The sequence below is a fragment of the Indicator indicator genome, chromosome 4 (genome assembly GCF_027791375.1).
Source record: "Indicator indicator isolate 239-I01 chromosome 4, UM_Iind_1.1, whole genome shotgun sequence".
Taxonomy (NCBI): Eukaryota; Metazoa; Chordata; class Aves; order Piciformes; family Indicatoridae; genus Indicator; species Indicator indicator.
In genome coordinates, this window is record NC_072013.1 from 8,268,429 (window position 1) to 8,492,104 (window position 223,676).

The 223,676-nt window shown below is 40.6% G+C and overlaps 6 protein-coding genes across 11 annotated transcripts; 2 read left to right on the top strand and 4 right to left on the bottom strand.

Annotated features, from left to right (window-relative positions):
* Positions 1-1,143: 1,143 nt before the first annotated feature.
* STARD9 (StAR related lipid transfer domain containing 9) lies at positions 1,144-100,998 on the bottom strand (the record flags this gene model as incomplete). The annotated part of the gene is given in 34 exon segments (XM_054400225.1): positions 1,144-1,414; positions 2,401-2,559; positions 2,979-3,058; positions 3,478-3,683; positions 3,765-3,829; positions 7,634-7,776; positions 8,212-8,317; positions 8,962-9,108; positions 10,108-10,288; positions 10,991-11,188; positions 12,724-23,877; positions 24,681-25,164; positions 28,862-29,052; positions 36,104-36,151; positions 39,707-39,807; positions 40,805-40,887; positions 42,394-42,531; positions 43,437-43,488; positions 47,125-47,304; positions 47,988-48,062; positions 48,872-48,949; positions 50,149-50,246; positions 50,641-50,841; positions 51,059-51,156; positions 52,100-52,167; positions 53,075-53,147; positions 56,339-56,408; positions 62,014-62,126; positions 62,741-62,802; positions 62,894-62,926; positions 65,025-65,141; positions 94,292-94,408; positions 97,315-97,384; positions 100,955-100,998. Coding segments are annotated over 34 exon segments (15,135 nt in total), but the record flags the coding sequence as incomplete, so codon positions are not given.
* Positions 100,999-112,115: 11,117 nt separating this feature from the next.
* On the bottom strand, positions 112,116-117,442 carry HAUS2 (HAUS augmin like complex subunit 2). Its single transcript, XM_054400227.1, has 7 exons — positions 117,376-117,442; positions 116,576-117,012; positions 115,804-115,896; positions 114,448-114,517; positions 113,506-113,638; positions 112,779-112,887; positions 112,116-112,642 (listed from the first exon to the last, which is right to left on the bottom strand). The coding sequence occupies exons 1-7, from the start codon at positions 117,440-117,442 to the stop codon at positions 112,493-112,495; spliced, it is 1,059 nt and encodes a 352-aa protein (XP_054256202.1). The 3' UTR covers positions 112,116-112,492.
* Positions 116,937-122,842, top strand: LRRC57 (leucine rich repeat containing 57). The gene is made up of 6 exons (XM_054400414.1): positions 116,937-116,968; positions 117,697-117,871; positions 119,063-119,198; positions 120,212-120,480; positions 121,196-121,381; positions 121,926-122,842. The coding sequence occupies exons 2-6, from the start codon at positions 117,788-117,790 to the stop codon at positions 121,965-121,967; spliced, it is 717 nt and encodes a 238-aa protein (XP_054256389.1). The 5' UTR covers positions 116,937-116,968; positions 117,697-117,787; the 3' UTR covers positions 121,968-122,842.
* Positions 122,843-126,658: 3,816 nt separating this feature from the next.
* Positions 126,659-147,021, bottom strand: SNAP23 (synaptosome associated protein 23). The gene is made up of 8 exons (XM_054400077.1): positions 146,989-147,021; positions 137,347-137,452; positions 136,762-136,803; positions 135,034-135,082; positions 134,425-134,542; positions 131,168-131,320; positions 130,485-130,629; positions 126,659-128,042 (listed from the first exon to the last, which is right to left on the bottom strand). The coding sequence occupies exons 2-8, from the start codon at positions 137,401-137,403 to the stop codon at positions 127,977-127,979; spliced, it is 630 nt and encodes a 209-aa protein (XP_054256052.1). The 5' UTR covers positions 137,404-137,452; positions 146,989-147,021; the 3' UTR covers positions 126,659-127,976.
* Positions 147,022-156,934: 9,913 nt separating this feature from the next.
* On the top strand, positions 156,935-185,916 carry ZNF106 (zinc finger protein 106). 6 transcript variants are annotated; one of them, XM_054400741.1, is made up of 20 exons: positions 156,935-157,008; positions 158,111-158,172; positions 163,272-163,469; positions 168,434-169,058; positions 169,951-170,020; positions 171,620-171,774; positions 171,870-171,930; positions 172,214-172,555; positions 174,400-175,174; positions 175,489-175,544; positions 175,974-176,119; positions 176,401-176,535; positions 177,622-177,738; positions 178,467-178,658; positions 179,697-179,759; positions 180,576-180,695; positions 181,143-181,214; positions 182,753-182,824; positions 183,423-183,569; positions 185,224-185,916. In XM_054400741.1, the coding sequence occupies exons 1-20, from the start codon at positions 156,955-156,957 to the stop codon at positions 185,278-185,280; spliced, it is 3,519 nt and encodes a 1,172-aa protein (XP_054256716.1). In that variant the 5' UTR covers positions 156,935-156,954; the 3' UTR covers positions 185,281-185,916. The 6 variants fall into 6 exon arrangements, with proteins under 6 accessions (XP_054256716.1, XP_054256719.1, XP_054256718.1 ...); XM_054400744.1 differs by lacking the exon at positions 163,272-163,469 and having other exon boundaries at positions 168,434-169,079; positions 169,954-170,020; XM_054400743.1 differs by lacking the exon at positions 163,272-163,469.
* A 4,505-nt stretch (positions 185,917-190,421) lies between these two features.
* Positions 190,422-220,361, bottom strand: CAPN3 (calpain 3). Its single transcript, XM_054400368.1, has 24 exons — positions 220,071-220,361; positions 213,108-213,177; positions 211,172-211,290; positions 210,415-210,548; positions 209,912-210,080; positions 209,002-209,142; positions 206,471-206,554; positions 205,925-206,010; positions 204,687-204,764; positions 204,064-204,224; positions 203,346-203,515; positions 202,326-202,337; positions 200,947-201,155; positions 200,228-200,264; positions 199,026-199,043; positions 197,839-197,940; positions 196,639-196,716; positions 195,896-195,953; positions 195,389-195,453; positions 194,485-194,553; positions 193,845-193,923; positions 192,393-192,509; positions 192,001-192,059; positions 190,422-191,353 (listed from the first exon to the last, which is right to left on the bottom strand). The coding sequence occupies exons 1-24, from the start codon at positions 220,359-220,361 to the stop codon at positions 191,327-191,329; spliced, it is 2,433 nt and encodes an 810-aa protein (XP_054256343.1). The 3' UTR covers positions 190,422-191,326.
* Positions 220,362-223,676: the final 3,315 nt, after the last annotated feature.

The window sequence follows — 223,676 nt, forward strand, 5'->3', positions numbered from 1 at the left end:
AAACTCTGCTTTTGCTGGAAGTAGCTGTGGGCAGGCAGTGGAGAATGCCTTTGATAAGGGGGATGCTTGAATACACTTCTCTCGCTTGACAATGTACAGTATGGGCTTTGCTGAGATAAAGAAAGCATATCATAGCTTTTATTGCTTATCTAGGATATCTGAAGTGATTCTTTACCTTTGTGCTGAAGATGAGGTTGATTGTAGGTTGGTTTATTTCAGGAATGTGTTACCAGACCAGGGAGTGTGCTGAACAAAGGTGTAAAGCCTGACAGCAGGATTACTGGGCTAAGCTCAACAGCAGTCCCGTGAGGTTATTGGAACAGGAAGAGTCTGTAGTCACTGCCACAAGACCACCTAGTCATGGTATGGATAAGGAAGTGTGGGAAGACTCTGGCCAGGTGAGAATTTCAATTCTTAATGCATTTGGGTAAAGGTGTGGAAGGCGTGATGGAAAAAGCCATTGTGGAAAAATGCTGGAGCTACTCTATCTTGCAGGATTTAAATTCTGGAAACAAGCTGATTAGTCAGCACTACTTCCTATTAACAGCAAAGTGTCACTGTTTACAACTGTCAGTTTGTTTTCTTTATTTCAAAGCACCTAATTCTGCAGTGCAGTAAAACTGTGTCCTGAGGTGTGGTGGTTTCCACTGATGCTGCATAGTGTAGTGGCCATCTGAGACACCATCTGTGGCTGCAAGCAGTCAGCCAAACGTTTACCTGGAGTGTAGGATGACTAGTGGAGATCCTACTGGTCTAACTTCCATTCTCCAAGGTAGGTACAGCCAGCTTGCTAAGTTACATGACTTACCTACATTGTTGGGAATTCTCCATTTGACATTTACCTCAACATTGAAAAGTGGCCTTGCAGCTCTACTCAAGAGCATGTAAAAGGTCCAAGTCTGTGGACTGTTTCCAGTTTTTTGTGGTGCATGTCATTGCCTTTTTCTCACTGCTGCCTAAACCTTCTTAAAGGGAGAATGTTGACTTTCGAACCTTGCTGGAAACAGCAATTAGATAACCTACTTTTGCATGTAAGATTCTGGCTGTGGTAAAGCAGTAGAAACAGCACACCTTCCTGCTGCTCCATGGTGGCTTTCCAACACTGCAGGAGGGCAGGTTCACCATGAAATTTGCTGGGTTCCTTCTGAGCAGCATTGGTCAAAATGCATAGTCCAACATTAGCAGTTAGGCTTCTTAAGTGAGGCCTGACTACCACTGTCCTATGAACCAGCATTTTACATGACCCTTGCAGGTACTTCCATCTCTTTGTGGACTTTCAGCTGCTATTAGGTGTATGGTTTTGGACCAAACACTAACTGGCAAGTAAGTGTGCGAGCCGAGCAATCACCAGGGGCTGCCGCTTGGCCAGGGAGCTGAGGAGCCGTGCAGGGATGGCCGGGGCACCAAGGTCCACCTGCAGGAATGACAAGATAGCCACACGTTGGGGTCTGCACCTGGTTTTGAACAAAACACTTCTCCAGCCTGGAACAGCTCTGATTGTGGTGAGTATGCATTAAGCACAGAAGCACTTCACAGCCAAATGCCATCGCTACTGTCGTACCTTTTCCTTCCACATTATCCGCAGCCTCCCAAAGCTTTGCTATTGGATGTTGCTTTCAGCAGGGGTGAGCCCCACTGCTTTTGAGTTGGAGCTTAGATTAAACATGACTAGTTTGGGATAGATACAGTGTTACTCAAGTTGTATATGCATATACATTACATACATGCATCATAAAATGCATATCCTAATTAACTAGAAAAATAATAGTTTTTAAATTGTATCTTAAAAGTCTGGTATGGATCAGTTTAAAGGACTAATGCCATTTAGGTCTCAGATGACCACTTAAAAAAACAACTTACACATTAAGTACTTGGTACTACTATCTCAAATAGAACCTGTTTTTCACAAGTATCTGCAATAAATTTTCTTATTCTTAACTAGAATCCTAATCCCCTTTGTATCTCTAAGTGTGAAGCATTCATAACTTCAGTTAGAAAGTTAATAAGTACTTTCATGCATTTTAAAAACATCATAACCTGAGGTGGCCTTCCCATGTCTACAGCAAGGTGGAAAATATAAACAAGACCTTGGGTACCAGCTTACAGCCTGAGAACACAACATGGGCTGAAATTGCTAATAAACCTTTACTGAGGAGACTTAGCCCCCAGTGGAGCTGCTTTTAGAAGCTGTAAAAACCAGGGCTTGTATGCTTAAACACAATCCTAATACAGTTCTCTCTGCTACTGTGCATTGTGCTAGGTAAGTGTGACAGGGAGGTGACTTACAGTCGCTTCATAAACTTCACAAAGGACTCTGGGCTTTGTTACTCAGCAGCTCTTTAGCATTCTGATCTGGAACAGCTTTTTGCACTCATCCTTGGACATACAGCACAACTTTACCTGTGCCATGTAAATAACTCTGGTGATATCTCTTCCATTCACTATGTCAGGTTCCAGTACCCAAGCACTTGGCAAAATCTCCCCTCTCACCACTTCTTTACAGGGCTGAGGCATGGATGCATCATAGACAGACTGAATAGCCAGGACAGACAAGTTCTCCTGCATGTGACAAGTGGGAAGATGTCAAGTAAAAAAAATTGAGTATACATACAGTCATGTTTCCTGTGTTTGCCATGAAGTGTATTTCTCATATTACCTAAACAGCTCCTTTGTTAATAAATACAATTAATATGTTTTTGTTGTAATTTTGCATGCTTTTAACTGGAATCTACTGTGTAACATTTGTAACGCTGTGTAACTGAGGGGACTTGGTTGACAACTGTCATTCACAAGAGGGCTTTATACGTAATCCACTCTCATGTGATATCAGTGTTGCTTTTTTTTTTTTTTTCTCCCTGTTTAGGAAAGTATAAATATTGATGTGTAAACATGAGCTTTGCTTCCATCTCTCCTTTGTCCTTGAACCATGAGTTCAGAAGAGTTACTGATCCATGCTTCAGGGAGTAGGTTCACCTTACCTCTTTGGATTCCACAGTAATGCAGCAGAAATCCCGGGGCTGCTTTAGGTAACAGAGGGAGGTATCAGTCACGAAATAGACTGTGGAAAGAGCACCCAAAAAGAAAGAGAGGGCAGTTATTTAGACTTGGACAACTTTAACTTGTCACAATTTCCCCCCCACCTGTTAAATGCATGTGCATATTTTATTGTGATCTCTTGTTGTGCTCTAAGAGAGAGTTCTGGTTCATATGCTGTAAGATGCTTTTTTTTAAGTGACAGAAGATTGACTTAGACTTTCAAACCCCTGTCTTTAGCTGTGCTTCTGCAGTGAGATGTGTTTTACATAATCCTTGCTTAGAAGAGTATTGCAAAACTGAAGTTAGTACAGTAAGTAGGGAAATAGTTTCTCAGACCTAAGGAAATGCCATAAGGTGCCTCTACCTTTCTTCCCGGGCGGCAGAGTGAGCTGATAGAGTACATAGTGCCAGTGGTGGCCACTTGGTAGCGTGGATACTCACCCAGCTGAATATGGCTGGTTACCTTCTTGTGGACTCGAGCTGTGTTGATCGATCTGTCATACAGGTGCCTTTTGCCAGGATCTCTCACCAGTCCCCACACATAGGGCAGAGGTCTTTCTATCACCCCTGCACCCAGGAACCCGTGCCTTGTCGCAGATGGGAAGACTTTGTAGTAAACTAGCACCTCTCTTTCTGTACACTGATACCTGCCAAAGACGAGGTATTGGCACATAGAGGACTAATTACATGAGAAGATCTCCCCTTACAAAGGCCTGCCATCAACTTACTTCCAGCCCGCTGCTGCTTGGCACGTGTAGAAGTTCCTCAGGTTCTGGGAGCACGCAGCCATCACCTTAGGAAACAATGCCAGATGCACAGGTCAGGGACAGCAGTGAGAAGTGCCTGCTGTGGTCAGCTTGTGTCCTGCTGCCTTGTCTCCTACTCAGACTGCACCCCTGAGCTGAGTGTACACAGTGTACAGTACTGGCACTCCTTACCGCGTAGTAATGGCCAGAGGGAGGGGAGGGGAGAGGAGGGGAGGGGAGGGGAGAGGAGGGGAGGGGAGGGGAGGGGAGGGGAGGGGAGAGGGAGGGGAGGGGAGGGGAGGGGAGGGGAGGGGAGGGGAGGGGAGGGGAGGGGAGGGGGGGAGGGGAGGGGAGGGGAGGGGAGGGGAGGGGAGGGGAGGGGAGGGGAGGGGAGGGGAGGGGAGGGGAGGGGAGGGGAGGGGAGGGGAGGGGGAGGGGAGGGAGGGGAGGGGAGGGGGGAGGGGAGGGGAGGGGAGGGGAGGGGAGGGGAGGGGAGGGGAGGGGAGGGGAGGGGAGGGGAGGGGAGGGGAGGGGAGGGGAGGGGAGGGGAGGGGAGGGGAGGGGAGGGGAGGGGAGGGGAGGGGAGGGGAGGGGAGGGGAGGGGAGGGGAGGGGAGGGGAGGGGAGGGGAGGGGAGGGGAGGGGAGGGGAGGGGAGGGGGAGGGGAGGGGAGGGGAGGGGGGGGAGGGGAGGGGAGGGGAGGGGAGGGGAGGGGAGGGGAGGGGAGGGGAGGAGAGGGGAGGGGCAGGGGAGCGGAGCTGGGCGCCGCGGGTCGGGTAGCAGCGCGTGGCGGGCGGGCGCCTCTGCGGCTCGGAGGCGCGGGCTAGGCTGGCGGCTGAGGCAGCGTGTCGGGCGGTGAGGGGCCGGGGCGGGGATCGGAGTGGTCGCACGCGGGGCGGGGCGCGGCGGGGCGCCGCGGGACGGACGACGGGCTGGGCGGGGCGGGGCGGGGCGCCGCACTAGGGCGGGGCGGGGCGCCGTCGGGACGGGGACGCCGCGGGGCGGGGCGGGGGGGTCGGGCGGGGCGGGGGGGGAGGTGCGGGGCCGGGCGCCGCGGTGGCGGGGCGCGGGCTACGCAGCCGGTCGTGGGCGCCGCGGTTCGGGGCGGGGCGCCGCATGTGCGGGGCGCCTCGGGAGCGGGCGGTGGGCGCCTCGGGTCTGGGGCTGCCGCGGGTGCTGGGCTCCGCGGGGCAGTGGTCGGGGATCGGGCGGTGCGCCGCGGGGCGGAGGCGGGGCGCCGCGGGGCTGGGCGCACGCCGGGGCGGGGCGGGCTCCTCGGGCAATGGGCGGCGGGGTCGGCGGGCGCCGCTGGTTTCGGGGCGGGGCAGCCGCGGGGCTGGGCGTGTGGGGGGCGGGTCGGTGCGACTCATCGGGGCGGGTGCTCGCGCTTGTGTCTAGGGCGCACGTGGGTCAGCCGGGGATGCGGTGTGGTCTCGGGGCGTGTGCGCCGCGTCGGTCGTGGTCGGTGGAGGTAGGGGCTTGGCGGGCTCGCGCGGCGGACTGTGTATTGGCGGCTCCGCGCGCTTCTCTGTGCGCGGGCGGATCGGTGCGGCGTCTGCGCTGTGCAGCCGCGGGGGCGGGCGCACGCTGGTCTGGGCCGGGTGTCGCCGCGGTTTCTTCGGGTCGCCGCGTGGTCGGGCGGGGGTGTGCTGTGTCTGTGGTGGTTGCGGGTCGTGGCGCTCCGCGGGTTCGGTGTCGCCGCTGGTCGTGGGCGTGTGGGTGGCGTGGGGCTGTGTCGCCGCTGGGCTGTGTGCTGGTATGTGGCGGGGCTGGGCCGCCGTACCTTGGCGGGTGCTGGGCGTGCTGCGTGGTCGCCGCGGGTGCTGCGGCGGGGACTGGGCGGGGCGCCGCCGTGCTGGGTCGTGGTCTCCGGCGTGGGCGGGGCGCCGCGGTGGCGGGGCGGGCGCCGCGCGTGGCTGTGCGGTTGGGGCGGGGCTGGGCGCCGCGTGGTCGGGGCTGGTGGGCTTGGTCGGGGCTGTTTTCTCTCGGTGTCGTGGGCGGTGCGGCGCGAGGGCGGCGGCGTTGCGTGTCTTGTCGCCGCGGTGCGGTCTGGCTTAGCGGTTTCGCCGCGGTTCGAGGGCTGGGGCGCCGTCGTGGTCTGTGTGCTCCGCGGTTCGGTTCTCCGCGATTCGGGGCGCCGCGGAGGGCGGGGGCGGTGTCTCCGCGGTGTCTTGGTCTCAGCTGTCGGTGCGGGTGCGCTGCGGGCGGTGCGCCTGTGGCTCCGCGCGTCTGGTCTGTCGGCTTGTCGTGGCGGTTGCGTGGGCGGTGCTGGTCGGGGCGGGTTGGGGCGGGGCGGGGCGGGGGTCGGCGGGCTGGGCGGAGCGCCGCTGGGCCGGGCGTCGGCGCCGGCGGCGATGGCGCCGCTTTGCGGGCTGGGGCGCCTTCGGTGCGGGTCCCGGCGGTCGCCTGCTGGTTCGGTCTGGGCGGCGCGCGGGCGGGGCGGGCCGCGCGGTGTGCGGGCCGCGCGGTGGAAGGGGTCGTGGGCGGGGAAGGGGGAGGGGCGGGCGGCGCGGGGCGGGGCTGTGGCGTTTGCGGCTCGCAGAGTGGCGGGGCTGGGGCGGCGCGGGGCGGGGCGGTGCGCCGCGTGTGCGGGGTCGGTGCCCACGTCGGGTCGGTGCTGGTCGCGGCTCGTCGGTTGCTGAGGTCTTGTGCGGATGGGGGGGTCGGTTGCGTTTGGGCGCTGGTCGGTGCGGGGCGCGTCTCCTGTCATTTGGTGGGGGCTGTGTGTCGGGGCCGCCTCGGCGGGTCGGTGCTCGCCGCGTCGGGGAGCGGGCTCCGCGGGCCGGGCCCTCTGCTGCGGGGGCGGCGCCGCGGGCCGCTCGTCGGCGGGCGCGTGCTGGGCCGTTCCGCGTGGCCGTCATCGCTCGCCGGCCCTGGCGGGCTGGCCGCGGCTCCGGGCCGGGCCGCGCGCCGCGCCGGGCTCGTGCCGGGCCGCGCGGCGTCGCCGTGCCGGCGCTCCGCGCTCGCCGGGCCGCGGGCCGTGCTGTCCGGGCCGTTCCGCTCTCGCCGGGCCCGTGCCGCGGCCAGGGCCGTGTCCGGGCCTCGCCGCTCCTAGCCGTGGCCCTGCCTGGCCGCGGCCGCGCTGCAGCCTGGGCCCGAGGGCCGTGGTGCGCATTCCCTCGCGGCGCTCCTTGTTCCCGTGCCGGTGCCGGGCCGTGGGCCGCGCTGCGCGCCGTGCCGCGCCTGGCCTCGCGCCTGTCGACCTGGGCCCGGCCGGCCGGGGGGTCCGGTTCTCGGGCCCGGCCTGTCGCGGCCTGCCGGTCCCGCGCCGCCCCGCTCCCCCGCCCCGCGCCGGCCCGCGCCGGGCCGGGCGCCGAGGCCTGCCGCGCGGCGCGCTCCGCGCTCCGGGCCGCGCCGCGCTCCTTGGCCGCGCCGCGCGCGCTTTCGCGCTGCCGGCGCCGCGGCCTCGGCTGGCCGCGCGCCCGGTGCCGCGCGTCCGCGGCCGCGCGGGCCCGCGCGCCGCGCCTCGCGGGTCCGGGCCGCGCTGTCCTGAGCCTCGCGGGTCCGGGCCGCGTCGGGCCGGCCCGCTGACTTGACGGCAGGTCGTGTGGGTCCGCGGCCTTGGCCGTGGCCGCTGCCGTTCCTGGCCTCGTCGGGCCGTCGCCGTCTCGGGCCTGTCCGCGCGGGCCGTGCCTTCACTGTACGGGGACGCGTCGTCGCCTGCGCTGAGCGCCGCTTCCCTGAGCCCTATGGCCATGCACCCGCATAACCCGTACGGGTGGACACGAGTAGCACCCAGCTTATGCATACCTTCCCACCGTGGTACGCCAACGCCCGGCTGTGTATTAGGCAACAGACTCTACAGGTCAGTTTCCAGTAGGGGGTATAAGTGAAAACTGCTTGCTTACTTACCTCAGTGGTAGCATTAGCCAGGATGTGTTTGGATAAATCTTGGTATCCTTTTGTCGAAGAGGAGCTTACAGAAATAGTTAATCCATGACTGAACCTGCAGCTGCTGCTACTAGTAGGAAGAGGTGGCTGGATTCTGGTGGCTTCTGCAGGGATCAAAAAAACCCCATAAAGGAATAAAGAAGGAAAGCCAGCGTTATTCTGCAGCTTTATGGACTTGAACCTTGCCATTAGAACACCCAGCCCCCTGTACTGCCCGTGGCAGTTACATCTTGCCTTACTCAGGCGTTCCAGTTACAACCACACAGGAGCTAATAAAGAAGAGGAGGCAGAGTTAGTCTTGAGGATAACAATAAGAACCTACCTGTACAATCCTATACTAGTCGCAGCTTCAGCCCCCCACACTGCCTCGGTTCACCCAAAGCATTATCCTTATACCATAGAATCATTTTGGCTGGAAAAGACCTTGAAGATCATCAAATCCAACCATTAACCCAGCACTACCAGAGCAGTCAGAACACTGTACTTTGAAGTTACTTTGGGATACAACTTAAACATCTGCAGATGTGTGTTTTACTTACCAAGTGTCGAATCCTTCTGCAGTTGCTCTAAGACGTAAAGCTGACTGTTTCTAACAGCTGAACGACCTCGTGTGTCTCTCGAAAGGAAAGCATTTCCAGAAGAAACCTGATTTAAGAAAAGGCAGAAGTGAGAGCTTTTGGTGTGAACTGGGAGAAGGAAATTCCTTTAAAGAGCAGGTGGAATAGTTGAAGCAAACCTGCCTGATGAGGTTGGAAACTTCTCTTTATCCTAAGGTAATTTCTTCACCTTTGCCCTGGTTATGAACAGTACCTGGGCTCAGGAAATTTAGCAAACCCGGTGTCAGAAGCAAGCACAGGTGCACACTACAAAAAGTAGCTTTGGGGAAGTTCTTGTTCACACACAAGCTCTTAAGGCATGCACCACTGAGAGAGGCACACTGAGAATATCAGTCTGGTTTATCACAAGAAAAGGCTTTTTTCTAAAGCACTGGACAGACAGTGACATTACTGACGATAATATAACACTCTGGCTTTTATCTACCAGTTTGAAAAAAGAAAAGCATTCAGAAAAAACTGCTGTATCACTGTCCTTTGGGATTACATGGCAATGCTCCCTCTCCCCCCATCAGCCCTTTGCATACTAGTGACAAACTTGTCCTGACTGATAGCTGTGAGTGACAGAATACAAACCATCAATAAAAATTTTTCTGTTCTTACATTCTGCTCTTCTGTTCTCTGTTGCTGTTGAAGCAGCAGAGACATCAGACTCACAGGCCAATAGTTTCTCACCTGTCCTTCCTGGCTGCTGAGCTTACTGGCAGTATAGGTAGCAGTGTTGCTGCTGTTGTAACCAGATGATGGGCCAGAGGAGAGGCTGAGGCTGGAGTCTGTACATAAAGTGCTGGTACTTGCAAGAGTCTTTAGCCTTGCTTCTTCCTGCAATAAGCATCATAGTATTGCAAACAAAAAACCCATACAAAACTCATCTTGCACAACAGCCTTGGCAGGACCAAAGCTGTTGCCATACAGAAAGTATTAAGTAAGGAAGCTCATTTGACAGACTAGTATTATACAAGCCATAGAGCAAATCACCCTGTAACACCTGGCAGTCTGGGAAAACGCAGCTTCTGTTGTTACTCTTCACGGATGAGTAATGCTAGGATGTTTGTAAGGACAAAACCCAAAGTTTAAAAAAATAAAAATCACTTTTCAGTTGCATTGTTGCTCTTTATAGGGTACTTACTCTTCTTGAGTAGGCACAATGTCAGCCCAGAAGATGAAAGAAAAATAACATAGTAAGAAAATACCAAGCACTTCAAGAACATGAATATTTTCGAGGGCAGTTTTAATTTGGTTTTCCAACTTGGGTCAATTATGTCTGCATTGCACAAGGAAAACATGGCGGCAGATGTGGTAAGACCCAGTCATTCAGTGGAAGTGCCTCAGAGGGCTCAGAGCAATGAAATGCACCAGATACAAATGAAGAGGGGAGGCCTGCAGCTACAACTGCAGCTGCATTGTCAAACAGTGACAGGTTACTGCATAAATGTATAGTCAGAAACTGGGCAGAACCGACACATCCAAACAAATTATTATCATCCTTGCATCTGGGAGAAAAAGGCACACACTTGGGACTGTACATGATGGGTTACAAAGTGCATAGTGCATAAGCAAAACGCAGAAGTACAGAACAAATACACACATGGAGGACAATCTAAAAATAGGGAAAAACCAAAAAGAAGAATAATAGCAAAAAAGAAAAGAAAGGCCTTTGTGTTTAAGTACATACTGAAATTACTGAAATCAACCCAGTTTACCTTAGCAAAACTCTTCCATAGACTGGGCAGATGCCCCACAGGATGGCTGTGTAAGCTCAATCCAGTGAGAAAACCTTAGGAGTTTCCAGCACATAATGGTTTCCACTGCAGTGCTCACCTTCTGTAGCTGGGCAAACATCTGCTCCCGTATGCGCCTCTTCTCTTGCTCAGCTCTCTCCCGGAGCTTGTCCCTCGCTCGTGCAATTTCAGTTTTGGTTTCCTCTCGTGCCCTCTGGTAGTCTCGGAGCAGCAGTTCAATGTCTGAAGGATGCTGAATGCTTCTTTTTGGTTCCTGTGCTCTTAAGGTTAGGTAGGAGGGGAGAACATACATCATTGTTTGAAATTGGGTCACCTGACAAAAATACCACAAGAACATCAGCTTTCAACACAGAACAGGAAAATCTGCCAGAAATGCATGGGCATCAACCTTGCAAAAATCACTCCAATCCACTTTACCATTGAGAATAGTTCAGTGATTGCACTGGTTTCCAAGTCAGCTCTCCATGTGATCTAAGGCTGCTGCCTTGGCACATGACAATCAAAATAACTGTGTTGGGAAAGTAACTGTCTCTTGGCCTACCACAAAGGAAGCAAAAGTCAAATGAGGGGATGCTGTGAGGTATGAGAAGCTCAAAAAAATATCACAGAAGTTTATTGATACTTAACATGAAACTGAACTTTTTCATGTGGCTATTAAGTTGGTGAAGGACTGATCTATAATCAGTCAAGGCTGCATACTTTGGCTATCCCCATACATCATGCACATAAAATAGTTGTGGGCTGAAAGAAACTAGACAGTAGACAGAAGGTTTTAATGAATGTTCTCTAAAATCAGGCACTTGTTTTTCCTGAAAGCACTTTCTATCCCAAACTTTAATATTTCCACTTTGAGAAGAATTCTGCCACAGAAATCTCAGGTGCCAGCAAGATCCATTAATGCTCACCTACACTGAATACTGTTACTCTACATCAGGCCACATGAGAGGTTTCTACTGCCCTACCTGGTATTTTCCACCACATCTCTTCTCAGTTGTTGCAGATATTCTCTGCGCCTGCTGGGGAGATCTAGATCCCTCTGACTTGCATCCAGTGTCTGCAACAGACTCAGATGCTTCTGAGGACTCAGACTTCGGCTTCTTTGGTATCTTTGTAGCCTTTTTTCTCTTTCCTTCCTCAGAGTTTCAATAGTCTTCATTTGCCTGTCAGGGAAACGTGGTTAGAGCCAGCAGAACACACCCTGAGAGGTTACATTTTCTGTTTTGTTTTTTTTAAAACACCTGTCAGGCAGCTTTGTAATGTAAAATGTGCAGGAATCTAATGCCACACCCTCCCCTGCAAACACCCTGTCAGGCACATGCTGACAGATGATGCAGAAATGACAAAACTGCAGAATCGTCAGGGTTGGAAGGGACCTCAAAGATGATCCAGTTCCATCCCATCAGCAGGGACACCTCACGCTAGATCAGGTTGCTCAGAGCCCCATCCAGCCTGGCCTTAAAAACCTCCAGGGATGGGGCTTTCAGCACCTCCCTGGGCATCCTGTTCCAGTGTCTCACCATCCTCATGGTGAAGAACTTCTTCCTAACATCCAATCTGAATCTACCCACTTCTAGTTTTGCTCCATTCCCCCTAGTCCTATCACTACCTGACACCCTGAAAAGTCCCTCCCCAGTTTTCTTGTAGCCGCCTTCAGATACTGGAAGGCCACAAGAAGGTCTCTTGGGAGCCTTCTCTTCTGCAGACTGAACAGCCCCAACTCTCTCAGTCTGTCTCCATAGGAAAGGTGCTCCAGCCCTCTGATCATCCTTATGGCCCTTCTCTGGACACACTCCAGCACCTCCATATCTTTCCTGTAACAGGGGCTCCAGCACTGGATGCAGTAGTCCAGGTGGGGTCTCACCAGAGTGGAGTAGAGGGGGAGAATCACCTCCCTCAACCTGCTGGCCACACTTCTCTAGATTCAGCCCAGGATCTGGTTGGCTTTCTGGGCTGCAAGTGCACACTGACAGCTCATATTGAGCTTCTCATCCATCAGCACCCCAAGTCCTTTTCCTCAGGGATGCTCTCAAGCCAGTCACTGCCCAGCCTATATCGATGCTTGGGATTGCCCCGACCCAGATGTAGAACTCCACTGCTTCTGTGACAGCACAAAATGCATAAAAGGTTGTAATGGCAGAGAGGCAAATTAAGGACAGACACTAATGTAGCTACTCTTAAATTCCTCAGCTTCCAAAACTCAGTTCTATAATCCAACTGTAAGAATCAAGGATCTTGATTTTTTTCTTTCTTTTTTTTTTTGTTTGTTTTGTTTTTTAATTTGCCTTTGCATATTCACAGAGCAGCAGTTATTCACAGAGGCATGAATGAGATAGTCCCATGAACCGTATCTATCAGGTGTTTTTGCACTACAATAAATTAATGAAAGGTACTCTTGCAATCACTGGGTACACAACCACCCTCATAGCTGCTTGAAATTATAACAGTGGGGTGACGCTAGAAGTGAATTTCACTGAAGCTTGTACTTTTCTCTGCTTTCTTGAAGTAAAACCAAAACTTTGTCTTAAATGCCTCACTGAACTGTATACAAGATTAGCTTAATATTCTCTGTCTTCACTTGTAGTTCACTCAGTGACTAAGTGGCAAAGTGCTTATTACCAAACGTTACTCACACTGCATGAAGTGCACATGAAGCATGCATGAAATCATTAATGCAACACTACTTAAAGTAATTTACCTTTCATAAAGCTGCTGCTTCACTGGAATGGCCACTGGGTCATCTGCAGTGCTACTCTGAAGGACCCTCAGCAGGGCATCCGTTTCCCCAATGCCGTAGTTGAGCTTTGCTTCGGCCAGCTCCACGGTGAGGGGCTGCTGATGCAGATCCAGGTGAATGCCAGACATGATCTGAGCACGCTCTCGCTGAAGCCTCTCGATCTCTCTGCTCCTGATGTCACAGAGCTGGGGCTTCCCTTCTATTTCTGTTTCTTGTGTGCTTCTAGGTTTCTTTTCTGCCTGACTTTGTAAATCGGTCACACTGCCGCTCAAGCTGAGCAAGGAAGGAGAAGGGCTGCCCTTCACACCACACCAGTTGCTGAATTTGTTGTGTATGGGTAAGTCACGGAGACTGTAGCTTCGAGGTCTGTAAGGCTTTGCAAAAGGAGTACTTCTGTTGAGAGGAATTTCAGTGTCACATTCACTTTCCATGACAGAACCTGTGTTGTCATCTTTGAAGGAAGTTTGCACATCGCTTCCATCAGAGAGCAGGGGAGGGCAGCTGTTTTCATTTTTCCAGAAGAAATCATGAAGTTGTAGAGAGGATGCTTCTACCAGAGATTCTGAGGAGGCACCAGCATTTGTCTTAGCTGAAGAAGTGGCAGTAATTTTTCGATCACAAAGTAAATCAGCATTTGGAGGTGAGTAGTTATGAATCAGCGCAGTATCAGGATTACCAACATATTTTCCATGTCTAATTGCAGCTGAAGAACCTCTTCCTGCCCTGAGGGCATACATACAACGAAGCGAACGTGCCAGCGGGCTGTGGTATCTGAGATCACCTGCTACAACCTCCCTGTGGCCTGACATCTCCAGCATGCTACTGGAGTGACACAGTCGTTTGGCACAGATGGTAGTGTGGGTGTCAGCCATGAGTCTACACTGCTGTTCCAAGTCTTTCGATCCCTCCTGTCCTAAAGCCTCTCTGGCTGCTTTCTTATCTGAGAAGCTTTCAGATTTCTTTCTTATGCCCTTAAGTTCTCTAGACGTGCCAGATTCAGTGTCTGTTTCTGTCTGTGAAAAATTGTCCACATGAGACTGTCTGCTGGTCTGTGGACCTGTCCTATGTCTTCTCTGGTAGCAAAGGGGACTTGAAGCATCACTGGAATACCCAAAGGATTCATTAACAGGGCAGGCAGACTTGCTAAAAGCAGTCTGGCTGCTGGGACTAGCACTAAGAGTAAGAATAGGGGAAGAAGCCCTATCGACTAGCAGAGTGGCTTTGTAACAACATTTTCTTTCTGCTGGAACCTCCAGTTCATTGATATTTTTATCCTGGGCATAAGATGCTGTTGGAGATTGAGAGGTGCTATTAGTAGGGCTGCTAACTACAGTACATGAAGAACCATCCTTCCCTGAATTCAGTGAAGATGATGTGACAGATGAAACTCTGGTACTTGCAAAAGCAACATTCTGCTGTGCGTTTAATAATTTTTTTTTTAAATCCAGCATAGGAGTAGATGTTCTGGGTAAGAGAGGCAGACGCATAAAGGAGTCTTCCAAAATGCTGTCAAGACTGTCATGGAAGTCAGCATTGCTCAGGTCTCTCATCCCTGCTCGTTCTCGTGTTCTTTCTTCAAGAGAGAGTGTTTGCTCTTTCCTTTTGGGAATCTTACTTATTGCATCTGCATCCATTCCTTTCCAATCGTTTACTGCCTGAGCTGCCCTCGATTCAGTTTCCATTTTTGCCTCCACTTGTTTTGCTTGGCTTTGAGGTTCTTCCAAAATCTCAGTCTGAGTGCCTACATCTGCTGTAGTCTGAGTGCAGCTATCTGACCTAGTAGCCTTAACATCCTCCGTTCCTCTCTGGTTGATTTTGGCATTCTGCTCATTATCCATGATACTCTGTTGAGAGAGGTTTCCCAACAGCTCAGAAGTGTTCTGAAGAAGCTGTGACAGATGCATGGACAAGTTCTGCATGCTTGTCCAAGAAGAAGGTTGATGAAATAAATCTCTGTTTGTTTCCTGGTTTCTTGCAGAAACATCTGTATAGCTTCTCTGATGTCTCCTCTGCCTTTTATACCTTCCTGTAGTTGCGGTTTGTGTTCCCTGCTCACAAGTAATCCCTGGTAGTTTTTTGGAAGGCCTTTCAGACTCAGAAGGATACAAGAGTACAATTTCATCAACCTGCACTGAGGAGTTGCCAGGCTGTACAGAAGGATTCTCCAATCCAGCAGCATAATTTTCTGGATTAGTTTTCAGTGTCTCACTGGATACATTGCCATGCTGCTTGGTACTGTCATTTGAGCATGCAGATTGAAAGTCTGGTCTGGCATTGTCCCATCCTTCAAGACCTTCAATACTGCTCAAAGTGCTCGATAAAACCTTTGCTGTAGCATATGAACTGAGATGAGAATGGAAAGGAGAATTTTGAGAATTCAATCCATTGTCTACACTAGAACATCTCATAACTTTGCAGCTTTCCAGGTTTAAAGGAATTTGATTGCAAGAGACATCACTTGCACTTCCAAACACATACTGTTTCCAGCCAATCTTGCAAGATTCTTCTCTTTGCCATGGATGAATATATGGGTTGACATCACTTGAACTAAAATGCATTGTATCTTTATTGTCTTGCAAAACTAAATCTGTTTCTGGCTGGTATCCAGCTTCTTCAACTTTCCCTTCACTACACTGAGCTACAGAACTACTCTTGGAGTGGGAATTTGTTTTCATACCCACAGAACTGTGAGCTGTGTGCAGTAAGGACAATGGAGGCTGAGTAGTAGAGTCTTTTAAGGACTGACTGCTTTGGGTTCTTGCTGCAAGATTTTGTACATTTTTGGGATCATAGTTTTCAAGCTTCATAATCTGTGCCATTCTTTGCTGAAATCTTAGGTTAGAGTCAACCTGCAGAAAGTTCTGTGATTCCCGTTTTGAAAATCTTTCAGTTCCATGAAGATCATCTTCAGTTGGTGATGGAGGCTCTACACTCATATTTAAATCTTGTAGTGATTTAGATGCAGAACATAACAAAGGAGGATCTGCCTTAGACAAGGCTTCCAAAGTATTTTCTGTATCAGAGAAGAAAGCAATAGCTGGGGCTGATAGTCTATGGCTTTGTAAATAAGGTCTGTGTTCACTTTGTTTACAGGTCTTTGTATTCTGTGTAGTAGAATATGATTTTTTGCTTCTGAATTGCACTGATCTGGATTCTTGAGGAGACAAATCATGGCTTTCCGGTAAAAACTTTACAGAAGTACTTTCATTATTCATTACAGAAAACGTTATTCTTTCTGATTTCAGAGTCTTACTCCTCATTACAGACTCTTCTGTTGTTGAACAAGTGTTAGCGGCAGCAGGGTTATCAGTGCTTGAACCTGTATTAATTTTGCAAAGCCAAATCTCTTTTCCACCATCTGCATTTGTTCTTTCTGGCACTCGTTCTGCCTGTTCACCAATAGGCACAAATTGACAATTATCTTGCAGATCTGCAGGGTTTTTTTCAAAGCCCAAGACAGTGTGATACAGCTGCCTGGGATCAGTGCTTCTGCTGAACGTGGGATATGTTCGACTAAATGAATTGCAGGTGTGTTCAGGAGCCACATCAACATCTCCTGGGCACAGATTTTCTACCACTGTAACTTCTGAGCCTATTAATTCATTTGCAGTATTTGAGGATATGTTACTTGGCTTTTGAACAGGTTCTCTACTTACTGCTTTGCCCTGCTCTGTCCTTACTGCAGAATGTTCAGCTTCAGTATTTGAATGCAGTTCTTCCTCATTTCTGTTCATTATTTTTCTCCTTTGTCCCTCTTTAACAAGTGCTGCCCTTCCAGTATCCCAAAAATGTAATGATGGGAATAACAAAGAATTCTCATTTAGTACTTTCTCTGTGTGTTCTGTGCAAGCTTCTAGTGGTGGAAATTTAACCCAGTTTTGCTGATCAGCTTTTATATTGCTGAATTTTTGACCGTTATTTCTGTATGCAGGTTCCCCCTCTACAGCAGAATGTTGACATGAAGTAGAGTCTGTGTCTGATACTGGACAATGCCTATTTTCTTTGCCAAGAGAAAGTAAAATACTCCCCGAAGCACATATTGGCTCATCAAATACCACGGCCTTATCAGACTGAGTGTCTTGCATTTGCAACACAGCAAATGAAGAATGTTCCAATATACCTGTGTGTGAAAAACTGTGCCTGCCAGTTTCACCATGGCCTATATCTGCAGTTAAAGGAGGTTCTGAAAATGGTGTTAAGGATGGGTGATTGACACTTGCAAATGCTTGAGGAAAATCTCCTTCATTTACAGAGCACACAGATGCAGAACTGGAGGATGCTTGCTCAGTCAAACAAGTGCCCTGAAGTGAGTCCTCAAGCTGAGTAAATATTAGAGGTTTTGAGTCATCAAGTAAACAAGAAATGTCAAAAGCACCAAAGTTCTTGGAGCTTTGAAACAGTGTATGAGCTGGAGAATCTTCTGCAAAGTAGGATGGAAGAGACTTTGGTTCTTTACTGCCAGTGTGTCCTTGGCTCTGAAAAGTAAGCAAGCTCAATTCTGGTACGGTCACACTAGAAGCATTCCTGCAGTGTTCCAAGTACTCCTTATTTTCTTTTATGTCATTGCAGTTCTGGAAAGAACCTTGAATTATTTTCTCCTTTTGATCCATTTCTGCAGCTTTTTCAGGGAGTTTATTATTCGGACCATATATGGTCTCTGCAACTGCAGAATTATTTTTCTTTTTATCTCCTTTTTGAGAAACATCAGGAAAAGTTACAGATACAGTTAAATCAGCTGATTCACCTTCAAAGTATTTTGTTTCCTCACAGAGAATAGCATTGTTTTTGCCTCTACTGCTGGCAATCAAAACATCTGCCGATGATGCTGGATGATTCAGGAGACCAGGCGAACATTCACAAGTGTCCAAGTTCCTATTGTAATTTACAGACTCTTTACTATGATGTGGATTTCTCCATGGAGACTTGTTCAATCCTTCTGAAAGGGCTGAAGCATTCTCAGAGACAGTGCTGCCCGGTTGGTCTAGGCAGAGCTCTTCCAAACTCACATGTCCTTCATTTTTGCTGGGCTCACATTGATATCCACCTACCCGAGGAAACTCTGCACTGTCATTTTTACTGTTTGTTGCAGTATAGCTTGTGCTTAAAAATTTCTCTTTCTCATCATGCTGTGATAAATTCCCTGAGTGAGGTACTCTCTGACTACTGTTATTACTGTGAAATGATTTTTGTGAAGAGATTTCTAGTAAAGAACACATTTCCCCCACTCCTATATCTTCCATCACTTTTTTCTCTGAAGAAGAAAGCATGCTTGAGTGATCCAAGAGCAGTGAATAAGGCACTGTGGCACCCTTTTCCTCTCGAGCTGTATCTTCTATGGAATCAAAGCAATCTTTTGATAGCTTATTAACCATTAAACCCACATGGTGATCTTCATGAGCATTGCTAACATTCTGAATGATAGCTTCAGAAGAATCCAATTTTTCCACAGAAAATGAGCTTTCTTTGGCCCCCTGCTGAAGTACAACAGTTTCAGACTCAGGACGGCCTGCACTGCGGGGAGTGGAAGAGCTGTTCTCATCGACAAGGTGCCCAGATAGAGTGTAATCAGGTGCAGTGCTACATAAAAAGGATTCTTCGTCCTGCCTATCCTCCGGGGTCCTGGTCTGCACAAGTGGCACATTCTTACTTTGCATTTTATCAGAAAGATGTTTTTCTTCTCCATTTGTGTTGACTGCAGCAGGTGCACTAGTGCAGACCTCACTCTCCATTAGTGTTTCATAGTAAGGCAGAACAGCTCCAGTCCCAGCACTGCTGTTAGTTGGTTTTGTGTGTCCTTTCGGTGCAGTGGGAGCATCTTGAGCAAGGTGGGGATCATCACTTACTCCAAGGTATAAAACATGATTTACAGACTGGCATGGGGAGCCCTTAAGTGAACCTTCTTGGTTTTTTTCAATAGACCTCAGTGGGGCTGCTGGACTTTGTTGCTTGATGGTATCTTCATTATTTCTAGAAAAGCTGGTAGACAGCCACTGGCTTTCTCTTATGATTTCATTTAATCTTCTGTCACTGTGTGTCATTTGGCAGCTCTCTCTGTTTTCAGGGAATAATTCATTCAGGTTTTGTAAAATGATAACTTCTACCTTCTCTGAGTTTTCTACAAACATCTGCTTTTCTTTGTCTGTTCTGGACACTTGTCCTAGATCCATCAAATGCACTTTCTCCTCCTCATCTCTGGAGCCTACTGGATCCAATTCACAAGTGTCAGGTCTATTACTAACATTACTTACATTCAAGTTTTCTGAAGTGCCCAGCTCAGGGTATTGCACAGAACAGCTCATATACGTATGTCTGTCCCCTTTAATGTGGATATTTTTACATTCTTGTTCAGTTCTGTATTGGTCAATACCAGTACTATCGGCGACTGAATATTCACATGCATCAGTATCTTTCATGACTGCATTGCTTGTATCTGTAAGAGAGTCCACTGAGCCACCATCTTCACTCATTTCAGTAGGATCACAGTAACTTGAATCATCTAACAGTATATTGTCTTCTATTCCAGAAGCTGTCAGGTATCTTTCAGGGATCTTAAACTGATTTAAAATTTCCTCTTTGTCCTCTCTGTCACAATACATCTGATGTAGAGTTGGAGACTCTTCAGTAAACAAAACATTTTCATCTGTGTGTACAAGTTCTTGCCTCGTAATAGTCAGCCCCTCAGTCTTTGTCATGATTTGTTCTTCACTCCCAGTCACTTCATGTTCATTAAGCTTGTCTTCCTGACCCAAAGGCTTTGATACACAAGGTTCAGTTAAGGTACTAGAATTTACTTGCCCACTTGTGATTAGTATTGTTGCAGCTACGTCCTCTGTATTAAACACATCATCTTTGGTTCTGCTCATTTGTAAAAGTCCCTCACAAGTATCAAGGCAGCCTGAAGTATTCTGAGCGATTGAAGTATTCTGAGGGATAGAATCTGTGGTGTGGGAACACACAGCTGAAGGAGTGGTTTGGGGAGCAACAGAAAACTCTGGTGAATAAAACCCCACTTCCATTTTCTCACTTTTTTCTTTTTGGCAAAAGCTGCTTGTTTCATGTCGGCTGCCAGAATGCAGGAGTGCTTCTGACTCCTGAGTGTGTTCTGCCCCGCTGCAGGCTACCTGCAGTTCACCCTTCTCCACTTCCTCACGTGTCAAGCAGAGATTTGTATAAAACTCACACCAAACTTCAGAGGCTACAGTATCAATAGATTTCTTTGGATTCTGAGATACACTAATGCCTTTAAAATCCTCTCTGCTTCTGTCTTCAGTTACACTTTGGACTTTGTCAATTTGCCTGGATTTACTTTCCAATGCATTTTTTCCTAAGCTGACTGCACTACTGGTTAATTTTGTTACTTCTTCATCAGTGTTTGCTTTTGTTCTCTGAGAAGGAAGCAATATTTCTTCTGAACCAGTTTCTGGATTTCTTAAAATCTTGGATTCTTCATTATTCTCTTGAGACACAGTATCTGATGTATTTGTGTTGTACTCAGGTACTTTTCCTGACTCTGAGTGTACATCATCTTTGACAAGTGAGATATCCTCTGGGCAATCACTTTCAAACAAGGCTTCTTTCTCTTCTCTGGATTCAGGTAGAAGTTTGTTCTCTGTTTCTGTTTCCAACAGAATGGTTGCATCAAATTCCACAGAGATGTCAGCTCTCTTATGTGTACTGCTCTTCTGACCTGTTGAAGAGCATGTTGTGCCAAGAGAGACAGAATTCACATGGGAACATCTCTCTGTGTCACCGACTTCCACAGTAAGATTAGATGTAGCATCATGATCTCCCTTCACTGTTGTGACATGCTGCAATAGTTTATTGTGATTTTCAGTCTCAGATGCACTTTGAAAAAGATTAGCTTCAGCTGAAGCTTTGTAAAACATGGTCGAGTTGGATTCTGGGAGAAAATCATTTGCACTCTCACAGACAGCAGCAGGGAAGGACTCTGTGTCTTTTCCATTCACATTCACTACAAGATAACTCACTTCGTTTACCACTAAGCTTTCATACTTGGATGAAAAGTCTTTCTGAACTATAGCCTGAGAATTCAAGGCATCATGTTCTTTGCTCTCACTGCTTTCTTCTCCTACATTACCAATGCATAATGTAGAATCATCTGAAATTTGCTGGGATGAACATCCTGTCTGACTGTCTGCTGCAGCACATTCATGGGAATAACTTTTTGAAACAGGTTTGCTTTTGAATTCATAATGATTCAGTGAAGACAAGTCTTCATCCTTTGGTTCGTGTTCTCTGAATGAAGGCACCTCTGGTGCAATCTCTGCCAGGCTATCTGTGCTAGTTTCCATACAGCTCATCTCTTTCTGAGCCATCTCTATTGGTGTTGCAGACTGATCATAACTCATGCTGTGAGCAATGACTAAAGGGTTACATCGATACGTTGTCTTCTGTGAGGAAAAATCTGTCTCTGCTGTTATTTCTTCTGCAGATATTTGCTTATAATCTGTTTCTTGCATTGTTTTCAAGTTATTCTCCCCAGACCTGGATAGACCTTCTATAAAAGCTGATTCTGCTCCTTGTCCAGCCAATGTCTGAAGCTCGTAACTGTTTACTAGTGAGTAGTTCTCGTTTAAGTCACTGAGAAAGAAACCTCCATCACGGCATGCTGGTATTTCCCTTCTTGGAAAAAGCTGCCCATGGTTTCCAAACTGGACTTGTTTTACTGCAGATGCCTGTGTTGAGGTCGTATTAAAAGCAAGTCCAGTAGAAGATTCAGCAGCAGGTACTCTGAGAGATGCACATCCACTGCCTGATTCTGTCATACTTGATTTTGTCACCAGGTTGCTGAAGTCATCATCATCTTTTTCAAAAGTTCTAAAGGAATCACCTTCCAAATCTGCATCTGCACAGCCATTTTTCTGCCCCAAAATTTGCACAGGCAACACAGAAATAAAAGATGTTTTTTTCAGATTGTGATCTTTGGGCAGCTCTGGATGAGGTGAGCAGAAAGAATGTTCCTCCTTCCTAGATGCCACTGAGGAGCAGTCTGCAGTGGAGGCACTTTCCAAACAGTGGAACGTTTGTGTGCATTCACTGGTAGGCCTGTAAGCAGGTAATTCACTGAGTTGCTCTTGTTCAGGATGATTGGACCTTGAATGTTCATAATAATCAGGCTTTGCTGAAACAGGAACAAAAGAGGAGCTTGGTCCTACTGAGCTAACAAATGAGGACATTACATCCTGAGATTCCAAGGAAGAATTTTCATTAGAGTTTGTCCATCCCTTAAGGATCTTATTTAATGACCCACTCACAGAAACTCTGCTTGCAGTTGTTGTTTCAGGTAAAGGTACTTCTGATGTGTCAGAGGAGAAGACAGTGTTGATTTTGTTTATATGATGTGATAAATGAGTAAAGCTGTGTATCTGCTTTGAGCCAGAAACAAAAGAAACTTCAGCAGCTGACTGCTTTAGATCATCTTTCTTCACCCAAAGCTCTGGTTTGCTCAAAGAGCACAAATCAGCTTCTTGAAATGAAAAATTTTCATGGGAAGAAGGTGCTGTTACATGGGGGCTGCCGACAACAACCTTTGTGTCACAGGAGGACCAAGCATCTGTAGCAAGCAAAGGATTTCCCCTTGTACAGCATAGTCTTCTGTCAGGAGATCTTTCTTGTTCTACAAAGGAGACTTCTGCCCCCTTCAGCAACTGCTTACAAGGGTTACTGGAAGCAGGCTGTGGTTTAGTGTCCAAATAAAAGGAACTACTCAGCTTCAGATTATAATTTGTCCCTTCTGTACTTCTGTTACAGGACTTGGACTCGTGATCTTTCTCAGTCTGTAGAGTTGATGATCTGGGAGTTTGTAACTTCCAAAAAATCTCTGCTGGCATTTCTTCAGATGAATCAGATTTGGATTCTTCTATTGGATCTTCTGCTGGCATCTCTTCTCCATCACCTAAGCTGTCCAGAGAAAAGCTTCTTTCAGGCTTTCCCAGTCCCCTACGAGATATATATGTCATCAAAGGGGAATCATGATGAACAGTTCTGCTTTTGTAAAGCTTCGGTGGCTCAAGGTGGGCCTTTGACTTGTGAAATGGGGTTTTATTTTGCTTCTTGGCTTTATTTTCCTTTTCTACCAGAGAGTCTTGTGACATTTGACTGTCATCACTCTCGGAATCTTCTGGGTTGGCAAGACACTTATTTCTGTCAAAATCTTGCTTTGGTTTCTCTGTGAAAGCTTTTGCATAAGCACAGGAGAGAGAATCTACAGAATAGGAACTGTCAGTATCAGAAATCTCATTTTCATCGTCCTCTTGCCAGTTCCCCAGCACATCTGTGGCTGGTTTGGACAATCCAGCACTTAGCATCTCAGCACTTAGCATCTCAGCACTGTGCCACTTCTTTTCAATGTAAAAGAGTGGTGCCTGTGTGTTCATCTTAGTGAGACTTCCTACTGATGTTGCCACCATCAGAAATTCTTGCTGCTCCACTGAGGATTTCTCATCATTGGGCAAGGCTGAGTGTGACTCTCCCTTCAAGTTCTTAGCTGTTTTGTTTAGATGCACTGAGGGTGGGTTTCCAAAGACTGTTTTCTTCATTTCTTGAGGAAAATCTTCTGGGAAAGACCTGTGGCCTTTTCCATTGATATCCATTCTAGTCTTTTTATTGGATACCTGAGCTCTGTTTTGTTCTAGATTGCTACTTGCAGGCTGACTCGAGTCTCTTAGCACCTTTGCTTTTGTCATTCTTGTCCCTGCAATGAAGGTTTCAGGTTCATCTTTTCCCTTAAAAATATCAGGAGAGGAGCCTTTAGAGGTCTGATTTTGAGATCCAGTTTGCCCTGGGTTGTCATCCAACTTTCCAATTTTTGGATTGTTTTTACTGATATAAGCCATGATAGCTGAATCATTGGAGTCTTTTTCTGCTCCTTCTTTATTTCCAAATGAAGATGCCTTTTGTTTTTCAGTTAGCTGCCTCTGGGCTGAAAAGGAGATCCCTTTTTCATCATTAAGGTCATCTTTCCCAGAAGTGTCTTTACCTCTTCTGTAAAGATGTTCTACAGATGACAATCTCCCTGTTGTACTGCCTTTACAGCACTGATCAGTATTTGGTGAGGTAGATGACTTTGAGACGGTCTCTCTCTTCAACAAGCAGCTGTGGAAATAAGGAAGAAATAAAGCCAAGTCATTGTTTGAAGACCATATTTAACAATGCTTCCACATCATTAATGTCTTGTAGTTAAGGGTAAAAACACTTGAAGACACAGTCTTAATGCCTTTCAAAAGCATCTTTTAGCAAAGAATATAAAAAAACCTGTCAGTCCCCTAGATATCCTAAAATATTTCTGCAACACAAAACAGCTGGATGCTATGTGGCATAGCTTAGTATTTAGTCTCTGTAGGCTTAAATAGATGCAAACAAAAGGACAGTTCTAAGTCACAGAAATCCACTCAGCAGAGTTAGCTATGTCCTGCCTCTAAGACCATGCTCTGATAGACACTCTGGCATCCCAGTGTTTTAGCATCACATAGAGATGTTTATTTAGCTTGAGAAAGGCCAACCAACCTAAAAGTTCAATACAGATTCACCCCAATGTCACAAATATTCTGAAGGAAGGATCTGGCTCTTATAAATATAAAGCTGTGCAAAAATTAGTACTTACGAACAGTTTGAACAAGGTAAGAACAAGAGTTAAGGCAGTTGTGGAAAACATTGACAAAGAGGTGCAGAAAGGCTCTAGAGAGAAAGACCATGTCAAAGAGAGCTAAGCAGGGAATGCACCGTACAGATTCAAGGAAAAAAAGGCCAACAGCTCCAGCATGACCTTCAATGTGTTCGCAAGTTTTGGGGTTGTTCCAACACATTGAAAGGCATTCTGGATTATAGGTGCCCACTGAAAATACCTCTAATTTCAATTACTTTTGTAAGTTCAGAGGAATTGGCAGATGTTAATTTACCTGGGCACCTGGGCCAGATGTAGGTTACAGCACAAATGCTTCCTGTGCTGCAAGGTACTTGAACCCAGTGACCTTCTTCTCTCTTGCAACTGGTGATCTGAAGAGGATCCTACAGCAGTATTTTCATTTAGGACATGAGATTGTTTCACGCATTCTTCACTGAGACAGCAGCTGGCTTCCAGCTGCTCAAGGTTTTGCTTGGCTTCCAATAACTTCTGCTTCTTGACTATCCTTTCCAGCTGGAATTTGACCTTTTTTCGTCTTATGTTTCTTTCTGCCTTTTTTAAGGAGTGTCTTCGCAAGAGCTCCAGCTGCACCAGTCTCTTCTTGTTCTGCTGTAGCAGGGAAGGGCAGGTGTCCAGCCCAAGGGCACTCTGCACCTCAGCCTCTGCATATAGCGTGGACTCTGTTTGCACTGCAAACTCCCTCTGCTGCTGCTGAAGGGCAGCCAGTCGTTTATTCTCATTTATAAGCCACTGATGGTCTGTAAAAGAATAAAACCAAAACACAATTGAAATAAATGAAAAATCATAGGAAAAGTATTGTTCTTTGCTGTCTTGTTTCTTAATTTAGTTAGCCTTGAGAGCTTATCTGAGAACAGAATATCTATGCGCGTAGGACAGAGTCTTGACAAAGTATCATCTGACTTTGAGCTAGAACAGAACTAATTCTGCTCAGTGATTTTACTTTACAGCTCAGTCTCTTCTAAGTGACAGCACTTTCTGAAGTTAACTGCATGTTTTTGCAGGCCGTGTCTGGTTTTAGAAGTGATAAAGCTCAATGTTTATAGTTACCAACGAGGATCAATATGTGCAGAAAGGTTCTTTCTTATATCTGTGCCTGTGCAGAACACGTTTACTGTTAAATCTAGGGTACCACATTGGAGTGCTGTAAGTGAAATGGTCATAAAAAAGGAGGAAAAAGTTGCACTTGCAGGGAGGAGTAGACAGGACAGGTGGTTCAAATCTCACCACAGGGTATTTCCATTCCCTGTATGCCATATTAAGTATAAAGTCAAGGGGTCACAAGGGTTAATCCCTCTTCATCTGTGGCTCATGTCTGATGGGGACTCTATTCTTCTGACTTTGATCCCAGTTAATGAGTTTCTGAATCCAGTACCTGAATTCCATTCCCATCTCCCACTGGATGCAATCTGAGACTTTCCAGTGCCCATCCTGCAGCATCAGAAGTGGCATGACTACCATCAGGGAGTTCAGTATTGGGTTCGCATACATTTAATTCTTTTCTTATTAATATTATTTTTTCTTTTTATTGCTACTGTTTCATGAAAGCTGTTTTAGGTTTTTTTCCAACTGGTAAGTCTCTCTCCCTCATACCTTTTCCCTTCTGACAGGAGAGGGGTTCATGGAGAGTATCTATCAATTGCTTAGTGGCCAGCCCAGCCTCAACCCTTGACAAACCATTTAGGGAAACGATTATCACTGCCGCATTTAACTGATAACCAACGGCCTCTCCACTGGGATAGGGACTTGGGTAACAACTGCAAGATACAAGCAGAAGGTGGCCTGATACAGCTAAGGAGACTGGTTGTTAAGACCTTGTTTGTAAGCAAAAAGTAGAACACATTTCAACTTCTCAAAACTTACACTCAAACATCACGTTAGTTTTGTTGTTAAAATACAGTGGAAGCATTAAAAGGCCCGAGTGCTTTTCAGACAGGGTGTATATTCACAGGAGTGAAGTACCACCTGATTAGCTTTTTACTGTGAAATATGTTACTACTTCTGCTTTAATTATTCTGATGTCCCACATTAAACTGCAGTATGTGTTACTTAAGGAGTGACGGTATGTCCACTGACAGCAGAGTTAACAAAGGATCTACAAGAGTGAATGTGAATTTCATGCACACACTAATGAGCTTCTGGCTAATGAACTCCTACCTTTCCCTGACAAGTAGAGCATTTCTCAAAGGACTAAAACTTTGTAAAGTACTTCTGTCTTACTAGCAGCAATTTTTTTTTTTAAGCTTGTCTTACCTTCAGTCTGCAGTCTTTTACTAAGGCTAAGAATTAAGAGGTGTAAGTCTGATATGATAAAGAAGGGCTACTCACAGCTCTGCACGGTTGAGCTGCAAGAGAAGAATTTTGGTCTGTGGAAGTTTCCCTCAAGTAAGAAATGATTTGTGCATAGACATTATCAGCATCACTTGCTTGGTGAGTACTGATCCTGTGAAACATACTTCATTAGTGATCCCTACCACAGTGAGTCCTCTGTCCTCTTTTGGTTGGCAACTCGGCACACAGCACTTGCACAGAAGTAGGAATTCTAATTCTATGGTTACTGTACAGATAAAAAAGCAGCATCTTAGTCATTATTCTAGTTCATTTTTCTTAATAACATTTTAAAGTTTCACATACAAAGCTGTTTTACAAGTCTGTTTTCCCAGATCTGTCCTCTTTAGCATGTTTTAAGCAAGCACAATGTTTGGCAGATAAGTGTTTCCCTGTCACAGAGCTGCAAGCTCTAGGACACTAATTAGTATCTGCTCACAAACTTGCCTCTGTCAGGACCTAAGACACAGAGGGTGCAGAAAACATGGAGAACTTTGGTGGGTTTCCAAGTGAAGAAATGTATTTGGCTAGCAAAAACTACTTGCTTCGCTAAGCTTTGCATGAACACAACCATCAGAACTAGATGGAAGCAGAGAACAAGTCTACAGGGCTTTGAAATAAAGGTATTGTAGCTGGCACAACTAAAAAGAGAGCAGAGTGCATAAGTTTGGGTCTGAAAAACTTCCAAACATTCATTTTTCTTCTTCTAGGAATCAATTACTTTGTCTTTCCAAGTGACAATGGTGCCTTTGTAACAGGCATACTTTGCTTATTAAGAAATCTGTATCAAATAATTAATTAAAAGACAAGCTAGAGAACACTATAACCAGCCAATTTCAGCCATTAAAAAGGTATGTCTGAAACTTGTTAAGGGGCAGCCCAACTCTACCAAGACATCTCAGTAAATATTTTTGCCTGCATGTAAACAGCACCTCTGGCAGCCAGGAGCCACTGACATGTAAAAAACACTTTTCCAAACATGCTGTGGCTCCACCTTCTGACACAGCTATTTGCCATTTGAAATCTAGTAACTGACCTGGCATGACGACAATCTAGTATTCTTGCATAATACTGTAGAACTTAGTACAAGTAACTCCTGTTTCTTCTTCTAATCCAGTCTTGGTTTAAAATAAATTTGGCAGCGGAGGATGCAGTACTATTAATTACTGTCTTTATGGTAAATAAGCCCCACATCTTATTTTTAGTCTTAATTCTTTGCATTTCAGTTTCTACTGAAGAATATCTGCATACGTTTTTCTTCATACTGTAAAAGTGTGTGTAAATATTTACTACATAAAAGCCAGTTAAACTCTCTTTCCTTTAACTGGGTCTGAGATTTTAGCTCTGAACTTCTGTGTCCCACCTACCCCTTAGATGTGTTTTCTTTGTTTTCATTATTTAAAGCATACATAGTAACCACAGAAAATTCAATTTGAGATGTGATCTTACATCATGGTCCTATTTTTCCCAATGAGTGAAATTCTTTAAAAGCAGATGAAAATGATGTCACCTCTAACAGTACAGACCATCAATGAAACATTGATGTAGAGACTACCATAAGTGACACAGATTGCTGTCTTGGAAGTGCTGCTTGGCTCCTGTCGTGTCTTGATCTTAGAACAGTTTCTCCTGCAAGCTTATGGCAGGAACTGCCAGTCACCTCAGTTCCTGTTTCTCGTAACAGTTCATTGGATGAAGCACAGGTAACTTAAAACACAACAGCAGACTGGGTCTACACTGCAATAAGGCAGAGCTGCATCACAGACATGATCAGAACAAAGCTGCAGGGAGGGAGGACAGAGAGCAGCTTGGGAGGCAAGAGGCTCAGTGCCACCAGGCAGTGGAACACTGGTGTTGTCCTTCTCAGCAGTGACCTGCAGAGCTAATTAAACAGTGCTGCTGGTGCACTGTGAAGGAGGTGCTTTAGTCCTGTTAATCAAGGCTTAATACCTGTCCTCAAGGGAAAGGCAATGGTAAAAGAAAACTAGTAATAAGCCATAACAGAAGTTCCACCCATAACACAGAGCATAACTAGGACAAAAACATCAAGAAGATAAAAGAATGAAATAATTGAAAGGAAGTGAGAGAGAGGAAGAGGCAGGTACTCACTTTCTTGGATCTGCTGGTTGATTAGTGCTTGGTCATTTTCTAGTTCCCGTTCTGCCTTAATCTGTCCTCTCAAGATCTGCTGCTTTAAATCCTCAACGTAGAGCTGCTGTTGTTGAATTTGTTTCCTGTGGAAAGCTTCCTGGTCTCTCAGTTTCTGCTTGTATTCTTCATGCACAGCATCTATTTCTCTGCTGTTGGAAATGTTGACAGTGAATTTAAAGCAGAAACAAGTACCAAAACATGTGTAATAAGACAAGTCATCTTACTAAAGCAAAGCAGACAGCATTCAAGATAGTTTTTTGACCAATAAGGATGCATTATGACAGACACTTGTGATGTAAAGTAGCTGTGTATATGCATGTCACAGCAAGTTACAATCATAAGTATCATAAATGCCAGCAAACATGAAAGCTCTTATGGTTTACCAGAAAATTCCACCACCAGAAATACTACAGCATAAAGAATTCTTAAAATTTTGTCACTTCATTTGACTGTAGATCTTCCAAAACTGAAGTTGTGGAGGGGGGTTGCTTATATGTTATAAAATTTTATAACCACTATATAGGATATTTGTCATCCAAGTACTTCAAAGTGCTTTCCAGAAATGACAAACACTTTCTGTTTTCAGAGCAAAAATCTCCGACCTAGAAAGAGCTGCAGGCACTGCTGAGATTACACTGACAGTTTCTGGCAGGAAAGAATTTGATCACACATGGATGCCACAACTATATTAGTTTGCTTCTATATTTGTAGCAGAACTGTGATCAGAACAGTGACTAACCTGTGAAAACCTGCCTTAGGCTCCCCAAGATGTTGGGTTCCTGATTGTATGCCAAAATTTTAGACAGAAAGAGTAACAGTCACAATGTTGCCTATATTTAACGTGATCCATGATAATATTCAAAATACATTAATCCTCTGAAAGGGGATATGTATTCTACCTGTCTACACATAATCATCAGAAGTTCTTCATGTCATAAGTTATAAATGTGATATATGAACTTTGCCTGTTTTGTTTCTAAACACTACATGGTTATGTTTAACCTCAGAAAACTAAATCCTTAAGACTTGAAAAAAATTAATATATTTTACTCATTAAGGAAATTATGTATTTGTTATGATGCATTTATTACACTTTTAAATACAGAAAAGGTATAAAACCACTAAGGACACCCTGAAGGTCAAAAGAAAATAAAAACATTATTTCAAAAGGGAATGCTTTGGACACACTGTGTTGTTTGTAAAACCACGAGCAATGCAAGGTCATCTCTATGAAAAGAGCTGACATCTCTATGCCAAACCATAAGCATGTGTTCAAAGCAATCATTTCTACAGCAGCAACTTTAATTCTGTGTGCTAGATAAGCAGACAAAAAAAAAACCCAACAAATCAGCAGCCAAGGCCTTCTGGAGTACCTTTACATGGAACATAGATTTCACTTTCTTAGGAAGCAGTGGGAAAGCTTCACTACATTGAGAATCTTCAGGCTTTTATATTTTATATATTATTGTGACTCTCTTTTACTCACCTGAAGAAAACGGAGTTCAGTTGGTTTTTAGCATTTATGGAATAAATGGTGAGAATAACTGATAAATAATGTCTTCTGTTTGATTGTCTGGCATGGCACAAGCAGTCAAATTTTGCTACTGTCATCTGCTAAACGGTTTGTGTCCGTTTGGGACCCACAGGAACAAATTACAAGAGCACGCAGCTCCCAGATCTATTTGTCCTTGGCTCGACTACAAAGATACCAACAATTTGTGATTTGCAATTTTATTCTTTCACATAAACTTTGGTTGACCCCAGGAAACAGGAGTGGGATGCCTCATTTCTCATTCAGCTGGAGTAGGTCTGAATTGATACTTCATAGCAGCACTAAAATATTCATAGGGCCACTACAAATCTCCAGCTCTTTCAGCATTTGTAATCTCACCAGCTGCTGGGGGACAAACTCAGAGACTAAAACCAGACTGGTTACCTAAAGAAGAATCACCTTTCAAATACAGTATTAAAGGTGAAGGATCTTGTTTAAGAAAAGCTCCCATTCTTTTAATTACTCTGAGGGAGGCTTTCCCTAGATGTGGCTTCCAGGTTCTCTCCCATGTTTTCCAAAGGAAATATAATGGAGCAGCCATATAAATCTGGAGGTTAAAATACTGATCTGAGACAAAAACCTCTCTGAAAGACCTCTGTGTTTTCACATACTTGGACTGCAAGGTCTTCAGAGTGAAGTCTGACTCTGGATGCCCAAGTACTAAACTTACCAGAACCTTGTTGTCAGCTGAAGCCTCTTGCTGATTACACTAAATCTAATAAACCTTAACAACTGTAAATGTGAAGTCTCTGTACATATTCTGATGACAGGGTAGTCTTTAACCTGCTTTTCTAACAGGTAACTTTTTTCCGTGGTGGTATGAAAGCTGGAAGATGTGAGTCTATATTTGTTATCAGTCAATTGCATGACCTTGAGCAAGTCGCTTAGTCTGAGACACATGTAAAAGAAGCTAAGTACATTCATCCAAGAGGGATGATGAGGATCCACTAGCACTATCAAATATCAGAAAGTATCAGAAGAGCTGATTTCTATTAATTTCTCATTATTAACACCATTCTGTATGAGACTGAGGAAACTGAATAAATCATTGCCAATAAGGCTGGAAAGCAGAATAAGATAGAACAACACGCTAAGAACTCTTGTTCAGTTACTGCTCACTAAAGTTAGATGAAATAAAAATCCTCTTTCTGAATGTGTCCTAATCATGACTTTTAGCTCTCAGCCATCCTTTCCATAAAATTTACCTATCAGAGTTCAAACTGTTGAAATGAACCCCAGAACATTTAAGTATGTGAAACAACTCAGTGTTGCATTTCAATGCAAAGACCTCACAATGCTTGCAGAGGTGGTTAGGTAATGCCTATTTACAGCTGGGAGAGGGTCACAAGCTCTTCCCATCCTTCCCAACAATGCTGAAACCATCCCACTCACACGTATTATAAAGCATTAGAGAATGAGCAATGCAAACAGTGCACATGGACAAATGTGGTTTGCTGTTCTCAGCAGCACTCATGTATTCCCACATGTGTGCAGTAATGGATTTTTTGCTGAACTAACATGAAACTGCAAGATCCTTTCCAACAGGCATGTGTGTTTGCACACAGAGCAGAACACCATGCAGGCCAAACTGATGTTATTAATCACAGCTCCACACTATGACTACACTCCAAAAAGGCAGAGTATAGAGGCATATCCATACTTCACTTTAAACCTTGGGGGGAAAAAATGCAAAACCACAGCACAGCAACCATTGCACTATTATTACTGCTTTTGTTCAGATGCTGTAGCTAGTTGATACAAGTCTCTCTCTCTAGGGTTAAAATTTCTGTAATAAAAGACTGTTGTTGAAAGATACAAATTGCAGTCCTGCTGCTATTCCAGGGCCTTTCTGCTTCATCTAATTTTTAATAGCACAAAACAAAAAACAGGCAAGGCAGTAAAATAGGTCTGAATACAGGGGCTGAACATCAAACACCTTGTTATGCAGTTGTTCCGTAAAGATGGTTTTCTCAAGCAGAATGAAAAGATAATGCAAATTCATGCAGAACTACTTACATAAGAGTATTGCCAGAAGATGTTTTCCCTCTGTCTTTGAGACTACTGACTGTGAGAGCAAAATGACTGGCTGGTTTGGGATACATCTGTGTCTCTCACAGAAACTGCTGAAACCATGAATAGGAGTAAAAACACTCCCTTTCTGCCTTCAAAAGTGTTAAGTCAGTCACATCAGCACACTCTTGCTGGATTGTAAAAGTAATACAGCAAAGTAAACTAACAAATGATGTGACATTGGCCCAGAAAGAAAATAACAGATTCACACACACTTCATAGCTAAATCACCTCACACACAAATTAAAGAACAGTTTATGTAATACATCTTTGAATCAAACTAAAGGCAAATACCTATCCCAGTTAACATAACATTTAGCTAGATTTCTTAATAAGTAGATGAGATCACTCACTGAATTAATCTGAAAAATCTTAAATCAGATGTAATGTTAAAATTAGACTTCAAATACCATGAGATAGAGGATTCACTGACCAATTTCTGCTGTTGCTTGTATTTCTGCCCTCCCACATAAGCAATCTACTCTCAATATAGTTGTAGTAGGAAATAATACAACGTCAGGACAAATATACGACAAACAGCTCCATTTCTGTAGGTACCAAGGCATACATAAAATCTTAGTTACACAGGATTGGCATACTCTAGCAAACAGAATGTAAAATAAGCAACCCGGCACAGAATTTGATAAATGCATGCAGATTTCCAGGTGTACCAAATGCAGCAAGAAGTGGTGACAGTTAACCCCTCCTCCATGTAAACCTTTAAAAACAGCAAATAAAATTACAATGGCAGAAAGACACCAACCTTAGAACTAAAGATAATCACAAATTACTGAGAAAATGTTCATATTATACCAATGCTGCTGGATTCTTTTTCCATCTCATTTTTCTCTCCACAAAGTTTGCAGGATGCATGCTAAATGAACCATCTGTAAATCCACATTTTTTCCAGCCTGTTTTGTCGTCAGCTCTCTGGGATCCTATTGTGCAATTCTCCTCCCCTCTTCCCCAAACACTTCTGCTGATGCAGAGGCTGGCGGCTGCTACAGCATAATGCAGTTTTCAGTAACTATGGCAGCAATAGCTCAGTGGTGAGGCTGAAAGCATTCTGCAACAAAATCTCAAGGCTCAAATAGAGGAACTCAGTTGAGAAAAAACATTGTTGCTAAAGGCTGTAATTTGCCAGTTTTCCCAAAGGAAATATGTCAAGTCAGCATCCTCACCCTCCTGCATGCCTAGTTCAAATCCATTTTTCTTTTCTTTTTTTTTTTTCCCCAGGGGAAAACGAGTTGATAACAAAGCAGGGAAAAAAAGATGTTGGCAAGGCGTTTTGCACCCTTGCAAATCCCAGCACTGAGAGAAATCACAAGCCAGGGTTACAATCCTATCCACTGATACACAGCCAGCCCCACTCCATCCTCCCCGCCTCCACCTTGTGCCCAATCCGGGGCCCTTCCCACAGGGCCCCAGAGCATCACAGAACAGCAGGCACCGCGCAGCTCCACAAGATCATACATCTGCTTCTGCCTAGCACAGAGCCACAAACCTCTCCCTTCTCCTCCACGAATCAGAGTGATGAAAAAGATATGAAGAGATTGTACTGTCACCTCCTCCAGGCTCCTGAAAGTGATGCTACTCACACTATTCATAGCAAAATGTTGGGGGAGGTGGTGGACAGGAGGTGGGATCCAGAAATCAGTCAAAACAGCCATCAGAGTCAGAAACCTTTAGAAACTAGGGACCTTTGGAAATGTACACAATCCCTTTCACAGAAGTTACCACCAGGTGAAATATCATTTGAATTTTTGGTTAGATGGCCTACTTCCAGAAAAGAAAACACCTGCAATTTTTTTTTTTTGGGTTGGGGGTTTGCAGAAGCCTCCTCCTTTGTTGTTGTTTTTTTTTGTTGTTGTTGTTTGTTTGGGGTTGGTTTGTTTGGTTTTTTTTTGCCTAAGCCCCCCAAACAACACTAAGGTAAGGACTTACTTCAGGCAACCCTTTCAATACACTTCTGAAATAAACCTGTCTCTGACAAGGAGTCACATGAAATGACACAGCCACATGCTCAAGTAAAGTTCACTGCAGCCTTGCTAAATTCCAGTTTAGCTGGAACTAAAACCTGTCACAGGTTTTCCCTTCACAATTCCAGTTATATATCAAATCAATCAGTTCTCCACTACACAAGATTTTGCTCTGAGTTGTATAGGTGCTATAACTGACAGCGTGCTGCTTCGTGAAATGAAATATGTGAAGGATCTTTTAGGAGCTGCAAAAGATTTCTTTACCTCATATTTGTAGAGCACTTTGAAATTCTCAAATGAGAGCTGTTAGTAGGAACTCAGAATATTATTTTTACAAATATGAGTTGGATGTGTTAAGTATACCACAGTAGAACAATAATTGTGTTGTGTTCTCCAGCATCAGATGTCATAGGTGTGGACCCTCTTTTCTTCCAGTTCAGTAAGATTTCATGGATCTTTATAAGATTTCCTTTCCTCCCCAACCCCCACCCCCCCCCCAGCTTTAACAGTGTTGGTATGTTCAAGGAAAGGGAGCTTAAACATGCTTCAAGCAGCTAAAATTAATTTGGTGTACTGCTATGCCACTGGATTCTAATGGAACAACTCCAGAGTTTTTTCAAACTAGTAAGAGAACAAAATCAGAGTTTATATTTATGTGCAGCATGGTGTTAAGGCAATGAGAGGAGCAAGAACTTCATTATCTACTTATGTGAGATGATGCCATCATATGACGACTGATGCCAGTCACAAGCCTTCTGTGTGTTTTCTGGCTGACAACAAACATAACTTTGAAGTGCTGGGGCTCTTCTAAAAAGGATGTACAAGCAGCCCAGTAAGAGTGCAATGAATCACAGCCTTTTCAAGAGAAGTTTCATGTCTAAAATGCTAATATTTGTATGCAACGGTAGAAATTTATTTTCTTTCTCATTTCTCAAAATATTCTAACATGCAATTAGAGGTTGAAATGGTAATTCAATCCATGAAAGGCAGATGAGAAAATTGCCATCACACTGACACAGCATGGAAGATAAGGCTGAAAACAATCATTACTATAATATATATGTTCATGTTCTGAAATAAAAAAATGTCAAAGAAAACTAAGTACCATCAGTTCCTGAGTAAAGAGTGCATAAATCCATGGAAGCCAAATCATTTCTGAATGATTTTTGCCTGCAGGACATCTTTTTAGACTCTTCCAAAGGTGTTTTCTTTTCACCAGAAGAAAACCCAAATTGTCCAAGGAATTTTCAATATACTAATGACTATTCACAGTACCCATTAGTCACATCAAACATAACATGCTTTAGGGTTCTTCTGTATTGCAACCTGGTGGCAGTTTCAGTCTAAACCCTACTCTAGTCATGGCCTTAAAATATAGCTTAAAATATAGCTTATAGTATGAAGAAAGAAGGTGGTTGCAGAGATTTTGCCTTTAACTCTTGTGCATGTACAGATTCTTGTTTCAATACAACAAAAATCAAATCAAAGCTCGAAGCCCAGTTTGCATTTCTTCTGGAGGAAATCAGCGTGTCACAGGAAAAAGGCAAAGCTAGAAGGGCCAAAAAGCTTAGCACGATTTAGACACATTGATATTCTTACCTTGGCTCAGGAGAACATTTCTTTTCTTTACAGTTTCTACATTTTTGACTGCAAAATAAAAATAGGAAATCATTAAATTGTTTAAAAGAGAAGGAAAAAGAAGTTCACTGAAGCCCATTATACACAGAAATGTTACTTTATTTTACAGGAAAGGAAGACTCTAAGATGCACATTGCTAGCTGCTGAGAGAATATCAAGAACTATCAAATGAGAGGAAAGAGAAAGGAGGGAGACACACACACATAGCTTATCCTGTTCTTATGTTTTCCTGCAACCATCTCTTTCTGACAGAGTTAAGAGCCTGCAGCAAGTGGACTCTCTACTGATGAGCAAATCTCCATAGACCACTTAGTCCTGTATTACTGTTGGCAAAGCACATCAGACACACCTTTTAGTACTTGAGATTGACTATTCTTTACAAAATCTGGACATTTGAGAAACAATATATATCTTGTTTTATTTTTATATTATAGATATTAGACTAGATGTCTCTATCATAGCCCCCTCCATGAGCAAAACTACCTGTCTGGACAGAAACACAGGCTTACTGGCTTACTGTAAAGAAAAGCTGGTGGATCAATATAGTTTACCTTTGCCAAAAATATTCAAGAGGAAAAGATGACCACTGGATTATGTAAAGTGAAAGACAACTACTATCAGACATAGTTTACACCTCATTCCTGCTAGAGACGGAGACTGAAATAAATCAGGCAAATGCAACACCATAACACTTTTCATTTTCACTGCATTAACCATTTGAAACACTCTAGGTAAGTATAAGAGCAATATTAAGTGATGTAACAGGCACAGTCTTGTCCAAGTGATTAAAAAATTATTCGTCACAAGAAAATCTGCTACCTGAACATGGTCTGAAATAAAAATCAACCAGGAATATTTTTCAGTTTTGTCAAGTCAAAGAGGATGTGCTGGTTTGGGGCTAGACAGATCGTCTCTTGCCCCGAAAGGGACAAAAGAATGAGACTCACACAAACGGATTGGAGAGTGATGGAAAGTTTAAATGGAAAAGCAATTGGTGAAGCTACAGAGAACTACAAACCACAAAGCATAGTGACAAAGAGTATCCCAAAGCGTACAGAAGCCCTCACAGAATTCCCAAAGGCTTCCCAATCCTTCCCTTCTTCCCACCTGAGGGTAAACCCAAACCCCCCAGGGCTCTTTCTTCCCCCTCCTGCTGCTAGGCAAGTCTCAGGCTGGCCAGGTCTGAGACTGCCCCCCCCTCCATTCTCCTCCTGGCATTAGGCCTAGACAGGCCTAAGAGGCCTTGAGGATACTCCCCCGGCATTACCCGATAAGAGAGGACATCTCCCAGGGGAGCAGAGAGGGAAGAAAGAGGAGGAGAATGACTCTGCAGATGGCCTTATAGGGCGCAGGATTTATGGGTAGAAATACGCCGTTTCCTGTGTCCACCTCTGTGGGTGAGCACCCAGGACACCAGAGGTGTATCTCATGCGGCAGTGGCAGGGGGCACCCAGCCTAAACTGCCACATCCCACCCCTTATTTCATACCCATAATTCCTGCACCCAAAACATATCATCAAATCAGAAACAACTTTCAGATGACATGTCTGGCAAAGTCCAAGTCTCCATCTGGGCGTCCTTCCAAAGAGTCTCTCCCTCGGGCTCAGGTAACAGTTCAGTCCAGCTCTTCTCCCTCATCCTGTGGAACCTCCCAGCAACGCAGAGTTCATTCTTCTGCACAGTGAACTCTTCATGGATCCGATGGAGCATCCTGGCCACCTGGAAACAACCTCATAACTTCTCAATCAAGCATTTCTCCATCCACTCAAGCGGCATGTTTCCACCCCTCAGGGCAATCGAGTCTGAGCAATCAGGCTCCTCAACTCGACTCCTTCCACCTCTTGCAGGCAACAGCACGCTGAGACTTTCCAAAGCTGCACGGACGTTTCCCAAGCCCAGTGCTGACCGCTGCCAGCCGCGACCCGAGGCTAATACGGATGCACACCACGCACAGGCACACCGCTCCCCCTGAGCGTACGCATGCCAAGGCATGGAGGCATCCGGCTACACAGCCCTCCCCCAGAGAGGGAGTGGCTGCACTGCAACCCACCGAGAAGAGAGGCGGAGCCAGGTGCTAGGCGCCATTTTCGGAGCGCGTCTGAAAATCAGGGGAGAGATAACAGCGAGAGCCGCCGTCACCTCTGCAGCCGCGGTACAGATCCAAACCGCCGCCACCCCTCGGGCCACAAGAGCGGCTTTTCCAGCCAAAGCTATACTCGCTCCCTGTGTCCTTGGAAGCAGCTTTTGAACTGGAGCCATCGCCCGCCTCCTTGAGTTACGGGAGCCATCGCTCACCGCCCCGCTGCTGTTAGCCCCCACCGCCGCGGGACAAGCCGACCCTGGTCTGCTTCTGACTGTTCCTCCCCCTTCCTCGGCTCCGCGCCGCTCTGCTCGCCGCTGGCGCCGCGGGGAACAGATGGGAAAGGGGCAGGCACCGCATTCTTTGTCATTAGACAAAGCCTTACTTTAAAATTCTTTATGATTAAAAAAAAAACAAAGTAACAGCAGTGATGTACAAAATATAGCTCAGTAAAGGAACAAAATTAAATACCATTTTGTACAGAAAGGTATCACTGCAGTGAATGAAAAGAAAATGCAGAGATTAGACACATTAAAGAGAGCACATAGGAATACACTATCCAAGGTGGAAAGGAAGCCGCTTGACTAGAAGTATGAAGAGATGTTCAAAACTGCTCATAAAAACAAGATGAGATACTTCCTCTGGAAAGAGAGTAAAGATTCCCAGTATGTTACCACACGCAAAACACTCCAGCAAGAAGCAAAACTATCAACAAGATGTGAATGAGAAGATGGCTGTTTCTTGCCTTTAACAGGTCAATTGAATGAGCCAGGCTGAGAAGAATTTTAAAAAGATAAATAATTCAATTATATTTAATGCTTTAATATTCCATTAAGAACTGAAAACCAGGAGATATGTTAACTCATTTTCCTGATACACATTAACCACTGTCTTCATCACATCGTATCTTTTCAGAAAGAGTCTGCCAGGAAAAGCATACAGTAGACACTATGACTATAAGTAGCTCTCCAATGTTTTGGAAGCAGCCTGTGCTGTATTTACTGCTCAGATTTTTAAAAACAGAGAATCACAATAGCTTTCTAAGATGAAGGGCTCAACTGGGACTTGAATTAAAGGGAGTTTATGAACAAGCACACCTTCTGATTTCCATAAGAAATTAGCAAGGAAGCTGAATTGGTAATAGTTACCTTGGCTAAATCATCTAGAAAAGTCCATTCTGTGCACTGAAATAAGAATATTGTAAAAACTAAAGATTAGCTCTTAAATCAGAACAGTTATAATGCAGACGTGCAAGTGAACCGAATTAAAGCTGCCTGACAGTCACATCGAAGGCATTGTCTTGATTTCACAGGGGTGAAATATTCATTGTGCTTGGCTACCATAACCCTGTATAATAGTCACTCAGCCAATGCATTTTCTTGGCTACTTTTATTTGATAACCTGAAAACATGATGGGACCTATTCTATACACAAGTCCTGGCCATAGACACCACCAGTGTTCGTTTTTTTTTTTTTTCACTTACTTGTCAAGAGAAGAAAGGATATAGTGAGAATGGGTACAATTTCCATCCAAGTTGAGCCAGTCCAAAGCTCCACAACTCAGAATGGGTGTGGTTTCATTAATCTACAAAACACACAGGAAAACAGGAAGTAATACATCAACCCAGGAGGTTCCAAGTTATCATTAATACTACCGTTGCTAACTACTGCATGCAATGCTGCGTAATACCTCCCATGTGAGTTTATAATCTCACTTACACTCCTGTTTAGGCTTTCATAATTTGCAAAATTGCTAAGCATTTGTTACTGAGTGCAGCTCTTCTTGTAGCTCTGTTTTCATGTACTGTGTCTTTCATTAATCAACAAATTAAGAAAGAAAACAAATGGAAGTTAAGCCCTTTATCTCAACTACAACAGCGAGCTCATAGGGACAGTTGAGCAGACAGTATAAAAACATTGCTTTATGAAAATCCATTTTAAAAGTTAGGCTCTTTCCAATATCAGTTGGTAATATGGTTATGTCCTAAAGCAGAAAATTTACATTCTCTAAGTCAAGTTTTTCAGTTGTATCCTATGTTTTTCAAACGTTATTGGATTGGCTGATCAAATAATATCTTGTAGTAGTTAGTTCCTGAGATTAATATACCAGGAAATATTTTGCCCGTTTCTGATGTATGTATCGATTAAGTGCTTTCAGAGTCAACAATACTCAAGCACTTAATCCCATGAATTTTCCATTTCTCCTATTTCTCCTTTCCATTACCTCATTTAGGAGACAGAAGATAATTCAGAACACTATCAAATGCAGAAAGATTCTTAATTGGTCTTTTTGCTGCGTCATTCTGCTTTTGTGTTTCAATCCTATTGTAGTCATGACTAGAAATAGGAAATACTAAATTATTCAAGGGATCTGCACCATCTTTTGCTAAGCACATCTGAAAGAAGCACTAGTGGCCTCCCCACAAGAGGTTTAGTGTCATTACAGACCATTAGATGGAGGAAATTAAGTGAATATGATGATGAGAAGAAATATTATCTGTATCACGCTTGCTCTAAAGAAGGAAAATAATTAGGAAAACCGATGAAGAATTAGGAGAGAAAAATAAGGTTTTAGAACTTACTGATCTTCTTTGTCTTAAGATAGCAGCTTCTGCTGGGTGATTGAATCTAAATTTATGAGACTTGCCCAGGACAACAAGGGCTCCTGTGAAAGAAAATTAAAATTACAAATCTACAGAGACACGATTCATCAAGTGGTTAGAATTTTGCAGTTTCTTAACTCCAGTGTACAAACTACAGAATAGACAAAACAAAACAGAATTGTGTGTTAAAAAAAAAAATTAGTATTTTGCCCAACAGCTTTCTGAATGACACAAAACAGAGATCTATTTTTCAAATTTGCTACTTTGGAACAGCACAGTTATCGTTCTGCAACAATAGCATCCAAGCAAACTAATCTGGGAGGTCTCTGCAAACTCCACATAACAGTAAATTTCCTCTTTGTAGTAAAGACCAGCATGACTTCATATTAGAAGTGTAACCAACCCACTACCAGAGACTTGGTTTTATGCTTTTTCAGAGTTCAGATGCCTGCAAGATTGTTGTGGGTTTTTTTGTTTGTTTTTTTTGTTTTGTTTTGTTTTTAATTTTAAACTACCTGAAAATAAGAGAGCCTGATCCATTTGAACTGAGCTCATTCACCATAGCATGTGCCTCAGGGCCTAAGCACCCTCTGCCTAACCACACTGTGAAAACATGGAAGGTGATTTCAAGCACATTATGTAATCGCCAAAACCTCCCACTGATGGCTTAGAGCTGGTTTCCACTGCTTTCCACTTCAGTGCCTCTGACTACTGGTTGTACCTCTTCAGGCAGTGACAGACTACTGCTACCAAAAAGGGTCTTAATTGTTGTTATCTATGTCTTCATTTTACTTTCTATGAGGTACTTGCTTTATTTGTTCCAGTCTGGAAGCTTTAACTATGGATGTGTGCTGGTTTGGGGCCAGACAGATCGTCTCTTGCCCCCGAAAGGGACAAAAGAATGAGACTCACACAAACAGATTGGAGAGTGATGGAAAGTTTAAATGGAAAAGCAATTGGTGAAGCTACAGAGAACTACAAACCACAAAGCATAGTGACAAAGAGTATCCCAAAGCGTACAGAATCCCTCACAGAATCCCAGAGGCTTCCCAGTCCTTCCCTTCTTCCCACCTGAGGGTAAACCCAAACCCCCCAGGGCTCTTTCTTCCCCCTCCTGCTGCTAGGCAAGTCTCAGGCTGGCCAGGTCTGAGACTGCCCCCCCCTCCATTCTCCTCCTGGCATTAGGCCTAGACAGGCCTAAGAGGCCTTGAGGATACTCCCCCGGCATTACCCGATAAGAGAGGACATCTCCCAGGGGAGCAGAGAGGGAAGAAAGAGGAAGAGAATGACTCTGCAGATGGCCTTATAGGGCACAGGATTTATGGGTAGAAATACGTCGTTTCCTGTGTCCACCCCTGTGGGTGGGCACCCAGGACACCAGAGGTGTATCTCATGCGGCAGTGGCAGGGGGCACCCAGCCTAAACTGCCACAGGATGAAACCATGGTGCTAGGCAGCAGTAGGAGACTGAGAGATGAGTTTCTCAGATCTGCATGAGTTCCATAAATCCTTGTCTCTGAACTCCAAAGTTGATTATAAGGCAGCATTCACAGAGAAAGCAAGCCTCACCTTGTGACAGACGACACGATCCAGTGACTTCACATCCATTTACAGTGCAGTGTGCACCCTGAACTGGTCGCAGTGTCACAATTCCACAGTTGTTGTCTATCATGCAATGATCCCTTTCAATCCACCGCCCCTGCAAAACTACAATGTACAGATTTGTTTTACCTCATCTGTTGAAGGGGTTGGGCTTCCACAATTTTCTCAATGAAGTACCACACTCTGTTTGACGCTATGACTGCATATTTCATATCTCATAGGACTATGTTATATGCAGAACAAGGAGATTGAATTATCTTCTTTGGTTGCTAGCCAAGTACCCAATCACAGGAAAAAAAACCTTATTTCAATGGAAAAAGTGAGATTGTTCTTCTGAAGTATTTCTAGTCCTAGAAAACTATGCACTTCTTTCTAATCTGTGAGTTGACGAGCAAATTATTTTATTGTGCTGAATTTTCTTATTGCTATTATAGCATTTATTGTTTGTATTTCACTAAACTAATGGCAGAAAATAATCCAACTTAACCAATTTTAAGCAGAAGTAACCAAATACAGGATTCCACAAAGTTTCCAATTTCAGTATAAAGTTTCAACATTCTATCATAATTTGTAGGGCTTGAGATTGACTGTTAAAGTTAAGAGCAAAAATGAAAAGAAACGAAAAATATTCTGAATCATTTTATGTCTAAAATACTCTGCGCAAGTGTTGAAAAGCATTTTCAGTCTTGTGATCATTTGTGCCACTAATTTAGGATAGAACATATCAAGATTTAAATACTGGACAAAGGTATTTTTAAATGTTATGTGTAGCATTTCAAAAGTAGGATGAAAATTATTAAGGGATCTTAACTAGGTCAAGACCACTGACTTTTTGAAATCAAAAAATAACTGAAAGTCTTCAGGCAACTTCATTATTCTCTTATACTTACTGCCTTCTATAAAAAGAGCTGACAAAGAGAAACATTACCTAGCTATTACACACGACAAATGAAAACCTCTTGGTTTGACCTGATTATATCAAAAAATAATTTGTAATATCATTCTCTTACCAATATCTTGATCTTGGTCTGAATCACTTCTTCCAATTTTGGTTGTTCCTTCCTAAAACAAACACAAAGAACTAAATTAAATGTCGGTTACAGAAAGTGGATTATATATGATAATTTAAAAAGCTGTGGTACAGCATCTCAGCAAATACCTGAAATAAATCACCTCTGAATGACTGAACAGTTTAGAGCAAAATCTGTTTACTACTTCATACTACTTCATCCTGTTGTCCCTCACAGTGATGCAACACCTTCTTACCCTGCAACTTCTCATATTATGACTCCAGTATATGAAGCAACCCTCACTGGATGATTTTTGGACTGTGCTTGAGATAAACATTTAGAATACAAACACATGTTCTGATGTTTTAAACCTTTACAGGGACACGTATAAACACCCATGCAGGAAGAAAGAAGCTGTGCAATGATTGTTCAGTTAAATAGGCTTTTTGGATATAAAATGTAGCAGAATTCCTATTTAATTAGGAACTTTATCATAGATTATGAAACCTTCAAACTAACTACTAAAGAAAAACTTATTTTCTGAAACTTAAATGACATTTATAAAAAGTCTTTTTAGTGATTATATTATATGGACAAGTTCCCAAACTTGAAGATTGAATAATTTCAAAGCAAAGAACTGTCTAGGAACCAAAGACTCCAGAACAAGCAGGCTCAAACCATACTACGGGCCAGAAGTGGAAGTGAGACAGCATTGTATGGCACAGTTCAAAAAAATCAATAGAACAGAGTCATTTAATCAATACTATGAGGGAAAAAGAAAAAAAAGCAGCAATGATTTTATCACCTGTCTAGTATGCTCCATTACCTGTTCTACCTTTTTCCTTAGGAAAAGAAAGCAAGATCATTTCACAGCTCCAAAGAGACACCATACGTGATTATTGTAAACTGACTAGAGAATGCACTCTAAAATTACTAATTCTTTTAGACACATTAAAATTAATTATGGTCATTAAAATACTTGATTTTTGTATTCTAATTAGAATAAATTGAATACAGTTTGTGCTCCAATCATATTATAAACTAAAGATGAAGCAAGAAATAGTCATCAGAAGCCTGAAGACCAAGAAAAGAGAAGCTATGCATTACTGTAAGATGATGCAGTTAAGGGTAACAATGGGTAAATCACAGTGGGTTTGTGCATCGGAGGGAAAGGGAATGGTTACCATTCTGTTCCTCACAGAGCTCAGCTATCTGAATCAACTAACAGAGCCCTGCTCTAAGCCCTGCTGAGACCCACCTTGAGAGAGAGGCTCAAAGCTCGATTGTGCTCACTGTCCCTGCTTTAGAGTAATCAAGTTACAAGCCAGCCTAACATTCAGCGGGCTCAACCACTTTTCCGTAACTTGTAGAAAACCCATGATCCATGTGGTTTTGACTCATCTACACAATCGAGTTAGCAACATATATTTTATACAAAAAGAAGCAAACCAACACCTAAAAGGCCTCTTCATCATTTTTTTTCTTGACTAAGCAAAGAAAAAGGTGCTGTGATTTCAAGAGATATTTCTTTCCAATGTGCTGAAGTAACTGGTAATACAAGTTAATTCAGGGAAGGATATTACAATAGTACTGCCTCATGAATTCAGAGTAATATCCCAGTTAGCAGAGTGATTCTGAGTGAGTTGAAGCACAACTGAAAATTGCAGCTGAGGGCATTAGTACAGACAGGATATAAGCAAACTAACTGAACCTAAAGAAGATGACACAAAAATACCCATAACCCAGGCCCCATATCGATTTAATTCTCTCATGAGCTGTTACTGTGCAAATAAATTAAATACGCATACTCATTCCTAATTTAATACTGAGTACTCTATGTAAAGAAACAGAAAGATAGATGTCTCAGATGAAATGACTGCACAACTTTACCTTACCAGATTGCAGGACATTTTCATGTCTGTCACAGCACTTTTACATCATTACACTGTTCCAGCAGTGCTTTGTGATTAAGGGTAGAATCCCCAAGGCAGTTACAGAACCATAAAGAATAAGATTGCTTTCCCCCTTCAGTTTCGGGAGTACTCCAGCTCTCAAAAACGTTTGTGAAGTACATCTTTTTCTAAAATAATGTAAACAAGCCCCTATTTTTAAACAATGCAAAAAGGTCAGTTAAATTATAGGGAAAACATATTTTTGTTAATGAAAGCCAGGGGAAAAAAAAAAAGAGAACAGAACTTAATAAAGAAAGGTTCTTTTAGTAAAGGTACAGCATTGATCAGTGCAATTAGTACTATGGAATATCAAGAGACTAAACGAGTAACACAAAGTTTATTCTACACGATCTGAAAATAGCTGCTAAGAGTTTGCTCTAGACATACATTGCAAAGCCCTAACACAAAAGGAATCACTAATGTTTTACCTTCTTGCTGTTCAGATGAAGGTAACAGACACCAGAGTCTAAAAGATGCAAAGCACAAAGAAAAGAAAAGGTAGCATCTAGGAGCAAAGAAAGAGGGAACAAAGATGTTAGTGTTACAAAGAGACACTAATGACTTCAGGTGAGCCTTCAAACTAGGTTCCTCCATTACAATGAGTATCTTTAATTAATTCAGGCGTTGTCAGAATTAGTATGTGAAAATATTTGCTGCTTCCAAAATGGCATATAATGGAAAAACAATTAAGTAGTAGCGATTAGTTTTAATAAATATTTCATGTTAATGTAGGATTGAGTAGTTCAGATTTCACATTGACCAGCACTGGTCATTACTCCCTAATTATTACCTGGTACAATTTCTTTGTCCTTGAATGAAAAAAAATAGAAAGGTTTCTCTTTTGATATGATAAAAAACCAACATGATTTTTCTTTCAAATATTTCTTGTGGCTCTTTAACAGGAAAAACAAAATCTTGTGTCTCTAACCTGTAACAAGTGCCACAAACCTTAGATTTGGATTAGGATATTTTATTAGACAGACACATGATTTTCAACCATTTTTTTTTCTGAGTGCATTCCTGTAGAGGTCCCCATTCATCACTCCTTTACACTAAACATCAATACTTTGGTGAATTGCATTCATTTAAGTAACATGAAACAGTCAAAGTCCATCTTAGCACTGACTTATTAAAAACCATAAAATAAAAATCCCTTCAAACTATTTTTGTAGCCACGGATACCACACACTGCGACATAGAATAACACATAAAATGGTGGAAATTTTCATGGCGAAAACCTTGCCTGAAATGAGCAGCTACACCGTTATCTGTGTCTTGTGGGCTGTGGCCTTTACTTCTTGATAGCTGTTATAATGCCACCTTCATAGAATCATAGAATCAAGAAGGCTGGAAGAGACCTCAAAGATCATCGAGTCCAACCTGTCACCCTAAACCTCATGACTATCTAAACCATGGCACCAAGTGCCACGTCCAATCCCCTCTTGAACACTTCCAGGGATGGTGACTCCACCACCTCCCTGGGCAGCACATTCCAACAGCCAACCACTCTGTGTGAAGAACTTTCTTCTCACCTCCAGCCTAAACCTCCCCTGGCGCAGCTTCAGACTGTGTCCTCTTGTTCTGGTGCTGGTTGCCTGGGAGAAGAGACCAACCCCCTCCTGGCTACAACCTCCCTTTCAGGTAGTTGTAGACGGCAACTTCACCACTTTCCATTCTCAAAGAAAACAAATGTTTTCAAATTCAAGGCAAAAATAAACCAAGTGACACTATCCTACCCTGAGATGATACAGCACCACTCCTGTGCTGAGGATATCATCATCCATGGCCATTAGATGTGGTAAACTAGAATCTATTGTTACTCCAGCTTTTTCTTTGTTGATGTCCACGCTGTATTCTTCCATGATGGCTCTCCTGTCTGTCCATTTACTTGTCCAGTCTTTGGTCAATTGCTCAATCTTTAAGAATAAGAGAGGAAACTGTTTAACAACTAAGCAGGCTAATTTTTCTCATACATAGATTTCTGAAGAAAGAACAGCAGCATTTTTCAGTTAGTGGATGCAAAATTCTTTTCATCAGTTGCAATGCAGGTGTATTTCTAATCCCAGCACATTTGCGTGGCAACAAAAACACTGGGTAAAACCAGTAGTGCCACCTGCTGAAGAAGACTCATTCCCAAAATGTCAGAAAGATATATGATCATACTAAAGAGTTATTTTGTCTGGTTTCAAGCAAAACTTAAGATCTCCAAAACCTTTCAAGGCAAACAGCGACCAAATCTTCTCAGTAATTTGGTGACTGCACAATAATTTGCTCTGAATAAATTGGAGGAATTTAATCTTAGAAGAGAGGCTCTTTATGATGAATTACTGTGCTATATTACAAAGTATTTCCAACAAAGAGTAGATTGTGCAGGCTTAGTAAGATGCAATGGACCGTATCGCATTAAGGACACAAGACCATCATCACAAATTGGTGGAGAGCACCAAACAGGCAGTAAGGATGGCAGTTTCCTGCATATTGAGAGCAACAGGAACGAATTAGGACGAAAACATTTTCACTGTAGTGTCAGAGCTATGGCAATGCTATCCCCCCCGACCCAGTAAAATAGGAGAGATATGATCAAATAGATCATACACACCTTCATTTCATTCTGAAACACCAGCTCGGTCAGATTTCCATCCCTGTCGTCACTCCAAGAAGGACTGGAATTCCTCTGTATAAACAGGCACCAGGATCTGCATGTTAATTTCCTTATTCACAACTGGCAGGTGTGTTCTTTCACTCCAGGATTTTAAGGAGAAGGAAAGGTAAAATTCACAGACATTTGATGCTGCCTTTTGGTATCTAGTCTACACCTCTCCAGCTATTGCACGTAAGTTTTTGTGAATAACTAAAGGGCACTGACAACTAGACACTTCTGTGTAAATAAATCCTGGGCTGTAGTTCCACTTTCTGTTTGCAAAACACGTTCTCCATGGCATGGAAAACCAAGACACAATTATTCCAAAGGAGAAAAGCATGGCATATCAGCTGTATTGTGAGGACTCAGAGATGTTCACAAAATCTTTTGCGGGTCAGATTGTGCAGGCTGGGTAAAACCTCCAAAATACTGTTGAGGTCTATTAGTTCACTTCTTTGGGAAAGAGGAGTGTAACAAGTCTGGCATGGAAGTTACATCAACGATTAATATTTTGGTGCTTTTGTATGCCTACAAATAAAATATTTCTATTTCATGATATTCTAGGCAACAAAACAATCTGACTCTATGAAAGACAGGCAAGGAAATCCCTTCTAATCATTGCATAACTGCTTGTACTTCACAATTATAGATATAATGCCAGCAAAAGCAGAAATTACAGAAATGTTGTTACCCTTATAATTATTGTAAAATCACTCAGTTAACAGTTTAGCTTCCTTCCAGCTACAAAAAAACATGGAAAGACAAACAGTCAAGACAAAAACAGGCTATTGTAGCTACCTAAAGCACCATCAGAGCTCCAGTTGGGAAGTGTTCCTACATACCAGTTCAAAGCTCATCAGCATAGTTTTCAATCTATCAATTTCTTCTCGCAGTTCCCTGATCAGTTTTACATTTGTATCCTGAAACATTGAGAGGTACATGTTGGAAAAATCCTTCTTTAAAATAACTTTGCTTCTGAAATCAGCTGTTTCAAGAGCCAGGGGAGAACAAGAATACTCTAGCAGAGGCAGTAACAGAATCTCCCCTTACATACTCTACCAGCTTTTGACTTGTGCAGCCTGCACAATGGAACAGGTCAATCTGCCACATAGCCAGAGGTTCATACCTGCAACAGGCCTATTTTGTGCAATGAATGAAGTTGGGGTTCTTTGGCAAAAAATGTTCCCAAGTATTTAAGTGCTTCATTTTGCATACTGAAAATAAGACAAATTGAAAATATGGAGACTACCTTAGGCCCAGCATATGAACTTCTGAATACTTGATTCTGGCAGAGTTCATTTAACATGCTAAAAGGGTTACACACTTAGAGTAACAAGTTAAATAGTGATAATAATCCTAACATCAACTCTGACAGCATTTAGAATGCAGATATAAGGTAAACATACATGTCATAACCTGTGTAGGTTAAGGACTACCCGTCCTACCATAGAGATAAATCATCCTGTCCTCAGTCCAGAGCTGTTTCAGCTCAAACCATGACAATAACAGAAGAAGAGGAGGAGGATTGAAACTCAACGGGCAGAGATGAAGAATGCGAAATTGGTGTGAAAATATAAATGGTTTAAGCTCCAGGGGATCCAGGATATAATTTCTGTCTTATTGAGGCTCCTATTTATCACTCACAGTATCACAGTATATCATAGGTTGGAAGGGACCTCAAGAGATCATCAGGTCCTGCCAAAGCAGGATTGCTTAGGGTAACCTGCACAGGATGCATCCAGGTGGGTTTTGAAAGTCTCCAGAGAAGGAGACTCCACAACCCCCCTGGGCAGCCTGTTCCAGTGCTCTGTCACCCTCACTGTAAAGAAGTTTCTCCTCATCTTGAGGTGAAATTTTCTATGTTTACGTTTGAACCCATTGTTCCTTGTCTTATCACTGTGAACCACTGAAAAGAGCCTGGCCCCCTCCACTTGACACCCACACCTCAGATATTTATACACATTGATGAGATCCCCTCTCAGTTTTCTCTTCTCCAGACTAAACACAGGAAAAAAAAAGAGGTATGAATTTTATTCGGAGAGCAGATCGACCAAATATTCCTTAAAGAGTACACACAACAAAAAGGAATAAGAATGAAAAGCAGAACTCAAGACCTCACCTCATTCACTCTGGGCTTGTTAATAATATTTTTGGCATTTGAAGCATATCTCAAGGTACTCATGGTCTCGTTGTAGCTAGAGCTGGCAGGAGAGATAGCTACAGACAGAAAACAAACATAAACCAAACACTATATTAAAAATCAATCAGATTAGCCCATCACTTTTTGAAAAGGTGAATTTTTTCAAGTCTTGGTTCTTTAAAAAACAAAACAAAAAATAACCTAAGGGATCTCTCAACAAGCTCACAGACACACATCCTCTCAAGATTGCATTCATAATTGAATAAATCACGTGAAAGCTATGACCTTGGAGAGGCTGTTAAGCTTAACTTCATGCACAATCACCATGCCTTTTCATTTCTTCAAGTATCCCATGAAGTATTTATGAAAATCTTTATAAGGACAGATTCTAAGTTCTCTCACTGCTGCAGAAATGTATTTTAAGGGAGTAACTTCACACAGGTGTTAATAATGAATAGAAACCAAACTCACTAGCAATCATAATGGTCTTGGAGTTGCCCCCCAGACTGTCCTTCAGAAGCCAGGTGAGGATGGAGTCCCGGTATGGGATGTAAGCCGGTCGCCTGGCCCCACTGACACTGCCTGTGGAAGGACTATCCACGTGACTGCTCTCCCCTTCACTTGTTATGGTGTTTATGCTCTGGCAGCTGCTGAACATCTGTGAATTTTGTGCTGAAGGAGAAAAACCACAGAGCTTAGGAAAGGGGTTATCATTTTCTCTCATGGCTATTTAATTTTCGTAGATGTCACTGCGGTTTATGAAGATGCCACACAGCTATTCTGTTTAGCTTTTTGTTGTAAATATAGATAAACATCAAGACACATCACAAGGTGAGCAAGTCCTATGCTTTTATCATTGCTCTTCTATACAAACAACTACTGTGCTTACCTAAAGTGGAGATGACAATTCCAAGTGTAACTAGTGACTTGTTAATGTTGGCACCTTCAGTAATTCGATCTTTACAGTAACTGGGATCAGCTCTTTCACTATAGCACACAGGCATGGAAAAAACAAAGCAAACCAAACAAAAATGCTTAATGATTAACACACAATCAATATTAAGACATTATGTAATTTCCTGACACAGAAGAAAACAGAAATTGCAAGCTTTGCAATTAAAAAAGCCTATGCTTTGAATACTTTATATTGCTCTCTAGTTCAGAAAGTCCAAACAAATATGAGCAAAGGGCATTGGTGTAAACTACTGTTAAAACCCAGCAAAACATAAATTCAATCTTGAATGTGGCAATAAATCTGAATTAATAAACTAAACCCATACATTTCACAAGTCTGCAAGGGCAGACTGGCTCAGTGCAAAAGTCTGTATATCCTCTCTACTGCTTCCTCTGCTCAGACACTCATGGTGAATTATGCTCTTGAGAAAGAAAAATGTCCTGTTGTCTAAATGCTCTATAACTCCCCAACACAATCTCCATCTTTCTCTGTCACATCCAGCATAATCACATGTTCCTCACTGAAATGCATAGCTAAAATCAGAGACTTGACAATTTTTGGAACACAAATAACATAAACAGTAAGGTATGAACACTCCACTCACTACCACTAGGAGAAATACATTCTTTTTTTGTGCCTCTCTCTTATCAAGCTCAGATTTGACAATTCCACCAATAGCTACTGGAAAAGCCACTTAATAAGAATACAAGGTTGAATGGAATTACCTTAAATATATATTACAGCACAGTATTGGATCTGAAGACCCAGGAATTCCCTTCCTCAATGAAATCCAATACCCAATACAGAGGAACAGATGGCAGAGGATATATTAACTCACTATTCCTTCTTACTGTATAGAAAAGCAGGCTTATTATGAGTTTAATGATGTTATAAAACATTAATGTTCATCTTTTAAGGCAGTACCACCAGCATCTTCAGATAAAATGACCATTTTTCTCCTTATTATATTATTACCTCCCAGCAAGGTCCACTAAGTTGATCTTGCTTGCAATTTCAGAGGGGAGATTGTTCTCCAAAATAGCCTGCAGAGAAAAATAAAAATAAGGAAGCTTATTCTTCTTAATTAACTAAAATAAAATAGATGTGCTTTTTTGTTTGAGACTGTGTTGTACACATGACTATCAGACTGCCTTTCTTTCTAACCCTGCCCCATTGACTCAGCTCAAACCATTAACTGAACAGTTTTCTCACCCAACAGAGAAACTACCCTCTTACACTGATTTCCTCTTGGACAAAACCTTTACTGCCTAGCGACTGTGAAAGGCTTTCTTGTGGATCTTGCAGAGCTGTTTTCCACTAATGTATTCCAAAGGTCTTTTGTGAAACTACTGAAAAATATCTCAAAACGTTCTGTGATTACAGGATGTTAGAAGTGTGAGATAGAAAAGGTCTATTGGATCACTGCACGACTTCCCTGCCAGGGAAGGATATAATTCCTCCAGAGAAAGGATGCATTGTGTCTGGGAGAGTACTGGATGCCAAATGCTAAAGAGATGAGCACATCTGAAAAGCTGGACAGATGCAAAATTTTGGTGTTAAACTAATACAATACTTTAATTAAGGATCCTAAACAACTGTGACAAAACACAGCTTCAAAGGTACTACACATAATGTTCACAGCATCTTAGAAGGGGTATTTCATTTCAAAGGGATGACTAAAACTTTAAACTTTTCTTTTTACAGCAAGTCTTTGGCATCACTTCGGACCATAAGAGTGCATAAAAGAAAAGGGTATTTCAGTAAACACAACACATTAGGCAGTGTAGGAAGTGCAACACATCTGCAGTATGATTCAAAGGAAATAAGTAGCAGCTTCCATCGAGATTGTTGCAAACAGCACAAAACAGTGAAAAGTAAACAATGCACAACATACTGAACAATGCTTTTTGAGAGTGAAGAGAAAAGGAAGTTGGATTATTTTTAGCTAACCTGAGTGTAATGGATGGTGAAGATAGCATGGGATCTGCTGCTGGCATTGTGAGTATGTGTAGCTGCTGTGATTCTAGAAAGAAGAACAAACCACTTAATTACAAAGGCTTATTTCCCTGTATTCAGGGGAAGCAAAATAACAAATACAGCAAATAAATGAAGATGAAGGAATGTGAAACTTGGAGAGTACAGTAGGCTGTATTTCTGGATCTGATCACAGAGTGTTTGGCAGAGGATCTGGAACAGTAGAAACAGTAGAAACCAAGAGTTAGAGCTGTTTCTGTCCACTAGCAGCACTCTGAAGGAGTATCTTAAAGCAGCCTTACAGCACCGGTACAAGGTGTTGCATAAGAGTAGAACGCAGCACAGAAGTACAGCCAGCAACAGCATTGTGCAGCTCACCCCCAAGACCACTAAATGTACTGGCCTGGTACATTTTCTCCATATAGTCCCCACTTTTATATTTCTTGGCACTCCAAAAGGTCAAACAAAACAAACAAACAAACAAACAAAAAACCCAAAAAAACTTCATACACCTCTTCTAGGGCTCCCTTCTGCCTCAGGGCTGATACAGTAGTTTCACACTGTTAGAAGAGTCCAATGAAATTAGCAGGTCTACTCACATGCATACCAACTGAGCCTACCCTCAACAACAGCAGGAAGTTTTAGTAGTGCTAAGGACTGTGGAACCATGTTTTCATTTTGAGCCCAGGGGTCAGAGTACTGCAGAAACCAGTTGCACTGGAGGGCAGAGAGCTGCGGTTTTGCACATGCCTCCAAGTGCCTGCTGCAGGAGCCCAAAGCCTGGACTCACCTCTCTATTTCTCACTGCTTCCTACAGCTTCACAGTCATGTGAGTGGGCACTGCCAAAAGATACAGACAGTCTAGTGGATCATTAACTGTAAGTGAGGCTAAACTGAAGCAGGAGAACATAAACTAATCTCTTGATACTGGAGGAACAAGACAAACACTCAGGAAAAAGTCAGAAAACAGCTCTGCTGTGTACAGAGACTATAAAGAAACAGCACTGAAGATTATAAAGAAAAATAGAAATAGAAAATGCCCTAGGATCTGAAGGAGGAAGTGCTAGTACTCACCTCCAACCATACACAGGGTAACTGGAGGTCTAGTTCATATCTCAACTACTCCTAGCCATCATGAGCACTTTTGTGGGAGAATGTCTGTGTTAGATTTTCATATATTCTATGTCATCGCAGCATGCTGTGTACATTTTAAAAATTTTGACCATCCTAATAATATTATCTAGATTCACTGGGTGTTTGCTTTACACAGCACTAAGGCAATTGGGGGAAATTGGGGAAATCGGTATTTCCTGCATTTTAAACATTTTATTCTTAATCTTGTAAAGTGTAAAGAGAAAAAAAATAAATATAACACTGAGAGTTACAACAAAGATGATTGCATGTTAAAAATTATATTTGTTTCATTTATAATGGACAGATGCAAACAGATTAGGGCTGGAGATGGCCTGATAAAACCAACTGAAAGAAAAAAGATGCCTCCAGCGAAATCTGCTTATTGTTAGTACAGGAGCTGCCCTCTCCCTCAGGAAAATCCCATGTTCAAGAGGAGCTTCCCTGCCTATCTTCCCTGTATGTTCAGACTTGGAGCTGTTATGCCCCACCAGCTCCTCTCCTGCCTCCAGCCCCATGGGTCAATTACAACCCCTTTGCCACCTTCTTTATCCCGAAGATCTTGTTGATGTTCATTTGGCATCATTTCCTCAGCTGCAGATGTTTAAAATTAGCTTGTTTGCGTTTATAATGTGCTAATAAATACTTGCCAGAATATTTCATAAAGACTAGAGGCAAACAGGAGTTTCCTTTATATTCCAAATCAGTTTTTAAAAAGTTAACCAGAAAAAGGTGTGTTTCATGCAAATGACAAAGTTTGAAACTTCAGCATCATTTTGTTTTCTCTACATCTTCTGTTTCCTTAGCAATAAGTCACCTGTAGGATTCCACTAATAGACAGACTGGAATTCTGTCACCCTTTTCAAAAAGGCTCTTCTTACCACAGAGCTCCATGAATTCATTGGTACTAGAGGCAAAACTTAATCCTGATGCATATTCCAGGCTTTTGTGATAATGTACCTTAATTTTTATTTATTTCCCAGTGTTGCTGGGAATCACAGAATGGTAAGGGTTGGAAGGGACCTCTGGACATCATCAAATCCAATGCCCCTGCCAAGTCAGCTTTGCCTAAATGTCACAGAGGAACACATCCAGGTGGGTTTTGAATGCCTCCAGCAATGGACATGGATGGGCAGCCTGTTCCAGTACTCTGTTACCCTTAAGTTTCTCCTCATGTTTGGATGCCACTTCTTATGCTCAAGTTTGTGCTCACTACCCCTTGTTCTGTTGCTGGGCACCACTGAAAAAAGGGTGATCCCATCCTCCTGACACCCCACCCTTTAAGTATTTACAAGCATTTATGAGATCCCCCCTCAGTCTTCTCTTTTGCAGACTAAAAAGACTAATTCTCTCAGTCTTTTCTCTTAAGAGAGATGTTCTAGGCCCCTAATTATTTTTGTAGCCTTAACTAATCTGAAATCTCAACCTCTCTTACGGTGAGACATAATATTAATTTTGGAGCCGTGACTCATAGTTGGAGGATCCTTTCAAATCTAACTCTTTTCCACCACTGTAATGGCAGTTGTATTGATATCCAAAGCTTCCTATCAAAAAGTAAAAACGTGTCTCAACTAATGAGAGCTGAAATCATTGGCTTCACTGGTGTGCCAAGTTCCCAGTTCTCTCCTGGCAAACATGCATGATTTGGACTAGGAACTGAAAAAAATCACTCAGAAATTGGAACAAATACATTTAGAAATTAAATAAAAATGCACTACCTTTTCAGCAGTGCTAAGTCACTAAGTTAGTCTAACAATGGATTCTAAGTGTCATGAGGAAGTGGAAGAGAAAACCAGAAATCTGTTTGTAGCAAAACGTTTTCCTGGTATGCATTTTTTTAAAATCCCAGATAGATGGTTGAATTTTGTTTGTAAGTCAGCATGGAATTAGTTTTGAAGAAACAACTTCATGTGTGCTGGTAGCTTTTACTGTGGTTGATATGAGGACAGGCAACATCTTATGAGTAGTCATGTGCAGCAGCAGCAGCAAATCTGACACTCTGGTGACAAAGCATTGGCAATCATGTCAGTAAAATAAACATCAGTGAAAATAAACACAAAGTGAAAGAATTGTTAAAGAAAAAGGGAGCTGGTTTGTTTTATAAAATACCTTTTAGCTATTCCTTCTTCTAGAAGTTCTACAACTTGCTTGTAGTCTGTAACTAAATGTTGAGTCAATCCTGCCAAAGATTTGAAAAGAGTTAAATGCGTATTTTCCTCGGGTACTTTTAAGTCAGTTTACCCAACAACTGACCCAGTATCAGGAGCATAAGGATGTTCTTCTGGAATGCCAGTCTGTTCTACAAGTTGTCTCTCAACTAGGGTAACTATTTTATTGTTTCAAAAAGTTATTTTAGTTTTTTAAAAATCAAGTCCATCCTTCAGATGCAGTGACATAACTATAAAAAAAGCCTTGTACCTTCAAAGTACAGATCTTATTCCACCCTGTCTGAAGAGCAATGGTATTCAAAACAAAACAAAACAGTAAAACTGAAACTCCGTAAGAAATTTTCAGCTATGTCACTGCTACTAATTGGGTAGAGATCCTGTAAAGAAGCTTTTTGCCATAGCTTCTAGATAATGGCTCTGCTCACACACCTAACAGAATTCGGAACCCAACCTCTTTGAATCTTTGCAAATTAGTTAAGTAGGCTTCAGCCTGCAACACTTAGAGGTCTTCATAGAAACAAAGAATCATTTTGGTTGGAAAAGACCTTTAAGACCATCAAGTCCAGCCATTAATCCAGCACTGCCAGGTCACAACTAAGCAATGTCCCTCAGCACCATATCTACATGTCTTTTAAATCCCTTCAGGATTGAAAACTCTCCACCACTTCCCTGGGCTGCCTGTTTCAGGGCTTGCCAACTCTTTCAGGGAAGGAATTTTTCCTGATATCAAATCTAAACCTTCCCTGGTACCAAATAATTATATGAAATTCATGGTCTTTTCATGTCTTCTGCCTTCAGGTTTTTCTGTTGGTTTTGGCTTTTATGTTTTTTTTTGTTTTGGTTTGGTTTTTAATTTGAGTCTGTTTTTAAGGAGTAAGAAGCCCACTGAAAAGCAACGAGAGAGGTACTGCATTGCAGAGTCGGTTGTTGGAGCAGTGGTTGTGAGTGACAGGGTCCCGGTGGAGGGCAGTGTGCTGCTGTGCTGCCAGCCGCTTGGAAAATGCAAATTCCAGGTCACAAAATTAACCTCAACAGTCTTGTATTTTACATGAACTCATTTTAATACCCCTCGTTTGCATTTTATGGTGATGATTAGCTATCATTTGTACTGCAGTGACTCCTAAAAAACCCCACCCGGGTATGAAGCAAGTCTTTGTCATTCAATACCTAGTGAAACACTCCTTTGTGAAATGTTTTATCTCACAGCTGGAATCCAGGGATACTTCTTCCCCCTGCACTGGTTAAAGTTTGGTTTCTTTCACTGCAAGCCACTGAAGTGTGGCTGAAAGCAGAGTGCTGGAAATATGTGATTTATTTGGATCAAATAATTTATCTACTGCTACAATGTAAGGCAAGATGAATACAAAATTCAGCAAGACTTAAAACAGTACTTCTGACATTATTACAGTCTATCCTTACATGGGAGCAGTTTATTTAACTTTAAATGAAAGAAAAATCTAAGCCAAAAAAGGGAATTTATTTTAGTCCTTTAACAATTGATACACACACAAAAAATATTTTGGATCATCCTCCCTTTTAAGAAACCCTGGGGTTAGCGCGTACGCCTGCACACTCGCACGCAGACAAAGTGCAGGATGACTTTCAAACAAAAGCATTTCTTCTGCTCTCTAGTGTCTCTTTACAACACATTATTTCCAGAAGTCATCAGATTTTCCATTTGAGAAAGAGGCCCTTTATTTTTCCAACAGCACTGGGATCATCAAAGATCAGAATATGGAAACTATCGTATATTGTTTTCCCAGATCCTTTTCAGGATATTGTTTAACTGAACAAAAATCCACTTTTTTATAAAATGGAGCCATAGAAGAAATTCTTATCTACCTACATTTCCATGAGTAATGGAATAATGAACCCAGCAGAATGTTCAAAACATTTCGATTTTCAGGAAGATAATTGTAAATATTGTTTTATAAGAATTATCAGTGTTCTGTTGGCTGCTAGTAGAAAGAAAGGTCATTTTCAAATCCCATAGAAAGATCAGAAACACTTGCTCATCTAGAAATCTGCCTCAGAGTAAAAAAGGATCTTCCCCAGAAATCCGTCTCAGAGTAACAAAATAGATTGCATCATTTCCTGATTTAAGAGAGGCTGATTCCTTAACAGTGCAACCATCTGTGAGGGAGAAGTTTGAAACAATTCCAACCCAAAGCACTGAAACACTTTCAGCATTTTAAAGGCTACAATCTCACAGCCTTTAGGTGGAAAAATGATCAGCTGGAAACTACTCAAAATACTCAGTGTTCAGAGATGGGATTTCCTGACTGGACTTGCAAATGGAAAATGCATTGCACCCAGCACATCTCTGCATCCCTAAAGGGGTTAAGCTTTCTGATTACCTCTCTGTTCTTTATCTAGCACTAACTGTACTCTGGATATCATTGACACTAACCACACAACTGACACACTAATGGCACACTGGGAAGCTCCTGATCAAGCTGATGGCTTACAAGAAGTGTGATGCAAATATAGATGCTATTCCTTAACCTACTGGGAAATAATGGAACATTTCTGAGCTTTGTGGATGTTTACCATTTTTTCTTTCTCCCATACAGCAAATTGCCTGGAAGAGAATTGCAGAATAAACTGCCCTCCTAGTAAGCTTGCTAATAAATCTGATCTTGGCCATCTAACTATTAGAAATGAGATTTTGCACTCTGACCCTGCACAGGGAGAGCCTACATGTAAAACTGCCAAAGACTGGTTCAGCACATAGAAGGCTCTAATTACAGAGATCAGCAATTGTTGATTGCAGCAATATATTACTGCAGTTGAGAAGGGCAATTTGTTCCAGAGTTCTGAAGCACTTCATTTGCTTTAATTTGATGCAATGAAAATCAAGCTGACTGTTCTCCTCACCTGCATTCAAAAGACCTTTGTAGTTTCTCACTAGTGCTTATTAATGATGTGAGCTAATGAGTGCAGTTCCAAAAAGAGCAGTGTAATCAAACGTGATTTATCAGTCCTTCTCCTCAAAAGCCACCCAAGTCTCAAAGTAAAGCAAAACGTTACAGTTGGTACTTGTGTAAATTGCACAAAAGCATATTTATTGATATATATACAGACAACTGTAAAACAGAACTGTGTCATCTGTTGCCCTAAGCCACTGACTCATCAGCCTGAAATCACTTCTGTTCACATGATCTCACAACAGCATCGCGTTATATGATGCCTTCAGCAGAGAAATTACTTCATTTTTCGTGCATGTCATTTGTCTTTTCTAAAAATGCAAATCACATTTATCATTACATTTTTTCTTATAGGTATTAACACAGTGCTTTTTGGAGGTTGTCATAAGATACAGAGAGACAGAATCTTCTAAAATAAGGTATTCATACTGGATTTACAAATGTGGCCAAAGCCAGCATATATTTTTTGGGTAATCTTTTCCATTATCCTTTTCTCTTATTTTACAAGATGTAATCCACTGCGAACTTTTATGGGATATTTCAGAACTCCAGCATAAAAATATTCCTCTTAAAATTTTTAGTTATGCCTAAATATAACATACTTGTCCAAAAAGGGTAAGATAATTGAAAAACAAATGAACAGCCAAACAAAAAACCCCGACACAACAAAGCAAATAAGCAAACAAAACAACAATGAACAAAAATCCCTGTAACAAAACGAAAATACTCCAAACAGAACTGGAAAAGAAGTGACAGATTTGGCCTGGAAGGTTCCAGATGAAGACAAAATAGTGACAAAAGGCAAGCCAGCCCATTGGCAGAAGCTATAACTTCATTTTCTTTTAAAGCAAGGAAACTCCATTACATTCAGCCAAGGAATCACTGGAGATATAAGGCCTGAGAAAAGAGATGGAGATTGCCAAGGAAGGAAGCAGTTTAAAGACCTTTTCTTGTGTGGTGAATGAGCAGCTGCTAAAAGAAAATAATTAGTATCTGTACTCCCACAACAATTAAGTTCTCCGATAACAAGCAGGTAGAAAAAGAATCTTGGAAAAACCTCAATAAAGGCCAAATGTCTATGATCTGCTTTTCAAAGAATGATAAGTTTGCCATACTAATGAGACCATGAATTAATCTATTTTCCTAGCCTCCTTATACAGCATGCTGATGTGCTGGGAAAGCACAGCAAAAATAACCAGAATGCCAAACAGTCCCTTGTGTACAGGACCACGCAAGCTCAACGATTCCCAAGTGCTCATTTTAAGCATTTTTGAGAGGATAAATTGGTAACAACTGTTGGTTGTTAGATGTACTATGACTGATAGTGCAGGTGTCCAGGGAATGAGAACTGGGAATTCCAGGCTCCATTCAATCACACAGTCAAGTAACCCTGTTGCTTTATCTTGTCTTAATCTGTAAAGTGAGGTTAACTACCAGTGATAAAGAAAAAGAGAGGGAGACATGTGAGCCAGGGAGAACAGAAAGAATTCACAAAACAGAGAAGGCCAAATCAGTATTTAATCTGATGTGACAGAAACAACAAAATTCTTTATGACATGCAATTTGCATATCACATGCACACTTCCCAGGTGTTACTACCCACTTGGTGGCCAGCCAAGCAGTGACAGAGTCAGTGATACCAGAGGCAACTTTGGAATTTTGCCCACTAGATACAAGGAATCACTGAAAAGCAAACATATGCACTTACTTTCTAAACAAACCCACTAATTTTTGAAACCTGCATCAGTCTGGGAATGTCTTTTACTTCTGATCTCCTCTGTAATGCTATTTGGCATAATTTTGCTCTGGTGCTCTGATTTTGAGAGACATGCCTTTTGTCACTTGTTGGTCAGACAAAGAGCAATGTAGCTGGCAAGCTTTACCATAGAAGCTAATCAATTTACAAAGTACCAATGGCCAAGCTCCAATTTAAATCTCTGTAAAACACTGAGGTGAAGGCACCAATCAAAAATGAACTGGAAGTACAGAAACAATGAGAGAGAAGACAAAAAATTAAGACAACTGAAATGCTAAAAATACTTGTTTGATTGAGGTTTTTTTCATCTGTTCTGTGTCACTTGATAAGCTGTGGTTCACCTGAGGGGCTGCTGTTGCAAATGTGAAGTAAAAAGTGTGACATATTTTAAATCATATAACACACCTACATTACCCATCAGATTAATGAAGGGAAACAAAGATGATTGGGTTCTCACTTGAGTAATACAGATTTTAATTGCTTGTGGTGGACTGGCCTGCAACATCAACCAGTAGAGTTTATCTGGTTTTTAATTATTGTTATTATTATTTTATGTATATACTGCTGCCAAAGACTGAAACACATATGGAGGGACATTAGGCTGTTCTGGAGAACCTACTTGGAACTGATGTTGGTGGATTTCTGGGTGATGATTTCCTTAAAACCGAAGAAAGCAAAACATCACAGCTCACACATGATCTATGCTTGGACAGGCAAACAGAAAAGTGCAGGATGTCCAGTGGGACAACAGAGGCAAAGCTTTCAGCGTATTACCCATGTCCTTGAGGAAAGGACACGCAATATCCTTGAAGAAAGACACTCTTGAAGAGTAGAAGCAATCAGGATCATGCCAAGAATATATGTAAAGATACACAAAGACCTAATAAACATTCACTTGAAATTCTGATGCTAGTTGTGAAGCTTGCTTCTCACCTTGCACATAGGGCCCTGTTTCAGGGTGTTCTCGGACACGAAGCGTGTAAGGCTTCTTTTGGTCTGACTGTTCTAACAGATCTCGGACGCGCTCGTTATAGATTTCAAGAAAACTAAGGAGGAAAAGAAAAGTTAAATGCACATAATTAAAAAATTTAAAAAAGGAGAAAGCAAGTATCTAGCCATTTCAACTACCTGAATCTTTCATAGATGTTTCATGATAGAGTTAAATTCATTTTCATAATCTCTGCCACTGCACCTTCCCCTGCAGTGCATGTAGAAAGAACTCATAGAAGCAAACTTCCAAGAAGCACAAGGCATTCAGTATTTTATTTAAGAAGTCATAAAATAAGCTTTTTTTAATACTAGTGATTTCAAATCCCCAGATTTCAAAACATAAAGCTTCATTAGACAAATGAGAATGAGGAAGAAGATTATAATGTAGGGCTACGGCTCAAATGTAACAGTTACACAAACAGGAAATAAATATTTACGCATCCTATTTCAGCTGTCCATACAAAGCTAATAGACGACATTCAGAGAACTATACTGAGATGCAAAACTAAAGCCAGCACTTTCTCATCCTTCCTCTGTGTTCTCCCCTTGTCCCAAAATGATTGTCATCTGGGAAAACAAGAACATCATCAACTAGCATTTACTTTGCTTGATCACAGGAATATGTTGTTGAAAGCATTCATACCACTGCCAGAGATAGTGACATGCTTACCTGACCTTTACTCTGCATGATGCAGTCTGGTCTGAGTAATCATCCTTCCTTGAAAAGAGGCCCTGCACAAGCCAGAAGTTCATGTAAATTTTAAATCCAGCAAGAAAAATCTAACTGCTTAAACAAATGCAAGTGAAATAAAAAAATAAGTACCTCACATATACGAGGTGTCAGCCCAATCGATGCCTGCAAATAATAAGACAGGAAAAAAAATTAGACAGGAAAAAAAAAAACAATATGCTTGCTGTTACTCTTTTTTTTTTTTCTTTTTCTCTCCCCCCCACGTTTTTTAATAAAAGTCAAGTCATAAGAAAAGGACAGAATCCCAGTGTGGCATTAAAGTAATGACTGCATGGTGGATTACAACACAAACCACCCTGGAGTGTAGTCCAGAACAGCATGGCAATGCTCTGCTACTCCAGCTTGCATGGGAAACACTGCAGGGACTCATGTGCTGTGTAACATCAGCTGGTTTAGCTTCACTGCAAATGCTCTTTATATCAAAAGTCATTTCAAAACACCTTATACAGCATAGATGTCAAGTTTCAAGGCTTGGGTTAAATTCAAGAGCTTTTTGATGTAAACATACTGGACATCTCTACATCAGAGGTGTTGCAGTCTAAAACAAACCACATCAACACTGGAACTAGCTTGACTGATCAGGATTTTTTCTTGGTTTTCCTTATATTGCTTTTATTTCTTTATGCTATAGCATCAGAAAACAGGCTTGGAACAGCTTTATGTTCTGGATTTATAAATCTGATCTCTCATATGGGAACGGGCTGCTGCTAACAGTTGATTTAAACTTTGCCCAAAGACTCTACAAAACACTCAAGTAACAGTGTGGTTCTGTGTGATGAACTGTTTAGGAGGCAATTGTTCACACTTTAGGGCCAACACACTGTGAGGAAGATTGTAAGGCTTATGTGGAACCTGCCTGCTGAGCAGCACGAAAAGCTTTTAGAAGGCACAAATGGAATAGTGTTGGGTGGAGAAAGTTCAGGTTCATCAAGTGAACCACCATGGACAGAAGTTCAGTTCATACCAAAAGCTTGTTTCTTTCTAGTTTTGAGCACCGTCTCACAGTGAATACATGTTACTGAAGATCAGATCAAAGTAGGATTCCACTGGAGAAAGACATAACTTTATAAGGCAGAAGGCTCTTAGCGACACTACACCTGGAAATTTCCTCTGAAAATGATGGTAATTTCAAGATGTGCCCACTCTGAATTGCTAAGGTATGTTCAAAATAAGGTAATACAAATATCCTAGCTTGTCAGCTGTTAACCCCAATTTTAACAATTCTTCAGGCTTTCATGGAGTTAAACTTCATTTCACATAAAATAAATGGAAAATCAGTTTGTACTTTAACAGAATTCTATTGCTGATGTCTGTGGGTAAAAAGAAATTTTAAAAATTCAGACTCTTGTCAAAAGCATGAACCATACCAGAACATTTTTTGTGTGTGTCTTCAGGGTTTGAGCAACATTACCTTTATTTCACCTCAAAAACTGAATGCCAAGATTGTAGGAAACAGTGGCTGACTTACATAAACTCTTAAATGAAAAATTTCTTTTTTCAGGGGCATGTTTCACCAACAGTCAAGAATATTTATGGATAAAGATCAAATTGCCTTGTGTTGCAGCAATATGCAGGAAATCTTCAAATGACCCCATCGATTTGAGTACCAAGATTAAAATGCATTTGAAGTAGTTCCTGTTAGACAAGTACCTTAAAATATAACAGCTTCTGCAAACAACATTCAAAATAATTTCAAAACTGGAAGCAAATATTAGTTTCCACAGGCCAAAGAATAACTTCTGCATTATCAAGCAGATAATGAGGCTTGATACAGAAGTATTCCTGTGAACTGTATCCAGTTTTGTCAAAGTAATTTAAATGCAGCATAGCTCTGACTGCCAGAAATTTGCACGAGAATGAATACTTTGCATTATTTTGAGCAACAACTTCCTAAAACCCAGAATTATCCAGAGCTATATTTTTTTTCCCTTCTTTTTGTCCCTTAACACAATGATAAGCTTAATACATAGTAAGATGAAGATTATCTAAATTATCAAAATGGCATTATACTTTCCAGTATTTTTAGCTGATGCTACATTATTTCCCTAAATGTAAATGCTTTGTTCTTATTTTTTGTATAAAAACATCAAAGAAAGCCCATATAAGCATTCTGCTCAACAAGCACCATAATCACAGTTTAAAGACAAAGTGATGTTTCTGCTGGACCCTCAGCCCTAAATATACCATGAATGGTGTAACTCACAGGGGTTCCCATCATTGTGTAAGTTTTTCCTGAACCTGTCTGTCCATATGCAAAGAGGCAGATGTTGTATCCTCTAAATGCACCTGACAACACGGAAGTGCCAAGGTCCTGGAAAACCTGAAAAGACCAAACAAAACAGTCCATGAACAATATGCTTCCTGATAAACACTCTGCATTAATTGTGGTCCCTGCACCTTTAATGACTCCATGGAATCAAGGATCTTCACAGAATTTGTCTTTCTGATTTATCAGACTCAATATTAAGTGTCCAGCACTCACTGGTTAGATCTTCCCCCAAATGCCAACACCCAAGCACAGTGCTCATACCCAGCAGTTGTGTTTAATTATGCTTCCCCATCTGCTGTTACTTATTTTATACTTATATTGTATGAATTCTTGAGCATCTCCCCTGCCCCAAGGTTCTATGCTCCTCAGCATGAATCTGATTGAAAAGGCTCTTTGACACAACGACAATAATAAGACTATTAGACACCAGAATTACAGGTGAAAACCAAAGCAAAGTCTAACCCACAGCCTGCAAGCAATGCCAGTCTGACCCACCTGGTCAGTAAGCAACACCACCAGAGGTGAAATACTTCATTTTCTGTTCATGCCACATGTACAGTGATGGGCCACCTTCTGCTCATTATAAAACAGAGCCAGGAACTTTTACCATCAAGTCAGCGTCAGCCTCTAGAGGCTTCCAAAACTTGCACTAGTTCCACTGTGTCTGCAAAAGCTGACCATCGCAGCCAGACAATCCAGACAGTGGTATCACAACAATCACTTCTGCTCCCCCTGCTCATTTTTTTGACATACAGCTACCCACATTGTGACCACGCTCTCACGGTATCAAAGCTCTGCCATAGACCAGCTGAAGGGACACCTGGTAAGGTTTACTAGGAAGTGCATGGTGGATCAAAAGGTTCTAGTAGGCAGGCTGCCAACACCTTAGCACAGCTTTGGCCTTTCAAAAGAGTACTAGTTTTACAAGTAGTAATGGCTTTGCCATCCATACAGATAATTAGCTAGCATATACAGAAAGGTGCATATGATTTCAGAGTTTCACTGCTGTGGAATCTCATTTGCTTCTCCAATGGACAGATAAATGTACTAAATCTGATATAAAAATCAATAGTAAAACATTTTTCATACATATTGCCACTTTACCTAAACTGCCCAGAAAGAGATTAAAAATCCCCTCCTGAAAGTTTTATTTCCAGATCATATTTCAACTCAGTTTGAGACAAGATGCTGATTTCTAGCTTAAGAATCAATAACATTCCTATTATGCAGCACATCTACTAGTAACCCTACACCAAGGACAATATGCCTTAAAAACGTCAATTTTATGGGCAGGAAGGGGGGGGAAAAAAGTGAAACTATTAGCAAAATAAATCAGTGGTGTATAGTTGATGAAAAAAGTGAGCAAATAACAGATATGTTAGCATGATAGTTAAAACTTCTGCTAAAGAGGCCAATGTACCACTTTCACCTGAATTGTAATGTACCACATTGCCTGAATTAAAGGAAAACAAATTATTATGACACTACTTTTACAAATATCAGTATATAGAGAGACATGGAAACACATTCTTTCCCATCACAACAGTTTAGAATCTGTATCAAGAAGTCAGAAGTGCACAAAAAGACAAGAAAAGGACTTAAATGAACAGTAGAGAAGAAACCTACTGAGAGGCACTTGGAAATGTCATTTTAAGGTGTCGCTATGGAAGGAAAGCACAAAGCTTAAGAGGAATTGAGAAATTTACCTCCAGGGATTTTTAATAGCTTGAGTGTTAGCACCAAAGAGGGCTTAAAAAGGTTCTAGGTAAAAAACTGAAGGACAACTAGGAAAGCTACAAATTCAAATCACCAGGAGCAAGAAAGATGAAAAAAGAGCAATAATTACAAAGTGATTTCTGAGCCTTGTAGACAAGAAAGAGAAGATGCACTTGATACTGAAAGGGGAAAAGCAAGTTTCTTCCTTACAGTGGCAGAAAGGGGTTACCAACAGAAACATCTCTCAGAGCCATTACTGAAGTGGTGCTTCTGTTCCCCACTTCTAGACACAAACATTTCCCAATTCCACAACTGAAACTAAAGAAAACTGTTCCTTATAAATCATGTACATACTGGAAATTATGAAATAAGATCACAGGCAGCACTTTGCTCCTGGGTCCTGCTTTCCAAGTTGTGGGAAAATATAACTGCAGGGATTAAGCTGGTGGCTGGGTTTTCTTGGAGCCTCCTCATAGCAGGGCTTCAACATCTGGTTTTGCTTACATCCCTTCATCTATGGGAGCTCCACTTAAAAATAAATGCATCAAATTGCGCAATTAGCCCTGTTGCGTTTATTTCACTCTACCAGTGGGATTCAGTGGGACTGACTGCAAAGGGTTTTCTTCCTTGCAGAACATCTGCAGAAACCAGCCCTACATTTGTTTCAGGGTTCACTTTTGCGGTATGTTGCGATTCTTCCATTGCTCCTGATTGCTTTTGTTTTAGTAACCTAATTACATTTGGCCTCATGTAAGCAGTAAGATTCTGAAGTTACTCTTTCAGTAATACTGGCAAAATGATCATAACTTAGTTCTTGAGCCACCCCACTTGTTTGCCTAAGGCTTTCCTCTTGAGATTGTGCTCCCAAATGAATTCTCCAGTGAACACTGAACTTACCCACAGTAGAATCACTATTAGGATCTTTTGCCTACTTGGTTGGTACATAAAACTTGTAGGCTATCTCTGCCCCTCCTTCAAAATCTGGTTCAATCCAGCCAGTTCATTCAAGAATTATTGGAAAACACAGGCTAAAACCAGACCACCACTGGAGCACGACTGCTCTGGACATGCTCCACCTCACGATATGAGAACAACTTTCATCCAGATTCCAAACTGAACTGCCATGGACCAGGAAATCTCTAAGACATGACAACTGAATTCAGAGCAGGAGAAAGGGAAAGTTCGTCCTGTGTTAGTGGCTCAATGATTGTCGGTAGCTGCGAATGAAAACACAGGAAGAAGGAAAGAACATCATCTAAATTCAAAATGTTGAGAACCAGATGTGAAGACTGACAGAGAACTGAAGAAAATAACCATCAGTGAGAACCAGTAATACAGAACGGAAGGAATCCAAAGAAAATGGGACCCATAAGTGGCTCTGAATAAGGAGAAGAGTGAGGGAGTCAAACTGGATGGTTAAGGGAGGCAAGGTAGGAACAGTATCCATTGGAAGCAACAAAGCAGTGGGAAGATTGAGTTTGAAAGTCAAAGTGCAGGGAATCGTTGTGTTAATACAGAGGACAAAAAACAGGGATAAAAGTGTGAAAGGCAGACATTTGCAGATTTGGAATCCAGAGAAGCCAACTGAATGGGATTGGAGTTAAGCAGTATAAAGAATAGGACTAAGAAACAACAGGAAGTAATAGGTGCAAGGTGAGGCTGTGCCCACTTTCCTTCAGAGTCTCCATGTTGAACAAATTCAGGAATTTTGCATGGCTTATTGTACACAGAAGTAAAACCACCTTGTGTGCTCCATAGCAATTTAGAAACCTGTACTTCACATGGTAGAAGCTCTAACATTAGTGATAAATGCAGCCTACAGCATCTCAATTCTACTACAGTTTCATCATATAAAGCTGTTTTCCCCACTTAAAGTTCATAATACATCTTTGACAGTTATTATTTGATCCAGGAATAATAAAATCTTCACAAGGTGGCAAGCCTTCAGAACAGCAATGCTACAAATGTCATCTGGATATTGAAGTTGGAATTTTGGAAAAAATTGCATTCTGCTTCTTGCCGTGTTGTGGAAACTCTTGATGACATTGTGTAATTCATTTAATGTTTCAATGGTTTGATTTTCCTACAGATAAAGTAGGAATAATTAGTAGAAAATTGTAGGATGTTGTAGGATGAAATCCCCTGTGATGTTAAAACAGCCAGAGCAATGTAAGACAACTGTGCAAATTATTGCCTGCTTTCTCTCTCTCCACATACATGGGACTCTCTGAAGGAAGAACATCTAATTCTGAAGTCCCAATTAAGCAAAGCTCTGTTACATTTACTCTCAACTGAGTACACGTGGCTACTCAGACACTTCAATTCCAATGTGTTTCAAATCAATCCTTTTTAAATTAGGCCTCAAGAGAAGGCATATAACTACAAACAAAATTGGGTAACTCTGAAAACAGTGCCATAAACCTATGAGAAATAACAAATGAGAATTAAAAAAAAAAATTACTGTAATCCTATTAAAAGCTTATTTGTACTGCTTTGTGTGTCTTTTCCAGTAAATTACTCCCTCTCCTTTTTGTGAGAGTAAATTACAATTTGTCTAATTGATTATAGTCTCAGTTTAATCAGAAAACCTCTTTGTTTTACTGTGCTGCAGGAAAAAAAAAGAATATGGAGAATTGAAGCCCAGCCATGAATGTATGACTTGTTTTATAAAAAAGAAAAGAAAAAACAAAAAAGAGAGAGTAATTGAAATCAAAGCATTTTCTGTGCTAATATGAGAGGCATTAGTCCAAATACCCATCAGCATCAACAGCTGCAGATGATACACAAAGTACAACAACAAATCATTCTGGACATATGCGCTAACATATTTCATGATATAATGGATTGAATCATGGGGTTTGTTGATCACGAAAGAAAAAAAATCCTTCTGGGTTTCTTCCAAGACTCACTTCTGAAATGAAACTCTAGGAAGATGAGGTTTTTCAAAGAACACGAGTTGGATATGGATTCCTGCAGAGAACATGCCATTGGCCAAGACAACCATGTCTTCCCTGCATGGCTGCCCTACGTGATTGGCACTGCTCAGTTTGTTCCATCAATGAATGCTACTTTCAACAAAACCTTAGCTGGCTTTGCTATGCCTTGTTCCTCCACTTGCCTAGCTACATCTGGCCCATATCCCATGGTGATCTGTGAAACATTATACAATTTATTACTTGCCACTGCCCTAATAGTGAAAATACCCCCACATCTTTCTGAAGGAGTCATGAGAGGGCATTAAGACCACTGTTATCATTCAAGGTATTTTGCTGGCATGCTCACTACAAAGTGGCCTGGTTCTGGTTCAAATCTAACAAATCCTGTACCATACAAGTTAGACCTCATTGCAAGATTTTCAGTACAGATGGGAGAAAAAGATTTGGTCTAAAAAGTAGATAAAAAGTCCTAATCATGCAGCTCAGGCATATCAAAATGCTGCTCAAGTTGTTGCAATATAAACATATGTGGGGCTGAAACTGTTTTATATTAGGTAAGAATCATCTCATTTAAACATTTCAAAACCTATTTCAGTGCTCCATTAGAAGAGCAAGAAATAAAGAGTCTACAGATTTACAGAACAGGTAGATTAAGCTGCTCACTACGAAATCTTACATATGAAGCATACAGAAAGATAGCAACAGGAATCCTGCCCTTAAGAAACCATAATAGAATATATGAAAAAGACAACCTAAGTATGTATTAATGTCCAGGTCTTATTAACTCTTAAGCAACAACGTAAGTTTCAGGGCTCAGTCCTAACTCCTTTAAAGAATGGCAGAACTTAATTTCTAAAAATTACCTTATTTGTAATTTGTGCCTTGTTTGTACTAGAAAACCAGACCATTCTAACTGCAACATGTTCCTAATCACTTTAAGATCTGCAGATTTATGTGCCAGGGAGGTTACCTCTACTATCATTCAGTCAAAAATGTCTGATCTTACCTGTTTTCTTGATGATTTTTGAAGCCATTTTCATAATTCATGTGATTATACCCTTTAAACACCCTTTTTTTTTTTTTTTCCTGGAACAAAAACATATTGGGGGGGAGGGGGTTTGTGCTTGTGCTAGTGCCAAGAAGAAATAAAATATTGCACAAGATACATCTAGTCAAACACCATAAGTAGCAGAGATTTGTTATTAACAAAGATGGCTTGGGACTTTGTTATTTTACATTGACATCTTTGCTTGGACATTAGAAGCATGAAGCCTTTTGTTTCTGAAGGGTTTTTTCTTTTTAATAAGCTGTATTTATTTTTGCAATAAAAGTTCTGTCATACTCCATTTTTCCCTACTGCCTGTGCCTATTAGGAAGCCTTTTTCGCCCCCATATATATACCTTGACCTCTTAGTTATTATCAACCCCTGTAGTCTATAACCTTTCTATGTCATACACATAGACAGATGTGTTTGCTATCAGTTTTTGTTTTGATCCTAACAAAAGGTTGGAGAAAATTAAACACTCTCCTCTAATACGAGAGTCAAATTAATGCTATTACCTATTGTAATGTGAGCCAGTTCATTCCAGATTTTCCACTGAATTACTATGCATTGGATATACAACTAGACCAGCTGATGACAGCAAATATATATTTTACATTGTAACTCCAATATTTATTCTTGGATCGTGTCCCTCTTACAGTAATAAATGCTTTAATTTTGAAGATAATGGGGGCATTTTACCAGAAACTAAGTTTTGGCAATATGAATTTCCAGAGTATAAAACTTCCCTTCCTTAATCCACTCAGAACCTGAATTGCAGAAGAAAACAAAAAGCAGTTGTTTAAAACAACAGTAAATTGTCTATTATGCTTTGGGGTGTAATAAATTGGGAAACAAAGTTTTTCCAAGTCATTCAAGCCAAGTCTACAAGTAACAAGACAAAAAAGAAAAAATCTAGTAAACTTCCAGGGACAGCATATAATGCCAAGCTTTCAAATTTAAGTGAATAACAGTGATCAATAAGAGAGCTTGTTGGGTTTGTTTGTTCAAGTTGGGCTTTTTTATTGTTGTTTTTTTGGTTGGTTGTGTGTTTGGTTGTTGGTTTGTTTTTTAGCCCTAAGTAATTTCTGGTAAATAACACTTGCATTTTGGTTAGACTACAATGAAGAGGCTAGGACCAACTTTGACTGAAGCAGAGGAGAAGGGAGAAGAGAGCAGAAGGGGTAGAAAGAGAGGGAGCTACAACTTTTAGGGGCAGTGAGTTAACAGAGTAGTTGTCAAACCTTATTAGTACAGTAACCATTTACTTACTTGTGTCTGAAACGGTCAGTATTTAATATCATTTGGAAACTAAACTAATCTTGGCAACTTCAGAAATTTCAAGGGAGTTTATTTGGCCAAGGCAAGATATAGACAAAATTGGTCATTTTTTAAAAAAGGTTTTTGTATAAGTAATATTACTACTTGCTACAGGCAAAGTCAACAAGCATCAATGTCAACCAACAGCTTACCAGGCGTAAACCATTTGTACTGCAAAACACTAGGTTAAAGTTAGAATACTAAGATGAATTCCTACAGTTAATAACTGTGATCGAAACCAGAAGAAAATTATCTTCTTGTACAGTACCATTTAAAAATAGCCTCTAAAATACCACTGACTTCAGGAAAAAAGAAAAGATGAAATTTAAGTAAGGCATGTGGTCAACAGCTGCTTTTCACCACAGAAACAAAAAAGTCATAAATGCTGAAAACTTTCAAGTTGAATTTTCTTTTAAAAATTGCCATGCAAAACAAGAAAACAGAAAAATTTCTCATCAGTAGATAAAAAGCATCAAGATAACTGCAGCAGATCCGGATACAACATTAATTTAGCATAAAAAAGGTGCTGTTATTTACTATACAAACAAAATTGCTTTCAACTGATGGGTCAGGGTAGTTTAAGCAACTGCATGAAACATCAGAAGCTCAGTCTTACACCATTTCCACTATGAACTACCAATCTGCAGCATCTCATTCTTGGTGTGTTTTCTTTACAGAATCTTGTCTCCCTTAAGCTGTTGCTGTTTCGCTTGTAACCAACTTCTGTTTAATTAAATTGCTGGCTCATCTCAGATGTGGCATGCAAGACTTGGATTTAATACGAAAAACATATTTAATGAAATAAAATTATGTAGAACTAAACAATTCCTGTCAAAATAATTAAAGCCTTGTCTCCACCTAAGACTAACCTAAATAAAACAGGCAGAGAGAGGATACAAGAAAGGAATATCTTAAAATAAATCTAGAAGTTTGTTCCAATAATGCAATGTTTTTTCCACACATGTTTTCTCTTAAAGAATATTAAACTGAAGTCAGCTGAAGGGCTTTCTGTACACAGCCAGAGAAAGCAGAAGCAAAGGGAAGCACATTATGCTGGACAGCCACACAGAACCCTCTGCTGTGACATTTGGATTACTTCAGCAACATTACTCTAAGTTGAATGGGATAAAGAGGAAGAAAAAAGAAAAAGGCATCGGTTGGTTAGTTTGGGAACATTTCTTCTCTCTTGTTAAGAAGCTGCAGCTTCACAACTAGGATTACTTCTTTTCCTTCTCTCTCTCTCTCCAGCCTTTTCTGTTTCTTTTCCCAGTCCAACCGGAAGCGGGGCAGTCAAAGGGAAGGCTTCTCTCCAGCACAAGAAGCTTGGCCTGTGGCAGAGGCATTTGCACCACAACTTAAGAGACAGTTCAGTTCTTGGCTCTGCCAAGCGACTTCCTGCATGTCCTTAAATTCCTTTGTGCTTTAATTCTCCCACTGAGACACAACAATGATTTCCTTGTTCACCTTATCAGCTGTAATCCAGAGGAAAAACTGCCCTGTGGGGTAATGTACATGCACACACTATATTTCACAGCATGAAAGTTCAATCTTGATTAAAGTGTTTAGGTAAAATTGTAAAGCACTTGAAAGAGTCACAGAGAACATGAGAACTATATACTGTTCTTCTGTGGGGCAAGAGGAGAATATGAGAAACTGATTAGGCTGAGTGGTAGCTTTATATTGCTGCCATTTTATCACTGATTTGTACAATAATGAAAATACACCTCATCTGTTCATAACAAAACACAACAAAAACACACAACCAAAAATCTATCTCATTTTGAAAAAAAAAAAACAAACCCCAAACCCCTGAGTTTACCACATCATTCTAATTAAAACATAGTCTGATGGAAATCTTGCATTTTTAAATGCTCTAAGGTGCTCTATCACCAATGCTACAACTCCTCTCTCTTTTTGGTTTTTTGAGAGTTTTTGTTGGTTTTGTTTTGTTTTTTTTGTGTTGTTTGTTTTGTAATATAATAGCAGGGAATTTAACAATACTGTAAACATCAACCTGAAAGATCAGACACCCTCTGCAGAATACCACCTGGAATTTTCATCTACCTATACAAAACCACATTCCTCTCAGATCCCTCTTTGCCTGCCTGACAGGGATTCCTATTGTGTTATCACTGTATTACAGAAAAGAAATTTGAATGCAACAGCCACACAATCCAAACCTCACAGTGTTTGACACTATCAATATCTGACTTACCTCAGCCCAGCCATATTTGTCATACTTAAGCTTTCTAAGCAGGGAAAAAAAAAAAAAGGACATGTTTTTTGGATTTATGAATACTTTAAGATTTTCACATTACATTTTGTGGTTTATTTCAGTATTTCATCTGCCCATCAAATAATTGGCAAATACTATCCATTAAGAATTGAACAAACCCCCTTGCATTCAGTGAATTGTGAAGCAGATGTAGGATTGGTAATTCTCTCGAGGACAGCAGCAATATTTCTTGAAGAGACAGGGTGAAAACATACTCCATTTTTCCTCAAAATCAAATGGTTGCAAACTGACACAATTTAAGAGGGATCACAGGAAAAGGACTGTTTGCTTTGGGGAGTTGTTTCTTTTTCTGACCTAAACCTGCTGAACACGTGGCACAAGTCCAGCCTCAGACTTGAATTCCCTTTCTGTACAGATATTCTGTAAAACAAAATTGTCACGGGTGCTCTATTCCCCTAAGAGTCCCCTTTAATTAATGTAAAATAGTCCTCACAGATACAGTTACTTGAACATATACAACTTCTGTGTGTCAAAGGAAAATTGAGAGTAGTATAATCCTGGATCTCAGGCCTAGGTTTATCCTGCTTATTTCCCAGCTAAAGAACATTCCTTGTCTAATTTTGAGCAATTCTTCCCTCGGTATGACAACTTCTGCTATGATACAATTGCAAAAACTAGAGTGAGAGCGGAGTCAAATTGATCATGTGTAAAGGAAAAAAAAATACATATCAATGTAAGATGAAAAGACAGAGGACTTTGATTATGCCGACTTTCTGCAAAGTCAGCATAATCAGAGAGTGATGACTCTTGCAGAAGGCAATGAAAAGACTCCTTTGCTATATCATTGCATTATCCAGCTCTTTAGAACTAGAGAAAAACTTGAATTAACATCTTTAGAGAAAGGAAGAAGAAAATGACAAGTAAATCCCTACCTAGACACAACCTGCAGCAGTGTTGCTACAAACCACATAAACGAGCAGCTGGGCAACTATGTATTTTTATTTCTCTGCCCCAAGAAGCTGTGACTGTGGGTTGGAATGCTGCTCTGTCCTTAAGGGTGGTTGGTTGCTCTGTTGGATGCCAGAGGAATAGATTTCATTTCTGTGCTGTGCATCTTCACCACCAGAACAGTAACACACTGATTTACACTAGGGCCAGCAATACAGAGTGAGGAAGATATTTCCTGATTGAATTTTCAGCCAGACCATACAAGAATGAAACCACAGGGGAAACTGAAAACTTCAGCTTTTCTCAAGGTCTAGCAAGGGCTAAGGTCACAGCTGGAAGAAGCAGCACAATATTCCCTACAGTCATACTGTTACAATCCAGCAGGACCAGAAAATTATTCCGACATCTGGCCCAGATACTAGTTCATGCCAGAAAAATAAGAAAAATTGTCACTTTAAGTGTTGTGATACCATTATTATACGTGCCTGAATGTGTTCCTAAAGAAGAAAAAAAAATTAAAAACAAGCAGAGCAGCTTTATATCCTCTTAAAATGCACAAAATAAATACTGTGAGAGTTATTAGTTGGATTTTTTTTTTTAAATACTGAATTCTATCTCTCTTGCAATGAGGAGAGCAAGGAATAAATAATGGGTTATAAAGAAGTTATAAATATCCTGCATTTTCTCCCACCACTGCTAGCTCTTGGCTAGGATCCCAGGTCATTAGCGGATGTCTGTGATTCCATGTGAAAGGAAAGTAAAGAACAACAACATAAAATTAGTAAGTTTTATTGTTTAAGGCAGCAGGAAGAAATATCAATTCTCAGCTGTGTCTCTGAAAATAACTGCCCATTAATTTTGTGTGAAGACAGGATGGAGATGGAAAAAAGACTTGTTCCTTGACTTTATTGTGAAGGGACAGGAGGAAAAAGCAGTGATCCAAAATTTTCAGTAATTCTGTAAGGGTTAACAATCATCTGTAAGACTCAGACAACAGCACAATGACATTATCAAGACCATGTTTCTGTTTTTTTTCCCCTTCAGCTGGCAATGGATTTTCATCTATCAGTTAATTCAAGTCGATATTTTTGCTATTAGATCATCAGCTCTTAAAAAACACTACACTGGAAAACAGTTCTTAAGCCTATAAAATATACTTTCCAAGAAATAAGCTCATTTCTTCACCTCCACACAAGAAAAGCAGAAAGTCTTCTTATGAGAAGAAAGTAAAGATGGAGCAGAAGAAATGACACTGAAAATATTAATTTGTATCAACAATTCTTTTAAAATACCAGTAGAAATTCTACAAGGCAGATTCCATTTATAAACTACCAGCAACAACTGAATTTCAACGGTACCCAAAATTGACAGGCTTCACATCAGACTTCTGAAAACGCATTTCCTGTGTTTGGCATTGCTTAATCAACAGTGACCCTTGCAAGCACTCATAGAATTCAGTAGTGCTCAGTCTCAACTGCACCTCAAATACCAGTTTTTGGCAATTAAGACAGTTGTTGGAAAGGTGTACAGTAACAGTGCCAATAAAATGTGTCTTGAGTTTCATCTGCATAGATATCACAGGCTAATCATAGAATCATTTAGGTTGGAAAAGACCTTTAAGAACATTAGGTTCAACCGTAAATCTAGCACGGCCAAGTCCACCACTAAACCATGGCCCTAAGCAGCACATCTACATGTCTTTTAAGCACCTCCAGGGATAAATTAAAAAGACAAATCTTAATTAAAAAAGGAAAACAGCAAAGTACTGATTTTAAGTATAAAAAAAACCAAACTCTTTAGGCTTTTAATGGCACAAAAAACTCCATAATGAAAGTTACTTGAACATAAGTTTGGGTTGGACTACATGACCTGTAAAGGTCCTTTCCAACCCAGTGCATTCTCTAATTCAATGACAGTTTCATTTTCAAACTGATTTTTCACTGTCCAAGCTCCAAACATTAAGAAACCAAACAATAAAAGTAACTACTACAAAGTTTTCCACTTCTTAAGCAACTGAATTATTAGCAGCATATGTAAAAAAGGGACTTCAATTTTCTTGTTATAATTTGTTTCCCTTCAAGTGTACAAGAAAATGCAGTCCTACCTGCCAAGTTTGGAGCTGAGGAATCTATTTTTTGCATACATCAATCAGCAGCAGTTAAGCAAACGAATGGCTTACTGTATTCTCTTATTCTGATGTCCTGGTTGGCTCATCAAATCAAATCCTTTGACCCAGGTTGAAAGTCAAACTCTAGTTTGACTCAAATATTAAAGGAAGAGCCAACTTTTAACCTGATTCCATAATACAGTATAGACATATGATTTGTTTTATAGTTTGGGATATTAAGCAAGCTGCAGCAGTTATTTTTTCTAATAGAGCAATTAGGACATCTGTAAACAGATCTTTCTATAATGTTACCAGAAGGTTTGCCACATTAAAACAGAAGTCTCTATATTTAAAAGAGATTGTGTCCATAATTGGAAAGATGAGAAGGTTTAAAGGACACTTATTAGCCATACACAGCAGTCACTTCTAGTTTTGTCTTTCATTGGAAGAAGGAAAAAAAAAAAAACAAACAAACAACAAACACAAATGACCAAACACAAGCCAGTAGATTAAAATATTACTGCTAATTTCAGGCAGTACGCCTAGGACTGTATCTGCTTTAACCATTAGAAGGAATTTTTTTCTGTTGCTTGTTTGCTTAGAATAAAGACATAAGTACAAGCCTTCAGATAGGAAGATTTGGCCAGCTTTTAGAACATGTGCAGCACTTGTTGCCAAAGCAGCAGGTTAAGAAACAGCAATTCCATCAACCCTACTTGCATACATGCAGGTTTCATCCCACTTCAAAGAAGTTTCAGCTATCTTCATTAAGCACGTCTCTCAAGGGAAGGATCTGCAATCACTATTCTCACAGGCACAGAGGACATGCATAGAATCACAGAATGGTTTGGCTTGGAAGAGACCTTTAAAGGTCATCTAGTCCAACCCCTCTGCAATGCGCAGGGAACAGTGATTACAACAGTGATGTTTCCACCCTTTCCAGCAATGGGACTATTTTCACTCCTGTATTTTGAAAACACCTACCTGACTGCTCAAAGAACTAAATGTGTATCTGACTTCCACAGAAAGGTTGTGAAGGAAAAACTTATACATTTGTGTGAATTCAGATATCACCTCAATATTTATTGAGATCGAGAACCACCAGGCAAATCCCTAAGCGAGTTACTTGATGGTGGTTCAAATTTTCAAAAATTCTTGCAACATTACAATCTCATGGATTTTTTTTTAATCTATAAAAAAAAGAATGCTGTCAACAGTATGTGCCACAGTATTGATTTAAAAAAAAAAAAAAAAAAAAAAGGTTTGGAGCTGTACAAGTTTCCCAGGAAAAGATGTACTTTCCAAATTTATATAGTTTTAGCAGTTTCCAGGAGATTCCAAACAGGAGGTAATTTAGAGTCACTTAGGAGTTCATGGAGAGAACTCTTGGAATCATATTCTCAACAATATATTAACAACAAAATTTGCCAGGACTAATGGTTGAATAAATTGTTCACTCCACTCTTTCACCAGGTCAGCACCCTCTGTTCATTCCCAGCTTGCAAGTACTGGGTGGTTGCATATTAATAGCCAGAGGTGCAATGAATAGTCATTGCTCATCTAATTAGAAACATTAAATGAAAAAGGCTGCAGGGACTATCAGTTTCTTTTATTTTTGCTCTCCTAGTGACAGAAATTCCTCTAGGCTGGACATAACTACTTCTTTATATTGTCCTCTTCCCCACTCACTTCATATCACAAAACATGGTGAAGCTTACTGTGACAATAGCTCAGTGCTTCATAGTGCACTTTGCTTAACAAGACAGAAAGCAAAATTGCATCATCTGTAAAAAAATCTCAAAAGCAGATGTAAGCTGTCTTCCAGATCAACCAGCCCAATACTTCCATAAAGCCAAAGATAACATCAATACATTTTAAAAAAGAAAAAGATGCAGATCTGCTAAAGATCATAAAACAAACTTGCATCCAACCCAGGGAATTCCCATGTCCTAATTAAGGTCAAATATTTCTGTGTCATTACAACCCCAATAATAAATCAGATCTTTTGTATTGTCAAGATGAACAAAAACCCTTTGGTAAACTGCCAAAAAAATTATTCAGAATATTATGACAAAACATCTCCTGTGAAGACAAAACATCTCCCTTGAAGACAATACTGGAGTTTCCCTCTTGGAGATGCTTTCTGGGATAACAACAAAAAAAAAAAAAGAAAAAATTCAGATGAACACATATGATTGTCTAAGAAAAACGACATAATTTTACCCTTAACTAGTAAAATATATTATATTAATTATATAGTAAAATATATGAAGAGGGTATTTTTTTTCCTTTTAAAATGAGACAGAAGGAAAAAAATTTATCAGTGTTTAAAGTGCTTCCATCTTGAAGATGTATCAAGTTTTATTTCTCTTCAAGTTTTGTGCTAAGATGGCACATTAAAAGGGGCAAAAAATGAGCAAGTAATGAGTGGAGAACTGGAAGTTCAAAATAAGTGATTTCAAAAGGACTGAAATACAAGACATTTATCTATTTACATGAAGTTTAAATAACCATCCATCCTTCTATGAAAACTTTCCAGTGCATCACTATAATACTTTTTATGGTGAAGTATATTGTCAGTTCTATTCCAAAATAAGTTTATTGTACTGATCTATTTTAAACATACTCCCCTTAAATATATATTTTTAATACAGCTGTCTTATTATAAGCCAGTTCAGAAAAATTACAGGTTTACACACAACCTGAGGAAGTACTGAAATATGACAACCTAAATATCTGTATTTCTACTTCCACTATTTTCTATTTTATTTAGAGAAGAGTTGCACCATTGACCTAACCAGGAATTCAGTTATTAGGGAATGTTGTTTCTGTTCCAGAAGTCTATGGAATATAAAGACCACATGCCAAAGTTGCTTGGTGATTTTCAGACAACCGTGCTGTTCAAGACAACCATCTATCTCCAAAGGAATTCAGCTCAGGCTTCTCTCTTTTCAGTGTAATGACTTACAGCAGAAACACTGGGTATTTCTTATACTCAACATCTGTATAGTCTGCTCTCCTCAAACCAAAAAAAGTCCCCAGCATCTGCAAATTCTTTGTTTTCAGAACACGGCTGCCAGCTTTGATCAAAGCTACACAAACAGGTCAAAGTAGCACAGTGCTCTGTACAAACTGGAGCAACACTTCATTTTTTGTCAGTTCCTCAATCGTTTTTAAAAAGTCAAAGCTTGACTTGAATTTTCTTTTACTGTTCTATGCATATAATGGTTTCCTTCAGATTTCCATTAGCAAATAATTCCTCACCATGGGTCCTTTTCCTTACCTTTATGCTTTTATTGTAAGGTATGTAACATGGGGAAAAAGTTAAGATTATGGCAAGATGTTTTTCAAGTACATTATTTCACGTCATCATTTCAAATGTCATTAATGATTTAATTATTTCCAGATGCTTCCTTGTTCACTATTCACCAACATCTTTGACATATTGCAAGCAGAATTCTGCAAATCAATAATTCGGGTCTTCCCATTTACAAGACCACAAAAACACCGTTAATTTTTATTGGGGAAAAAAAGTAATACATATGAACTGCTTAGTTATTGGATGTTCAGAGAGCACAGCATAGATAACTTTTGTATGCCATAAAATTTTAACCAAGTTTATACCATTTAAAATTCAACAAGAAAACACTTCACATGAACATATTTCAGTCAAGTCCCCTGAAAACATCCATAAACTCCTATGTGGATTATTTCTCAGAATAAAGGTTTGTATCTCATGCTGCCTCATTAATGACATTATACAGCTGCTAACTGCACTGCAAATTTGAAGGTAAATTTTGTTGATGCTTCGGATATAAAAGTGCTTATGCTGCTGACTGTAACAAATTTCTGAAGTGTGAAAACCTTTTATATTAAAAGCAGCTTTCAATTCCTGTCTTTCCTTCTGGAAGGAAAAATGGGGAGGTGAATAAATTCTACACTGAGCTACTTCATAATTTTCTGTATTTTTGAAAGAGGTTAGGTAGATTACCTGCAAGCAGTACCTGTGAGGGAAATGGATGTAAAGACGTAATTGCAGCCTGAGCTTACATATCTTTTTCTTTTAGCTGGGTCTCAGAACAATAAAAAGAACTAATGGATATTCTCTTTTCTTCAAGTGACAAATTATCTTTGTGCCCTGCCTGGCCTCTTAGGTAATGGTCCTTAAACAAACATTTTAATTTTAAATAGCAGGCATTCATTACCTCAAATGAGTTAATTATGTCTTATTTCTGTGTCATCTCTCTTCCTGCCTCCTGTTCCCATTTTCTTTAGGCAAAAAGGAGCCTGAGAAATACATCTCTATCTGTAGCAGCAGCAAGAACTATTAGGAGGATGGAACAATGCAGAAAGAAGGTAGAAAGAAAACACTAGAAATGTTCAGAGCTTTCTGACATTGCACAGATATGCTAAAGAATGTGTCTTCAGGTTCTGGGATGTGACATCAGATGCCTGAATCAGTGAATAAATGTATAAAATGGCACAGTGCAGAAGGTGTTCTGGACTGAACTAGCTCTAATGGTTAAGTCCATCTTTAAAATAAACGCTGCAGGGACTCTAAAAGGTTTACTCACAGACACAGAAAAAGGATTTCTACTGAGTCTAGTTGTAAGAGGGGCTCCAGATTCTTACAAACAGTTGTGTCATCCCCAGAACATGCTGCTAGACAACATACTAATAGAAAAAGCATTCTTGATGCTTAGCATGCAGTATAGCCTTTGCAAACAAAGGCTAAACAGTCTCTAACAAAGTTAAGCCCCCATAATTAACTCTCCACCCCTAATCCTTCTGCTGGTAACAGAACTGTTCAGGGAGCTCCCATTACAGCATTAGTTCACAGAATCATAGAATGATAGGAGTTGGATGGACCTCTGGAGATCATCTAGTTCAATCCCCCAGCTAAAGCAGATTCACCCAGAAAAGGCTGCACAGTTGGGTTTTGAATCTCTCTAGAGAAGGAGACTCTACAACCTCTCTGGGCAGCCTGCTCCAGTGAATTACTTGCTGGACTGTGCCTAGAAACTGTAGTGAAGACTAACCCAGCCCAACCAGTAACTAACAATTTAGCAATATAGATGACCAAGCTTCAGTGCTCAGGGAATATTCCCTGGAACTACATGGAGCCACTTTATTTACTTTTCCACCATTTATTCACAGCTACAGCCTCGGTTTCTGTGAGGAAAAAAGCATCAACTCCAGATTAATAAAATGAGGAGCAAAGGATGACCTTCTAGTCTTTTTCACTCTTTCAACTCAACATGCCAATGATATTCAGTTGTAGAATGCCACTTATATTCATAATAAATGGAATAGAAACGGATTGCATTCCATATACTGTAATAAGCAATAAATTTATGCAAATTACTGCAGTAGGAAGCGAGACAATAAAAGCATTGTGCAGTACCAAGCAGAATCACACAGAAATGATGTAAAGCAGGACAATGTGAAGAGCTGGAAGCAAATTTCCACAGTCCTCTGAAATTTTTGTGTTTTCAGACTAAACACACTTAAAGGCACTGGCAGTTCTTTTGAGTCTCTGATGAATTTAAGTTAAAAATATTAAAAGCGACTTAAGCCCAGGTTTTAAATTATCACATTCTCCATATATAATAATCAAGAAGGTTGCTGATTTTCTAAATGTGAGCTGAAAATTCAGTGTCAGTTTCTTGGTTTAGAGTTTTAAGGTACATAAAAAGTAACTAATAGGTATAACGATGTTAGCTGTCAAAAAATTTAAAAGGAACAATACCCTCAGCTTATGGACTAGAACATTTCCCAGACATTACAGAAGTGAGGTTGCTTTTTTGCTTTCAAATCCTAACTAGCTCCACCAAAACCATTCACTTGATTGCAATTTAAAAGTAAATACTGGAATATGAAAAAGCCTCACTGCTTCAATGATAAATTCACACCAGTTCACTCTCTCTAGACCTTTAACGTGATTCCACTTCTTATTCCTGTTTCAAAGCAGCTATGAGATATGACCTTGGTTCTAATAAAAATCAAATGGAAAAGCATAAGAAAAAAAAACCAGAAAGAAAATAAAGAAGGAAGATAAAAGCAAGTAGGTTTCACATTTAGTTTAGCAAATGAATGATTTTTTTAGACAGGTGGGGGTTGGTATCTTTCCAGGCAACCAGCAGCAGAACAAGAGAACACAGTCTCAAGCTGTGCCAAGGGAAGTTTACGCTCAAGGTGAGGAGAAAGTTCCTCACAAAAAGAGTAACTGGCCAGTGGAATGGGCTGCCCAGGAAGGTGGTGGAGTCACCATCCCTGGAGGTGTTCAAAAAAAGATTGGATGTGGCATTTGGCACCATGGTTTAGTTGTCATGAGGTGTTAGGTAATACGCTGGACTTGATGATCTCTGAGGTCTTTTCCAACCTGGTTGATTCTGTGAAAAGGTCAGTGAATTCAGACACTCAAACATTTCAAAGCAGAACTTGTGTCCTACTAGGAAAGAGGGTCCAACATGCAACAACAATAATTAAAAAAAAAAAGTCTACCTATTAGTCATTAGTGAACTACTCTGGCCATTACATTCAGCCATTAAGAAACAGGGTGCAGCTAAGAGCATCAAAATAATAGAGATTGGAAAAGAAAATGGCCTTAGAGCACTGTCACTTAACAGGGCAGCATGGTTACTTCATGCATGATGCAGGGCAGCCTGAGTTACACACCATCACCAGTAACACTGTCTGTATATAAGAAGGTCCTGAAGATGATGCGTTAGATGGAGTGCGTAAGTCCAAAGGCCAGGTAAGGCAAGCCCAAGCGTAAGGGTCACAACATTAACAGCTAAAGGAGCACTTTTCATTGGAATTTGTAGATGCACCTCTCCTGTTCCATAGAGATATATGTTGCAGAGGAAGTTATTTTGATCACACTTCCAAGTACTCAGGTTACATTTATAGGTCATGGCAAAATTATTGTGGTCTTTACTGTAAAGGCCACAGACAGCTCTGACAAGGCTTGCTTCAAAAGACTGGGAATCATTGCACCAAGAGATTTTTTGGCATCTAAAATTCATCAGGAAACCTCATTCTTCCACAATGAGGATAACAGAAAGTATTATCCATGAAGCTTTCAATGTTGATGTTCTAGCCAAAAAGAGCTTATCTATTCCTAATTATATGAGCAGTTGCTCAAATCCATTTTCGGCTATTGTAACACAAGACACTCAGCTAAATCTAACATAAGGCAAGACATGTCTCTTTCTGTTTTGTTCTCATTCAAAGAAATTGGCTCTTTCCTGGATATTGCTTTGCTGAAGACCAATTTAAACATAACTTAAAACATAAACATAACTAAAATCAATTAATCTGATCAAAACTTGCAAAATAGTTATGGTCACAGAAAACGTAAGCTACCAAAACAAAAGGCATAAAGCAGTCTTGCATCAGTAATTTGAGCTCCTCTTATTTTCAGTCATATCCCAAATGAAACGAAGTCCTAGAGGTGGACAGTAATTTTTCAAAACCACATACAAAGTGGTTTTGAAATTCCAAATAACCTCCCTGAAAGAACTGCAGAATCATAGAATCACCTAGGCTGGAAAAGACCTTCAAGATCACCAAATCCAACCATTAGCCCTACTCTACCAAGTCTACTACTAAGCCACATGCCCAAGTATCACATCTACACAGCTTTAAAACACTGTCCTGCTTTAAATTGAATAATCCCCTGCAATTTTCTCTCTGCTTCTCTAATTGTAACTAGAGAAGCCTCTCCTTGCTCTCTGACATTAGCCTGCTCACCTCTGCCTATAAAATAAAAGTCATTTAGAAAAAAAAAAAATCTATACATATAAAGAAAGTTAGGTAAGCTAAATTAATTAATTTTGGGCTGTATCGTCACAGTTTCTTAGATTCCTTTTTCAGACCTAATACTTTAAATGCAGGTCTGTCATGTGGGATGAGGTACATGCTCTCTAGTGGCTGACTCTCTTCTTCATAAGAAAATCTGCCAGCATTACTGTAAAGGCACATAGCATCCATATGCACACATCCATACAATCCATGTGTACACTCTTACATGTTTGTGTGTGGAGAGGGAATTCAGAATGGAAAACACTTTTAATAGCAGCAGAGATGACAAGACCTGTCTTAATGGATGTAATTTGAAGGCAAGTCAGTCCTTACAGGCACAGAAGAAAAAACAAACCAACCAACCCCAATTCTAGGAAAGCATCAGTTACCATTCAGCATCTTGGGAATATAACCTGTCCAAAAAGGATTGATTCAAATGGTCCATTCCAAAGATTATTGATCAACTATTTGCTATTTTTTAGTGACAGTCTGCAAAGACACACGTCTTACATCATCTCCCCTGCTTCAGGTGCGAATACCCTGACATTATGACACTGAAGTTATAAAGAGTGAGAACCAATCCATAATAGCATGTACCGCTGTGAATGAGAAACCCTGAACTGATGATCAGAATTTTGATTCTGATGTGCTGAGGTTACTGTAAACGTTTCCAGACTGAATTAACTTGATTCACCTTCACGCTCCCTTACGCAATTTAGATGCACTGACAGAATCTGCTCTAGCAGAAAAGTCACAACTGAACAAAGATTTTAAGTTTGCTTTTCACATACGAGCTCTCAAGGGCAGACTTTTTGTTGATTAAAAACAAAATAGAATTTGGAGTCAGTGTGCAGGTGCTCAGATCCAGCCAAAAGGATGACTCATTCAGTTTGTGTTCAAGGCCACACACACGTCTCTCTAGGGCATATCATCTTGGCTAACAGAAAAATATAAAAGTTCACTACTAGGGGAGATAAATAAAGAAAGCACAAATCTATTGAAAAAAGAAGAGCTAGCTTTTGCTATAAAGGAGCAACTGCTGCCACACCAAACACTTGAATAAACAATAACACAGAACACATGCATATTATCTAAGTTTTTCAGGTCGTAGCTAGTTACACATGCAAGGCTGGTCTTAGGGCTGCAGCATGTCAGAAACATGGCACATTTTCAGAAATAAACAAAATGACTGTGTTGAACTTGATCACAGCTGCTACAATAAATGCATTTCACTACTCAATGCCAGCATAGTCCTGCCCAACAAAATCCTTCATAAGCCAGCTGTCTGTTAAAAATCAAACAAAACACCAAACCCATAAAATAACCCCCCTCAACCTGGCCCAGTCTCCTACCAAAAGTCTGTCAGCATTCTTCCACACAGAGACTACAGAACTCAATGACTAATATGATACTGAGGCTTAAATTTCAGACTAATTTTTCAGTGATTTCAGTTGCCTAAAGACCAGCCTAACTGCAGTTATTCATAAAACATTGCTAAGATTGGAGAAAACCCATTTTAAAACTGATCTTGGATCAACCTTGGAAGCAGCATGAATATGATCTTCCATTCTGTTCACCCATGCTGTGGAAATACTTGTATATGAACATGGGAATCTATTTTGCAATGCTTTTTTTCCAGGTTTTTTAGGTATAGCAACTTATTTGGAAAAACCTATTGCAATAGGTTTTCCAAAAAACTTCCCTTTACAAAAGCAAAGCAGAAAGAATAAGGAATGGTCCTTAAATGAAAAGAAGAAAAAAAAAATATTACTGCTTTATGAGCATAGAGGAAAGTCTGTGGTATGATTACACAGAGGAATTTAAACTGTGAATATTCATCTACAAATAATAAAGTACAATCACCATCTGCATGCAGCTCACCTATATAACAGATTCTTTTTTGGTGGGGGTTTTTTTTGTTAAAAACAAACAAACAAAACTAAAAAAAAACCCAAACATCTCCATCATCATAAATTAAGTCTAAAAAAACCCACCATCATTCTTCCAAATGATCATATACCATTAAGTTGCTTTGGAAAGCTTGCAGGTCACCAGTGTCAAGTTTTCAGTTTTACTTGTGGGACAGGCAAAAATCACAAGTTTTATGGAACTAACACAGACTGTGACCATGCAGGTTCACTGCAACACGCAAAAAAGGCAGCCAAAAGAACTTGTTATTCTTTTTCTTCTAAGCTGCTGAATGCTCTCACAGATCCTTTCAATATTATTTAGCAAATTGTACTGCCTGCCCAATGTAAAGAACATGCTCTGTGTGTCCAGTAAGCAATGGTCAGTGCTTATTTGGGAAATAGGATGAGTGTGTATGAACACTAACAGTTGAAAAATATCTCATTTCATTCTTTGTGTAATGGTTTATAGATTTCCTTCAACTTGTTACCAATATTCAGCTTAATCCTTTCTCATGTACTCCTGTTTAGGTTTCATACTTGAAATGTATCTGCATTAAATCATAGTTGCATGTGAATGTATATGACTATATTTCCCTCAAATATCTCAGTGCCTCAGTTACTCAAAATTAATTTTTGTTGCAACAAAATACAGTCTTTTTAAGGTTGTGCATAGTAAATTGAAAGTAAACTTGATTTGGCTTTATCTTCCAATAAACCTTGTTTTGAAATTTGGAATTATTCATAACAAATCCCAGAGAGTTTTTCTGCAAAGACATCTTGCTATAGCCAAAAGGAATGACCTTATTCCATCATGAACTGAACACAGTAGCTGTGTTGCTGGCAGAAGGTATATAGCATGCATTATATGGTGGTTTCTTTCCTTCCATCATAATCCATTATATACTGTCTGAATTATTGCACAAAAGGCCTTTTTCTTATAGCATGCTCTCTTTTCACTTCCGTATCATGCTGGGTTGAGGAAAAAAAAGAATCTTGTGTATGGAATGCTTACTGCTTCTCAAATATTTCATGCAAAAATGCCACTTACGCCCACTGTCTCCTCCTCTTTCTCCCTCCTTTTGCACTAAGACAGTGTAGGGAGGAGAGACAGATGGAGAGAACAGGGCAAAGGATTTTTCAAAATACTTAACTTAGAGCTTTATTATGTTAGAAATTTTAGAATTAAGCACACGTCAGATAACAAATTTTGAATTTGTCTTGAGAATTCACAAGACAAAAACTTGGATCTCAAAAGGAATGTATGGAGGTGTAGAAGTATCACAAACAGCTTAGAAAGGAAAAGTCAGTTCTTCAGAAGTGTGACTACATATTTAAAAACAAAACAGGAGCAAGTACAGTGATGTAGCTTGAAGAAGAGTTGGAAACTATGTTGCAATTGTTTTGCTTCCAAACAATACTGTTGTGTAATTGTCCTAAACTTTTCCAACTAACATAAAACATTCAAACAAAATCCTCAAAAAACCCCACCAACAACCCTAGTGTGATATTGGAGATCCTGCATATTAAAACAAACATGTCTGTTTCTTGTTCTATTTGCTTTTCATTTACACTCTGACAAGGACGGAAGAAAATGATCTGTCCATCTACCCTGTTCCTAGTTGGAAGCAGTATAAAACCCAACTCTAATGGGAAGCCAAATGTGATAAAAAGCAATTACGGTATTTTTAAGACAATTAAGAAATGAATCTGTTTCAAATAAATTAAATTTGTTTAAATTAGTCATGTGAGTTCACTCACATGGGCCATCAGTAACCTCTATTTCTGCCTTAAAACACAGAAGAAAACTCAATCTTCCCAAAGAAATTATTTATAAACAAAGATAGAAATAATTAATGTGTTTGAATGGAAATGAGTTGTTCCTAAGCACACATTTGCAATGGACAAAGAGAACCTGTCTCACTTGTTATACAAAGTTTAGAAATAAACTACCTTTAATTTAATAAATTGTCTTGCTTTTGATCAGTCTTGCCAAACCCTCAGTGGTTCAAATGCACAGTGGAAGCGCATCAGAAAAGGAATCACAGTTATTCTTTCACTTACATTAATAAGTCAGTGCTGAAGAATAGAGGGGTAGGAGGTAAGAACATCAAGAAATTAGTAGCAGTTACTGACATGTGCAATTAGACTTGTTTTCATATCTTTACTACTTGCTCACTGTAAAACCATCCAACTTTAAGATATTACTTTTCACATGTGATACAGCACAGTGCAACCTCTACATACAAAGAACTCCATACAAAATCTTGAAACCAAGTGTTAGTTTTGGTTTGGTTTGTTGTTTGGTTTTTTTTTTTCTTTATGGGCAGCCACTTCTCATCAGAGACAATGTAATCTTTCTGGGAAAAAGATGCCAGAGTATATCATCACTCAGCTGTTTACAGACATCTCTGTGCGTCTCAAGTTTCTCAGATTTACCTCAAAGACAGTCACCTTTTTGTTTGGTCATGGCCTTTTTGGTTGAATGCTTTTAGTATTGTGTTTTAAAAGGTCCAAGGAGGGTCACAGTGTTACTGAAAACAACAATATTCAGAGGGACAATGAAGGAATATTCACACCTGCATAAACCTAATTATCACACCAAAGCTAAATAAAATCCTCACCAAGTCAAGCCCATACTCATGAAATTCCTTGACTAATATGACTACATTATTCTTTGGTAAAAATTCTGAAGTCAGTATTATTATTTCCCTTATGAATGCTATAATCTCCATTCAAATGATGTACTGAGGTTCAAAAACCTATGCTTGATATATACAAAAAGTGTTTCAGGAAAAACTCAGTTGGAGATTTGAAACCAGTGCAAATTGGGCACTTGAACACTTTTGTGGATTTCACTATCTCTACCATTCAAACCTTGTTAGTCTTGTGATGTATTCCTCTTATCAAAAGGAACAGATTGCTACACACCAGCTATCTATGGCAACTGCTGCGTGCAAATAACTTGCTTGTATATCCTGTGGGTCAGTCAGCCCACCATGGTTACTGTGCATGCACAATAACCGGATGGGTAGGATGGCTGGAGGGAAGCTGAAGTCTGAAGCTGTAACAACCAGCTACAAGAATAGTTAACGCTGGAGTGTCTTCCTGTGGCCCTAAGAAAACTCTTGTGCAGAACACCCTTCAGATTTTAACTGTGCTTGCATTAAATCAAGCTGAAGTATTTTTGTCAAGAAGATTTAAATGGGCGACATTTTTAAATATGATCCTTTGCCTAGTGGAGCTAAAACAGACTTAAGGAAAGATTCATTAAGAGCTATTTTAGGTTTTACAAAGGAAACTCAAGAGACTCAAACAGACTGTTCTACACCAAACAAATATTTAAATAAGTTTAAATTTAGATGCTCGTTTATGGGACAACTAAAGCAGTCTCAAAGCATCAACATATTAACTATTGTATTCAACTAACACAATGAATCTGTCTGTAAGAATAGGAAGTATAACCCTAAATATCATTACAATGTAATTATCACACAGTGTTTTTACTGCAAATGGATATATATAACATCAAAGAATTATCCCTTAGCTATACAACAGCAAAAGAGATGGATTTCCAACACTGTCTTTGGAAAACAATCCTGAACTACACAGAGGTTCCCAAAGGTAACTGTGCAGGAAAAAGGTAGGCAAGAAAGCAACACAAGTCGCTCTAACACAGTATGTCCCCTTATACTAAAGAAGATTTTGTATAGTACCAAATTTACCTCTTAAAACCCCTTTAATACAAGAATGCAAGAATACATGATGAAACTACCTCATGGTATGCAAGTGGTAAAGTCTAGGTGCAGGAACACAGCCAGCCTCTCTCTATGAGGCTAAACTAATTGCAGCAACATAGCTCAGAGAAAAATCAAGTTTGTCTCCAAAATGGAAAAAAAGGAACATCACCAGAAGTATCAGAGGTTCTTGTGGGGTTTTCTAGGGTGGGGTTATTTTGTTTGGTTGGGTTTTGATTTTCTCTTTTGTGTTTAGGTTTTTTGCTTTTGTTGCTGTTGTTGCTTTTTTTGTTGTTGTTGGTTGGTTTTGCTTTTTTTGTTGTTGGGGTTTTGTTGGTTGGTTGGCTTGATTCAGTTCTTTAAAACTATTTTGACAGTGATGGTTTGGAAATTCTTTCTGTTTTCCATGACTATGGAAAACGAATGTAACAAATTGCAAAGTCAGAACCAGAATCATGACCTTTTCCTTTTAAATGCCTATAATCCTGTAGAATTTCCTTTTGTTTCTCATTTCATATGTTGCCCATCAAATGGTCTGTCCCTGTTCTGATATATTTGCTACCTGTTATTTTTCGAGCCCAAACCATTTTTTTGACATTCAGTTTCTTTTAGCTGTACTTAGAAGGATTTAGTATGTTTCCTTTTATTCTTCCTTTAGTAGCTGGTAGATCTGGTTGATGTAGCCAGTGACTCTTAGTGTATTCCTTAATTCCTTTATTCTCTTTATGCACCAGTAAAATCACTTAGGAAAAAAAACTAAAAAGAGAAGGTAAAGTCTCCTTTGGAAAGTATTGTGCATCTATGAAAGCAGATGAAAATCTCAGCTCAAATATTAAAGTGCCCAGAGAATAAACAAAAGCAACAGGCCAAAGGATCTCAAGACTGGCCATCTAAAAAACAGAGGTCACATTGTAAAATTTAGCATTCAGCTTATTTGGAAAATGAAAACAATATAAAAGCTTACATTTTGTAAAGAATTTATGTAACTTACAAAGGAACTTATGTAACTTGTTCAACTTCCAAATTAAGCTTATAAACACTGTATAGCTTTGTATTTTACCACAGGTAGGAGAGAGAAAGAAAATGGAACTCTGGCTCATATTTAGATCCTCTGATGTTTTAAATGCAATGCAAACAATATTAATCTCTGGAAGAAATGGCAAGAAGTATTCAGATAAGCAGATTTGCATCTTTAAAACCATATTTTTATTCGACACTAAAATTTGCAGCTCCCTCACTATTGCTTCATTGACACAGAATCCTTAACAACTGAAGCAGCTGTTAGGACTTAGCTTTTATACACCCGCCTATAGGACAAAAAAGACAATTTACTGAAAGACAGCATTCTACAAAAATGAACCTGAAGGCAGATAATTTCATCCTCAACGAATACACCAATCACGTATGATAACAGTTGGCAGGACATCTTCAAAGAAAAAGTAATCCAAGGTCAGCATATGAAAGAAAGCTTTTACTGGATGACAGTGTTACCAAACCCCTTTTGGCTGCTGATAGCATCATTGCTGTAAGGAAGCTTAGAAACCTCAAGCTTAGCACTGAAGTAATCATCCAAAACATGGAATTAGTACAATAAACTTCATTCATACAGTGTAAGGGGGCAGACGAATGCAGAAAAGCATGGTAAGATTGCAGGGTTTCAGTAGCCTTCTTCCCAAGGACTTTTAATGTATGCTTTACTGGTTCTAAAATCACCAACACTGGTAAAACGCCCAAGAAATTCACTCATGACTCTTGGCCTTGGAAAGCACCAATCCATCTTTAAGCTTTCCATAACTCATCAAAGACACCTGCCTAAGGCTCAGTAACCCAATGGTTACCTGAAGCACTGCTGGATGCCCTGTCTGTCAGCATCAGGCACCAGTAAGGAAACTGCAGCTCATTACTTACTTTTCTCTGGCCAGAGAGTTCATGTTTTCCCCTCAGTGTTTTTATTGATGAAACTGATAGCACAACACTCACCACAATGTCTGAAGTGCCCACTTAGCCCCAGCAAGGAAGCTGCTCTGTTTATATTAAATTTTACATTCTTTTTCAATTGCACTTGTACTTAATAACAACGAGGACAAAAATTTACACTTTGTAGCCAATATTTATATTTTCCATTTGGCAATTAAGATAATTTTTCATACTGAGCAGAGCTAAAACTGACTTGGCAGACTGTACTTATCAACCTCGCATCTGCTAAACCCTTTCAGCTCAAAAAATCAACTGTGTTGTTAACAGTTCTAATTAGAATGCTTCTAAGTGTATTATGAGAGAAACATAATATAAAACAACAATAAGCAAATAAAACAACATGGGGGTGGGACAAGGAACCCAAACAGTTCAGCATTTAAAGATCTGGTATTTGTAACCCTTAAATGGAAGCTTCTAAAGTACACAGCACCAGATAAAGACAACTTCATTTTTTAAACATTAAATACATGTTCCATGTTCCTAAAACATTTTCCACACTATTGCACCAAGAAGAAAATGGAGCAAAGTCAAAGAATGCCACCTATAGTTCTGGGTAGTTGCCAAATTTGGTAGTTTTTCAAGTAATAACTCCCAAAAGTAAAATAATCCTGTGCTCACCACTACCAGAAATACAAATTTCATAGAGCTATCTCAGTCTTAAGTGATACTTTCTGTGAAAACCAACAAAATTACACAGGATGAAATACCAGGAACGATTGTACTGATAACAGACAAAAATTAAGTGGCACAATTCTGAAGACAAAACAGAAGTAAAAACTTTTTTTAATGCCAATGTGGTTATATGCATGCAGTATGAAATTTCTGAATAGCTTTGCTGTTTGTTATATTTATTTATAGTAGATTTAATTACTCCTATTAACAGAAATTTGTAATCACATCCTATATTCAATCTTCTTTCTTAAATCAAACCTGATTTTCAATCTAAGAGAAGCTTTCACTAATTATGAGACCTAAGATGCTTTATCAAGGAAAAATCCTCAGAATATAGTATAAGCAAAATATGTAACTATTATTTTAAAATATGACTACTGTTGATTCTTTCAGCAGAATCACCTCAACACTCTTCCTTTCAATTCAGAGCTTTCTCCCTCTCAAAACTGATGCCCTACCAAAAAAAAAAAAAGAACAAAACAAACCAACCAACCAACCAACCAAAAACACCTCATGGCTAAGCTATCGTCCTCAGATCTTCACAATTCATGATTACTATCCAAGTTAATATACCTGACCAAGGCATGCATTAGTTGACAAACAAGAGTATTGCAGTCCTACAGCACCTAGTTAAGGCAAAAGGACTGAGTACCTGGTATCACAAACAACAGAAAAAGGTTGGTACAGAAATGAAAACAAAATTTCACATACCCTACATCTCAAACTCTTCCTGTAGATATGACTATACAGAATAAAATAGGATGGGAACAACAACATGAAGAACAGCATCACTTACCATTTCCTGAGATGCATACTTTGGATCTTCGGGATCAACTGACCAGTAGCAGTAATCAAAGCTGAATGCCACAGTCTTTTCTCTTGAGTCCCAAGTGCTATCAAGCCTACTGTCAACCTGACAACAGAAATAAAAAGACAGAAAGCTGACCAAAAAGTAAGCATTTAAAAAATTACAGGAAGTTTATTGAGGATATGTACTGTGGAAAAGGAATGACAAATAGTTTATCCTTTTTATTCGCTCTTCTTTGATGCTTAGAATGAGGTAGAGACATCCATGACAGACCTGCTGAAGCATTTTTTTTCTGAAGGATTCATTATTTAGTACAGCTAAGGTGCTCCAGGCTTATTATGGTAAACATCATTCAGTTAATCTTCACAACATCTACGTATCAGCAGGAAACCTCTACAACTGTCTTGATATTTCTGTCATTCTTCTGTTTCAGTGAGACTTTTATCACAGAAACATGCCCCAAGTCAGAAAACAAAGCTAATTTTCTCACTGCATAGTTGGAAATGCAGGTCTCTGCCTCCATTTCCCTTTTGCTTCAGCACGATTGGAAGCTAATGCTTCTGTCACTGGGACTGCATGCTACAAATCGAACCTTTATGGGTTAAAAATAATGGCAGTGAAGGCTTTCAACCATAATAGTCAGAAATAGTGAAATGAAGGGTATTGTGTAAGTCTTTCTGTATAATCTTGCCCAAGTGATTTATAATAAAACAGGTAAGCTTATGAACAAGGAAATACACATTGCTCTATTCACAGGAGAGCAGTGAGTCAAAACATTACACAAAATTAACACGATCCACATGCAATTTTGAGTTAATTGGTGACTTTATCGGAACCTTTACACGTGCAATAACCTAAGCAGACAAAAAAAGGTTCTTTATAATATACCTAAACAAACTGCTTCGCTGATGGTGCCAAAAACCTAGGGGTGGCAAGGGCTGCCTGCCTAATTAGCAGATAAAGGACGTTGTAATCACTGAACTCTGTCACCAGCTGTGCGGTTTATGAGGAAAAGTAATTTACAGGCCCATCTGACAGTCTTGTGCTTTTGGGGTGTTTTTAAACTAAGAAAGCCCAAAGTGAAAAAGGACAGAGATGATTTAAAAACACCTCTGAAGTAAAAAAAGTTGCATGTATTTTAAACCCCACATGACTCTAAACTTGTCACACTGAACAAAGTACAACCGAGGCTTCCTTTAGTCAGAGTTAACGTCTTAATGAGCCTGTTGATCATCATCATCATCATCATCAATAATGACATTTTTAACATGTTGCAATTCAGAGATTTTTGGTCAATTCTTTCTTATTATTATAGTTCTTCTGCAGATAAAATCCCCAAAGCTAGCTTGAAGCACTGCAACAAGTAAAAATAAAAATAGATCTACATGAAATAAATACCCCTCCAGCTGAGGAAAGGCAGCCCCTGATTAGAGAGCTGGAGATATGTCTCTGAGAGTTTTGTCACACGAGGAATTGGGGAAAATAACTTCAGAAAGCAGAGAGAGTCTCAGATTCTGCAAAATGCAGCCTTTGAAAAAGAAATACACAGAACACAAGCAATGTTTTACATCCATGAGACCGCTCATACAGTTATCCCTAATAAGGGTTCCTCACTCGGTGTGCAAAATGCCACTCCACGCACTGACTTATTTGTCTTTATTTCTGCTCTGCAGTACAGGGTGCCAGGCATCTAAACCCAGCAAACACATCCAACACTGCCATGCCCACAACGTTTATAATTAGCGTGATACACTTGACTGGTTAGTCATGTTTCCTGTCTACTCTACAACACACACACGCATGCTATCTAATGATCAAAACATTTTAGGATTTTAGGGAAGTTTAGGGAGGTTCCCTAACTAGCATGATCATTTTTCCCCTATGGGTGTGTATTTTAGCATTATAATTACCCAAAGTTACTTAGGCAACCTCTTTGCTTGTCCTTGGTCCAGAAGTTACATGTTTTGCTAGCTTATGTCTAAATCAGCAACAGCAAAATAACACCAGATATTTGTTTCACACCCTGTTCAAGGCTAGGTGCTCTCTGTGGTACCTCCACCATGTTTCAGTCAAAACTTCTTAACAAATGTTTAGCCTTGTCCTTTTAAAATCAATGCCAGTAATATTTTCCCCTCTTCTTTCTTTAAAAACAAGTACTTGTAATCAATACAAAACTAACTATAATTGAAAAAGGTAAGTAGTTAAAATCCCCTCATTCAATTTTTGCCAAGGCTTGTCTTCAAAACCTAATGTATTATTACCCTCAAACCAGCAACCTAGAATAACCAGGTCGCTTGCAGAGTCAAAGAAAAAGGAGACAAGGAATAGAAAATGCATCCATCTTCTAGGATCCCCACGATAATCTCATGGTTCATTTATTTGCCTTTTGAGCAGAAACATGTTTGACAACACAAAATTGCTTTGCTCCCATTCTATTAATTCAGTGAAGGGCTGTGGCAGCTTTAAGTAGTTCAAGAGTCTAAACCAGAGGTCTGGTTCCCATGCACGCTGGCTCCAGAGCTCTCATGGAGGATGACAGCTACATTCAATTTATTCTTATAGCTCTTGGTATTTTACCAAGGCCTGAAGCATAGCTGAACACATTTAGCTCCATTTTGTGCAAGGCAGTTGCACTCTGAGTGCAAATATGAGAGCAGGAGAGATGCAGGGAAATAAATCATCCAGGTCTTAGCAGCAGTAAGATAAGCTGAGAATCCTAAGCAAGTTACTAACAGCTTTGAATGATGGCATGCAGCCAGATCGCAGGAGTTTGACAAATATAAAATACACAAAACACAACACTTGTTACATTCCCTTGTCCAAAACAAAAACAACCAGTAAAACACCACAAACCAACTCCAAGACAAAACAGTCCTCCCACACGTTTTTGCTGCAGCTATTCTAGGGCTGTGCTGGTTTAAACTTTTCCCTTCATAGTTCTGTTAGGGAGATCCAATAGCTAAGCAAACACAGAAAAGTATCAGGGTACTGGGATATTTACAAAAGCATACCTTTATATTTCTGACTTTTGCTACTTTGTCTTCAACTTCTACAATCACTCTTCCTCCTTCTGCAGTCTCTCTGAAACAGAACACATTTAAAATATGAAAAGACATGTCATGATGCATGTCAAATCTGTAAACCTCAGAAATTTATGTTTATGTAAAAACCCCTGCAAATCACAGCTTATAGACCATTTACTTTTGCTTATAAAACATTTTGTGAGATGAAGCAGCATTTGCAGATTTGCAGCTAGGTATCTCAGTAATGAGAGGGATTAAAACCCAGGGTTGTAGTGATTAGACAGTTTCCATGTGCTTGTCCTAAATACTTTGTTAGGATTTTACTTCTAATTGAAAGTTGTTGTTTTAAATTACATTTACAAAGAAGTAGAGTGGAGCACTGGTAGACTGGATATGCTTTGTGGAGTACAGATCCACATCACAAACTTAAACCACAAGTGTCATCAAGTCACACCATCTGATTTTTACCACATAATCCAAAGTGTTTGTGGTAGTCCTCAAAAAAGTACTCTTCAGAAAACCACAACTGTCCTGAAATGTAAATGGATGAGATTGTTTCCCCAGTGTAAAGGCCCATGCACTCATATACACTGTCTAAAATTACCACTGAACACAGCTATGACTGGCTACTACAGCCAACTCTCACTTCCAAAATAAGTTATATTAGGAAAGAATACAAAAAAAAGGATGTTGCCACAGCAAAAAAACCAAACCACCTTGTTCCTGGGACAACAGCATGACAGTAATTTGAAGTTAAGGACATTCTTATTTATAGGTGTGTTGAGTCACATCCCTCTCAATAATCACCATGCATTTTTTTTTACACATAGCAAGAGAGAAATGAGGAAGAAGAGGTCGGAAGCTTTTTTCTAACAGCAGAAAAATAAATGAACACTTTGCTACTGAGAAGCTAAGAACAGGGAAAAGATTTTGTTATTCTTCATGTTTCTTCTGTATTCCTCTTTGCACTCTGATAAATCTTGTAGGCTGCAGTTCTACCAGAACCTTATTTTAATGAAGCCTAATGCCTTCGCCAAGCTGGAAGAAATTGGTGTAGAAATAAATTTTGTCCATTGTGAAGTTTTGTCACATTTTGTTTCAAATTAAGCTGAAGCCAAAGGCGCTGTCATTTGAGATCACGTGTAGAAACATTAGTGGATAATCAGCTCGATCAGTGTTATCAGATCAGTTAAAAACTAGGTAAGACAAAACATAACTTTTAACACTTAAACCCAAAGCTAACAGCCACCCTGCACAGTAGACCAGATCTAAGAGGAAATGGAACATTTTGATGGAGAATTTCACAAGAATTTCACAACAGTGCAAGGCAGACAAAACTGAAGGGATCCTTTAGGATGGAACTTGCTTCAGTTACACCTGTTCTTTCCTCCACTATTCTAGAATAGCACCCCTATTCTGCTTCCTAATCCCACAGTATTCCCTTGTTTTCAGTCCTACTGTTAATCCTCCTGTTTTATTACCCTAGTTACAGCTCACCAGGTTCCTATTCTCCTCTCCTTATGCACACACCCCACCCCTTGCAGGTACATGCTGTCTGTTCTCTCTGACGTCTTGCCTGTGGGCCATGTTCAGGGTCTTTTAAGTGCTCTGCAGGTCTCATTTCCTTTTGCTACTGCTTTGTAGCTGGTTTTAGGCTGATGTCTCCACTTCACAGGTACCTGACTCTACTCTCCTTGTTGTCTCTTTCAGCTTCTTTTTTTCCTAGACTTTTGTAGAAAGAAGTAGCCTTCTGTGGCTTACTGTGATAGAGACCTGTGGCAGTTTAGGCTGGGTGCCCCCTGCCACTGCCGCATGAGATACACCTCTGGTGTCCTGGGTGCCCACCCACAGGGGTGGACACAGGAAACGACGTATTTCTACCCATAAATCCTGCGCCCTATAAGGCCATCTGCAGAGTCATTCTCTTCCTCTTTCTTCCCTCTCTGCTCCCATGGGAGATGTCCTCTCTTATCGGGTAATGCCGGGGGAGTATCCTCAAGGCCTCTTAGGCCTGTCTAGGCCTAATGCCAGGAGGAGAATGGAGGGGGGGGCAGTCTCAGACCTGGCCAGCCTGAGACTTGCCTAGCAGCGGGAGGGGGAAGAAAGAGCCCTGGGGGGGGTTTGGGTTTACCCTCAGGTGGGAAGAAGGGAAGGATTGGGAAGTTTTAGGAATTATGTAACTGGCTCTGTACGCTTTGGGATGTTCTCTGCCACTATGCTGTGTAGTTTGTAGTTTTCTGTAGCTTCACCAATCGCTTTTCCATTTAAACTTTCCATCACTCTCCAATCCGTTTGTGTGAATCTCATTCTTTTGTCCCTTTCGGGGCAAGAGACGATCTGTCTGGCCCCAAACCCGTACAAGACCATTTTCACACTGCTTACAAACAGACCAGAGGCACACTTGTAGTGAGCACAGCAAAATGCACACCAGTGATCACTGCTGCCGTCTCTGAGACTCTATCACTTTCCAGGAGGTTTTTTCCAACCTTATTGATTCTGTGATTCTGTGGATGAGACCAATAATAACCTCTAAGTAAGACAGAACAGTTACCAGCCTAGCTCCACTTGCACCTGGGACAATTTATGCCACCTAAGGGCACAGCTATGCAAACACCATGCCAGCAGCTAAGTATAATGCTCAGGCAAATCTAACCCATGGTTTCCTTTGGTCATAAAGTCTAAAGTTTTTACAGGGACAACTTGAGGGAGCCAGACTGATCTTTTCCTTTCCATTAACACTATATTGTACAGTGTCTCTGCCTCTTGTTTATTGCCAGCTTCAGCAGACGTATCTTAGAGAAGCTGCCACCTTTGCGCCTTTTGAGTGACTGACCATGGCCGTGAAAACAAAGAAACAAACAATGCAGGGTGTATTTGCTAAATTTTCCTAGTCTTCAGAGAACTGTGTCCCAGACAAAATGGGTTGAGGACACAGCTGTTGAGAGACCAAAGGTGCAATGAGCAGCGCACAAGGAGTCCATGCCCCTCCATCAGAAATTGTAGAGAAGAATGTGAAAGAGCACTAAGAGTCCATGCTGCTCCATCAGAAATTGCAAAGAAGAAGGTCAAAGCATGAGACATTGTCAGTGCTCTTTTCAGATAAAGGCTTGCTCATATAGTTAAGTCTTTACCTACTTTTACCAGACACTTGGTACATACATTCATAACCTAGGAGAGGAAGTACAGGATGGCCTCCTCTGGTCTCATTAAGCTCTGCACTCCAGCCCTGCAATGGCACAGGACAAGAAGAGTGCTCCTGCCTTGTACCATCTCTGAAGTTTTGTACCGCTACAAGAAGATCATCAGGTGGCTTGCTTGAGCAATCCAAGTCAGAAATATTCCTGATGATCCATCAATGTTTTGAAAAGATGTGGAATAATGCTGCTTTCTCTTTCATGCCAGAGGCATTGAGGGGAGGAGGGAAGAGGAGTGGAAAAAGTCTTTTCATCTATCATACCACCAGCATTTAAAGAAGCATGAAATGAGGAATTAAAACAAAGCTAGAGTCCAGTCAGTTCAGTTTCATCCACCCTTGATTTCCCAGCTGTTTACTGAGTAAAGACTAGTATAATTCATGGACTTTTGCATCAACGAAATTCTGTGCAAATGCCATGATTTCCATGCAAACCTGAATTTGGATACAGGGGTCAATTTTCATGCCACCAGGACAGAATTTCAATCTGCTGTCATCGTTAAATAAATGACAGTGGCACTGAATGCTGCAATGCACTGTCTCGCCCCTCTTGCTTAGGTACCTCTTTCACTGTCTCAAGAGCAGCTGATACAGTAAAGCATTGAAATCTAAAAAAGAGGTGCAAAAACTCCATTTATAATCTATGCCATAGGTAAGAAGAGGGCAGAAAAATTTTAGAAGTGCAATAATTTTTAAAGTTCACATAAAGCATTAGACTAAAGAAAAGGAAACTGAGGAAATGCTACCCAAAACTTGCATAAACTCTATGCATAGTGGTAGTGTCTCACTGTACTAGCATCCAACCACTGCACCATTCCCCAGGGGAGATGCACAGTCATCTCTAGGCATGCAGTCATGTCATCTTACGTGACAACTTCTCTCAGACAAACTGCCCAGCAAACACATGGCTCTGATCAGATTATTCAATGACATTGTGCCCTATTTTTCTTTGTTGCATACAAAGATCTGATCCCTTCTCCAAAACATTTTGATACTCATGAAGTATTCGTAGGATTTGAGAAGTGTCTAATGAAAATACAAAATGTTAGTTAGAAAGCTTCCAAAACCTGTTTTTGCTGTGTTGGTTTAGGACATGTTTGTAGCTGCTTTTGCACAGGGAGCAAGGGAAGTGAAAGAAGGGAAGAAGCAGTCAGCTTCCTACTCGGGGAGGTAAACTGCCAGCAGCTCCTGACTGAAACAGGTATCGGCACAGTATTGATACATAACATCAGCATAAGCATCATCTTCTGTGGAACAGGTGGTGGTGGCCACTTGGGACATTCAGAGTCCTGCCCTTTTGAGGAGCTAGAAAGTCTGGCCTTTACCAAACTCAGAAAGCTTGCTTCCTGCCACTGCAAGAAGAATACATCTGGGAAAGGTTGCTCATGCAGTACCCTTATAAAACAGATGAGGTTTATGAAAACCACCTGCTAATGCCACGTACAGATACTAAGGCAAAAGAGCAGCCATCTCAGTGACAGTTTATATTATTAAACTTTACATAATTGACTAGGCAAAGGAAAATAATTAATTTGAGAGAGAGAGGGGAAAAGATGTCATGATAGCCTTAACAACAGGCTAGGTTGCAACACAGGATATACAAATGTTAAAACACGTTTGTTTGGGAGAGGGACCTCCTTTTTAAACACAAAAATAGAATCTCAACTTTTCTTTTAAAAATCCCAGCTCTTCTGTGAATAAGAAGCTTGAAATCATGAGCAATGCATAACCAATGAAGTTTGTACAGATTTTCAGACAGCAAATCTTGGAGGCCTGAGACAGTTCTTTCCCACCATCAGGTACCAACCCAAAAACCCATGGCTTTATGGAGAGAGTTCAACTACCACCAGCTGAAGAAAGGGACTGTTGTGTTACAGAGGGACACAAAGGGACGACAGTCACTCAACTATCAGAGCAACAGATGAAAGTAGATAGAAGCCTGCCTTTTCTCTAGGTGTGAGGAATATATCTACTAAAACATACAACTGAGACAGGTAAGGAAAGAAGGTCAGAATAGAAGAAATATTCTTTAATCTTCAATGGCCTACCTTAGCCTAAACTTTGGAATAGCAGGAGAAGTACTTAATAGTCCTAAGCAACTTAAAAGGTGTTTTCTGCTCTTGCCTCTTTTTTTCCCCCCCTGTATTTATACCTTTTCACAGAGGCATTCTGGTCCCTTTGCATTTGAAAATTACATCCATACAGAATACATGTTGAATACCTGTAAAACCAAATTATACTGCATCCATTTTCCAGATGATTTTTGTCTAATGTATTTCCTGTGCTAATGGAAAATATATACAGGTTTCTAAAGAAGTTATTTCCAATTCCATCCAGTAAAGCATTTAATGCAATATTCCATTAACAGAGAGCTCAATTATCCAATACACACTTGGGTCATAAAATAAAGTGTAAGTCAGTTCAGGAAAAGCACTTTGGTACTTTTGGATTTTGGTACTTCAAAAATATAAAGGAAAATAAATGTTCTCTCCTTGCAAACACTGGTTTGTTTGCTTGTTTGTTTTTGTTCTTGTTTTTTCTTTCTTCAAAGGCAGTTAAATACAAACACTCTTAAAACACTATTCAAAAAAGCACAGAAACCCTGACATTTAGAAGTTGAAGATCTAAACAAAAATAAACTGTATGAATATTAATGGTGCCAGTATCTTGTGTCATTATCCACCTGCATCAAATACAACTGAAGCAGTTTATCACAACAACAATTTAAATAAAGTAAGGTCATGGGGTTCTTTTGATTTGTTTTGGTTGGGTTTGTTGTTTTGTTTTGTTGGGTTTTATATATATATGTATGTATGTAATTGGAAAATCTTTTGGAATGTTAACCTAAATATCTATGGCTATCCTTCCTCAGAATATGTCACTCTTAACAGTGACATTAGGAATTTTTAAGAGAGAAAGAGAACAACCTAAACAAGGCTGGTTAAAAAAAATGCTTAAGAAGGGCAGCAGTGAGCAACTAGTGCAGCATAAAGGGAGTACACTTGAATAATTTGTTTTAGTGGGAGCAAAAGGGAAAACAGCAATAATCTCCACTCTACTGTTTAATATTATTTTGATACAGCATTTAACATCTGTTATGCATAAGAGTCAAGGAATGTTTTCTACACAATTTGTTACAAGTTATTGCTCTTGTCAGCAGTAGGCCACATGGCTGTATCTAAGCTCTTGTGGTTATACATGAGGATGTAAAACAGCTAGTAGCACAGTCTACAAAACAGCAACAAGTCTTGCTTACAAAATAATCCTTCCTTTTACTTACCACTAGGTGATCACAAAGAACAAAGGAAGTGGACCACAGCAAAGAGACTGGCTAACAAAGCTGACCCTACAGCAGATTAATAAAGGTATACCTAGTAAAATCCAACATTTCCAGAATGATTTTAAAATAAATTTTGTTTTTCCACATCGCTTTTCTTTTGAATAGAAATGAATTTTAAATATTCACATCACAATGAACCAACCAGCTGAGCTCCTCTCCACTTGTTCACTGCAGCTATGCTCATCACACTGCTCAGGTCAGCCTGGCACACCCTGCATGTTTCTGGAAACCACAAGCAAGAAATTTTCCCTACAGTTCCTTCCCTGCCTTGGGCATCCTCACACTTGTCACCCAAGTTCTTAGGACCTCAAATTTAACTCCTCAAACCCTACCCCATCTTCAAGCCTCATTACCTGCTGCACCCCAGGAAAGAAAATAGAGCAGCCATACGGAGCAGCAGTGAAGAGGAAAACACCTCCTGCACCTAACACTGATAGCAAACATCTGCACAGCTGGAAGGACAGTTCATCTTTCCCACTTGGGACTTTTCAGACATTTCTTTGACATTTTCATTTGCCAGAGTGTGGAAGATAAGCTCAGGAACTCCTGAGGGGATTGAGAAATAAACTGCTGGCCAGAAGGCTTCAAGATACAGCTTGGAAACAATTCAAAGCAGAAAAAGTCAAAGGGCAGCTTTTGGATTAATTAATCTGTTTTGTGACTCTTTCAGGTGACATGTCTATGAGGTTTGTCAAGGATGGAAGAGTTCATCTACGAGTTCTTAAAGACACTAGGAAAGGAAAGATCCTTTCACATAAAGAGCTCCTTGCTAGTCTCTCCTTTTCCAGGTACAGAAGCAGCTGAGAAGTGGAGAAGGTATTTTCAACAGCAGATTATGCTCTTGTGCTGGGTCCTGCACAAGTAGCTTCCCAACTTCAGGGCCCAGCAAAGTACTTTAAACTTTCAAAAAGTGTTATGGGGGAACTTGCATGCTATAGCATCAAGTTATTAACTAACACTACTATAATTTTACAATTCATGTAATACAAACTTGCTGTGAAATGTTTTACCCAGGTGCCAATCCACAATCCGTGAAGGAATGCAATGTCTTCTAGTCACTGGTGCATGCCAAAAAGAGAATCCTATAGTAATGCACAAGGCTTTTTGTTGTGGTATAGAGCACTGTTTTTTTAAATCCTTCTTTCTATCTTTAAGACTGCTTACATAGCAGCTCTCAAACTGTATCACAGACAAGGGAATGCATCCTGGGTATGCACAAGTGAAGCAAGACCAGCTGGATACAAAGCAGAAGGTGCAGCTGGAGTGGATCATTGAAGAAAAGGCATGAGGCGGCTGTGCGGCATTCTGGTCCCAACCATACTGGCCTGGACACACTGACTGCTCCCCTCCTGGAGGGCCTCTCATGCACAAACACAGCCCTCCCTTCCTCCTCTCATATATCACAGGGCTGGCACTCACCATAAGAGCAATCCACAGCCACAACTAGCTACTAGAATTATGAAGGGATACCACAGGAACAAACATATTTCTGCTGGCCTAAATAAACAGCAGAGGGGCATGTCTAATGATGCAGGTGCTTCTGTAGCCTACAAAAACCCAACAGCTTCAAGAGAGCAATCCAGGTGCAAAGAGAGCCCTAGACACAGTCCTGAAACACTTGATAGGTAATGTATGCTTTTTCTCAGCCAGTCACACTGTTTCCAGGTATGAAAAGTCAGATCTGCTATCAGAGCACCCACTCTGCACACCACCCTGTTGGCATACTCCACAGCAGAAATCAAGAAAGCAAAAGAAACAACATTCCTAGTTCACATAGTTACGTGCTAGCATTGAAAGTGTTTCCATCAACAGCTTCTGACTGACGGCCAAAAATAACATTCGGCTTTCCTTCCAAAAGTCTGATACCTAATAGACTGAGCATGAAGATGTCCAGAAATAAATCATAAAGGGATTTCATCAGCTCCCATTTAATACCTGATTATTACCTATTGCTATTGTCGATTTATAGCATCCATTCAAGCTTTCATATTTCATTCTGAGGCAGAAACATAGTGACACAGAACAAGTACCCATGTAACCACAAAGTAACAAATCTTGTATGTAGAATAGTAAGTGTGTAATAAAGACATTTTTAAAGCACTGTCACTGCAGGGAACATATTTGAGGGGATTTATTTATTTTGATGATAAAAAAAAGTTCAGTCTGTTACAGAAAGACTGATGGAGAACATTGGCTGCAAGTTATTTAAAGTTTAGGCAAAACTGCATTCTGTATAACTGTACTGGCTTTATAATGGTCAGGGATTATTTGTGCTTAGGAGCTCTTGGTCAAAGAATGCATTATGATGGGTGCCATACAGACACAGAACAAAAAGACCACTCTCTGCCTTATGCTAAATGACAAGTTGCAGATGTGATAAACATGGTTTATAAAAAATGGAAAATTTAAACAGAAAGCAGGATTTTATGAAATCTAATATTAATACTTTAACGTCTGAACATTCTGTAAATTTTAAGATGCAAACCCAACATTCATTTGCCATTGTAAATTAAATTAAAAGATGCAATGAGCAAGTGAAGCCTAGAAACAACCAACTAGCCCTCTAGTTCTAGCCTGCAGCTTTTCAACTTTTGGGACTCTTCAAAAGCAAAGTTCAGTATTTTTGGCTGGATTGGTGAATGTACAAATTACAGTGCTCCAATCCAGTTGAACTGAAATTTTTACTCAGGAAGCTTTTCTTTTTAAAGCACCCAAGAGATCTTAGGAGCTCTGGCAACATGGGAACCTGTTTGAGGCAATCACGGTGTGTGTACAGGGAGAGTAAGAGGTCTGTGTGATCACAGTATAAGAAGCTGGAATAGAAAGAGCAGGCCTTTCTCTCCACTGAGAGCTTCAGTACTTTCAATGTCTGTCAAGGTTTCTTTAAGCCTTTATATGTTTAGTATTTGCCTTGAAGTCCTTATATTTGGACGATATTCTCATGACAGTCTTCACAGAGAATATCCAATCACTTCCCCTTCCCATCTGTAAAAGACAAAAATCCACCCTGAAATGCTTTTGCTGACCTCAGTTGTGGTACAGTACAAGAAACTTGTACTTTGTGGTTGAACACCACAAGACAGGTCTCTGCCTCCTTATTCCATCTGAGCAGATGGAATTACTTAACAGTCTCTTAGTACTTAGCCCCCGGGGTTTCCACTCTCACTTCCATACAAACACTTCGTTTCAGCACCAGATTAGCTTCTCCCATGTGCAGCAGGCTGTCCACCTTTTCAATCTTACCCTTCTTTCCAAACTACATTCCCAAACAAACAGCTGGCCAACACTGACTGTATTGAAGGCTTTCTTGTTGCTACACCTTATCTGACAGGCTTATAGGTGCTTTTTAATGCTATAATGATATATGCACTGTTATGCAGTATTTAGTTCTATCCATTGGGGAAAACCCTCACATCAAGACAGATACAGTGCAAAGTTCCTCACCAAGGAGAGCTTGGTGAGAGGGAAGATTACCTGCCAATTCAGTCTCTGCCCTCTCTTACCTGACTGTTAAAGAAACACTCACCTTACCTTATGTCTACCAGCCAAATGCTCTTGTGGGAGCAACAAACATACCATTGATTGTGTAATGAAATACACCACCAAGTCAAACTTTCAAATACGTTCAGTCTTCAGTGAATCTGCAAGGTCCTGTGGTCTGGATAACTTACTACCATTACCAAACTGTAATGTAATGTTAATACTCAGCATTTGGGTACTGCTTTTTATTTCTAGAGACCATTATGGCAATTTATTTAACCAGTAAATGTCAAGAATGACCAACAATATGGAAGAAAATAAAAACCAAATAGTATCCCCAAAACTAAAGCAACACAAAGCAATGAAAAGTTAAATTTCACTTACTGCAGTGCCACAACTCTTCTTACAACATGCAAGTATCCATTAAAATCTGTTCTGTTCACAAGTGTACAACAAATCAGAACTATATTAACCAAACATGCTTTAAAATGAAATTGTGGGCACAGTATTTTAAAAAAAATTGGATTATAGGTAAAATACACTGAAAACTTGGAAATCACTTTCTACCTTTGTCTTTCTAAATTAAGACTACTGGATTTGGGTTGAATGTTTTGGGGGGAGGGCTTGGTTTGTGGTGGGTTGGGTGTTCTTTTTTTTTTTTTTTTTCCTCAATTTAAACACTCTCTGATATCTTTTCCGGATAAAAATTAAATAAAATAGATGAGTAAGAACATAAGACTCCAAAACACACTAGTGTACCGATGGCTAAATTTTCTGGCTGAGCATTTCTTCAAGAATAATTTTCATTGCCTGAGAGACTTATCACTGAAATCAATGCAATCAGGAGACAACGTGAGGGACTCAAGCTAAGAAGAAAGGCAGAATCAAATCAAAGCCTCCTCCCCAGTGCTCATACCTCTTTTCAGACCATTTCTTCCTCAAGTGCTACAACACTGCTCTAACAGAGAATTACCACTCACTAAAATTTTGGCTGCTTGCTTTTCCTCTTCCTTTTCCTCCCCGAATTTCCAAAGTCTGTAAGGTTTTAATTACGTGCTATACCCAAACAACACCAGAGCGCAGTGTTACGGCATCTTGTTTGTGGGAGCTGTCTTCCAACCGTCCCACTTAGCCTTTGGAATTCTATTGGAGCCAAACAAGGCGAGAGGGTGTGGAGCGAAATTGGGAATATCCGTCTCTACCTCCCGCTGGAAAAAGCAGCCGCAACAGACGGGAAAAGAAGATTCCCTGACACTGAATGGCAACTGTCCTATTCTGGGGAGCTCAGGAAGACAGAGGTCAGCCTAACAGCTCCAGTGCGTGACTTCTCCAAGAAACTTTCCAAGCACCGAGTGAGCCAGGAAGGAATCCTGCCACGCCTCGTCCCTCACCGTTACACTGCCCAGGCGTCTGCCGTCCCTCCCTCAGTCCCAGCGAAGCCACCGCACGGCGCCCTCCCCATCCCCGCTGACAGGACCAGCAGCACCCGTTCGCCCCTCGCAGCCGCCCCGTAACTGCTGTGGTGACCGCGACCTCTCCGTCCTCCCTCCACTCCCCGAACGCGCCCCGCCGCACCTTTTGCTCAGAGGCCGGACCCGCACGGCCACCTTGACGTTAGCCATGACTCAACTCACGCCCCGCCGCCGCCACCCAAGCCCCGGACCCGGACCCGCATCACGCCCCCGCCGAGGCGCCCCAGGGCCCGGGGAGGGGAGGAGCGGAGCCGGCCGCCCCGCCCCACAGCCCAGCCTCAGAGGGGAGGGCGAAGGGGGACAGAAGACAGCTGGGTGGGGATAGCAGGGCTCGGTCCTGTCCGGCCTGTCGCAGAGAGAGGGGTCCGGCCCGGCCAGGCCCGGCCCGCTGCAAAGAGGAGGAGAGAGGAGGGCCAGGAGTGCTCGGCCCGGCCCGCCGCGGAAGGGAGAGCAGAGAGGGCCCGGCCCAGGCAGCCCCCGCGGAAGGGGAAGAGAAACTTTCCCGGACGGGAAACCTCCCCAGGCTTTCGGGAAAACTCTTCCCAAAGTAGCCCCACAGCAGCCTCAGCACCCGAGCTGGGATTTTCCACCTAAAAAGAGGTTCGTCCGGGAGAGCGGGACCTCCAGACCAAGACACGGTGGTTTCACGGTTGGAGTCGCCTGCTTCCCCCGCGGCGCTACCGAATTCCCATTTGCAACAGCATCCCGGCTTTTACTTAAATTTAACGTCAGCAGTCCAATTAGATGGGTACCGCCATGAAGATACGCGCTGAGGTCCACCCACGCGAAATTAGTGTGCTTCACAAGTAACGAACTGGCAGCCTAATCCTACATATGTTTGATTACATTTTAAAAACTTGTACTAGAAATTACAAACCCAGCAGCCTTTGAAGTGTATAGCACTCCACATTTAATTAACTTGACAGCAATTTCTGGAAGGTCGGTATCCCTTCCTTAGTAGTGCTAAAGGAAAGCTTGAGTTTTAAATTCTTTTGAAAGACTCCAGTCATTATGTAGCTTGTATTTAGGGTAGCAAATAAAATATTGACACTTCCAAAGCACTGTAACTGAAATCAGCATCAAACTGCTGCACTGATAAAGGTTTTGCACTTAAATATGAAAGCCACTGAAAGCTGAAAAAAAATTGCTTTTAGAATATTGTCCCTGTCTGCCACTGACGTTATTGCAAAGATGTGAGAGCAAGCAGTGTTGACATAAAGAAGGTGCCACGTTCAACAGACAATTCCTATTTGGTTTTTGTCAGTGTTGTTACTCATTTTTAATTGGACTTTTTCTGGTTTTAAATTTCAAATTATGATAAATTCTGAACTATACCTGAATATTGTATAGGATACCATTTAAATAACTTCTGTTCAAACTGCCCTATAGCTGTACTGTTTATTTGTACTTTATTTCTCCTTGTGAGATAACTTACCTTTACCTCCAGGAACATTAAATCACAATGACAAAGATACCACACCACAGATACCTTTGAGTAAGGTATGGGATTGATCCTTTGGACCCAACACTTCTCCCAGTTCAAGATCCGTCACAGAGAAGATAAAATGAATACTGACAAGCTGTGAATCAGCATCTATTTCCCAAAATGTATCCCTTTAACCATCCAAAAGAATGATTGGTATGCCAATGGGAAACGGTATTAGCTAAACTCTATCTCCACAGCCAATTCTTTAATAATGGATACAGTAAAAGAAGAACGTATACTCAACTCTTTAGGATGTGGCAAGAACACATGTATTTGTCTTCAGTACAAACTAGAAATGTTTTCATTTCTGGAAGTATTAAATTACAACAGCTTTTATTTGCCTGACCTATACTATCACTGTAAGACAAGGAGAGAGGTTAAGCCTCTCTTAGATAGATGCACGAGATGGGGATTCCAGAAGTCTAGATCCTGTTTCTCCCCATTTCAGAGCATGCAAAACATTTTCACTGAAAATGCCGCTCCTCTGCAACTGTGTTGAAAACCCAGATTTGTTTCACCCTTTGAAATGACAGGACTTTGGACTCAAATGACAAAGAGCATGTGTTCACACAATGGTCTTGTTAAAGTTTACAGGACCCAAACACCACTTTATACTCTCAGACCCTACCTGTTGACATTATTCATGATTTAAACTGGGTTGTTTCCATCCTCTTTTCTCTGTAGCAGCAGGGGAACAGCAGCTATGCTTACACAGTAAGTTATACTAGAGAATTGTTCAGCTAGAGGCATTGCCGTCACAACCAGAACAATGTCATCTACAAAGGTAGACCAATTACAAGTCAGTCAGATTGGAGTGTTCTCAATAAAGATTTCTTAATTCAATTTTTTATTCAATAATCGGATCACCTACAGTGATATTAGTGTGGTACTGCGCCATCTAGTGGTTACTTTCAAAAAATAAAGGGCTTGGATTCTCAGAAATCAATAGGTTGGATGTATGAAGAACTCAGGTAACAAATGATACAATGGTAGAAAGGAATACAACTGCACCCCTTCCAGTTTGCTCTGTATCCCGAATACAAAACTGGATATCCTCCAAAGGCAACCAGCTATCCTGGTATATAGATGTCCTGCTAGTGACACTACACCTACAAGTCATTGCATGACTTTAAAGTCACTAAGGATGCAAACTGGAACAATCCATGCTCTCACTAAACTGTCAGTCACGCAGAAAGAGTTTTATTCTAAAGAAAGCACTGAAAATAGGACTGAAGCATATATTTATCACTATCACAGAAGTGGGGTTTGCCAATCAACTGACCTGCCATGTAGAGAGTCATAAAATGTTTGGTTTCAGAGAGACCTTTAAAGGTCATCTAGTCCAACTTCTCTTGCACTGAGTAGGGATATCTTCCCCCATACAACTTTATCTGGAATGTTTCCAGTGGGAGCACCTACCACGTGTCTGGGCAACTTGTTTCTCACCACGAAAAATGTCTTCGTTTAGATAGCCTAATCTTCCCTCCTTTAAACCATCACCCCTAGTGCTGTCACAACAGGCCCTTCTAAAAAAGACTGTCCCCACCATTCTTATAAGAAAGTACTTCAAGTACTGAAAGGCCACGAGGTCTCCTCAGAGCCTTTTCTTCTCCAGGCTGAACAACCCCAGAATTACCCAGTCCATCCCCTGCTTTCCCACAAAACCACATCATAGCCATAATAAGCCAACTTAAAACTAGTTTAATTTCTTGGTTGGAACACCTACGGAAGCAGAATTTGGGAGCTAAGACTTTGCCCTCTTATTTACATAAAAAGCAAGAAACTGAGCTCTTGAAATCTAGTGCTTTTATTAAAGTTTTTATTGTGACATACAAAAAAGTGTATTACCATGATGGTTACAAAAATGAAGACACTCTTAACAAGTTCCTAAGAAATACGAAACATATTTACCTTGAAGACACAGGCTCCAAAGGAATCCTGTTGACCTGTTTCTAAAAGGAACACCTTAACAGTGTCCAGTGTCCTCAGTAGCCTGTTCTCCTGTGAGCTACTGATCATGGTCCTTTTTTTTTTTTATTTTTTTTAAAAAAGTTGGAGAACGGTTACAGATGAACAGAAATAAGACTACTGCCAAAGAGCCTGTTGGATTAAAGCACAACAACGTTGTACTTATCACAGAAGACTGTAAAAAGGTAGTTCTTGAAAGAGCCATCCTACTTGAGGAAAATGATTTGTTAGGCAAAAGACAGGCCAAAATCCAGTTCAGCAGTATTGCAGATGCTGTCAGAATACGCTTGTTTTTGCACGTCTTTCCATTTCAGTATTTGGTCTGCCAGGTCCTCCAGCTCCATCACAAGCATCTCTGTTTTGGTCAAAGCAGTGTCCTGAAGCAGAAAAATAGTTTCATTTCATCTCTGTATGTCCTGTCAATCTAGCAGCATGTAAAAATAACCCAAAGAACCAAACAACATGGAATTCTTAATGCTGGAACAGACAGAAGGCTGGTCTTTTGCTACTCACCATATTCTTCATCATGTCTGGTATCTGAGGGATGGTTCTTACGGCCTGCAAATGGCTTTCAAGCTTCTCAATGAAAGTCACAGCCTCGCTCAACAATTCCACTACATACCTGTAACCAACAATGAGGCCCTTACTCCAAAGTTGTGTGAGACAACAAGGATTTCATGCTTCCAAGCTCTTCTTTCTTTCCCCTGGGGGTTTACTTAGCCCTCCTTTCCAGGTCTATGCAAGTTCCTCAGCATCTAATTACTTGCTCTGCAATTACAGTTCCTTCATGACTCTCAGCAATAAGTAGGGCAGGAATTACAGAAGTAAACACACACTTCTTCAGTAGCCAGACTAGATTTTTAGGCCTTAAGGACTGTATTTTTAAACAATGCATTATGTATGTCTGGATATCATTCACAAACTTGTTCTGAGCAAGTCACAGTGGAAGGAAACCCCCAAATGCTGAAGTAACAATTCAAGCATCTGTTTAAAACAATACATCACAAACTATTCTGTGACCTTCAGAAAATAAGGCAAATAACCTAAGCAAATATTCACAAAAACATGTACCACTATCTTTCAATGAATTTAGCAATGCGTAAACTACTAGTTTACTGCGATTCTGCTAGCATTTTTTATTTCTACAGAAGTGAACAAAAGCATGTGATTTTTACTGCCTATCGGATCCAATTGATTTGGACGCATGCAAACAAAGAACAATTATTTTCTATATGCCTACTTGTGGAAGGTAGCTTCAATAGGCAAGCTGTTTTGACACCTGGGCTTTATCAACCTCTTTTTAAGAGCCTTCTTATTTTTTAGTACAGCTTCCAAGTGTCTGTTCACATCTTGCAACACCTCGCATTTTTTGCCTGTAAAATGAAATTGCAAAGTTGAATCTACTGTCCTGCTAAAGCAAGAGCAAAATTTCTTCTGAAGAAAAGACAGAAAGAAGTCTGATCCATGTACACTCGGGAAAGGTATCATTAATCAGAATGACTTTTCTTGGAGTGCAGAGGATTTAATATTAGCATGCACCTCAAAGTCCTAATACTCACTTTCTAGAGACATATCTTGGTTAGTTTACTTAAAACTATAGACAATGCAAAACAATTGCCTTTGAGATAATATTGACTTCTTAAACTATACCATAGCATTGAAGTACTACAGTACACTTCACTAGCCTAATATGGTAGCAGCAAGCTAGAATATTTTTAAGCATCCATCAACATGTAGTAGGGAAATGGCAAAATAATAAAATCAATACATATGGTCCCAACATTCTAAAATAAAGATCCAAATAATTTTAGGGGCATACAGATGTAACAGAAATACACCAAGGTACTGGAAAAGAAGCTAAGTAGCACACAGGGCAAGGGAAGCAAATCAGGATCCTGATTGTCTTGGAAGTCCTGATGCTTCACTGACCCTGGGGTGATGACAACAAAGACCAGTTTTTATTTTGGAGAGCAAGTTACACATGGAGCTTCTAGTGAGACAGCAGAGTGTGCAAACTCAAAGAGCGTGGAAGCATTCTTTAGGGACTAATAACCTCCCTGCCACCTCTAACAAGTTATCAAGTGGAGACAGCTGCAGTAACTTCTAGAAGTGTCACAGAAAACAAATCTGCTATTGAAGTCATTTAACACTCATCATTTTTCCAAAGCACAACTGCACTTACGTAAGTAAAAAGGGTGAGCAATGTCTGCTGTATCCTTCTCCAACTGCAGAATTTCAGCTTTCAGTCTCTTCTACAATAACAATGTCAAATGAAAACGCATTTTTAATGTACTCATCCAGATATTGTTGACTCTCTTGGGGCAAGCAGGAAGAAGGGAGACAACAGGAGCATGAGGGGAGAACATGTGTGTGAAAGAGAGCAAGCATTTGCATGAGAGCATGTTACCATGCCCTCTGGAATGTTTCTACTAGTAGGTGAAGGTTTTTTTGGTCAATAAGAAAAGACTGCTTAAAAAAACTAAACAATGTGGTGCCTTACTGGGGATTTGGACAGGAAAAGACGAATCCTGCAATTAATTCCTAAAACACAGAAACTTACACAGCCTACAAAGCACTTTCCTAGTCTATATTTTACCAAAGAACACTTCACAGACCCCTCCTTCGGGCAAGGACTGTTTTGCATTGGGGTGTTTGTTGTGGGAGAAGTGTTCTCAGGTGAAAACTTCTGGCTTTAATTCTATCCAAGGATAAATTAGCACAAGAGCAGGAGATAGCTTCCTGTGTATGAAGGAATTGTGGTTGTTTTAGGTAGAGAAGATTGAGAGAAGTACAGAAGAGGACAGTCTCTCAGGACACAGAGAGAAGTGTTGCTTTGCTTTCCTTGATCATTGAAGAGAGGACAAAAATAAATGAGTTTTACTCATAGCATATTGAGCATCTGTCAGAACACTTTGTATGTAAATCCTTCCAGCAAAGGAGGCTAAGAAGCCATCTTACTCAGAACTGGAAACTGTTCCTTCTTTCTGCTCATCAACACAGGATGATGCCAGCTGTTTAAACTGATTCTCTACAGACTTAAATGGTAAATTTGTCATTCTATTTTGCAGTAAAGCTTTGTAGATGGTGGAATTCACCTTGTGTAACTTAATAAATGCAGTTTTTGTACCAGTGAGCAAAGAACCACCATCATAACATACAAGCTAACCAACCAATTCAAACACTTGGAAATGACTGCTTCTTGCTAACCAACAAAATGGTCTAGTTGCCTATAAAGAAACAAATTTTTGTGTACTGAATTCAACTACAAATGTTCTGTTCTTCAGAAAATTTCAGATAACACTTCAATCAAAGATGCAGACTGCTGTGTCCAGTTATAACAAAAATTTTTGTTTCATAGTTTTCTTAATTTCTTTATTACATCTGGGGTGAAAGTGCCAACTGTTAAACAGCTACATTGCTAAAAAACACCACAAATGTGAAACAGTAGCACATGGCAATACAGTATCTCATTAAGTGCCATGTATTGCCTCTAAATAATCAGGTGTTGAGTGTACACTGACAACAGTACAGGCTGTACCTCATTGATTTCAGCTTGCATGTTTGCCATTTTTTCCACCTCTGAGAATTTCACAAAGCATGGGGTTTTTCTACAGGTTAGATCCAGTGTCTCCTGTGAAAGGAAAACAACAGGGTAAAAATGCAGTCAGCAGCAAGAATATACCAGACAAATTCTCAAGACTGACTCTTTATATCTTGAGATTACTGTTAATCTCTTGCACTGCGTAACACAGTAAACTTAACCTGAAAGATCATAAAATACATGGACTATTTTGGGGAAAAAGAACACAACTGAAAATAAAATTTGTTAGAAGATAGTAGAAGAGCACCCTCTATGATACTGGCTTGCATGCCACTAGAACATGGTAGAGGTAAACCCCGCTTTCCTCCCAAAACCTCACATCTGTGTTCCAGAAACACATATGCCATAAGGTATGGCTGTTCCTAGTATGGAAAGCTACCATCAGCCAAACCCCTAAGAGATCCCACAATAAAAGGAAAAAACTTCTCTGCCTTTCAGATTAGCAGGCATTTACGCCACCAGTGCCACGGCACAGCACTTATTTCACAACGCAGAGGCGGACCTGCAGCGGGTAGGGCTCTGAAGCAGAGGTTTGCCAGCCTGACGGTTGAGGCGAGGCGGCAGGAGGCGGACCGGGCACCTGCACGCCAAAGACGGGGGGCGGGAGAGGAGAGCTGCAGCACAGCACCTGAGCCACCGCTTCTCCAAACCTTTCCAGCAGCAAGGTTTTGTCACGTCGCTATCTTCATCGCGGTCCCCGGGGCCTTACCCGGCTGACGACGCCCGCCTCCAGACACCGTGCCAGCAAGGCGCCCGCCGCCGTGGGCTGTCCCAACTTCCAAGGCTGGGTGGTGGCCGCAGCGCCGCACCACAACCCGCTGCCCTCCAGGTCTTGCTGCCGGCTTGGCCTGGATTTGTCGTCTGCTTTCGCAGGGGATTCAGGGCGCCGATACCCCGCCGTTCCGGCTATTCTGGAAGGCCGCTGGAGCGGCCGCATCCGCGGCTCCTGGGCGGCCGCCATCTTGGGCGTGACAGTAAAGGAAGTGACCCGCGTCCGCTTCCGGGGGAGCCGGTGGCTGCTGCCGCGAGCGGTGGTTCTCGAAGGGCGGAGACGAGCACGGGGGAGGGTGCGGAGAGGTCTGCCGCTGCGGAGCCTGGACGGGTAAGGTGGGCTGAGCTGGGCTGAGCTGCTCCCGCTGGAGCAGCCTGCAGGACCGGGGCGAAGGCCAAGCGGCTATAGTAGGGCTGGAGAAGCCGAGACGGGTAGAGCGAGGCCTGCAGCCGGTGATTGCTAACTCCGTCCCTCCCCCAGAGTTCTGTTGACCCGTTTCTAGCCGTGGCGGCAGGAGATGCTTCTGTCGCTTTGGTTCCTCATCCCGGCTGTTTGCTTGCTGTATTTGTCTCTGTTCCCCACCACCGGACCTGACACTAATCCTTCGGCCTGTTACCTGGTGTCGTTAGTCCTGGGGATTAAAGCCTGCGGCAGGTGTGGGAGGTGGATATCTGTCTGCATTTAGAGTTACAGCAAAGGAGTCAAGTCTCTAAATTAAATGTTTCCCAAAAAAGTACATAAAGCTGTAATAGCAACAGCAAGTCGGTGCTGGTAGATGCCACTAAAATCATGGCCAATCTCCATGGGGAATCTCCTTGCACTTCTGGGCCTGGAAAGAGGAGAAATACGGAAAGTATGCAATTTTCCCACTTAGTTTTAGCTATACTCGTCTCCTTTTCAATATTCAAACTGCTAAAGAATACACCTTAAGCTTTTAAGTTCATGGGTTTGCTTATGAGGAAGATGAAATGCAGTAGTGACACAGTTCAGCGTGTTGAAATGCTTATAGCTTTGAAGATAGTACGCATAAAATACTTTTTGCATTTGCTTTATCACAGAGACTTTGGATTGCAGTTTTCCAGTGCAGAATAACGGAGAAACTGGCTGAGACTATCAGTTAAACTATATGCTTGACAGAGAACTGTTAGGATGGGGAATAGTGCACTAAAAGCCCACCTGGAGACTGCGCAGAAAACTGGTGTGTTTCAGCTGACAGGAAAAGGACTGACAGAGGTAATGTAATTGTAGGGCAAATGTGTCTTTATGTGTGCGTGACTGACGCTTTTGGAGAGAAGTGCCCACCTCATTGTCATGATGTACTTCATGCATGTATTTCTTGTAAATAATGATGAATAATATTATTTTGATTATACTTTTGTTTCATTTTGCAGAGCAGATTTGCTTGCACTGTCTTCCTGTTGAGGAGTCAGGGCACTTGTATGCAAAAAGCTTATGCTTTTGAGTGCACTTATGTTCAAGAAGTACTAGTTATGATGTTATGCTTTTTAAAAAAACAGCTGTAAACTTGAGGGAAAACATGCAAATGTTATAGCCATATTGCTACTTAGAAAGATACTCCACAATTTGTCATGTTACATTATTATGATGGATTTAATGGTAGTCATAGTCCGTTCACTGGGCTTTAGGCACCTGGAAGTTTATTGTGTTGAAAATTGTCTTGACTTGCCTCAATCACAAAAAAACGCAGAATGGCTGGGAACTTTAAGTCAAGTAACAATTCACTGGATAGTCAAAATAATTCCATGTTGCAGTAATTTTCCAGGACTTCTCCAAAGTATCTTCTTCCACTATCTACCTTCTTTCTTCCCTTTTCCTTTCCCAAACCGAAGGAGAATCAAAACCACTGGCCTATTGACCAGGATTTGCTCATGGCAATTGTCAGGCTTTTCTCTTTTTCAGCTCATCATCAAGTGCAGATTAAAGTGATACGGGAAGTAAATAAGAGTAAAGAAATTTGTTTACATAATTATTTAAAAAAGAAAGCAAGGAAAAATTTCCTAATCCTATTCTGCTAAAACATAGAGTTGTTACCTAGCTGTAGAACGTTTTTGAATGACAGGTGTGTTTAAGAAAAACACAAAAGGGGAGTAAAACATAGACAAATTTGTGTCATGGCGTATCTCCTTCTCCCTTTTTAATTATTTGGATTAAAGAATACTCTTCCTAGATGTTACACTATCTCCTTTACATCCCTTCTCCCTTCCACAGATCAGAAAATAGTTTTAAAAATATGTATTATGCAAATTTGCCAACTTAGCTGCATGCTGTTGTGATTGGATGTTGTTGATACATATGACAGCATGTAATAACAACACAAATTTAAATAGAATTTTAAGCTGTGTAACTTGAACATTCAAAGTTGTATCAACTATTTAAATGTTTTGTCTTTTTCCTCCCTCATAGTTTCCTGAAGATCTGCAGAAGCTAACAACTAACTTAAGGACAATAGACCTGTCAAACAACAAAATAGAAGTCTTGCCACCACTCATTGGAAAATTTTCCATTTTGAAGAGCCTTGCTCTAAACAACAACAAACTGAGTATGTCTGCTTAATTAGTATCTCCACAGATTTTTAAAATAATAACCAAACCATTTAATGCTTTTTAATGATTTAACTCCCACAGGATATAAGTGAGGAGTTTAGTCAACTAAACTGAGCTCTTTGGAATTCACATACAGGATTAAAAATAACCCCAAACCCATAAGTTCTTCAAAACTAGTTGCCAACTTAGTTGTATTATCAGTTTTACAATAACATGAAGTACTTAAAGCCTTAATGTTTCTGTCCTCTGACTTGTCCAGTCTGAAGGTTTAGCAGTGTCAGATGGTTTACTACTTTATGAACAGAGAACAAGTGTTGTAGATGACCTGCAGAAAATGTTGCTGGTTATTCAGTGATCCTTACTGTTTCTGTTGGACAAACGTCCAGCTTTATGGAAAAATTAGGATGAGGTGATGAAGCTGACTTTTTCATGTGTTGCATATTAACTGCCTTTTTGAAGAACAAGTGTAATTTACAAACCTCTTTGACTCTCTAGTGCAGCTCAGGAGTCCTACAGTTTATAAATGTGCATGGATAGAATGAGGGCTGAGTGAAGGCCAGCAGAGCTTACCTGGTGAGACTTTTGTGCTGGTATGATATGGTATGAATTATCTGAGAACTTATTTATGAGTGATTTGAGGGCAGCAGCAGACCATAAGCTGTGAATTGTGTGGTACTTCAAATATCATAGAATACATTGGCAAAGCAGCTAGTGAGGAGTATAACTGGTAGGCTAAAATGCTCATACAGTGTTTTCAGCCTGTGACTTGAAGGTCTGTCTTGTCTGCAGATTATTTTTAAGTTATTTATGGAAGATGATTAAAAAGCACATGTTGTCAGTGGGCTTAAAGTTCTGTGCAGGGATCTGTATCTTCATTGGGAAATGGGTGAGGAATCCTCTGAGAAATTTCTGCAATGTTTTTCATGCAGAAGCTTTTTTTAATTAAATGGATGTGAATGTTTACTGCTCTTTGTTTAGGTCATCTCTTTATTTTGTAATTTATTTCTAGCTGCGTTACCTGAGGAGCTGTGTAAACTGAAAAAACTGGAAACACTACACTTGAACAGCAATCACTTGAGGCAGCTACCAGCTGCATTTGGACAACTTTCAGCTCTCAAAACCCTGAGCCTTTCTGGAAACCAGCTTCGGACTGTGCCTACACAACTCTGTGGTCTTCGCCACTTGGATGTGGTAGACCTTTCCAAAAACCAGATTCAAAATGTGCCCGACACTGTGGGAGAATTGCAGGCTATCGAACTCAATTTGAATCAGAATCAGGTCTGGTATCTAAGATGCTGTGGGCAGGTAGATTCAGGACATGGTTTGTCTTGGACTTAGTACATCCACAGAACATAAGCCAAGGCCATCAAAACTTTATAGATAAAATACATCTCCAGGACACAACAAAACTGAGTGATTGTAACTAGAATTTATGTACTGATATATCCAACTGCCTGATCTGACTAAACCTGAATATAGTCATACAGAAAATTATCTGAACAGTTGTCGAGTAGGAATCTGATAAACAGATGTGCAGGTTGCCTGTCATCATGGAAGAAAAAAATAGTTACTTGTATTTTTGATCATCTGTGTTCCTTACACTGATGATCAAAAAAACATGCAGTTCCAAGAAGTGTTCAGTCTATACTTTTATTTTCATGCTCCTTTCTTTTTCAGTTCATGCTACCGTAAGTCAGGATTATTTTGTACTTTGGTGTCTTATTGATATCCGATTGCCACTTAGGTCATTTATAGACTGGCCTGTGGGTTTAAGCTTTGGCTACAAAGACTTCCTCTTACCATAGCTGATTCTGATTTGGCAGAGGGGTTGGACCCCATGGTCTCTAGAGGTCCCTTCCAAGTTCTAATGTACTGCGATATTGTTGTTAAGTAGCTACTGTTAACATAGTTTATATCATGGTAGTTGTTCCATATTAGTCTGAAACAAGACATTTAAAGTAATTTCATTTTAATCTAATTTCATTTCCACCAGATTTCCCAGATCTCAGTGCAGATATCCCACTGTCCACGCCTCAAAGTCCTTCGTTTAGAAGAAAACTGTCTAGAACTCAGCATGCTTCCTCAGAGTATCCTCAGTGATTCTCAGATCTCACTGCTGGCAGTAGAAGGCAATCTCTTTGAAATCAAGAAACTCAGAGAACTGGAAGGTTATGACAAGGTTTGTGTCTTTTTCCTTAAAGAAGCCTATGGTGAAGTACCTTCCCCAGTACCTCCTCAGAATACTAAGCTTTTATGCTGGTGGATGACAGCACAAACTCTCTGTTGATATTGCCACTGGTACTTGATTCGTAACAAACTTCTGAAAATTTCAGAATTCTTGAAAGATGTAACTGTCACATAGGATTCAGGGTAAGTGTTCTTTCATCAGCATCTTTTGAAGCGTAATTAATGATGACAGGTGTGTGTCCACTTTGGTGGGACAAAAACCCATGGATGCTTCCTGTTGTGAAGCATTAACTGTTCAAGTTCAGTTCATCCTTAACACTTGAGATTTGAGTGTTCATTACTGTGAATTAATCTGAATTACAGCAAATGGCTGAATTTTTATTTTTGCATTCGAAATTCAAATTTCAGTGGTTTTGTCTGGGAGATGAAAATATGCTTTATATGCAGAGTGTTTCTGAATCTGAGAGTAGAAGGTCAGCTGCTTTCAAAAGGGATGACTCTTGTATTAATTTCTGAATCTTGGATTTTTTTTGTAGTACATGGAACGATTTACAGCCACAAAGAAGAAGTTTGCGTGATTGTAACCCTGCATATTGCCAGTAAGAAGAGTGAGCAACTGAAGCACCTACTTCACTGACTTTAACTTAGACTGATGAAGGAGATGATCCCAGTGCTTCTCCTCTAGTAGTCTGATATGGTCTGTCAAGGCCAAATTGAATAAACTTGAACTAGAGACCACAGGTATTGAACTGATGAACCTGTGCAGGGGCCAGTTTTGGGTTTTGTGCCACTATAGCTTTTAACACAATACACATTCTCCTTTGTCAGGGCTTGTTCTTTCCAAGAAAGGGAATGAGCGTTTTCAGGTTGCCAGTTCTCTTTTGTCAGGAAGGTGCCTGTTGATCTAGGAGAGAACTATTTCTTGTGAAGACATTTTTCCATGATGGCATCTGGAAGTTCTACCCCAAAGCAGATCTGAAATTGTATATCTTGGAGAAAGCGCTACCATATAGCAAACTTCTACAGAAGAGGTTTTAGTTTGTAATTTGTATTTTTTTTTTTGTTATGAACCATAAATAGCTGTGGCTGTTTTCTGAACTACTTTTAGTAAACAAATGTTTCGAGCATACTTCATTCCTATTTTCCTCCATGGGCTTTCTTTTCCCATAAGCAAAAATTGCACTATAGTTCACTTCTGCTCAAGCTGTATCAAATCAAAATGAAGTTCATCTTCAGTATATTCTGTAAAAATGTATAGTATTGGAAAACATCCTTGAAATATCCTTGCACTGACTCCCTCTGTACAGAGCAACGCTGAACGATTTAGTTGTCAGCCTACTTCTGCTGCCTTATTACCAAAAGCACCTAGGAAGAGCTAAAATGTATGCAATTATGTAACTTAATACTGAAAAGGAAAATGTACTTGTTTATTTTAGTAAATAATTAAAAAAATCAAGAGAGGTTTGTTTGATGTAACTGCTGCTGTTGTCACTTTAAGAGATCACACTAAGCTATCACTGAAAGCCATCATTGGGGTAGTTGGTTCCATACTGATGGAACTAAGCTGTTAGTAACAGCTACACTTAAACTTCTTTGTAAATGCAGAGGATTTGAGTATGTCAACACTGTGGTAGCAATCTGAATAATATGTCCTTTGTGCTCAAAATTGTGAGGCAAAAGCTTGATTAAGTACACTTCTTAGCAAGATAAGATTGAGTAGATACTCCTAATGAGACTGTCTTATATGAGCTACTTTCCTACACTTACATTTTCCTACAACCAACCAGAACGGCATTTGGACAGCAAACTCCTTAAAGTTGGTGTAATCGCTATGTGTATTCAACCTCTTAGTCATCTGCAGTTAAGAAATTAAGTTTGCATATGACACCGAAATGAGGGGGAAGGTTGACATTGGAGAAGGGAGAGCCATCCTGCAGGAAGACCTGGACAGGCTGAATGAATGGGCCATCAGAAACCTTACGAAGTTCAGTGGGGACAAGCATAGGGTCTTGCACCTAGGAATCCATAACCCAGGAGTGCAGCTCAGAGCAGGATCCACTTGGTTGGAGAGCAGCCCTGTGGAAAGGGAGCTGGGGGTCTTGGTGCGTAACAAGATCAGCATAAGCAAAGGTGCTGCAGCAGCAAAGAAAACCAACAGGATGCTGGCTTGCTGCAACAGGGACATCGCCAACAGAGATAAGTCACTGTCCCTCTATTCAGTGCTGGTTGTACCACACCTGGAGTACTATGTGCAGTTTTGGTCCCTGCTGTAGAGAAAGGATGCAGGTAGGCTGGAAAGTGTCCAGAGAAGGGCTACAAGAATGATTAGAGGACTGGAAGACCTGCCATATGAGGAAAGGCTGATATGCTGCTTCTCTTATTTAATATTTGGTTTTCTGGATTCTTTCATCTATTCAGAAAAGGTATGTAAGAAGGTATGGTAGAGCAAAATGTTTAAATGTGATTAGCATTGCTATTAAAAAATTCTTACTGCTTTTGGAAGCATTTGAGAAAGTTGACATATTACTAGTACATGTGGAAAAAACCCCTCTGTTACTCATTGTAAGGCTCATTTGCTATCTTGGAATTGTCACAGCTGTCAAAAATTCTGTAAAGCAAAGGGGAAAATACAGCATAGAAAATGCTGAATTAACCAAATTTTTCCCTAACACAGGAAGGCTATTTCAAGAAAAAAAAACCCTAGCTGATGAGACCCTCACCTATTTTATCTCACAGCAATAACTGCACCTGAGTCAGTCAGTAGAACACTGTTTGCTACATTTCAGCACTCTATGCAATCCATCAGTAGTTTTATACTCAAGAGTTTCTCAGTTTTCTATTCTTGCCACCCTCACTCTAAGTGACACCATGAAACAATTTTATTTCCATGCATGATTACACTTCTAGCTTTTTAGTTTTAGAATTCTTGAGGTTTAAAAGTGTTACCCTAGTTAAAAATATCAACCATTGCTGTATTTTATTTCAGACCTATAACACTCACTCTCCAGTTTCCCACTGCAGTAACATACACTTTTCACCTACCTATTCAATCAACATTTAGATAGTGCATTCCTGTTGATGGATTAAAGGCAGTTAAAGGTGAATTAACTGCAAGTCACTGCACAGACAATGTGCTGTTTCACCACGAAGCCTTCACTGAAGACAGTTCTACAAGTTGCTACACAAGCAGTATGTGCTGCAGTTGATGCTAGAGCTATCCCTGTGTTAAAAGGCTTAATTTGTATTTTATGATGGAGTAGGCTAGCTTATGAATTATCATAATCCAAGTGTACCCATGAGAAAGATGCCACATGCTCAGAATAGTCACATACTCAGCAATCCCTCATTCTACCAGTAACTATTAAAAAATCCCCAAACAACACACCACCCAAACAAAAACCCCACCACCTCTAAGAAGCGCTTTTTTCATACTATTACCACACTCCTCTCCTGCAGCAAAAAAAATGCAACTCAACACAAGTATCTCCCCCACATCCTCATTCCCTCTTAGAGCACTCTGGGAATCTGATTATCCAAGAAAAGACAATTCAAGTTGCCACACAAGTGGCAGTAGGTTAAGTCACTGGATTTCACCTACTGGACTAGGTATTTGCTAGGCATCTGTTACTAATACTCAGATGGAAAGTTTATTTTACTTTGTCCATCATCCTGAAGTATCTTATGTCAAATTGACAGTCTTTCAAAAAGATGGACATATTTCATAGTTTGAAGCTAGAGGATGTTGATTATGCAGGGGTGAAAATGGGGAGTGCTAAAAAAAAAAAAAACCCACAATATTTCTCTCTTCCCAACCACACCCATTCCTTTGTTAGCATTAGCACTTCTGTGAAATAAAAATAGAAGGGAAACTTCCTAACTGCATAGTAGCAACTAGTTCTGCCAAGTTTTTCAAGGACAGGAAACTAAAGACAAAGAAAATAGTTCTAGAACACATTCAGTTATAAAAGTATGTATTTTTTGTGTGCACAATATATAGTTTGACAATCAACAGCAGAAACTGTAAACCTTCATTCTTAATAGCATTCAGAAATACAGAGGTGTACAAGTATTCCATGTGGAAATTAAGCATTTAGTCTACAGACAATAGTAAGACAATCCAAGAAGGAAACTGTGTTGTTCACTAACATGAAGGCACTAACTCCCTTACAGATTAGGCTCTTGCTGCATCAGAAAGGAGTACTGGTATTCCACTAATACTCAAGCTTAGAGTCTCAGAAGTTATTTTCATGTGTGGTATTCATTCAGTATTATGGTTCTGATGTACCAGTCACAGCATTCTCTCAGCCAGTATGCTGATTTGTTGTTACAGCTCAGGGAAGTCAAGAACAGAATGGTAATGACAAGGGAGGAAAAAAACCCAACCAAACAAACCAACATTCCAATGTTTGGAATGTCCAGATGCTACAGAGCAGGTTTGCACTGTTGTAGGCAGAATAAGGTCACCACTTGAGTCATCTGTTTCAGGAGAAAACCTTAATTTAAATAACATATACTTTGCTTTCAAAACCAGCAGCAAATATTCCTTCAGTCAACCTGAAGTTTGTAAGAAGGAAAAACACAACAAAAGCAGACAAATTCCCTATATTTTCTCATCAAAGTATATTTCTAACAATCACTAGGCAATGTTCTTTGCTACTTGTCCTTTTAAGCACATAATCATCATTTACTAATGGAGTAGACAGATGAATTAGCTTTCCAACAATTACTGGAAACCAGAGAGAAGCCACCACACACTAAAGCATACAGTCCCCTAAGAATGACTTTACCTTATTCACAGATGACATTCTACAACTGGCCTATTCATTACATGCAGCAGCTCCATCCTTTGGTCAGTTCATTTTTGGTTTTGGTGTGTTTGCTTTGTTTTTTTGGGTTTCTTTTTGTTTTGTGTGGTTTTTCTTTTCAATTTTGTTTAAATATCAAGTCATCCTGGGTGTGACATAACAGTAAAACTGATTGCATATCTACAATGGAAACAAAACACTGAACAGTTTGTCTTATATTTCAGCAGATTAATGTCATCTCCCTAGCCCTGGGAATATTAATGGCTGCAGGACACATGTGGACTGTCCTTCCAAAAAACCACCTCATAATGCTATTAGTTTTAATTACTCTGCCAATCAATTTGAATATTTTTGCCATCCAACATTGAATATCACAGATTAGTACAAACAATTTTCATCTTTAAAACAGGCATATTGCTGGGAGAAGTTATACAGGTCGCTGGCAGTTTCCTCACAAAAAAAAAAAAAAAAAAAAAATCAGGAAAATCCTGGGACTAAATCTGATCATATTACAGTAAAACGACAATATTCTTCCCATGAAGTGAGCTTTACCTCACCTGGTCAGAAACTCCTCTATTCTGCAACACAACAGGAAATTTTCATTTTCAAGGAACTTGAACGCGTAATATTTCCGACTGCCAGTCCCAAAACCTGCAATAATAAACCAGTCAGGAACTAGCATAGTTCTTAGCAGGTACTGCTTCTTCCAGACTTGTGACTAAAGTTTCATAACGAACTTCTGCTATCAGAAGGTTTAAGAAGCTCTCCCAAAGTCACTGCAGAGAGCAAACTCTCTACCAGATCTGTCATTGTTTCACACTGGAAAAAGGCATAAGCCCAATTCCAGTAAAAACTGGCCCAAATAGAATCTGACATGGGATGCAAGAAAAACTGCATGGTTTGCTTCTCAGTTTCTTCCAGTTTATGTGCAAACACTTCAGCATTAACTTCAAAATGAGGGGCATAACATTTTCCATCAAATAAATACTTTAGGCAGATAGTTTTATTTTCTTCTACTCACATGTGCATGGGGTTTAAATCAGGTATACATACACATAACAAATACCAGAACACAGCATAATTTCCTAGTTGTGGCCTCCAAACCAACGTCAATTCACAGTGCCAAAACCTGTATATCCCTCCAGTTACCTTTACATTTAGTTTCATGTGGTTAGGAAGTGTTTTAAAGCCCTCAACCCACAAGTACTAAGTAGTGGGCCTGTTCAATTCTGTAATTCACAAACTCACCCCCCAACCAATCATGAGGTTTGGACTGGAAAACTGTGGTTAAGCCTGATAGAGATACAAGTCAGACAATACTCACCAAGTCCCTATTTTAGTGAAGACACTCAATTTATGAGGTATTTCAAACAGTGCAAAGTGCCCTCTCCAACTTTCCACAACTGTGAGTTCAGGTTACCCTGCTTGTTCAACTTCAGTAAAAGCACTGTATTTTGGGTGCAGAAAACAAAAAAAAAAGACTGGGAGGGGGAAATAAAACATGCAGGAAGATTCTCAAAGCTGTAATACTTGTAGCCCTGAGCAGTTTAAAGGAAGTGAAGGCAGATGGGTAGGAGGAAGCTATATTGGCTGCTTTTTTGAAGTCAAGGCCATGCTTACGTGAAGCAATGAAAAAAATAAAGGAAAATTAGTCCCTATACAAAGGGTACTGCTTCATTTTTCCCAGCCCCTCTTATTTCAGAATAGGAGAAGTTTCACAGATCCACGAACATGGTGGCTTGCAGCTGGAGAGACAGTGTCATCGAACAATGACAGCAGGCTTCAGTTGTCAATTAGTTTCTTGGCTCTGATGTTGGCTTGCTCAATGCGTTCCCTGTTTGTATCAGCCTGAAAGAGAAATTCACCATGCAAAAAAATTTAAAAAATTCAAGCTAGCTGACATGAACTTCTGAATTGCAGGGTATTATCACTGTGGTAGACAGGAGAACAACTTCAGCTGGAAGTAATTCCCTCCCTACTATAGCTAGCATACGATTTCAGCAGATAGAATAACCAGTTTTCAGCCGACTCTCAAGACATACAGCAGCTTGCCTCAGCAAGTGAGGAAGAGTATTAACAGAACAAGGTGATAAGAATTCACTCTCCAAGTGTTTAGACATCTTCAGAATCATACAGAGCAGCCTTGTTGCTAGGGACTAGAAATAATAGTCAAAAGGAGAAGTGACCTGTGACTATAAAGGTCAGAATTATTTTGCTCGGTGCCAATTCCTGTTTTTCATCTACACACCCTTCAGTACCATATCTGTAAGGAAAGCACTTCATTCTATATTTTACTATTATAAAGCCTCACAAGTCAGCCACAGCATCTAGACTGAGCAAGTATCAAGATACAGTTTTACTGAAAGGAATAAGAAGCTTTGGAGTAATTCCCCAATCATCCACCCTGCAGTGGGGAAGGAAGAGGAGAGGTAATATATACACCACCAGCCTCTGCCCTCACCATGAGATAACCTCCTGAGAAACTTCACTTGTGCCAAATATTAGCCATTTCATACTGTAATGGGCTGGGAAGAAGACACTGGCAGGTCAAGCCTATTCTTTCCTTCCTATGCTTCAGGGGTCAAGGGCTAGGGAAGAGGCAGGAATCCACTACACAGAAGTGAGAATCTAACTTTTTAACACCACTTCAGAAACAGATTGACCCAGCTCCTAGATGTTCTAAGAAAACACCAGAAACTCAAGCTTTTATAAGGGATTTATTCAGGTTACTAGCCCCGCATAACAATGCAGGCTATCAAAAGTCACCCAGACAAGCCTTTGTTTTCCAGGTGAGTTGGATTTTTTTTTTTCCCCAGTAAACCTCTAAAGCATCAAATCCATTCTGCAGTTAAGCTTAATACTGCTGGGGGTTTTTATATGATGCTGTCCTTTGGAGATTCATCCCAAAAATACTGATCTGGTTTCCACACAGTTCACTAGATTTGAACACAGCTACCAGCGGAAAAGGATTAATTTAAATATCCTCAAACAGGTTGCCAGCCTCAAAGCCTGGAACTGCACTTTTTTGACTGCTGTTTTGTCTAGCAATTCTAATTTATTTACATCACATTTTAACAGACCTGATATGCAAAGTGGTTGGTTCTTTTTAGAGCACTAAAATGGGAAAGCATCAAAATAAGTATTGAAATAAGACTATTACCAAATGCAGTAATTCCCACTTGCAGTTAACTTTGACCAAGAAATTTTCAGTCTACTTTATAAGCTGTAAGAATTTTACAGCTCATTTTAATCTCCAGTTAAGTTTTCCTCATGTTCTTTAAAATGTTGTACTTTTTTACTTTTTACAATCACCTCAGATCTGTCCTTTGAGGGAACAGTGCATGACAGTTAAGGTACCCTCCATAAGATCAAGTTCTTTTGCCTTATCAATACAACCACCCCTAAGTTACTAGACAAAATTGAGATGCTGTCATAGGTATAATCAGCATTTATGTCAGACTAGCTCAGTACTTCAAAAAAAAGATTCCTTCTTGCTTTTAATCCTAGTGGACATTTCAGTGATCTTTTAAAATTCCCATTTAGTCTTAATTCTATGACTTTACAGTAATTAGTGGTCACTTCTGCTTTTTTACATGTTTGATATACACTGCTCATTAAAGCTGTCATTTCCTTTAAGCAGGATGCCACTTCAGAATGTGGGGATTTCTCAAATGCAGCTAGCTTCCTCGTAAGTTAGCCACTTGTAGGAAAAAAAACGTAATATACATTTATGATTCATTTGTTTGGGGAAATTAATCTAAAGCAATTAAAAAATGAAGTACTGATTATGACTGAGACAGCAGACCATGTCCCTGTGCACCTACAAAACTGATTATTCTGAAGTCTCCCCAGCCCCAATATTGAACAGTCCACAAGAATTAGGACAATTACTTGTAGTTTATTTTACATTCAATGATTATAGTGGCTTTAGGAATTCTAGAAGAATCTTGCTATTCCCTACCACATACAGGATTCCCTGCAAGCCACAATTCCCCAGTTATGCCTCCAGTGTTTGTTCTTTTGATACAAACAAGTCTAGTGAATTCCAGAGTTGGCAGTGATCTGTGCTGTATTTTTAGTTTTCCTGACACCATGAAGCATTTGAATTTTAAGCTACATAGTAAAATATCAATCTATATCTTGTTCAAATCACTGCAACCTAGAGGATGGTATAATCTTAATGCATACTTACTGTACTGTAAATACAGTCAATAGAAGAACGAGTTCATTCCTTGTAACTTGTCAGTAACAAGTCCTAAGCTGAAGGCAGAGATCACTTTGGACACTTACCTTTACATTTATCCGGTCTATTTGTTTATTCTGGGCATCAATCTCGTTGCCCATATCCAAAGCCATGGTTTTCAAATTCCCAAGAATGTTTCCCACTTGAGCAAGGTTTTCATCCATTTCATCTTCTCTGGCATCATTTGTTATCCTGTTCAAACAAATAAGACAACGTTTCCAAAATATAAGAACTTGCTTTTCCCTACCCTTAATTTACTCTAGCCGAAATTGTTTGTTGCACAGTTTTCTGACAGGCACTGCATTCAAGCAGGTTTTCACTCTTAAAAGCCCATATATTCCAAGCAAGCAGTCCACTCAGAAAAGGTGCTAACGTAGCTGCTGTTACAAAAACTGCCTTAGAATTTAAAATAACACCTACCAGATAAAGACATTAGTTAGTCTCAAGCATACGTTATGACAATAAAAGCCCTTGGTCTTGTCAAGTTCCTTCAATAACCAAGTAGTCTCTAGTGTACTCACATCCAGAAACAGACAAATAACATCACCACTATTTGAAAAAAAGGTGTAATGTGAGCATTGCAATACTTGATGTATAGGCTTATGCCATCTCCTCTCAAAGCTGCAACAGTTAATACTGAACAACTTTGCCTAAAATGCAGCTGAAAGAAGCTGACAACTGGTAACTCAAGATTTTTGCATTACAGACTGCAGAATATCAGTAAGTGAACCTTGTAATGTATCCACCACTTGGTCCTCTAGAAGTCTGAGGCTGCTGCTGATTGATTCTTCTCGGCTGCATCGATATCACCTGATCTGATGAGTTCTCTGTTCCGTCTCCCCAGGTTGTTCTGTATGCCTTGCTAGCCTCAAAGTTCTTCGTCCTGCTCCATAAAAATAAGAAGCCTGAACTACTACATCTTTGATATAGCATCCTGACTGAAGTTCTCTCTAAATCTAGGATTTACAGAAGTATTTGTCTTGTGCCTTGTGATTTTGTATAGACAGAGCCTTGTCTATACAATACAATTATCTTATCAGGATAGTACAAACATTGAGTTACTCTAAGGACAGTGATCTGGTCTTAACCTTGAATGCAAGCACAGTAATTTCCTCAAAGTCACATTACCAGAAGAGGGGAAGCTTATGACTTCAAACAGGAAAGCCTGCACTGTCATAAGACACAGCTGCATTTACAACAGGAGTTAGTCACTACTAGTTACTTTACAAGAAAGAAGTGGGGATGAAGGAGAAAAAAACTCACTCAAATACAAATATCTACAAGATATTATCTATACAAGAAAATAATTAATCTTGACTGTTTTTTGTCAAACACGTTTTGTCACCAAGTCTCTTTTGAAGTTAACATTTCTCAATACTATTATTTCAAAATCAGTTATAATCATGTTTAAATACCAACTTTGTTCTGCAATTAAGTTGTACTAACTTCATTAAAGCAACAAACTTACCATTACGCTTTTACCACATATTTCAGAAGAAAAAGAAACTCAAGAATGCACACTGACATGAAGCAAATCAAGAATCACAGACCCACAAAAGCAAGAAAGGAAAAAAAAAATATAACTGATCTAACTTGGAGTCTGTTCTCATGAACATGTTTTGAGAAGAACATTCTCATGTTCACCTTGTTTGTGGCATTTTCATGTTTAAGCTACATCAGCCAGACTTGACTGCCACTTTTCCATTTATTTAAAAGCCTGTGAAGGGAAATCTCTACTGTCTTTCAATACATCCAACCTACAAATGTGAAACATTTGGGCTACTGAAGGTCACTATAGATACAATAATTGATTACTTTTAATTGCACACATACAAGAGGTATGAAATTAGCTGTAATGAAGTATTCCCCTCATTCATCTTGCTTTTGTGTATAAAAATGCAGAGTTGTTTTTCATAGGTCAAGATGCTATGACAAGTAATCTAGTCAGAGTACATGAAACAAGAAACTACTTAATTTCTCAGTTCACAATGGAACTGTTGCATGCAGCAGAGCCCAAAAGAAACCTGACCTTGTGCATACACAGCCTTAAAATATCTTTCTGTTTACTGCAACTAACTTGAGTGTTATGTTTTGATCTTATTCATACTAAAGCTGCAACAGCAGGAGAGCTTAACTTCAGGATCAGTTAAGTCCTAGGTGCCAGAGGTAACACATTGACTTCTCTCATGTTTCATTTCAACATGTTTCATTACAATACATCACATCACAAGGAGACCTGCATGCAAACATCATGCACTTGCAAGCACAAAGCCAAGAGAAGCATCACTTCAGACAGCCAGTTAAATGTACATCTGTGCTCAGAAGACTGACCTTTTCCTACAATCCGTTCTCACCAGTTAAGTGAATACAGCTTCTTATCCTAGTCTTCATTTTTAGAAAGCAAGCATCAGTGTTAGGAGAGAATGGAGAAGAAAATAGTAAAGACCAGCAAACAAGTAAATTATTATTAGTACACAGATTAATATATTAGAGTACTGCCAGTATTTTGTGTTTTCACAAAACTTTTATAAACAATCTAAGCCCAGGAAAAATAAGAAAAGCAGTATTTAATTCAACAAGTGTTCTGATTTAGCTTTAAAAAAGCAAGCTTTGGAGATAAATGGTTGACAAATAACTGACAGAAAAACAGATGTACCACTAAATACATGAAAAGCATTCAGTTTCTTCTTCACTGCTTTCTACTTCTCTAGTAGATTCTTCTGCACATTACTGCCCGTTTTGCTACACAATGAATTTATTTTGTTGTGTGTATTTGGAGTGCTGCAAGACTTGACAAATTCTAAGCCTGCTCAGTGTCAATAAGCTGCTTAGGTTGTGTGAAATAAGACTGTCAACTACAGAAAACAAAGACTGAGTGTGTCAAAATGTACAAAGTCCATCAGCTTGATAAAATTAATACGAAGTAGTAAGCACACCTAACCAGTGTTCAGGGCTTTTTCAAAGTACTAAAACTTGATGACTGTTAGCCTTGGAAGCCACATTCACATCTATCCTAAATGATCCCCCAGGTATACCTACTACAAGGAATTTTTACGTAAATTTTTGCTACCTCTCAGTTAAATAAAAGGTTTTTTGCTCATGCAGAAGAGCTAAAAATGAATTAACACACAGACTACTCACTTAACAGGGCACACTAAAGTAACTTTTTTTTCTTCTCTTGGAAGAACTATGATCACATTCAATTCATACAGACCAATTGGATACTTTGCTGCTTAAAGCTAGTATCTCTCAAAAAAAAGTTCTTTTCCTTATAATACTGATTTCTGATTGCTTAGGGTGTTTAGAAGCACACATGCAGTGGCATACAAAAATTAGATTACTCTTAACTGACTTGGAAACAGTAGACAGAACACTGATGTTACAAAGGCAGTGTGAAGCAGGTCAGCAAGAATTGATGTACACACTAGTGAAAGATGAACGTAACAAAGTCTGTTCTCCTACCCTTTCTTCCTTCCTAATGCACAAGCGTTTTAAAAATGGCTAGGGAAGCAATATTACTTCCCTTCTACAAGCCAGAAGCTTTCTTGCTATTAAGTTACTACAAAAGTATTTGAGGGAATAAAAAAAAGCCAAAAACACCTGGAGTCAAATTTCTGACTCAGACTTCTCTTTGCCTCTTCAGGCATACAGCTATCCACAGTCCAGTTTGGTCTCATCTGTATGACCACCAAAAGTGTTCTACTATGTATAACCTCTGAGGAGATTAAAGCACAATTGTGCAGACTGTCACATTTCATGTGCAGCAGGTATACTTACAGCAAAAGGGGCACAATATATGATTAGATGCAAGTAAGCTTTAGCTGTTCTCATGCAATTTCAAGAGGATGCACTTGTACAAACCAAAACAATTAACTTTCCTAGAGATTCAGCACATTTTAATTACCAATTTTATTACAGACTACCTCCAAGTACAGTAGCCATTGGGAATACTTTAGACCTTCAGACCAAAGTATCAATTTAACTGACCTGTTACAAGGACAAACACAGAGACCACAACATTTGTTGAGCTCTGTCAATGTCTTCTCAGCTTCTCTCATATCCTTATTTATCTGGTCCATGCCTTCTTCTATGCGATTTAGTTGTTCTGGAAGAGAAACAAGTAACCTCAACAAACAGAGTGGGGGAAGGTGGGGATCGGATATAAACATTTCTTTCCAGTGGGAAAGTTTCAGTTCTATCTTTATACCAGGACTAATGCCTACTTTTTCCTGCATTCTGAGATCAATTTTATAATTTAATTTTAAGAAAAACATGAAATTATAGGTTTCAGTTACTATATTAGAAATACTGTCTATACCCTTAAAGCAGCACTTCTGTTGCTGCTTTTAGAATATATGCAATTACATTCACACTATAATGGGAAGGATCCCCTCCTATAGCAGAGCTGTACTACATTTTAACTAACATGGTCTCTCAACTGCTTTAAACCTTCTCTTAAATACTAAAAATCTATGGAAATAACCAATTAGCAAATGTCATTTTCAGATAAGTAGTCTTTAATAAAGCAAACACTCTTGCCCTTTGTCTTTCATTCAAGAAATTGATTATTAGTATTAGGAAGACAGACAAACTCACCTCCCTGTTCATCCAGCATAGTGATAGTTTTGATGCCAACATCCTGGGCCTGCAGAAAGAAATTTGCAGATATAAAACCAGATTCCAACAAAGCAATGTAGAATCAGGTCTCTACAGTAAATTTGATAAGCCAACCATGTTCATAAAACACTGTGATAGGAATAACTTCTCTAGCAGTGCTATTCTAAATTGCAGATGAGATCCTATGTTAGGTTAATAATAATCTCACCTGCTATGCTATCTTGGTGAGTGGGGTTTTTTTTGTGTTTGGGATTGGTTTGTGTTTTGGTGAGGGCATTTTTTTTTTTTTACACTACAAGATAAAATCTATCATAACACTCAGATTGAACTACGACAACATCAAGCTACAAATGTTGATCCACATTTGCCTTGGGAAAAGTGGCATTCAGTTCATTTCTTAACCCTACACCTTTCAATAGGGCCTTTAGTCTTGTCCAAAAAAAGAAAAATCAAAACAAAACCGGCAAAATTATCCTTGAGAATGTAACAGAAGGTATCAGAAAAATACTAGCTCATCAGTAGTTTTAGAAAGAAGAACAAGAAATCATCAGTGAGAGATATATCAGAGTACAGCTCATTGCTGGCTCAGAGTCTTGAGCCCAGCATGCAAAGCTGCACCCATGCTTTACTGTAAACTGGCAGCATAGAACTGTCTATGGTAGGAGGAGTTGCTTCAGTTTCTATGAATGACCAAACTTCCAAGAAGTTACATTGGCACATTACATTTCAAATGCCTCACTGGTAACACAAGCACCTTCAGTTTCACATCAGCCTGCTACCATCTGGGCAGTGAATAGAGGTTCTAAAGCAGCACAGCCCAGACACTTCAGGGTCCTTGTTCACGACATATTTTTAGTGTTCTCATACCGACAATAAATTGTCTCAAGTTCCCAGCACTGAAAGTCTAAGCATTATCTTCGAAAAGCATTAATGCTTAATCTCTGAATTCCCATTTGTCTATGGCATATCTAATTACTAGCAAAATTGCCTTGCTAAACCAGTTAACCTTTAAGTCTAACAAAGCTGACTATAAGCCATCTTATCTTAATCCTTACCAACAGGATGCTCTACATTTTTTTGAGATGACAGTATCAAAAGTACACTTCCAAGTATTTTTACAGTGGGGCATGTAAGCCTTAACATAGATTCCTCAAACATCAACAGAAACAGTTTTGTTTCAAGTTGTGTCTCATTGTTACTTAACTTTCTTTAAAGTTAAAACTGATAAATAGAACTACTTTTGTTTAAAGCTAAAAGTAGCCCTACCTTCTATGACCCCACCCAAATGAGCCCTACCCTCCCCCTTGAAGCAAAACATTTGCACACTGTGCACAGGAAAAGTGGGCTAAAAGACAAATGGAAGATGTTATGAGAAGCAAGTGATGCAGCAGCCAAAGCCATAACTGACCATCACGGCAGATTTTTCATAAGTAATCTGTAGCACTTAGAGATTAGGCCATTTTACTTGGAGAAAACAGGTAAAAAAGGATATTGATCCTTCTGTGATCAGGCTCAATGATGTGAAGAACATTACATTTAAGTCATTCTAACTTTACCTCTGAATTAAAGCAGCAACTTCTAATAATGAAGCATGTGTATAGAAAAAAATTTGAGAAAGAAAAACTGATTAAGATCACTTTATGATAGCTAACATGCTGCTTATACTTCAATTAATAAATCCCTAGGAATTCAAAAGCCTTTTCTTACCTCCACAGCCATGCCAAGAATCCTCCTTGTGCTCTCCAAAGACTAGAAAGATAATTTTAAAGTGAATGTGTTAACAGTATATACCAGTGTTGGAAACTCATCTTCACCAGTTTATTGCAGTAAAGCAATGTACAAAAAAATGCAATATACAAAAACTCATCAGCCTGTGTATACGCAACACATGCTACAACATAGGCATAGTGGCAGCATACGAGGATTTTTCAGACGGCAAACCCTTGGTTTTTTAGTACTCGCTAGTCATTATAAAATATTATCAAATGAATTTTAGTTCAAGTCATGAAGTGTCACCATGATTGAGAATAGTGTAGGTACCCAGCCTGCACCATTTTAGTAATCAGGACTGGGTGATCAGTACTCAATGGGTGTATTTAATGTTCAGACATTTAAATTCATACCCCCTTTTAGGAGTAGTCTTTGGGCCAGTACTTATCATGTAAAGTGAGAATTTGAAAGATTCCACTATACTCTTGCAGAATCACTACCCTAGGCTGCTCCATTTTTAAAAGACATTGTAATCCTGGCAATTAAGTACTCTAATCCCAGATGGCTTCCTGTAGTATTTACCTCATCAGTGACCTGGTTGGCCCTCAGCTGAATTTCTTCAGGCGATAAATCATCCATGATGAGGAATTATTACTTCTAAGTAATCACGTTAAAAAGAATCTTCTCCCTGTAAAAAAGATAACAGTTCAGTAGGAGAATTATCCTTGTATCAGTTATTTAATTTGAAACTGTAAGACTTTTCAGAGAATAAAAACCTATACACTTTAGTTTTCATACTGCAACACCTGGTTAGGACTAAAGAGCACTAAAAGGATTATTCAGTCATAACATCACTGAGAAATGAAGAGAAATGCTGCAACAGTAAGTATGTGAAGTAGTTTCCTTTCCAAGATTTGGCTTCCTAAATGTTTTTTGAAAATTCTATCCACTGGTAAATTAAGGTAAAAAAAAAAAAAATCAGTAAATGACATCTTACAATAAAAAAAGCTTCTCCACACATTGGTTTATCCAGTAATCCAGAAAGAAATTCCTTAAGGCATTTAATCTACTATCATAAGCTTTAAGTGTTCTCTTTCCCTTAGAGAGATTTCAACAGTCAGAAGGGAAAACACTGTCACAGACTAAGCACCACTCAAAATTATTCCAGTAACACTCTAGAAATAGTTGTTCTTACAGAATGGCAAATTCCTCAAATACAAAAGGATCTGCAAGAGTTCTAAATTATATGTATGCAACTCTAGCAAAGGCTTTTAAATCTACCTTTCCCATAACAAACATAGATCAAGATTTTTTCATAACTAAATCTCAACACACCAAGATATAAATTTTTGCTTTTAACAGGAGATATATTTTGAGCTGAAGAGACAAGCATTTTTGAAAAAGCAAGCCCAATGAGTGTATTCTTATCAGATCCAGGTTTTTTTAGAGCTAGGAATCCACATTTCTGTTGAATGAATGGCCAAGCAGCTGACATTCCTAGCAATGGGAAAACAGAGCTCCCAGGATGTAAAAGAATTTAATAATAGCACATAACCTGAACATTAGGAGTATTTTTTAAAAGTTAATCTTCTCCTTAACTTTAGATTAAACTTGGCTCTTTCACCTGAGTAGCTTTCAATTAAGATCACAACAAATGTCAAATGTCCTGTTTGATTAACAGAACCATGTTCCATTTTTCCCTACAAGATCAGTATTTCAAGACATGACATCAGTAACTGCTCCTGTAAGGTCAAATTCATGTAGATTCACCCAGCTATTGGCTAGAGAAAGGATTTGGTTCACATCTCTTTGCAGTAAGTGTGCACGCCTCTGAGGGCAAATTGAATTCAAGACATCTAATCCCCTGCTACAGAAGTGCTTCAGGATTTGGGGATACTTCAGCAGGTCTGGTCTTTACTACCTTACATACATCCTCAGACACTCTCACATGAGGCCTGACAGCTCAGTTTCCAGTAGTCCAGTTTCACTACATAATCAGCAACTTAAGCTTCATTCATGAGGTTTATTTAAGACAGCTGAATACCAGCTTGGAGTTTGGGATGCCCTTCAAGGCTTGCACAGCTGAGGACCAGTAAAGCAGGGTCAGGGAGGAAAGGACCAGTTTTCACTTAATTAGATTAAGCATGGGAAAATAATATCAAGCTGATTCTTTGGGTGAAGAATCTCACATTTGCCTAATATTCAGAAACAACATGAAACTTCAATTATATAGTTGCAGTGAACGAGCAATATCTGGATTACTGTAATTGGCACAGGTTGGCCAGCCTTTCCCTACTTGAGCCAAAACACAATCAGATACTTCAGTAGCTTGGAACCATAAACACATCTCATCTTGGACAGCAAAAAGGACACCATATTCCCACACTATGAATACAACAACTTTCCAAGAATCCCATTGTAACTGAAGAAGAGTTGGAATTGCAGCTGTATTCCCAGAGCGATGTGGAGATTTTTCAGCAGGCTAGTGTCCTGCTTCCCTTTGCAGCTGTGGTCAGGTTACCCAGGAGCTCACATTCCATCATAAACAACTGCTGGCCACATGAAGTAACCCAAACTCAGAAGTTGCATTTCAGTTACCCAAGAGCCTTCTCACAGCCAACACAACAATACAGTAACAGTTTCTTGACTTTTGAGGCAAGGGCATGACAATATCAAACACACAGGAAGGATTTGTTTACAAATTAAGTCTGTAACGGGTAACAAGACTCTTCAAATACATTATACTACTGCCTTCACACCCAGAAAGCACCCAGAATCTGAATGATGGGTACTTTGAGGCCACATACTGAGTTTTGTGTTTTATTCAATACCACAAGAATGTTATCCTGTGCCACCAGAACCACACAATCACAGAGAAGCCACTGAAAAGCAAACTAGCAGTGAGAGTGGAAATGAAGGTAACTGACAACAAATAGTTTCAACTCCCAAGCTAGTATTTTTTTGTGGTATAGCTTGGAAGGTAACAAACATTACTCAAAGCTGACAGTCATGAATTAACTTAACTTGCTATACTGAATTCACCCTAAGCTTGACAAACATGATATTAAAGTCTTGTAAAAGATAATGACACGCTGAAATTTGCTAGTAATTACATGAAGAATCACAGCCACTACATAAGGAGCTACTTAATGTTCTATTAACTATCAAACTACTTCCCCCAAACTTTGAGCTGTATGTTGGCTCACTGAAGAACTTGCAATCCATTATTTGACCAGTTAATAGTAACACACAAACCCAGAAAGTGTCTTTTGTTGCATGTGACACCAGACAATGGGTTGAAAGCAAACACTTCCTACTAAATCTACCAGTTCTAACGCTGAAAAAAAAACCCAAACAAACCTTTGCTTGCTCACAGCTTCTTGAAGAACTCCATTGTCAGATGAAAAGAAGTTCTATGGAAACTCATAGTATTCCTCCTAATTTCTTCACCAATCTATGGTATTTGTTCATGAATTGACCCAACACTGAAGAAATCCAGCCATAAGATACAAGGAAAAAGCCCTTCTATACAGACATCCATAATATAGATAAAACCAGTTATTTTTAGGACTCCCCAAAGCTGAAGGACGCACATGATTACCTTCTGATATTCATATTTGGACATCTGTACCATTTTTCCTCTTGTGAGATGAAAACAATCTAAAGCAATAGTTCACATACTCAATTCACAGTTACTAGAGTAACTGACCTATGTGAGAAGAACCTGAATAAAACTACCTAGAACATTTGGTTTAGAGACAAATGTTGTGATAATCTTATACCATGGTAGGGTATGGCTAGGGTCTTTTGTGATCATTCTTGATGTTTCATGTCACTGCAAAACAGTGAAGTAACCTTTCTTCTTCTAGACTTCCCAGAAAGCTTACCTTCATTTCCCAGCTACTGCCACTGGAGCTATGGAAAATAAGATAGCATTTCCTTATCTTAAGGCAGGCTTAAGAGGGCATTTTTGAATTGTTTTGATTACAACCTCTATTTAAACCAGAATACCCCAAATGGGTGCATTAGACTCCAAAATCCAAATTTTACTCCTGTGAGTTTGTACAACAGAGTTAACCAGCATTACTTTTGTAAACAAAAACAACACACACACTCACACCTGCACAGTAGATCTGTAAAGGAAGTTAGTTCCAGGAAGCAGAAGAGGAGGAGACATTCCCTAGGCAGTAAGAACAACTCTCGGCACATTGCAGTTAACAACATGGGAAAAAGCACACAGCAGCAACTGAGAATAAACCAAACATATCCAAAACACCCTCTTTCCAGAGATGTAGATACTCACTTGGTAGCTGTACCTGGAACACAGAAATATCTTGCAGTAAAGACACCTGCTGAAGAAGATGCCAACAACCCAAGAGGAGGCAATTTGTATTGAAATAATAGCTTGACTACTCAGAGCACAGTACAGTTACCTTAAGAAAGAATATTCACTCCCCCACCTTTGTCCGGGAATCAAAGCACTCAACTTTTAAGTTACTGGTATGTGACAAAATTATTTAATACCCAAGGTTAAGATTCCTCAATAAAAATAAAATATTCAGAGAAAACGTGACACAGCTAAACTGCTCCTGGCATATATTTATTATAATGTAAAATTTATTAAGGCAAGCATTTTTCTGTCCATGCTAAAAGCTTATTTTCTTTGCTTTCCCTCTCCTAGCATTTAAAAAAAAAAAAAAATCTTAATCACAAAGCAACCAAAGAAGAAAAAGACAGCTCATAAAGAGACTTCATAGTTACAACAGTATTCTGCGCGTTTAGTTTATTTTCTCTCTACAGTGGTTAAGTTTTAAACAAGAAACTAGTGTGCTTAAATACAAAGTCGAACCTCTTCAAAGAAGGATGTAATGGCAGCTGTATTTACTTTTTGTTATCGAAAAGTACTCTGCAGTATTTATTCAGTTACCACACTACAAGGATTAAACACCTTTCAGTGCAACTCCCTCTCTAGCCCTTGCACAGGAAAAACTGGCACCTACAGGCTACGCAGAACCAAACTTCCTATAAAAATATGTTCTCTTGAACTAACTGGCTCATGAAACATTTCTACCAGAAAGTGTCCAAGACCACAACATGTCCATTACCTTAGCCATTACAATCTCTTAAGAAGGAAAATTCATCAACAAACAATAGCAGCAAGGAAAACAATTCAAGGCCTTCAAATCATAGGTCTGTTCTGCCATGTATTATTTCAGAGATTGTGGGGACAAAAAAAAAAAAGAAATATTTTGAAATTCCAATTCTGACCATAAGATGTTATGGTCAGCTGGTAACATGTTATCTCTTTACAAGACTCCTCCTATAAATTTATTAAAGCACATTAAAATTAGGGTATTGCAGATAAAATCGGTTGAGGATAGATTAGACTCGAGTTATTTCAATCCCTTGGACAAGGGTTGACCCTTGAGGTAACGGAAATAAATGTATTTCTTTATAGACTTTAAGCATTATGCATTTATTCATGGCTTCAAAACCCTTGAAAATTTTCAGTTCACTCCTCTATGTGAAGCACTTAGGTTGGAGAAAGTTGAGGAAAAGACCCAGTGAAGGTGACTTTACAGAAATGTTTAAAAACTCAAGGCATTTCCTGCAAAACAATGAGGGATGTGACAGGCACTTTGGGGCCAATTTTAGCACAGTGCCAGACCCATCCAAGGCATCCTTGGCTTAGATATCTTAATTTGATTAATCAGCACACCCACAGAGCGGCTGAAGCTTTTAAATAGGTTCTTTGTCTAACTTACAAAAAGACTGGAAGGTGACACATACTGATGTGAGCTACTCCTGTGTCAGCAGCAGGGTGACCCTGTGAGAGTACAGCGTCTGGTTTTATTTGGGGAAGTGTTGTTCACACCACCACACTTCAGGTGTCTCAAGTGTTTATCAGGCTTCTGCCCTGCTCCAACTACTGAATTGAGAGCTAGCACCCGCTGAGCCATACCCTTCATAAGACACGTGCAATAGGAGCAAATGCAGTGATGCAGCAACCTGCTGTCTCTGCGTGTACAAGTCTCCAAGTTTAAATTACCTGCCTGTGATCAGAAAGCTAAGACAGTATCATTTTCATTAACAGCAGCTCTCTGGCTGGGCTTCTCACAATAGACACATTAAAAAGCTTAGGAAGAAAAAAACAAAGCATTTGAATTGACAGAGCCTCAAGATCAAAGTTCTGCTTTATGCAGCCAGCAAGAGCACAGTCACCTTTGTTACTCATCTTCCCAAACCATACAGGGAAAACAACATAAAATCTTTCTTTGTTGTCTGTTATTGATCAAATATTTTCCTCCACATCATTAGGGGTTTTTCTTACAAGTGTTTAACTTTTCATTCAGAATTACCTCTAAACTAGATGCCAGCTATTTATGCTAACACTCTTTCCAATGTAAACATTAAATTACAACAGTGAGATTACATAGCCTGATTTCAAAGGCTTCTCAATCCCAATAATCTTCTGAAGTTTATAAAACACTTGAAAGGTAAGGAAAGCTATAGCAGGCAATTTACATACATGCTGTTTGATTATGCTTTTCTTCAGCACTAGCTGTGAAGCAATTCTAAGGCTTATTAGCTCTCAAAAAAAGAAAATTTCCTTTCTTGTTTTATATCAGTGATGGCATACTCAGGCTGTGCTATCCAAAACAGTCAAGACACACAGGCATTTTTTTTTCTTAATTTTTGTCAATATAAACCAACTGCAGGGTACCACAAGGCCTAGCAAAATGCCTGCTCAACTGTGATCACAGTCTGCATCTGGAAAGGACTCTAAGCAGGCAGAGGCTGTCAGTGGCAAGTTTTCTTAAATCCGACAGGTCTACTTGCACCAGACCAAGAAATCGTTCGCAAATGCTCACAAACGCACCTTAAACAATCTGTTCTGCATCTCTACATGCAGAAGTTTTGTGCCTCTGACAGACTGAGCACCTCTCAGCATACATCCATCACATTCACTAAACACCACAAGTTAATTCTTCACCCACCATCTGAAGGTCCTGTATTTGAGCAAAGCCTCTTCTCTCTCAAGTTACGCTTCTATTCAGTATCATAAACTTTTCTTCCTCCTTCTAGTTCAGAGTTATCAGTCACATTAAGTACAAATGGTTCCTTTTTTCCTGTTAGATATTTTGATAGCAGCAATGTGGTGGGCTGAAAATTCTCCCCCAACCTTAAATTACCAGATTAGTCCAGTTGGAAGCCAGCGAAGATGTATTTACAAGTAAAACTACAATCTACAACGAAATGCAATGAATATGTACAAAATATACAATATTTACAGGTATTTACAATTGATGAACAGCACAAGTACCCACCCGGCCAAAAACCAGGGGAGCTGCAACAGTTTCTCCCTCCCCCTGCTCCTCTCCCTACCCCCCTGTACACAAAAGGGACAAGAGAAAGAGCAGAACAGTTGTTGTTAATACCACTCACAACAAAAGCAATGCAGTCAAGGTCAGTAAAGCCAGGAGAAACATCAGACAGAGACGAAGAAATGAACAGAGAGATTGTTTCCATTACTAGCTTATGTTTGTTGTCTGTCCAATGATTGTTTAGAACTTATTATTTTCCTTTTCACACCCAATAGTGATTTATTTACACCTTATTACTTTCTGTTCAAGATCTGTGGAAAACTTTAAAGGTACAGCCTAAAACTACCACAAGCAAGAGCACACAGCAGGCTGTACCTTGGTGCCTGGTTACATAAATGCAGAATAAGTAAATCATCCATAACTTTCATCTGAATATCAAGTACAGTGAGAGAAGAAGTAGCCAGCATGCTACTTCCGGCCATGGAAGAAAAGAGCTGCGACAGCTGAAAGACGAAATAAGATTATCTCTTTATGGCCAAAAACGTAAGATTAATCAAGTTTGCTTTCTAGAACAACTTCTTTCTCTACCAAAAGAGATGTTGCCAAGCTGTGAATAAAAATCATAACTCCTACAAAGTTTTCTAGCAAGCTTCTATGCTTTTATCTCACGTTGTTTTCATCTTCAAAAAACTAGTTACAGCTTTAGCCAGTTAGGAATAATTGAATGGAAAACTTACACATGTATATGTCCAAGTTATTATTTTTTATAACGTAACAGTATGAAAGAATCTACTACCCTTTCTATATCCAAAATATCTGCATCTGACCCCCTGTTCATTTCAGATAAGTCAGTAAGACTTGCACTTTATCCTTTTAACACAATCCACCAGTAGGAATACCCAAGTCTTAAACCTCAAAAATCCTATAATTCCCATTTCAGTAGTTCTTTCCTTGGATGTTTTATATACATACCAGGGAAGAAATCTGAAATAATAGATAGTAACTGATGCATCTAGAAATATGATTGAGAAACACAGCCAATGCCTCCTTTTGGGTAATCTTAACAAAAAGGTAGGAACTAGGAGATGACACAACCCTGCTGTTGCAGTAACTGACTGAAAGCCAGTAGCTTCTGAGCTATACTTTCAGGCATCAGCAAATTGGTACAGCCTCAGATCACCGTGGATGCCCCCTCAGATCCTTCTCTTGTCAAGCCAGCAGTTACCTTCACCAAAACATGGAAAAATTCATGCAACTATATGCTTAGAAAAATGTGAACATTGATGATTAATTTCTGTGCATTCTTGCAAAGATGAAAAATTGAGCAGTTTACAAATGAGATGGCTTTGAGCTGAAGATTGTGGATTTTTGTTCTTTCAAATTCTTTATATCACTTACATAGGCACATGTATTGAGGATTTGGGTTATTTTAAACCATTTCTGAACACAGTTATTGTACTTGTTCAGCCCAGCTAATGCAGGATGGTACAAGGTATCAGCACCAGAACATACTCCCCCATATGATCATGTCCACAAGATAAATGAATAAAGCATCTGTGACCCTGAGGGAAGAGGCGAGGGCTCAAGAACAAGACACTACTCTGCATGCTTCCTGCTTTCTCTTATCAACTTCCTGAACACACTGCACAAAGATGATAGCAGAGAATAGGCACTAGCACTACCACCACCTCTGTGCAGTGTGTTGCGACTCTTACTGCTCTCGACAGTTAATTTATGTTCCTAGTAAAGCCTCATGATATGCCCTTCAAACTAGTTACTGGCCAACACAAATTCACAATCAACTGTATATTCACGAACAGCAACAGATTCCACTTCTTCTAATGGATTAAAAAAAACTGCTATACAATAAGCTACCTCAAAAACAGCAGAGCAGGGGACAACAGCTATATAGATCAGTAACTAATAAGCAATTGATTGCTCAAATCAGTTAACCAAGGATCTGACATCATAGAAGGCTTTCCCTTTGTCCCTAAATACCTTCCCACATTGCTGTTCTCTATGCAGCACAGGATCAGACTTACACCTCAAGTAAAGCAAACCTGTTTGCTAGTTCTTGTTTATGAAAAAGTAAAGCAACACCCAGCTGCTTCTCAACACTGAGCATCTACTGCCCTTTACAAGAGCAAAAAGAGGAAGGTAAATAGCTGAAGAAGTTGCATAAAGAAATTTCCAAAGTTTCTTTAACTTATCTGCTTGGGTTAGTCACATCATGTGTGTTAGTAACTTCTGTTGCTTAAAACAAATTAAAGTAAAAAAAGAAAAAAAAAAAAAAGGTGCAAATTAAAGTTACATTTGTTAGCTTCCCAGAAATACCAAGGACATGAAAAGGTAAAATTAAGAAAAGCACAAAAACACAGGTTACTTTTGATGCTCATTGTTGACCTGTACCACAACAGCACCTTACCGGTCAGCCTAAAAGTAACAGGGTACAGTGCAAGTTTAGGCAGGCATAGCAAGGGTGGGGTTTTCTCCCGCATCCGAGTAACAGGTCAATTCAAAGGCTCTCATCAAGCAAGTAAAAATATCTGGCCACGGCACTGACACCACTGGCAGAGAGGACTGGGCGAGGCCTTCCAGCACACAAGGGGACAGACACAGCTCACGGCTGAGGCACGGGCTTGGAGGCCCCGTCGGGCCACCCAGAGCCACACCAGGCCGCGTCCCCGCTACCCCGCGATGCATCATGAACCCAGAAGCCGAGACAGGCCAGCGCGGCCAGCACCACCCTACACAGGCCCCCGTCAGCCGCAGAAAAGCCGAGCCCGCCCCGCACAGGGCGCTAGGCGGCAGAGAGGTAGCCACCGACCAGATCCACCAGCCAACTGCCGGAACGCAGCAAACGAACAAACCGAATCGGCCGAAGCTGCCCCACACCTACCGACAACGCTGCCTCACACCCGACCACCGCCCAGCAGCCCCGCGCCGCTCCTTTAAAAGCCCATGTCCCGCTCGGCCCCACTGCTAGCGCGTCACGGCCCGCCCCCCGGAAGCAGGAACTAGCACCACCTACCGGAAGCGGCGCCGCGTGCCACATCCAACATGGCGGAGGAAAACCGACGCCCTCGACAAGCCCACGCACGCCCTGTGGCGGGAACGGCTAGCTCGAGGTCCGCCGCCGCGTGCTGCTCGTGTACACCCATCATGGCGTCATGGGAGGGTTGTGCGCCTGCGTTCGCACCTCTCCCCCGCGGGGCAGTGTGTGCGGTTAGCGTGGCCAGGCTTTGCTAGAGGGTCTGCGTTAACAGGGCGCGGTGCAGAAATAGTCCTGTCCTTATCAGCGGGACTTTGCTGCGGGTAAGCTACTCTACGTTAGGAGGAAGTGTGTCAGCCCCTCTTCTTTTACCGGAGAAAAGAATGAGGGCAGGGAGGGAAGGTGCTCTTTGGAATCACAGACCTCATCTTTTGGAGCTGAGACGGGTAGCCTTTCCTGAGACATACTCCTTCTTGGGTGTGGATAACTTCTTACCTGTTCAGGTTGCTCTTAGGGTGCATTCCTGCTAATAAGGCTGCTGATTTGGATTGCTGGCAGGAATTCTCACAGCATCGAGACCCACAGCAGCTTTCACACCCTGTGCAGGGTCCTTTTAATGAAAGTGTGGTGGCCTTGCAACCAGACCTTGTTTTCCTTTCTTGAGGATACTGATGAATAAAAAGCTGGACATGAGCTGACAATGTGTGCCTACAGCTCAGAAAGCCAAGTGAATCCTGATTGCCTCTCCTTCACTGTTGTGAGATCCCATCTGGATTGCTGAGTCCATCTTTGGAGCCCTCCGCACATCAAATATGTGAACCTATTGGAGAAGGTCCAGCAGAGGGCCACAAAAGTTACCAGGTCTGGAACACCTCCTGTGAAGAAAGCTGAAGGAGTTGGGGTTCTCCAGCCTTGAGAAAATGAGGAGACCTTATTGTTGCCTTTTGGTACTTAAAAGACACCTGTAAGAAAGATAGAGACTTTTTAGCAGATCCTTTTGCAACAGGACAAGGGCCAGTGGTTTTAAATGAAAGTAGGAGGCTAGATAGAAGGAAGAACTTTACAATGAGGGCAGTGAAATGCAGGCACATGTTGCTGAGAGGTGATAGATGCCCCAGCCCTAGAAACTTTTAAGTTTAGGTTGGACAGGACTCTGAGCAACCTGGTCTAATTGAAGATGTCTCTGTTTACTGTACTTGTGTTGGACTACATGACCTTAATGGTCCTTTCCAACCCAAAACATTCTATGGTTTTTGTCTCAGGGTGATCAGAGTATAGGGTCTTTGCACACTGCACAACCCATATATAAGCACACGCTCTTAAGCTTCTGTCTTCCAGATTGTTCCTGGGAACGTTTTCCAGATGCATCTGGCCTGGTGGACTGGCCCAGCACAACAGCAGTGGTTTCTCACTGCTGAGGTGCCTGCTGTCTTCAGTATCTGCTTTTTAGAGCAATAACATGTGGCACTCGGTGTGCTTGTACTTTGTGTGTTTATAGCACTATGTTTACAGGTAATAACCTTTATTATCGGTTTGGGTTGGTAAACGCTCCCAGCCAACAGCAACTGCCACTACGTTTTCCCTGAGACCCGCCTGCCCAGGACTGTATGTCCCGACATGCACTGCGGGGTGCGGCCCTACCTCCCGGCGTGCAGCGCGGCCGCCTTTCTGCTGGCGCATTGGTTGTGCCGGGCTGCTTCTCCGCCCCTCCGTGCGCCGCGGGTCTCTGTGGGGTCGGCCCGGCGCTGGTGCTGGTGCTGTGAAGGTGGCGGGCCCGGGGCAGGTGGTGTCCGGGCGTTCTTGGTTCCGGCTTGGGGATGGGTTGCCGAGCAGCTGCCCTCGTGGAGGGTGTGATGTGTAAGTACTGGGGCTGGCGGAGGTAGGGGTGGGCACAGGGGCCTGGAGGGAGCTCTGTGGCGGTAGCGGGGGTGCTGAGGGCTTGCTCCGGCTCTGGCGGTCGGGGTGGCCTAGGGAGGGAGCGGGGCAGGCCTGGCCTAGAAGGGCTGGGCCGGGCATCGTTCCTTGGGGCGGGCGTACGTTTTACTTTAGGTTGTAAGCATACTTTATTGCTGTAGTGATTCTTAATTGTCCTGTTAAATACAACATTTGTAAGGGTAAGTTCTCTATTACAGGTGTGTAGCTACTGTGCTGTCTCTTCATACCTGCCAGAACCCCTTTCCAAGGTTGAATTGTGGCTTTGAGTACGGAGTTGCTTAATTGCCTTCCTTATAACATAGAACTGAAAATGTGTGGTAGGGAAAGCATGCATGAACACAGTGTTAAATGGTAGTCTAAAAAGAGTGGGGACAATGATGTGAAAAAAGTTTTAATGGTACAGAGAAACTGGAGGTAATTAAAAGCAATCATTCAGCATTGCAAGCAAAGTAGTTCACATGCAAGCTTCAGTAATATTAAGGGATGCTTATGAACTTCAACTTGGAAAAGTTTGGGAATATTGGATAGAAGCGACATTGATTAAAGTTAATACTGCAATATACTTTTATTGATAGTGGTTTGATAACAAAGGTCTCATGCAAGAAATTTTTGTTTTCGCCTTCTCTCCTACTCTTTCTGAAGTGCAGCTTTAAACAGTTCTGTGGAACAGATGAGTTCTAAGATATGACCTGAAAACAACTGGAGTTTCATGGACTTTGTTTTTAGCATGAGTTCCTGGGGCTGCTTTTGCTGTATCTCTGCAAGCTATTTCTGTTCTTTTGTATTTGTTGCTTCCTTCAGTCAGGTCTCAATTACTAATATTAAATTACTTGACTGTTTTGCTGAACTGATAGATCCTAGCAAAAAATCCCCAACACTTAAGCTTCAAAAAATTTGGCTAAAGTTTTAAAGTGTCTCCTGATTAGGACTGCAACATTTGGGATGAGTATCGCAGGTTCGAAGAGTCAGTGCAATGTGGCTTTGTAACTTTTTAGAAAATAGACTCCTGTCCAGAAGTCTCTTCTGTTAAAGGTATTTGTATTATCTTTTTTATTAATCCTTACCTGACTTCAGCTGAACTGTCTGTATGAGACAACTGCATTTGCTCCATCACTTATGTTCCATTGTGGACTGATTTTTTTATATATAAAGGTTGTTAAATAAGTGTGTTCTGGCATTTTCAATTTGAAACACGTCACTGGTTTTAGCCAAACTATGTCAGTCTCTTATCTGAGTCAGCTTCGTCACTGTGACCAAACTTTGGGCAACTCCTGGCTCATACATCCAAAAATGTCATACGTTTGAATATATGTCAACTAAATGCAGGGCTGTGATACCCAGTATGAAGACTAACAGCAGTCATTGGCCTATAAATACATACCTATATCATGGGAAGAGATGCTAATGCTTGTAGATAACTTCATCTAGGTAAAATTAAGGTATTTTTGCACTGATTTTGTTTTCCACTTCATCTTTAAAGGCAAAATTCAAAAGCTATCTGGAATAAAATTTAAATTCCATCAGGATAAAATTTAAATTTATAAAATTCTGTTTAACATCTGATAATAATCTTCTGTGAACTCTGCCACCAGATGGTGTCCTAGGATTTGAGATGTACTCTGACTCAAACCATTTATATAGAAAAATAAGAGTGTACTTTGCATTACAAATGACTTCCTTGGATTTACTGAAGTATTTTTCTTACCTGTTGTGTAAGGGATTTTTCTTATCTAGTCACAGACTATTTTACATTTTGATCCCAAGCTGACGTTTGAGGCTATAATGGTGGTAGGATTACAAAGACAATTCGTGACTCCAAAGGGTGCTAATAGGGGTTTTCACTGGATTTCTGTGACCAGTTGTGGACACTCCTTTTGAGCATTGTGAACAGCTTGGAAAGAGGAGTGACAATTTTAATAGGCTCAGGAAATGTGGTGTCTGAAGAAAACAACTAAGGAAAAATAGTTTGCATTTGTCTAAAAAACAAACTGGGAGTATAGGGGAAAGCAAGCTTTCCAGATGTGTGGATTTTGGGTAACAGCATGTGGCCATGATGCAGAACACCTTTCCATTCCAATCAGGACAGTATATATCTTTCAGTCTTCTGGTATGTAAAAAACTATCATAAATAAGATAGAAATAAGGTATTTACATTCACTGTGGAGGAATTACCCTCTCGATTTAGAGCAAGAAAAACTTAGTTTTGGTACTAGGAAATTATTAGCATTATTTATTTATAGGGATTTTGGAAGATGCAGTTTGACTGTGACTTAGAATGTGTATTTTTTTCTAATCTACTTCGTTCTTAGACTTAATTGAAATAAATGAACCCCCTGTGTTCACACCAGGTGTTCCTGCACTGGTCTAAGGTATTTGTCTACAGTCTCCTTATCTCCAATATATCTTCCCTGTATATTGCAGAAAGCCATCTGTACTCATGAGATGGCACATAAACAGTGTCTGCTAAGATGTGTTCTAGGCTAGTTAGTGGAGTCAAGTTTATTGCTTTTAACAGGAACTTAAAGAACTTTGATCTGTGAAATAACTCTTCTCTCCTGGTTCAGTATCAAAACAGTTGAGCACCTGGCTATCTGGTTACAATATCTGCTATGCAATTGTGCTACCATGCTGAGGGGTCTAGAGTACCCTCAGTCTGTCATGATGATGAAGTTAGGGAAAGCAGGGAGGAATTTATCTTAAAGTCTTGCTTCTGGTATGAGGTGTTTTCATGTCTGGGCTGTAATATAGTTACCTCCTTTGCCATGTTAAAAAAAAAAACAACCCTTTGACTACAAAGTAGTTTATACAATAATACCATGCTAGAGGAGAATACTACTCTTAGCCATGACTTAACATTAGTAAGTCCTTAAGTTTCTATCTGTTGATCATATTAGGTCCCACAAATTGGCATCGATAAATCTGGGAAGGAAAGGTAGTCTTGGAATGTTCCTGCTTTATCCCCATAGATTCTGCTTGAGGTGATAAAATTTGAGCATAAGCCCCTGCCTTGTTATGATGAATCAGTTGGTTTTGTACAGAATTCTCACAGCGGTACAGGGCTTTGATGTTTGAAGCAGTGTGTAATACAGGGAAGTGGCTTTGCAGATGTAAAAGTTTTCCTTAAGAAAACTTCTCTGTGTTACTAGGCTTTAATAAACTATTACTTAGCTAGATTAGCAATTGTTACTGCTTTGTAGCATTCATTTATCACACTAGGTGGTTGGATGCAGCTTTTGAAGACCTATGTGGGGTTCTCCAGGTTTTCTCGTGAAAACACCAGACTTCTTGGCAGAGTAGCAAAATCAGTTATGCTGATATTCAAACTACATACATTCTAGCCTAAGTGCTTTCCAGGGCCTAAATACACTTCTATTCCAAATTCTTCTGAGCAAGAGGCTTCTCTCCAAGTTATAATGACCTTGTGTCCACCACTTGCTCCCATCAACCAACTAAAGATTTCATGAAGGCAGCTTGTGTTGAGTTGCTTCTTTCATCTCTGCTCTTTTTTCCCCTGCCCATGGCAGCTCACCTAGGATGTGTGCAGCCAGTTGTTGCAAGAAAGAAGTCGCTAAAGCAAAAGGAACAACATCGCTGTGAGGAGCATGTTGCTGCACAGAGCATTCTGCCACGGTGAACTTCTGGAGTCCTCAAGTGTAGAGTTTCCACTGCTATCTGTAGGGACATGCAGCATTTAGGCAGGCCTTTAGACAGGCCAGTGCTGCTGATCTGTTTGAGGCCTCCTGAGGATTTCTAGGCAGCTGGAATGTCAGGCTGCTGGCCCCACTCTGTGGCACTTGTGGCTTTATATAGTCAGTGTGTTGAGCCACTGATCTGTAGCAGATTTAACCTTGACGTACATTTTTAATGTATGTTATCCGGTAAGTTTGAATAACTGTGGACAAATGGGTGTTGCGGCAGGAAGTAGTCTAATGCCTCATTCTCTTTGTAGACTATTTTTACTTGTGAAAAGTGTTCTCCAAAATCTCTGTAGCATACTTGCTTAAGTTAATTAAAACTGCATGGTGTTTAAAAGCTTTGAGCAGGTGCAGGCTATGGGTAAGTTGCATTTCCATCACGTAGTTGTAAAATGCATCTCTTCCCTTGAAAACAAATTAAAAAATCACCTCCTGAGCAGATACATTCCCTCAGAATAGAAAGTTGTCACTACATTTTGCTGCTGATACATTTCTCTTTTATGTGGTGGTGGTGTTCTTGGCAAAGCCTTATCTTTGCCTGCAGTTTGTTCACTTTTACAGAGTACCTCATTTTCCTATTAATGTTCCACAAGAAAGTTCCTGTACTCTGTAGCAAGATGGTGATTTCAAAAGCACAAACTGTTAAAACTGATAAAAGCTTGAAGATTGTTTGGCATTTGAAGTATGGGATTTATTTATTTATGTTTTGGTAGGAATTCAATTACACCTGCATTTATGTAGAAAAAGCTCTCTTAATTTTCTTGGTATGAAAGTATTGTGCTTGAAGAGAGTATGTTGAGATGAAATGCCATTACTGACTATATGGCTCAAAAGCAGTCTGGTTCTTGTTACTGTTCCATAATGATTGAGAGAATACCTTGAATGTATGTGTTTTGAAGTACTTCATGAAGGTTCTTTTGCAATGAATTTCAAGTACTTTTTTCAAGTGAGCCATGGGTTTTATAGCAGGTTTTGGGAGAAAGCTAGGAATGCAGGAGGTCAAGAGGTGATCTAGAAATATATTGTGGATCTGCCTTCTCCCACTCCCTGTAGTATCTACTTGAATCCCTTTATTTCTGAGTCCTTGCCTCTAAGGGCTTGTCTCTGGAGGTGAAAGTTTCACTTTTCCTAGTGACAACCAATGGCATTTGAACTCCATTAGTATTTTTAGTACTCTGTCAAAAGTAGTGCCCAGTTGATTGGGCAGTTAGCTGAAAACCCTTCCTGTAATCGTGTATAGTTACTATATGTTTTAATTAGCCTAAACAGGTGTAATATTAGCTCTACTTGTGAGAGCTTTTTAATATTATGTGCTAAACAGTGTTAGCAAGTCACCAGACTTCAGTGGCCCACTTTTACTGATTTAAGTCCCATGTTGCTCTTTCCCCCTTATGCTGAATGAATTCTGTGAATACTTGAGTAATCTTGAGTGAGATCCTGAACACATGTTGCTTATTACTTTGCTGGATTACAAAGTAGTGGTGGAGAAAAGTGTTGGGGGAGTACAGAATATTTTAGTGCAAAAGGAAGTACCTGGAATTGTGCAAGGATTAGCACCCTTGCTTTTCAGGAGTAACTCCATATTAATCCCTCTCCAGTGTAGCTCTCCAAACCTGTCATTTGCATGTAATCATAAATAATTCCCTTAGATCTGTTGCAACTGCGCAGATCAATGTATGAGCAGTATGCTGGTGATGGGCTCCTGCACTCACCTAATAACCCGCTGGGAAATCACAAGGCTGAAGTATCTTACTTTTTGTCTCATATTAGCTTGAATTTTCCGTAACTGCCGTCTCAGTAGAAAGTTAGACTCTTTATATGTCATCTCAAAATAATTTGTTCCAAAACTTGGTATTTCTGTGTTCTGATCTTCCATGAAGGTAGGTGCATTTGCATGCATATCACTGATAACATAGAATCACTTAGGCTGGAAAAGACCTTTGAGTTCATGGAATCTGACCCATTAACCTTGCACTACCAAGTCTGCTGCTAAACCAAGTCCATCATCCCATGTATATGTCTTTTAAGTACCACCAGGGGTACATTCAGGGATGATGTTTCAACCACTTCCCTGGGCAGCCTGTTCCAATGCCTGGCAACATTTTCAGTGAAGAAATTTTTCCTAATGTCCAACCCAAACTTTCCCTGGTGCAAATTGAGGCTGTTCCCTCTCACTCTCTCACTTGCTACTTCAGAGAAGAGTAACACCCACCTTGCTACAAGTTCCCTTGTACTTGTGTACAAGAGTGATAAGATCTTTCCTGAGTCTCCTTTTCTCCAGACTAAATAACCGCAGTTCCTCCTGAGACTTGTCAGCTGTGTTGCCCTTCTTTGCATGTGCTTTAGCACCTCTGTTTTTTTCTTGTGGTGATGGACCCAAAACCGAACAAGGTACGCTGTCACCGGTGCCAAGCACAAATTTATGTGCATGCTCTAGACTGGTGCAAAGTTCTGAATGATCTCATTCCTTTGTTGGGGGTGATTAGTCAAAATAAATAGCTGTTACTAATTGTTCTAGAGCATCAGGTGCCCACATGATGAAGATGGAGAATGTTTATTTAAACACTGTGAGGTGTTTTAAGCGAGTTCAAAAATGGCACCCTAGGAATGCAGTTGAGGAACATAGGATGATTGAATCTCCTGTTTTAAGTGTTTGTTTTGATGTGATGTCATGGATTTTTTTAGGGAGGAAACTGCTTTCTCTTTTGTCAGAAGGTGAAAAGCCTATTACAACTCTCAATTTTTTCGTCTTTAGGATGGGCTTAAGCTGGTGTGTATGTTAACTGTAAGTGGACATGCAAATCAGGAGTTACTCATCAAAGAACCACATTTTGGAATTAGAGTGGGTGTCGGTTTACTTGCTTTTTTTGTTTGTTTACAGTTGTACAGTACCACTGAATGTCAGAGCTGATTAAACTTGAGGTAATCTGGATTTGGTAAAAATCCAGTTCCTGTCCTTTGTTCACACTTTGTAGTCACTACCGCATTTGAAGAGTTTGATGCCACTGGTACAGAAAGTTGATGGTAAATAGAATTAACTTTGTAGGGTAAAGCTGTGGAGATGAGCTCTTGAAGAAGACTTACTGGTTAAGTTTAGTTGTATTAACAAGGTTAGCTCTGGAGTTGACTAACATGCCAATAACAAAGCTTGGAAGAATTTGTCTTTTTGTGTGGGCATATAAAAATGCCTATTAGTAAAAAGATATATATTTTTTTTTCCAATTTAAGATGAGTAACTGCATCTGCCAAGCAGTTAAAAAACTGCTGTAATGTTTGATCATTCTGCATTTAATGTCTGAAGAGAAACAAAATGCCAGAAATTCTACCCTCTTACACAGACATGTCTTTGTATTATGACCTACACTGTTATATATCTCTGTAAATCGCTTTCCTTATAAATTAAACAAGATAAAAGACATAGGGTGTTTAATTTTACTTCTTTCATTTGTGTATTTGCAAGTCTTAAGTAGATCGGTATGAAAATGTTTAATATTCTGGTGCAGCATTTTCAATAATATCCTACTGCTAGTAATAATTGCTGAAAATCAATAGCTTTTATTCATGATTCAAACCTATAAGGTGCCCGTGATATTAGAATTGTATGTATGCATGATGCTAGGGAATGTATCTCAAATTTCTGTCTAAATCATTTCAGTACATTTTTATGTGTAGTTCTCACAGAGGTTAATAAGAAAAACACCGAATTTAAATCACTTTAGGTTTTATTTTGTGTGCTAAACCTTGAAGACAGACAGTCTTTGATACTGTGAATGACCTTCATTTAATTTTCCTAGGGCCTTAAATATCTTACTTGAGCTGCGTTGGAGACTAAAATAAGAATCTGAGTTTGCCCTGCTTGGTTTCCCCAATTCCATATCTCACTCTCATTGTCCTAGTTGAAAAGTGTTTGTTAATTTGATTTGAGTAGTTGAGAGGATTCCTGCAGATCTGTTTGCTTGTAGAATGAATGCCATGTCTTGGAGGGCAAGGAACTAAGTAAAAGAAGGGGAAAGCTACTTTTTATTATAGCTTTATTAACTACTTAGTTGTTTTGGGTTGTTTTTTGAGTAATATTGACTATGCACAAGAGGTATGTATTCTTTTTAAGAAACTCAGCACAAGCATAAGCACAAGCTTATTTTTACTTTCCTCTAAAAAAAAAAAAAAGTAGTCCTTAATGTGGGTTCTTTTAAAATTATTTTTGTTTGCAGGTATGGGGTAAGATCTTTCCAGAGTAATAAGCATGGTTCGAGAGCGAAAATGCATGTTGTGTCACATTGGGTACAACTCAAAAAAGGTAAATGATTTATACTTTACATCTATTGGTAGATAGCAATATGAAATGCCTGTAAGAATTGCTTCCTTTTTTAAATTGTGCAAACTATGAGGAGTTTTCCCTCTACTAGGAATATTATTACGTGTGCTTTAGAGTACCTTGAAATGAGCTGTGCAGTACACTTGATTCTAAATGTTAAAAATATTGAGATCTTAGATTGCGATATGCTAATAATACTGTAATACACGTTTTAAGTTCCTCTCTTTCTGTATAGAAGGAGAACGTGGATTTAAGCAGCACATATGTGTTTTCATTTATGTGACAATTTGGTGTGTATCTTCTGTCTACCACGTATTGTGCAAAGCCTGCACTGAAGCTAAGGATTTCTTAATAAACCTTCATATATATCACTTAGCCACATGGTACATGGATATCTTGTAAAAGTTCATACAACTCTCAAGGTTGAAGATGTTGCTTTCCCTTTGCAAACAAGATAGTGATTAGTGTCCTTTGAAGATATTGGCTCAAATGTTTTGGCACAAACATCAAGAGAAAGTTAAATCATCTGAAGGGCTTCCTCTCACTGAATTGTGATCATTATTTCTTTTTCAACATCTCTCTTTCGGTAGCAATTAATTATAACAGCACTGCAGTTCAGGGATCAAAGGTGCTGTAAACAGCAAACTGACCTGGTGTGTACACCTCAGTTTCAAAAGTGTGTCTAGTGAACTGCTCAGATTGCACAGGGAAACAATCTTTTAAATACAACAATCCTGAAGAGTGGTGTCAATGACAAGTTTAATAAAAATGACGATCAAGAGTAGTTTGACAAAAATCACTCTAATAAGCTTTGTATGTGGACTCCTGTTTGTTTTTCTCCTGGAATTCTGCTCCCCTTCTGTTGAATTGTAATGAATTCCATGTGTCCTTCTTCAGGAAAAGTACCATTATGTGACTTCCTGAGTCCGTTGACTACTTGTGCTTTCATGGTCATACAAACAAAAATACAAGAGTAGAGTACAACCTCCTGTGAGGCAGGAGAGTTCTCAAATGTGAGCTTTTCAAATATGGTGCATTCTCTTGACTGATTTTGTGATTTTGTTTTTTTTTCCCTATGCTGAAGGAGATGGAAGAGCACATGCGAAGCATGCTTCACCACAGAGAACTTGAAAACCTGAAGGGAAGGTATGAAAACAGTCTTGCATCCTTTCTCTCTTGCATTTTGTATGTCACTGTCTAGAAGAACTCATGTCCCATTTCCCATACAAGCTGAATCTCACAGTTTATGCATCACTTAGTTGCATGCTTTATGATAAGGCTGGCAGCAAACACGTTCTCCTAACATCAAAAACTCAGGAGGCAAACAATGATATGGACAAAAGCTCTGCTGTATTTCTTGGACTGCAGTGGTATAGAAGAGCATGGTTTTTAGGTCTTGTCAGTCTCACGCTAAGTTTCTAGGAAGCACCAGAATTAGGCTTTGCATAATTATGAACATTGGTATTTTTCTTTTTAAAATCTATTTTTCTTTTAAAAATTTCTAATTTTGTACCAACAGTTTTTAATGTTTTAAATCACTGAGAAGACTAGTATTTCAGATGTAAAGTCTGCTTGAGTGACTGCCTTGTCTTCTGCCATCCTGGTCCACTTGTTTGGTGAAAGGACCTAACCATGTTGGATGGTGTGTTCCTTCTGGTTTCCTTGTGTTTATTTGCAACCTTTGGAAAGCAGGAGGAGGGAATTAAGGTGTGATAAAATATCATCCTGATAATGTGGAATCAGATTGTAACCATAGTGCACTTCAGTGCTTTCAGATATATGAGTTTTGAGGTAGCCAGAGACTGCATTTAAGTGTTTGATCTACAGAGTAATTTTTAATCATTTTGCAATACAAATGTTATGTGGAACTGGCAAATCTCTTTTAAGGACCTCAGCTCTTAGAGATATGGGAGATCCGTTCTGTTGGGACATCTATCTTGTATCCAGGGAAGAAAAATTTTGGATGGCTACTATTCATATACTAGCTTTTCTTTCATCTTTTATTCTATTGTTTCGGGTGAGGTGAGAGAGCAGCTCTTAGAGCTCCAAACCTGTTTTTTAAAAAGAAGACCTCTGATCTATGGTCTTAGAGATACCAATGCCAATGTAGTTGAGTTGTGCCAGGTTGAACTCTAGTAAAATTCTTAAATCCAAGGAAGTTGGAAACTTAATTCTCTTCAGTAACTTCTTATATGCAAAGCATGCAGATACAGAAAAGTATTCATGTTAGAAATACAAGATTGTATCTGATAGGTGCAACAGATGAAGACACTTGTCTGATACCATTGTTGTGTATAATTGCTAAGTGTTGCTGGTTTTAGGTTAAGCCTTCCAGAAAATCTATATACCTGCTTATATCTGCTAACATTTCAAAAACTCTCTCTAAAATAAAAAAATAACCCTTATTGCAGATCAGTAAGATCACCTTGAAGTGCCTATTAACTGTCAGTGAATAACCTCTGCTTAATTTCTGCTCCTGTTTAATATCAGATTTATTTGTCTAGAGCTTCACGAAAGGTTAGTAAACTGGGAAAAGAACTTCTGTCTTCAGAATCTCCATCGTCATCCTGACTTTAGGCAGGGATTGTATGGACTACCAAAATGTTGAAATGTATCAGAGAGAAAATAAATAATCTTTCCCTCTTGAAATTCAATTTTGGTTTAGTGGAATTCAGAAAATCTTCAAGTCCAGGTTAGCAAAATTGTTCGTGTCATGTGGAGGAAATGTATGAAAGCAGCTTTTAGGGCACTACTTAAATTTTATTTTCAAGTAAAATATTCTTTTTGGTAAAGGTGGAGGGTGTAAAAATAATAAATTCCTCACATTCCCTCCCTCTTCTTTCTGTTTTTCTCTTGCCATTGCTATCCCTTGCTCTAGATTTTGGGGATTGTTTTGTTCAGAATTCATCTACTCACTAAAAAGAAAACAAAACCTAAAAATCCCAGATAATTTTGTTTTCTTCTGTGTTGTGCCCCACACAACTGGGTCTTGGGAGCTAGGAACATTCTGAAAATGTGCCTGGGATCAAGAAGGTCATGCTATTGAGTATCTTTCCTGTTGACTGTGAAAAAGGATTTGTTCTGTTACTGAACAGCTGGGAAGGGGTTGCTCAGGAAACAGACTGTTCTCTGCACTAGATGCTGACTTGGGGATTCTGACCAGCTAACTTGTAGAGCATTTCTGTTCTGGACTTTGTCTGATAATGACTCTGAAATCAGCTTTAAGTTTCACATATTTTAGTGTCTTATGTCAGGCCTTCTAAGTTATTATTTTAGGTAACAGAAATTTCTAATAGTTGTATGTTGTGTCTGCAGTCGCTTGCAAATGATTTGACAATTCTTGGCTTTCCATTTCCATAAGACTAAAATTAAGTTTAGTAACTTTTTTTATTACTAAGGTAACTATCTTCATTACTTCTTGCAGAAGAATGCACAGATGATGTTTGTTCTCAGAATGAATGATGAACTTCATTTTTCATTGTGCATCTAGAGCCTTATTCTCTACCCCTGTGCCTCTCCTTCTTCCTCTCAGTTTAGTAGAATCCTTTGAGTCTCACAGCCTTGTAAAGCAAAAGATAGTCCAAGTAGAAAATGTGGAGCACAAGCAACAGTCTCATGAAATGTGTGTTATCAGCATCTTACTAGTTTGAAATATAACATCCAACTAAAGTAATTTTTTTAGATTTCCTTCAGGGAAAAAGTAAAGGCAAGGCATGCATTGGTTCACACTTTCCTCCTTTTAAACTTAATTTAGTAATCTCAAGGGCTACAATAAATTTTGGAAACGTTTTACAGCTCTTCTCAAAGTCTTACTTTATGTGATGTGGAAGAATTGCATGTCAAGTACAAAGCTTTAGCATTTTGTTATTTTTCTTGTGTATTTTTGTACTGACAATACTTCTGCCTTGTTTATTTCAAACTGTCTGTGCCTATTTCAAACTGTCTTCTTGCTGGACAACTGATTGTGTGGTGTGCTGTATGGAAGGGAATGTGCAGACATGCTCAGCATGTGGTCTGGAGTGTGCGCAGTTCTGGCTGATGTTAATGGGGATAGAGGAAGAAAAGAACTGGAGGAAATCTAATTCTCTCAAGTGTAACTGTCTGAACTACTAGCCACTTCATCTTCAATTAAAGTTCTTTTTTCATACCAAAAAGAATAGTCATCTTTTTTCTTTAGGCTTGTATCGATAAGAGCAGGACAGAGAAGTCCAGTCACTACCCACTTGAGTCTTTCCAGACTGTCAGCTGGTACAAAGTCCATAGCTTTGAAAATAGTAAATTGCAAGTTTGAAGGGATAGAAACAACTACTTTGTCCTTAGGCCAGCTGCTAACTCACTGGTTTAGCCCAAAGTAACTAAAACTTTACATTTAGTTAGTCTGTAAATTGCGAAGGTGAAAGTTTTGTGAAAGGATTGAAGCACGGGTCTTTGGAAGGATTTGGCCTCTTCTCTAAAACCTAATTAGTATTTCTGAGGTATTTTTCTTACTGTGTGACTGAAGTGGAATGTTACATAGAAGAACACTTTTCTCAGCAAGAAGCCAGCTTTCGATTTGCAGTTTGCCTTGTGTAATGACCCAAGTTAAAGATAAGTTTTATTAGGAATGCATAGCTGTGCCATTTTTGAGCGTGGTGAGGATTCTTCCGATGGCATTAGTTAAATTTACTGATTGTATTTGGTTATCTATATTGGATTAATGCTACAAAGTACAATATATCGTATGTGGGCTTTGAATCTTCATTAGTGAGTGTGAAATTTTTTAAAATGATGTGCACCCTTCTCTCAAAAATACAGATTAAATTTGCAAGCTAATGACTGTGCAACTTAATTTATCCAAATGTTTCATCTGAAATTGGTTAGGCTGCAACATACACAACATGAAAATGCAGTAAGTGTCACTTTAATGCATTAGTTTATTTAAAATAAAACCCTCCCTAACTGTGCCCGAATGACTGCATATGTTAAATATCTCAGCTATGTTAGCAGAAAAATCACAGATTTCCTGGATGAATGAATTGTAGCTGCTGACACTCCATTAACCTTTCTGATAAGGATGTTGGCATAATATGTTGAGTGAAGGTGTATCTTTTGATCTCTTTCTCATTTACGTTTTAACTCTTCTCTAAAAAAAACAAAGGTTCATGTTTGTCTTTTTCCTTTATGGGCCACATATTGTGCCCCATTCATGAACTGTGTGTTGGTACTATGATGCTGCCAGTACAAAATGTCGATCTTCAGTTTGCCATGGGGATGTGCAGATCTGCTTTTATGAATTAAATAGCAGAACTAGAGATGGCCTTGTGGAGACAGGCAGAGAGTCCTAACTTTGTCCTGCTGAACTACTTGCAGTGATTATTAGTGTTTTTCAACTGTTGAACATACTTTGCTTGTTTAGGTTTATTATTAACAGTGTATTTCCTTAGCAGGGGAATATTGAAAGAATTTACTAGAGGAACCAGTAAGGCATTTTAAGAAATCTGAATTTCTTTAAAAGAAAACAATTTTTAAAACTGTTGTAACTTTAATCCAGTATTCCCTGAAACATGAGTAAAGCCATTTGTCTGACACAGCTGTCAACTTCTTCCAGCTGAAATAATTTCTGTAATTTTTAAAAGTCCTCCAAAGCAGAAAGCAGACCTCATGCACTCTTGAACCAAATAAAGTACAGTGAACTGAAGATACCCTCCCATCACTTGCTGTGCTGTGGAGTCTTTGGATTCCAGGCGGCAGTCTCAGCTGTCCCAGTTTAGGTTATGTTGTATCAGGATTGGCTGTTTCCATGTACTGCCTCCTCCCTTTTCTAAATTTCACTGGGGGAAGGCTCTAGGCAAGGATTAAATGTAGAAGCTGTCACCAGGCTTCCCCAGTGCAGCTGGCACCATGGATGGGCTTCAGAGCAGCTCATGCTAGCTCTGTAAGCCTTCCACTCTGCCTCCTCGCTCACTATGTTTCCTCTGAAAAGATTTTGAGTACAACAATTCAAGAAGAATTCCTCCTCCCAGTTAACACAGCTTTATTACCAAGTCTTTTACCTCTTGATTGTTGGAAAAAAATCTTATAGAAACTGACCATCAAAAAAGTAGACCTTGAGAGAAAAAGCCAGAGAATTCAAGTAACTTCAATATACTGAGCAAAACCTAGTTGCCTTGAACTCAAGGCACATTCAGAGGAAACAAAGTAAGACAAGAGATACCTGCCATGCCTGTTGGCAGAGCTGAAAGTCCACCCTCTGCCTCTCTTCCTAGGGACAGCAACCATGAATGCCGGGTGTGCAGGGTGACAGTAGTGGGTTTGTCAGCATACGCCAAGCACATCTCCAGCCAGCTGCACAAAGACAATGTTGATGCCCATGACAGAAAAGAGGAGGGGAAAGAAGAGGCAGAAGAAGAATATCTTGACAAAGAACTCGTTCAACTAATCAAGCTAAGGAAGGAACAGGATCGGTGAGTTTTGCTTTCTTTCCTTAGGTCATAGAATTGCTTTTAGCACAGTTAGGATGTACTCCTGAGACTTCAATGCTTGTGAAATGTACACTACCCAAGAACAAGACACCTGTATGGATATCATAGTTTCAAGTTGTGAATGTGATTCTGCTGAATGTCTGTGTCTGTTGATGTGCTACTAGTAAGGAGCTACAACTGTTCCCTGTTATGGATAAGAACAGCCCCAGTGTGGAGTCTTGTGTTTTAAGAGCCGTAATGTTTTTGTATTTAATACCCATTTAACTAAAAGGCTTAGTAAATGTGACAGTAGTGCTAATATTTGTTTGGGTTGGGTCTATAAGAACCTGGCCTTTAAGAAACTGTTGCTGAACGTGCTTTGTTGTAAAACTTTATATGCTGTTTAGTTTTAAAATTAATTGGATTGTTCTGTCATGTCATGCTGAAATCCCGTTATCCTTGAATCAAATTTCTTACCTGTTTTATCTTACTGCTTGCCATTAGCTAAACAGAATTCTAGTGGCTCACTATGAAATAGAAGGCTGCAGAGAATAAGTATTATTTTCTATCTTCCATGAGACTTTGCAGGCGTGAATTGCTAATACAATGGTCCAGACGGGAATATATTGTTTGACTAGATTAATGGCATGGGGGTGGTATTCAAGGAACACAAGATTTTTTTAAAAAGAAGCTCTTGCTTGCTGTGGATAGAAATTTCAAATAGCATTTCCAAATGCACAAATCTGTTTTTGACACCATTCTGTCATACTAAGGTGTCCTTGTACTGCTCAATGATCATGTTTTCAATATAGGTAACAGCAATGTTACTTTTCCTGGCTTTGTGGTGAAGGAGCAATGTTGTCAGTGCAGTGGTGTTCTGAGGCAGCTAAAATCTTATATCTCTGCTGCATGCCATTTTGGAGGAGGGGAAAAAGAAAGGACGCAGATTAAGTTACTAATACAGCTAAATTGTTTCCATTAGGTCACCATCTAGTTGAGTCAGCTCCTAGAATTCAGTGTCACTTAGACATCGTTTCTTTGAATTCTTGTCTTAGAGCTTGCTTTATCTTACACTGTAGACCATTTCCAATTAGAGAGTAATTTAAGCATCTTTTAGCAGAACTGGGATGTGTTGAAGGGTGGTATAGTATGAATTTTCAGTTTGTCCAGGTCAGTTGCTTTTGAGCAGTAGCGTTAAAGTTTTCTGTCTTGTTTCCCCAGGGATCTATAATTTGAATGCACTTCTGTAATGTCAGAAAGAGCTTTTCTGTGATCTGCTTTTGGAAACACTTTTAATAAAAACTCACTTAGTGGGATAAATACCCAGGACTGCTGACCCTGGGAATAGCTGTTCGTGTTAAGGTAGCATTTATCTTTAAATGTGCGTGTGATTTACCACGTGTTCAGGATAAGTTGCCAAGCACAAGTGCTATGCAAAGGGCAATAGATAGTGCTTCAGGGAGGCTCATACAGACTCAGCACTGCTGCTGTGGACTGCTCCAGTCTGTTGGCTAAAACAAGACAAAATATTTTTGTATCCAAGGTACAACTTCTGTAGATGTTTTACATCTGTGTTTTAACTTAAGCTTTATAAACTGAGACATGATTGCAGTTGTTTTCTCCAGTAATCAGAATTTTCTCAGTCTAACTTTGGTTATTTTGTATCACTTAAGTGTAACTATACTATCTAACACCAATAGATTAGTCTTCAGAAAAAATAATTACCTCACTACTAATTAATTTTTCATCTATCAGGATTACTCAAATTACAAATATTATACAACAGAAATAAGCCTTCTTTTGGTTTGTTTCTTATTAGTCCAATAACTAGTAAGTAGAAAGGAATATTTTCTTCTGAGTCCAACAGAAATATTTAGGAATTAGTCTTTTGAACTGTCCCTGCACCTGTTGTTATTGTAAAAGCAATTATGAAATACCATATTTAAGTAATGGTACAACATCACTTTTGAAAGTTAAACAACATGAAAACTATTTTAGCAGATTAACTGTCTAGGCTATCTATTACTTTTTATTGGGGGGGAGGGGGAACTAAAGGAAAGTTTTCCTCTCAGTGCAAATAAAATGTGAGGCTTGTGTAATGTTGGATTTCAGTTGAATGGCATCAGAATTTAGTTTTTTCTCAATTGTTTTGTAGGCAAGCTGAACCAGGCTGTGCAAATCAAGAATTAGAATGTGATGACAGGAGATCACAGAGAAGGCGAGAAGAAAGAGCTGCTTACAAAGAAAGAGAAGCCTATGATCAGTCATCACGGCATCATCATAGTGCATCACAAAGGGACTGGAAGTGGGAAAAGGATGATTATATTAGTCCTAGACAAGGCAAATTTTCACACTCTCAGAGGAATCTTAATACAAACAGACATGCAGGTGGCTCAAGGGGATGCTCTGGGTGGCACCAAAATGTTTCTTCAAATCGGCATAACTATGGGAATTCAGGAAATGCTTGGCATCCAAGTGGACGAGAGGGAGTGGCATCAAATTGGCATCATGGTGCCAGAGAGAGAAATTGGCACTCAGAAGGAGCAGGCCAGTTTTGTAGCTGGAATTCGAAGGGTTATGGAGGAAACTGGAAATCTAGTCCTCATGGTGCAAATGGCTGGAATTTTGAAAGCTCAGGAGATCCATGTTCTGTAGAGCCTAATAAATACAATAGGGCAAGATATATGTGGCAGAGGCAGGATAAAGTTGCTGGTGTTCCACCATACAGAGATCGAAAAAACAGGAGAGACTTGCTTGATTTTACTAGTGATCAGCTTGCTTCTGAGGGGGTATTTGACTTTAGTATGCCGAAGCAACCAGAAAGCAAAACTTCAAGAGCCAGTGGAAAAAGTGGCAGTCCTTCCAGAGACAAAATACATCGCTGGACTCCCTACCCATCCCAACCACGGTCTGAGGATAATGTTTCTAAAACTCAAGATAAAATGGATTCTGTATTTACGCATCTTACTGATTCATCAGCGAAAGAAAAATCTTGTGAAGCTAATGTTAGCCTTTCAAAACTTAAAAATCAGGAGGCATCTTCCCCTTCTAATGTAACATCAGATCACCTTGATTCTTGCAAGGTAATAAAAGACAGCTCTAGTGGTGAAAAGCCTGACAGAGATGATGGCAGAAGTAATAGGATGCCATCACTGAAATCCCCTCTTCTGAATATCACAGATACAAAGTTATCTTCCTCAAAGCAAGACACACACAGTCTCTTAAAAAATGTCAAGCTTCTGTTATCCTCAACTAGTGGCAAAGAGCAGAATCATGTGAATGCACCGAGTGCAGAAACAAACAGTTTGTTCTTGTACCCATCAAAACTGCATGGTGCATGTGCTGCTAAATTACAAGACAGCAGAGATGTGCTTGGCAGCGATCTTGGAGACCCTGTTAGTAACCTAAATGAAGCAGAACAAAGCTCCAAAGATGTTCAGTCCAACCACTCCTTGCAAGATGCTCCCTTAAGCACTTGCAAAGATTCAAGTGACCAGAATAGGGAAGAAATGAGGGAAGTGTCACCAAAGAATGAGTTCAGACTAGGTTCATTAGAAGATGTGAGCGATGATGATTTAACAGTAAGCAAGAAGTCAGAAGCAACAGTTGTAAAGTTGGGTTCTTCTGTTGGTTCTCTCGACGCTCCAGAAGGTAAACCTGCCACCTCTGAAAAGGAAGATGATGAAAAGCCATCTGCTTCCTGTATTGCTTCTGCTAATCTGGAAAATTCTACATTTCAGATGGAATCCACAGTTTCTCCATGCACCGTTCAGGACCATTTGCATGTGGATTTGAAAACCTCTTTGCAGGATGGAGAAGGGGATGAAGAACACATCAAATCACATGATCACTTAGAAATGGAAGGTTTTGAAAATTCTTCTGATCATGAGCTGCAAAAAGGAAGAAGCCAGTCACCAGGCCTCCTTCTTCCTGATTTAAGCAAACTTGGCCTCCCTGCGTCTCTGCAAAGAGACCTGACACGGCATATTAGTCTGAAGAGCAAAGCTGGGACACATCTTCCAGAGCCCAATCTCAATAACGCACGGCGCATTCGGAATGTGAGTGGCCATCGGAGAAGTGAGACAGAGAAGGAGTCAGGGCTTAAACCCACCCTCAGGCAGATTCTTAGCGCTTCCCGGCGAAATGTAAACTGGGATCAAGTCATCCATCAGGTGACCAAGAAGAAACAGGAACTTGGCAAAGGTTTACCAAGGTTGGTAGCTTTCAGATCTAACCACACCTCTGTGTGTTTGTTTTGAGGGAGGAGAGCTGGTTTTCTCCAAATCGGAAACGAATTTCAAAATTCTAAATCTAAGACTTGAGAAGGAAGCTTGCTATACCATAGTCTTCTGTATATACAAATCATTTAGAGTTTGTGATTGCTTGCTGCTGTGGGTATTTAGCTATGGATAAGTAATAGTAGTCTGCTGCTCAGAAGAGATTCTGATCTGTTCATAGTGGTTGCTTAGCATCTGAATATGAACACTTACAATATATTTGCTTTTCAAGTTCTAGTAGTAGAAATGCAATCAGGGTGCCAACAGTGCTCTGACAGTTGCACAAGCACAAGAAGTGCTTGCATTGCTGCAGGCATAATAAATGCTCCCTCTTCGTTTGTTAAGTTTTGAATTCTGTAATCCTTCACTTCTGAAACTTTCTTTAAACTGGGAGTTTTTGAGGGGTCTTGAAAAAATGTTGTATTTGCTTATTCCCAACTTGTTTTGGAGTAATTATAATACAATTTCTGACTTGGAAATGATGCTGTCATTTCTTAGCCACTAAATCTGATTTTTGTGATACACAAAAGCTATTCCATTGCCTGATAAGACAGAAAGCATGGAATACTGGCATAATGAATTGCCAGATCGCATAAAGCAGTAATGTGCATTTGGGGAAGAGGGAGGCTTTTTTCTAGATTTAGTTGGCTTGTTACATGTCTGTTTATTTTTCTTTTTATCTCGTTAAAGGTTTGGCATAGAAATGGTGCCTCTTGTTCAAAATGAGCAAGAGGGTCTAGAACTTGGTGAAGAATCTGATCTGTCTACTCTGGAAGGATTCCAGTGGGAAGGGATTTCCTTAGCAGTGCCTGGGTCAGCCAGAAAGCGTAGCTTTTCTGAAAGTAGTGTCATTGCAGACAGAAATCCTGCTGCTTATAGCTTCTTCAGTGAACAAGCCAAAATAAAAGAAAGTGGGCAAAGGCAAATAGTAGGAACCAGCCACTCATGTCACATAACCTCTGGGTATGAGGCAAGCACTGGCGTTGAGGCTGACTTGAAACGGGACACAGCTTCTCTTCCTTTGCTACCATTTATGTCTGAAAGAAGTGAGCCAAGTGGAAGAAGACACAGTCTACAGGTCACCTCTGAGGTCACAGGCTTCATGAAACCAGATCAAGAGAGCCCAGAGAAGAGAACACCCCTTCTTGAGAAACAAAATGTGCTAGAAATCTCAGAAGAAACCTGTCCAGCTTTGAATAATGCTTCACTTCTTGCAGTGTCTAATAACATAGATGCTGCTACAGACAGTAGCTGTACATCTGGTACTGAGCAGAACGATAGCCAAGGAATAGGAAAGAAACGAAGGGCAACTGGAGTAAGTGTGCAATTTTGTCCAGCTTTGGCATGCTTAAACATGTCATGTTTGTTTGTTTTCCTGTCAGTGGCCATGCAACCTTAAATAATCTGCAGGGAGGACTTTGTCCATTTGATTGTTTTGTACATCAATAGTCTCAAAATAATTTGCATGTTTAACTTAATTTTCTTTAAGAATCTTTTTCCATTCTGATCTTCTGCTTAATCTTTTTTAATGGTAAATGCTCTTCTTTTTTGATTCGATAACTGGTGAGCTATCCTGGGAAACAAGAACTATTAAAATATTTTTCTGGAAGTACCAGGTGTTGCCGCAAAGATCTCAAGTTTAAAAACTCAATTAGAAGCTACACCGTAGTATAAATTTGTTTTCCTTAGGTGTTCCTGGGTTTATGGTCAAGCAAGGAAAAACAACCCTTTTGACAAGATTTTATACTTTAAATATGTTTTTAAATATTAATTTGTTCCACTCCACTGTCTCGGACTTACCCAAAGAGGATAAAAAAATAAAAGTTCCTGATCAAACTCCTCAAAATGGTTTTGTTGCATGCAGGAAGTGATAGCTTTAATTCCTCACTGATTTAATCCTCTAGACATTCAAATAAAACTGTAGAGCAGAAAATCTGACCTAAGCATGGTCTTAATGTCTGAGTGAGTAGAAGGCTGTTGGCTTGTTTAATCTTTCTTCCCAGATGCGATGAAAACGTGGCACTTGTTCTGTTCCCTCTTTTAAGTGCAGAGAGAAGAATGGCTTATATGAGAATGTGCAAAATTAATTGTATATTCTCCTTTATGGGTACAAGTAATGGCTGGTGAAAGAAAAATAAGCATGTTTGATGCCTTGATTTAGGCAAAATTGCTCATGTAACTGTGGTTAATAAATTACTCCCTTGCAGGAGGGATCTTCTCCTGAAATCCCTAGTCTAGAAAGAAAGAATAAGAGAAGAAAGATCAAAGGTAAAAAAGGTGAGTGAATATCATATGCATGTGCTTCTGGTATGGAGGTTATAAATACCTAGTGGTATTTTGACTTTACTAAAATGGCAGTTACTAAATGTTTGGTGTTTCTTGGGCTCTTATTGAAGATGATAGGGTGGACAGCTCTCAAGTCTACAACACATTGTTCTCTGAAGAACACGATCTTAACTTATCAAAAGTTACTCCTAAGAAAAGGTTTTATGCTTCCTTTCTGTCTGCAGTCCATGTTTCCAGTTGCACAGATAGGACCTCTGCTTTCCCCTGCTCAGTGAAGAGATTTGTTGCCTCTTTGGATGGAAGTTCTGAAGGGAGAAGTACTTATCACTCCATTATAATTTATCCATGCAGCTTTCCCTTTCTTCTGGATAGCCTCACTAGAAAACTTGTACTCTGCATGACTTGGGCTGTGTTCTTTTTCTGTCATCTCCAGCAATGCGTTTTATTTTTTTACTACTTCTTCCCTGTTCTTGATGGAAAAGAATGTGGAATGCCTCACTCCTTCTTGATCTTGACCAAAGAAAACTCTTATTCTGGCATTAGGCAGGTCTTTCTTAAGCGTGTCTTACACTTCCACATTGCTGTGTATCAAAGTGCACTATCTGTGTTTTAGGCAGAACTTTGGGAGCTAAACCATTGCATCATCATCATCAGTGTGCTTTGGAGTCCAGAAGAGAACTTTTTCAAATGTTCTGTTTCTCTTTGAAATTAATTATTTATATTAAGAGATGTTTGGAATACAGAGCAATTAATATGGATCTTCGTATGGGAAGTAATTATTACTTGAAAAAGGTGGAGATTTTTATCAGCCTCTGCCTTCCATGACTAGTGTTTGTTATTGAGACTAATAACACATCTGACTTAGTAAAATCTCTTTCCTCATTGATTTGCTTCAGCATCTATGTTACTGCAGTAAATCTACTAGGGAAACCTATAACCTGAATGAAACTAAGCAGTGCTCAAACTGAAACTTAATTTGCTTGGAAAATCTGTACTTTCACGGGACATTAGAAATAGTACCTGAGGATTTTCAAGTAAGTACAGTGTTCAGAGACTCTTTTCAGGAGATTGCAAACATGAATCTCATGGCCCAAAATCATCCTGAATAGTAAATATTTTTTTTTATCATTAGGTTTTTTTATTGTCTCGAGCTGCATTTCCTTGGCTTCTGGATTAACCAAATAATTTAAATCTTGTGTGGCTTAAATTTGCCTCTACTTTTTTCATTACATTAATGGAAAGTGTATATTTGTACTTTATGTAGATGTGTGCTTCAAGAAAAGATCTTTGTTGAAGAGAATTACTTTGTTTAGCTAAACTAGATCAGAGCTGGCAAAACTGTGCTGGAAATGGTTATGAGAATTACAAGGCTGAGATCCTGGATAGAGGAATACTCAACTCTTCTCCATGTAGATGTGGATATTCCTGTGTGTAGATAATTCTTCAGAACTTCTTACATGAATATTAGTGCTTGACCTAATTTATGTGACTTTTACATTCTGAGGCAGTAGTATTTGTTGGTAAATAATATGCAATGTATTTTAATGTACTGTCAAAGACAATAATACTCTGTTTTTGTTTCTTTTTCAGAACGTTCTCAGGTAGACCACTTGTTGGCGATTTCGCTGAGGGAAGAGGAGTTAAGCAAGTCCCTGCATAGTGTGGACAGCAGTCTCTTGCAGGCTAGGGCTACCCTGCAGGCTGCGTATATTGAAGTTCAACGGTTCCTTGTATTAAAGCAACAGGTAACAGTGACTGTTAAGACTGTCTGAATTACAAGTTAGCAGCAAAAAAAACCCTGCTTTAAGTAGGACTGATTTAAACTACAACTGTTTTGCAGATAACCATGGAAATGAGCACACTGAGAAGTCAGAGAATCCAGATCTTGCAGGGACTACAAGGTATGTGATACCATAAAACTCCAATAGTGGAATGCAGATTTTCATATCCTTTGAACTCAGTGTCTTGTAAAAATTGCATTTAATTTGAATTCACTCATAAAATACACAATAGAAGTGTAGTCTTGGTTCAAGTGTGATCTGTCCTCTTTAGTAGTGGCATCTAGTGGCGTTTTACAGTCCTTGTCTGTGTGCCCACCAGAAATGAGCTCTTAGCACCACTAAATGTTACTGTAAAATGTGAACATTTCTTTTCTGTGTTTTCTTTCTCTTCTTTTGCCACTAGAAACATACGAACCTTCTGAACTGTCAGAGCAACTTTCCTGCAGTGTCTTAAGTGAGAGAAGAAATAGCAAATCACCAGTGGCAGCTGACTTAACTCCTGCTGGCTCCTCCCTGCCTGTTTTGGACAATTTGTCTTCTTCGATACCTCCACTGGGAGCTTCCGTTCATGTAAATGTGTCATCACCATTCCAGTCTTCTAGCATCACACCCACTGTTCCTCCTGACTCCTCAGTACAAGTTAAATGTGAACCTGTGTCTCCAAAAGGCTCAGAAGAAAATGTGAATTCTGTACTTCAGAGCTCTCCGTGTGCTTCACGAGTGGAAGAGGTAGAGTGCAAGAACGGTATGTGTTGGCTTTTCCTTGCTTTAAGAGAATTAGATGTAAAAATAAGGAGTTTTTCTTTTTTTTTTTTGTTCTTCCTTACAGAAGAGTGTCTGTATCACATTAACATATTTGTCCATTTCCTACAAACTTAATTCTGACATACTGAAAGCAAGAATATTCTTTTGGTGTTTGTCAAACTACTGTGGCTTTGGTACCAATCAACTGCCATACATGCTGCATTTAAAATGGGTGTCTATCAAAAAGTGAATTTGGTAAATTGAGGGGAAAATAAGTATTTGCCATCAGGTAAATTCTGTAATTTGGAGGAGAGGAATTCTTCAGGGGCAGACTGTCTGCTTCTTGAGGGGTCAACTGTCTGCTTCCCTAGGAGATGAGCTCAACCTTACTTTGAAGGAGCAATCTCCCATCTGTGGGACTGAGTGATTCTGTTTCCTTGCACTGCCATGGTGACTTCCTACTTCCTTTTCTAATATCTGCAGTAGTCAAAGTGCTGAGAATTAATAACTTTTAATTTTATAAGTTTTGCTTTAAGTTGCCAGTTACTCCTATTTTAATGTTTGTTTTACTTTTAAGTGATAGATATCTTTTCCTCGTGTTTCTTGTAGGGAATGAAGGATGCATGATGTTAGATGGGTATTTAGAGTTTAAGGGATTTTGTGCCTTCTTCCCAGTATAATTCAACGCAGTAACTGTTCGAACCTCATCTAAGCACTCATTTCTTCTGTATAGAGGGTTTTCTAGCAGGTTGCAACCATGTGCGACAGTTAGGAGTCAGGGGGAAAAGTGCTTGCCATTAGTTTACTTCAAATGCAGCATACCTTGTGTTGTCCACCACTTCTACTTTTATCTTGGAACTTGCCAGCTGAGGACAGTGTGGGGTGGGGTGCTCATGTTTATGCTGTCTCTAGCTGGATGTGTAATTCCAAAGTATCAGATTAAATTCCAAGGTATCAGTATGTGATGTCTTACACAGTCCAACAGCTTTCTCTAAGTATTGTTGTAGGTTTCATTTGCTGATTTCTAAGAGAGTGAAGCAGACAAATACTCCAAATACTGATAGCTTCCTGTTCCCATTGATGGACCCCACCTAGTAAATGCAGTGAATTTGAAAGGTTCTCCCCTGGGCAGTAGTTACTGCAAACATAACTGGGGAGTTGTAGGCTGTGAGAAATATACCAGTGAGCTGCTGCTTGTGCTCTTACTTTGTCTCACTTAAGAGGCTGCATTATTTGTTCTTATTAGCTTCAGATTAAAATGACAAGGACACAGTTTGCCCCATGGCTTATTCCACCACAGATAAAAACTAGTAAAGCTTACTCTGATGGTTTACAGTGCTGCCATTCTTGTGATCAAAGGCTGCACAGTGGGTTGTGCATGACTCATCTACCATGAGTAGAAGTAACATGTAGCTTGGTAGAAATAATTAATGCAGATGAGTTGTGCACAAGTCTTCAATCTCTGTCACTGAACAGCAGAGACACATTAGCCATGCATTGGTCCTGCAGCAGTGGTCACGGTTGGTAAGGGAGCACACTGTGAAGGGTGAAGCTATCTTAAACTGACAAAGTAGGCTTCACCAAAGATTCACCAAAGAAACATGTAGTCAGCCAGCAGCATGAATAATGGGCCCCATTCCATTGCTTCTTGGTACACAGGTAAACGTTTCATTTTGCAGCTATGTTTTGTAAAGGGTGGGTAGCTGACTGGAATAGCTTTCAACATCTAGGTATATGTACTTTGCAAGTATAATCAAGTTTTCCCTGCAGTTTTCTGTTTATACTATTTTGCATAAATATTTATTGCTGTAGATTGGATATGACACTAATCTTTTTCTTCAGAAGAGGCCAACCAGAAGACATCAGTGTATCCAGTTATCTCTGCAACCATATCCATATCAGAGCTGGCAGCTTATTTCCAAAATTCCAATCAAGATATTCCCAAACCTGCTAAGAACAGGGGAAAGGCTAGGCTTCCTGAGGACTCTTCTCATTCAGTGTCTGTTTTCAGCAAGAGAGAAGCAAATGATACAGTGACTGAAAGCTTTTCACAGGTTCAGCATAGCCCTTCTTTTGTGAAGCATTCAGCCCTTCTAGAAATGCCAGTGGATAAAACGCCCAAATTGTCAGCAGAACCATCCAAGCAACAGATGGCAAGCACTGTAGTCCAAGCAGAAAAGGGGAACAGGAGGAGGAGAAGGTTAAGGAAGAAGAAAACTCTCAGAGCAGCCCACGTGCCAGAGAACAGTGATACAGAACAGGATATAATTGACTCTAAGCCTGTCCGAAAACTCAAAGGTGGGAAGGTTCCTAAAGGAGTAAAAGTTACCACATCCACTCCTCCAAGACAGGAGAAAGGAACTACTGGTCAAACTGCAAGAAATAAAGATGAGAATGACAGTGATGTTTCTCTGGAGCTAGTGGAAGTTGCAGCACCTCATTGTGAGGTGGTTGATGTTGGTTCATCAGAGTCAGGAGATGAGAAACCAGACAGTCCATCAAAGAGGGATTCGCGCAGCTCTGTGGATCAAGCAGTCCTAGAGGCATCCTGCTCTGGTTATGACGAAGTGAGCTCTACCAGTGAGATTGGCACAAATTATGGGAATGATGGGAAAAGAAGGTGAGATTATCATAGATCTCTGAAAAGTAAAAGCATTGTACAGTAATTATAAAAGGCCTCTCTTTCTTATTCAGGAAGTCTTACAACAATCATAACTTCTAATTTCATTCAAGAGTGAAATAAGAGAGAAAATGAAAATTGAATTTGCTTTTTTTGTATTGTTACCTACTAATTGCTTTTAATACAAGAACAAGACTGCCCTCCACAGAAAGTTTGGGTCTCAGTTTATTTGTCACAGCCTCTTTCCTATGTGCAGTCTCATAATCTGGAGTATTACAGAGTCTGATCTTGCTACTTTTTCTTTCTGTGTTCAGTGTGGCTGAGACGCAGACTTCCATATCATCACTAAGAGGATCAAAGAACTCCTCAGGTATATCTTTTAAGCTTTTCTTCTACTACTTCCAAAGGGGAACTTTGCCCAGAAGATAAAACCTGGCATTAACAGTGAAGTGGGAAGTGATGCATACTCAGGTCTTCTTTCATTGAATACTTTGTGCCTTGCCCCCTCCACATCCTCTCACCATCTCCCACATGAACACTTCTGCTCCACAGTCTCCATAGAGCTGTAGGACAAACAATAATACAATCCTTCTGCTATTTTAAAGATATTTCTGGACTTAACACAATATAAAGATCCTACTGGCATTTTATATTGCCTTCTGCCACTTAGTGGCTCCAGCTGGGACTCTCGGTGAAATCTGACTTTAAGGTGCTGAGCCTGTGAAACAGTTGTGCTGTTTGGTGCAATGGCAGTGTTGAGTGTGTTCCCGTAATCAAAGTACATGTCTCTGTCCTGCAGAACTGTCATCGGAGGCAGGTGAGGATGAAGAACCTACAGAGGGAAGCTTTGAGGGACACCAGGCTGCAGTAAATGCCATTCAGATTTTTGGGAATTTGTTGTATACCTGCTCAGCAGACAAAACTGTTTGTGCCTACAATCTGGTTGTAAGTAAGGTTGTGGAAATGGTGTTAATTGTAGTCACAAGGTTGCGATTGTTTTTGGAAAGCTTCACTTCTTCAAGTACTTTTTTTTTTTAATGCTGTTCTTTTCTTCAAACCTCTCTTCTCCCTCTCTTGAACCCCTTCTCCATATGAGAGAGGTAAGGGAAGATAACAGTGCTGTGTGTATCCTGCTGTTGTTAGCTATCTTACACTACTCTGTCAGGTGCAGATTCCAAGAGGTGTTACAGGCCTTAATGTTGACAGACCTTATGCTTTCCTTTTAGAGCAGGAAGTGTGTGGCCATCTTTGAAGGACATACTTCAAAAGTGAACTGCCTCCTGGTCACTCAGACAAATGGGAAGAATGCTGCACTCTACACTGGTTCAAGTGACCACACTATCAACTGTTACAATATCAAGGTACTCAAACTTTCTGTTGATCAACATGTGCTGCATTTTTATGCAAGTATTTATTTATAAATATAAATTAAAAAGCCTTTTAGATCTGTAGGAGCTGGACATAGGCCCCATTTTATTTCTCTTTAGAGTGCAGCAGGTGATAAAAACAAACCATTAAGTGATTTACTACCCTAATCTTTTGGTTACTTTGTCAGCAGAGATTTTGCCAGAACAGAGTAATGGGATTCTGAATCTTTGGAACACCAACATGTAGGATGGTTGTCCAGCCATGAATATTGCGTTTGTCATGCTGTATTTCTAACTTCATTGCTTATAGAAGGCACTGCACTCTTTGTAGAGCAACTATAGTGAGAACATATGTCTGCTATTCTGAATCGTAGAATTGTGAGGTTTGGAAGAGACTTTTGAGATGGTCAAGTCCAACCTCTCGCCTAGAGCTCACAATCCCACCACTATTGCTAATCTACTACCACTAAACCATGTCCCTCAGTACCACATCCATCCATCTTTTAAATATCGCCAGGGGTGGTGACTTCCAATGCCTCATAACCCTTTTGAAGGCATTTGGAAGTGCAGACTGAGACTTCCTTAAGCTGGACTTCTAAGGATAAATTATAGGAAATCTTGTCCAACCTGTGGCTTCAAGGACTAGAAAGCAAATAGCTGCTTTGTGGGGCAAACTGCCAGTGGTTTTTCACGTTTCAGGTGGTGATTCTTAGCACTTCCCTAGGGGAGGGCTTCATGAGGATTCCTCAAACTCAAGCACGTAATGGAATGTTTTTCACATATATAGTCTGTAGTCTAAATTTCTGTATACATTAGAGGTTGTGACTAGAATAAAGCTTTTGGGGTTATAACTAATTGCTGAACTACAGACATGCCTCAGAAATGGGAGTGAATTGGTGAAAGGCACGACCAGGCTGCCACGTGATCCTAGACTTTCAGATGGTTTTGTACCATCTCTGTTGGTTGAAAAAAATGCAGCTTGTAGATAAAAATGATCATTTGTTTCTAGATTTTTTTTTTCTTTTTCTCTGAATTGTTTTCAGTTAATGAAAAGCTTTCTATGTTTCTTTCTATTGCCAGACCAAAGAGTGCATGGAACACTTTAAATTGGAAGATCGAGTACTATGTTTACACAGTCGATGGCGGATGCTTTATGCTGGCCTTGCCAATGGCAGCGTGGTTACTTTCAGCATAAAGGTTTGTTGGTTTACATATTGGCACTTCAGAGCTGTTGCAGTGCTGTTTTTCTCCACTTTCTGTTTCTTTCCATTCTTTCTCAAGCAGTAAGTGTATTTGTAATTCAAGTATTTTGGTGTAAATGGTCACTGTTGGTGCCTTTTGGCCCTTTATTTTGTCAGCAAACAAAGCAGTCCCATCTCCCCTTCCCTATGGTTACCTTTCTTTTTGCTGTTGTATTGTAGTCATATTTTTCCTTAAGGTTTCACCTGGCCTACCAGTTACGTGTCATGAGAGGTTTCTGGCACATCTGTTCTGTGAATTCTTCTTTCTTACTCATCAAAGTAGCCTGTGTTGCTGGCTTTCAATGTTCCTTTTGCAGTTGTAGAAGGGACTCATTCACAGGGTTTTCTAGCAGAGTGGCTTAATCAGCAGTCCTCATGATATTTAAAAGTGAATAAAAATCATTATTTAAGTAAACTGTTTTTCTGACAAGTCTTTTGATGGATCCTAGGATTTCTCAAATTTATCCTGTTTTGCATTTTTCTCATAACACTGTTTTCTGTCATTGTTCTAACTCAGAGGATTTACTGGACCTTTCCTAAGTAATTAAAATAGCTTTTAGAAGACAGAAAATAAAAGCCTAACATAAGGAGGTATTTCCTTGATTTGGGAGCTTAGTTGTTACTGGACTTGAAACCAGATGGTATAACTGAATTTTCAAATACTGATTTTTCTTTCCCCAACAGAACAACAAGCAGGTTGATACCTTTGAATGCCATGGCCCTAGAGCAGTGAGCTGCTTAGCCACGGCTCAGGAAGGAGCACGCAAGTTGTTGGTAGTGGGCTCTTACGACTGCACCATCAGTGTGCGGGATGCGCGCAACGGGTTGCTGCTCAGAACTCTGGAAGGTCACAGCAAGACTATACTCTGCATGAAGGCAAGTGTCTCTGAAAATAATGTTTTGGACAAAGAATGCTTCAAATGGTGTGTGTTTTCGTTTTCTTTCTCATTTAATAGTGAGCAGGTTGTGGAAGGAAATAGAAAATATCTGTATTTTAACGCATAAAAACGGGGTATTTTGGTAGGAAAATTATCTCTGGATGGCTGCTGTATCTCATCTTCTCAGCAAAACCATTGGGAGTGTATGTAGGGAGCATGTTTATTTCATCTTGTTAGAAGATTCTGGGAATCTTGAGATGTGAGTTTGCCAGCAAAGGGATAGTTGGGGGAAAAGATGAAGCTAGTTTTCATGTACTCTGGTGGTACAAACCTCTGAGGAAACTGCATAAAGTGTAACTTCACTAAAGTTCTTTAATAGAAGGATCACCACCTTATTTACAAGTTTCTGGCTCCTGAGATAACCAGCTGGAACATGGGCTTGTCTGGCTGCTTGGCTGTGACCGCTCTTGTGTAAAGGTCCCTCAATTGTATTTACGACTGAATACTGTGGTGCAGTGGAACATCCTTTTTGTGGACTATCCTAGTTTTGTTTGTGTGGCAGCATACCCTGATCCCTTCTTGATCCATGATCTGTTAAGCTTCCTTTCTGGAATACTACTTGTCAGGAACACTTTCTTTCTTGCATGACCAGATTATAGGTACAAGCCTATCCAATGTTTCCAGGAAGCAATATGCTTTACTGTGCCTGTGCAGAGCAGCATTCTGTGTTCAGTGTGCTTGGTCCCTGATATGCTGCTGAGCTATCCCTGAAAATAGTCCATAGGCAGGACGAGTTAGCCTGGCAGAGTGCAAGATAATGGCCTCTAGTGTCAACTGTCAAGTGTCAAAAGTCATCTTTAGGATGGCACAGTACATTTTCTAGTTCTTAGGTAAAGAAAGTATGTGCTTATTTTTCATACTCTGTTAAGACTGTCAGATTTGGGAAATATTACAATACAACTTTAAACTTAATGTTGTAATGTCTTGCTTACTTATCTCTGTATCTGTAACAGAAATATTTTATTTTTCCCCCAAGGTTGTGAATGATCTGGTATTCAGTGGCTCCAGTGATCAGTCTGTCCATGCTCACAACATTCATGTAAGTTTCATGTGTAAAGTTGGAATTACTTTTACTATGAAGGCAATGAATTACTGTGCTATCAAGTCAGTATTTCCAGAATTTTTGACTGGTGGGGCAGATTACTTCCAGAAGTTGTATGAGTTTGTTAATGTGACTATGCACTGTAGCTAACAGATGTGGCATGAATGGACTACATAAACATGCTGTGGAAAGGTTTAAATAAGATGCACCGATGATAGAGGAGTTTATTATCACAGGGAAATCTTGAACACACTGTTCCAAACTATCTGGTTCAAAAGCTGTTACATTGTCATGAATGCTTCATCTCTAGCCTGACACTGTCTTCCTTTTGTCACCATTTTTTCCCCTGTGCTAGCAGGGTATGCAGTAAGTTAGATTTAAAAACTTACCAGAGGTAAAATTTAATTGGCAAAAAATGTTCATTTCGGTGTATTCAGCTAAATTTGCTCACTGATCCTTGAGGCTACATAAATACTGCTAGTACTAATAGCACAGTACTTGTTGCAGGAGCCTGTCAGTGAGGATGGAAAGAGAAGTTAGTGTTTTTTATAATGGCATGCATTTCTCTTGTACTGGAGTGGCTCTGTGTTAACATGGGTCAAGAAAAGGGTTAGTAATATTTGATCGTAATCTAGAAGTGCCTTCACAGGAAATGGAAGTCTAATATAAAGGGAGTTTCCATTTTTTGAGTAGTCAGCACTGAAGCTAACTGCCCTATCTAGGTGAGGTAAAACTATATGGTTTGGGTTTGTTTTGGACAAATATCCAACAAATAACCAAACAGCTGTTTGCTGTTGCTTTTCCCTGATGCAGACTGGAGAGCTGGTACGGATCTATAAGGGCCATAACCATGCAGTAACAGTTGTGAACATTCTTGGGAAAGTGATGGTGACAGCATGTCTGGATAAATTTGTTCGTGTTTATGAACTACAGGTAAGAAAATAGATGGTTGCTAATGACATACAGCTGATAATGTGTTAATTAACTGTTTTGAAGTCAGGTAGAAGTCATCTTTGTGCTTACTGGTCTCTGGCCCATCCCTCTATTTCCTGTCATTCAGAATGTATAGTGGTCTCACCATTCAAAATACAAGGGTTTTTAAGAATAAAACCTAACCCTTTTTTTAGAACCTGGATTATTTTATGACAACAGCATCTCAGGAAAGTGAGGAAATGTTAGTTTTGCCTGCTGAAAGATCAAGTGCTTAGCTGAACAAAAAGACTCACAGAAGCAGAAGCTTTCGTGGTGGCTGTGAAGTTTGGAATCTACCAGAGAATTTAGTTGCTACCCAGGACCTGCTTGGAAGCACTGTCCTTTGCATGTCTGTAAAATGGCTATTAACTGTCATGCTATTAAACGTCTCTTTCTGTTTCTTTCAAGTCCCATGACCGCTTGCAAGTCTACGGAGGCCACACAGATATGATCATGTGTATGACCATCCATAAGAGCATGGTAACGTCCTTCTTTTCACTGGTCTCAAAGAGAAGGTTGTCATTTCCATAAACATACAAGGCAGTTGTTGTTTTTTTTTTTTTTTCACATAATGAAATTAACCTGCTCTCTGGCTAAAAAGAACTTGGGAATGTCAGCCAAAAAACCAAGTTGTTCTAACAGTTTTGTCTTGACGTAATATTACTGTCTGGGAGAAAATTACCTTCTAGCATACTGTAGTCTAAAACAATAGTTCTGTTTACAGGGATGATTGTGGTGAAGAATCTAGAAATAGTGAAATATTCCCTCTTTTCAAGCATCATTCCTGTTGACTTTAGTCAGGAGAATCACACATGCTAGAGAAAAACCTCACCCACAGTCCAACTTCTAGCAGTCTTTGATAGAGTCTAAACGGGTGTGCAGTTGATCTAGGTGCACCAATTACTGAATTTATCTACCCTGTGACATAGGTTTCAGAAGCACTTCTGAATAAAGAAGTTGCTTAAAATAATCATTAAAAGCACTTAACTTGCCTGCATACACAGGAATTTGCAGACTTTCTTGTAGATTGTGAAATAAGAAGTGTAGTAGTGATCTGTAGTAACAGAGAGCTGAGTCTAACAGAACTGATCTACTAACTGGAATACGAATTGCCCAAGCTTCATTTCTTGTGTGAGTGAGATGGAGAGCGAAGTGCACTCAGGCTTTGTGCTTGCTGTCAGAGGCTTCAGCTGTTCCCCAGCAGCCTGGGGCATTCTCAAATTAAAGAATTGTGCACAGGAGAAGCTTAGTGATGAAGCGAAAGATTGTTTTCTGTAGTACCCTTAGTAATAAGGTGTGTGTAGTCTCTTATACACAGCAGACTGTCTGTTACCGCCTAGTGATGTGTTTCCAAAAGACAAAAAGACTTGAACAAAAATAACAAATGAAGCCTTCATCGTGCAGGCCTTTCTGTATTATGTGAGGGTCTTTTTATTTGTTTAATGATGAGTGCTCTTCATGGGATTATGAGCATCCTTTCTTTTCAAAGGACAACTTTGTTGGGAGCATTTGCTTGACAAAGGAGTTTTTTAAGATATCATTTGCCTGCCTTTGAAGCATGTGCAACAGGCTTTTCCTTCTGAAATTCCAACATTATTCCTTGCCCTCCTCCCCATCCCTTTTTGATACATATATATGTATATATATATACATATATACTTGGCTAAGTCCTGGAACATACATGTATACATATTTTCTTTTTTTCCACTTCAGTGGATAGTAACCTTATATTTTGAAGTTCCTTGAATTTTTACACACAACAGTATCAGTGATAGAAGTTATGGAGACATTTCTTATTCATTAGTGGGGTTTTGTGAACTATGAATACCAGTTTTAAAATAATTAGGTGGGACTGATTTTTTTTGTTTTTTTCCCCCCACACTAAGAAGCCTTTCATGTTGACATTTTGGTTTTTTACCTAGTATACTCCACAGTGAAGTCTCCTTTTTCTTTTTTTTTCTTTTTTTTCTTCTTCCTACTATTGCCAGCTTGCTTATCTGTAAATGTTTCTTTTGCAGATCTACACTGGGTGCTATGATGGCAGTGTCAGAGCTGTGAGGCTTAATCTAATGCAGAATTATCGTTGCTGGGTAATGAGAAATGTTTTTAGCCTTTATTTGTTTAATTTTTAGACTAATTTCACATTCATTCAATAATATTTTTAAATGCATATGCACATTTTAAGTGTAGGTATTTATCACTAGTTTCATTTTCCTTGATCTTCAGTGTATGTGTATGCTTTGGGGCAAGTTGCATCTTAAAATATTCTTGCTTATGGTAATTTTTAGGTAGTGACATGTAACTGCTTAAAACCAAAAACTGCTTCTGAGTGACACAGAAAAGCTGATTTACTTTGCTAACTAATTTTAATTGAATTCCTGATGGCTAACTGATTTTAATTGAACTCCTGATGTCTCAGGTGTGCATCTTGTAAAAGTTTATTTCCTCTCTTCCTCCTGCCATTCTTGCTTGGCTAGAGGCAGGAAGCATCTCTGTAAAGCTGTGATTAAAAGGAATAGGGACCATCGAGACTGGAAGTGGAACAGGAAGATAAAAATGTTTCAGGAGATGGCATGTGTGTGAAGACTTGGTAGAACATTGTGAAGTTGCAAGAGGAAAAGCATTAGCTAAAATTCTTTTTCTCTGGCTTATTCTGATGTGGATTGTTTGGGTTTTTTTTTCTCCCAGTGGCATGGATGTTCACTGATCTTTGGAGTTGTGGACCATCTGAAACAGCATTTGCTAACTGATCACACCAACCCAAATTTTCAGACCCTGAAATGTCGTTGGAAGAATTGTGATGCTTTCTTTACTTCCAGAAAAGGGTCCAAACAGGTATGTGGTTGAACTAATGTGGCCATGTTTGGTATGACAAAGTACTTTATATCACCACAATTGTGGAACTTAATCCTGTTTCTCTTAAAAAGGGCTAAATTCTTCCAGTCTCGAGAGAATTAACTACATTCTCTTACAGTCATACAAGTCTACTGGGGTTCAGTTTGACTTGTGACAGATAAAGACTGCAGCTAAGTGTGGTAACTGGAGTTATTCAAGATTAGACTTGATGGGGCTCTGACCAACCTGAGCTGTCCCTGCTGACTGCAGGGGGATTGGACAAGATGACTTCAAGGGTCCCTTCCAACCCAATGCGTTCTGTGATTCTGTGAGATATGAGCAATTTAAAATAGTTTGATCCCAAAATATTACATGGAAATTCTAAAATTCAGTAAATACTAGAAGAAATTTTGATAACTGTGCTTAAGACATTACATTTTTATAGAAAAATCCTATTTTTTAAGATGAACAAACTTCAAACATGTTTTTATCCTCTTAATTTTTATCCATTGTTGCCTTTCTTCATTGTGATGGATGCTGATGCCGTTTAATTTTCTCTTGGGATTGGTTTTGTGAACAATCATTTAAGTAAGGAGTACATAAATTTCTGAGTAAGAGTAAGCACAGATGGGGAAAAATGAGAGGAGGTGTAAGAATTGGATTAGCAACATGGAAAGGATTGCAGGGTGGGAGGAAGGAGGATTGTTACCTGAAGATTGATTGGTAAAATCTACATTTTTATCCCTGGCAATATAAACTAACTTCCTGTTGAAAGCTTTTCAAAATACACAGCACTGGCTTGGAATGTGATGAGTTTTGTGTGCCTTGAATCATGTGGTATGAGAGATAGAGGGGATTTAATAGGGTCATAGAATGGTTTGGGTTGGAAGGGACCATTGAAGGTCATCTAGTTCAACCTTCCTGCAGTGAGCAGAGATATCTTCAACTAGATCAGATTGCTCACAGCCCTGTCTAGCCTGACTTAATATTTCAGGGATGGGGCATCCACCAACTCTCTAGGCACCTATGCCAGTGTTACACCACTCTTAATGTAAAGAAAAAAATAAATCTTCCTTCTGTGTAGTCCAAATCTTCCCCTCTTTTAGTTTAAAACCATCACCCCTTGTCCTATTGTAAGTCTGGCCTCATCTTTCTTATAGGCCCCATTTGAGCAGTGGCAGGCTGCAGTAAGTTCTCCCTGGAGCCTTCTTTTCACACAGAATCAACCAGGTTGGAAAAGACCTTCAAGATCATCAAGTCCAACCTATCACCCAACACCATCTAATAACTAAACCATGGCACTAAGTGCCTCATCCAGTCTTATTTTAAACACTTCTAGGCACGGTGACTCCACCACCTCCCTGGGCAGTCCATTCCAATGGCCAGTCACTCTTAGCAACACCAAATAGCTTGGCATTGACTTCTTTTATATGTTGTTTTTAAATATTTTTGAGAAGCTCTAAGCCAAAAAAATGCATATTATCCAGAAATGGCACTGTCAGTGACGCTTCAAGATTCTTTCACAAAATCTTTAATTTGGGTGTTTTTTTAAATTGTTTTCATTTGGTTGGTTTTTGTTTTGTTGTTGGGTTTTTTTTTTAATATTTTGTTTGGTTGGTTGGTTTTTTTACTGTCTTCTCCGGTTCTTTTCCAGGATGCTGTAGGACACATTGAAAGACATGCTGAGGATGACAGCAGGATTGACTCATGAAGCTTTTCACCTCCCACATTGGGAAGAAATTTTATGTCAGAATTATTCCAGACAACATCAGTTTCTTACTCCAGTCTTTCCTCTTTCTTTCCCCACTTAGAATGCAAAATTGGAGTGGGGCTAGAATGCCTTGCTACAGAGACTGCAGGTTGTGCTGCACTCTGTAGAAATATGGCTGGTCAGTTAAGACTTGACCTAAATGGAAGATTCTTGCAAGTTTTTAGTTCAGTGACAGATAAGAATATTCCCTCCACTTGTCTGCCTTAGATTCCTGTTGTTTGTTTGTTTCTTTGTCTTTAAGAAGCATAGCCTGGGAGTCTTTGGCAAGTCCAGAGCAGTGCAGAGAACTTAAGTCTCAATAGGTGCTGGCTTTTGCCAACTCAGCTTGAAGCCTGTGAAGTGTCTAAGACAGCTCTGTTTCTTATGCTGGTCTAATTTTTTTTTGGCCAATGTTAATAAAATTCTGCAAACCAGAATATCAAAAATTCTGATAGTGTAACCTGAATATCCAGTGTACATTTTGACTTCCTTCATAAAAAGAAAAGGTATTTTATGGAGAACTGGAATAAATGAAAGTTTTTGTTAATTGTAACTTATTTTTTACCTTGATTCCTTGTGTAAAAATTGGTGTAACTGAGACAATATGTCCAGTGACTGCCCTAAATATTGTACGTCCTGAAGTATTTGGTTTATTTGGAGGAAAGCACTCATGCTTTGCCATCTTAGTGGTTTTAAATAGAGGTCCTTGTGTACAGCAAGGACTGAAGTTTTATCTTCTGTCTTGGTTAATTACCAGCATAGCCATTGTGGTCTTGATACACCACCATGACTGGATTCCTGATTTTACTTGGAGTCTATGTGATTGAGCTTTGCAATCCCATATCTTTGTGACATAGCAAACCAAGAGAAATGCAAAAGCAGTGCTTGCCTAGCTGCATCCCCTTAGGTGGTGTTTTCTGTTGTGAACTGGCCTAATTGGCTTAGGCTATTTCAAGTTCACAAAAACTCAGCTGAAAAGAATGGAGCAAGATTTTAATGTCTTAAGTTCTCAAGCAGAAGCTGAAGATACAAAATGCATTATCACACGTAGAAGTCTTGTTTCTACTAATGCACAGAAGATACCACAGAATAGCCAGTGCAGGGGGGAAGGCACAGTAGAAAGTGTTGTTTCAATGCCTTCCTCTGCAGATGTCACCTTGAAGTGAAAAACTTACCTTTGTGATCCTCTCTTCCACGATGATGCTAATTTAGCAAAGAGCACTGTTAGATGATGAGACTAATCTAGCAAGGAGCTTTGTCTTCACTTTTGTCTAACTTAAACTCGGTATTAAAAAAGTGGAGGCTTCCTTAAGCTAAAAGAGAAGGTACGGACAGCCCAGTGTCAAAACTGAGCTGCTTACAGATGAATCCAGTGCTTTTCCAACAGACTCAATGTGCTGTTTTTACTTGGCATCTCTTTCACCACTGCTTCGAGGCTTGGTATGCCAACCATAGACCAAATACATTCTATATCCTCATTCTGTGACTATAAAGAAGCCTTTTTAGGTCAAGAAAGTGATCAAGGAAAGCCCGTGGATGTTCAACTGCTATCAAATCAAGGAACTTCAGGGTCTTTTCTGAAGCACACTATTTTTATATGGTGTTAGTGGGCAAGCAGAATTTTTCTGCAGTTGCCTTGACATTGCTTTATTATTTTGTTTTCTAAGAGACAGGAGAAAAATAGGGATGAGATGCAGTTGCACTCTACTTCACAGACATGGGAATCTTTAAGGTTTCAGTGCTTTTGTGGTGATTTGTTTGGGTTTGTTTATTAACCTGTTTGTGGACAGGATAAAACCCCAGTATGTGGCTCAGCCCCTAGGCTGTTCTGAGGGTGGTTTTGTTTTGGATTTTGCAGTGTGTTTGTGGTTTTGCCTTTTTTTTTTTTTCCCCCTTTCAGTCTCCCAGACTGTTTTGTTCATGACCTAAAAGGAAGACTGCGAAATACTTAGACCATTTCCAAAATTATTGATATTGAAGAGTTCTGGGGGGTTTTGTGAACCATAATGAAGGAGTGTGTGAAAACACTGCATAAACGAGGTGAACATCTCAAGCTGTCCTTCATGGGCTGTGCTTGAGGGGAAAGGTGCAGGAGGTGTGTGTCCTGAGCATGTGGAGTGATTATAGCATTCTGAAAAACGGTGTGTGAGAGTAGATTTTGGTACTTCTTCCTTGTGATTCTTCACATCCTTTCAGCTGTTTTCAGGAATGTGGTGTTGCAAACAAACATATTTATTACACTTTATTTGCATTCCGGTTTGCTTGTTCAATTTATCTCTTCTAGATAGTAGAAGCAGACTTCCTCTTCTTGTACTCCATGACATTTCCTTATCTGTCCTTGGAAACATTTCTCCTGAGAAGTCTAGCCTTCTGAAATCCAGCTTTAGCTTCAGCAGTGGTACCTTTTGCTTTTGTAGGTCATTTCAGATACATTGCAAGAATTCTAAAATGGATGAGGCAAATCTTGATAAGAGGCAGTGGAACAGCCAAGCTGCCTGAGTGTTTATAAAATTTTGCTTCATGAATTAAAAACCATTTTTAAAACTGGTCAGGGTTTCAGAGGAAAATGCTATACTTCTTAGTCCTGAGGAGACGATAAAAGGATTTCTTACGAAGTTGTGCAGCTGTGGAAGTCTCCAGGCTTTTCTGCAGCTCCCTGTTTGTTCAGCTGGAATTTGGTAAGGCTTTTGCTATTCGCATTGGAAGAGAAATGCTGAACTAATGCTTTGAGTCTTGGTAGCCGTTAATGAGATGCTCTCCAGTCTTGCAACTCAGGGTTTTGACTCCTGATATACCTCCAGTTGAAGTGTAGTAACTTTGGGAAGGCAGACTATTTGTGAAGTTGAAGGGAGTACTATTTTCAAGGAAAGCAGTACTGCATATCCAAAGCCTGTTTCCAGGACTACTTCTGTTTTCAGTTTGTTTTTTATGCAAGTAAAAACTTGTGGGTGGAAGAGTGAGTAGAGTAAGGATTTGAGGTTTGGTTAGCTGTGTTTATTTTATTAGTCAAATGAGCTCTGGGCTTGCACTGTGGCTGACTGGATGGCAGACCCTTTAAGGGGCAAGCCACCATTTTCCTCTTAGCAGGACTGACGTGGCACCTGTTAAGCCATGAGCCTCTTCAGTGGGCAGGAAGCACTCAGAAACATTGTATGTTTTTATGACAAGAAGAGTGGGCCAGGTGCTGCTGAAATCAGTTACATCATTCTCTTCAAAAGTGTGAGAACTTGCTGTGCCAAGGGTATACCAGGCCCTGCCTGAAGCTCCAAAAGGAGGGCATGAATAGCATGAAATGTTCACATCTTAAGCTTTACCTTGCCCAACTCCAAAAGCCTCACGTGTTGAGTGATAAGAGATTGCTATGACTGATCTATCATCATTTCTCCTTTCTGCTTCAAATCAGAGAGAAAAATAACAGCTAATTGGCAGTGCAAAATATTCTATGGCGCAAAGCTGCTACTTCTGTTATGTGGAAGGGGCTGGTGGGAAAACTGCTGCATCCATGGGTAAGAAGATGCATTAAATGTCCCAGCTTCTGCTTGCCCTGTGTCACTTAGGTGTGGATTGCAGACATTAAACATATCAGCACATGAGCTGACTTCTGCAAAAGAGCAGGTGTGTGACTGTGCAGTATGTTTGAAGCAGTTCTTAATGCACATTTACAAACTGTATAGTAATGCTGCATCAAGGTAAACAATAAATGAAAACTAGCAATAAACTGCAGGTTCCCAGGCACAAAAATGTGGTGTTGAGAAATTTTTTTCCTCCTTACTTTGAATTAAAACACAAGTGCAAATGAATCTTGGTTTTCAGGGTTGTATGGTACTGTCATTCAAGCAGTTGAGACTTGCAGAGATGTGAGGAAGGGCAAGGAAATGGTTCAGGTACTGTTTGTAAAATCCTTATTAGTGAAAGAGCAAACTCTGTGGGTATATATTCTGTTACATGTGCCTGCCAGCTCCTCAGATTTCATTTTGCTGTAAGTGTTTAACAGTCTTTTTGAAGAATGGAAGTGGAATAAACCCATGTGATTGAATATTTAGTAATTGAGGCTGTGTAGAACATGTACACAGATTGACCTTGGATTTATTCTCTCACTTTGGTACAGAGCTGTGAGCCATAATAATAAGACTTGACACGGTAAAAGAGAAAAAAAGAAGAAAAAAAACACTAATAAAAGTTCTTTATATTGTTATGATTTTTCAGTCTGATTCTTCTTTGTTAGAATGATTCTTTCACAGGATTTGGTAGAACTTGCTTTTGCATTGGATTTTTTTCCACTGGAAAGAGGAAAAAAAGAGGGCTGGAGAAAATCAGACAGGCCACTCCTGAACACATCAGATGACTCTGCAATGGCAGGCAGGTTGCGTTTTTTTCTTCCAGTGTGAAGGCAACTCAAGTGGGGAAAATGGAAACTGTCGTATTTTTTTGTGTGGAAAATGATTGCTTAGTGGAAGAAATGCATGGCTGCAACCCAGGGCTGGTGTTCCAGTCATATTACAATGTGATTTGGATTAAAATAAAAGTTGAAAGGAGAATATTGCTTCTTCAAATAAATTACAGGTTTTTCTTACTCTTTCAGAGTGAGTTACAGTGCAAGACAACTTTAAAAACTTGATACTTGGAAGGTTTTCTGCTTCTTCATGACCTTAGAGTTAAATATCCCACCTACCAGAATGACTTTGAGTACATGCTTGGATTTATTTCTGCAGTTTTGCTTTACAATAGTGGATTGCTTTGTTACTTATTACCACTACAGAAGTTAGTAGAATATTCTCCTGCCAAAAACTAGTTTCTTCGCATCTTTTCTTGCACATTTTATTTTTCCTTCCACTTTTGTATTGGTCAGTGATGGACCAGTTCTGAAAGCCTGTTATCCTTAAAACTGTTAACAGTGGAACCTCCAAGCTCTCCAGGGTTTGGTTTCTCTTTATGCATTTATGGAGCAAACTGGCAAGTGTTTGAGATATTAAATTGATTTCATGCTTGCCATAAAACTCCAAAAGCTGCTCTATGTTCAGGATAAAGAAGAGTGTTCAGTGTTTTATCCTCTTGTCCTTTCAAATTAAAACCAAAAAACAACGTTAAAGATTAGGCCAAAATCCATTTGATTTTATTTCTAGTTCAATTAAATGAGTTCTACTTGCACATTCTAATACTATTCCCAAAGTGGTCATGCTACCACAGTGTCCAGTTCTGCTACAAGTCACCTTTTGCACTAGAGGAATACCCCATACTGTCAGGCAATAGGACCCTGAGGAGAGTGGGAGGGAGTGCATCTGTAAATAAATATATGCATAAGAAGTGTGATACCTTAAAGGAGAAGCAACTTTCTTCACATTTCAGAGAAAGCAGAAGGTCCAATGTGTAATTAAGAGACTATGGAGGTACTAAAAATGAGAGTTGCTCAGTTCTCATACTTTTGCCTTGATGCTAAACCAAGCTGTGGTCTGTTTTGCCTTACAACATCCATGCTTCTAGCATGGCAGAGAACTAACTTGCACTGCCACATCTCTTGGTGCACTATCTCAGTGTAATCTAGTGCAACCTTGTGAAATATTCAGTCAGTGCTAGGAAGAGGCTGAAATGATTGTAGCAAAAGCAGGATGAAGGGGTAGTGCTAATTACAAGGTGGTAGTAAACACCTCTGACCTTCACAGTTCAGCTGCAATCCCAGTTTTGCCTGAGTTGATGGAAGACTTCTGCAATTATTAGCATAAGCAGAACCATGATGCATGCTCCGTTTTTTTACCATGCAGACAAAGGTTCAGTCATCAGTAAATTAATCCTTGTTGCCCAAAGGAAGGTTGGGAAGTTGTAAAAGTAGTCAGAGAATGTGCACACTGCTCTGCCTGCTGGAGTAAGGATTTACTCTGGAAAAGGGCTTTGACCCACATGCAAAGTACATAATGCAGAAATGCTCATTGGCACTTGGGGATGAGTGGAGCTAATGACTCGAAGCAAAAGTCTCGACTGTGCTTGATGAAGGCAGCCACTGGTTCCAGTGTTACGCATACATCGTGAGCTGCAGCCACTGGAAAAAGAGTAAGAATTAGAGGGCAGAAGACTTGTTGGCATACTCCAACAACCTGTATTGAGACACCACCATCTCTAGCTGGAAGGCAACTGCTTGCTGACACTTTGTATGAAGCACAGTGACAATGAGGAATTTTATCTTAGGCTTCTAGCTCCTGTTCCTCCTTCCCTTGCAAAAAGCAAAGGGCTGTTTTTTTGTTTGTGGTTTTTTTTTTCCCACACGTATGGTCTCCTTGTAGGAGAGATGATTTTAAGCTGAAACTTTCTGAGTCTTAAGTTTTTTTAAAGGTAAAAGACTATATTAAACCCCATTGTCAGTTAAATCCATAGCAAGTAGACTTGATTTAAATTGGCTAAAAAAATATTTTTTTTTTTTTTGAAGCACTTCAAAGATGAGAGGAAGAGTCTACAGCCGTGCCATTCAGCACCAGCTGGAGTCTTACATAGCAGCTGGTGCTGGTTGATCTTGGACATTTTCCATTTAAGACTGGTAAGATTTTTAGAAGGTTTTGCAGCCTATTGCCAATAGGATAACAATTTCAGACTCTCTCTCACAGGCTCTCTCAAGAACATGTGTGATGAATAATTTGATTAAAATTCAGTATTATGTCATTGTGTTAGAAATACTGGTGTAAAGCAGTTTACCTCCAGGACATTAAGCTTAATGATGCCATCTCCGTCTTTATCAAAGGCGTGGAATGCCCCTGAAGGAAAAAAAAATGGAGTGAATTACTCTATCTGTAAAGATGATCCTGGATGGCAAACCAAATTGTGCTCCTGTTGTGCTATGCAAACTTGTGCAAGCGTTTACTTGTATGGGCAGCAAGTATTTCTGCAGTATTTTTCCTTAGCTAACATACAGATAAATGCAGTGGTGTCTCGTGCTGGTGTGAGATGGCAGTCATATTTTAGATTCCCTAAGCACCTCTCTTTAATTATTAATACTGACTCTGGGCAGTAGTGCTTTAAACACACCTTGCTTTGAGTACAACAGCATGGTTTGGGGGCAACAGGGCAGTAAAACGGGGGCTACTCACTGAACATGGCATCCAGGCGCACGAAGCAGCAGATGAAGCTGTCAAAGTCTATGTTCATGTTCTTGTCGGCGTAGCGCATGGTGATGATGTCGTAGAGCTGGTTGTTCAGCCGAAACCCTGCAGAGGACCACAAATGGGGCACAGCTGGGCTGCAGCCAGGGCAAGTGCTGGTGCTGGGCAGGCTTCCTGATGCAGTTTGGCCTTTGGAAGCAGGTGCTGTCTATGCCCAGCCAAGGCCCAGGCTGCAGGGTACTGCTGTAGCTACTTAATCAGCTGCATTCTTACACAGGAGTAACATGCTGTTTCTTTGATTAAAGAAGTCATCCTTTTCCCTTAGAGGGCAGATAAAGACCTTTGCTGGGTTAGGCCTGCTATGCAGAAGAGGCAGTACACCATTGTATTTGAGCAAAAAGCTAGAAAAGTCAAAAAACTGTTTTCGCAGGACAAATGTCATTAAACTGCAAGTTTTGCAAAAATAGTTTCTTTTCACTGTGCAGGCAGAAGAGGAGACTGAGCCTGCAATGGCTTGGTGCCTAAGAAACATAAGCAGGACTCAGAAAATGTTCATCCAGTTACCTCTGATGCAGACTTGACCATGGACCTGCTCTGCCTTGGTTTTGGTGACTGTACACTTGGGTTGAAAGTTTTCCACTGTTCTTTGTAACTTACACAAACAAAGAACCCACAGCCTAAATGACAGCAAACGTCCTCAGCACTCCTTGTTTCTCCTGCATAACAGGACCCTGAGCGGGAGATCCGTAAGACACGAGAGCATCATTCATTGGGAACTCTAAAGAGCTGAAGAGATCTATTTGATTTGCAAGATCATAGAATCAAGAAGGTTGGAAGAGACCTCAAAGATCATCAAGTCCAACCTGTCACCCTAAACTTCATGACTATCTAAACCACGTCCAATCCGCCCTTGAACGCCTCCAGGGATGGTGACTCCACCACCTCCCTGGGCAGCTCATTCCAATGGCCAACCACTCTCTCTGTGAAGAACTTTCTCCTCACCTCCAGCCTACACCTCCCCTGGTGCAGCTTGAGACTGTGTCCTCTTGTTCTGGTGCTGGTTGCCTGGGAGAAGAGACCAACCCCCTCCTGGCTACAACCTCCCTTCAGGTAGTTGTAGACAGCAATAAGGTCTCCCCTAAGGTCTCCTCTTCTCCAGGCTAAACAGTCCCAGCTCCCTCAGCCTCTCCTCATAGGGCTTGTGCTCAAGGCCTCTCACCAGCCTCGTTGCCCTTCTCTGGACATGCTCCAACAATTCAAGATATACAAGCCTGCTGTTTAGATGTTTGAGAAGCTCTGTTGGGGAAAATAAGAGATTAAAAAAAATTTCTCCGGTGTCTGTCTTTAAAAGGTAGCACTCTGTTCCTGATCTCACCCTGGGACACATCAAACAACACGAGGTTTCTTTAGCTGCTGTGCACATGGCACTGGGGGGAGTACCTCCATCATTGACTGCGTTGCGCATCTCGTAGCTGTTAATGGTTCCTGAATGATCCGTGTCGTAACGCTTGAAAATTTTCTGGAAAATGAAAAAAGATAAATGCACAACAGCAATAAAAAGCTTGTCCTTCTGTTGAATTACCCACTGACTGGATATGGGATGCATGCCTCAGGTGCTTGTGGGCTTTCTTACTTGCTTAAAGGCCTGCTGCTCAACAGCATAGAGCCCCCTCTCAGTCGTGAAGTAAAATAATTTAGATCCATACCATGAGAAGCAAAAAGCTGCCCTCTAGAGACTTTCCTCATTTGACTTGAGCTTCTGTTGTTAATCATCTCTCTTGATTGCCCTAATTAAGCTATTTATAACGCCTGCTTCTAGTTCCCATCATGCTTTTCCTTCCATTTGTATGCCTCCATGCTATTCTCATGGGAGGAGTTCTTATGTGAGTACTGGAGCTTCAGAAATTTAGGCTATTTGCTTAGGCTGTGAGTAGGATGAAGAGAGGCATTACTTTTCTTTTTAGAAGTAATTTTTTTAGCTTTTGTTTTTTGTTGTAGTATATATGGAGAGTTCTGCCTTTCCTACAAGCTTTTGCACTGCATAAGCTGTGAAGACCAGGACTGTGGCTATCAGTATTACCTGCCAGCTTTTTATCTTGTCCCAGAGATGTCGAAACTCATCAAAGTTTATCTTCCCTGAGCCATCTGTCTGTGATGCAATGTTCAGGTAAAAACCATATAATATTTTAAAGATAAAATGAATTAACTTTGAAACTACCAGTCATGGTGGATGTGAATCTGAGTTGAGGCTCTCCTCAGCACTAAGAGCTGGCTGAGCTGTGCAGTGAAGTACGTCTTGGCTATCGTGCATAGTATTTTGCTTCAGGAGCGTGAAGTGCTGTTTGTACTTTGTGTAGAAGTAAACATCTGGTAGAGGACAGAGGCTTGTTTGTGGAGCTGTTATGAAGTACACGAGCAGGATGTTTTAGTGGGCTCTTTCTAACTGTCTTCTAATGTGAATCTTACCCAATGTTTTTAAGACAACTAAGTTTTTTCACAGAGTGAAGCTCTTTTTGCTTTGTTTAAAATGAGAACTAAGCCAAATGCTGGCTAAAGCTATTTATAAAAATACATTTAGGCTCCAACTTATGGCTCTGGGTTGCAGTTCAAATTTTGTTCTGGTTATGCTTGAATATGCTCATGTTCTTTCAAAATCATGTGTTATGTCAAATAGGGAAACTGGGAGATGTTGTATCAGAGCAGCCCTGCCTTTTATTACACTTACTCTGAGATGAGTAACTGTGTGTTGCATGCTAAGCATACAGTGAGATGTATAAAGTTAAAGAGAGAAATATAGTAAGCTTGTTGGCAGGAATTGTGGTTATGTTGCTTAAAACTATGCTTTAATATGACAGCTTGCCAGTTGCTGATACCTAAGCATGAGTACAGTCATGACTGATGTGTTCTGTAGTTTTCTGGATTGATATAAAACCCAAGTGTGCTGGTGTGGTATCAGGCACTCCCCTTTCACCAGTAAAGGATACATCCATTAAAGCAATCATGCTGCGGCAGGATTCCAGTTCAAATCCTTCTGTCTTTAGGTCCTTATCTGAAAGGTGAAAAACAGATCATGAAAGTCAGCAAGTGCTTCTTCCTCTTAGGAAGCACTCAGAGTAGAACTCAAATCTACTCCCCTCATCCAGAGAGAAATTACTCTAAAGTCATTGCTTGTGAAATAGAGATTGCTTTTCTTGACCTGTTATACACAATAAAAACCTCTGGGAAACGCTAACTTGCAGGTAGCTAAGCAAGCCCAGGCCTGATGAGCGTTTGCTCATTTCTGCATTATCATTTGTACTTGATAGCTTCTAGAGAGCATCTCTATGAAAAGTTCAGCTGACTGAAGTCTCAGGTGTAAAATTCATGGCAGTAACTAGGAAATTTGTGTGTTTGAAACCATAACAATTTTTAGAGTGCAGCTCAGGGGTGGAAGGTTACATTACACTGCAGACTTCTTTGTCCAAGGTACTGACAAATATGCTCAAACTCACGTTTTTTCACAACGTTATTGAGAACATTCCTGAGTTCTTCAGCATTGATCTCCATGTCCTAGTGGGAAGTGAGAACATCATTAATCACAACATTCCTTAAGAGGATCGTTTTATGGATAGATGTGCTATAAGTGTGAAATCTGATTACCCTCCAATATGGCACATATATCCTTCAAATTATAGAGCAATGTAGTTCTCATAAACTGGAGTCCAAGTCTTTCTTGAGGCTGCAGTAGAAGGTAGGTCTATATAGTGCTTATTTAACTATGACTGGAAGATCAAGTGGTAATCTGAAGCCACTGTGTCAGCCAAAAAGTGAAAATCCCTGAAATCTCTGTAACCCATTTGCAGTCTACTGATTATGCAGCTCTTTCATCTGTTTCTCATTTTCAGCTTTTCTCATTAATCACATTAATCACTGGTGGGCACTGCATTTCTAACTTGTTTATACATGCCATGCAAAATAGCTTCAGGGAGTAGTGATCAAAGTAAAAGCCTGAATTTAAATAAGTCTCCCTCGTACACCATGGAAATAGCTTATATGTACACAGAGGGATAGACGTATACTTAATTGGATCTTGTTTTGATTTTTGCTTGGCTTCAGATCTCAAGGGATATTTAATGGATGAAAATTCAAAGAAAACCTTAAAATTCAGTGCTTTGAATCTATGAAGCAGTTGATCTAGGTGCTGCTGTGGCTAGGCTGCTTTGATGGCAAAAGTGGGGATTGGGTGCATACTCACATCCCCTGCAATCTGTTGGAAAATATTCCTGAACTGTTTTTCCTCTTCACTCCCCTCGCGAGTTTTTGCTGAAGGACGCTGAAAAGAGGCAAGATAAGAAGAGACATATTCTTAGCCCAGCAGAGAAGGGCCTGGGTGGCTTGCTCATCTTGTGAATCTGGAGGTCTTTGGAGGGAACAGGTCAACCTCCTGTTCCTTTATATTTATTTTTTTTTCCCCAAAAAAAACCATTGTGAAGGAGAAGTTTGGAGCAGAAGAGGCATATGTGCTCCATTGCTGCCCATAGGCTATTGAACTGACCAGTGAGACTTGGGCTTGAGAGGTCTATTCAATCTGGGAACCCCTTGGTGGAGACAAGCAACATGTAAGAGAGGAAACTGATGAAAGCAAACCTTTCTCAGACCCATGCAAAGGGCAAGCCTAAACTCTAAGGCTGATACTGAAAAAGGAAACTTACTCCCACCTCAGTATCAAATGACAGGAATTAAGTGTTACAAAATAAAGTTATTTCTTAGTTTAGGTCTTATTCTTGTTTGTCTAAATGCAGAAGAAAGTTCAGATTAGTCTGCGCTTCACCACAGGTGTGCTCTAACAGTCAGGCAATAGATCAGGACACTCCCTGTAAGCAGATACTCCAGCCATGCCTCCAGTGCAGGATCTGGCTCAAGTGCCTCACCCAGATACAGGCACAAACTCCACACTCGTTACTGTGTTTTCCTCCTCTTTGGTAGTGAGTGAAAGGAGGAGTGGTGCAGGAGATCATAGGATTACTCATCCTTTTCTCCTCTGGCCAAGGAGGACTGGTATAGGCATGTGTAGTTTGAACTGGGGAGGGGCTGTGATTGTTGCCAGGAGCTCCTGAACCCCCCTGGTGAATTTATGTGGGCAGGGGGATTGAGGTGTGCTGCTCTTGGAGAAGGGATCTCTCACAGCCAAGATCCTTGTATGAGAGCAATCAGGAGATGTTTTCAAGCAAGCAAATCCTCCAGCACAGGTGTTAAATTGCTAAAGAGGTAGTCTCCAATTTGCTCATGCTCATTAGATACGTTTAAACCAGATGCAAGCTATGCTAAGATTTTATGAGAAGCTGTTCAGTATCTTAGTACACTTCTTTGTGCCATTCCTGTGCTCTCCCCAGCCACGATTTCATGCTAAGCAAGAGCAAGAACTATTTCCCCCTGTGCCACAGGCTGCAGAAACCTTTTTCTCATCCACATGTTTTTTTTCACCATCTTTGTGAGCATCTTCATCTGCTGTCAACTCTTTATTGCTGTTAGCTCTGTCAGAAACAAAGATGATAGGCTAGAAGAAGGAAGACACCAATGGAAAACCAAAAATCACACAAGAAATAGTGAGAGGGAAAGTATTTGGACACAACTGTTTTGTGATAAAGCACATTCAGCAAGAGCTTCCCCTGCAAGAGCATGACCAGGGATGCCAAAGCTGGGAATGAAAGCAAAGAAGGGTGTGGGGGAAAGGAAGTAGAGGAATTTATGAAGCTACTGCTCTCCCCGTGCTAAAAGCCTTTTTGCCATCTCTTGGGTTTAGCTTTCCTTTTCAAAAAGACAGTATAAATTTAAATGTTTGTGGGGTTTTTTCCCCTTTTTTTGCTGAGGTGAAGGGAAAAAATAAGCCTCAGAGTCTCAGTTCACAGTTGAAATGACTGTCCTTCTGTGAGGGATGTTAGCACAAAAAGTGAGCAGAATCTGAATCCTACAGAGAAGTAAGTATTTGTGCAGGGACTTACTAGTTTTGTGAAGCATCTATACTCTCTCTATTAATTCTTGAAGTATTCAGCAGTAAGCAGCCATGTTCAACTGTTCTGCTTTAGGACATTTAAAACAAGGAAGCTGCTACAAGGTAGCTGCTACAAGATGTGTGTTACCCTACAATGCTAATTGCAAGTGTCCTCTCTTGAGAATGTCTGATTACATTTTCAAGGTCTTAAATGTGCTGTGTAGAATCAAAAGAAAATCCTGGACTTCAGTGAGCAGGAACCTCAGGAAAGATGAGTAGCTAGATTAGCAAATGTGAAGGCACATATCTGGAGAAGGGGTGCTTTTCACTAGAAAGGGATGTCAGGGTGTCTGTGGAGGGGGTAGGAGGGAAGGGCAGTTGGAGAACCCTGAAGATTAATCTTATAAAGCTGGGAAGTTTCTGTTACCCCTTGAGTGAGAGGGGTATATGATGCTCATGCTATTTCCTTAGAGTTTAGTATAGGAAGACAAAAGCTTTGCTGCCTGCAAATGGCCTCTTATCCAGTGCCCTTCATTAACTAAATGAGCTTCCAGGTGCAGGGAAATCATATCAAGGAACTCTGCTCCTGATGCATGCATTGCACATGCGCTTTGCCTTGCTGGTGCTTAGCACATTGCACAAGTACCCACCTTGCCCTTTTTCTTTTTCTGCACGAAAAGAGACAAAATAATAATAAAGTGTTTTAAGAAGAATTGAAGATTTTACTCAGATTATGTAGAGCCAATGATAATGTTCTTTTTTTTTTTCTCTTGCCCTTTCTCACATTTATTTTCCCCATTCCTATGTTTACACAAGTCTGGATTTTTTTTTTCCCCATTTCCTGTATACATACAATTTTCATATTTCCAAAAATGAGGGAAAATGCTTTCACCAAGAAACTGCATAATGAAGAATAGTAATTGCAGAAACCATAGCAAAACAGTGTCCCATCTCCTCTGGGCCTTTGTCTGCTTGAACAAAATCTCTATTACACCTTTAGCTCTGACTATTCCTTTCCTTTTTCCAAACCCATCAGTTCAGTGGCAATTAAATTTCACCAGATCTGGAAAGATTTTGCTACCATAATAGCAAACAGAAGAGAAACACTTCTGAGGAAGGTTTGAGGAAGCTGAGTTCTGTGCAAGAACGTTTTTATAGATTCATAGAATGGTTTGGATTGGAAGGGGCCTTGAAGATCATTTAGTTCCAACACCCCTGGCGTTGGAAGGGACACCTTCCACTAGACCAGATTGCTCAAGGCCCCATCCAACCTGGCCTTGAACACCTGCAGGGAAGGGGCACCCATGACCTTCCTGGGCAACCTGGGAGGTCTAATTTTTATTTTTTCAAGACTAATTATATTGTTATTTATAGGATATTCCCACAAAGATGTGTAAATCCCAGGGGTGAAGAGTTGGAGTTTGTCATGGCACTACTTTAAATCAGAGTACAAGCAGGGTCCCTTTCCCAGAAAGCACGTATTTGAAGAATAAGGTACTTTTTTCTTCATTAGATGAGATATCCATTTCACAAGCACAGAGCTAGGTCTCCCCTGGTAAGCTAATGATCTCTACTGATGAAGGCAAGGGCATTATCTGCTTAGCATGCAACTTCTTTGTGCCAGGAGCAGATTTTAAATCTGGCTAAAGGTTTTGGTCTGCCCCAACTGGAAAGCAGTGTATACAAAGTAAGTGTTAATAGAAATATCTTGATGAGAAACAATACGGGAATTTATGCTAAAGGAGAAGCCATATGGCTGCAAATGTTTTGCTGTTGTAGGTTTCTCTAGATCTGATGCTTCTCCTCTCCCTACCCCTATTCAAGTAAAATAAATACCCAGGACAGTACTTACTGATGGACGCTCTGCCTCGATCATGTTGTCAACCTCCCTAGGAGAAAGCAGAAAGTAAATAAATCAGGAAACTGGTTGTTCCCAATGTTGGTGTTTCTGTTGTTGGTTTGTAAGCAGCCACTTGAACCATTCACCCAACCGGTGGTGTGGGCTGTGTTCCTAGCATCACATCTGTAGGCTCGAGCTGTAGCTTTTTCTGAGCTGAGTACCCCAAGTACCAAATTCCAGAAGGACTGCTGTCTGTTTTACTCCTCTAAGGAGCCTTAATAACATTGAACTTTGACAGCTGAGAGTAATACAGAAGCTGTTCAGCCTCAGTAAAGTGACACTGGCTGCAATTTGCTGAGCTCTGGGAAACTAGTTGAAAAGAAGGGTGGAAAAGAAACAACTACCAAAACATAGATTTGGTTCAATGATGTGTTTGGCCAAAACTTCGGCCAGTGGTATATAGCAATAAAACCCTAACAGATTGATGTTCATTACTGAAACTGGTTAATGGTACATTTACAAAGGATACCCTGGAAGTAGTGATCTTCTCCAAAGATAATTTAAAGCAGGTGCTTGTTAGACTATAAGGGAAGTTTGGAGAAATGAGTTTGCAGCTTGGAGTTTTAAATGAGGTTAAGAGAATTTAAAAGCAAAGTGTAGCAAACTGGGACCATGACTATAGCAGAGATCACGTCTACCTTTATGGACAGATAAATGAAGCTGCAACTTACTCTGAAAGACTTCTTTTCTCTGAGAAGACCCTCAGGATGAATTCTCCCTCCTGGTGGGGGTCATATGTTGATGGGATGACAACGTACTCGCTGGGAGGTAGCCGGAAGCGCTCAGAGATTTCTCGCATGTTTATGTAGGTTTTGCTTCTAGCTTTGGAGGCGTTGTAGAGGAAAAAATCCTTTTGCAAGTGGTGCTTGGTGCCATGCATCTACAGAACAAATGGGTCAATTTGTCTTCAAGGAAGTCTTACCCATCCCCAGGTGACTTGTCATGCAGGCAGTACATGTCTGGGACAGGAAACAGAAATGAAGCAGCAGCTTACCAAGCAGGGAGCTGAGAAGGGACACTTCTTGGTAACAGGTATGGAGTCTGTCACTTTTAACTCACTACTGCTTGGATCTAGTTGGGCTAGAGGGCTGCTCCCTGCCCACCTGCAGATTGTAGGCTGCCTTCTCTAGTGTAGGCACTTCTATCTGAGTACTTTGGGTGCTAAATTGTCTGTAACCAAAGTTCAGCTACTTTCCTTGGAGAGTGAGGAATGGTATATAGACTCTTACATGCAAATGTGGTAGGTTAAAGGTGCTTTTGGTGGAAACATGTCTTTGCCTGGACAAAACATTAATTCTGTATCTGCTAAAGAAATGTGATAATCAAATGTTGCACTGTTTCAAAGATGAACACTGGGCCAAGAACTGGGGGCAATAAGAACAATTGTGGGTTGTTTTTTTCTGCAGAAATGGCCACCTGTAACACAGTCAGCACAGACAATATTCAGGCTGTCATCTTCATCTGGAGAACTGTCTACATTCTCCAGATAACGTAGCCTTCTGGCAAGTTTGTTTGCAAAACTTATCATGCCAATGATTCAGCTACCAGCAGCCTCAGAAAAAAAATGCTTCTTAGATGTTTTCTTCAATGGCTGAAAAGGTCACTGATTTTTTCCAAATGAGTTCTAGGACTATAGAAAAAACTCCATGCAGCATATGGGCTATTGGCATTATTTTCAGGAGGAAATGGAAGTAGTTCAGGGTGGTTCTCCATGGAGTGCAAAAGTTAGGTGCTCACAGATGATGCTTCCTACAGCCCAGGCTCCCTGGCTGACCTTGCAACCCATGGCCAGGTCTTCTACAGAACAGAAAAGAAGGACTAAGGGAAAGATGCAAGTGAAAATTGGGTGCAGGTGAGAAGGAAGCAAAAACTACTTGCAAACTGTTACTAAATAAACACTCAAAGCAGAAAGGTTAGCATTTCACTTCTGTTACATCCCTGAAAACAAACTTGACTGGACAGTTTCCTGCTGACTTACAGACAGGCACAACAGTAACACTAGCTGTGAGCATACACCAAGATGTCAGTCTGCCTCCCGTTCTGCTCATACCTCTTTAGGCACCTTAAGGAGAAACAAAGAGAAGAAACTGTCAGAGCTGCTAGGTGAGTCCACTTGTTGACAGAGCATACAAAAGGGCATTCACACGCATTGCTGGGAGCATATCCAGTAATGAAAATGCCCCAAGTTAGATAAATATTCTAAGCGATTTCTCTCTTCCTTTCTAGATTTCTTGGGATCTGCATGGGGTCCACTAAGATCTGAACTAAATATATTTGTGCAAAGGTCTGAGTAAATTGACTTCATCATGAAACTGAGAGGAGAGGTTAATTGCTGTGTTTGCATCTTGGTTGTCTGTTTCCCTTTTTACATGATTCTGCCAATGAAATGTTGAATTTCAGTGAGGATGAAAGGGAGATTGAAGAAAATATGGGAAAGAATATGTTAAAACCTGGACCTCAAAAGATCACCTAGTCCAGTCCCCCTGCCAGAGCAGGATCACCTAGAGCAGATTACACAGGAATGCATCCAGGCAGGTCATGAATATCTCCATAGAAGGAGACTGCACAGCCTCTCTGGGCAGCCTGTTGCAGTGTTCTGTCACCCTCACAGTGAATAAGATTTTCCTTTTGTTTATGTGGAACTTCCTGTGCTCCAGCTTGCTCCCATTGCCCCTTGTCCTGTCATGGGACATCCCTGAGAAGAGCCGGACTCCACCCTCCTGACACTTCCCCTTCACATCTTTATAAACATTACTGAGGTCACCTCTCAGTCTCTTCTTCTCCAAGCTAAAGAGGCCCAGCTCCCTCAACCTTTCCCAACATTCTAAGATTCTGTGATAAAAGCCTAAAAAGTGTGTTACTTAGAGATGGGCTAAATGTGGAGGTTACTATGGTCTAAATAGTTACAAAGCTTTGAATTCCCTTCCTTGTCCAGGTTTGTTCTGAGTTCCTAGCAAAGTAAAAATTGCAGTTTGTGTGATTAGGCTGAATGATTCAGTGACTCTCTTTGTGTATGGACGCTGTCAGGATTTGCAACCATGGTGCAAAGAACAAAGATTAGAGCTGGTACCTCATAGATGGCAAAGCCAATGGTATACAGGTTGGCTCCCAGCTTGCGTTCTTTCCTCCTGTTCTTCTGCATCAGTGCAACAAGGAAGCTGCAGATAACTTCTTCATCCTCAGGATCATCGTCTTCCTCCAGAAGCTTCAAGCGATACTGGGGATTGGTCCAAAATGTGTCTGTGAAATCCCACCAACAGCCCCAAGTGAATATGTAAAGCTTCAGTTTTCTAGCAATACTTGTGGTCAAAAAGAACCTTTAAGAGCCCTGCCTGTGGGTCATGAGGGAAAGGCTGGAGCTGGCCTAATAGATATATATTTGGTTTATGTATTATGAGGTTTTATACAGTTCTAATTAAATGCATAACAAAGGAGGATATAAAATGAAGAACTGGCATCTGAGACACTCCCAAAACACCTAGAACTATCAGCAGGTGATTTCCCAAGTGAAATTAGTTCAAGTGAAACGTACCTCTTTTATCTTACTTGGGACACTGTGAAGAGTTTGAACAATGATTTATCTTTGTCAGGCCTAACTGCTGGGCTTAGGAGGTGTTGTCACAAACATAGTGACAGCAGATTTCCAGCCACAAAATCATGTGCCTTGTCCTCTGAGGAGGCAAGGCTTTTCTTATGGCTGAGCACTGGACAGGCTGTGGTATGACTTCCCCTGTGAGATCTAATACAGCCTCCATGAGAAGCTGTATCTCTCAAGACCCATTGCTCACCTGGGTAATTACGGCAACCTCCAGCTGAGCAGCCTCTCACCCAGCGCCCTTCATTGACTGACACAGTCCAGGTCTTCAGTTTATCTGCTTCCAGAGTATCAGGTGTGAGGTTACAGATCTCCAGTTTTGTGAAGTGCCTCATGAAATCTTCAAATGATATCCTGGAGGAATTGAGGGGAAACAAACCAAATGAATTTACACGGTGGGCAGTTGTCTGAAAGATCCTGGTGAGGTGGAACAAGGTGACCAGCAACATTACCACCATTAGGTGGGTAGGTTTGCAGTGGGAGCATCATTATTTCCTAAAGCACCTGGCCTGATGGATGGTCAGCTAATGCAGGTACAACTCCAAACTAGGGGAAGCTGGGCTGAGAGGATGCTATATGGAAAGAGTGATGGAGAGCTTGTGGAAGTGTAGCACGATTACAAGGACTGTGCTGGCAGCACTCGGTAAACTGTGATGGGAGAAAGAGGGGAATCACAGAGTGGAATTTCTTGGGAATATGAAGGGGGACATGGGTTACTGCAATGGTTTTAGCAGATTAAAGCAGGGTAGTGTGGTTCATATTTGCTATAGTTGCATGTCTCCTAGAGAAGCACAGGTTTTTGAGGCATAATCTCACCAGAATTCGCCATCCTCCACGACTTTGTGCTGCAGGCGGAGCTTCTCTTCCTCGTTAACGAAGTTCCATTCCTCTGACCTTCCGAGGAGTGAATAAGTTAGATTACTATTGGCAATGCGCTTTTATTGAAAATTTCTACTCTTTACTGTAAGCCTCAGAGTCAAAAGTCAAGAGTCATCTTGCTACATCCAGGTAATTTTTCCTTTGTGAGCCTAGCAACCTTTTGTTCTCAAGGCTACCCTCCTTTCTATGTACACACACCCCACCCCCCCCAAAAAAGCTATTTCCCTGCTTCTCTCTGCCTTCCCTTCAGAATTCCTCTTTGCAGCTCTCAAAGATCTGCTGAAGTGTATTCATTTTTTTTTAGCTTGAAGAAAAAATTGTTTGCAGACCTTCATTGCTGGTGCAGTTGAAGTTCCTTTTAGTAAAACCTAATGAGAAGCTTTCTTCAAACTTTCTCATGCTCTGACATCTTATCATAGAATCAAGAAGGCTGGAAGAGACCTCAAGGATCATCGAGTCCAACCTGTCACCCTAAACCTCATGACTATCTAAACCATGGCACCAAGTGCCACGTCCAATCCCCTCTTGAACACCTCCAGGGATGGTGACTCCACCACCTCTCTGGGCAGCTCATTCCAATGGCCAACCACTCTCTCTGTGAAGAACTTTCTCCTCACCTCCAGCCTAAACCTCCCCTGGTGCAGCTTGAGACTGTGTCCTCTTGTTCTGGTGCTGTTTGCCTGGGAGAAGAGACCAACCCCCTCCTGGCTACAACCTCCCTTCAGGTAGTTGTAGACAGCAATGAGGTCACCCCTGAGCCTCCTCTTCTCCAGGCTAAACAGTCCCAGCTCTTGCTTCATCCAGATCTTTCATCACTGAAAAGATTTTTCCTCTGTCACATCTTGTTTTGAAACTGAAAATTGCAGAACTTCCTGGACAGTAAAATTAGATTGACTGTGCCATTACATTTGGCTTTCTTTTAATTTCTATTGACTAAAGACACTCTTAACATCCTTTTTTTTTTTTTTTTTAAGTACTCTTCTGTTTTTATAGCTTCAGCTAAGCACTCTACTACAATCACCTTCAAAGTTCATGCATCAAAATGACAGCAAAGACAATTAAGATAACTCATCATCAAATGTTAGGGCTATGCACAAGCTACATAAGCACAAATAAAGCTACAAACAGTTTATTTTTTTTTTTTCCCCAATCAGGTTAAGCTCCATTTAACTCACTTGTCACTCCAAGGTCCGTTCCATTCCACCTGCCCCCAGGGGTTTCTCAGCCTTACCAGACGTATTTTTTCCCCTTTAAATACGGTCTAATTGAAGAAGAACGCAAAAAGAACAGATTGAGAGTAGGTTTAAAAGGGAACTTTCTGACTTTCAAATTGCTGGTACCAGTTCCTCTAGTGATGATGTTTTTCTGGGTCTTCACCCAGCCTGACTTGCTTGTTTTGTGCTTGGAAAGACTGTAAGACCAGGTGGTGGCTCTCTGTGCCCATCTTTATTCAAGCAGTGCAATATCCATTTCCCCAAACAACCCAAACTTGGACAGATTTATTTCTCCACAAGGCTTTAATTTCTTTAAATGCAAATTTTGTTTTCTTAGCTTATTGTTTATTTTGCCTTCCTGCCCCCCTTCTCTCCCCACCCCCCGCCACCCCCACGCTTTCCTGACATGCGCTTCTACCCTACCCCCCAGCACTTTCCTGACATGCATGGTGCCAGGCCAGTGTAGAGCACAGCTCTCCATAGCTGGAAGAAAGGGACTGCATGTACCTCCTCCACGGCAGTGACAGAGTAGGCATGGCCTTTGACAAGCCCACAGGACATCCGGGTTTCATACTGCATTGGCACTATGGTCTGTTGGACACAAGAGGAAAAGCTTGTAACAGGTGTGCAGAGCTCAGCCAGCTGCCACCCAGGCCTTTTGGAGGGGGAAGGGGGTGGCACTGTTTAGCTGTCAGGGCTGTTTTGTCTTGTTCTCTTCTTTGCCTTTGCTGAGGTGGCCAAGCTTAGTGCCTACAGAATTCAAGGTCTTTGTTATAAAGAGTGGATCATAAACCAAAAAATGACATTTTGTGACCTTTTCCCTTTGTGTAAGTTACTGCTTTTTGCACTCAGAAGATGCTTGTGTGTAGCATCCTTAATCAAGATAATTTACATTTTCTATTAGCAGGACTATTCAGCCCTTTCTGGGTTAGTTTGCTTTTGTATGTCTCAGTAAGGTTACTACACACTAACTGGAAACATCAGAGCAGATCAACACCTAGAGTAATACTGCCATATTTAAACATGATTGCTGTCTTGTCACAATGACATTAAACCACCCTGTTTAATACACTCTTCCTGCTAACTTACATGACCTTAAAAAAAACCAAACAACCCTGTGGAAATGTACATTTATGCCATAATCAAAATCATCCTGACTTCAGTCTTTTTCAGCTGATGTTCTGGAAGGCTTAGCTTTATTCAGCAGTGTGTTTCTCAGGTGTAAACTTATTTACTATCTTTGTAATCAGCTCTTCATGTGTCTGACGGATTTCTATTTGCAAATCTCAGAACGCTGTTTATCTGCGAGATGAAGAGCAGAGAGCATAGATGACAGGTGCACAGTTCCCTGTACTTGCCAGGGAGATCCCTGAGATGGGGGGAAGGGAAGGCTTTGCTATGTGTGTGTGAACCGTGTGTGAAACTTCTCTTCCTCCGTTGTGCCTATCACTGAGAGGTGCCTGCAAGGCTGTGTCAGTAACTCTGCCATCCCTTCTTAATGTGTCTGAGGGCATGACAAAGTCAGGGCTGGAAATGGAGAATTAGTCAAGTCACACAAATACACTGTCAAATGGCACATCCAAATATTTCCTGGCTGTCACTTTTATTTCCCCTCTCCTCCTGCAGGAAACTGCACTCTCCATACCTCTAACTTCATATCAATTTCCTCACTTTTTTTTGGGGGGGGGGGGGGGGGAGGCAGAGGTTCATGTTGTTTTAAGTGTGGTGGCTTTTTGTTTGTTTGTGTTTTCTGATGTTTTGGTTTTGTTTGATTGGGGTTTGTGTTTGGTTGGTTTGGTTGGGTTTTTTTATTATACTCATGTTGTTGCTGTTACTTTGCAGAAAGCTTTTTCTCTTTTGTGTTTGAGAATATAACCTCTCACCTCTCTGAAGTGCTTCTGATGCCTGTACTACCTGCCTCTTTCCATCAAAAGCCATGATTATTTTTTTTTTTTTTAATCAGAAATATGTAATGACCTGCAGCAATGCAGTGGCTGCTAGGGCAGAAACTACATAAAGTATTTAGCAACCTTCTTTCAGTAGACGGTCACTGGAGAGGAAATTCCCCTCCCCACGAATGTGGTTGATTTTGGGCAGCCACGCTTACAAAACAAGACAGTCATACTGGGCTTTCCTGAAGAATTACACCACTTCAGTCTTATAAGAAGACTAAATATGGATGTCAAAAGAGGAAAAATCAGCTATTTATGCTGCAAATGCAGAAGACAGTTTGCACAGTCACAAGTTCCAGATGATGTAATTGTGGAGCTGGTTTTGGTTGGTTTGGTTTTCATTTTTCCTTTTCTCCATAAATCAAGAGATATAATTTTGTTGTTGTGGACATACAGCACCCTAAGGAGCAAGGCATGACAGAGAGGAGAAGACAATCTCGCTCTACTGATTTGAATAAGTTTACCAATATGGGATTTATCTTTGACAGTTTCAACATTCCTGCCTTTATTTTTCTAGACACTAATGTATGTTGGTTTACTTGTATTTTATCACACATGTAAAACTCAGCACAATTTCCTTTTCCTTGTTAGACATTTTAAATGAGACTCTTAATGACAGTAACATAAAAGGAGCATCCTGAGAGGAGACTCCTTTCCATTTGTGGGCAGGGCTCCATAGCCCTGTCCCAAAATAAGTTCATCAAAGATATTTGTGCTTGAAGTGAGAGCCATGCAGAGTTTGCTTTTTCTTTCTTTTACACCCTCCACTCCTCAGGGATTTTGCTCTGTTATAGCACTTTAATTTTCTTGTTCTCTCCATCCTTTTTAAGTGAGGGACTTGATAAAATCCACTAATCGTATTCTGAAAGTTACAAGTCTGTGCTACAAGCCAACAGCTGAGTACCAGTAAAGCTCTCTAGTAACAATTGTGCTTGAAAGGCTTGAAATCTTTTAATGCACGTGTCAGAAAGCATCCATAAAAACAGATCTTTTGTGTTGGGGTAATTCAGCAAATCCAAACGAGGGTTCAAAGGCCTAGTTGATATGTTTCTCTATTTGTGAAGCCCACTGCCTCTGCAGACATACCCATGCTGGCCTCTCATCCATTGCCTGGTAGTCTACGGTGGGGAAAGACATCTGTGCGTTTTCTAACTGCTTCACCATTCGAGCGATCTGTTCTCCAATGTTGCTCCGAGGAGCTGATCCAAAGGAAAAGCCTAGGTTATCCTGGCACAGAGAATGGGAGAAAAATATCAAGCAGAAAGATGAGGCATGGAGAGAAGAGAGAAATAATACAAGAAAGATGACTGGCAGAAGACAGCCTAGATAACTTGTCTCTTCTCCCTCATTATCTCCATACTTATCTACAGTGGTTGTTAGCTGTGGGGGGTTGAAATTACCCCTCAAAATAAAATTTGCCAGGCCAGCCCAGTTGAAAGCAAATGAAGCTATAGTTACAAACAGACTAAAATCTAGAAATATGGAATACAATGAATATGCACAAAATATACAGGTTGTTTTCCTGCCTTTACTGCACCTTCACGCTCCATAATGTTACTGAAACTAATGTCTTTTGGTTCAGCTTTACCATGATAAATGAAGACAATCTCAGAATCTGTTGGCAATCAAAGGGTTAATTTAGTAAGTGTTTGCACAACTTAGTATTTTTGATATGAAGGTCTGTGTCCCAAAAGAGTTGCAGCACCTCTGTACTAACCTCATTTTACTGGGTGAGGACACTGAGAGCAGAGGATGCTGGTTTTGCTGATCATACCCTTGCTGTCCACCTCCATGGTCTACTTCTGTTCTCTTTTGGACTTGCTTTTTGCTAATGGGTGGTGTTTTGTGGGGATTACTCCATCTCCTAGAAATGGATGTTTGCTATGTGGACTAAACCAAGCATTTCCAAAAGGTGGCATGTATGTGATTACAGATGGAGAGGGCCCTCTCCTCTGCTATTTCTTATGGCTTATGTGCAGCAGTCATGGGGACTCACATCAATGGAACTCGCCATGAGGGATCCTCTGTCAATGGCATGTTTCATGATTTTATAGATATCTTTAGGGGCATCCTTTATCTCATAGAATTCTGTGACTCCACCAGTGAAGTCCTCCATGGCTTCAGTGGTGTTGCCTCCTTTTAAAGCTTCATATGATCCATGGAGTCTTGGAAAGAAAAGGAAAAAAAAATATCAAGATTCTCTTTTACGGAGATATAAACATGTAAGTAGGTATCTTTATCTGTCATGTGTGTATAAATTTAGATACGTAACCACAGAACTCCCACAAACCATCTGTTTGGTAACCCACAAGTTAAAACTTTTAAAACATGCCACCTGCACCCATTCCCAATCCTGAGACATGAGAATCTGTGGGGAAAAGCACATGTCCAGAGGTATGTCCAGACCCCTCTAGATGCTCATTGCATGCAGTGGTTTAACCACCTCCCCAGCCAGAGCCTCAGTGGAGAGCCCAGCACAGCCTTGGTGGATCATTTTACTTCGCATAGGCCTTTTCCAGGAGGGCACTCCAGAACTCGTTGCGTTGGGAGGACTTGGTGAAGACCAGCTGGTTGTTGTACGTGGGTAAGCAGTCATCGATGACGACGTCCACCCAGTCTCCATAGCGCCAGAACTGAATCGAGGCAAACAGAAAAAACACCCTGCAATGACTTGGTGTGGGGAGGGGAAACCTGGCTGAAAAGCCAAGCTGAGAGAGAAGAAATGTGGAACTCACTGCTTCATAACGCAGCTAAAATGATGGGCACTGGCAGGGAGGCAGCTGCACTGAATTCCCCCGGGCAATGCGTGTGGGACTGTGAGAGGTCTCTAAAACGTGTGAAGCAGTCCGTCTGTTGTGAATAAGTGGTTCCTCAGTAACTTGTTTCTGACAGATCAGCTGCTTGTGGGCCTAAAAATAGATGCCCTTGCCCAACGAACTACGCATGTGCCCATGCTGGCTGTAGCATCTGAGCAGCAAGTAAGGACTGGCCACCTGTTGCTATCCCTCATGCGTAGGACAGAGCAACCTACAAATGCTTCCTTGGTGGGTTAATGCTCCTTAATTCCCTGTGTGGGCTGACCCCTCTGTGACTCCCCTGCTGGAAAAGATCGGGGTGAGGCAATTCAAGCCCTCCTTTCCTTTCTGCTGATCACTCTTCCAAAGGGAGGAGAAGCAAGAAGGAAGAGCATGCTGAAAGCTGAGCCTTCTCTTGGGAACACAGTTACATCTACTTCCCGCTAGCTGAAGGGACTCACCTGGAAATGAAAGATGCCAGCATAGTTTTGTATAAAGGACTGGTCATGAGGTATGACTCTGCAGAGCAGTTTTTTATTCAGTGTCAGGCAAGCAATGGCAGCCAGGAACCAGCAGTCACCTGCAAATGAGCAAAAGCTGCAGACAAACTGAAGGGGCAGAGCAGTTAGAATTGAAGGGAAGACCTGAGATACTGCAAAGTGGCCCCTTAATTCTCAGTAGAGCGTGCCATCTCCTTTCAGGAGAAGGGTCTTCTCCACATGTTCTGCAGTACTTCAGCACTGTGTTTCTTTGTGCTCTGGGACAGGCCTGTTAAATAGGTGATGTTCCCTGTAACTTAGAACAAACCTAACATCTGATGAGCACTGATTTCCTTGTCCCATGTGAATGCCTATCTGACTCCCTTCCAAGCTTAGAACAGCAACCAGATGACAGAAACTTTTGCAGGTACGGCTCTGTACAGCTAAGATTTTTGTCTCTCATTTTCATTTTTTGCTCTTGAGATAACCCACAGTCCAACTACCTTTCTGTGAGGACCTCTCTCCTACTCCATTGCTCTGTTTTCCTCTTTCTGAGTCTGTCTCTGCACTGTTGTTAACACAGTCCACAGATCTTTTCACTCCCTCCTTCAGACCCTTGCACGAGTTCGTTGCCTCTATGGGAGCTTTGGGAAAGTGATTTTCTCCCACAATACTTCACCTTTAATCAAAACCTCCCAGCTGCTACTGTAAGAGAAGTTACAGAGCAAGCTTGCCTGAGCAGTGTGAACTAGTAGGATGAGAAAATTACACAAGGTGGTGAAAACTAAACTGATTGCAGAGAGTTGGATAAGAAATTTATGAAACTGGTGGAGTGATACAACACATAGAAATATGTGTATGTATATATTTTGGAAAGCTAACTCTATACACATAGCAGTACATTCTAAGTTACCTGTTTCCCTATAGGAGGATTCCCTGAGAGCAGGAGTTTTCTAAACTACCCAATGTTTGGCAGAAGTCAAAAAAAAAAAAAAAATGAACAATGCTAGTAGTTGGGGAGGGACTAGAAGGCAAAAGAGGGAACACATTATGCATGTAAATTCATCTGAGTCCACACCATGGAAACTGTGAAGTTCTGGTCACCGCAAAAACAACCACAGGTTTTGGGCTGAGTTTGGAGTTTGTTGTTGTTGGGGTTTTTTTTGTTGATGTTTTGTTTTGGGGGCTTTGTTTGTTTGTTTTTACTATTTAAAAGTAAGTACTGGGAAGATGAGGACAGTCATAAGCACAGCACAACATCTTAATTAAAAGATTAGCAAACAACAGGATGTATAAGCTTAGGAAAAAGATCATAGAAGAGGTTCTACAACCATGAAAGATGCAGGAAAGCTGAGTGGAGAATGACTTTACAAAGCTGTGCAGGCAAGTGCCACTGTTGCAGAGGCATAACCTGTACCTAAGCAGTGGTTCTATGTATCAGAGTATCTTTGAGTATCTGAGCTTAAGGTCTTCAATACAGGGGTTGTCCTTGAGTACAAGGCATACTTAGCCAGAAGCCTTCAGAAGCTCCTGTAAGGACATAATTGGACTAAATATCTGAAAAGAAACAGCAGTAGCTGAAGAGGTTTTTCTCTCAGTCAGAGAACTCCTTCTTTTCATCTGTTATTCTTGTCTTAACTCATTTTGCCCCTCCTCAAAGCCTGAAAGAAAGGTGGAATGTTGTTCTGTACCACACTCATGAGTGTAGTTCATGAAAAGCACAACACCCTGCAAAGTATCTAACACTTGAAGTTCTTCCCTGGATTGCTACTAGGCAGATAGCAGGGATTTGCTATAGAGACAAAGAATCAATAGGTGTGTAGAGCTGTATCACCTTGGAAGCAAAAGATAATCAAGTCAGGGCTTAAACTGTAATGCAGACTTCAGAAAGTGCAGAGCTGAAGCAAGAATTTCATACCTAATTCTCCTTGGCAGATATCTGTTCTGTTGGCTCCACCAATAATAAACCGTGGATTCTCACAGATTTCCTGCAAAACACAAACATCTGGGTGAGCAGGAAGAGCACACAGCATGATGCCTGTTTGCCAGGGAAATAGAGGCTGGGTTAGGACAATGCTTTCCTGCAGGACAGTTTCTGGATAGCAAAATCTCTTGCAGAGTTTTCAGCTGCAGAGTTTCACTACAAAAGTCTTTTGGAATCTGGATGGTCCAGATTTCAGCCAGGGTTTTCTTCATGTATCTACAAGGCCTCATAGCTAGCCCAGGGTGAAAAGACATTACAATGAAAAGAATTAGAGAAAAGTACTTTTCTACACATAGTGTAAACAAGCCCACTGGAGGAAACAGGAGAGCAGGTTGTTAGAAAGAACATCAGGGGGCCAGACTAAATTCCTTTGAAATGACTGCAGGTTTAAGGTGTCCAATGTGAAGTAACTAATGTGCTGGGATTAATCAATGCTTTTCATCAGGAATGAACTCCAGGAATATTCCTTAATATTTGCCTAAGATTGGATGTTTTATTCTCAGGAATAATCTATTGCTGCTTAAAAGATTTTATTCTTTTCCTCATGTTGGAATATTTAGTTGCCAATGTTGCATTCAGAACTGTACAGAGATGTCATCTGCCTCTGAGGATAGGAAGGTCTTCTTTTGTCTTGCACTTAAGACAGTGTATTTGGTTTGTCAGTATTTATACTAGTACAGAATGGACACAAGATACTGTACAGGCATAAATAACGAAAAAATTGCTGTAGGGAGAGAACGAAGGTGTAGGAACTACCAGCAAATTAGATGGGACTATTGCAGCGTTACACAGAACCTTTTCTATATGAGACTGAACTACAGGGCATAGGAACACCAAGAGAAGAATTAGGTACAACCTGTCCTACAAAGAAAAAAAAAAACCTCACTTTATTATTATTTTTAAGTATTATTTCTTATCAGAAAAAGAAGACACTTAACATTTGGATCCATTTCTTGTGAGGGTAAAGAAAAAAAGATACTGCAATCTGAGGACCAATTCCTTGGGCAGCTGCAAGGAAGTTAGCAGAGCTGGAGTGGGAAGGAGAGAGAGGAAACAACTGACAATTGTTTGTGTGGCAGTACAGGCTGCTGGTGCTACCTTTGCATTTTGAAGCTTTTTTCCAATGCTGTTAGGGTAGCCCTGGATTTTCCCAGACTCATGTTTCAGGTCTAGTAAATCCACCTGGCTTGAGCCTACTCGTTTTGTTGCTTCACAGTAATCAGCAGAGTTGCTTTCATGTAAATATTTGGATTAGTCATACAGCCAGACAGAGCTCAGCTTCCGGCTTACGCTCCTGGAGGGAGGGAGTAGAAGGATTGTCCTGTTATTTTGTGCCTTGATCAGCTGTCCTGGGGTCCAGTTGTGTCAAGGCAGCTGTTTGAGATGCCTTCATGCTTTTCTCCACCCACTTGTTTTGTTGAAAATACTCTTTCTCTTGCTGCTGTGGTGCTCTCCTGAGAACTAGCTGTGAGATACCAAGGTTTTGGATTATGTTTTTTCAACTTCTATTACCATGTTTTAGCTTGATCCTGCCACTACTGAATTAACAACTTCTGAAATCCAGCATGCTGTGTTTTACTTGAAGGTAATTAGATGGTTCCTCAGTGTTTCCAAATGTTAGATGTGTATCAGTGATTGTGCTTCAGAGCCATTTCATAGAACTATTTTGGCTGGAAGACACCTTTAAGATGATCAGATCTAAAAGTTAACCTAGCACTACCAAGTCACCACTAAACCTTGCCCTTCAGCAGAACCTCCAATGGCTCCACCACCTCCCTGGGCAGCCTGTTCTAGTGCTTGACTGACCTTTTGGGAAGAAATTTTTCCTAGTATCCAACCTAACACCCTCCTCTTGTGCAACTAGAGGCTATTTCCTCTTGTTCTACCACTTGTTACTTGATAGAAGAGACCAACACCCACCTCACTACAATCTCCTTCAAGGTGGTTGTAGAGTGATAATGTCTCCCCTCAGCCTCCTTTCCCTCAAGATAAACCTCAGTTCCCTCAGCCACTCCTCCTAAGAATTGTGCTCTAGACCCTTCACAGCTTTATTGCCCTTCTCTGGACATGCTTCAGCAGCTCAGAGTGCTTCCTGTAGTGCGGGGCCCAAAACTGAACCCAGTATTTGAGGTGCAGCTTCACCAGTGCTGAGTCCAGGGACGTCTTCAGTTCTTTAGTCACGTTGGCCACATTCTTCCTGATACAGGCTTGGATACTGTTTGCCTTCTTGGCCACCTGTGAGCATACTGCTGGCTCACATTCAGCTGGTTGTTGATCAGCACTCCCAGGTCCTTTAAAACTGGGCAGCTTTCCAGACATTCAACCCCAAGCTTGCAATGTTGTATGAGATTGTTGTGATACAAGTGCAAGACCTGTCACTTGGCCTTGTTGAATCTCATACCCATTGATCCCTCCTGTCTGTAGAACCTTCCTACCTTCAAGCAAATCCACACTGCCATCCAACCTAATGTTGCCTGCAGACTTACTGAGTGTGTCCAAGGCTGATGAAAAGTACTCAGTCACCAGAGTGAGGTGACCTGGTGTTCAAGACATAGGTTGCAGGTCTGTGCTTCCAATCTTCCCAGCTGAACAAGGGTTTGCTCAAGCCATCACAGAGAATCCTAACAGGCTGCACTTCACTGATGCAATGACTCATCTAGAAAGTCTGCTCTGACTTGAATGCCTCAGACTGCCTTGGGTACTATGCAAAAGGCCTTTATATTCACTGAGCTGACTCAGTTCAGACTGCAATTTCATTGCAAAGAGTCAAAGTTAGAGCAAGGGAGACAGGATCCTAGGAAAAGAAGCCATTAGTAGTGCATGCTTCCATCTTGGGCAGAGGGTACTTAGGAGTCAGTTGCAGGGAGCACTGGAAAATGCAAAGGCCACATGCAACTAAAATGGCATTTGACATTTGTTACATTTTCATTGGCTTTTCTGTATCAGGGAAAAATCTCCCAGTCAGCTTATACTGTTGGAGCAAAAGGTATTCATTCCTTTAAAAACTGCTGATAATAAATGATGGCATTCTAAGTCAATTCCCTAAGCTGGTCCTTTCAAGTAGAGGAAGCATCTCCTTTGGCCTAAGATAGTTTGTACCTTCATGCTTCTCCTTTGGCCTCTTATGTTCTAGACCATGCTACTAAATGGCTGAGCTGCAGATGTCAAGGCAGAGCTCAATGTTAGACAAGAAGCTAGTTTTAGAGTTTCAGAAATGGATCACCCTCATTTGAAAGTCCTTTTTTGGTGGCACTAAAAGCCTTCTTTGTTTTGCTGTACTGCCTGAAGAGGCACATATTCTGTGATTACTACATTCAAACAGCATCCCACCTGTGCAGCAGATGATCTGATTAATTTTCATTCTAAGCAAAATCCACTAGACTCCTGACTTGATTTTATTTGTATTTGTTATGAAAAGAAAGCTCCTCCTACTGACTTTCTTGGCTTCCCTATGGTGATCCTCTCCACAACCATTGAATCTGGCAGGTCATGCTGTGATCTGCTAGCTGTAAGCACAAAGAATGACAGTGGTACATTAGGAAGCACTGTGTCACAGCAGAGCCTACCTGCTTATGTCCCAGTGTCATTAGAGCAAATAGGACCACAGCAGGACCTCTTGATACTCTCCCTTGTGTTACAATATAGACTTCTCAACTGTCAAACATTGATGAAGTCGTCCCTGTTCTCAGCTCTGGCAGGCAGTGTAGGTGTGGGAGGCTGAGGCCATTAAGATAGCTGATGTCACTGAGCTGGACATAACCTGGTGCAGGTGAGGATGACTCTTGGGGCTTCTCTTACCTGCCATGGATGTGGAAATGATTTAGTATTTTGCGTTAACTGGGAGTGATTTTTACTTTCCTTCTCATGCATACTCTGAACACAAATGTTGAATGGATCCTGCAGTCTTTACTCAGGGAAACTTTCAGGGCTGTCACTTGGCTTTTGCCCCAGTTGAGTATTAGGAAGTCTGCTCTCTGCATGCATGGCATGGCATAGCATGGCAGCCACCAGCTGTTAGAATTACAGAGGCCTTCTCGCTGCCCTCATGTCAAGGCTCATAGCTGCCCTATGTGGCAGCTGTCCTGATGGCAAGGCACAAGACCAGCTCTCTTGCCATCACTGTTCTCACAGCAGCAGTGGCCAATCACTTTGAGTGGTGGCAGGGGAGGACCTAACCTCTGGGTAGCACCAACTACAAAACAAAGAGCCTGTAGGGCCAGATGCGCACAGGAGCAAGGCGCAGCTCTGGGGATGGAATGCTGGGCACCTCTCCCCACCTCAGTAATGAATTGCAGGAGCCCCAAGAAATTCTCATACATTCATCTCATGTGGTGTGGAGGGGAGCTTGGATACGAACTGATTTGGTGCAGTGATCAAGGGTGCCTCAGGAAGTCAGAGGCAGTCAGGAACAGGTTATCTATTTCCCATCTCTCTGGTTTAAATGAAACTTTGGAGCATTTGTTTATTTGCTATTTCTGGGGGTATGTGGCATATACAATATGCTACAGAAATAAGGAAAGGATCTAGAATGAAGCCAGTATTAGGATGTCCTCTCAGGACATCTGAACTGTCTGGGGTTTTTTGTTTTCTTTTAGAATAAACTACCAAGTCTGATGCAATTTAAATTTGACCAGAATTTCGAAGTGATTAAAAACATCACTACTTTACAAGCCTGCAGTTTATAAGCTAGTTGCTTTCTTTGCCAAGAAAAACCCCCACAAAACCCAAAAAACAAACCAAACCAAAAGCTGTTCCTATCTTTAGACTATTACAATAGTTGGCCTGTGCAGTTAAATGCTTACATTTGGTGCTTCAATGATTGCTTGATTTTCTTAGCAAAATGCTTCCTGGCTCAGCATTATCACTTCATATTCATTTGACTTTACAATTTTCTGTTGATGTGTCTATTCATGTATATAATAATAACAGAGAAGTCCTCCTACCACCCCGATATAACAAAGTCCAGTGAAACAAAGTCCTGAGTCAATCAGCATTGATAGTCTTTTGTATTGATGGTCTTTTTTATTGACATCCAAGAGAAGTTTCACTTTGCAGTTGGTGCATGGACAAGAGCAAGGTAGGGGACACACTGTAAAAGAAGGAATTGTTTTATGTGAGTCTCTTCTCTTTGGGGACCTGCTGGGTACACAACAACCTGAATTACAGGGTTTGTCTTAAATACATTTGCACAGCAGGCACAGGCACCTCTACAGATCAGGCACAACGTGTCCCTAGCACAACAGCCATCTCTACTGGCATCAGGACTGATTGGATCCACGGTCCCACAGCATGCCAGTACTAGGCATACAGACTGCAGATCTCTGAATCTCCTGCCTCTGCTCTACCTGCAGCTAGCACCACAGACATATCAGGTGACTGAATGCTTGTGTCAAAGGAACACAGACAGCTTTGCTTTTGACGTTTAGGTTGGATTTCAAGTCTTGCACAGCCCTCAGCTTATTGTTGCTATACGAAAACCAAGTCCAGAGCATCCAAACTTATTTATTAATGAGTGGCTTAAAGAAATACCTTTGGAATACAGACCCTGAAGTCTGAACCTTCCCAAAAAACAAAGACTTGATCTGTGCATGCTCAGTTGTTAGAGAAGTTTGAGGTTACATTCAGGGTTTTTAATGTTTTGAAGCTTTCTTATATGCACACTCGCAGTTTGTCTGCCTCAGGGTGCTGGTGCTCATCCACTGCTGTATATCTTTCCTCTCTGTAGAAATAGGGGGAATTTCATCCCTTTATCATGCTTGACTTGTGTCTGCTTTTAACTCATTCACACATTTCTGGGGCTGATGCAGCTGTGGTGAGCATTAAGAAATGATAGAGCACATAAACACAGGGCATGGCAGATGGGTGCTCATGTTGCTCCCTCCACATTGCTTACATTGTTATTGTGACAGCAGCACATGACCTTCCTCTGCACCTGTAACAGCTACTTGTAAGGACTTCTGGTCTTTTGCTATTTAGTTACCTTCCTGGGATAGTTTTATATATATCACTGTTTTGCCATTGAGGCACAGATTTGGGTATTGGGCAAGTACAGAGAGGTTGAATCTAGGAGAGAAAGAAATACCTGAAAGAGAGAGCTGTGTAAGCTCCTCAGAACCATGTCCATGTTGCTGGGGACAGCAGGGGCTAAGGCAGTGTCCTTGGGGGCTGCCTCACTGGAGGGCAGCAGCCACCCAGCATGAATAACATGGAAATAAAATGACTCTTCCTGCAGTATGATGGGGAATCCACTGGGAATTGAGGAATTAGTCCTCTGCCTGAGAGGCTTGGGGTGGGAGAGAAGAGGAAGGCTGGCTGGGGAATACCCACAAAATAGGAAAAAGAAATGGGATGAGTAGGCAGGGGTGGTTCCTCAATACCCACGTTCATGGTAAATTGATAACATGCTAAATAATGTCTGCACAACAGCTAATAAATGTTCAGAACAAACAACTGAATGAAAGGATATTTCAGACCATAACATTAGGAAAACAGCAGAACACTAAAGTTGTAAGTGAAATACGGTAGAATTTAAAAATTAAACTTTAGCAAAGCCAGTAACTTGTTGCAGAATTAAGAGAATTTTACTTTGGTAGTTTTAGACAAGAAAATCTTCAGTGAATCATACATGAAGAAAAATAAATTCTGTATTTTTTTCCCCTGTATATTTAAACTCCTTTTTTTTTCCTTGTTTTTGCTTTATTGTATTTTAGTCATTATATAGATACTCTCTGATCTTCCACAGCCCTAGCTAGTTATCTTCCAGAAGAACTCTAAGGGAATATACTTCCAGTTTATTCCCTCTGCTTTTCCTGACACACACTTTCTGCAAAATTACAAGCTCAGGGTGCATACTTGACTTTCTAGAAAGCAAAGGCACTCAGCACACATGGTACTTACACGTGGTCTTTTCCATTCGAACTTGATGGGGATTTTCTGGCTGTAGAAGAGGGAGGACTCATTTGGTGGGAAATCAGGATCTTCATAGAGAATATTTTGCTCCAGACACTTCTTATGAAGCTCTTCATAGGTCTTCTCCTTTACTTTGATAATGGGCTGGTTGCGACTTATAATAGCAGAATAAATCCCCCCTGTGCCCCCACCTGTACCTTCAGTAGTGCCGACAGCAGTGCTGGGAACTGACCCAGCAGCTGTCTGCTGAGCCACTGCTGCACTGATGGCGGACGGCATGGGAACCAGGCTTGAAGCAAACGCTGAAAGCAAGCAAGAGCTTGCAAACTGGAAGGAAATTGGAGAAAAGAGGAAGCTGCTGTGTAAGCTGCCTTTCCTATCTGTGGAAAGTCTCACAGACAAATTTGCAAGCACCAAAATTCCATGTGGTTGAGCATGTTGTGCATCCTCTCAAAGGAGTGTATTTTGTCACAAGAAGTTGGGATTTATTCCTTGATGTGGACGAAGAGAATCTGTTGGCTATGTCCTGCGCCCGATTTGTAAGATCTACAGCATGCGTGTGCCTGCCCTGTGCACATAAGCATCCAGAAGGCACAAGCTTTAACCCATGAAATCTAAAAATAGCTACAGGCAAAGAGTGAGAGACAGGGAAAGTGAGAGGGAGGGGGTTATTGAGGTGTCACTCTTCTGTGCAGCTCATGCAGAGGCCAGGCATGCTCCTGGGACAGGAACCCTGTGCAGGCTGACTGCTGGAGCAACCAGCCCATCTTTTTCTTAACAACACTGAAACTGGAACTGAAACTCCTGCTAGTTTGGGCATGTACTTGTGACATACTGCAAGCCAAGTCCTGACACTCCTGAAGGAACTGTTGCACTCAGCCGACTTCTACCTTTAGCCACAGAAAATATACAGAGATTTTTACTATTAGAGAGGATTATCTGAGGACACGCTCCTAATGGTGAAAAAGGTCCAGTAGGTTGAGGGAGATGATTATCTTTCTCTACTCTGTTGAGACCCCAGCTGGATTACCATGTTTGGCTCTGGGGCCTCCAGCATGAGAAGTGGGTCCAGAGGAGGGTCACAAAAGGTATCAGGGCACTGAAGCATCTATCTTATAAGAACAGGTTTAGGATTGTCCAGCCTGGAGAAGAGAAAGCTCTGAGAAGCCCTTATGGCAGCCTTCCAGTACTTAAAGGGGGCCTACAGGAAAGATGGAGAGGAACTCTTTATCAGGGTCCGTAGTGATGTGATGAGGGGATTCAATTTAAAACTGTAAGAGGTTAGATTTAGATTAGATATTAGGAATAAATTCTTTGCTGTGAGAGTAGTGAGGCACTGGAACAGGCTCCCCAGAGAAGCTGTGGGTGCCACATCCCTGAAAGCATTGAAGGCCAGGTTGGATGGGGTTTTGAGCCACTTAGTCCAGTGGAAGCTGTCCCTGCCCATTCTATGACAAAGGTCATTTTTTTTTTTTTTATGGCACTGATGCGAGGTCACTACCTGCCAGCTGACTTTGGCTTCTATACAGAGCAGTTCACCAGCACGTGGTGATAGCTACCTCCCATGTATAAGGGAACTTTCAATACACGGGCAGAAAAATCTGTAACAGGCTCAGTGTGGAAACTGGGCCATTCTGTGTGTGTTGCAATATACTGGTTTTAGACCACTTGTTTGACTTTGCACATTTATTTTGTCATGCAGCAGTGGGATAAGGGACAAAGTCCTAGTCTCTGTGAAAAAAGATCTAAATGTGTTGCTCTTCTCTGTAACCCAGTTCTTTAAAAGGTCACACTGTTCGTGCTATCAGAAGTCCCCAGACATTTTGATTTCTCTTTGATTGCTCACATGATGACATCAGTGCTATTTTTGCCTATTGACACTAGCCTCTGGACTCCGGCTTTTATGAAGTTTTATCTTTGGTTATCTCTACTCACTGAGTCTAATTACTTTGGTTTTTAAAATAGGTAAACTATAAATCTGTTTCTTCCTATATGGCATAAATACTGGAGAAATATGTGAGTTGCTAGAAATACCAATTTAAATGATACTCTGAAATTTGTTTCCTTGGATCTAAAGACACAAATGTTAAGACTTTCAGCAACTAATTCCTATTGAAATTAGGTAATCCATACCACTGAAACTTTGACCTGTGAGTACTCACCATAGTGCAGATGCCATACTGACTGCCAGAGTATAAAAATTAGTCATCCTCTTTAACCAGATATCCTTGGAAGAATCCTTAGTAGTAATTCTCAACAGTAGAAGAAGGGTGGAAGGAACAAGGCATGGAAATTGCTTCATTGTTATTTTATTCCATTTATTTTCCCACTTCAGCAGTTAAAACATTTCATTCAAGTGCTGCAGACAAGAGTTCTGTCCTGTCAGAAGCACTGCTGTGCTTAAACATAAGAAGCAATCATCAATTAAAGCTTAGAATCTTATAGAAAAATAGGGTCTGTCTCAAAAATAGTCTGTCTCTCTTCTCACAGATGTGAAAGATCTACTTGCTACTGCTCTACCTGTATTAACTGCTCTGCATTAAGCACAGCAGTATTTAGGCTGCCAGTTCCTGGAGGGAGGCTTGTGCTCTCTGATAGAACAGGCTGACAAACAGCTCAGCAGAATAAGAAAGAAGGAACTTAAGAGCCTGGTAGGAAACAAACTGTGCTTCGTCGTTAGGGAGCAGAGCAGTCACAGTTCAGGCTCACACTTGCTATTCCCAGAAATCTGCCCTGCAGAGGACAAACAGCAGCAGGTGGGAATGACTGACTAAGCCCAGGGAGGAATGAGCAAGAACAGCAGGGAACAACGTAGAAATGGACTTGCTGAGTTACCTTTAGTTGGCAAAAATGGTGACCATCCTTCTCTGTTTTCTAAGAGTGGATTTATTATTTTCTTTTAAGAAAAACCAAACTGCGCTATTTTGCTAATTCAGTAAATGTTGCCCTTTTATATCCAAAAAATCCAACTAAGTGTTCAGGTTTGAATCAGAACTGTTTTTAAAGTAATGTAGTTGGCAAGTGTAGCAAATGGCAAAGAGCACACAACTTGAGCCATGGAGCAATGGTAGCCTGCAAAAAGCGATGCCTGACTTGGAAAGGGCTGTGGGAAAAGGCAGGGTGCAGGGAATGTGGGAACAGGATGTCTCCTGGTTTTGAAAGGGAAGAAAGCATCAAGACTCATCACTTACGTTTGCAGAGATGGTGGGAGCAAAAAAGTAGGCCAGGAAACATCAGGGTGAGTTTTAAGAAAATGGGGGAATAAGCCTGAAGTGGGATGGTTAAATGCAGAATTAATCCCAATAAAAATTTGCTTAACAAATAGCAAGCTTAAATCCCAGCCCAATACTAAAAACTGACCAAGAATTACTAAAATACATATAAAGGAAGCCAAAGTTTAACAAGAGTTGGAAGAATGGGAGAAACAGAGCTCTCCCTAAGCAGAGCTGCTCCACTGGGCTGGCATTAACCAATAACATTCAATCAGCTAAAACTGCAAATTCTTTCCTAACAAAAGACTTTTCAAAGCAGTACTTGTGGAGAGAGGGGAGCAATGACATGGAAGATGTTTCCATGCAAGTCTAGCTGCTACCC

Bases quoted from the DNA above. Each gene is read 5' to 3' on its own strand.
- HAUS2 (XM_054400227.1), bottom strand. From the start codon at position 117,442: ATGGAGATTGGCCATGATTTTAGTGGCATCTACCAGCACCGACTTGCT. The intron at 115,897-116,575 runs GTAAGGCCCCGG...TTCCTTTCACAG, and splicing joins AGGCGGGCGTCGTCAGCCGG to GAGACACTGGATCTAACCTG. The intron at 113,639-114,447 runs GTAAGTGCAGTT...TTCATTTTACAG, and splicing joins TGCTCACCCTTTTTACTTAC to GCAAAAAATGCGAGGTGTTG.
- SNAP23 (XM_054400077.1), bottom strand. From the start codon at position 137,403: ATGGATGATTTATCGCCTGAAGAAATTCAGCTGAGGGCCAACCAGGTC. The intron at 134,543-135,033 runs GTGAGTTTGTCT...TTTCTCTTCCAG, and splicing joins TATGCTGGATGAACAGGGAG to AACAACTAAATCGCATAGAA. The intron at 130,630-131,167 runs GTTCACTTACTG...TTGTTTGAACAG, and splicing joins AGTGGTGGATACATTACAAG to GATAACAAATGATGCCAGAG.
- CAPN3 (XM_054400368.1), bottom strand. From the start codon at position 220,361: ATGCCGTCCGCCATCAGTGCAGCAGTGGCTCAGCAGACAGCTGCTGGG. The intron at 195,454-195,895 runs GTGAGTTTGAGC...TTCACCTTTCAG, and splicing joins CAATAACGTTGTGAAAAAAC to ATAAGGACCTAAAGACAGAA. The intron at 192,060-192,392 runs GTGAGTAGCCCC...TTTTTCCTTCAG, and splicing joins GCGCCTGGATGCCATGTTCA to GGGCATTCCACGCCTTTGAT.
- ZNF106 (XM_054400741.1), top strand. From the start codon at position 156,955: ATGGTTCGAGAGCGAAAATGCATGTTGTGTCACATTGGGTACAACTCA. The intron at 170,021-171,619 runs GTGAGTGAATAT...TTTCTTTTTCAG, and splicing joins AAAGATCAAAGGTAAAAAAG to AACGTTCTCAGGTAGACCAC. The intron at 171,775-171,869 runs GTAACAGTGACT...ACTGTTTTGCAG, and splicing joins TCCTTGTATTAAAGCAACAG to ATAACCATGGAAATGAGCAC.
- LRRC57 (XM_054400414.1), top strand. From the start codon at position 117,788: ATGGGGAATAGTGCACTAAAAGCCCACCTGGAGACTGCGCAGAAAACT. The intron at 119,199-120,211 runs GTATGTCTGCTT...ATTTATTTCTAG, and splicing joins TCTAAACAACAACAAACTGA to CTGCGTTACCTGAGGAGCTG. The intron at 121,382-121,925 runs GTTTGTGTCTTT...TTTTTTTTGTAG, and splicing joins AACTGGAAGGTTATGACAAG to TACATGGAACGATTTACAGC.